We start from the raw sequence: 288,358 nt of genomic DNA on the forward strand, positions 1-288,358 counted from the left end.
TTTCTTTGTTAGATATAGGAATATTCAGATTATTCTTTTTTTTTTTTTTGAGAGAGAGAGAGAGAGAGCTTGGTAATTTATGTTTTTTCAAGAAAATTGTCCTTTTTATCTATGTTTTCAAATTTATTGAGATAAAGTTGTTCAAAATATTATATCATTCTTTTAGCATCTGTAGAATCTGTCACCACTTATTTCTGATATTGGTAATTTATATTCAATTTTCCCCTAATCAATTTGTTTAGAGGTTTATCAGTTTAATTTCAAAATTCAGCTTTTAGTTTTCTCTATTATTTTTTGCTTTTCTGTTTTAATGATTTGGCTTTAATCTCAATTATTTCTTTTCTCCTTCTTACTTTGGATCTAATTTGCTCTTCTTTATCTAATTTCTAAAAGTAGAAGCTGAGTCATTGATTTAATACCTTTTCTGATATAGGTGTTTAGTGTGATAAGTTTCTCTTGAAGTACTCTTCTCAATTACATTCCAAAAATTTTGATATGCTGTATTTTCATTTTCATTCAGTTCAAAATGTATTCTAGTTTCCATTTTTATTTCTTATTTGCTTAATGGCTTATTTAGAAGTATATAACACATTCCCCCCTTCCCCCAATTTTGAGGTATTTGCCAAGAATCATTATGCTATTGATTTCTAATTTAATTTCATTGTGATCAGAGAACATATCTAGTATGAATTGAATCCTTTTGAATTTACTGAAATTAAATTCGGGCGACAGTAGAGGTGCTGTTGGCCCTGATAGGGCCCCAATGAGAACAGGACCATGGCGGGATGGTGGAGCAGGTGAGCGGGCGGCGCCAGGCCAAGGCAGGGTGCCAGGCGGAGCTGTGGGGCTGCGAGGCTGAGGGCATGAGCTGGGGCTGTGAACCTGGGGTGCAAGCTGAGGCTGATCCCTGCAGGCCACCCAGAGAGACTCTGCCCATGCACGAATTTGTGCACTGGGCCCCTAGTGTTATATATTTACCCTGTAGTTATTTCCAGTGCTTTTCATTGTATAGATCCAGATTCCCTTCTGATATCATTTTCCTTTTGCTTGAAGTACTTACTTTAACTTTTTTCATAGTGAGGGTCTGCAGATGAATCTATCAGTTATATGTGGAAGCATTTTTACTTGGTCCTCATTTAAAAATATTTTTGACAGATATTCCCTAGCTGGTTTGGCTCAGTGGATAGAGCATCAGCCACGAACTGAAGGGTCCTGGGTTTAATTCCTGTCAAAGGCACGAGCTTCGGTTGCAGGCTCGATCCTTGGCTTTGGTCCAAGCATGTGCAGGAAGCATCCAATTGATGTGTCTCTCTCACATTGATGTTTCTCTCTTTGTGTCTCTTCCCCTCTCTTCCCCTGCCCCTCTCTAAAAAAAAAAAAAAGAGTCAATGGAAAAATATCCTTAGGTGAGGGTTAATAACAACAACAAATACATATTTTTGACAGCTATAGAACTATAGGTTGATAGATTCTTTTTCTTTCAATACATTTAATATATGCTAGAGTCTTCTTGCTTGTAATGTTTCTAATGAGAAACATGATGTCATCCTTAGTTTTGTTCCAATGTAATGTTTTTACTCTCTGGCTGCTTTTAAGATTTTTTTCTTTATCATTGGTTCTAAGCAATTTGACTATTATGTGTGTATGTTATGCTGTTGAGTTGGCCCCAACTCTTGGTGACCAGATGAATGAGTGATGTCCACAATGCCCTATTCTCAACAATGCTACTCAGTTCCTGTAGACCTGTGCCTATGGCTTCTTTTATGGTGTCAATCCATCTCATATTTCACTTCATGTTGTGGTCATTTTTTCCTACTGCCTTTTAGATTATTATATACCTTGATGTAATGTTCTTTGTGTTTCTTGTGTTTGGGTTCTATTGAGTTTCTAGAAGGCAGGGTTGTGGGTAAAGATGCTGTGAGGAGATTGACTTACTGATGGGAGTTTATGGAAGTTTTCTTCAGATTGATTCAATGTTGTCAGTGGAGTAGGAAGCAAGGTTACTGGCTGAGACTAAGAGATTTGGGCATGAGAGAAGGTACAAAGTTGTCATTTAGGAGGTTAGAAGAATCAAAGGAGCAGGGAACTGTAATATAGTCTTCAGGCATCTTTAAGGGTTTAACTAAAATTAATAATCATAAAGTCTGCTTGGTTAGTTGTTTTTCTCTTCCCAGTTTCAGCTGCAAGGGTGCAGATGTTACAGTAACTCAGAGTGGGCCAGGGAGTTGAGAGTGTATGCAGGGAATGATTATACTGATTGATCACTGGGTATATCTACATCAATCTTCCTTAAACAGGGTGGAAGCTATTAGAAGGCAGTTTTTTTGTTTGTTGTTTTCTTTTTTTTTTTTAATATGTTTTATTGATTTTCTACAGAGAGGAAGGGAGAGGGATAGAGAGTTAGAAACATCGATGAGAGAGAAACACCGATCAGCTGCCTCCTGCACGCCCCCCACTGGGGATGTGCCCACAACGAAGGTACATGCCCTTGACTGGAATCAAACCTGGGACCCTTGAGTCCACAGGCCAACACTCTACCCACTGAGCCAAACCGGTTCTGGCTGTTTGTTGTTTTCTTTTATTTTTTTGTTTTTGCATCTAGGTGTTGAATACGAATTTGCTGATCCATGTATGGGTGTGTGTTAGTAGTAGAAAACCAGGGGTTAAAGGAAGTTGTCTTTTGGAGCAAATTAACGCCGTTTTTGATGACTGCTTTGTAAAGTCCTTCACATGGCCTACTCAGCTCTGCCTGTTCCAGCTCCAGACCATTAGGGCAGGTACCTCATACCAAGCGCCCACAGTTCTCTGAACTCCAAACATGCTGGACTTTCCCCCAACCTTTGCATTTGGCACACATGTGGCTCCCTCTGCATGTGGCTCGCTCTGCTTTTCAGCTTTCTGAGTAATTAAAACATTCCTATAAGCTTAGTATTTACTTAGCATGCCTACTTCTTAGCACTTGTCACAGTTTTAATTTTACATTTGTGTCATTGATAGCTGTTTGCTAATATGCTGAAGCTTCCTGTGAACAAGACCTGGCCTGTTTTTAGGCCCTGCTGAACCTAGCATAGTCTCTGGCACACCTGTAATAAACATTTATAAGTAAGTAGAGGTGAAAGCAAGTAAGTGTGATGTGTGAATCTTGGTGTGGAGAGCATCATCTTCCTTTTAGGGAATTCAGAGAGTTCACAAGAAACTTGCTAATGCTACATGCCAACCTCCAAAGCTTGGCCTGGAATCTCGTAGGGCAGTGGTTTTCAACCTTTCTAATACCGGGACCCTTTAATTCAGTTCCTCATGTTGTGGTGACCCCCAATTTCATTGTTACAAATTGAATATAATTAAAGCATAGTGATTAATCACAAAACAATTGTAATTATATATGTGTTTTCCAATGGTCTTAGGCGACCCCTGTGAAAGGGTCATTGGACCCCCAAAGGGGTCGCGACCCACAGGTTGAGAACCGCTGGCGTAGAGAGTATTTGGGACGAAGGTAGGGCGCACACGAACCTTTTATTCCCACAGTTCCTGTGGGCGGCGCCTGCGTACTGGCCTCGCCGGATATACGCAAGGAGTGGGGCGGGGCTCCCGTAACCTAGGCAACAACCCGGAAGCGGCGGGCTGCGTTTACCTGTGGCGGGCCCGGCGGTCCCGGTGCCTGAAGTTTTTGGTGGTGGAAAGCGGCGGTCGGGCACGGCCAGGCAGGTTGAGGTGACGGGGCGGAGTCCTGCAGGCTTCAGCCCCACCGAGTCGTAGGGACCCGGCTACAGTGCGCGGTGGGGGCGCCTTTCGGTTCCCTGGGGACCCCGGCGCCTGGGCAGAGGATCTGGCGACGGGAGGCGCACCCGCGACTCTGCGTGCGTTGAGAGAGAGTGTGCGTTTCTGGATGTGTGTCCGGGCGGGTTTGCGTCTAGAGCGCGCCCTCCCAGAGCCCCCCGAGCGCGCGCGCTCCGCTTTCGGGCATTTGTGCACCGAGCTAGAAACTGGGGGGCCCCTCCTGTGTGGCTTTCGAGGGGTCTGCGGTCTAGCGGGAGAAACAGTGCCCGGCGCACTCGGGGACCCGGAGGGTTCCTCCAGTCGGTGGGATGGCCAGGAAAGGGCTTGTCCGGAGGGGCCGCCGGAATGGGTTTTGGGGACCGAGTGGGCGTTCACCCCGGGGAGCAGGGCATGAAAGTTTGAAGGGAGTTCCAGACAGGGCGTGAAGAATGGGTAGAGCTCTCTGTGGCAGCCAGAGCTTTGTTTTAGGATGTGGGGGAGACTTGGGAGGAGGGAAAGCTGGAGAGGTCAGCCTGGCCGCACGGGGAGGGAGCGGTGGGGTGGGGGAGAGGGTCTGGGTGCCAGGCTGTGTTGGATTCCTCTGCAGGGCGGGCTGGGGGAGGCGAGGCGTTTGAGCTGTACTCTGGTCTTTCGTCTGGGGGACAGTGTTTGGAAAGATGTCGCCTTTTTCCTTTGATCAGTTTTCCACCAGCCAGGGTGGATTTGCTTAAAATCCTTGAGGGGCTCCCCGGATGTCTTTAGGATGGTGTTCACGTTGCTGTGGCTCACAAGTCCGCGCTCTGGTCTCTGCCTTTCTTTTCATTGTCTTTCTAGCCTTTCACCATCGAAAATCTTTGTTGGTAAAACCGAACTTCTCACACCCTTTGTAAACGCCCCGCTTCCCCAGCACGCTTTCTCCCTCTTCTAACTTTTATTCATTAACTGGAGCTCTCAGCTTAAACATTTGTGGGGGAATTCGAGGGAAGAGGCAGGCGTTTCTTACTACACAGAGGGAGGTGTTTCCACGACACTGAATTTACTTGGCAGAATTCTCTCTTATTACAATTACTCATTTAATTGTGGTCTGCAGGCTCCCACTCCTGGAAGACCCCCCTCCCTTGGTTCCCACAATACTTTCTCCTGGTTTCTCTCCTATTCTTTTCACCCTCTGTGAGGGTGCAGACTACTCTATTTTCTTGCAGTTTCTGTACCTGGCTCTTGCATGTGCTTTCAAAATATTTGTTGAAATAACATGTGGATGATGAAGTGAGTGAGTGAATTAGTGAAAGGCAGATCAATTAGGAGAAATAACGAGAGTCCAGACAAAGCATTTATAGTAGAGATGAAGAGGAGGGGACAAAGAAGGGAGGTATTTCAGGGAAAGAATAAATTCTGGCATCTGATTGACTGTGAGACACGAAGAGAAGGTGATGCTAAGGCTTTAAATTGGAACACCTAGAAGGATGGTAATTCTGTAGGTTGAGGTGACTCAGCATTTACTGAGCAAGCCAGTCAGATATCAAGAACTAGAGGTTGGCAGTGTGTATGTATGTGTGTGTGTGTGTGTGTGGGGGGGGGGGGGGCATGGGGAGTAAGCTGTATTTAGACTCTACTGTATCTGAGATATGTGTACAAAAGGCAGTTGGAAATGAACATTTGGTGTTTTGCAGAAAGGTGTGGATTCTTGATTTGTGATTTATTTCATTTCACAGTGTGTGTGTGTGTGTCCAGTGTATTCATAACTTTGCTGAGGGGAGTGGGAGAGATCAGTGGGGGAAGATGTGAACTCCCCCTTGGTGATCTAGAAACTCAGCTCCCTGGGAGCCAGCACCTCATTAGATTTGTTTACTGTGGTATCTCCAGTGTCCTGCCAGTGCCTGGTATGTGGTAGACTCTCAAAAACAGTTAATGGGATGAAGAGAGATGGTCTCCAGTGGGAAGACAAGAGGACTGAGGTAGAACTGGGTAAAGATCTTGATTATGTGGTATGTGAGGAGGGGCCAACAGAGCCTGCAAAGAAATGGAGAAAAGAATAGGAGAGAAACCAGGAGAAAGTATTGTGGGAACCAAGGGAGGGGGGTCTTCCAGGAGTGGGAGCCTGCAGAGCTGGAAAGGCCTGAGAAATAAGAAGAGCCCAATGGTTTTAGCAATTAGAAAGGGTCCAATATTTTTAGTAATTAGGAAGCTATTGGTATTTTAGGTTTTCTAGGCTGTGCTAATTATTTGACTCCTTAGCACCTTTACAAAGTCTGTTCCTTGGTTGAGAAAAATGTGGTCACCATTATTGGTGATGTTCAAGAGGACACTTTTCAGTGCAAAGATGGTTCCTGTGTTGCAAAAGTTTTTAAGTGTAACTGGAGCTCAGTGACTAGAAGTGCTGAAATATGCCTCTCCTTCATGAAGGTTAGTGAAAGGAAGTCCGAGGAGGGATAGCTTGGTTACACCTTTGATTTTACCATACAGAGGCTGGAATTTAGAGCTGGCCAGTATGTTAGTTTTCTATGCTGTATAACAAATGACCACAAACTTACAACAGTATATAAGTATTTCTCTTTACCACGACCAGCATGGCTAGAGAGCGGACACGAGTCCTGAGTAGGGGCGGCGGGGGATTGGGAAAAGGAAAGAGATAGACACAGAGACAGTAGGGAAAGCTGGGACAGGGTGGGACAGCTGGCCCTCTGATGAAGAGACAGTGACCCAGAGCCGGGGCAGCGCGTTTATTTTATGCAGTATGATTCCAGGAGGTTTTACTAGAGTTTAAGACAAAGGAAATTATGGGAAATCATGGTTAAAGATCAAGCTGCAATTCTTCATTCTTGTAGCTTCTTTGTAATTGTCACTCCTGGCTGAGCCTGGATAATTGCATCTGTTACTTGCACCTGGCTGAACTTAAATAATGAAACCCAGCCCCTGGCACCTGAGCTAAAATAAAGGTCAGGCTGACAACATACCTGCCACTGGACTCAGCTGACAATAATCAAAGAAATGCTCATGTGCCTTCCCAGGCACTTTCTACAACAGTATTCATTTATTATCTCACAACTTCTGTGGGTAAGGAGTTTGGACATGGTTTAACTGGAGACTGTAGGGTCTCAAAGTTGTGATTGAAGTATTGGTGGTCTACATTCTCCTCTGGAGGCTCAGCTTGGGAAAAATCTGCTGCCAGGTTCACCTCACTCAGGTTGTTGGCAGAATTCATTTCCCTTCGGCTGTATGACTGAAAGGTCTTGGCTTCTTACTACCTTTCTGCTGGAGGCTGCCCACAGTTGTTTGAGTTTCCTGCTCCAGGCTATTTTCATAGGCGGTCACAACACGGCAGTTTGCTTTTCAAGGCCAGCAGGAAAGAATCTTTTGCTCTTTCTCCTAAGACAGAGTATAATACAGGGGTTGCCAAAAGCAGGTTTACAGTAGTAAGTATGTGAGTTTATTCTGTATTATTATTTATTAATTATTATATTCTTTTCCATACAAACAACTGTAAACCTACTTTTGCCCATCCCTATATGAGGATTCCAATTTTTCCATATTCTTGCCAATGCTTGTTATTTCCATCTTTTTTATAACCATCCTACCAGGTGTGAGGTCTCATTTCCCTATTGACTAATTATGTTGGACATCTTTTCAAGTGCATAGTGACCATTTGTCTCATTTCCCTAGTGACTAATTATGTTGGACATCTTTTCATGTGCATATTGACCCTTATACATTTAAAAAAATGGATTATTTGTTTTTATTGTTGACTTTTAAGAGTTCTTTATATATTCTGAATGCACATTCCTTATGAGATTTATGATTTGAAAATATTTTCTTCCACTCTTTTCAATTCCTTAATGATGTTCTTTGAAACACAACAGTTTTTAATTTTGATATAGTCCAATTCAGTCCAAATTTTTTTCTTGGTTGCTTGTGCTTTTAGTGTCAAATCTAAGAAACCATTTCTTAATCTACTAGTAAGGTTCATGAAGATTTGAACTTATATTTTCTTCTAGGTGTTTTTTACTTTTAGCTTTTTTTTAAAAAAATATTATTTTATTGAGTTTTTACAGAGAGGAAGGGAGTGGGATAGAGAGTTAGAAACATCGATGAGAGAGAAACATCGATCAGCTGCCTCCTGCACACCCTTTACTAAAAATGTGCCCGCAACCAAGGTACATGCCCTTGACGGGAATTGAACCTGGGACCCCTCAGTCCGCAGGCTGATGCTCTATCCACTCAGCCAAACCAGCCAGGGCTACTTTTAGCTTTTACATTTAAGTCTGTGGCCCATTTTAAGTAATTTTTATATATGTTGTGAGTTATGGGTTCTACTTCATTTTTTTTTTTTTCATGAAGATATCCAATTGTTCCAGCACTGTTTACTGAAAAGATTGTTCTTTCCACATTGAATTGTTTCTTGGCACCCTTGTTGAATATAAACTGATCATAAATATAAGGGTTTGTTTGGACTTCTGTTTCATTCTATATCGTTTTAAATTGGTATTTATGGCTCCAACACTTATTGTATCACCTTCATAGTTGGTTAACTCTCTGTCATTTAACTATTGTCTTTAAAATGAGTAATAAATAGTAAATACTTCATGGAATTATTGTGAGGATTAAAGGAGATAATATGTGGGAAGAGCTTAGAACAGTGCCTGGATTGTAGAAAACACTCAATATGTGTTAGCTATTGCCATATTACCACCATCACTGTCATCATGATCACCATAATTACATCATCACTAGCACCATCATAAAACTTAAGTGTTATTTTCTAAGTTGTATGTGATTTATTTTTGGGGTTCAGGTGGAAAGTTCTATGATTATTTAGGTGTATAAAGAAGTTCTAGACTGGGAGTCATGTTGCTTTTTAAAAAATTATATATATATATATATATATATATATATATTTCTTTTGCTAGTGTTCAGGGACTGTGAGTCTTTTTAAAATTTTATATAATGTTTAGTCCAGTGTCCTTAGTGTTGCTAATTTAAGAGTGCTGAGCAAATGTTGGCCATTTCCAAATTCTAGTTTAGATTAATTACCTCCATTTAGTATTATAGAAATGGTATCATAATTCATTTGTTCTCTAAAGTTTTGCCACCTTTATTTATACTAAGCACATATGTATCTAATAGTGATTTGAGTGTTAGAGTGCTTAATAAAAGAACTCCCTCTCTCTTTTGCCTTCCTCCTCTTGCATTCATACTGTTAGCATGTGACTGACATTTTCTACATTAATTGTGAATTTATATAACTGATGACAAACCTTATTAATACTGTTCTAGCACTCTGCTTTAGGTCATAATATCTGCATTCCTAGATTTTTTTTACTAAGCAAATAGATACAAGCTATTGCTTTGAAATTCTTTTTATTATAGTTAACTATCACAGTTTTCTATTAATTGTGAAGTAAAAGAACCAAGTTTTTTGATAGTTTGTTCCTTTCATTATGCTTAAATTTTTCTTCTGATGTTTTAAAACTTATTTTCCTAGATCTGTTCCCCCTCCACCTCCTCTAGTGATGCTTAATTACTAGTTTCTCTTATATATTAAGAATTTGATATGATTATTACTCCTAGATGTCATTTGTCCGAGTGAACCGTTACAGCTCCCGGGGAGGAGGAAGGAAAGCACTGAAAGTAAAGAAGAAAACGGCAGTGAAGCAAGAATGGGATGTAAGTCTAGGTGGCAGAAGAAGCAATGTAATGTTACTGTGAGGAATAGGTGTGCTGACATGGCCCTAGTCACTCAGAATGGCACTCTGAATCGGGTGCAGCATGTAATAGGGTGGAATAGGTTTCTGGGCATGTTACATTCTAGGTCTTGGCGGGAAGAGCAGAATCCTTTGGGGAGTTTTTTTTAGAATATAGGAGTTGAGGCTGTACCCTCTACTTCTTTTGAAGAACTGTAACCTTAAGAAGTTGGGGAGTATTTTTATGTTTTTATTTTTTAATTTTTTAAAATTGCCTCTACCTCTACTTTAAGAATGCACTGCTTTAAGGCCACTCTAGCTAACCTGTGTCACTGATGTCTGAATTTTGGGGGCAGTTTTTTAGATTTCCCTGTATTAACCAGTGATGCCGTAATTACATGAGTGGCATTTTTGGCTGAAAAAGTGAGTGATCCATGCTCTCTTACCCCTCAAATTGTTTGTTGCTCATCTCCAGAGGGGCGTCACTTGCAGTACAAAGCTTCTCTTAAGATAAAAAGATAGTCTCAAGTACCTGGGCATGATCCATGACTTCTACGCTGCATACTGCCTGGTATCACCAAGGGGATTTTTGTCTTTTGTGGCCTGGTACTTGGGTTTGGACTGTGAGACTTTAGGTGCTTTTGCTTCCTGTTGTGGAGAGTAACTCGTCAGGGACTGGTTTGGAAATCAGGGATTCTTTTAGACTTGGAATCTTCTGGGTTGTGAACAACCATTTTAGCCAGTTATCCTGGGCAAACTGGTGGCCTTTGGAAGTGGGACAGAGGGGTTTCTGTGTTTACATTGCTTTGTTGCCATCTGATTGGCTATAAAATATTTTTTATAAAGGTGTGATTCTAAGGTAATAAAACTTATGAAAAGGAAAAAATTGCACACTTTAATATAAATATTGTCCCCTTCAGAGTGATTACTTTGGGAAGTTCACTTTTTATTCTGATAGGCTACTATTGTTGAAAATATAATGGAAACCCATCATGTGAAATTACATCAGAACCTTTCCCATTTACTTTTTATTATTTCCAGTGCTGGAAAAATAAGATTTTTGAAGGTAGACTGAACTCGAAAGTCATTTGGAGTGAATGTTAAATGAAGGAGGAGAGATACACTGAATAATGCTCTTTTGATAAAAACAGTGAGATGTTTTTTGAAATGGCTTGTAAATTAGATTTAAAGGCAATTATAAAAGAAAATTGTTTTAAGTTGCAGGAGTATTAATGACATTATATTTTCTCCTACGAGTACTAATTCCAAGCATATCACTTACTTATATGCTAATTCTATTATGATTATTAAAAAAAATCCTCATGATCTTATAGTTGTATCTTGTATGTTTCTAACTCAATATGAAAGGAATAATAGTTTCAGCATAGAAAAGCCTTGAGCTAAATATAAACTACGGCCCAGAAAATTTAAGTGTTTGAATACATCAACAGCTATTTCACCAGACTTAGTTCTCTATAGTTCTCTTAAGAGTAAAACTCTAGCTTGTTTTATGTCCTGCCTTACCATGCCTGTATAACACGATGGCTGAAGTCATTATGGAAAGGCCCAGATTGCAGGACTGCTATTTACAGCTGTCTAGGCTGAGCACTGCACGATTTCACAAGAGTACTATTTACATAGACACGGGTGTTAATGGTCCTTCCCCGAGTTGTGCAGTGTGGTCCCTGCCATGTTGGTTTTGTGCCTTTTTACTTAAGTGACTATTTTCACATTTTATGAAATTATACGAACTCTATCTCTTATTATGATAGGTTTAATGCTTATGGTGTTTGCATGATCACAAATTGAACCTTTCTATAGTGATCACAGTTTATTTTTTAGGAATTTTTACAAGTGTCTCATTCCATGGAATGCAGTCTGAAAACTACAGCTTTAGCTTATACTTATTTGAATTATATACTACCCTGCTTTATTCATTGTTTTAATATAATGTATATCTGCTTGGTGAATGTAGTCCTTATTTCCTGTAAGATACTTAATTTTCTACAAGATACCTAAAAGTAATCCATATTAATATTTAAATTGAGAATACTGGTTCCTGGAAAGAAAGGCTTTTTGTTTAAATATATTTCTTTATTAATTTCAGAAAGGAAGGGAGAAGGAGAGATAGAAACATCAGTGATGAGAGAATCATTGATCAACTGCCTCCTGCACGCCCCCTACTGGGGATCGAGCCTGCAACCCAGGTATATGCCCTTGGCTGGAATAGAACCTGGGATCCTTCAGTCTGCAGGCTGATGCTTTATCTATTGAGCTAAGCCGGCTAGGGCAAGAAAGACTTTTTGGTCCCAGGAATTTGAAATCATTTCCAGACATTAAAACCCAGTACAATCCTAGCTGGTTTGGCTCAGTGGATAGAGCATCAGCCTGCACACCAAAGGGTCCCGGGTTCGCTTCCAGTCAAGGGCACATGCCTTGGTTGCAGGCTCCTCCCCGGCTGGGGCCCTGGTTGGGGTACGTGCAGGAGGCAACCAGTTGATGTGTTTCTCTCACATTGATGTTTCTCTGTCTTTCCCTCTCTCATCCACTCTCTCTAGAAATCAATGGAAAATATCCTCAGGTGAGGATTACCAAAAAAACCCCAAAAAACAAAAACCCAGTACATACATCTAAAGACACACAAACAATATCTGTTAATAGTTATAACTTTCTGAAGAATGTAAAAAAAACATGGTAAGACGTTTGAATAACAAAAATCGCATTTTTTTCAATTTAAATGAATACATGTCTTTTATATATTATGTAAAAATATACAATAATTTTATTTCAATTTAAAATAAAAATTTTATCTTGCTAAAATGTGATGACTAACCCCCTTAACTCTTCAAAGAAAGGTTTCTTGGAGAGTAGCATGCTTAATTAAATATAGTCTTTAAAAAATATATACATTTTTATTGATTTCAGAGATGAAGGGAGAGGGAGAGAGAGAGAGATAGAAACATCAATGATGAGAATGCCCCCTGCACACCCTACATTGAGGATTGAGCCTGCAACCTGGTCATGTGCCCAAGCCGGGAATTGAATCGTGACCTCCTGGTTCATGGGTTGATACTCAACCACTGAGCCACACCAGCTGGGTGAAATATAGTCTTTTAACTGCGATCCATCTGGCATGTAAAGAAAAAAAGGAAAATCAATGTCATAAAAAAGAAACTAAAACTGATTTCAAAAATTTTTTTTAACCTAGTCTAAAGAATAAACTTTAAAACCCTATTAAAAAAATCCAGTAAATACTAATATTTTATAGGAAACATTTTTTTTCTTTAAAGGGAGTTTATCTTTTTTTACAGAATACTGTGAATGATCTAACAGTTCATCGGGCAACTCCTGAAGATCTGGTAAGTTTAATATCAAAAGTTAATATTTGTTTAGTGTTTTATTTGATACTAGGGGCCCGGTGCACGAAATTCGTGCACTGTGTGTGTGTGTGTGTGTGTGTGTGTGTGTGTGTGTGGGAGTGTCCCTCAGCCCAGCCTGCCCCCTCTCACATACTGGGAGCCCTCAGGCGTTGACCCCGATCACCCTCTGATCACCTGATCGGCCCCTTGCCCAGGCCTGATGCCTCTGCCAGGGGTGTCAGGCTTGGACAGGGGACCCCCATCTCCCCCCGATCACTGGCTCTGGCTCCCGCCCAGGCCTGAGGCATCTGGCCCAGGAATCATGCCTGGGCAGGGGACCCCCATCTCCCTCTGATCGCTTGCTCCACCCCCCGCCCAAGCCTGACGCCTCTGACCCAGGCTTCAGGCCTGGGCAAGGGGACCATCATATCCCCCCAATCCCCGGCTCCGCCCCCCCCACCCAGGCCTGATGCCTCGGCCAGAGGAGTTGACCCTCATCACCCTCCGATCACCAATCACCGGATCGGCCCCTTGACCAGGCCTGAGGCCTCCGGCAGAGGTGTCAAGCCTGGGCAGGGGACCCCCAGCTCCCCGCGGTTGCAGGCTCCGCCCCTGCCCAGGCCTAACGCCTCTGGCTGAGGCGTCTGGCCCGGGCAGCGGGAACCCGTAGCTGCAGCGGCCCCGTGATCGTGGGCTCCGCTTTAGGCCCAGGCAAGGGACCCCTAGCTCCCGGGACTGCCAGCTTCGACCGTGCCCAGCTCCCATCGCTGGCTCCACCCCTACTTCCTGCTATCACTGGCCAGGGCGGCAAAGGCGCCTGATTCTCCGATCATGGCTGGGGGGCAGGGCAAAGGCGGCCCCAGGGCCGCCTTTGCCCTGCCCCCCAGCTCTTAGCTCCCCCCTGGGTTTCCGATCACTGTCAGTGGCAGGGGGCTTCTTCCTGCTTTCCCTTTCGCCTCCCTGCATTGTGCCTACATATGCAAATTAGCCGCCATCTTGTTGGCAGTTAACTGCCAATCTTAGTTGGCAGTTAATTTGCATATAGCCCTGATTAGCCAATGAAAAGGGTATCGTCGTACGCCAATTACCATTTTTCTCTTTTATTATTGTAGATTTGGTTTCTAACCTTCAGAATAGGAGCTAGAGGTACTTCTCAGAAGTTGTTTTATTTATCTTGCTTATGTCTATATAAAATCAAAAAGCATATCTTCTGGACATCCTGATTTTACTTAAGAATATCAATTAGCATGTATTAGAATTTTCCTAGTTAGATTTCTCCAGGCTAGTATTGCCCTGTATACATCTGTCATCTTTTCCTATCTATAGATATCTTCAGCATTAGTATTTACGATTATTTCCCTGTACAAACATACTGGTCTAGTCAATGTAGTAATTTATTCCTTGAACAGGCCATTTATATTTCCGTATTTGGGTCCCAATTCTATTTTCCTTACTTGGAACAGTTTCCCTCTTTTCTTCTTTAGCTGCCCAAATCTTCCTTTGTTACCTTATGCTAGTTCAAGTCTTATTTTTTTAAAGTTTCTACTATATATATAGTTTTTAAAAAATAAACAGCTTTATTGAGATATAATTCACACACCATAAAATCCAGCTTCTTAAAGTGTACAATTTATTTAATTTTTTTAGTATATTCACAGTTACGTAACCATCATTACTTTCCAATTATTGAACATTTTCATCACCCAACAAAAGAAACTCTCTACCCATTATTTCCTATGCACTCCCCCACATCTTCTCATTAAATCCTTGGCTTCAACTAATCTACTTTATGTCTCTATGGATTTGACTATTCTGGACATTTGGGTTGTTCTGGACATTCATAATAGTCAAATGGTTGTTTTACCATTATCAATAATGCTGCTATGAACATTCATGTAAAGTTTTTGTGTGAAAATATGTTCTCAGTTCTCTTGGGTATATACCTGTGAGCAGAATTGCTGCAACTTATGATATCTATATTACTTAACTTCCTGAGTAACTTCCAAACTGTCTTCCAAAGTGGTTGTAATTTATAGTCTCACTAGCATATGTGAGGGTTCCAATTTATTCACATTTCTTGTTAATTTGTTATTGTCATCTTTTTGGTTTTCATTCTCCTAGTGGGTATAAAATGTAATCTCTTTGTGGTTTTGGTTTGCATTTCCCTAATGACTAATGATGTTGAACAGTTGAATACCTTTTGAGCTTTTCATGTGCTTATTGGTCATGATTGGCCATGGTATCTTTGGAGTAATGTCTATTCAGATCTTTTAGTCATTTTATTTTTTTCTGTTTTTATTTTATTTTTTCCATTGCCATTATCTCCTCTATTCCCTCTTCCACTTTAAAAATTGAATTATTTGTGTTTTTAGTGTTGAGTGGTAAGAGTTTTTTAATATATTCTGGACACAAGTTCCTTATGAGAGAAATGATTTCAAATATTTTTTTCCATTCTTTTGGTTGTCTTTTCACTTTCTTGATAATGTCCTATGAAGCACAAAAGATTTTAATTTTGATCGAGTGCAATTTATCTAATTTTTGTTACTTGTGCTTTCAGTGTCATATCTAAGAAACCATTATCTAGCCCAAAGTTCAAAGATTTACTCTTATGATTTCTTCTTTTTTTTCATTGTTTAAAAATTTTTTTTATTGAATTTATTGTAGTGACGGCGAACCTATGACACGCGTGTCAGAGGTGACACGTGAACTCATTTTTTTGGTTGATTTTTCTTTGTTAAATGGCATTTAAATATATAAAATAAATATCAAAAATATAAATCTTTGTTTTACTATGGTTGCAAATATCAAAAAATTTCTATATGTGGCATGGCACCAGAGTTAAGTTAGGGTTTTTCAAAATGCTGACACGCCGAGCTCAAAAGGTTCGCCATCACTGATTTATTGAGATGACATTGGTTAATAACATTATATAGGTTTCAGGTGTACAATTCTATAATATATCACCTGTCTATTGTATTGTGTGTTTACCACCCAAAGTCAAGTCTTCTTCCATCACCATTTATCTCCCCTTTCCCTTCTTCTGCCTCCCTCTACCCCTTTCCCTTTGGTAATCACTTATGTTTTCTTTTAAGAGTTTTATAGTTTTGGCTCTTATTGTTTAGGTGTTTGATCCATTTTTATTTAAATTTTGTATATAGTGTGAGGTAGAGGTCCAGCTTCATTCTTTTGCAAATGGATATCCAGTCTTCCAAGCACCATTTGTTAAAAAAGACTATTTTATCCTTATTGAATTTTCTTAGCACCCTTGTTGAACATCAGTTGTCCATAATATAAGGGCTTACTTTGGACTCTCAATTCTATTTCAGTGATCTATATGTCTATCCTTATGCCAGTACCACACTCTCTTGATTTTTATAGCTTTGTGGTAAGTTTGAAGTCCTACTTTTTGAAGCTGCTCAACATTTGATATCTCTTCTGAAGTGTTATACTTACTACCTACGTAAGGCATTGAGCATATCCTGTCTAATACCTATCATTGATCTTTGTATTTACCCAATTTCCCTGGGAAGATGATTAGTGCTTTTGAGGAGTAGAAAACATATCTTCCATATCTTTCTGGGCCTATGAATCTTAATCCTGGTAGCTCATTAAATATTCATTGAGTATAATAATGATACTCAATTGATTAAATATTTTTTAATTATGAAAAATTTCAGACTCATGTGAAAGTACAGACAAAATTATAAAGAGCTTCCATATACAGTATACTGTATTCACCCAGATACAGTATAATGTTAATACAGTTTTACATAATGGCTTCGTTTATCATCTCCTTTTCTAACTTTGCTAAAGCATTTTATTTTTTAAATCTTTATTGATGAGAATATTACAGATGTCCCCTTTTGTCCCACATTGGCCCCCTCCACCCGCTTTCCAGTCTGCTCCAGGCCTTCACCGTCCTATTGTCTGTGTCCACAGGTAATGCATATATGCATATAAGATCTTCGGTAAATCTCAGTCAGTGTGTGTAATTGTACATATTGTACATGTACATGCATATGTAACTGAAAAGTTTAATAAAACAATTCTTTATTATGTATGATGTGTCTTAATGTTTTCTATTCTATTTTATTTAAAATACGTTGGTTTTGACCCACTAGTTGATTTTTACCACCATCAAATGAGTCCTAGCATGCAGTTTGAAAAGCACTAGTTTATTGGCTAGTCCTTACAAATATAGAAATCAATATACTTCCTATTTTGTCTTTTATCTAGGTCTAGTACTTCTGTATACAGAAGACTGTAAAAATTTTGACTGTGAATATATATTAATATACCTATGTTGAGTCAGAAAAAATGAAAAAAGATGAAGTATGTTAGGTGGTCCTACCACCTAAATAGGCACCTTCTTTGTTCCTGAAACATTATTTTATATGCTTTTTTTCCATATAGATACGCCGACATGAAATACACAAATCGAAGAATAGAGCACTAGTACACTGGGAACTCCAAGAAAAAGCTTTGAAGAGAAAATGGAAGAAGCAGAAACCGGAAATTTCTAATCTTGAGAAAAGGAGATTGTCTATCATGAAGGAGGTAATGCTAAACTGCAATATCTTTGAAAGAGAAGAAAGAGATAAATAGGTTTCTCTCTTTTCCCCCAAATTTGATTCACATTGGAGAGACTAGTAATTACTGTGTCCTTATACGATGAGCTACGTGTGAACTTTGAAGAAAGCAGCAGTGACAATTTCGGCTCTACAACTTAGACTCTCTACTAGGAATGATACCTAGCAAATTACTAACTTCTCAGCCTAAATTTTCTTATCTTTAAAATGGGAATAACACTACTTGTCTGATTGTATTGTTATGAGATTTCTACAGTGATCAGCGCAGTCCTTGGCAAGTGATTAGTACCTTGTAATATAAATACTCGTAAGCTGCCATAATTCTTTTTCTCAATTTACATGCAGTGCTGTTAGATTACTTTGCAAAAAATGTGTGCTTGTCCAACAGGTTAGTAAGCCACTTGTCTTTGGCTTAATTTTTGCTAGATGTAAGGTGTTTAGGTGAGGAATCAGATGTGTCAGAATAAACAATATGAGAAATAAGAGGAAACTGCAGCAAAAAGTCCATCTTTTACTTGGGCTGAAATCATTGTGAAAGAAATGTGCTCCCTTTGTAGTGTTTCTTGTTCATTGTTGAACAGTTGATGCTTGGCTGTCTGGGTGATCTTTCACTGAAGCTTTAAACCATACTCTTTTGAGGAATTCAATAGGTTTCATAGTGAAATATAAAAGTCTTGATTTTGTAAGTCATCAGGAAGAATTATATCTCCCAAATAAATGTTCACATGAGTTTATTAAAAGAACACTAGATTAAGAGAGACGGGTTCTTTACAGATAAGTAACTTTTGATGATCTTGGACAAGTCACGTACATTTAAATGTGTAGTAATTCTTTTTTTTTTTTTTTTTAATATATTTTATTGATTTTCTACAGAGAGGAAGGGAGAGGGATAGAGAGTTAGAAACATCGATGGGAAAGAAACATCGATCAGCTGCCTCCTGCACACCCCCTACTGGGGATGTGCCCGCAACCAAGGTACATGCCCTTGACTGGAATCGAACCTGGGACCCTTCAGTCCACAGGGCGATACTCTATCCACTGAGCCATACCGGTTAGGGCTAAATGTGTGGTAATTCTTAGTGAGAGGCCTAAGAACACACATCTGGCCAGGCAAAAAGGCAGCCCCTTTGAGGTGACTCTGGGCTTTTGTTTCTCCTCCCTAGTTGCTCTTGCTCAGGTCCTGAATTTCTTTCTTCTTTCTTTCTTTCTTTCTTTCTTTCTTTCTTTCTTTCTTTCTTTCTTTCTTTCTTTCTTTCTCTCTCTCTCTCTCTCTCTCTCTCTCTCTCTCTCTCTCTCTCTCTCTCTCCCCCTCTCTCCCCCTCTCTCCCCCTCTCTCCCTCTCTCTCCCTCTCTCTCCCTCTCCCTCTCCCTCCCTCCCTCCCTCCCTCCCTCCCTCTTTCTTTCTTTCTTTCTTTCTTTCTTTCTTTCTTTCTTTCTTTCTTTCTTTCTTTCTTTCTTTCTTTCTTTCTTTCTTTCTTTCCTTTCCTTCTTTCCTTCTTTCCTTCTTTCCTTCTTTCCTTTCTTTCCTTTCTTTCCTTTCTTTCCTTTCTTTCCTTTCTTTCCTTTCTTTCCTTTCTTTCCTTTCTTTCCTTTCTTTCCTTTCTTTCCTTTCTTTCCTTTCTTTCCTTTCTTTCCTTTCTTTCCTTTCTTTCTTTCTTTCTTTCCAGATGTGGTAGGAGTAGGGATTGAAAGAAGAATGGTGAGAGAGGACGAGTGAAGGTTTTCTGTCTTCTTTCTGTAGTGCCACATCCACAGGTTCTCATCTCCTGTTTCTCAACCCCGATTCACATTAGAAGCAGTCAGGGTTGAGAACTGCTTAAAAAGGAACTATATCTGGACCGAGATATAGCTATACTCAGATGTTCTAAGTGTGTCTGGAATGTCCCATGTAGGTATTTTTTAGACTCTTTCTATGTAGTTTTAATATGTTGTCAGGGTTGAGAACCTCTGCTGTTAGTGGGATGTAGGTATTATACCTTGGAGGTTATTCCATGTTGGTACTGAGAATCCTGTCTTTTCTTTTTCATGGCCAGCTAGTATACAGTTATACCACACTTAATTTATCCAGTGCTTTATTGGTGGGCATTTAGGTTGTGTGTTAGAGTATATTAGAGTATGCTTATTTTAAGCTTCTGGAGAAACAAAAGATCCCAAAATAGAGTGATTTAAACAAAATCTGTTTCTCTCATTAAACTTTTCAGAGGTAAGTGGTAGTTTGGTAGGGGCCTCTGCCTGAATTTTACATGTTCTTCATTATATGACTTCCATCTCTGAGTGCAGAATGGCTGTCTCAGTTTCCTTCAGCTGTATCCCAGTCAGCAGGAAAGAGGAAAGAGAGTGCATGCTACTCCTTTTACATACTATCCAGAAGTTCTGGCTTATATCCTATCGGAGGCCCCGTGCACGAATTCATGCACTAGTGGGGTCCCTCGGCCTGGCCTGCAGGATTGGATCGAAACCACTCTCTGACATCCCCCGAGGGGTCCCGGATTGCGAGAGGGTGCAAGCCAGGCCAAGGGACCCCACCAGTGAACGATCAGGGCCAGGGAAGGATGTAGGAGGTTGGCCAGTCGAAGAAGGACTGTGGGAGGGCTCCAGGGTATGTCCAGCCCGTCTCGCTCAGTCCCGATTGGCTGGACTCCACCAGCAAGCTAACCTACCAGTCAGAGCTTCTCCCCTACGTCATAGCAATTGGTCGACTGGTCAACTGTCTGCCCCCTGGTGGTCAGTGGATGTCATAGCGAGCGGTTGAGCAGCCTTAGCATATCATTAGCATATTACGCTTTGATTGGTTGAATGGCAGACTTAGCATATTAGGCTTTTATTATATAGGACTAGAAGCCTGGTGCACAAAATTCATGCAGAGGGTGGGGCTGGTCCCTCAGCCCGACCTGCACCCTCTCCAATCCAGGAGCCCTCAGGGGATGTCCTACTGATGGCTTAGTCCCGCTCCAGTCCCTTCACCACAAAAAAATGACAACTTTCTTTAGGCATTTTCAGGATGTCTCTTTCATAGGATATGACATTTCTTTCTTTTTTTTTATCCTCACCTGAGGATATTTTTCCATTGATTTTTAGAGAATGTGGAAGAGAGAGGGAAAAACAGAGAGAAACATCAATGTGAGAGGGACACTGTGATTGGTTGCCTCCTGCATGAGCCCTGACTTGGGCCCCAGCCAGGGCGGAGCCTGCAACCTAGGTACATGCCCTTGACCGGAATCGAACCTGGGACCCTTCACTTTGCAGGCAGATCCACTGAGCCAAACCAGTCAGGGCTGGTCAGATATTTAATTAACTCACCCCTAATGCCTTGGCAAGGCCAGACCAAATCATTTCTCTGGCCTTATGTGGCCTGCAGGCCGGATGTTCCCTACCCCTGGCCTAGTGAAGTTCTGGTAAGAGCATTTGTTACTAGCTGTCCTATAGATTTGGGCCAGTGCTGGAAACTGGACAGTTTCCAATTTTAAGACTCCTTTTAACTTATGAATGCCCTCTGATGGTGATAGGTAGAGTTGACCTGCTTTTACTTTAGCTTGTGTCCTTGCTTGTAATTATGTGGAAAGTGCATAATCAGAGGCACTACTATAATGGTATTTTTAACGTTCTTATCTCTCCAGGATAAAAGCCCAAATTGTTTATAAAAACGGAAAGAAGCATCACGTGTTTGTTTAACACCCTAAAACTCATATTTTACATCATGTTTTTTAAGTTGTGATTTATGAAATCACTTTATTGGTTGAAACAGCTGTGTTTATGGCTCAGAGATTCTTATCTTTAATCAATGTTTTTCAAACTGTGAATCACAACTTGTTAATGGATAATGAAATCAATTTAGTGGATTATAATCAGCATTTAAAAAAGTAGAACAGAAACGAAAAAGAAGATATCAAATTTGTTTCCAAAGACTAAGATTAAATAGAACTTTTTGTGTGTTATATATTTACATTTACATGTGTGTATTTGGACACAATTTAATAATGTATTTCCCAGGATTGCAACTAAGCATTTGAAATCCACTAATTATTGTAATAGCCCCATCTACTGGTACTTAAGGATATCGCCAGTGAAGGATTTTAGTAAAGTAGTGACCTATGGTTATTTTTATGCTTTGTGCCTTTGTATGGATTTCTCCTTTGTGATTTGATAAGAGTATATATATTCTGAATAATATTTATCATTTATATATGTAGATTCTGTCTGATCAATACCAGATGCAGGATGCATTGGAAAAATCTGATCATTTGATGGCTGCAACCAAAGATCTGTTTGTTGATTTTCCTCGTAGGCGCACAGGTAAAGTATTCAATTCAAACAAAAGCTTCTTTTTTTTTTTTTAATTTATAGGCACAAATGGCTATTTGGAAGAATTTAAAATATTTTTTTCAGGCATTATATTATTTATATTACAAGTATTCTAGAGTGGATAGCATATAAGAGTTATTAGGCATACATTCATTATAATTTGTTTGTTTTTCACTGATAATCTTAACTATTACAAATTACTCAACTAAGGAAAAGTAGTGTTATTCTCTACTAAAATATTTTGTGGTGCAGTGTACAAGATTTTATAATTTAAAATAGGACTTGATTTTTCGTTTATTAATATTAAGTTATATAATTGAAGTATCTGTTTATATGTAAGTTGAGTAAAACTTAATTTGAAATCTAAAGCAACATATCTCTTTCTGAGGGGAACTTCTCACCTCCTAATACAGTATTATTCATAATGAGTATATAATCCATTTTTTATTTTAATCCCTAAAAAGAAATAATTAATTTTTAGTTTAAGGTTTGAATCCTGGCTCAGCCTATTACCAGTGCGACTCTGGTCCAGTTGCTTCAGATTTCTGAGTTTCAGTTTATTGATCTGTAAAATAATAATAGTAACAATCTCATAGGATTTTGTCAGGGTAAAATTATTTAATATATGTAAATGCACTTAGAACTACGCCTGGTATATAGTAAGTACTGCATAAGAGTGAGCTGCTGTTGCCATAAAAGATTTTCATATCCTGATACAAACCTATGGAAGTTTTAATGCTTGTGAAATTACTTTAGTGAAATGAAACAAAGTCATCACGGCATTTTCCTTCTGCAGGGTTTCCGAATGTAACAGTGGCTCCTGATTCCTCTCAAGGGCCCATTGTGCTAAATCAAGACCCCGTCACCCAGGCCATCCTTGATGACTCTGCTGTGGAGCCTCAGGTAATGTGCTCTGCTTACAGCCAAAATGCTCATGCCGAAATTAAGTTTAAGTTGATGTAGGTATTGTGGTAAGCATTTCAAAAGCTTAAATGCCAACAAATACAAAGTTGTGGTTGTTGGAATTGTTCTTAATCATATTGCACCTTCTGTGAGTACAGTGTTTGTACTAAACTAGATAGGGCTGGATAATAATAGCTAACACATACTGAGCACTTACCTAGAGATAGACACTATTATCCTCATTTAGCAGATAAAAAAAACTCAGGTTCAGAAAATTTCTAAGTGACTTGTCCAAGATCACATAGCTAGTTAGCATCATAGATGACATTCATATCTAGACTGCCTAGCTCCATAAGACTGCTGCCACCATCTGCCAGTATGGGAACAGCAAGGAGTCTTCCTCTTTGAAGTCAGTTGGATCTGTGTTCATATTTTGCTACTTACTAGATGTTTGATCTTGAATTAATTTCTTAAGGTATCTGAGTTGGCTTAGAGTGTTTTTTGTTAAATAGAATATACATGCTATGGTTGTTTCTTCTAATGTATTAGTATGTTTAAAAAGAGCTACCCAGGAAACTTGGCATTTATTGACTAGTTATATGGGACAATTATATTATAGCAGTAAAACATTAATTAGCTGTATCCTAACGTAATTAGAACTCTTAATTAATCAAAATGTTTAGAATTTTGAGATAGTAAACATTTTTTAAAATCCCACGAAGCCCTGGCCAATGTGGCTCAGTTGGTTGGTTGTCATCCCATGCACCAAAAGGTCGCTGGTTTGATTCCCGGTCAGGGTCCATTGCCTAGGTTGTGGGCTCGATCTCTGGTAGTGGGCATGCGGGAGGCAGCGATCGATGTTTCTCTTTCACATTCATATTTCTCTCTCTCCCTTCCTCTCTCTCTGAAATCAATTAAAACATTTTTTAAAAGCCCATGAAGAACTTAAATACTAAAATAAAACTCTGGCCCAGCTGGAGTGGCTCAGTAGTTGAGTGTCAACCTATGAACCAGGAGGTCATGGTTCGATTCCCGGTCAGGGCATATGCCCAGTTGTGGGCTCAATCACCAGTGTGGGGTATGCAGGAGGCAGCTGATCAAGGATTCTCTTAGATTCTCATTGATGTTTCTATCTCTTTCTCCCTCTTCCTTCCTCTCTGAAATCATTAAAGATATAAATAAAATGAAATAAATAAAATAAAATAAAATAAAATAAAATAAAACAAAACTTCTGCCCGGCCATTGTGGCTCAGAGGTTGAGCGTCGACCTATGAACCAAGAGGTCATGGTTTGATTCCCTGTCAGGTACATGCCTGGGTTGTGGGCTCAATCCCCAATGAGGGCGGGGTGTGGGGGGGGGGGCGCACATGAAGGAGGCAGCTGATCAATGATTCTCGCTCATCATTGATGTATCAGTCTCTCTCCCTTTCCTTTTTTCTCTGAAATCAATAAAGATATATTAAAAAAATAAATAAAACTTCCTATGAATGATTAGGACTCAGTACCTGTTTAATGCAATTTCCTCGTTATTCATATCTTCTATGAGAAAAGGGAATCATCAATTAGAGGGATGATCCTAGGGAATTATAAGGTCCAGAATAATTAAAGACTTGTAAAGTACACTGTTTTCTTACAAAGACAATTCAATAGAATGTTACATATATTTTAAATAGCCAAAACCCATTACTATGTCCCTAGGTAAAAACCATTTATATTTTGGCAGTTATTAAAACCATAGCTTTCAGATAATCGTGGACTCTATCATGGGGAGAAGTGGCAAGAGCAGAGGTTAGAGAGACAGGATGGAGTTAGGTTATGAAAGTAAAAGTAGAGCCACTAAAGCAGGGGTGGGGAATGTCTGGCCTGAGGGCTGTATAAAGCTCTCGGAATATTTGGTTTGGCCCTGCCAAGGCATTTGGGGTGATTTAATGAAATGTTTGACCAAATATAGCAGGCCAGTTTTTAAGCTGATAATTTTGTATGGCCCGAGAATGACTTTATAAATATCAAATGGCCCTTGGCAGAAAAATGTTCCCCACCTCTGCACTAAAGGATGTTGAGAACTGAGACATGATGAAGTCAGCTGTCGTGTGGAAGATGGACTGGGAGGGACAAAACTGGCGAGAGGATCTGGCTAGAAGACTCAGGTTGGAGTCTAAGTGAGAAGTGGTGAGGACCTGTCCCAAAGCAGTGGCAGTAGGGAAGAAGATCGAAGGGAAAAGGGGTGGAATTGACAGGATTGGGTGGCTGATTGGATGTGACAAATGAGAAAGACAAATAATTCCCAGTTGCTTGCTTGCTCATTCTGAATGAATGGTGATACTGTTTATCGTCTTAGGTAATCTGGTAGGAATGACAGGAGAGGCTTAGGAGGATGAGCTGTTTTAGAGCTGTTGAGTGTGTGTAAAGGATGATTTACCATTGAAATTTTTTAGGCATTTAGGCAGTTGGATATAAATGTCCAGGGCTCAAGAAAGATAGAGGATTGCAAATTAATAGCTTTTGACTTGTAATTGCAGCGTTGAGATTAAATACAGTCATTTAGAAAGTGAGTCAGATGAGAGGAGAATAAGGGTCCAAAGGAAGGACCTGGAGTCATATCAGATATGAGGGAGGGCTAGAAAAAGCACCAGGAAAGGAGATTGGGAAGGAACAAGAAAATACCGTATAATGGAAGTTAAAAGGAGGAGTGGATCAAGAAAGACATGAGTGGTCATTAATATCTCATTTCTCTAAATGAGTTAGAGAAAAAAGGAAAGCAAAGATTGAAAAGTATCCATTAGATTTAAGAACCAGGGTTTTGATGTTAACTTGTAGAGAGCAGTCTGAGTGGAGTGGCAGAGCAGAGGCAAGGTGGCAGGGCATAGATGGTGAATGGGAGAGCGGGACAACTTGTTCTACAAGTTTGGTTGTGAAAGAGAGAAGATAAATAGTAGCTTGAGGGGGAATAGGGTCAGGATAAGATGGGAGAGACTTGGTCACATTTAAATGTGGATGAGCTGAAGCCAGTACAGAGGGAGAGGTTGAAGATGGAGGAGGAGAAGGGGAAATTGGTGGAGTGGAGGAGGTGAGAGGATTTGGGTTGTAAAACACATGGAGTAGCCTTAGAAAGAGGGACCTCTCTTCTGTTATGAAAAAAAGAAAAAAAAAAGGATGAGTGTGCATATAACCAACTTGTGTTGTTGTTCTTATTTTTATGTTGAGAAAGGCTCTTAACGAAATAGATGAAGAAGAAGAAGAAACTGTTAACAGCCAGTCAGAGGAAAGTGAGAATGAGTTGGATAACTCCCTAAACTCTCAGTCTAACATGAATGCAGACAGGTATGTACATATGGCATGGGTATCTACAACACTCTTCTTTTTTTCCAAGGCCATTTTTTCCCAGCTTTATTGCGATATCATTAATATGTAATCTTGTGTATATTTAAGGTGCACAACTTGTTGATTTGATACATTGATGTATGCAAAACGATCACCATAGCATTATCTAATGCTCTATCACATCACATAATTACCATTTCTTTTTTTATGGTGAGAGCATTTAAGATCTATTCACTTAGCAAATTTCAAGTATATAATACAGTATTTTTAGCTATAATCACTATGCTGTGCATTACCGGTAGATCTTTAGAAGTTACTCATCTTATTACTAGAAGTCTTTACCCTTTTACCATCTCCCCATTTCCCTGCCCCAGCCCCTGTTAACCATTCTACTTTGTTTCTGTGAGTTCAGCTTTTTTAGATTTCACATATAAGTAACACAGTATTTGTCTTTCTCTGTCTCACTTATCTCAATTGGCATAATGCCCTCAAGTTTCATTTACATTATCACAAATGTGGATTTGTGATAATGCAGGATTTCCTTTTTTTCATGGCTGGATAATATTTTATTATCTATCTATCATCCATCTATCTATATCTATCTATCTATCTATCTATCTATCTATCTATCTACCTCACATCTTCTTTATTCATTCATCTGTTGACAGACACTTAGGTTGTTTCCATATCTTGGTAATTGTGAATAATGCTGCAATCAATATGGGACTATAGATACCTCTTTCGGGTCCTGTTTTCATTTCCTTTGGCCTTATACCAGAGGTGGGATTGCTAGATCATATGGTAGTTATATTTTTTGAGGAACTGCTGTACTGTTTTCCATAGTGGTGGCACCATTTTATATTCCCATCAACAGTGCACAAGGATTCCCTTTTCTCCACATTCTCACCAACACTTGTTATCTTTTCACTTTTTGATAATAACCATTCTAATGGGCATCAAGTGATACCTCATTGTGATTTTGATTTACATTTCCCTGATGATTAATAATGTTGAGTACTTTTTATGTACCTGTTGGTTGTTGGCTATTTGTATATCTTTGTCTGTTTAGGTCTTCTGCCTTTGAGAATATGTGTGTGTGTGTGTGTGTGTGTGTGTGTGTGTGTGTTTGTTTTGCAGGAAACTGAATTGTTTCATTTATTTTAGGGCAAACTCAAAAGGGTTCTTTTCTTTTTTTTAGTAATCCCAGCACATTATTACAAAAAAACCCAGTCCCAAAACAAAATCCAACCTGCTGGGTGTGGGGACCATGTTTGTGAACACAGTGTCAACAGTACTATTTTGGTGGTTGATATTTTTCAGAGCATTTCTTTTTTCGTTTCCAAAGATCATTGTTAGCAAAGTCCTGCGGGATACTACAAAGTTCTTACTAACTGTTCTTTAATGTGTAATATTATGCTTGATAAATAAAGGGTGCCTCTGCCTATTTTAAAATTCAGATTTTTAAAAATTCTTTATTGTTTGAAGTATTACATATGTCTCCCTTTTCCCCCATTGACCTCTCCCCAGCCACTCCCACCCCCAGCACATGCCCTCACACGCCTAGTGTCTGTATTCATTGGTTATGCTATATGCATGCATGAAAGTACTTTGGTTGATCTCCCCACCCCTACCCCCCAACTCCACCTTCCCTCTGAAGTTTGGTGTATCATTTTTTTTTTAAATATTTTATTGATTTTTTTACAGAGAGGAAGGGAGAGAGATAGAGAGTTAGAAACATTGATGAGAGAGAAACATCGATCAGCTGCCTCCTGCACATCTCCTAATGGGGATGTGCCCGCAACCCAGGTAGGTACATACCCTTGACTGGAATCGAACCTGGGACCTTTCAGTCCGCAGGCCGACGCTCTATCCACTGAGCCAAACCGGTTTCGGCAGGTGTATCATATTTATTGATTTGCGGATATTGTACCATCCTTGCATCCCCAGAATAAATCTCACTTGGTCATGGTGTATGATCTTTCTAATGTAATGCTGGATCCAATTTGTTAGAATTTTGTTGAGGATTTTAGCATCTATGTTCACCAGGGATATTGTCCTATAATTCTCTTTCCTTTTAGTGTCTTTATCTGGTTTTGGGATTAGGGTAATGCTGGCTTCATAGAAAGAGCTTAGAATGTGCCTTCCTCTTAAATTTTTTGAAATAGTCTAGGGAGGATAGGTTTTAGTTCTTTTTTAACTGTTTGGTAAAACTCCCCGGTGAAGCCACCTGGCCCAGGGCTTTTGTTTGTTGGAAGTTTTATTTATTTATTTATTTATTTATTTATTTATTTATTTATTTAATTGATTAACGTATTACAAATAGTAGAACATTTGTCTTCTTTTTCCCCTATTGACCTCCCCCCGGCCTCCCTCCACCCCCGCACATGCCCTCCCCCCCTAGTGTCTGTGCCCATTGGTTATGCTTATATGCATGCATATAAGTCATTTGGTTGATCTCTTACCCCTCCCCCCCATACGCCCCTTCCTTCCCTCTGAAGTTTGATAGTCTGTTCAATGCTTCTTTGTCTCTGTATATATTTTTGCTCATCAGTTTATGATGTTCATTATATTCCACAAATGAGTGAGATCATGTGATGTTTATCTTTCTCTGACTGGCTTATTTCGTTTAGCATAATGCTCTCCAGTTTCATCCATGTTGTTGCAAATGGTAAGAATTCCTTTCTCTTTACAGCAGCATAGTATTCCATTGTGTAGATGTACCACAGTTTTCTAATCCACTCATCTGCTGATGGGCACTTGGGCTGTTTCCAAATCTTAGCTATGGTGAATTGTGCTGCTATGAACATAGAGGTGAATATATCCTTTCTGATTGGTGTTTCTGTTTTCTTGGGATATATTCCTAGAAGTGGTATTACTGGGTCAAATGGAAGTTCCATTTTTAGTTTTTTGAGGAAACGCCATACTGTTTTCCACAGTGGCTGCACCAGTCTGCATTCCCACCAGCAGTGCAAGAGGGTTCCTTTTTCTCCGCATCCTCGCCGGCACTTGTTTGTTGATTTGTTGATGATAGCCATTCTGACAGGTGTGAGATGGTACCTCATTGTTGTTTTGATTTGCATCTCTCGGATGATTAGTGACTTTGAGCATGTTTTCATATGTCTCTCGGCCTTCTGTATGTCTTCTTTCAAAAAGTGTCTATTTAGGTCCTTTGCCCATTTTTTTGATTGGATTGTTTATCTTTTGTTAAATTGTATGAGTTCTTTAAAAATGTTGGAGATTAAACCCTTATCAGAGATAACATTGGCAAATATGTTCTCCCATGCAGTGGGCTTTCTTGTTGTTTTGTTGATGGTTTCTTTTGCTGTGCAGAAGCTTTTTATTTTGATATAGTCCCATTTGTTTATTTTCTCCTTGGTTTTTATTGTCCTAAGAGCTATATTGGTAAAGATATAGCTACGACATATGTCTGCTATTTTGCTGCCAATGGAGTTTTCTAAGATTTTTATGGTTTCTTGTCTTATGTTTAAGTCCTTTATCCATTTTGAGTTTATTTTTGTGTATTGTGTAAGTTGGTGGTCTAGTTTCATTTTTTTTTTGCATGTATCTGTCCAATTTTTCCAACACCATTTATTGAAGAGACTGCCTTGACTCCATTGTATGCTCTTGCCTCCTTTGTCAAATATTGATTGAGCATAGTGGCTTGGGTCAATTTCTGGGTTCTCTGTTCTGTCCCATTGTGCCAGTACCAGGCAGTTTTGAGAACAGTGGCTTTGTAATTTAGGTTGATATCTGGTATTGTGATCCCTCCAACATTGTTCTTCTTTCTCAAGATTGCTGCGGCTATTTGGGGTCTTTTTTTATTCCATATGAATTTTTGGAGAGTTTGTTCTAGGTCTTTGAAATATGCCGTTGATATTTTAATGGGGATTGCATTGAATCTATAGATTGCTTTGGGTAGTATGGACATTTTAATGATGTTGATTCTACCAATCCATGAACACAGTATATTCTTCCATTTGTTTATGTCTTCCTCTATCTCTTTTTTCAATGACCTGTAGTTTTCCGAGTATAGGGATTTTTTTGTTTGTTTGTTTCTCTTTCTGTGAGTTCATTATTGGTGTATAAAGAAGCCATAGATTTCTGGGTGTTAATTTTGTATCCTGCTACATTGCTGAATTCATTTATAAGTCTAGTAGATTTTCGATGGAGTCTTTAGGGTTTTCAATGTACAATATCATGTCATCTGCAAATAATGACAGTTTTATTTCTTTTCCAATTTGAAAGTCTTTTATTTTTTCTTCTTGTCTGATTGCCATGGCTAGCACTTCCATTATTATATTGAACAGGAATGGTGAAAATGGGCATCCCTGTCTTGTTCCTGTTCTTAGAAGAAATGGTTTTAGTTTTTGCCCATTGAGTACGATGTTGGCTGTATGTCATATAAGGCTTTTATTATGTTGAGTTCTGATCCCTCTATTCCTGCTTTGCTGAGAGTTTTTTTTATGAGGAAAGGGTGTTAGATTTTGTCAAATGCCTTTTCTGGATTAATTGATATGATTATGTGATTTTTGCCTCTCAATTTATTTATGTGATTTATCACATTTATTGATTTGTTCATATTGTACCAACCTTGCATCCCTGGAATAAATCTTACTTGATCATGGTGTATGATCTTTGTAATGTAATGCTGATTCCGATTTGCTAGAATTTTGTTGAGGATTTTTAGCATCTATGTTCGTCAGGGATATTGGCCTGCGGTTCTCTTTTTTTTGTAGTGTCTTTATCTGGTTTTGGGATTAGGATAATGCTGGCTTCATAGAAAAAAACTTGGAAGAATGCCTTACTCTTACATTTTTCGGAATTTTAATAAATAAAAATTTTTTTGGAATAGTCTGAGTAGGATAGGTTTTAGTTTTTCTTTGAATGTTTGGTAAAACTTCCCTGTGAAGCCATCTGGTCCAACGCTTTTGTTTGCTGGACGTTTTTTGATTACTGCTTCCATTTCCTCCATAGTTATGGGCCTATTCAGATTTTTTTCTTCCTGATTGACTTTTGGGAGGTTGTATTTTTCTAGGAATGTGTCCATTTCTTCTAGGTTGACCAGATTGTTGGAATATAGTTGTTCATAGTATTTTTTTTTTTTTTTTACAATCCTTTGTATTTATGTGGGGTCTGTTGTTATTTTGCCTCTTTCATTTCTGATTTTGTTTATTTGGGTCTGCTCTCTTTGCTTCTTGGTGAGCCTGGCTAGAGGTTCATCAATCTTGTTTATCCTTTCAAAGCACCAGCTTTTGGTTTAATTCTTCTTTTGCATTGTTTTTTTGTTCCCTATGTCATTTATTTCTGCTCTGATCTTTATTATTTTCTTCTCTCTGCTTGTTCTGGGCTTTTCTTGTTGCTCTTTTTCTAATTCTTTGTAGAGTTAGAGTTAGATAATTTATTACCAGTTATTCTTGGTTGTTGTTTTTTTTTTTTGAGGTAGGCCTGTAATGCTATGAACTTCCCTCGTAGGACTGCATTCACTGTGTCCCATACACTTTAGATTGTTGTGTTTTCATTGTCATTTGTTTCCAGGATGTTTTTTATTTCTTCTTTGATCTCTTTGGTAACCCAATCGTTGTTTAATAACATGCTATTTAGTTTCCAAGTGTTTGAATTTTTTTATTGTTTTTATTGTAGTTGATTTCTAATATTATTCCATTGTGGTCTGAGAAGATGCTTGGTATGATTTCAGTCTTATTGAATTTGTAGAGATTTAGCCTGTGTCCTAATATGTGGTCTTTCTTTGAAAATATCCCATGTGCACTTGAGAAGAATGTATATTCTGTAGCTTTGGGGTGAAATATTCTGAAGATGTCAATTAAGTCCATCTGATCTAGTGAGTTGTTTAGGATTGCTATTTTTTGTTGAGTTTTGTCTAGAGGATTTATCCAGTGATGTCAATGGAGTATTAAAGTCCCCTACAATGGTTATATTGCTGTTGATCTCTCCCAGAAGTTTTTTTTATGTATTTTGGTGCTCTTGCATTGGGTGCATATATGTTTACCAGAGTTATATCCTCTTGTTGTATCGATCTCTTTAGTATTATGAAGTGACCTTTCTTTTTTTTTTTTTTCAAAAATTTTTTTATTGATTTTTTACAGAGAGGAAGGGAGAGAGATAGAGAGTTAGAAACATCGATGAGAGAGAAACATCGACCAGCTGCCTCCTGCACATCCCCTACTGGGGATGTGCCCGCAACCCAGGTACATGCCCTTGACCGGAATCGAACCTGGGACCTTTCAGTCCGCAGGCCGACGCTCTATCCACTGAGCCAAACCAGTTTCGGCAAGTGACCTTTCTTGTCTCTTGTTATGGTCTTCACTTTGAGGTCTATTTTATCAGATATAAGTATTGCTACCCCAGCTTTTCTTTTCATTTTCTTTTGCCTGAATGATATTTTTCCATCCCTTCATTTTCAGTCTGTGTGAGTCCTTTGTTCTGAAGTGGGTCTCTTATAGACAGCATATATGGATCATATTTTCTTGTCCATTCAGCCACTTGATGTCTTTTGATTGGAGCATTTAATTCATTTATGTTTAAGGTTATTATTGATAGGTATTTGTTTATAGGCATTTTTATTCTTTATGCCTGTATTCCTTCTTCTCTTTCTTTTTCTTCTTTTTACAACAGTCTTTTTAGCACAGTGGTTCTCAACCTTCCTAATGCTGCGACCCTTTAATACAATTCCTCATGTTGTGGTGACCCCACCAATAAAATTATTTTCGTTGCTACTTCATAACTGTAATTTTGCTACTGTTATGAATCGTAATGTAAATATCTGATATGCAGGATGTATTTTCATTGTTACAAATTGAACATAATTAAAGCATAGTGATTAATCACAAAACCAATATGTAATTATATATGTGTTTTCCGATGGTCTTAGGCGACCCCTGTGAAAGGGTTGTTCGACCCCAAAGGGGTCGCGACCCACAGGTTGAGAACCACTGCTTTAGCATTTCTTGTGTTCCTGGCTTGATAGTGATAAACTCCCTTAGCCTTTTTTTTTGTCTAGGAAGCTCCTGCTTTCCCCTTCAATTTTGAATGATAGTCTTGCTGAATAGAGTATTCTTGGATTTAGTCCCTTGTTTTGCATCACTTTGTATACTTCAATCCATCCCCTTCTGGTCTGATGTGTTTCTGTTGAGAAATCAATTATCTGTTGATAATCTAATGGGAGATCTATTGTAGGTAATTCTGTCTCTCTCTTGTAGCCTTTAAGACTCTCTCTTTGTTGTTAATGTTTGCCATTGTAATTATGACATGTCTTGGTGTGGGTCTTTTGGGGTTCATCTTGCTTAGGACTCTGTGCTTATGTGACTTTTCTCTTCCCCAAATCTGGGAAGTTTTCTGTCATTATTTCTTTAAATATGTTTTCTAATCCTTGCTCCTCTTCTTATCATTCTGGCACCCCTATAATACAGAAACTACTTCATTTCCTGTTGTCCCAAACCTCCCTTAGGCTCTTCTCCTGCTTTCTAATTTCTTCTCCAATTGTTCAGATTGGGTATGTTTTCTGCCCGGTCTTCTAACTCGCTAATTCGGTCCTCTGCTTTTTCTAGGCTGCTGTTGAAACCTTCTATTGTGTTTATTATTGTAGTTATATCATTCTTGATTTTCTCTTGATTCTTACATAAGTTGTTGATTTTCTCATCCAGCCGGTTTTGGAACAATGTGACCCTTACTCTGAATTCTTTTTCTGACATACTGCATGCCTCTATTTCATTTAGTTCCTTTCCTAAGGATTCCCCCTTTTTTTCCTTTGGGGGTTGTTTCTTTGTCTCCCCATTTTTGCCCTTACTGAAGAGTCCAGGTGCCAAGTTGCATGTGGCCTGTGGTTGAAGCATAGGGCTTGGCAGGAGGGTCACACACTCCGGGACTCTTTGGAGATCCCAGATGCCGGTAGCATGGGGCCTATAGCTGAAGCAGCCCACTTGGCGGGAGGGTCACGCACTATGATACTCTCCACAGGGCCCAGGCGCTGGGTAGCATGGGGCCTGTGGCTGAAGCGGCGGGCTTGGTGGGAGGGTTGCACACGCCAGGACTTGCCCTTGGGCCCAGGCGCTGGGTAGTGTGGGGCCTGCGGCTGAAGAGGTGGGCTTGGTGGGAGGGATCGTACTCTGGGACTCAGAGGAGTTTGTGACTGGGGAGGCAGGAGTCCTGGAGTCTGTGGGTCTGCAGATGAGGTAGCAGGCCTTTGGCCAGAGTGAAAATCAGATTTTTTTGGCTATTGTATGAGTTCTTTGTATATTTTGGATATTAACCTCTTATCAGATATATGAATTACAAATATTTTCTCCCATTTTGTAAGTTGCCTTTTCATTTTGTTGACTGTTTTTTTGCTGTGCAGAAACTTTTCGGTTTGATGTAGTCCCATATTCATTTTTACTTTTGTTGCTTATGCTTTGGGTATCATATACAAAAATTGTTGCCAGATCCTTGTTGCTTTTTTTTCCCCTAGGAATTTTACCATTTCAGGTCTTATGTTGAAGTCTTTAATCTATTTAGAGTTAATTTTTGAGTGATATGAGATAGGGGTCCAATTTTATTCTTCTGTTCTTATTTATCCAATTTCCCCAATATATTTATTGAAGAAACTGTCCTTCCCCCTTGTCAAAAATTAATTGAATGCTTATGTGAGGGTTTTTTCTGGCTCTTGATTCTGTTCTACTGGTCTTTGTATCTTTTTACTCCAGTCTATTTTCTGCTAACAATTTAACTTTTTGATTGCATACACTCTATCCTTTTACTCACCCTTTTTATTTTTGATGTCATTATTTAGATCTTTTTATACTGTGTATACATTAACAATGGTTTGTAGCTGTAGCTATTTTTAATACCTTTGTTCTTTAATCTTTATACTAGAGCTAAGTAGTTAACATATCACCTTATAACAGTATTAGGGTAGGCTGAATCTGACAATAGTTTCATGTTTACTACTGTTGTTTATTTTCAAATGTTTTCATGTTACTAATTAGTGCCCTTTCATTTAATCTTGAAATTTTTCTATCAGCATTATTTATTTATTTATTTATTTTTAAATATATTTTTTTATTGATTTTTTTACAGAGAGGAAGGGAGAGAGATAGAGAGCTAGAAACATCGATGAGAGAGAAACATCGATCAGCTGCCTCCTGCACATCTCCCACCGGGGACGTGCCCGCAACCCAGGTACATGCCCTTGACCGGAATCGAACCCGGGACCTTTCAGTCCGCAGGCCGACGCTCTATCCACTGAGCCAAACCGGTTTTGGCTTCTATCAGCATTTAAAAAAGTATATTTCTTTATTGATTTCAGAGAGGAAGAGAGGAGAGAGATAGAAACAACAATGATGAGAGAGAATCATTGATTGGCTGCCTCCTGCACACCCCACACTGGGGTTGGAGCCCACAACCCAGGCATGTGCCCTTGGCTGGAATTGAACCTGGGACACTTCAGTCCGCAGGCTGATGCTCTATCTACTGAGCCAAGCTGGCTAGGGCTGTCAGGCAGGTTTAGTGGTGATGAATTCCCTCAGCTTTTGTTTATTAGGGAAAGTCTTGCCTTCATTTCTGAAGGACAGTTTTGCTGGGCAAAGTATTTCTGGTTGGTAATTTCTTTCTTTTAGCACTTTGAATATATCATTCCATTCTCTCCTTGCAGGCCTCTTGAGAAATTCAAGCCCATTTACTATGTTTTATGCCATCTTCTTTTATTAGTTGAAAGTATATTCTTAATTTAAGAAAGTTTTTATTTTGAAATTTGAAAAAAAACATAAGAATAGTATAAAAATTTTTGTATACTTTTTACTTAGATTCACTAATTGTTAACATTGTCTGTATTTGCTATATCATTTTTCTCTATATCAATGCATACACACATATTTGGAAGTGAGCTGCATACTTCACGGTCTTTTACCCCTCAATATGTGAGTGAATATTTCCTAAAAGACAAGATCATGCATTCACACAGTCACAGTACAATGATTACAATGGATAAATTACATTGATTGAATTCTATTATCTAATCTGTAGATCTTATTTAGATTTCTTTAGTTGCCCCTTTAGTAGTATTTATGGTCATTCTTTTTTAATGTTTTAAGAATCAAGCATGATCTCTTACTACATTTTGTTTTCATGTCTCTTTCATCTTCTTTAATCTGGAAACTTATTTTAGTGTTTCCTTGTTTTTCATAACATTTACAGATCTGAAGACATACAAGCCAATTATTTTATAGAATGTCCTCTAATTTGACTTAGATATTTCTTTGTGATTGGACTCAGGTTATACATTTTGGACAGGAATATCTCTGAAGTGAGGTTAAGTCCTCAGTGCCTGACATCATAAGGCAATGATATAATTAGTTCCATTATTAGTTTGTCTATTTTGTTAAATTTTTTTTTAATATATTTTATTGATTTTTTTTACAGAGAGGAAGGGAGAGAGAGAGTTAGAAATATCGATGAGAGAGAAACATCGATCAGCTGCCTCCTGCACATCTCCTACTGGGGATGTGCCCGCAACCCAGGTACATGCCCTTGACCAGAATCGAACCTGGGACCTTTCAGTCCGCAGGCTGACGCTCTATCCACTGAGCCAAACCGGTTTTGGCTATTTTGTTAAATTTTTAAAGAACAGGATTTTGATTTACTAATTAGAGCTACTCTTTTTCTGATTTTTTTCTCATCAATTTTTGCTTTTGTCTTTATTTCCTTACTTGTCCTTTTGTTTTGGTTTACTTTTTTTTCTCTAGCATTTTGAGTTTGGAATGGATTTTCATTCTTTTATTCTTAATTGACAGATCTATTTCAGGTTCTGAATTTTCCTCTGATCACTACTTTAAATGTGTACCATATATTCTAATATATAGTGTTTTGTTATTTTAGAAATTAGGTAATTTAGCTTTAGATTTTCCCCTTTTACCTAAGAGTTATTTAATATATTTTAAAAATATTTCCAGATAGAAAAGCCTCTTTGTTTTTTTGGTTTATTACTTCTAGTTGTATTTCATTACATTCAGAGTTTGTAATATTTTTACTTGTGGAACTTAATGATGTTTTCTTTGTGACCTAATAGATCAAATTTTTGTGAATGTTCTATGTGTGTGCTTGAGAAGAAGGTGTGTTCTCTATTAACAAGGTATAAAGTTCTAAATGTAGAGCCTCAAGATCTACCTCATTGATTATGTTGTTAACTTCTTCTGTATCCCTATTTATTTTTATCAAATCTTATATTGAGAGTAATGTATTAAAGTCTTTTGCTATTATTGTGTTTCTATTTGATGTTTATATTTCTTTTTAGAGTCAAATACCTCCATTTTTATAAAGGTGCTTGTTGCATGTTTCGGTACATAGATCTCCATAAATATTGTATCTTCATTGTGAAATATGGTATTTAGCATTTGAAAGTGTTCTTTGTCACACTGAATGCTTTTTGGCTTCAATTCTAATTCGTGTAATATCAGGAATGAAACTTCTGCCTTCTTCTTATTTCTGAATTGCCAGTTCATCTTTGCTTATCTTCTTATATTTAGCCTTTCTGAATTATTGTATATTAGGTGAGTCCCTTGTAGTCAACATAGAATTGGGCCTTGACTTGTTAGCCAATATGAAAATCTTTTTTTTTAATTGATGAAGTTTCCTGAAGTACTTATTGATACAGTTATGTTTGATGTCAGCTTTGTCATTATACTGTAATTATAGTTTTCTTTCTCTATGTTCTTCTTAATATTTCTTTTGGTATTTAGGAAGTTTGTAATTTTGTTCTAGTTGGTTCCTTTTTTGTATCTATCTTTTATATAGCCTTTAATTTCCTATTTTCTTATTTAACCTTTCATTGTCAGGTGTGTTGGTTTTAAGTGGTATTTTTTGGTTTCTATCCATTTCCTATTCAACGAATAAATTGTTCTACATTCCCAGTATTTCCCTTTTTTCTCTCCATCCGTCTCCCCATTTTTAGCTGCATACCTTTTTGCTTTCATAGAAAATAAGACATTATGTATTATTCTTCCTTGTATATTTCTTTTTTTTTTTTTTAGAGCTACAATTAAATATATTAAATGCGCGTTCATCTCAGTCCTTTTATGTTATTTACCTAGTTAACTCTTGGTTGGATCTCTCAGATAAAGCTTATTATAGGGCTTTTGAATATAATGTTCCTTGAGTTCTTAAAAGGTTAAAAGTTTTTTTTATAACTTTGATATTTGGACAACTTAGCTGGATATAAAACCTTTGGTTTATATGTTTCCCCCCCCCCCTTAACTTTCTTAAAAATGCTACTCCACCCTTGGTTTGCTTTGAATGTTACCTTTGAGAAGTCTGATGCTAGGATACTTTTCTTGCATTTTAAAATAATTTGGATATTAAGTCACTTTTATCTAGTGACTTGAAATTTAAATTTTAATATTTTAGCATTTAAATTTTATTTCCTTTATATTTTAAATATTGCCAAGTTATGTCTTGGAGTTTTTGCCTTTCCAGATCAATTTTTGCATCCTAAAAACAGCCCTTTCATATATGGATTCAGTTTTTTGTTTTTAAGTTTTGGATTATAGTTTTAAATTAGTTCTAAATCACTTGTTTTTCTTTCTTTTTTTTAAAATATATTTTATTGATTTTTCACAGAGAGGAAGGGAGAGAGATAGTTAGAAACATCGATGAGAGAGAAACTTCGATCAGCTGCCTCCTGCACATCTCCCACTGGGGATATGCCCGCAACCCAGGCACATGCCCTTGACCGGAATCGAACCCGGGACCCTTCAGTCCGCAGGCCGACGCTCCATCCACTGAGCCAAACCGGTTTCGGCTTGTTTTTCTTTTGCAGGAACTCCTTTTATATATATGTATATGTAAAAGATTTTTTCTGTCTTCCATTTCAAGTACTTTCTTTCTAACCATTGTTATTATTCTTAATCTTTTTGTTGTTTTTCTGTAATTCTTCAATGTTCCTTATTAAATGTTAATTTAACAATTCTCCATTAAACACATTATAATTTAATCTTTATTTCTGAGCTAGTTTTCCCTTTTCTTGGATTTATTTCCTAAGTTCAATCAATTCTTGTTTTTGTTTCTTCCTGATTTTTATCCATTTTAGGTCTTAGTTTTGGATTTTCTGACTCAAGATTTATAGGTATAGAGCTTAAAATTATTTCATTTTTGTTTAAATATATTTCATTTCATTTAAATAAAGAGTATTTTTAGTGTTCTGGGTTTTTAAAAAATATTTTTATTGATATTTTACAGAGAGGAAGGGAGAGGGATAGAGAGTTAGAAACATCGATGAAAGAGAAACATCGATCAGCTGCCTCCTGCACACTCCTTACTGGGGATGTGCCTGCAACCAAGGTACATGCCCTTGACCAGAATCGAACCTGGGACCCTTGAGTCCGCAGGCTGATGCTCCATCCAGTGAGCCAAACCGGTCAGGGCAGTGTTCTGTTTTTTGATGTGTGTGTGTGGGGGGGTGAATTTTTATTAGCTTAAATCTTTCAATTTAAACTTTCCACTCAAGTCAATTTTGGTAAGTTAACATTTTCTTAGGGACTTACCCATTTTATTTAGTCTTATTAATATATTGTAATTGTTTTGTTATATTGCCTTGTATGGATATATACAATTGCATAGTCCCTTTTTAGTCAAATACAGTAATACTGGTTCTAGGGATTAGATTGTGGGTTAATTTGGGGGATTATTAAGCCTACCATAGGTAGCAGTATATTATTTTTCTTGTTATTATTTCACATAACCTGACTCTTCAAAGTATAAACATTAGAGAGAAAAATGTGAGTTCATATGGGTTTGAATTTTCCCAATTTGTACAGATATCTCATTCCAACTTTTTCTTAGGATTTGTCCTAAGTTTAGACTTAGAGCTAGCACTGTCTTACCGAGGAGTCTTTCTGATGCTTTGATAAATAACCGCTTGTGAATAGACTATATTACGGACATTTTACTTAATATACTTCATAGCAACTAATGTTCAGTGTACTACCTGTTAGTTGCTTGAAGGCAACTCCATTAGGTTGAGGTCTGTGGGGCCACTGAAGAAGATTTCACTTTTCCTGGTTTGTTTGTTTGTTTTTTTGGTAAAGGCTTTATTTATTTATAGTTAACACTAGAGGCCTGGTGCATGAAATTTGTGCACTGCAAGGGGGGGGTGGAGTCCCTCAGCCCGGCCTGCACCCTCTTGCAGTCCAGGACCCCTTGGGGGATGTCCAACTGCCACAGAGGCAGGAGAGGCTCCCGCCACCACCACTGTGCTCACCAGTCATGAGCCTGGCTTTGGGCTGAGCGGCTCTCCCCCTATGGGAGTGCATTGACCACCAGGGGGTAGTTCCTGCATTGAGTGTCTGCCCCCTGGTGGTCAGTGCGTGTATAGCAGCTGATCATTTCACTGTTCGGTTGATTTGCATATTAGCCTTTTATTATATAGGATACTACACAGTCTATCCATTTAAAGTGTAATATTTGGCCTGGCTGGTGTAGCTTAATGGTTGAGCATCAACCTATGAACCAGGAGGTCATAGTTTGATTTCTGGTCAGGGTGCATTCATGGGCTACAGGCTTTATCCCCGGTTGGGGTGTTCAGAAGGCAGCCAATTCTCTCTCATCATTGATGTTTCTATCTCTTTCTCCCTCTCCCTTCCTCTCTGAAATCAATAAAAGTATATTTAAAGTATAATGTTTGATGATTTTTAATATATTCACAGATTTGTACAATCTACAATCAGTTTTAAAACATTTGCGTTACTCCTAAAAGAAAACCCATACTGTGTAACCCCAAACTCTTGAGCCCTACCTAATCTATTCATTTGGTCTATTTTCTATCTCTGTAGATGTGCTAATTCTGGACATTTCATATATATAGAATCATGCAGTATGTGGTCTTTTGTGTTTGGTGTGTTTTACTTAGTATGTTTTCAAGATTCATCCATGACGTAGATATATGAATGCTTCATTTAATGGTTTCATAATATTTCATTGTGTGGATATATCACATTCATCAGTTGGTAGATGTTTGGGTTGTTTCTGCTTTTTCGTCCCCACCCTCTTTTTTTTTTGTTAATCCTCACTTGAGGATATTTTTCCATCGATTTTTAGAGAGAATAGAAGGGAGGAGGAGAGGCAGAGAGAAAGAAACATCGATGTGAAAGAGATACATCGATTGGTTGCCTCCTGTACATGCCTCAACCAGGGCAGGGAATCAAGCCTGCAACCCAGGTACATGCCCTTGACCAGGATCAAACCTGGGACCTTCAGTCCGTGAGCCAATGCTCTGTCCACTAAGCCAAACTGGCCACAGCTGGCCTCCTAGCTCTTTTAAGTCTCAGTCTAATTGAGAAATAGACATTTGGAGATTAAAATATTAACTTTATCAATGATGAAGATGATTACAGCATAAAGCTTAGCTCTCTGATTATCTACGCTGTAGCTCTTCTTTCCACTCCCTCTCCCAGCTTCTCAACACATAGGGCAGAGTCTGCTCCAATCACTTTATTTCAGTGATGAGCAGAGATGAAGCTCTGGGAACAGGCTTTTAGTAGGAGAGAGAAACCAGAAGGGACTAAGTCTTGTACTTTTTCTAGAGAAAGAGGGAGGAGGATGGGACCATACCACTTCAGAAAGGGGAAAGTCCCCGCTTTAGGAGCCAGTACAGGCTGGATACTGGGAGGGAGATGGAATGATTTCTTCTAACACTAAGAAGACTGATATTTTAGCCTAGCCAGTGTGGCTCAGTGGTTGAGCACTGACCTATGGACCAGGAGGTCACTATTCAAATCCCAGTTGTAGCACATCCCCGGGCGGAATCCCTAGAGGGTGTGCAGGAGGCAGCTGATCAATGATTCTCTCTCATTATTGATGTTTCTATCTTGTTCTTCCTCTCCCTTCTTCTCTAAAATCAATAAAAGTATATTTTTTTTAAAAAAAAAGAAGACTGGTATTTTAGTTCTCTCTCATAAGTTAAAGCAAATCTTGGTTTCTTTGATTATGAATTATGAAAAGTTTCTTCAAACATGTAAACAGTTGAACAGTGTAAATGATGGCACTTATTAATTGTAATATATAGCTTGTTGTCCCATAATTTACAGGTTCCTTCACCAACTAAAGGAAGATAATTCTGAGATAATTAGTAAACTGTGGACTGATATTCAGCAGAAAATAGCAACACAGTCACAAATAACAAGCCCCCTAGGGACTCCATCATCCACCTCTCCATCAGAGGGAAAAAAAGGTTTGTTTTCACATTATATTATTTCTTACAGATAATAGCTTGCTATATTTTTTCTTTCTTTTTTTTTTTAAAAAATATATTTTATTGATTTTTTTTTTACAGAGAGGAAGGGAGAGAGATAGAGAGTTAGAAACATCGATGAGAGAGAAACATCGATCAACTGCCTCCTGCACACCCCCAACTGGGGATGTGCCCGCAATCCAGGTACATGCCCTTGACCGGAATCGAACCTGGGACCTTTCAGTCCGCAGGCCGACGCTCTATCCACTGAGCCAAACTGGTTTCGGCTTTTTTCTTTCTTGAACACAGTAATCTTTAAAGAAGTTATTTGAGTTTTGACTGTCTTAGCCTAATTGAGTAAAATACTGATTGACCTGTGAATTGAAACGCTTTAATCATTTTTTTTTTCACTTGAGATGCTTTTGGGAATACCTTTTGTTTTAGCTGCTCTGAATGCGACCAATGCTGTCAAGAGAGTCCACACCAGGCTTCAGCCTGAAGAATCTTCTGAGTCTCTAGACTGCAGCTACGTTGTGGGACAAGTGCTGAACTCCAGGAAGCAAAAGCAGCTGTTAAATAAAGGTTCCGTCCCTTAATTCACAAAGATGAATTATTAGACATGTAACTTGACATGGCCATCTTAATGTCTTAGTGAATGCTTTTCCTTTCAGTCATCCAGTTGGATCTAGCTAAGTACGAATTTATTGAGTCGTAGCTAAGGAATGCCTCCTTTTATCCCATGTAGCCTTGTAAAATGCTGGTTCTATACATTCCTTACAGATTGTGTAAACCCGGTTTAATCTGAATAGATTTTTGTGATAAAATTGTGGTAACTTCTACAAAAATGTTTTATAAATTGTGAACAACAGCCAAAGGTTTTTCTAGTAGTTTTCTAGTGTAATTTTTCCTGATCTTAAAATAGAATGATTTCTGTCATTTATCAGTGAAAAGAAAACCGGAGTTGTGTGCCCCTTCCAAGCAGAAGGGAAACATGCTGTCATCTAGCACAGCCTCCACAGACTTATCAAGTAGCACCAATCCCAGCCTGGATGTCCTCAAGCACATGATACATGAAGTGGAACATGAAATGGAAGACTATGAGCGGTCGACAGGACGCGAAGTCAAGGAACCGCAGAGCAGCCAGGGTCTTACAGGCTTCACCCTGTCGCTGGTGAGCTCCCTCTGTCGCCTGGTTCGGTACCTTAAAGAGGTAAGCACATGAGGTTAGTAGGGTCTCCTCTTCAGAGTGCTGGTGGAAAGATGTAGGGTTTTTTCTCTACATCTAATTGTTTGCAACTTCCAAGTAAAGTATAGTCAGGTTTGAATAGCTTTGTTTAAAATGCCTCAGTTTTAGATTATGTGCAGTGAAAGTTTATCCTCTTCATTTTCCTCTATAAGCTGATTCGTGCATCAGCTGGCATGTAGACACATGCTCAGGTAAGTGATGCTGATTTTAATATGAGCCTTAGTGAAATGTAATTAGGAAAGTAAATCTGCTATAAGTAAAATATCTTGTGCTAATATGGACTAATACTATTTGGCAGTTATAGATTAAATAGAGCTATTAATGTGTCCTCATTCTGCTGCTTTCCTCTGATTCCTGCTCCCTTTTAGTTCAGTTTGGAGAATAGCATGCCTGTTATCTGTAGACACAGATTGAGGAAATCCCTTATGTTATCTCGTGACTGGTAACTTGGGCTTTCCTTCAGTATCTTAGTGGCAGATATTTTATTGTTGTGAAATCATTTATAAGACAAGCAAGAATTGTTTCTTTAATTCATTTGTGAATAATAATCCTCAGAATGCTGTGGAATTAGAGTTAGCTTATGTAGTTCATCTTTTAAAAAATCTATTCAAACTATTTTTATGTGTTTAAATTTGTTAAACATAAAATATGACAAATATTTGAGGAAATGTTGTTATTTAAAAATTTGATTCACCTCTGTAACTCAGAGGTTTCAATTCAGAGGTCTTCAGAAAATTGCTTTTTAGTTGAAAGATTTATTATGGTGTCTGAGTCAGGAGAGTCTTAACATTCTTCCACCCTCAAGTCAGGGATCTCCAGGAGTGTACTTTTGGCTCTGAAAGTATTACAGGCTTAGAAGCAAGTACTTTTTAGTTAATCACTTGCTTTACAAAGCTCAACCACTTAAACCTGTTGTCATTTATTTCAAATTTGTGCACAGGTGGTCCTTCACGGTAGCCTGTGGGGATTGGGCTCCAGCTTGTGCCCCCAGGCTCACAGCCCGAGCTCGCACCCACAACCTTGCAGCCCCGCAGCCCTGCAGCCCTGCCTGGCACCCCGCCATGGCCTGCCCGCCCCCCCTCCCCTCCCCCTCCCCGCTCCACTATCCTGTTTGTGGGGCAATTGGTCAGGGCCGGGCCCCCTGCCCGGCTCCCTCAGCACCTAGGAACCAGGCAGCAGCCCTGCCTCCTGCTGCCGCCACTGGTCGCCGTCTGTGGGGTGATCGGGACCCCCACTCGCACCTGCCTTGGCCTGGTGCCTCCTGCTCACCTGCTCCACCATCCTGCCGCAGTCCCGCTCTCGTCGGGGCACATCGGGGCCAGCAGCACCTCCACTGCCACCTGCTGCCAGCGCCGTGCAGCCACGTTTCATGCCACTCCCTGGGGGTCAGCGCACATCATAGCGAGTGGTTGAACTCCTGGTCGAGCAATTTGCATATTAGGCTTTTATTATATAGGAGGATTATATTTTAACATTTAATTTTCAAATTGGTGATCTATTCACATGGTATGAAATTCAGAGACACGGAAGAGTATGTGATGAAAAATCTAATTCCCACCCCTAACTTCCATTTAACCAGTTTGCTTCTGTGTAGCCAACTATTACCAGACACCAGTATATCTTTCCAGACATGGTCGATGTGTATTCAAGCAATATGTATATGTACTTCCCTCCACTTCCTTCTACAAAATTTTAGTTATTCAATCTATATACCAGCCTGTTTATTGTGTTCTATTTGAAGAAGGGGAGAGGATAAAGCTGCATATTTTAATGAAATATGTACCTTTTAATAAAAATATTTAACTCTCATTATTGTCACATAATATATACTTTGTAAGTATTTTCTTTTTTGACAACTTTGAGTAGAAACTTTTAGTTTTCAACATGTGATGCTATTGATGGGGGTTTATTTGATATTTTTTTTTTAGAGTGAGCTCCAACTGCGTAAAGAAGAAGAGACAAGGCAGAAATTGGAGCAGGCATTAGGTGATCATCGAGAGCTCATTGATGCTCTGACAGCTGAAATTCTACTTCTTAGAGAAGAAAATACTGCTACCCAGGTACTCAGATGAGATCCCAAACTTTTCTGTGTTTACTAGTATAAAACATCTTTAAGGATGTCTGAGATTCCTTCTAGTTGCCTTTGGTTTAGTTGTGCTGATGTATTACATGTACTTCTTTATTATCAACTAGAGGCCCGGTGCACAAAAATTTGTGCACTCGGGGCGGAAGAGGGGGTCCCTCAGCCTGGCCTGTGCCCTCTCGCAGTCTGGGACCCCTCGGGAGATAATGCCCTGCTGGCTTAGGCCTGTTCCCGGGTGGCAGAGGGCAGGCCCAATCCCTAGGTGCAGCCCTGGTCAGGCTCAGAGGAGGGCTGATTGGGGAGTGGGGGCACCACCCCCTGTCATGCACAGAGCAGGGCGGATCAGGAGGTTGCGATGCCACCCTCAGTCACGCTCAGGGTAGGGCTGATTGGGGGGTTGGGGCACCGCCCCCGTCACACTCAAGGCAAGGTCGATGGGGAGGTTGCGGCGCCACCCCGTCACACACAGAGCAGGGCCAATCAGGGGGTTGGGGCGCTGCCCCCTGTCACTCACAGAGCAGGGCCCATCAGGGGGGTTGGGGCTCCGTACCCTGTCACGCACAGAGCAGGGTCGATCAGGGGGTTGGGGAGCTCCCCCCTGTCACGCACAGAGCAGGGCCCATCAGGGGTTTGAAGAGCTCCCCCCTGTCACTCACAGAATAGGGCCGATAGGGGAGTTGGGGCACCGCCCCCTGTCACACACAGAGCAGGGCGGATCAGGGGGCTGGGGTGCCACCCTCTATCACCCACAGAGCAGGGCCGATCAGGGGGTTGGGGCACCACCACTGTCACATCAGGGCAGGGCTGATGGGGAGGTTATGGCTCTACCCCATCACACACAGAGCAGGGCCCATGGTGGGGGGGGGGTTGGGGTGCCACCCTCTATTACCCACAGAGCAGGGCCGATCAGGGGGTTGGGGCACCGCCACTGTCACATCAGGGCAGGGCCGATGGGGAGGTTATGGCTCTACCTTGTCACACACAGAGCAGGGCCCATGGGGGGTGGGGAGCTAGGGGCGCTGCACCGTCACACACAGAGCATGGCTGATCAGGGGTTGGGGCGCCGCACCCTGTCACACACAGAGCAGGGCCGATCAGGGGGTTGGCACGCCGCATCGTGTCACACACAGAGCTGCAGGGCGATCAGGGGGTTGGGGAGCTCCCCCCTATCAGGCACAGAGCAGGGCTGATCAGGAGGTTGGGGCACCTTCCCCTGTCACGAACAGAGCAGGGCGGATAGGGAGGTTGTGGACCCGCCCTCTGTTACACACAGAGCCGCAGGGCGATCAGGGGGTTTGGGTGCTGCCCCCTGTCACGCTGATCCCGGTGCTGGGAGGCATATTACCCTTTTACTATATAGGATAGAGGCCTGGTGCATGGGTGGGGCTGGCTGGTTTGCCCTGAAAGGTGTCCTGGATCAGGGTGGGGGTCCTCACTGGGGTGCCTGGCCAACCTGGGTGACGGGATGATGGCTGTTTGCAGCTGGTCACACACCCTTCAGGGTGGGGGTCCCCACTGGGGTGCCTGGCTAGCCTGGATGAGGGGATGATGGCTGTTTGCAGCTGGTCACACACCCTTCAGGGTGGGGGTCCCCACTGGGGTGCCTGGACAGTCTGGGTGAGGGGCTGAGGGCTGTTTTCAGGCTGGTGGGTGACTGAAGCTCCCAACTGCTCCTTTTTTTCTTTTTTCTTTTTATTCTGGGCCAGCTTTAGCTCTGGCTCCAGCTCTGAGGCCTCTGCTGCTGAAAGCAGGTATCTGGTTTGTTTGGGTTCTATAATCGAAACAATGTATAACTCCAGCTCTGAGATCCCGGCAGGCTGAAAGCAGGTTTCTGGGGTTTTGTTTAGCTTCTATATAGTGTTACAATGTTTCAAACTGCAAGCTCAGAGGCCGGCAAGGCAGGCGGGGAATGTTGGAGTCCTCTGTCACTGAAGCAAGCAAGCCCCATGTTAGCTTGAAGCTGCCTGGCTACCGGCCGCCATCTTGGCTGGCAGTTAATTTGCATATCGCCCTGATTAGCCAATGGGAAGGGTAGTGGTCATACGCTAATTACCATGTTTCTCTTTTATTAGATAGGATGGTAATTTTTATTGAACATCTATTATATTGGAGGTACTATATAGAAATTTGGACTATAAGTAGTATATAGAATAAGTCAACTATCTTCAAGAAACTTACTAAATAGTGGGAAGACAGAATCTATCTTTAAATGATAACTACCAATATTATAGTAGTTTATTAAAAATGTTTAATGAGTGTTATGATAGCTACTGTTAATTTCAGAACAGTAGAAGATACTATTTGAAGAATCCTTCTGCAGTTGTATGTCATTGAGTTGCTTATAGTAAATTCATATTTTTTAGATATGGCTAATCATTCCTTTTTAATACTGTATAAGTATTTCTTCTAGAAAACCTTCTTGCCTCCATGCTGCATTAAATATTCTTCCTTTGTGCACTTTTGATATTCTCTGGATATTGCTTTCATTGTATTTACCAAATTGTGTTACACATACATGGGTACCTGTCATCAAAACTGTGAGCTGCTTAAGGACAGAGACATTTTTGTTCATCTGTTTGTTCTCAAATGGTGGTTATTACAACTTTATCAGCCAAAAAAGAATAGAAAAGCATTAGTTGATAGACAAGTTGCATTTGTATAAATGGACAGTAGATATCAATCACGAAATTTTTTTAAATGATGTATATAGTTCACATGCCATTTAATTCTTCCTTTTAAAGTCTACAGTTCAGTGGGTTTTAGTATATTCACCAACACCATTACCTAATTTCAGAACATTTGTGTCACCCCAAAGAGAAACCCATCAGCTGCCCTCTCTTCTCTCCTCCATCCAGCCCCGGGCAACCACAAATCTACTTTATGTTTCTATAGATTTGTCTAATTGGGATATTATATATAAATAGAATCATGCAATATGTGGTCTTTTGTGTCTGACTTCTTTCACTTAGCATAATATTTTCAAGGTTCATCTATGTTGTAGCATGTATTAGCATTTCATTTCTTTTTATCTTGAGTGAACATAAGGTTTTCAATTCTCCTGGGAAGATGGGCAGTTTTATAATGTACTAATTTGCTCAACAAATTTTTATTGAGCACCTATTCTGGGCTTGGCACTGTTTTAGGTACAAGAAATATAGTAGTGAACAAAAAAAAAAATCTTTGCCCCCGTAGAGCGTATGTTCTAAATAAGTCTTAAAAAGAAGAAAAAGTAAAGTATATTATAAGCTAAATGGTGATGGTGATATCCTATATAATAAAAGGGTAATATGCAAGTTGACCCTAAAGGCAGAACAACTCATTGCCTGATGGCCACCCGCGGTGGGGGCAGGGCTGGTGAGTGGATGGGAACAGCCGGCCTCTTGGTCCCTTCCCCGACCCGTCAGGCACCAATCACCTGGTGGCGAACAGGGAACCGGGGGTGGGTGGTGGCAGGTGGCGGGGCTGGCTGCAGGTAGCTGGGAAAGATGGCCCTGATCACAGGCCAGGCCTAGGGACCATATCCATGCACGAATTTCATGCACTGGGCCTCTAGTGTACTATAAAGAAAAATAAAGCAGGTAAGAGGCACAGGAAGTGCCTCTGATGGGAAGTTGTAAATGGCATGGCCCATGCCTTCCTGAGGAGGTGACATTTGAGCAAAAGCCTGAAGGAGGTGAGGGAGTGAGCATGCAGATAGCTGAGAGATGAGCCATTGAACAGAGTAACAACTGCAAAGGTCTTGAGGTGGGAGGTGGCTATTGAGCTCAGAAACATTAAGGAGACCAGTGTGGTAGGAGTAGAATGTGGGAAAGAGAGTAGTAGCAGACAAGAGCAGATAAGCCTGATCATGTGGGGCTGTTATACTGAGTGAGATGGGAGACCTGAAGAGTTTTGAGTAGAGAAGAGATGATCTTTTGTCGGTTTTAAGAGGATCAGTTTGGGCTAGTATGTTGTCTCTAGGACAGAGAATATTGCTCTTTCTTAGTTTATGGTGCCCTTAGTATCTTAAGACACCCCTAGGCCAAAAGAAATATCTAACACTTTCATTTATTAAATAGTTAGGTTCAAATAACTTATGAAGTATTTGTCTTAACTTATGTGCTATTTGAAAAAAATAATGCATGTAAATTGATAGAAAAAGTCATATTTTTATTCGTGATGAAATAACCACAATTATTTACTATTGGAATATGTATACCTAGTGGGCATTGCACAGCTTCTGAAAGCTTGGAATCATATTGGACACCATCACTCTTATTTCCTGTTCCGTAATAATTTTTATGCAGCATTGCTTTTTAGCATAGCAACTACTAAAACCCAGCCTTGTGAATATATGGCATAATCAAAAGGAACATATCTTGGTCTAATGTGAACTGCCTCAAGCTAGTAGTTCACTGGTACCTCACAGAGCATTTGTGTTTCCCTTAAAAATATGAAATGTCCTGTGGGGCCCCTATGAGTTCACTGTGTTGCCCCAAGGTGCCTCAGCCTTGTTTGGGAACAGTATAGGGCTATATTCTAGGTGGTTAAACACTGAAGCAATGTATTACAGACAGGAGTTATTGGGAAAATTCAGGTGAGATAGGACAGCATGGTCTAGATTGGAAGTGGAAAAAGTTGTGAAAAGTGACCAAATTCTGAATATATTTTGAAGGCAATCAGTAGGATTTGCTGATGGCTTGGATATGGAGTAAAGGAGAAGATGTAAGAGAAGAGTTCAAGGTGATTCAAAGTTTTGGCCTGGGCAGTCAGAAGGGTGGAGCTGTTATTGATGAGTTGGGGAGGGTCACAAGGAGTTTGGTTTTGTGCATGTTAAGTTTGAGAAGCGTCTGTCAGTTCTAGATGGAGATGTTGAGTAGGCCATTGGATATATGAGTGTGGAATTTGGGCGCTGCCATCTTGTGGCTGTGGGTGCCACCATTTTTGAGGGTGGGGCAGTCAATTAGCATATTCCCTCCTTATTGGCTGTGGGCGCCACCATTTTTGTGATGGTGTGAGAGTCAATTAGCATATTCATTCTTTATTAGATAGGATATGACCATAAATGTTTATAGTGCTCATGTTTATCACTTTAAAAGCCTGTGTTATATTCTGTTTAGTTTCCTGCATCTGATATAACTGTCTCTTGGGGGTAGTTTGAGTCAATATCATCTATATAAAAGGTTTTGTAAGTTGAAAGCCTTATAAAAAGGTTAATTCTTATTGTTGTAGCATGTATTTATTAATTAATAATATTCCATAGTTTATTTAACAATTCCTCTATCATGAGACTTTTAAAATATTTATAATTATGTATTCTTATGAATGTATTATTTTAGTATTTGAATGAAAGTCAGAAGTTCCTAGAGTATTTAAAATAATGATATAGTTACACAAATCTAGGTGATGATTTGATGTCTGACATGCCAACAATGTTATTTCATTCTTTTTTTGCTAGGCGAGACTTCAGCAGTATATGGTCACAACAGATGAGCAGCTTATATCGATCACACGTGCCATTAAGAGCTGTCCGGTGATAAATAACAACCAAGCAAGTCTGGCAGCAGAAAGGGGAGCCACGAGTAGTAGAATTATGGACAGTCCAGGTGAGTGGGTCTTATTATTCCAGATTGGCATTAAAATATTTATAGAGTAAATAAATGAACGAAACCAGAAACTGATAAGGGTTATTGCATGTATAGCATTGTCACCACTATAATTGCTGCTAGTATTTATTGGATACCTGTTCTATGCCAGATACTTTTAAAGTTTTACATGTATTATTTCACTTAATCCTCGTCATGGTCTTATGAGGTAGGTGTTATTGTCCCCGTTTTTCAGATGAGAAAACCAAGGCCTAGCGCGGGTTGGCGACTCAGCAAAGTCACGCAGATAGAGAGAAGCAGACCTAGCCCCTAGGCCGTGGGAAGGACGCAATGCCAGTGCGTTTAATCGTGGCGCCTCGGCTCGGGTGGAGAAGAAATGGTCTGGGGAAGAAAACAGAAAACACTGAACTTTAGAAATTCGTAACTTTTGTTTATTGGGCAATGGTTTGAAACCGTTTTTACCTCATGTGCCATAGGTTGAATAGAACATTTAGGCTTTTCATGGTTTTTACTTCTAAGTAATACTTTGATGAGTATCTCTGTGTGGAAAGTGTTTATGCATTTCAGAGTGTTTCCTAGGGAGAGATTCTAAGAAGTGGCTGACTGAAATTTAATATGCCTGAGATAAACCCCATGGCTAGATACCAGGTCCTAAGGGCTTGAGGTCCTCAGTACTTTTCTCAAAAACAGCCACTTCTTCCCAGTGCTGGCCCCATGGGAACCTACCCTGTGAGTTCCTGCTAAAGGAGGATATGGCCTAAAAAGTAAAAGCTCTCGAGGCCGCCTGATTCTGCCCTCTATGGAAATGCTTTGAAAGTATACATACCTAAAGGTGCCAGCGTTCCTTGATGGACTAATGGCCTCTCATCTTCTTCAGAGGCTTCAGTTGTAAATGCTAATGTCTCCATGCCATTGATGTTTCGAGGGGAAGAAGTGCGTGAATTCCCACAGGAAGACTTGCCTGTTAAGCTATCTCAAGTGCCAAACCCTCCAGATAGTGTGAATCTGGCCAACGATTTTCCAGCACACGTATTTGAGCCAGCTGTGTTGTTAACACCACCCCGACAGAAGAGCAACTCAGAATTCTCTCCTCTGCAGGATGGTAAGCAGGCTTCTTCTAAAGTTACATGGTAGTTGTTTTTTATGCTTCATATATGTAATCCATGTGTGCATCATTACCTGATAAACAGAATTAAAAAGATATTGATTATCATACATAACCTTTAAGCCGAAGGAGGATGGGGTGGTTTACATCATGTATGCTATGCCTATGGTGAAATGTGACGTTGAGTTTCATTACATATATGTTCCATTATAAATGTTAAGCTCAAATCAAGGGATCAAAGCCCTCCACATTAAAACATGGAGTGAGGGGAATCCCATTTGTCCCTATGGTCCAGGGCATGGGGAAGAGTAAGAAACAAGAGGAGGCTATTCTCTAAAGAGTAATGAATGTTTAACTAAGGAAAGGTGAGAGCCATGACCTGAGGGATTTTATAAGTCAGATCTGGTTATTAACCTCTTTCGCATCAAAACTTTAGCTCAGTCAGTTGAGGGAAATTGGTAATGAAAGTCTGTGGACAATTAAAAATTGCTTTAGAGTCACCTTTTGCAGCACATATATAGAGTTGAAATAAAATTTCTAAAAAATTATTAATACTTAGCTCATAGATTTTTACAAAATCACAAATAGGATTTTTATTTGTCACCATTAAAAGTCTGAATTTTAAACAGATTCTTGGACTAGGGGCTCATATCCATCAGTTTATTCAGCTTCAGCACCTGTCTCATCCCAGTGGCTTTTCCGGAATTGCTTCCTTCACCGTGAAGCTCCATGAGTTTTCCCAACTCTAACTTGGGCTTCTTCCGCATTTGACTTTCTAACAAAGACATCGTGGAGTGAATAAATATGTGTTTTCCAATGCTATCTGGAATCATTTTATTGACCACTTCTTTCAAGTTATTTGCACTCTCGGGTCTTGATGTCTGTCATCTTTGTCCAGATTTGGCAGACTTACTGATGATGAGCAAGGGTCTTCTGAATCTGACTTTTGCATTTTCTAGTAAAACCAACACAGACTAGATGAAGCAAATAACCATTGGTAGTCTTGACATCAACATGAGCTTTAATCACGGTCTGCCATTTTTTTTTTTTTTTTTTTAACCAGGAAGCACATTTTGTCATGGGTAAGATCCATGCCATGGAAATTAGTCAGGCAGTTTTGCCCTGAACATCCTCAATAATTAGCTTGGATTTTCTAAATGCCACTTCATCATTTTGCAGATCAGCGAGGCTTGCTTCAAAAACACGACCCTTGAGACCATCAGATGCGATGTTGGTTCCTTGAGCTCTCATGACTAGTGTTTTTCTAGTATTTCCTATATTGAACAGAGCTGGTCCTTTCACATCACACCAATCTTTCTGGGATCACCCACTTCCTTCTTGGCTGCCTTTTTGTCGCCTTTCGGAAGGTGCTGTTCAGAGAGCCAAAAAGGCCCTTGGCTCACAGATTCTTAAATGGGATTTCATGTGTGGTCTTCAGAATCTCCATGGATTGCTTGATTGTTTGGAAAATTATATTTATTTGTCCAGATGTGCATTTTCTGGAGCTATAATCATTTCATTTTCCAAAGAGTTCTTCAATCAAAAACTACTTTAGACTTTCAGGCAAAGTTTTTAGAAAAATGTTATTTAGCCCTGATTTGACTAAATTTTTGTTTCTTTAATTAGAGTATTTATTTTCTTCTGTAGGAGGACAGAAGAATAACATTTATTGTCATTGAGACATATAAATTTTGTCAGATTTTCTGTACTTTGATGTATGTTCCCAATAGAGGATTTGAAAAGCCCATAAGGGTTAAAGAAAATGACAAATCTTTGCCATTATAAGATTTGTTTGACTAGCTGTGAGGTATAGGGCTAATACTTTTTATACCTTTTCTGGACTTCAGTTTTCCTATCTTTGCATTGAGAGGATTTTCCTTTATCTTTAATATCCCTCCAGCTCTATAATTCTTTGATTTGATATTTCCTCTTTAGAGGGCTACAGAATATTATTAACTGGTTAACTTTAGGAAATATGATATCAAATCTGATTTCTGTTCAAGTTAGACTTTCATTTCTTAAAGTAATTTTTCAAATGTTTGCATCGTATTAAAAGGCTTATCTAATGATCTCTTTTGAGATACTGTAAATTGTTTTTCATTGGCGATACTAAAATATCCTAATATTTTTTAAAGAAACAATTACTATAAATATTTTTACTCTGATTGCAAATAAACAAAATGTTCATTAAAGCAAATTATATTGATATAGACAACATTTTGTTAGTATTTGCAGTGGGTTTTGTGTGGAAAATAACATGGCACATTCCTTTTGCAGTGTGCAGATAGAACTATCCTTGAATCTGTATTCTGAAATGGTAGAGTTTTATTATAATATTTTCAGCATTTTGTTCAGAATGTTTACATATAGAGAACTTTTTAGTTAAATTGAACATATGGGTAAAAATGGGAGATACATAAGGCCCTTAGTCAGGGTTCAGCTCTCAGTCCAGTAGGACTTTCTGTGATGATGAAAATGTTCTATATCTGCTCCATTCAGTATGGTAGCTACTAGCCAAGGGTGGGGCTGTTGAGCACCTGAAATGTGGCCAGTGACTGAGGAACGGAATATTTTATTTTAGTTAATTTAAATTTGAATATGAGTAGCCACATGTGGCCAGAGGCTACCATACTGGAGAATGTTGCTCTAGAATTTTCCATCATAAATATTTCCTTTAGCTATTAACTTATCTCTATTTTTGTTTAATGCCACGCTTGAAAGACTAGTGTGTATATATATATATATATATATATATATATATATATGTATATATATATATATATATATATATACACTGTTTTCATTTTCTTATATTCCATTCCTTCTTTATTTTAAAGTGTTAGTTCTAATTCCTATTTGCATGTGGCTAAGGGATAAAAAAGCATATACAGGGATCTCTTCCTCACACACCTCTTGACCTACCCAAGAGGCAATCATTTTTATCCCAATTTAATTTCTGTTTATCTGGAGGGGCTCTCCATAATTTAATATAAGACATTTTTACATCTCTGGCTGCTTCATTTCTATCTGCTTTGCTCGCTTCCTATCCTTTACCTGACTCTAAATGTTAAGTTCTTCATGTCTTGGTATTGTTTTTTCCCTCACTCTATTCTTTCTCTCTGTGTAATCTCACTCATTCTCATGGCTTCCAGTATTTTCTATCTGCCAGAGAATTCCAGTTTTGAACATAATGTACCTTAAACTTGCACGTTCAGAACTGAATTTTTGATACTCAACCTTCCCCCAAATCTGTTCTTCTTATCTTCTCCATCTCAGTGCATGGCATCACCTTCCATTCAGTTGTGCATGCCATGATCTTACTCCCCATTTCCAGTTCATCATTTCAATTCTATTGCCAAAATACTTCCCAAATTTATCTACTTCTCTCTGTCTTTATACCAACATACCTTAGTCAAAGCTACCATTGTCTGTCTTCTAGATTACCACCGTTGCTTATTGATTTCTTCCATCCTGGATCTTCCAGTTATCCACAACATTTAAGAAATGTAAATTGAGTCATTGCCAAACCTTCTGCAGTCTAATGTTCTTGGATTAAATTGGAAAATTCCAAACGTGGCTTAAAGAGCTCTGCAAGAAATGGCCCTGCACACCTCTCCAGTCTCATCCGTTTCCAGTTCCTCTCGTTGCTATGCTACAGCTAGCCTGGCCTCCTTTCTTTGCTCTTTCCTATTTTGAGGCTTTCACATATGTTGTTCCCTGCCTGTAATGTTATTTGCTCTACTTCTGCCACATATGTAATTATTTAAAATTTTTACTTCTTCAGAGATGCCTTTCCTGACCATCCTCAGTTTACATTATTATCTTTACTGTTCTCACCCGCAAGATTCCCAGATATGAGTTAATGTAATGTGAAAATGTGGACTTGGCAGGTGGTTTTTCACAGGCATACTGATTAAGCTTTAAGGTATATCAAAGCTTAATTACTAATTTAGCTACTAATTTATTTCTGTTTTGTTTAATTAACTACTCATGAGTAGATAAAGTCTTCATGCTTGATTGTTAGTGGTGGCATTGCAGGCCAATTTAGACCTTCAGAAACCAACTCCTTCTGTTGAAATACTTCTCTAACTACCATGATGGGCTAATGAGATGATTACTCTGCCAATCTATGGCTAAATAATACATGTTTGTTATTTTAAAATTTTACCTACAGTATTGAGGAGGACCGTTCAAACTCGTCCTGCTCCACGAATTCCTCCAACTGTGGAAATAATTGAGAAGGAACAAAATTGGGAAAAGAAGACCTCACCGCCCAGCACAGATATTCAGAATTCAAGCGACGAGAGTCATCTCTTCACCCAGAGGTGGAGGGTCTCTCACATGGGAGAAGATTTGGAAAACAAAACCGAGGCTCCTTTTGTCAGCCTCTCACAGCCCCTGAGCAATTCCCTCTCAAATACTCAGCAACCCAGAAACCCTGCATTCTCAGAAGAGCCCCCAGTACTGGGGGATGGGCAACAGCTTAGAGCAGATGAGGCATTACTACAAAGAAAGAACATCATGGCACAAATTGCTGAGTTGACACTGCAGAATTCAGCTATCAGGGCTCATCTGAATAATATTCTTTGGCCAGGGGGAGAGCAAGGGGATGGACTTCGGGAGTTAAGCAAACAGGAGACAAGTCATACAAACAACATGAGTGCTGTGAGTACCAATTAAAAACTGACTATGGACATATAGGAATTTAGGTCCATTGCTGGAGCATCTTAAAGCGCTTCTTTCCAGGATATCTCTGAGGCTGTGCCAGATGGCTTATGCCTGGTCATGTCCTCATCACAGAGAAGTAGAGGTTATTTGTCAGTTTCTAGCTCAAATACAGTAAAAGAGGACAACATAAAATAAAAAAGAGGAATGCATGAGGAAAATAGGATGAAGGTAAAATGTAGCAAAGCTAAAATTAGGCTAGGACTGAAGTTTTAAATGTAACATGCAGAATTAATATGACTTAAAAATTTGCCACACAACTACATTTTAATTGAAAGAATTTTTACTCTTAGAGGGGCTCATAAAAAAGAACTATGTGTAGTTGGCCCTCAACTCATGAATAGTTAATATTTTAGGACACAGAATGCATTTTGCTATAGAAATGATTTTAAAGGATTTTTAAAGTCAGACTTTAATGTACATATAAATCATCTGGGATCTTGCTCAAATGCTTTTTCTGATTGAATAGGTCTGAGGTAGGCCCTGTGCATTTCTAGTAAATTCCCAAATCATGCCAGTCTAAAGGCTATACTTTGAGTAGCAAAAGTCTGAATATTATAGTGCAAGAATTTTCTAAGTTAAATAAGCTGTGAGCTAACATGGTAACTTGGACCTTCATTTCCTTATTTGTGGGAGTAAAGGGATCCTAAGTTCCAATTGGGGAGAGTTTATAACCTACATTCTTCCCCTGGTCCCAGTGATGGGAGAAGCTTCCTTTTACTTTGTTATGAGCCAGAGAGGCTCCTGTCAGGCTTCTGATAGGGACAGGACAGTGTTGGAGCAGTTGTTAGGGGCAGGCAGGTATCCTGGGTTAGGCGTTTCAGGGGTAATTGCTTCCACGAGGACTTTATCAGTAGTGGGTCCTGTGCGTCCAGGAGGAAGGTCAGGAGGTGGGAGATGGTAGGTTAGGGGTACACGTCTGTCAGCACTGGCTCATGGGCAGTCAGGCTAAGATGGGTCTTGAGTCACAGAAATAGTAGTCAGAAGGGTCTGGCAGGAGGGAGCCGGGAAGGAGTATTAGCAGTGGGCAGTAGCCTCGGCACAGGTGTGTTATAAGTATAAACTGCCTCAATTTTGAGTCATGGGAGACGTTGTTGTTGACAGAGTTTTGAAGATGATTGGAAATAGGCGTCTTAGTTTAAAAATGGCAGCAAAGTTAAAAATTGATTTTGCCTCCTTTTCTAATTAGTATATAGATCAGGCTAAGGCACCAGCTATCTTGAGTGAGATATCTTAGGCCAGAAGTGGCCTGGGGAGGCTGACATATGGTCAGAAAGAATGATAAGGGTCCTAGAAATCTTTGCCAAATAATTCATGGTGCATGAATGAAGATTATAATTATAGAATCATCTCTTTCAACTACAGCAGATCCTTGTGACTCAGACCCCAGATCTGGTATTCATATGTATGTTACTTAGAAGCCAGGTCTTTAGAAGTAGTCTTTGCTCATGTGATCTTTTGTGTAGTTCAGCAAACACTAAGAGATGCAGGAAAACTTTGTCCCACAGACACTCCCAATGGACAGAGAGACTAGAGGACACGTAGCACCAGTATTAGAAGAATTGGCATCCCTTTGTTTTAGCCCTAATTTTTCAATTAAGTGACTTGTAAATTTTGTTTTTAGTCCACCATTCAAGTCTGCACACAGCAAGGGCTATGTACACTAACTTGCTGGCTCTTAGTGGAAGTTTATTTTTTACAAACAGTCAAAATTGTTTGGATTGTTTTTAATATGGAATTTTTGTCTCTTTTTTTAAAGACTTTTCCAGCAACACGGCCTCTAACACCAAATAGCATGGAGGAGCGGATTGCGGAACTGAACCGGCAGAGTATGGAGGCTCGCGGAAAGCTCTTACAGTTAATAGAGCAGCAAAAACTTGTTGGTTTGAATCCTTCCCCTCCACTGACATCACCTATTCAGTCACCTCTCAGAGCTTGGACTGACTGGCCACAAATTCCTGATTTAAAAGGTAGACAGTTTAAAAGCTAAGTTTTTACTTTCTTGATTTTGCAAGTATATATTGAACTGAAGGAAATCTCAGAAAGCATATATTTCAGTGCCTTCAATTTTACATAGAAAAAAAAGACTAAGTCGCAGAATAAGTGAGAGATAGATCTGGAGGCCGGTCTCCTGTTGGGAAACTCCCCCATGGTGCCTGCAGGAATCTCTGGTGTCTGGGTTCCTCAGTTGCTCTACGTGGACGTGGACTCATTACAGTCTATAATAATTTAGAATTTCATCAGCAAAAAATTAAGTTATCCTGTTAAAACTATGAAAACATTTTAATTGGTAAGTTAAGCTTTTTAATCTATTTGTACATTTAAGATGTGAAACACACTAGAGGGGATTCTAAATAATAGAGCAGTAACTGAAAAATTAGTTATTGTAGTGTTCATATGCAAAAGGAACTGATGAGACAAAATATATGATCTCAAGTTGCTCTTCAGTCAGAAATTGAATTTTAAGATTCTCAAGGGGTAGGGCTACACAAAGGCTGTGAAGAGACTGATTTTTGGCTCATATGAGAGAGAGTTCTACTTGTCAGGAATAGAAAAAGCTGCATCAGTGAGTGGTGCATTCGCTCAGGTGTTCAGGCATTTGTGTGTTAGAAAGATTCAGTGTCCTCTGGCTGGTCAAGGTAGGTTTCCTTTAAGGTATCTGCCAATAAGACTTTTCCTCTCAGAAGTTATTTCCATTTTGAAACTACAGACTCAGAGAGCAGACTCTTTTGGAGATTACTGATGGGTGCTACATATCCGCAGGGCCCTTCTTCTTTAATTTAGGCTTCTTCAGTTGATAATTTTGTCTACTGTTCTTCGTAGTCACAAAGTCTAGATGCAACTCCTAATAAGAATGAATAAATTAAATCACTCAGAATGTATGAACACCTACTATGTGCCTGCTATGCTCTGGACACTGGGGATACCACATGGAAGAGGACAAGTCCTTGCCCAGATTGACAACTTCAGTAGTCAAGTTGAGGAGCAGGCCATAAACAAATAAGCAAATGAATATATGAGATAATGTCAGTTAGTGCTAAGTGCAATGAAGAAAAAGCAGATTACTTTTAAGAATAATTTTGTGATTAAATAAGACATCTGTTTCAATAGATTTTTAAGGTAAAACTATTTTCGTTTGTTATCTCATTTTGTCCCCAACACACCATGAGAGTAGACAGAGTTGATATCATACTTGTTTGATGAATAAGTAAACTGAGGTGTAAATAGGTTATATGATTTGTCTGAAGTTCTAAAGCAAATTGGTATTTTGCACTTGTATTCTTGCCATTCTAGTGGTTATATTCTTAAGATATTCTTTTTTTAAGTAAAATGCTTGGTTTCACAAGGAACCACTGTGGGTTATAATTATAAAGTAAAAACTCTATGCCATAGAACCTCTTTGTTTTCTAGGGTAACCAAGGGATATGTAAATAGGGTAGGTTTCATTACCACCTAAAGCTCAAAATCACTGGTTTTAAGTAATGATTTATGGGAGCTTTGGCAAAACTGACTGGGATGGACATAAAGTGTTCCATTAGTAAATAGTAAATATCTGTTGATTGATAACTTACTTCTGAAATATTGAAAAGGTACATAATTATTACCGTTGGCCAGGTGAGCTCTTCATCTATTTAAAAGTCTTTTGTAAGAGTGATGTAAAAGATTTAGAAGATTTAAAATTTTACTAAAAGACTTCAGATTTTTTCTTCTTTTCTTTTTTTGGGGAGGAAAACTTTAGATAAGCTGCTTTTGACAAATATCTCAAGATCTTTGGGACTAGCTCTTCACTTCCAGATCTGACATGATACCACTTGTCTGAAGGTTCTGGCTCTCTATGACTGGCATGCTACTGAATTGACACTAACACTAAAGTTTTTTCTCACAGCTCATTTTAAAAAAATTCCTCCAAGTGTATCTGTGGGCCATAATGATAAAAATATAGAAAGAACCTCCAAATTTATAATATTGAAATCTGCAGTAAGACAGAAATCATTACATTTTTAATTTTTATTTTCATGAAAGGTAATGGAATAATGTTTATTTTTATATTTTAGAAGGAGGAAAGAAGACAATTGAAATATCTGTTCCAGGAGCAGAAGCCCCAGAAACCTCGAAATGCAGTACTGTCTCTCCTATCAGTGGAATAAATTCAAGAAGGTAGGGTTAAAATGGTAATAGTTACTTTAAAAAAAAATCAAGATATGGTATCTGTTTTATTCTCTTTGTGAGAAAAGGAAGTGCATGATATCTGACTTAGGTTCAGGCAGACTCACCGAAGAAAAGAAAATAAAGTAGTCGGTGAGGAGAATTTTGGGGGGAAAGGAGAGGCATGAGGAACAAGCCTTCAATGAGTAGAAAGCATGAGTTGGCTATTGAGAAACAAAAATGGGATAAGAGCACATATATAGAATGCTTTATGGGTGACAAAATTGGGAGATACTATGTGATAGGGTGGGTAAATTAACCACTGGTATTTTTCTCTCATATTAAAATGAAACTGAAGTTCATAGAGCTACCTGTGTGATTTGCCTACATGTGTCACATGTTGATAAATGGTGACACTAGGGATGGACCTACCTGGCTTTCTGTCTCCGCTGCATGCCTGCTATTGCCCTGCATTCTCCAGGTCTTGTTACTTTTCCACTGCCTGGGCCTTCTTCACCCCTGCACATCCTTTTCCCCCTTAAATGTTTTAAACTTGTTAGTGTGATACTGTAATGGTGTATACATGATACTGTACATTTGTCAAAACCTATAGAATGTATAACATGATGCATGGGCCCTAACGTAAACAATAGATTTAGTTAATAATAATGTGTATCAGTGTTACAGTTGTAACAAATGTACCACACTGGTATGAGGTATTCATAAAAGGGGAAACTGCGGGGAGGGGTTGAGGAATATATTGGAACCCTTGGATCTTTATACTAAGTCTTTCTGTAAATCTAAAATAACTCTTAAAAAAGGAAAGCCTATTAATTTTTTAAAAAGACTTAGCTTGGTGAAAATATGTTGCAAATAATTTACCTTCTTTGGATCTAAGTCAGCCATACTTTCTCAAGCTTGTGCCAGTATTGAGAATTGTCAGTCTTACATAATTTTTGAAGATTAATAATGACAGATTACTCTCTCCCTTTTATTCCTCACAAATAGATCTTCAGGGGCTACTAGTAATTCTTGTTCTCCATTAAATGCCACCTCAGGAAGTGGGCGATTCACACCTGTTAATCCAAGAGCAAAGGTATATGATAAAATGTAATTGTGAAATGTGTACCATATAGGGGCAGGAGGGCAGGGGTGAAAGGTGGCTATTTTTAGTGATTTCCATTTGTGTGTGTGTGTGTGTGTGTGTGTGTGTTTATTAATTTCAGAGAGAGGAAGGGACAGGGAGAGAGATAGAAACATCTGTGAGAGAGAAACACCCCCTACTGGGGATCAAGCCCAAATCCCAGGCATGTCTCCTGACTGGGAATCGAACCAGTGACCTCCTGGTGCCTGGGGCAACGCTCAACCAACTTAGCCACAATAGCTGGGCAGTGATTTTCATTCTTTATTATTATTCATGCTATTCTAAAGATGATATAAAAATGTGAGAAGAAAAGATATATTAATTTACCTTCATTAGAAAAACAAGCCATATACTACTTTTGTTTTCTAGGATAACTAAGGAATAAGAAAGTTCAATAGGATTTTAACAGTCTTTAAAGACTGGAAATTACTGGCTTTAGCCAGAGCTTCCCAAATAGTGTGGCAGGCCTTGAAGGTGTGCATTGAACACCTTGTAGGTATACTGAGATACTAGTGCCCAGTCCTTGCTGTGGCTGGGTGGGGCTTGGGATAGTCAGTCCTGGGGTGGTCACTTTCCATGTCATTTTACCCCAGTGTGCCATATCTGAGGACCCCCAAGGTACAGAGTTCTGTACAAAGAGTAAAAAAAAGTCTTACATATTTTTCATGTGTTCTGATTTACTATAGGATTGTATAGGAACTAAGCATCTTAAAATATATCCAATTTTTTTTGCAAAAGGCATTTCTCTGTGTTGGTAATACAGCAAAATATAGTTCGTCTGAGTGTTTGGTCATAGCAAATTGTGAGAATATCTTTCAAATCACAAACATTACATTTGCAAATTTGAGTTAACAGCTCTCTGATACAGGGGAAAATCTTTGCTGTTGTTATTACCAACTTTAGTAATTAGACCAAATAGTGAATGTTTCAATTAACTGAGTACTTGCAGCCCAAATTAATTGATAGACTCATATATCTCAATTGTCCAACACTAGATGTGCCCTTTGCTGTTTATTGTATTCTAAAAAAGCTTTAAACTATTTTGTATAATTTGCTCCTAGTTTCTGGAATTTGTTAGAATTTAATTTACAAAATCAAATGACTGTTATTTTTAAAAGTTACACATATGATTTGTATAAATACTGGATTTATCTTAAAAAAAAAAAATTAGGTCTCCTAAATCAACAAGGATACCAGTTGATGAGGGGATCAGTTATTTATGAGTGTCCGTTAGAAATAAAAATTGCCAGTAGCAATTTACTTTTTAGTACCACTGAGTGACATAGGGTAACTTTGATTCTGTATACTTGAATGGTCTCCTGTTTCTGATTACTTCCTAAATCCTTTTTGCATCTTTGTTCAACAGATTGAGAAACAAAATGAAGAAGGCTGGTTTGCTCTTTCCACCCATGTGTCATAAGTGAGGTCAAATTTGACCGTTTGTTTTCAGTGGTACATTCTTGAGCTTCCATTCCCCTTTCCCTGCTTTCAAGCTTTTGTCCTTCTTTCAGCTAAAACCTACAAAGATCCTGTGACTTTGTACAAATAGAACAAAGAAATAAAGCAATTATTTTATTTTTGACCTTTCAAATAGATTTCCAACAACTAACCAACCTGCAACCTCCTGCAAATAAAATGTTGACTATAGGGAAATAAAAGTTTCACATGCTAGTAATTTCCTAAGTACTTTAAGGTTTTTCTTTCTACTTCTTTTTTAATCCTCATCTGAGGATATTCTTTCCAGTGATTATTATTTTTTTTTAAAGAGAATGGAAGGGAGACAGTGGAGGGGGAGAGGGAAACAAAATCGCCAGAGAGACAAATGGTTTGGTTGCCTCCCGCTCACGCTCTGACGGAGGGGTGGGGATCAAACCTGCAACCAAGATATGTGCCCTTGGCCAGGAATTGAGCTCTTGACCCTTTGGTCTGTGGGCTGATGCTCTAACTTAAGGTTTTTCTTGAGTAATATATTATTGCATTTATCGTATTTATTCAGGTTTTTTTGGTGTAGTATATCTTAAATGTTGATCTATTTAATTTTTATTTTTACTTTCTGAAGAACTTAGTTGCTTTGCATATAACTTACAATAAAATGCCTTTGTGTGATTAAAGTCTGGCTTTCAGGAAAGTTTAACACCCCCTTTGGTTTTTTATTTTGGGGAAGTCTCTGTAGTCTATTACTTTTCCTGCTAAGTGGAATGTGCAGCTTTCAAAAGTAGACATGGGAGTATTTGTTTATATTTGCTTCAGCAGGTAAGAGTGACTCTATGTATTGTAAAATTCCTATGTAGTCTTTAAATGTGAAAGTGCCATCAATAATGCTAATGTACAAAAAATAAATAATGATCATAGAGCTCAAATGTCTAAATGCAGTAACAATGATTGATTTGTATATTTAGTGTTTGAAACAGAATTGAATATAAAACATTGCTATCATTTTTTCCAGCCCTTAATCTACTAAGCACTCTGGGTAGGTCTTTCTTCAGGGCACCGGTTTGGCTCTCAGATATTGGTTTCTATTTTAAACTTGGTTTTTGAATTATTCCTTGGCTGTATAACAGGAATTTTCAACCTAAGTGAGGTGGTTATTGGGTGGGGGAAGCACGTCGAGACTGCGTACTTGGTGAACATTCTCCGGTAAATACCTGCCCTTCTCCTGCATTGCGGTCACTGTTCCAGAAAGTGTCCTATGCAGCTTTCATTTGGGCTTCATTGTTGTGGTGACCAATAATAATATTATTTTCTTCTGGTATCATTAATTTTATTTACATTAAGTCATCTGTATTCATTTGCATTACTGCAGATTCTTCTATCCATATTGCACTTTTTGAAACTTAGTACTTAATAAATACTATCCCTGTCTGGGATGCAAACCATTTTAGTGTTATTCCTTATATTACTGAAATGCCAAGTTACCTGCTTGGCTTGTGAATGCATTCTTTTTTTTTTTTTTAAATCCTCAATTGAGGACATTTTTCCATTGCTTTTTAGAGAGAGTGGAAGAGAGAGGGAAAGACAGAGAGGAACATCGATGTGAGAGAAATACATCGATTAGTTGCCTCCTGCACACACCCTGCCTGACTAGGGCTTGGGCTGGGGAGGAGCCTGCAACCAAGGTATGTGTCCTTGACCAGAATCGAATTCAGGACCCTTTGGTCGGCAGGCCCACTGAGCCAAACTGGCTAGGGCAGTGAATGCATTCTTTTGACATGCATTTTCCTTGTTCTCCAGCTAGTTGGCTCTTTATTCTCCCTCTCCCTTTATATTCCTATAAACCTCAATAGCCATGATTCTTAACTTTGGGAGCATTTTAAAAAATGCCAAATTGACAACCCCAGGGGCTTGTTGAGGCTTTGGCAGCTATTTTTAAAGGCTCAAAGTGATTAAATGTGAAGCCAGAGTTGAGAAAGATTGCAAAAAACATTTACCACAGCTCACTGGCAAACTGTGGAACTGGCATTTAAGTATCCACCTTGTCAATGTTTGTCTTTGATACAAATGTAGATTGAAGAAACTGCAAGAATATTAGATACAGAGAAAAGAGCCTTTTTTTCTTAGACCTAAAGCAGTGCTTCTCAACTTTGGCTACCATTAGAATCATCTGGGACCTTCTAAAATTCCTAATGCCCAAGTCTCGATACATATCAAGTAAATTAGAATCTTTGGGGGCAGGACACAAACATCAGTATTTTTTAAAACCTAAGATGATTCTAGTGTACAGCCAACTTTGGGAAACATCATTACAAATACATTTATTATCCCCTAATCTTGAATTGGTGCATGCTTGGTTTTAATTAACAGTTCAATTTAAAACATATATATATAGATTTTAGAGAGGAAGGGAGAGGGAGAAAGAGAGAGAAACATCAATGATGAGAGATAATCACTGATCAGCTGCCTCCTGATGCCCCCCACTAGGGATTGAGCCTGCATCCCAGTGACCTCCTGGTTCATACGCCAATGCTCAAGCACTGAGCCATGCTTTATTAACAGTTCAGTTGCTTAAAAGCCCTCTTTATCAGCTTTCAGAGCCAACTGCATCAGTGGGTCTCAAAGTCTGACCCCCTAATCGGCAGCATCAGCAGCAGCATCACCTGTCACATTTCTTTTACAGAGTCTTTGAATATATATTCTGAACTGTCCTTGAATATATATTCTGAAACTAGAGGCCCGGTGCACGAGATTAGTGCACTCAGAGGAGGGGGGGTCCCTCAGCCCAGCCTCTGCCATTTCACAGTCCGGGAGCCCTCAAGGGATGTCTGATTGCCAGCTTAGACCTGCTTCCCGCGGGGAGCGGACCTAAACTGGCAATCGGGCATCCTTAGTGCTGCCGCAGGGGCGGGAGAGGCTCCTGCCACCGTTGTGCTCTCCAGCCATGAGCCTGGCTTCTGGCTGAGTGGCGCTCCCCTTGTGGGAGCACACTGACCACCAGGGGGCAGCTCCTGCATTGAGTGTCTGCCCCTTGGTGGTCAGTGTGCATCATAGCGACTGGTTGTTCTGCCATTTGGTCAATTTGCATATTAGCCTTTTATTATATAGGATACGATGGTACTTGTTAGAAATGGAAATTCCTGGGCCCTACTCAGAAACTCTGGTGTCTGTTTTAATAAGCTCTTTCTGTGATTCTGATGCATGCTCACATTTGGAAACCATTGGTCTATAGCAGGGGTGGGCAAACTTTTTGACTCGAGGGCCACAATGGGTTCTTAAACTGGACCAGAGGGCCGGAACAAAAGCATGCATGGAGTGTTTGTGTGAACTAATATAAATTCAAAGTAAACATCATTACATAAAAGGGTATGGTCTTTTTTTTTCTTTAGTTTTATTCGGCCCGCGGGCCGTAGTTTGCCCACGGCTGGTCTATAGCATTGTGGAGGAGTGAATTCTGCTATATTTGGCTGTTATATACTACATTTATATTTACTTTTAATATTCCAAACTCAGATTACTTGTGTTTCTTGTGTTTAGTCTCAAGGTTTTGCATAACATGTGACTTCTTCTCCAATATGCAATAGAAAGCTGCTAAATCACTTGCCAAACTTTAATAATATTTATAGTTCTCCAAATTGTAGCTTGAAGGAAAACTAGATCAATAATTGTTAAATCCACAGTTGTAGATAGTAAAGTAACTTGGGTTAGCAGAATTTAATAATAATTTACTGTTTACTAAGTGCCAGGCACTATTTTAGCCACTTTACATGACTTCATGTCACAGATACTGTTATCCTTATTTTGCGGATGAGGTGCAAGGAGGTGAGTACTCTCTCAAGGTCATCCACCAGGGGGTGGTGGCACTAGAATGGGAACAGAGATAGCCTTTCTCCAAAGCCTGTGCTATGCTGCCATCCTACAGTGTGGATGGCTTGGAAGCATCATAACAATAATAGCTATCTCTTATTGAGCCATTACTGTGTCAGGCACTGTAGTAAGCTGCAATATCCCCATTATTTCATTTAAATCTCACAGTAAACCTATGGTTAGTTGTTAAATGCCACCCACCCCCCTTTATACATGAAGAAATTGAGCCCTAATGGTAAAATAAATTGCCCATGTCAGAATGCTTGTAAGAAATAAAGGACTTGAAGTTCTTATTAAAATAATTATTGGGCTTCTAACTTATAGGGAAGAACTAATATAGCGCAGTGGCTAAGGATACAAGTATCGCAATAGGAAAGCCTGGATTCAAATGCCATCTCTGCCACTTGAGCTTTCCCTTGGGCAAATTAATCTCATCTTTCCTATTTGAAGTCAGATAATATATTTTTTTTCCTATAAAGTTGGGAGAATTAAGTGAAATTATACACACACACACACACACACAGGACCTAACTCACAACATATGTTCAGAAATGGTAACTGCTAGGTTGTAGTGTATAAATAAATACACCATTTTCTCCGTTTCTAGATTTTTAAAGACATTCTGTAGTGAATTGTTTTTCTCTGATTAGCAACTGGACCCAGCACTTTTAATTTCAGGGTATTTCACCTGAAAAGATGTTTGGAGGTTGGAAGAAAACGTTGAACATGTTATTTGAAAATGTAACTAACATGCTCTCTAAAAATAATTTTATCGTATGTTCTCTGAATTTTCATACACTCTGGATACACTGCTTAATAATAGCAAGAATAGGTCTTTCTTTTCTTTTTATACTCAAGAATACTTTCTAAAGAGAACACTTGAATGTTACCAATAAATGCATGGTATAAAGTTTTTGGAAAGTTGTTATGTAACATTATGGAAACCAATAAACAAAATGAAATACAGCCATGTTTTTCTTGTCAGTTTTATTGAGAAGTAATTTATATATAGGAAACTACATCATTTAAAGAACAATTCATTGGCTTTTGGTAGTTGTAAAAATACACAAAACTATCACAATTAGGACACATTTCTATCATCTCCAAAAGATTTCATCTCTGCAGTGTATCCCTCCCTTTGCTCCAGCCCTAGGCAACCACTGATTTACTTTTGGTCATCACAGATTTGTTTGCATTTTATATAAAGGGAATCATACACCATGTACTATTCTGTGTCTGTCTTCTTCCACTATAATTGAAATTCACCCAAGTTGGGTGTATCAGTCTCTTCCTTTTTAAACTTCCGAGGAGCATTCCATTGTATGCTTATCCATTCACCTGTCAATGGTCATTTCCAGTTTTTTTGCTCTTGTAAATATAGCTGCTACTCAGGTGGAAGCTTTGTACAGACATTAAGTTTTTGTTTATCTTGGGTAAAGACCTTAGACATGAAATGGCATGGTATATGTTTAACTTTTAAAGAAACTGCCAAACGGTTTTCCAAAGTGTTGTGCCATTTTACCTTCTCAACAGCAGTGCATGAGAGTCCTGCTTGCTCCATGTCCTTCTACATTTGGAGCTGGCAGTTTAAAAAATTTCACCCACCCCAGTGAGTGGGGTGTGTGTGTGTGTGTGTGTGTGTGTGTGTGTGTGTGTGTGTGACTGTGGTGTGCATCTCCCAGAGGTCTCCTGTTAAGCATCTTTCCATGTGTTTACTGATCACTCATATATCTGATGTGAAGCATGCTAAGTCCCTTGCCCATTAAAAAAAGTTTGGCAGTTTTTTCTTATTGAATTACGAATTATGTTTTCTGGATACAGAGTTCTTTGTCACATATCATTACCATGTTGTCACCATTTTAAAACTTGTGTTGTAATCAATAACATGAGGTATTTAAAAAATCAGTTCCAGCTCTGGTTGTACCACAAAGCACTTGAAGAGTAAACTGCTCAACTGCCCAGCGTCCTGCGACCAAGGAGCCCACAACATACAATCTTATGTGCTCTTAAAGGCCAACAGAGATAACATAGTGTAAAATAAGTAGTTAAATAAACAAAACAAGTCTCCAGAAGTATCTTTGCTCACATTGTATGCGGGAAACGTATTCATACTTTTTACGTATTTATATTCTACCAGTGTAGTAGAGCGCGGGACACGTATTAATACGTTTTTTATAGACTAGCGGTAGAATGCCGGTAACGTATAAATAAGTAAACTAAAGTTATCGTAATTTTACTGAACGTTGCCATTTGCGCAAAAAATTAGCAAAAATGGCCCGTGCCACCTGTTAGCGCGCGATAAAAACTGCCCGCAAACAATGTGTGCTGCTGATAGTGTACCATCAGGGATCTTTTGGGTCATTCTGTATTACTAGCAGGAACTTCGAAAGCATTCAAAAGTCATGCTGCTTAACAAACCATCCTTAGGATAATTATAATAATTATGCAAATGATAGAATAATAAGCTGGTAGAGCGCTGGGCTTTTCTGTTTGGCCTTGAACCTGAGTCACAGACCATGAAATTGCCGGGACCAAAAGGCGAGTGAAACTGCAGGTCCCAGGGACACCACAGCCAAATTTCCCCAAAGAATGTCGCCTCCGTAGCGCATGCGCTTCAAGGCCGCTCCTCTCCCCGCGGGAGGCGGGGCCGCGTTGCCGCGGTAACTGCAGTAAACGGAGACCTTGGGCAGCTGCCCTAGCGCATGCGCTTCAAGGCCGCTCCAGTTACCGCTTCCGTTGCCGCGGTAACTGCAGTAAACGGAGACCTTGGGCAGCTGCCCTAGCGCATGCGCTTCAAGGCCGCTCCAGTTACCGCTTCCGTTGCCGTGGTAACTGCAGTAAACGGAGACCTTGGGCAGCTGCAGTGACTAAGCCAGTGTGGTCGGTGGGCGGTCGGTGCCTCAGGTAAGTTTGGACTCCAACTGCTGGGCAGTTCCCACAACTCCCCGGACACCCTCAAATCTGTTAGCGAGTTAGGGAGCAGTGAACCCCACTTGGATTTCCCTCAAACTGAACCAATGTCCCTCCCCGAGACTTTCCCTCGTCCTCCCTCCGGATCAGTTTGACAAACTTTTGAAGTGACTGGCCTTGGCAGGCAGGGAGCTAGACACTGGGTACAAAGCGGACACCGTTCCTGCCTGTAGGGAGCTCATCCTCCTGCAGGGACAGCAGGAGTCCCAGGTAGACCCGGCTGAGAGGAAGCAGGGAGTCGGGTGGGCACGTGCCTGGGTTCCAGGTCAAGCAGCCGCCCCACCCACCCACACTTGGCTGTGGGACACTTGGCAAGGTGAGCCTCTGCCCTTCGGTTTTCTCATCTCTGAAAAGGAAGATGGTAATGCTAATTTCATGGGGTTCTTGTTACAGTTAAATTGGATAATGCAGGTAAAGTGTGTAGCTCATGAGTCACACATAGTCAGTGCACAATTAATACTTTTTTTTCATTCTAATAGATACAGTGGTATAAAAGTAGTGTGTCCAGTCAGTTGTGATTTGTTCCAGGTGGTCATGGACTAAAACTTTTGAGGAGGGGTTAGGGTGGGGGAAGTGACAAGAGAGGAGCTATAATCCTAAAATGAAGGGTCTTCATGCCATGACAAAGAGCCTGAATCTTTATTCTATGGCAATGAGGAGCTAAAGGCTTTATATACAAAGAGCGGTACATTAAAAGCTGTGCTTTAGAAATACAGGAGGCAGTGTAAGGAATGGACTGGCGATGGGAGAGACAAGGATGCAGCTGTGGTTGGGTAGAGCTGAGACACGATGAGGACCAGAACTAGGGTGGAAATACATTCTAAAGGCTTAAGAACTGCACACTTGGCGACAGGACTTGCAAACCAATTGCATGCGCTGGGTGAGAGGGAAGGATTCAAAGAGTAACTGCTCTGCTTTTTCACCTTAAAATGCACTTGACTCAGAGTCATTTTGAGAAATAGATGAAACAGGATGCATAGAATCCTTAGAACTATGCTCGATACATGGAAAACATTAAAAACAAAAACAAAACAAACGAGCTATTATCCTCTCCATGGTTGTATTATCCTTTGTAAACGCTGAGTGTTTTTATGCAACAATCTCTATGAGTCTTAGCATGACCAGCTCCAGTACACTGCTGAGCTTGTGAGAATGCACTCTAGTGAATGAATACAAGCAGTCTCACCTTGAGGAACCTTTTGTTTGGCTCCCAGATAACCTCCTTCTAGCAGCACGCCCCTCTGCATCACTGCACTATGATTCTCTTTTTCTTTACACTTCCTCAGGGTAGACATTCTACTTAAATGAGTTGGTTAGCAGAATTCGCCAAAGGCTGGACTAATGAGCCTGAATCTAATGAAAGTAGATTTAAGATAGTTTTGCAAATAGACTCCCAAACCCAGCTAGCTCAGTTGTATAAGACAGGACTTGGCTAAGAACACAAATAAGGTTTAGTCATTCAAGTTGGTTACAAATTGACTATGATGAGTCTGTATATGAGGATGTGTTGAGAATTAACTTCCTTGCTGGGGTCCAACACCAGCAGGTCCAGGGGTCCCCAAAGGTGTGGATGGAGTTGGCGAAGAAGGAATGACACAGAGACAGCATTCAGTTGATCAGCAGCCTAGCCAGGATCTCTAACCAGGATCTCCAGCCAAGTTCTGGTCTGGATCTCCAGCGAAGTTCTGGTTAGGATCTCCAGCCAGGTTCTGTGTCCATGTTCTCTTGCTAGGTTCTCCAGCCAGGTTCTGTCCAGGTTCTCCAGCCAGGTTCAGTCACCAGGTTCTAGTCAGGTTCTCTTGCCATGTTCTATCCAGGTTCTGTAGCCAGGTTCTGTCTCTCGGTTCTGTCTCTAGGTTCTTCAGCCAGGTTCTCTCACTAGGTTCTGTTTCTAGGTTCTGTTGCCAGTTTCTGTCCAGGATCTTTTGCCATGTTCTCTCCAGCGAAGTTCTTCTGTCTCTAGAGAACGTTCTGTGTAGGTTCTGTGCCTAGGTTCTGTCTCTCTTGGTTCTGTCTTCTAAGTTCTGTGTTCTTACATCTGTATTTATACCAGTTGATTCCAATCCTATCAATCTCTATTCCAAAGGTTAGGGCGTTTCTTATCTCCATTCCAGGGAGTAAAGATTATGTAGCTTAAGCATGATTGTTCGTAGTTAAAGTGATTAATTACCCACCTGGCACTTAGTTAAGAGGTTTTATTCCCACCCTAACTTCAGGGGAAAATCCCTACCTGGGGAAACAACCTTTCTCAGAGACCTTGGTTAAAACACATAGTGCCAAGAAGGTGAGCAAACATATTAAGAACAGTATGCCATATATGCCAGGTCCCTTGAAACAGCAAGGATGGACCGGCTCCCGGCACTTCCTGAGCCATCAAGATTCTGAAAAGAGTTAAAGCCACACTAGTGAGGAATAATTTAAAGAATTGGGATGCTGTAGTTGGGAAAAGAGAGGGTCTGGGGAGAAAAGTGAGCCAGTTACACTGATTTGAATGGCTATAACACACAGGAAAACTTGTTCTCCGTCCCCAGAAGAATAAGGACCAATAGATTCAAGTTGCATTCTTAGCGCTATGTGTTTTAACCGACATCACCTCTCTGAGAAAGGTTGTTTCCCCAGGTGGGGATTTTTCCCTGGAGTTAGGGATTAACAGGACTAAGGAAGGGAATAAAACCCCTTAACTAAGTGCCAGGCGGGTAGTTAATCACTTTAACTATGAACAATCACGCTTAAGCTACATAATCTTTACTTAGGATAATCTCCTTCAGTTACTTCCTTGTAGCTTAACAGAACGATAGAGTAGTGACCTTGGAATGGAGATAACAAATGCCCTAACCTTTGGAATAGAATGGATAGGATTGAAATCAACTGGTATAAATACAGATGTAACAGGAGAATAAATATAGAACCTGGCTGGAGAACCTGGCTAGAACCTGGCTATGCTGATCAACTGGATGCTGTCTCCGTGTCCTCCCTTCTTCACTGACTCCGTCCATACCTTTGGGAACCCCTGGACCTGTTGGGGCTGGACCCCGACAGAGAGCCAGACTTTCAGCCCAGTCAGTCTGACTCTAGCCAATACTCTCAGCCTGACCAACACACCAGACTCCTTTTCCAATGGTGCCGGGCTCCGTGTTGTAGTTGTGTGACTTATATTGGGAGTGGAGGGTTTGGACTAGGTAAGATCTTTTTCAGCTCTGAAGTTTCCATGATTGTATTTATTGGGCCTAGCTGTATTAGAGAGAATATGAAGTAATTATAGTAAAAATAACTACCAGTTTCAAATATCTACTAGATTGCCTTCTATAAACTCATGGCCCTTAACCCTGGTTATTATCCTTGGTTGCACAAAAGAATTACATAGGGAGCAAGACCCCGAGAATGGAATGGAGTAAAAAGTTTTTCAAGTGATTCTAAGGTGCAATTAGAATTGAGAACTATAGGTATAAAGAAAATGAGATTTAAATCTCTGATAGGTACTAGACCTACCACTGCTGGCTTTAGGGGGCCATGAGCCAGGGAATGCAGGCAGCCTGTGGAAGCTTAGACCAGTTCCTGGCCTACAGCCAGCAAGAAAGCAACCAAACTTGGAGATAATGAACGAGTGTAATTTTAAGCAGCTAAATTTGTACAACAGCAATAGAACTCTAAGTACATTTATAGACTAAATTGTTATTGAAACTTGCAGACAAAATATTTTAATTTAGACCTTCACAATACATCATTAGTTCAGCTTGATTGGCCAGCCCACTGCCTATCTTTCCTCCTTACTTGGGGCCTGCATCATGGCAACTTAAAGAGTAGTTTAGTTTTTTGCCAACACAGTAATGTTAATTTTTATCAAGGAAATCTTTATCTGTTGTCCCCAGTTCAATCATGCCTCTCTGACTGTCCTGCTCTGGTCAGCCTTGGATGGGTCTGAATCAGTGATTTAGAAGAGAAGCTGATTCTGAGACTATATTTAAAGAGAAATGTCAATTTCTACTTCTTAGATTGTAACTATTTAAGGTCAGGGGCTGTTTATTGCTCATCTTTCCATGCCTAGCATAATACCATCCTATCTAATAATAGACAAACATGGTAATTGACCATACCTTTGCTACGCCTCCCATTGGCTAATCAGCGTGATATGCAAATTAACCCAACCAAGATGGTGGCTGGCAGCCACACAGCTGAAGTGAGCAGGAGGCTTGCTTGCTCCAGTGATGGAGGAAGCCAAGGTTCCCCGCCTGCCACGGCCCGGCTCTGAGCTCCGAAAGTAACAAAGTTTCAATTATAGAAGCTAAACAAACCCCAGATACCTGCTTTCAGCCGGCCGTGGCCTCAGCAGTGGTGGCAACAAAGTTTCAATTATAGAAGGTAAATAAATCCCAGAATTAAAAAAAAGAAAAAAAGGAGAGGTTGGGAGCTTCAGTCGCCAGCCAGCCTGAAAACAGCCATCAGCCCCTCATCCAGGCTGGCCAGGCACCCCAGTGGGGACCCCCATCCTGAAGGGGGTGTGATCAGCTACAAACAGCCATCAGCCCCTCATCCAGGCTGGCCAGGCACCCAAGCGGGACCCCCACCCTGATCTGGGACTCCCTTCAGGGCAAACCATCCAGCCCCCACCCGTGCACCAGTCCTCTATCCTATATAGTAAAAGGGTAATATGCAAACTGACCCTAACAATAGAAAGACTGGGAATGACTGGTCACTATGACACACACTGACCACCAGGGGGCAGACGCTCAATGCAGGAGCTGCCCTCTGGTGGTCAGTGAGCTCCCACATGGAGGAGCTCTGCTCAGCCACAAGCAGGTTGATGGCTGCCAGTACAGCGGTGGTGGTGGGAGTCTCTCCCGCCTCCTCAGCAGCGCTAAGGATGTCTGACTGCAGCTTAGGTCTGCTCCCGCTGGCAAGTGGACATCCCCTGAGGGCTGCCGGGCTGCCAGAGGGATGTCTGATTGCCAGCTTAGGCCCAATCCCCTGGGGAGCAGGCCTAAGCCAGCAGGTGGTCATCCCCCGAGGGGCCCCAGACTGCGAGAGGGCACAGGCCGGGCTGAGGGAACCCCCCCTCTGAGTGCACAAATTTTTGTGCACCGGGCCTCTAGTCCAGGGGTCCTCAAACTTTTTAAACAGGGGGCCAGTACACTGTCCCTCAGACCATTGGAGGGCCGGACTATAGTTTAAAAAAAAAAAACTATGAACAAATTCCTGTGCACACTGCACATATCTTATTTTGAAGTAAAAAAACAAAACGGGAACAAATACAATATTTGTATTTGCATGTGGCCCGTGGGCCGTAGTTTGAGGACCCCTGTTCTAGTCTATAATAATACAAGCATAATATGCAAATTAGACCGGATGTCCTTCTTTCCGGACAAAGCTGTGGTGGGTAGGGGCCAAGACAGAGGCAGCAGAGGCCCCCCAGGCTGTGGCGGTGGGCGGTGATTTGGGGCTGAGGCAGAGGCAGCCGTGGCGGTGGCGGGGGTCCAAGGCCCTTGCACGAATTATATGCATTGGGCCTCTAGTTTGTATATAAATATGCTCAATTTTGGGAATTGAATTGATTTATGTTATGAAGAACCTTGAAAGCAAGGAAGAAAACAGCATTTAGGTATGCTTGTAGCTATCTGAACAAATTTACCTAATAAGTACAAGATAATTTGTAACCAAGCTGCAATAACTGACATTGCCGTGCAATGCCAACTATTTTTTAAATTATCATTAATTATTTTTAAATCAGTGACTTATATAAACACAGAAAGCAAGCCTGTGTATCCAAACTTGAAGAAACAAGAAATGTACTGGATGATAGAATTTGGAGTTTAAAAGATCTTGCTACTTAAAAATTTTCTGTCATTTGATTTTTATATACTTTGGGCATATATTCTGCAATCCAGTGAGAGAAAATAAGGAAGGAAGGAGAGAAAAACAACCCAAAAGAGAAAAGAAAAAACCTCTCTTTCTCTCTTTAAAGGGTAAAACATCATCTTGGTAACCCAGAAAAATGGCTCCAAGGTATTAAACACAAATTTAATAAAATGAGTATCAACTTGGACATATCTTTCTTGATAATAGTTTATAGTAAAAACATTTGGGCAATATGCTATTGTCCCCCAAATCAAGAGATAGCATCATTGTGATGTCACTGCAGGAAAACATCTGGAATTAACCCTAATGTCCAGATGAAGGGAGGTGGCAGCCATACTGCACGCCCCACTGAACAGGTGGTACATATCACATCTGCTTTAGGCATACTAGTCTTTCTTTCATGACCAGGAAGGTATAATAATGCACGAGTTCAATTAATTCTCATAGCAGCCTTCTAAGTTCTTCTTTCCCATTTTACAGTTGAGGAATTGATGAAAAGTTTAATTAGCTAGTTACATGGTAGAACTGGGATTCAAACCTGAATCTAATAATAAATATGACCCAAATAGAACTACCATTCTATTCTGCTCGCCAGCCATGCCCTAGAAGACTGTTGAGGAAACGGGTTGGATCGTGTGGAAAAGTGAAGGACTTAGAAGGGAGGTATAGAAGGTGTTTCCACACGAAGAGCTGCAATAGAGAGAAGACAGAGACAACAACCGGTTGTGTCACCCATCTTCTCAAAATCCTTCATTGGCTTTCAATTAACTTAGAAAGAAGTTCTCAATTCCTTAGCAAAGCTTAGGGACAGTCTCATGATCTGCCACTTGCCTCCTCTTCAGTGTCCCTTTCACTGTCTCACTCTAGCCAATAGACAGACTACTTTCTGCTTTTCACAGACACAGCCTTCTCTCTGAAGTTCCCTCTGCCTAATATACTCCTTTCCATTCTAAGCGTGGCCAACTCCTACTCATCACCTGTGCTGCAAACACCTCTTCCTTAATCCCTAGACCTGGTTTAATCTTCTTGTTATATATGTCCACAACACCCCATTCTTTCCTTTTTGTAGCATTCATTATATTTCATTATTTTTTAAATAGCTATCTTTCTAAACAACAAGTTCCACAAAGTTAGGGGTCATTCTCTTTAATTCAGTACTACAATTTAGTGTCTAACATAAACCTTGACACATGGTAGGTGCCCCTCAACAAATATTTTTTAACTGAAATTGATTAGTAACACCAGGGTAATTCAATGATGGGAAGAGGAAGAGGGAGATATGAACTAAAGGAAGATGGCAGAGGGTTCGTTTTAATGGTGGAACATTTAGGGACAAGATGAACTTGGGTGGTGTTTGCCTGCAGACCTTTGAAAACCAGAGGGTATCACCCTGCGAAGCTTGCCTGGAGAAAGGGAGTATCGGCCTCTATTTGCTGTTCTGCAGGGGTTTCTGAAGGTGGTGTGCCCTCCTGCTGGTGAAGTCATCTAGGATGCTACACAGACAGATGATTGTCATCAACACCCTTGGTGTTTGGTGCTTGTAGAATTTGTTAGGGGAGGAAATCTGCTAACGATTTCTATTTTACAGCTTTATCCCTTTCCCTGTCTCAATGTTGCACTTACAGAGGAAATGAAGGAGCCCGATGATCAAGATACTGAGGTGGGGAGGTCAGAGAGGTCAGAGAGGTCAAAGAGCAGTGGAAGTCAGTCTCGGGGGTCTTCGCAAGCTTTATCAAGATGTAAGTAAAGGTTATACATTCACTTGGTGTTTGATTATTAAATTTAGCTAAAATAATTTTAAAGAGTATGTACTTAAATTTATGCAACAGAAATGGTTTACTTGTTGAACTCCCTAAACTCTAATCCTTGAAGAGCAGAGCCTGTGTTTTAATCCTTTTATCTGCAACTCCTGGCACATAGACAACTCTGTGCTGATAATGACCTGTCTGCACCCCCCATCTTGTTCCCACCTGTGAAGTTGTTGTATTGTACCCTGTGAATCACACAAGGCCACCTCAAGAAGTCGAATTAAGGAGCCACATTTATTCAAAGCCAGAACTACGAGGGGGCAATGCTCTCCAAATCTCGTAGTGCCCTTTTGGCCGAAACATCAGACTTATAAAGGCAAATATCACAAAGGTATTGATTACATCTCGAGGTTTGGAATGAGGAACCTGGTTTGCAAAAAGCAGTTTGTTACAGAAGCTTAGATTGAGCAAGTTAGTTACAAAGATTAATTATAGTTTTGGGTCTTGGGACCACTGAGTCAACGGAAACACATTATCTGGAGCCGCTGAGGCCATTTAGAGTAATTGTGCTGTCCTGGTCTCCAGGTGCAGAGGAATGTGTTTCGAAAGACCAATAAGATCACTATCAATGGGGGGTATTCAAACCACAATCAATGGAGTATTCAATCGAATGGGATAACTTATATAAGTTCAGAAAATCAAAATAACTTTTCTATTACTTTAGCAAGCAAATAATTATAGAAACCAAGTCAGCAGGGTTAAAATATTAAACAGCAAATTTTTACCCAAGCATGGTTGCTACCATGCTTAAAAGTCCAAAGTTAATGGACTTTTCTAATACAGTGTGGGGCGATGAGAGCTGGACTTTAGTTTTAAGTCCTGGATCTACCACTTAGAGATGCTTGAACCTGGGTAAATTTTAAAACCTCCATTTTCTCACCCATAAACATGATAATTGAGCTATTTCAGGATTAAATTGGGTAACATGTGGAAGGATATTATAGGCTGCAACTAGAAGAGAAAGAGAGGAATTTTGTAATAGGATTTTTAAAAGATGGCTGGCTCTTTCTGACTAGCCCCATGATGTTAGGTATCTTAGTAGAATCTTGACATTTTTTATTGTAATCCTAAATATAGTTTCAGAAATTATTTTTTACTATTAGAAGAGATATGTTCCTGGGGAAATCAACTCCTTCGCAAAATTTACATTAAATTATTTCAGTCTGAGATATATCTCATAGGTTCATGATTTCTCCATACCATCTTTAACTTTAGATGTTTCTCTCCTCTTGCTTGGATTCTTACCACAAGGATTTCCACTGAAATCTTTCTCTTCAAGTCTCCCTCCATACCACCACTAGTTATCTTTCTAGAAAATTAGATTGTTTCATTCTCCTGAAAAATTTTAGTTTGCTTCTCTCTTGTTTTTTATTTTGCACTTTTCTCCACTCCCTACATTTCTGAGACAGGATCATCTGCGTTTTGGTTTCCAGTCCTTTGCAGCATTTTTCTGGATGGCTGGATTGAAGGACAATGAGCCTTTGTCTAGCCTTGCCTCGGCATCTCCCTCCGAGAGGCAGGCCTTATCAAGTGTGACCTGGCCCTGTACTCAGCTCATAAAACAGTTTACACATCCTGGGTTGTAGGATCCCAAATGATAATCTGAAAGAATTTGCTGGCACCCTGGAACCTTCTACCCTGGTGATGTTAGAAGAGGTCTCTGTTCTGATTCAGCTACATACCTTATAGCTGGTTCCTGCATCCCCGCCTGGGGGACCTTGCCTTGTTCTCAGTCTTGCTGAAATATCTTAGCAACTTCTTACCCTTTAGAATTCTCATGCAGAGTGAATTTCCTGGTTTTCCACCTAAGCATGGATTAAAGTGGACCCTTCCCCAGACTCAGCAATGGGTTTGTGCTGTAACTGAGTCCTATTAAGAAATTTAAGTAAAATGTATCAGAAACCATTCAGCATTTCTTCTAAGGGTGAAGGACTGTTAGTTATTAAGACATTGATTTCTGATTCTTATTAAAGGACTATTTGCTGGCCTCATATAGTAAATTGGGAAGTATTTTGGCCTCTTCTATTTTTAGAAATATTTTTGTGCAGAATTGATATTATTCCTTCCTTAAATGTTTGGTAGACTTTACCAATGATGTATCTGGGCCTATACTTTTTTTTTTAGTGGGAAAATACTAAACTATGAATTCAATTTCTGTAATAAATAGAGGACTACCTATTTCTTTGGTAAGTTTTATAAGTTTGTATCTTTTATAGAATTTATACATTTCTTCTAAATTGTAAACTTTGTTGACATAATTCTTAGGATTTATTTTTATTCCTAATATTGGAGATTTGTATTGCTTCTCTTTTATTTCTTGATTGGTCTAGCTAGGAGTTTATCTATTTTGTTGATCTTTTCAAAGAATAATATTTGGGCTTTGCTAATTTTCTTTATGGTTTGGCTTTTTATTTCATTGATTCTTATGCACATTTTTATTATTTCTACTATTTCCTTCATTCTATTCTCTTTTTTTTCTTTTCTTTTTCTAGTTTCTTAGAGTAGAACTTTAGGTCACTAATTCTTGACTTTTTTTCTTTTTTTATATGTACTGAAAGCTATACACTTCCCTTTTAGCACTGCCCTAGCTGCATCCCACAAATTTTGATGTTATATTTTAATTACTATTTAGTTAGAAGTAGTTTTTAAATTTTTTGCTGATTTTTCCTTGGTCCATAAATTATTTTTAAGTATGCTATTTAATTTCCAAATATTTGTAGTTTTTTGAGATAATTTATTATAATTTAAACTTCTGTTATAATCAGAGAATGCACATATTCTGTGTTATCTTAATCCTTTTAAATCTATTTAAACTTATGTCTCAGCAAGTGGTCTGTCTTGGTGAATAGCCCATGTACACTTGAATGTGTACCTTATATTGGTAGGTGTAGTATTTTATAAATATCAGGTTAGCATGTTTCATAGTGTTGTTCAGATCATACTGAGTTGTTGACTAGTTTTCTGTCAATTGATAAAAGACATGTATATAGCCCTGGTCAGTGTGGCTTCGTGGGTCAGAACATCATTCCATATACCAAAAGTGGTGGGTTCCATTCCTGGTCAGGGCACATACCCAGGTTGTGAATTCAATCTCCATTCAGAGCGTGTGCAGGAGGCAGTTGATCAATATGTCTCTCTCACATCTCTCTCTCTATCTCTCTCTCATCCTTCCTCTCTAAAATAAATATAGAAACAAAAAAGACATTATGTGTTATAATATTAACTAAGTAAACTGTGAAAAGTTGAGGATATATATATATATATATATAATTTCTGAAACAACTATATATTAATAACATATTGGCAGAAATGAATTGAATTAATAATAGCACACTAGCCAATCTTTTTAAAAACATCTTTTATTTCTTAAAAGTATTCTGTTATAGGAAATAGACTGCAAATGAAGTGAAAATGGAGGTTAACTCACAGGAAAGGCTTCTTTTTGTCTGTGTGTAAAGTTACAAGAATGACCAAATAAAAATGATTTTTCTAGAAAGTTTTGAGTATTAAAATTTATTCACTTTAGAGCACAAATAAATTGGAAGTAGTAGCCACTTTGAAAATAAGAAAATGTTTAAGTCAAAATTTAGAAATTATTAAAACAAATTATTTTTAATAGCCACTACAAGAGAAGATAAACTCTTAGAAGATACAGGCGAAATAGTCACTGACGGCGAAGAATCATATTTAGAGGATGAGGAATCAGAAGAGGAAGATTGGGAAGGAAGTTCCAGTTCCTTTCAAGATTATTACAGGGAAACCACTGGAGGTATTATTAGTTTTGTATCAGTAATTGCCACTGTTTTAAAGATAAATTGCCCAAATTGAACAGTCATACTAGTAAATCCATAGAAAAATCTGCAGGATGTGTGAGGGTGGTCAAAGGAAAAGCACGGAACATATACAGTACGGTGGGTTAGTGGCTGCGTGGCTGTACTCTCCATTTCCGAGGCTCACAGAGAGAGCGCTCACGCCCTGTCTTCTGGAGAGAGGGGTGGTCTAAGCAGTGCTCCACCCTAGATCCATGAGAGTAACTCTCCTTTGGAACTGATTGGGAGTTGCTCTTTGAGACCGCTGAGTTGTGAGGCAAGCTCAGCTTTCACCCAGTGCACACAGGCATGTCGGTTCTTCCTCCCATGTTCTCTGGTGGGTGGCAGCCTATGTTCGGGCCAGTAGTGGTACTTACTGCTAGAGAATTGTGGGCTAGCTTTCATCAAACACTCTTCTTAGTTATAATATTTTAATTTTTTTAGAATCTCGGTCTATGGAAACCCCTGGCTCAGCTGCAGAAGAGACAGAGGAGGACCTTAGGAAGAAAATATCAGAGAGCTTTTTTTACGATTATATGGAGATGGTTTCCATGCCTTTTGTGTCTTCAGAGTCGGACATACCACTGGAACTTATCATACTTGTGTATCCACTCCAGTTACATATGCATACTTGGCATTTCAGCTTCTTAGGCCAGGGGTTGGCAAACTACAGCCCCATGGACCAAATCTGGCCTTCGACCTGTTTTCCTAAATAAAGTTTTATTGGAACACAGCCACATTCATTCATTTACATTTTGTCTATGGCTCCCATCACACTGTAAGGGTAGAACTAAGTAGTTACAGGAGAGCCCATCTGGCCCACAAAGCCTAAAGTATTTACTACCTGGACCTTTAAGGAAAAGTTTGCCAACCCCTATCTTAGGTACTTCTAAGAAGCTTGACCCTTAGAAACTTAGAAATGCATGATCTTAATTTAAACTAAGCTTTTGTTTGATACCAAGTAACTGTAAAGAGAAATGATGCTTCACCAGCTTCCTTCCGTGAGACATGGCGTGCAGGGGAGCAGAAAGCCTCTCACCCCTTTCACCTTCTCAGCTGATAAGTTACTGCTCCAGTCCCGTCTGCCCTGCTCCTGCCGCTGCTCCCACGTGCTGATGGCGTCGGCCCCGCTTGCACTCGCTGATGGCGGCGTGGAGTGATTGGGGCCATTGCCAGCATCAGGTGGGAGTGGGGCCAGTGCCGTCAGTGGATGCGAGCAGCGGCTGCTGCCCAGATCGCCCCTCAGGAGCAGGGGCAGGTGGAGAAGCCCTCAGAGGTGATCAGGGCCGGCAGCCGCTGCTCACACCCACTGATGGTGCCTGAGCAATTGGGACCAGCATTGGGCACCGGCAGCGGGTGCAAGTGGCAGCTCTGGTGCTGGTTGCAGGTGCGAGCAGGCCAGCACTGGCAGTGGTATGAGCAGTGGCTCTGGCACTGGCAGCAGGTGCAAGCGCCGTGTGCGGGAGGAAAGAATTTTCAGTAACCACGAGAGGCTCACCCCGATGACAGCGACTGGTGCTCCACCTTGGTCTGGCACCCCTGCTCACCTGCTCTACCATCCCGCCACAGCCAATGCCCACCATGTTCCACACGTGCCCCCTGGTGGTCAGCGCATGTCAGAGTGACTGATTGTTCGGTTGTTCTGCTGTTTGGTCTATTTGCATTTTAGGGTTTTTTTTTATATATAGAAGATGAATTTTCCAAGAAGACAACCCTGAAAAAGTGGGACACAAAGAACAAGTTTTAATTGGTCTGGGGCATAAGAGACTGTGAAGAAATGTAAGGGTGGAGATGACTGACAAGGGGGTTTAGTGTTTACCATCACTTTATGGTGTTAGGTTTGCAAGGTGGATAGTTAGGAGATGGTTTCCTGGAAGGTCCTTGGCCTGCCTTTAAATGGGCAGTGGTTATGCCCACATTAATGGCTTAGACCAGTGATGGTGAACCTTTTGAGCTCGGCGTGTCAGCATTTTGAAAAACCCTAACTTAACTCTGGTGCCGTGTCACATATACAAATTTTTTAATATTTGCAACCATAGTAAAACAAAGACTTATATTTTTGATATTTATTTTATATATTTAAATGCCATTTAATAAAGAAAAATCAACCAAAAAAATGAGTTTGCATGTCACCTCTGACACGTGTGTCATAGGTTCACCATCACTGGCCTAGACCACTGACTGGCCTCTCATGAAAGGTGTGCTTACAGAGATAGGGTGGTGTACCGCCTGACTCAGGTTTGCTTTTTACATAGAGATATAATATGTTGTTATAGTTTCTAACTCCGTTTCTATCTCAGATGTAACTGAAATGAATTTCACCTTGAATCTCATAACCTGGAGTTCTCTCTCTTGAGTGTTTGTTGTTTGGGATTTTTGGTGTTGTGTGTGTGTGTGTCTGTGTGTGTGTCTGTGTGTGTGTGTTGTTGTTGTTGTTTTGTCTTTGGATAAGTTACTGACAAAAGTTATGCTCTAAGCTTTCTTCTAGCCTATGTTTGCAAATGGGATGGCATGTGAGAGTCACGGGGAACTTTTCCCGGTTATATTCTGTTAACTTTCTAGACTTATAATCACGTGCAGGGGGGCTTTGGCTTAAGCACTCTGTCAAGCTTCCCATGAATTCCCTAAGATATTTAAAATATTATCCAAATCAGAGTTTGAGGATTTTTTCACCTAATTTAAGAACAAAATCGCGTTAGTAATAAATAAATAAAATTCTGAGTTTCAGAGTGAAATTCAACTACATCAACCCCAAATCTTTACCCAAGAACATGGATTTTAAAAGTATATTTATTTCATGTTACTTTTCTTGTCTCTAGGATGGTTATATGGTGTCACTTCTTTTCCTTAGCAGTTTCTCTTCAGACATTCCTTTGGCTATGACTGCAAAAAGCGGGCCAACCTACAGCTGCTGGACAACAATACAATCATGTATATCGCCGGGAACCAGCTGATCATTCTGAATTTGAAAACCAAGGAACAGCTGTACCTGCGAAGTATTAGTGGTACAGGAATTGGTGTCATTGGGGTATGCCTTTAGTAACTTAGAAAAGAAATCCATCTTCTTTGATTGATTGTTCTGTGGACCAGCCAGGGAGGTGCCACCACCACGTGCAGCATTGTGGGGTCACGTGAGACGCACAGCAGTCTTTATTCCAGTGCATTCTCGATTCAGTGACTCCAACCACAGCATCCACTGACAGTATCTCTGAGCAATATTGCAATGTTACATTTGTAATATTATCTTCCCACTTTTCAGATAAGGAGCCTGGGGCTTACGGAGGTTAAGTGACTTCCCACGATCACGCAGGTCTTTTCACATTGAACGCTCTGTTGCTATTCTGCAAAAATAGTGGAATGAATAACACAAATGATAATTCAAATAACAAAGAGAAATAAATGCCAGATAAATGCAAGTATCTAATTGAACACTTGGAGATGAAGCATAGATACACATTCAGTACTTTCCAGCCGCTGACAAGAGGATCTGTGTGTGATTGGGAGGGAGCCTGTCTCTTCTTTCTGCTCAGCTGCTGCTTCCTTAGGCTCCTCATCCTCAGCATCAAAGCATTCCAAAGGGACTAGTTTTCATCTTAAACTTCTCTTACCACGGAGTCTCTTTACCCTCTTTTGTTTTGATCTTTTCTTTGAAGCCAAGCTTCTGCTGTCTGCTCCGCCCTCACCTCACGGAAGCTGCCTTTACTGTGGTGAGCGCCAGCTCTCTGGCGGGCGAATCTGGAGAACACCTTTCGAACTAGCTCTTACGTGACCTCTTCATGGCAGTTGGCCCCTTGATGAAACCTGTCCCTTGGCTGTTTTCTACTCCGTGCTTCTTAGAAGCAGGTGTTCCTAGATCTGCTCTTCTCAGTAACACAGCTTGAGGGGCGCTCCTTGGTGTCTTTGGCCTCTTGCGAGGGGCATCTGTTCAGATTATGCTGTGTGAGACAGTGAGGTTGGCGGGGGGGGGGGGGGGGGGAGGAGCCGGGTTTGGGGCTCATACAGCAGTAGTTCTTTACGAGACCATTTCTAGAAAGATGGTGATCCAAATACAAGTCTGCCCTGCCCTTGCCCTGCCTGCCAGGGGTGAGTAGACTGGATGGCACTGGCAGGGGCAGGGCCCACTTCACAGCACCTGCGGAGGCAGAGGGCTTCCAGCAAGGAGGCTGAGACTGGGCCAGGCTAGCAGGGGGTAGACCAGACCTAATAGGACATTGAGATTACAAGTGGGGGTGAGTGCAGAGCTTTAGAAGATCCTTTTTTTTTAAAAAAAAATTATTTTTAAATTACCATTGATGTACAATATCATATTAATTTCAGGTGTACAACCCTGTGATTAGACATTTATATACCTTACAAAGTGATCACCCTGATAAACCTAGTACCCATCTGACACCATGCATGGTTATTACAACATTATTGACGACATTCCCTGTGTCGTACTTCACATCCCTGTAACTATTCTGTAACTACCAATCTGCACTTGTCCATCCCTTCACCCTTTTCACCCACCCCTCTCCTATTGACAACTATTGTGAAGATTCTTGGTCTGAGGAGTGAAGCTGGGAGTTGGCAGTGGGAATGGAGAAGGCGAGGAAAGCCTGAGGGCCACAGATAGAACTTAGGTTGGCCATGGAAACAGGACACAGTGAAATGGAAGCATGAAAGATAATCTTAGATTTGTTTCTGACTTGATCATGCACCTATACATAGCATGTGTACAAGATAAAGTCCCTGTCTTCAGGGGATTTGTTATAAGACTAATTACTGAATTCAGCAAAAATCTATATATATAAAAGCCTAAGTGACCATTAGGACCAAACAACCGGAATGATCGGTTCACCAGTTGCTATGACATGCACTGACCACCAGGGGGCAGAGATCAATGCAGGCACTCTGCCTCCTGGTGGTCAGTGCGCTCCCACAGCCAACCTCCTGTGGCCAGCCAACCTCCCGCAGCCCGTCCCCCAGCCTGGACAACCTCCTGTGACACTTCTCCCCTGCTGGCCGCCCCCCTGATAGGCATCGATCACGGGCCAGGCTGAGGGACCCCAACCATGCACAAATTCGTGCACCAAGCCTCTAGTTTATTATATAACATTCAGTGTCCAACACTACTCAGAACATGCAGGGATTTAAATGAAGAAGGGTTCATGACCTGTATGAATTCAAAGAATTTAAAATTCATCTAAAAAGACAAAATCATATTAGAAAGCAAATCTTCAAAAATTAAATGTATACAAGTACATGATACTGTGGCACCAGCTGTGTGCAAATATTGATGGGCCCAGATGTGAGGGTCTTGGGTTCTGTGGAGGGAGTCAGTCAGAGGCCTGAATTCACACCATCTACAGAATACTGAGCAACATCTAACGGTCCCTTATTCTAGTATTTCTGTCACTTTATGGCCAACAATAGTTTTGCAATTTCTGTCTTTCTGTTTTGTTATGCAATAATTTGGTCGGAGGTCAGTAGTTAGAGGATAGTGTGGTCAAGAATGCTCTAATTGTAACCCTCACTTCCTGGACTCGAGCAGCTGTGTCCCCAGGGGTGTTTTCCGAGTGTGCGGGACAGAACAGGGGCCTTGCCTCCACTGCCCAGGTCAACTTCATTTAAAAAAGTTTTTATCTTTATTGTAGAAAGTATTACAGATGTCCCCCTTTTTCCCCATTGACCCCCTCCAGCTCGCACCCGTGTCCATGAGTTATGCATACATACATACACATTCTTTGGTTAATCTCTTTCCACCCACCCACCCATCCCCATCTTCCCTCTGAGATTCGACAGTCTGTTCCATGCTTCTAGACCCATTTTGTTCATCAGCTTATTTTGTTCACTAGATCCCACATATGAGTGAGATCATGTGATACTTCTCTGACTGGCTTATTTCACTTAGCATAATACTCTCCAGGTCCCCCTATGCTGTCTCAAAGGGTAAGAGACCCTTCTGTTTTTACTGCTGCATAGTATTCCATGGTGTAAAGGTACCGCTTGGGCTGTTTTCAGATCTTAGCTATTGTAAATTGCGCTGCTATGAACATAGGGATGCATATATTCTTTCTGATTGGTGTTCCAGGTTTCTCAGGATATATTCCTATAAGTGGGATCACTGGGTCAAATGGCAGTTCCATATTTAATACCTCATTGTTGTTTTAATTTGCATCTTTCATGATCAGTGACTTTGAGCATTTTTTCATGTCTCTTGGCCATGTATGTGCACTTTGGAGAAGTGTCTATTTAGGTCCTTTGTCCAGTTTTTAATTGGATTGTTTATCTTCCTTTTGTTAAGTTATATGAGTTCCTTACATATTTTGGATATTAAACCTTTATTGGATGTGTCATTGGCAAATATGTTCTCCCATACAGTGGGCTCCCTTTTCATTTTGTTGGTGGTTTCTTTTGCTGGGAGAAGCTTTTTATTTTGATGTAGTCCCATTTGTTTACTTTGTTTCCCTTGCCTCAACTTCATTTTTATATATTTTGACAAGGTTATGAGAAACCTGTGAGAAATGTGTTAGGGGGCATATAAGCTATCTTCTAGAAAAGATGGGATGAATCTATATGTTGAGTGTAAATAAATGACTTACCAGTTCTGGGGTCTCCACTAAAAATGAAGCAAAACACCAAAACTCAACCCTACAGTAACTTCCTATCTGAAAGCGCAGAAACTTTTTCGCTTACTGCAAGTAAGACCTAGAAGGATAAAAGAGCTGCTTGAATCCCCATTCAGGTTTCTGAGGCTACAAGTCCTACATAATATTCATTTGGAAAAGGATATCTAGAAAGATATAGTCTCAACTCATATCCTCCTAACTCCTTGGAATCTACCCTTTTTTAGTTACATTTACTTCTTGACTCCAACATCTGGCTTCAATTCTGTCTCTGATGTTTACCAGTTACATAACTTCAAGCAAGTTCCTTAACCTCTCTGTGCCTCAGTTCCTCATCAATAAGATGGGAGTGATAATGGTATCCCAGCTCACAAGGTTAATGTGAAATTTAAGGGAAATAACGCTTATATAAAACTTAGGTCAGGCTGTGGCACGTAGTAAGCCCTCAATAAATGTCAGCTGCTTTCAACGTTATACTTATTCTACTGAGTGTCCATACTATAAATCCAAGCCTTGTTTCAACTTGAAGTGATAGGTATTTACTTGCCTGGAAGAATAAGAGGCAACTTGCCAGCAGGAAAGCAGCCAATCATAGGTCTTATCAGCCATGTGTGGAGGGAAGGAAATGGTCTGCAACCTTGTCTTGGGCACCAGACCTTCCAGTGCAGTCTGTCTCAGAACCAAGCTCCTGGTCCTTATGTATATAATCTGGAGTTGCATAACAGTAACTGAAAATAGAAATTTATAAGTACAATATGTGTTTGAAATAGCTTATTCTTACAACAATCTATTTTGATTTTTTGGCTACCCATTTACTCTCCCGGTATATTGGCTTACCAATCAACAAAAGTAACAGAAATGAACATATGATTCTAACCAGTTTATACATCTATCATTTGAAATGCTGGCACCAAATAACTTATCTAGAGCATGTTAATATATTTCCCTCTGTGTCTGGCTTGAAAATAGTGTGACTTTCTCACTTCTAATAAGTTTACATTAATTTGTATTAACTTCGTTCAAGGCAAAATTTTTTAAATTGGGATATAAACTATTCTGGAAACATGCATTTTTCTATACTAAAATTTAGGTTGATTTATATGAAGGGTAAACAATTCATCCAAATTAGTGGTTCCCAAAGAGTGGTTTTCAGACTACAGCGTCAACATCACTTGGGAGCATGTTAGAAATCTAACTGCACATTCTCGGGCCGCAGCCCTGACTTACTGAATCTGACACTCTGTGGTGGGGCTTGCAGTCTGTGCTTTCATAAGCCCTCTCTGGACTCTGATGCACTTTAATGACTTAGAATCACTGTTCCAGCTCTTCTGAAAGCAACTTAGACATTTCTGGAGTTGAATATGACTATTAATAAAAGTAAAACTTAAAATGATATTCTAGTTTTCAGTTAAATCATATCCATCATCAAATATATATCTTTTGGAGTGGATCCTAATAAACACATTGTAAGATAACAGTTGTTAAATACTGCATTAATAGGACTATTTATATGAAAATCTTTGTTTTATTATTTTAGTGAGATTTTATTTTTTGTAGGTTCACCCTAATAAAACTCACTTCGCAGTAGCTGAAAAAGGAGTTGCCCCAAAGATAATCATCTATGAATATCCTTCTCTGAGGCCTTACAGAATCCTTCATGGTGAGTCCAGTAGAATCTTTAAAACACCGGTGTTTGCTCTAGCTGGTGTGGCTCAATGGATAGAGCATCAGCCTGCAAGTTAAAGGCACATGCCCAGGTTGCAGGCTCGATCCCCAGTGGGGGGCATGCAGGAGGCAGCCAATCAATGATTCTCATCATTGATGTTTCTATCTCTCCCTCTTCCTCTTCCTTCTTCTCTGAAATCAATAAAAATATATTAAAAACAAAACAAAAAAACACCAGTGTTCAAGGTCAACAACATTCTGAAAAACATGTAACAATATTATATCAGTCAGGATCCTCCAGAGAATCAGAACTAGTAGAAGATTGAAGAGAGGTATGGTCTCAACCCATTTCCCCCCAAGTCCTTGGAATCTACTATTTTCCCCCTTTATTTAAAGGAATTGGCTTATGCAATTGTGGGGGCTGGCAAACCTGAAGTTTGTAGGACATTGCCTGTTAGATCTGTCTAATTCTGAGAGATGGGTATTGAAGTCTCCAAATATCATAGTAGATTCATGTATTTCTTCTTGAAGTTTTTGTCTGTTTTTGCCTCATATAATTTGATGCTCTGTTGCTAAGGGCATACATGTTAAGAATTATGTCTTCTTGGAAAATTGAAACCCTTTATCATTATATAATGCCCTTCTTTATCCCTGATAATTTTCCTTACTTTGAAGTCTGCTCTATCTGAAATTAATATAGCTACTCCTGCTTTCTTTTGACTGGTGTTAGCAAGGTATATATTTTCTCCATTCATTTACTTTTAATCTACATTTATCTTTATATTTAATATGTAGTTGAGTCATGTTTTTTGATTCACTGTGATTCACTCTGTCTTTTAATTGGTACATTTAGACTACTAGCATTCAAAGTGATTATATAGTTGGATTAATATCTATATTTGTTAGTTTTCTATTTGTTGCCATTGTTCTTTGTTCCTATTTTTTCTCCCACTTTTTTCTACCTTTTGTGGTTTTAATTGACCATTTTATATGATTCCATTTTTTCTCCTTTCTTAGCATGTTATACTTCTTTTTAAAACTTTTTTTAGTGGTTACCTAGAGTTCACAATATATATTTACAACTAATCCAGGTCTACTCTTAAGTAACACTATACCACTTCACAGGCAGTGTAATTATCTTATAATAACAAAATAATCATAATTCCTCCTTTCTGTCCCTAATATCATTGCTGCCATTTATTTCACTTATATATAAGCTTACATTCTTTTCACTTATCTATAAGCATACCTATGTACATAAACATACATACTCAAATACATTGTGACTATTATTTTGAACAAACTGTTATCTGTTACAACAATTCAGAATAAGAAAAATGTTTTAATTTTACCTTCACTTATTCCTTCTTTGATGCTCTTCCTTTCTCCGGGCATATCTTAGTTTCTGACCTATGTTATTTTCCTTCTCTTTAAAGAACTTAACATTTCTTGCAAGGCAGGTCTACCGAAAACAAATTCCCTCTATATTTGTCTGTCTGCAGGATGATCTCACTGGTTACAGAATTCTAGGTTGGTGTTTCTCTTGTCTCAACACTTTAAATATTTTATTCCACTTTCTCCTTGCTTGCATGGTTTCTGAGAAAAAGTTGGATTAATTCTTATCTTTGTTCTTTTGTCAGTAAGGGGCTTCGCCCTCCGCCCCAGTTTCTTCAATATTTTTTCTTTATCTTTCATTTTCTGTAGTTCTGGGGACATTTATCCTGGTTGGTGTTCTCTGAACTTCCTGGATCCGTGGTCTGGTGTCTGATGTTAATTTGGGGGAAATTCTCAGTCATTATTGTTTCAAATATTTCTTCTGTTCCTTTCAGTCTTCTCTTTCTGGTGATCCCATTACACATATGTTGCACCTATTGTAGTTGCCTCACAGCCCTTGGATATTCTGTTCTGTTTTTATCAGTCTTTGTTCTCTTTGCTTTTCAGTTTTGGAAGTTTCTGTTGACATAGCCTCTAATGCAGAGATTCTTCCCCCAGCTGTGTCCAGTCGACTAATAAGCCCATCAAGGCATTCTTTATTTCTGCTACAGTGTTTTTGATCTCTAGCTTTTCTCTTTGGTTCTATTTTAGGATTTCCATCTCTCTGCTTACATTGCCCGTCTGTTCTTACAGGCTGTCTGTATTATCCATTAGAGCCCTTAGCATATTAATCATAGTCATTTTGAATTCCTGATCTGATCATTCCAACATCCATGCTGTGTCTGGTTACGATGCTTGCTCTGTCCCTTCAAACTGTGCTCTATGCTTTGATATGCTGTGTAATTTTTTTCTTGGGAGCCAGGGTTGATATACTCAGCAGAAAGAACTCCTTTAAGTGGGCCTTTAGACATGGCGGTAAGGTGTAGGGGGAGGGGAAGCATTCTCTAGTCTCATGATTAGGTCTCAATTTTTAGTGAGCCTGTTCTTCTGAACTGTGAACTTTAAAATGTTACTCAGTATTTTTCTACACCCATAGGTGGGAGAGGATGGCTAGAGTGGGCTGGAGTTGGGGACGGGCATACCTTGGAGATAATGCAGGTTTGGTCCCATACCACTGCAATCAAGCAAATATTGCAGTGATGTGAATTGTAATCATTTTGTTGGTGGAGAGCTTGCCTTCAATTTGTAAAAAGCACAGCATCCGTGAAGCCCATTAAGCAAAGGGCAGTATACAAGCAAGCCTGTGTTTTAGTTACTCCTTTTTTTTTTCTTTTTAATTTCTTTATTGGTTAAGGTATTACAAATGTGTCCTCATCCCCCCACTCACCCCCAACCCCCCACCCCCCGCACTCATACTTGCATCCCCCTGTTGTCCGTGTCCATTGGTTTGGCTTACATGCATGCATACAAGTCCTTTGGTTGATCTCTTCCCCTTACCCCCGCCCTCCCCTGTAATACCTCAGCGTTGCAGGCGCTGCTCGTTGGTTTCTCCTGAGGGCAGGCCTTATTCCGAACAAACTGCTCCGGCATTTCCAAAGGCTCCTTTTCCCCTCCCCCCTGACGGAAGCCGCAGGGGTTTCTCTAGAGCAGTGGTTCTCAACCTTGGCTGCACATTAGAATCACTTGGGAATCTTTTTAAAATCCTGATTTCTGGGCCTCATCCTCCAGAAATTCTGTTTCTTTGTTGTGGGGTGAGGGCCACAACATTAGTAACAAAGAAACAGAATTTCTGGAGGATGAGGCCCAGAAATCAGGATTTTAAAAAGATTCCCAGGTGATTCTAATGTGTTTACTGTGGGAGTCTGGTCACGCTCACAATATTGTTAGGGCCACCTTATGATCGGGTCCCCCTGGAGTTTTTTACTCTCACACTGGTCCACACAGAGCTTCCAGCAATTTGTCAGTTACAGTTCAGGTTTTTTTGTTTGTCTGTTTTAATTTTTATTGTTGAAAGTATTGTATAGGTCCTCCTTTCCCCCTCATTAACCTCGTCCAGCCCGCTCCCTTCCTCTCCCCACCCCAGGCCCTCACCACCCCATTGTCTGTGTTCACTGGTTCCCCCGCTGTTTTGGCTCCTCCTACCCCTGAGTCTTGGCTCCGGTGAATTGCATATCCCCATATTCACCTGTCAGACTCTCCAGTCTTGAGGTGAACGGTTTGCCCGGGTCCTTGCCTCTCTTGTGGACCCAAGCAGAGTTGTCAAGTTTTTAGTCTGAATGTTCAGTTTTTTACTTGTTAGGATGGAGTCGTGACTTCCTAGCTCCTTACCTGGAAACCTGAAGTCGTCAACTTTTATTTCGTGATTGTTCCCCCCACCACCCCCATTGGCAGATTTTAAATTATAGATTGAGTTCTTTCTGCTAGCATGCTTTTGTGCTCCTCTCCCCCACAACATAAAATGGAAGATTTTCTCAAATTGTTCTTCTTATGTAAAATATGATTACGATTTATTTATCCTCCATCTATATTATGTAATTCTTTCTAAAACCAAGGGTAATGAATGATGTTAGAATTATTTATTTAGGGGATTCTCGGCATTCTTCTATCAATACACATCATCAAGGAGGCACTTTCTTTCTCCTTCTTTCTGTCTTTCTCTCTCTTGTTTTGTCTCTCTCTTTCCTGTGTGTCTGTGTTTTAAAATCTTGGCATTCTTCCATCAATACACATCATGAAGGTCTCTCTCTCTCTCGCCCTCTCTTCCTCCCTTTCTCTCCCTCCCTCCCTCCCTCCCTCTCTTGTTCTCTTTCATCTCTCCTGTGTGTGTGTTTTAAATCATACACTTTTGAAAAGGAAATAAATGTTGCGTCTGTTCATCACTTGCATTTCAGATGGGGCTGACTTAGGCTATGCTTACCTGGACTTTAACTACAGCGGGACACTGCTGGCCTCTGTTGGTGGCAGCCCTGATTACACTTTGACCATCTGGGATTGGAAAGAGGAACAGCCCATGCTGAGGACAAAAGCTTTTTCCCAGGAAGTCTTTAAGGTTACTTTCAATCCTGAAGATGACGAGCAGCTTACTACAGCAGGATCGGGCCACATCAAGTATGTGTGTGACTGTACAGGTGCTAGGAGATTACAGTGAGGGTATTTTCTAAGGGAATCGACCAGCTGGAGACATTTTTGCTGATGTTGTTAACATTAAGATATCTTTAAAATGTGTTCTATTTAAAGTTAACTAATTCAATATGGGGATTTATTACTGCAAACAGCACCGACAAAAAAAAGGGCTTTTAAAGTTAGCCTGCTGTCTGTCGTCTTACAGGCTTTCCCTCCTAAAACAGTTTGTACATTGTCTGCCTAAAGTTGGCATAGTATTTCCAAATTCATATTGAACTTTCACATTGCCTATTAAATTTGTTGTTCGAAGCAATATTGTATGATGGATAAGCCCTTTGGCATATTAATCAGATGAATGAATAAAGGCAATAATATATGTGACTATGAAGTATATAAATGCATTGAGGTAGGCACATTCAGTCTCTCTCTTGTCTGCAGATTCTGGGAAATGGCTCAAACATTCACTGGCCTCAAGCTTCAGGGCTTCCTAGGTCGCTTTGGCAAAACAGCCACTACTGACATAGAAGGCTACATGGAGCTCCCGGATGGGAAGGTGAGTACAGTGATAAAACTGTGTCTTCAAGTGACAGGCACCTATGAAGGCACATTGCACATTTTAAAAAGCACCGCCTTTATTAGCAATAACAGATACTGTAATTGTGAATATAGTGAACATTTAATTCCGCCTCTTCAGATGATCACTTTAATTAATATATTTCCATGGAGTTGTCATAACCCACTGCACCTATCACTTGCTGTTTTGTTTTTCTTAAACCTCACCCAAGGATATTTTCCCATTGATTTTTAGAGAGAGTGGAAGAGAGAGGGAAAGACAGAGAAATATCGATGTGAGAGAAACACATCGATTGGTTGCCTCCTGCACTCGGCCTGGGCCCTGACCGGGGAGGAACCTGCATCTGAGGTACGGGCTCTTGACCAGATTGAACCCGGGACCCTTCCGTCCACAGGCCGACACTCTGTTCACTGAAACAAACAGGCTAGGGCTTGCTATTTTGTTTTTAATAAGTATTATACACAATATGCAGACATTTTCCTCGATTAATATAATGATATCCTTGTCACTTTTACTTGTCATGGAGTTGCAGTGTTTATAATGTTTATCTTGCCCTTCTTTTCTTTTCCATGATGCTTCAAGAGGATTTACTAGGTCAAAGGTTATATACTGTCTTGTGGCTTTTATTTTTAATTTAATTTATTTATTTCTTTATTTATTTTTTCCTCCTGTATTCCCCCATTCAATCTTGTCTACCACAATCAGACAGACAGAAAGGGCAAAGACACTTTTCTCTTGCATCTGTGGCTTTTATTTTTATTGTCAGGTTATTATTCAAGATTGAGCAACTTTATAGTAACATCTGCAACACTGCAGCTTTAATCTGTTAGTTTATTTTAAAATATTGTGAGATTACTCCCTCTCTTCCTCTACAAAGCGTATAGGCATATTACCCATAGAATTAGTTCTCCATTAATATTGTATTTGGTTTCCTATTAGGATTATTTTTTGTGATCATTTCAATTATAAGTAAATGCCAGTATACACATATTACTCTAAGAAACAAAATGGTCTAGTCCTCTACTTAATGGGATGGGATGTTCTTAATTTGAAATCATGGTGTGTAGGAGGAAATAGAAAGCATTGGATGCTGGCTAGGCAATAGTATATCTAAACCTATAAGATGATTGTAAATTATTCCACCTTCAAATTCTGAATACTGTAAGAATTAAGTTACATAAAGATTAATACAACCCTTGTTAAAAACATGTTGTGAAATGTATCTTTAAAAGGTTCAGTAGAGATTGTGTAGATGTAGGGGAGAAAAGAAGTCTTTTTAAATAAGAGAGCCACAAAAGGAAATGCTTATGATTAGAAATAAATATCATTTAAAAGACTAATTAGAATAATGATTCATATTGGGAAAGAGTGGGGAATTAGATTGAGAAGCGTGGTTAGGTCCTAGCATGTGAGGGGTTTAACAGCCAGGCAGAACTATTATATTTTGGAAGAGTAGACTTGCAAATGAAAGAAGTTGTAGATACATTTGACCACACAATGCGAGGTGATTTAGAGGAAGGGAAATCTGGAATCAAGGAGATGAGCTAGGAAGGAAGATGTTGTTTTCCTCTAAGCAGGGGTGATCAGGGCCTAGACTTTCCTGAAGACAAATGGAACAGGAAAGCTAGACATGAATGACATTTCAGAAAGGAATGCCTGAATCCCAGCAACAACACAGAGTGGGTAACTATTAAGGAACCAGCTCTGGGCAGTGGACTTCCCCACACCAGTTTTAAGTGCAATAGAGATGATAAACCCAAACTACTGGACAGAGAGGCCCTATAGCCTCAGAGGCCAACCCAAAAACACTGCCACCCAGAGGCTGAGCCACAAACTGACTCTTAGCTAAATACAAATTAAGGCAGTCTGGGAAACAAATACAGCCTGCTTTAAAATCAGGACCGTGGTTTACAACACGGAGGAACAGTGTATCGCAGGGAAATTCAACACTCTCCTGAATACCTGACAGGACTAAGGTGAGCCAGACTGACGAGTAGAAGAACCAAAGGACCTTCACTACTGCAATTTTTTTTTCTTCTTTTTTCTTTTTTCACCTTTTAACTAAGAAACCAATTTTTTTTTCTTCTTTTTCCATCACCTGATTTTACCCTTTTAATTACTACATTTTTATTTTTAACCAGTATTATTACTGCTACCATTTTACCATTTTTTAAAGTGCCATTTTATTTTCTCTTTATTTTATTTTGGGATTAGTGTTCTCTATTCTATTTTCATCATTCCTTTAGCATCAATTTTCTCTACCTCAATTTTACCTCTATGCTAAAACCCTCTCCCTCACTTTTCCCCTTTTGTTGTCCTGTTTCTCTTACCCTATTCCTGCTTTAGATTTTCCCTATTCCTTCTGTTTACCTCCTGTCAAAATTGCACCCTACTTATATATCCTATTTCCAATCCACTGCTCTAAATCCTTATACACATATCCCTTATCTTTCTTCACTATCCAAATTTATTTTTCTTCTTTTATCTTTCTATTGTTTTGTTGCTGTTTGCTTGATTGTTGAGTATATTGGTTTTTTTTTGTTGTTGTTGTTGTTTGTTTCTTTTGTGTGTGTGTGTGTGTGTGTGTGTGTGTGTGTGTGTGTGTGTTTTAGGACTGGTTGTGAGGCTGTTTTTCTTTTTCTTTTTCTTTTTTTCTGCTGGTTTTTACCCTCCCTCCACCCCCTCCCCTCCCTCCACCCTCCCCGCCCCCCCCCCCCCGGTTATTTTTGTGCTTCTGTTTTCCCTTGCCTCTCTTGATATTATTGGTTGTTTCTAGTTTGCATTCATCTCCAGGGAGCTGTTGCTGGAACTTGTTGGGATTAGTGGCGGTTCTATAGGAGTCTTCTCCTCATATACATAGCCTCTTCCCCTCTTCTACTTCATTCTCTCTTTTTGCTCTTTTTTTTCCTCTCTCTTTTTTTCCTCCTCTTTTCTTTCCCCCTCCTTTTTCCCAATTTCATTTTTGCACTCCTTTTCTTTTCTTCCCTACTTTTCTTTTTTCTCTTTTCTCTTTTCCTCTTCTTTCTTCCTTGTCCCCTAATTCTCTTAATTCGGGTGGTCACCTTTATTTGGGGTTATTAATATCGTGAATATATTTGTGTTTAGTGCCTGGGACGTGGTGCCTTGTTGTGTTGTATTTTGTGCCTTTAAATCAACGCAGCAGAGCCAAGCAACAGCAGCCTCCTGAGCACCACACCCTCTGTCTGAGGAACAGCAGCCAGAAGAGCCACCACAGCTGTGAACAGCACCCACCAGAGGAGCTGCTGCCAACTGAGGAGCAGCTGCTACCACAACCGCCCGAGGAGCAACCACAGCCCAAAGAGCCACTGCCACCCAGGGAGCAGCTACTGAATGACTCAACGTCTAGATATGTCAGTGAGATCAAACATGGGTAGACAAAGAAACCCCCAAAGGAAAGAGAAGGAAGACTCTCCAGAAAAGCAGCTAAGTAATACAGAGGCATGCAACATGACAGAAAAAGAATTCAGAATAAGGGTCCTAGAGTGCATAAACTGGATGGAGGAAAAAATCAACAACTTCTGCAAGAAGCTAGAAGAAACAGATGAAAAAGTCAACTACCTATGCAAGAAGCAAGAAGAAACAGATGAAAAAAATCAATAACATATGGAAGAAGCTAGAAGAAACAGATGAAAAAATCAACAACTTAAGTAAGACCCAAGAAGAAATGAAGAGTGATATAGCTTCAATAAAAAACACCATTGAAAGTATCAACAGTAGACTAGGAGAAGCAGAGGACCGAATTAGTGAATTAGAAGACAAGGAAGCAAAACACACCCAAACTGTACTGCAATTGGAGAAAAAAATTAAAAGACAGGAGGAGAGCCTAAGGGAGCTTTGGGACAACATGAAACGAAACAACATACGAATAATAGGGGTGCCAGAACAACAGAAAGATGAACAAGGATTAGAAAACCTATTCAAAGAAATAATATCAGAAAACTTCCCTGAGGTGGGGAAGAAAAAAGTCACACAAGCCCAGAGAGTCCCAAACAAGGTGAACCCGAAAAGACCCACACCAAGACACATCATAATTACCATGGCAAATGTTCAGGACAAAGAGAGAATCTTACAGGCTGCAAGAGGGAGATGGAAAGTTACATACAAGGGATCTCCCATTAGATTGTCAAATGATTTCTCAACAGAAACACATCAGGCCAGAAAAGAATGGATGGAAATTTACAAAGTGATGCAAAGCAAAGGACTGAATCCAAAAATACTCTATCCAGCAAGGCTATCATTCAAACTTGAAGGGGAAATAAGAAGCTTCACAGACAAAAAAAGGCTAAGGGAGTTTATCACCACCAAGCCAGCAATGCAAGGAATGCTAAAGGGACTGGTGTAAAAAGAAGAAATAAAAAGCTCAGAAAGAAAATAGCCACACAAAAAAAGAAATGGCTACAAACAAGTACCTTTCAATAATAACTTTAAACGTAAATGGACTAAATGCTCCAACCAAAAGACATCGAGTGGCTGAATGGATAAAAAACATGACCCATACATCTGCTGTCTACAAGAGACCCACCTCATTAGAAGGGACTCACACAGACTGAAAGTGAAAGGATGGAAAAATATCTTTCAGGCAAATGGAAAGGAAAAGAAAGCTGGGGTAGCAATACTTATATCGGGCAAAATAGACCTCAAAGTGAAGGCTTAATAAGAGATAAGGAAGGCCACTTCATAATACTAAAGGGATCAATACAACAAGAAGGTATAACCCTGGTAAACATATATGCACCCAATGCAGGAGTACCCAAATTCATAAAAAAACTCCTGGAAGATATCAAAGGAGAGACCGACAACAATACAATCATAGTAGGGGACTTTAATACACCACTGACAGCACTGGATAAATCCTCTAGACAAACAATCAGCAAAGAAACAGCAATCCTAAATGACTCACTAGATCAGATGGACTTAATAGACATCTTCAGAACACTTCACCCCAAAGCCACGGAATATACATTCTACTCAAGTGCTCATATGACATATTCAAAAATAGACCATATATTAGGTCACTAGCAAAGTATCCCCAAATTCAAGAAGATTGAAATCATAAAAACCATCTTCTCAGACCATGATGGTATAATATTAGAAATAAACTACAATAAAAACAACCCAAAATATTCAAACACCTGGAAGCCGAATAGCATGGTATTAAATATTGATTGGGTTACCAATGAGATCAAAGAAGAAATTAAAAACATCCTGGAAACTAATGACAATGAAAATACAACAATCCAAAACCTATGGGACACAATGAAAGCAGTCCTGAGAGGGAAGTTTATAGCTCTACAGTCCTATCTCAAAAAACAAGAAAAAATGGTAGTAAATCATCTAACTCTACAACTCAAAGAATTAGAAAGAGAGCAACAAGAAAACCCCAGAGTGAGCAGAAGGAAGGAGATAATAAAGATTAGAGCAGAAATAAATGACATAGAGACCAAAAAAAACAATACAGAAGCTAAATGAAACCAAGAGCTGGTTCTTTGAAAGGATAAACAAGATTGACAAACCTCTAGCCAGACTCACCAAGAAGCAAAGAGAGAGCACCCAAATAAACAAAATCAGAAACAATAGAGGTGAAATAACAACAGACCCCACAGAAATACAAATGATTGTTAAAAAATACTATGGACAGCTCTACTCCAACAAACTAGACAACCTGGAGGAAATGGACAAATTCCTAGAAAAATACAACATTCCAAAACTCAATCAGGAAGAATCTAAAAGTCTCAACAGGCCAATAACTATGGAAGAAATTGAAGCAGTCATCAAAAAGCTTCCATCAAACAAAAGCCCAGGACCAGACGGCTTCACAGGGGAGTTCTACCAAACATTCAAGGAAGAACTAAAACCTATTCTCCACAGACTACTACAAAAAATTCAAGAGGAAGGAACACTTCCAAGCTCATTCTATGAAGCCAGCATCACCCTAATACCAAAACCAGGTAAAGACAACACAATGAAAGAGAATTACAGGCCAATATCCCTCATGAACATAGATGCCAAAATCCTCAACAAAATCTTAGCAAATCGGATCCAGCAGTACATCAGAAAGATCATACACCATGACCAAGTAGGATTTATCCCAGGGATGCAAGGATGGTACAATATTCGCAAATCTATAAACATGATACATCACATAAACAAATTGAAAGAAAAAAACCACATGATCATATCAATTGATGCAGAAAAAGCATTTGACAAAATTCAACACCCATTTTTGATAAAAACTCTCAGCAAGGTGGGAGTAGAAGGATCATACCTCAACATAATAAAAGCCACATATGACAGGCCCACAGCCAACATCATACTCAATTGACAAAAGCTAACACCATTTCCCCTAAGAACAGGAACAAGACAGGGATGCCCCCTCTCACCACGCCTGTTCAACATAGTACTGGAAGTGTTAGCCATTGCAATTAGGCAAGAAGAAGAAATAAAAGGCATCCAAATTGGAAAAGAGGAAGTAAAACTGTCCTTATTTGCAGATGACATGATATTATACATACAAAACCCTAGAGACTCCATCAAAAAGCTACTAGACTTAATACATGAATTTGGCAATGTAGCAGGATACAAAATTAACCCCAAGAAATCTGAGGCATTTCTATACACCAATAGTGAACTTTGAGAAAGAGAGATTATAAAAACAATCCCATTTACCATCGCACCAAAAAAATTAAGCTACCTAGGAATAAACTTAACTAAGGAGGTAAAAGACCTCTACTCAGAAAACTACAGGACGTTGAAAAAAGATATAGAGGAAGACATAAACAGATGGAAGAACATACCGTGTTCATGGATTGGTAGAATCAACATCATTAAAATGTCCATACTACCCAAAGCAATCTATAAATTCAACGCACTTCCCATTAAAATACCAACAGCATACTTCACAGATCTAGAATGAACTCTCCAAAAATTCATCTGGAATAAAAAAAGACCCCGAATAGCTGCAGCAATCCTGAAAAAGAACAAAGTAGGTGGGATCTCAATACCAGATATCAAGATGTATTACAAAGCCACTGTTCTCAAAACTGCCTGGTACTGGCACAAGAACAGACATATAGATCAATGGAATAGAATGGAGAGCCCAGAAATCGGCCCGAACCAATATGCTCAATTAATATTTGACAAAGGAGGCAAGAACATACAATGGAGCCAAGATAGTCTCTTCAATAAATGGTATTGGGAAAATTGGACAGATATATGCAAGAAAATGAAACTAGACCACCAGCTTACACCATACACAAAAATAAACTCAAAATGGATAAAGGACTTAAATGTACGGCAGGAAACCATAAAAATTCTAGAAGAATCCAAAGGCAACAAAATCTCAGACATATGCCGAAGCAATTTCTTCACTGATACAGCTCCTAGGGCACTTGAAACTAAAGAGAAAATGAACAAATGGGACTACATCAAAATAAAAACCTTCTGCACAGCAAAAGAAACCATCAACAAAACAACGAGAAAACCCACTGTGTGGGAAAACATATTTGCCAATGCCATATCTGATAAGGGCCTAATCTCCAAAATTTATAGGGAACTCATACAACTCAACAAAAGGAAGATAAACAATCCAATCAAAAAATGGGCAAAGGACCTAAATAGACACCTTTCAAAAGAGCACATTCAGAAAGCCAAGAGACATATGAAAACATGCTCAAAGTCACTAATCATCTGAGAGATGCAAATCAAAACAACAATGAGGTACCATCTCACACCTGTCAGACTGGCTATCATCAACAAATCAACAAAGGACAAGTGCTGGAGAGGATGTGGAGAAAAAGGAACACTTGTGCACTGCTGGTGGGAATGCAGACTGGTACAGCCATTATGGAAGACAGTATGGAGTTTCCTCAAAAAACTGAAAATGGAACTCCCATTTGACCCTGTGATCCCACTTCTAGGAATATATCCCAAGAAACCAGAAACGCCAATCAGAAAGGATATATGCACCCCTATGTTCATAGCAGCATAATTCACCATAGCTAAGATCTGGAAACAGCCTAAGTGCCCATCAGTAGATGAATGGATTAGAAAACTGTGGTACATCTACACGATGGAATACTATGTTGCTGTAAAAAGGAAGGAACTCTTACCATTTGCAACGACATGGATGGAACTGGAGAGCATTATGCTAAGTGAAATAAGCCAGTCAATGAAGGAAAAATACCACATGATCTCACTCATTCATGGATAATAGAGACCATTATAAACTTTTGAACAATAATAGATACAGAGGCAGAGCTGCCTCAAACAGATTGCCAAACTGTAGTGGGAAGGCCAGGGAGGGTTGGGGGGCAGGAGGGAGGGGGGTAAGAGATCAACCAAAGGACTTGTATGCATGCATATAAGCATAACCAATGGACATAAGACACTGGGGGATATGGGAGGCTAGGGGACTGTTAAGGGGGGGGGGGAAGGACACATATGTAATACCCTTTGTAATATTTTAAGCAATAAAAAAAAAAAAAAGAAAGGAATGCTATATAAGCTTTGGTGAACTTTCGTGGCTTTGGTCACTTGACAGAAGAAACCAAGTGTAAATGAAGACTCTACCAAAAATGGGCTGAAGCTTCATAGGTAAAATAGATAAGAATAGGTAGAAAAATAGGTAGAAAAGACTGAGTGAGGTCATAAGCTACTCTGGGTGAGAGGGAAGTGGGGATGCAGAATCCTAGAGCAGGCTGGCAAGAATTAGGTCAGTTTCCCAAAGAACATTCCATGGAGCATTCATCTGCACAGCAGCTCTATGAAAAGAAGACTTCCTCTTCAAATTCCTTCTTAGCTAAAATTCTTCTTGCTGATTCCCAGTGAACACTTTTGTGTTAGAGCATCCAAGGAGTCCTAGAGAAGAGAAACGTGTTGGTCTCTGTTTAATCCAGCATCTGTCTCCTTAGGCTGGGTAGTTGGAGCAGGAGCTTTCGAGCCACAGTGCCTGGTTTAGAATCCGGACTCCTCTGAGTAATTTTGGGCAAGTTAGTTAACTGTCCTGTTCTTTTTAATTTTTTTCTTCTTTGTAAAATGGAGATGATAGTAGTCAGGGCTTTCCCTGGTCCATATGGTTTTGTGTGAAAAGAAAAACTGTCTCCCCTGGAGAAATAAAGTCCCAACTTGCACAGCTGTACGTATTATCCCCAATAAATGTATCTGGTTCATATGGTTGTTACGATTACATAACTTTATGTATGTAAGGTCTCCATTAATATTACCTTTTAGGTAACACCTGTTAAATGTCCTAAGAACTACCATTTGGTGGTATGTACTTTGAGAAGTGCTGGATTAAATGGATTAGCATGAGGTGGTTCCAGATGAGTATCCTTTGAAATTGGATACTGTTAATGATATAATCTTCTGAGTTGAGAAATGCCACACAAATTATCAAACATCTTATAATTGATATTATCATACTTAAAAAGTAGAATCTCATCTGTCAAGAACTTTAAACATGGCTCTAATTTTTGAGCCAGTAATCCCATTCCTGGATTATGTCCTTAAGACATGTACAAAGAAATATATAAAAGATACGTTTGGAAAAAATACCAGCAGCATACAACCTAGTCACAATAATGAAAATGATGCATAACCCTCGGAGGAAATACATAAAAATGGATTAGTGGTTCTTCTTGGGGCAGTGCATTTTCATTTCTATATTTTCTTATTTTTTCCATCTTAAAAAATTTTACTTCCATAATCAAGAAAAATAATCTTTTAAAAATCATTTTTCCTGCTATTTGAGTCATAAATATACACATTTGTCTGTCTTAATGCACATTCCTTCCTTTGTGCACACCTGCCAGGTGCTGTCTGGGTCAGAATGGGGCAACATGCTGGTTTGGGAAGCCGGCCTCATCAAAGTCGAGCTCACTCGAACTGGAAATAAACTTTGTCACCAGGGCCCCATCAATCAGATAATGCTGGACGAGGGGGAAGTTATCACCATTGGGTCAGATGGATGGGTTAGGGTAAGTTTTCTTGATTCTTGGACAGTAGCATCCACATCTAAGCCTTGCAGATCACCCAGTTGGTTCTATTTATTCTTTATTTCTCGCAAAGGTCACTTTATGAAGAAAATTAGTGGCCATTTACTCCCAGGGCCAACTCATTTTAAAGAATGCTCTTCTTATGGTAAATATTTGAATTCTAGTCAAAATTAATTTACAGCATCTGAGCTCTGAAATTTGCTGAGGGGATCTTTTGTTATGTTGATTTTGTTGTTGAAATAGTAGCCTCAGAAAATGAAAGCCCATGTTATCACAGTGTAAACAGTGGACACAGATGTTCTTCTAATATGCCCGCTATGAACAGGTCATTTTCTAGGGACAAAAGCCAAACATTTGTTGTTGTTTTTTCTTTTTTTTTTAAATCTTGACCTGAGGATATGATTTTATTGATTTTTTTTAAAGACAGAGGAAGGGAGGGTGGGAAGAAGGAGAGAGAGAGAGAGAGAGAGAGAGAGAGAGAGAGAGAGAGAGAGAGAGACATTAATTGGTTGCCTCTTCTGAGCCCTGACCAGGGATCGAAGCTGGAACCTAGCTATGTACCTAGACCTGGAATTGAACCCACAACCTCTTGGTGTACAGGATGATGCCCCAATCAATTAAGCCACCCAGCCAAGGCTTGTTGGTTATTTTTTCCTGAGTTACTAATCAGGAATATACTCAAAAGTGAGATGAGAGGGTTTGGCTATGGATGCACCCTCCTCCTTGCACCTGACACTAGTGAACTCACCTCTGGACACTCTCTTGCCCATAGTGTGGGCTAAGCTGGAAGGTTGCTCCTCCTGGTTGTGGTCACACCACTGTGTGTGTACCCTGCTACTGCTGACAAATTTGGAGCCTCCTGATTTGTTTTGTGTGAAAAGATTCCTGGTACAGATTTCTTGGTACAGATTCCTTCCCAGGCCTTTCATAAGGAAGTGGTAGTGTTCTCTGGATATTCTTTAGGATGTATGATTACCAGAAATAAGACTGCATCCTAAATAGTCTGGTCATTGTCGACACCTAGAGAGCGTACTATGTCTAATATACTGTTTATGCCATATCCTCTGCCTCTTACCATTGGCTTTTTGAACCCAAGTATAAATTTTTTACATTTACCATATTAAATTTAATCTTGTAAGATTTTACTCATTACCCTGAGAGATAGTTTATGTCCTTATTATGTCATACAGTATATTCACTGTACCAAATGGAAGAAATCCTCAAGAGAAAAGTTGAGTATTTCACAGAGGATCCCTTCATGGACACTGTTAATTTTTAAGGTTGCTTCTCTTTTCAAAGTCCACCCTCATCTCCTCACTCCCATTAGGAAAAATTGACCCCACTCCCAGGCATTAGTCTGGCCCTAAGACCTGGGCCTCCCACCACAAGGCTAATCTATGGGACAACACCAATCCTCCCAGAGTCTGAGTTATTGAGGCCAGGACATGGCAGGGTGTGTCAACAGAACCATCCAGACTGGGCTTGGCACTTCACAGAGGAAGTCCTTCCGAGTCTCTCTGCTACATGAGGTGACTGTGCGCCCTCATCCTTCCTGTAGCTTTTTGGTCTCCTATCCCAAGAACAACAATCCTTATCTGGACAGTACAGTTTAAATCTATGATAAGGAAGAGGAATATTTTCTAATGAACACATCATCTACATTCATTTTCTCTGCTCATAATGAAGATGGTGTTTGAATTATTAAGCAAGAAGTTCCATTTCCCCTTTCCAGGGGCCTACTAGTGTATGTGTATAAAACAGGGCTTAGGTGTCTTGCTGAACAAGCGAACCATTTATTCCTGATAGCCACTCCATGTGCAAAAAGACCTGTCTGAAACCTTGAAATACAGATTACATTGGGAAAATTGGAATTATTTTTTTAAAAATATATTTTATTGATTTTTTTACAGAGAGAAAGGGAGAGGGATAGAGAGTTAGGAACATCGAACGAGAGAAACATTGATCAGCTGCCTCCTGCACACCCCCCACTGGGGATATGCTCACAACCAAGGTACATGCCCTTGACCGGGATTGAACCTGGGACCCTTCAGTCTGCAGGCCGATGCTCTATCCACTGAGCCAAACTGGTCAGGGCAAAAATTGGAATTCTTAATCAGAGTTGTATTTTCTCAAAAATCTCTATAAATACAAAGAAATGTCTCGGTATTTATTTTCTGGCTTAGAAAACAAATTCAGAAACTGCTGTATGGCTAAGGTATTTTCTTATTAATTTTATGAGATATGGGATTTTGAGACCATAGACACTGCTGATATTGTAGACGAGACTGGATTGCTAGAGATTGAGCCCATCAATGAACTTCAAGTGGACAAGAATGTTAAACTCTTCTCCATGATAAAAATGAGCGAAGCTGGAAATAACTTTTGGTTGGCTCAGGTAAATTGCATTCTTCCCTCTTGGCTCTTTTAAAACTACCTGGACATAAACTTAAAATGGTATTATAATTTATTGTCATTATAAGTCCATTTTACTATTAAGACTACTACTGATACCTGAATGAAGAGTTCCTGAATTTGGTATTTTAATTGACATATATTTTATACACAGAAAACCTGTTAGGAGCATTTGTATTATGTTAAACTAACTACAAGTATAATGAGATTGCTGTGTTTACAGTGTGGTTGTGTTCTAAGATATATAGAAGTTGATTTAGTTACATTTTAGGCACACTTAAACATCCTATATAATAAATGGGTAATATGCAAATTGACCCTAACAGCAGAATGACCAGAAAGACCTCTGGACCAGTCACTATGAGGCACACTGACCACCTCTTGGTCCCTTCCCTTCCCTTCCCTCCGGCAGGCTCTAATAACCTGATGGCCACCCTTGGTGGGGGCGGGGCCAGCGAGCAGGTGGCAACAACCGACCTCTCGGTCCCTTCTCCCGGCCGTCAGGCACCGCTCACCTGAAAGTGCACAGGGAACCAGGAGTGGGTGGCCACGGGGAGCAGGGCCAGCTGTGGGCACCTGGGGAAGATAGCCCTGATCACAGGCCAGGTCTAGGCACTGTACCTGCACATGAATTTCATGCACTGGGCCTCTAGTGTGTGTGTGTGTGTGTGTGTGTGTGTGTGTATGTTTTTAGTATTATTGTTTGTCCTTACTTTAAATCATAGGAAGAAAATTATTTTAATTTGGTAAAACTTCAAAGTGATAAGACAAAATTTTATTAGGTATTTAATTTTTTAGGATTCCAATGGAGCCATATGGAAGCTTGACCTCAGTTTTTCAAATATTGTAAGTTGCATATTTTCTTATTTTTTTCTAATTTTTATAATAATCTTTGTTATTATTTATTAAAAGATACTTTTTTCTCTCCATAATTGATCATTGTTCCCATCAAAAACTTGGTCAAGATATCTGATTCCTGAGAATTCATATTGTTTCTTTCTCTTTCTTCTTTAATTATTGTTGTACATTTAAAAAGGTCTACCTCATAGCAAAAGTTACCAGAAAAGTGGCAATGACAGTGGCTAACATAGAGTGCTTTACAGTTTTCATAAACATGAGCCATTTGCATTTATATTATCTCGTGTAGTCCTCACCCCTATCCTATTTAGTAGGCAGGCAGTTGCCATCATTTTACTGATGAAGAAATGGACACTGGCATTCAAAGTGGCTTGTGCAAATCGCACAGCCAGTACTCCATTGCTCCTAATTCCAAAGTCCAGCGTTTTTTCTAACCTATAATGCTTTTTCTTATTTCTATTCAGATAAAATCACACATGTAGTTACAGGGTGCTATTTGTATTTCTTTAAACTTGACCTTAATTCTACGTTAAGCTATCTTTGAGACCTAATACAATTTCTGTCTTTTGATGATCAGACCCAAGATCCAGAATGCCTCTTCTCCTTCCATTCTGGAGCCGTGGAAGCCTTGGCTATGTCTCCTCTCACTTACCTTATGGCCACAACTGCCTTGGACTGTAAGTAGGAACTTTAATTAAAATATAGCTGTCCTTTTTGTTTTGTTTTCAATACAATCTTTTGTATGTGTTTGATTAAAGCATTTGAGAATTTTTCCAAAAGTGGAACCTCTTAATAACAGTGAGATGAGTCTTTGTGGTGGGGAGAGGGCACAAAATGCAGCAGCCATGGTTACTGTGAGATTAAAATGAGTACACAGTCAGTACATCAGTCATGAAAGTGCTATTCATTTTGGTTTTATCTACATTTGTGCTGTTCTTTTCCTTTCTATCTCCTTTCTTCCTTCTTGACTTATGGGGAATCTATGTGGACTGTGCAAGGGAAATTGATCTGCTAGTCAGTTATCAGTTGTGAGAGGGTGCAGGCCAGGCGGAGGGACCCCCCAGTGCACGAATTCATGCACCAAACCTCTAGTTGAGTATATTCCCTATGCTATACTTTTACATTCCTGTGACCGTTCTGTAACTACCAATTTGTATTTCTTAATTCCTTCACCTTTTCTACCCAGTCTCCCAAGTCCTCTCCCATCTGGTAACCATCAGTTTGTTCTCTGTATACATGAGTTTGTTTCTGATTTATTTATTTATTTATTTATTTATTTATTTATTTAGTTTTCTAGATTCCACATGTAAGTGAAATCATATGGTATTTGTCTTTCTCTGTCTGACTCAGCACAATAGCCTCTCAGTCCATCCATGTTGTTGCAGATGACAAGATTTCATTGTTTTTTATGGCTGAGTAATATTCAATTTATATATGCACCACTTCTTTTTTACCCATTCATTTATTGCTGGATACCTAGGTTGTTTCCATATGTTGGATATTGTAAATAATGCTGCAATGAACATATGGATGTATATGTCTTTTCAATTTAGTGTTTGGTTTTCTCAGATAAATACTTAGAAGTGAAATTGTTGGGTCCTTCTTTGTCTCTTGTTATATAACCTTTGTTTTAAAGTTCATTTTATCTGGTATAAGTGTTGCTATCCCAGCTTTTTAATTTCTGCTTCCATTTTTATGAAATATCCTTTTCCATCCCTTTACTTTCAGTCTGTGTATGTCTTTTATTCTGAAGTGAGTCTCTTATAAACAGTATATGTAAGGGTGTTGTTTTATTGTCAATTCAGCCTCCGTATGTCTTTTGATTGGATCATTTAATCCATTTGCCTTTAAAGTACTTGTTGATAGATATGTATTTATTGCAATTTTATTATTCATGTTTGGATCTTTTTTCCCTCTTCTTCTTAAAGAAAACTCTTTAACATTTCTTGTAGTACTGGTTTGGTGGTGATATACTCCTTTAGCTTTTTCTGGGAAGCTCTTTATCTGTCTTTTAATTCTAGATGATAACTTTGCTGGCTATTATAATCGTGGTTGTAGGTTCATGCTTTTCATCACTTTGGATGTTTCATGCCAATTCCTTCTGGCCTGAAAAGTTTCTGTGGAGAAATAAGCTGACAGTCTTATGGGAGCTTCCTTATAGATAATTAACTGCTTTTCTCTTGCTGCTTTTAAGATTCTCTCTTTGTCTTTAATCTTGGGCATTTTAATAATAATGTGTCTTGGTGTGGAGCCTCTTTGGGTTCATCTTGTTTCAGACTGTCTGTGCTTCCTGGACTTGCATGTCTATTTTATTCACTAGATTAGGGCTTTGATCACCATGGAGGATAAGCTCTACAGGGGCTGGCCCCACAGAACAGGACTTCATCATTACTCTGGTTCCTGCTGAGTCCATCCCTTACGTATGTTCTCATGGAGGAGGTTGGGTTGTGCTTTTATGTGGTCTGAAGCTGTCCACCAGGTGCACTGGCTCTGAGACCTCCTGGGAGGTGCAGGCCAAGGTCAACCTGTGCCCTGCCCAGGGCCTCCTGGTATGAGCTACACAATGACCTGCAGATGACTGCTACTTATGCTGGGCACTTATGAGGTGCCCAGGAGAGACCAACCTATGAACCAAGGCCAGATATCACTAGTGCTGGGCCTAAAGCCACTTACAAGAGGTACATAGCAAGGGAAAGGTCAGATGTTGCTTGCTTGAGAGATTTTAGAAAAGTCTGATGCATGATCCAAGACAGGTCATTTGTATGGAAAAGCCACTGGAAATGGCTTGGGTTGGGTATGCAAGTTGGGTGGGGTGGGGTTTCAGGTAATCGCCAGGGTGGGGCAAATGGGGACAAGTTGACAGAGACTCAAATATGGCACTTGCCTGCTGGCTCAGTGGGAGCAGGGCTCAGAAAAGAAACAATGGCCTCTGCCAGCACTTCTGTCTGGGAGAAAGCTGCCCCTACAATTCTCACCTCCAGGCCACATAACTCAGTCCCTCCTGTACATCCCTGGTGCCCAGGCACTGGAACTCAGAGCAAGTCAGTCTGTGTGTGGGCCCTTTCAGGGGAACGCCTGAGACTCTGTCTCACTCAGCCATAACCCAAGCTGGTTTTTACAGCCTGAAGTTAATGAGGACTTCTCTTTCTAGCTCTGAAATCCTGGGCTGGGAGGCCTGAGATGGAGTTGGGACTGCTTCTTCTTTAGGGGGTCCTCTACAGCTGAAATATCTGTCCCGATTTTTATCTGCCACACCTGGGTGTGGGACCCATTCTAAGTCTCTGCCCCTACCAGTCTTGATGTGGCTTCTTATATCCTTAGTAGTAGGACTTATGTTCAGCTTGGTTTTAGGCAGGTCAGAATGATGGTTCTTCTGTAGTTTAGTTGTAATTCTAATGTGGTTAAAGGAGGATGCAATTACTGCATTTACCTACACCGCCATCTAAAACAGAACTCCCACTTGTCTTCTGTATTACACATGTTTATAAGTTAGCCAATCAACACTATACATAGAAATTTTTTTGTTGTTGTTGATCCTCACCCGAAGATATTTTTTCCATTGATTTTTAGAGAGAGTGGAAGGGACGGGGAGAGAGAAAAACATTGATGTGAGAGAGACACATTGATTGGTTGCCTCCTGCATGCTCCCCAACCAGAATCAAACTCTCAATCCTTCGGTGAGTGGACTGATGCTCTAACCCTTGAACTACACCAGCAAGGGTATACATAGAAATTTTTGACTAAGGAAAGGTTATTGGATTATCAGTGGATGTAGTTATTTATGAAATTTCTTGTTAAAATTCTCAACATGTGAAGTGAGCCAAGGTTATTTAAAAAAGGATTACATATACATTTGTTTCTTTTAAAACTATCTTTCTATAGGCTCTGTTCGAATCTATGATTTTGCTAGCAAAAATTTTTTGACTCAAGTGAAATTCAAACAAGGAGGCACAGCTCTTGCTTGGGTACCTCGTCTGGTAAGTTTATTATAAGGAACTTCTATTAGATTTTATTAATAAATATAGTATACAGTGCTATTTCTTAGAAATACAGATATTTTTCGATTCTGGATTTCAGAGAAGAATAATCATTTTAAATTAGTTTATTCACTTAGAATGTGATAGATATCATATGATGACCTTACTATTGTGATTTTGTTCCTGTTTTAATGAACATCTATTTTTATTCTACCTGCAGATTAGTAATAGTTCCATGTTACAAAGTAATTACACAACAGAACTTTTTGTATATATCCTCTATCTGCCTGGCTCTGATTTCATTCATTCTATTTCTATTTCCAGCATGCCTACTAGGTGCTGGGCTTTGTTCTGGATTCTAGGACTATAGCAATGAACAAAGACAAAAATACCTGCCCTTGCTGTACCTTACAGTAATAGTGGGAGACAAGGGGCAGAGACAGACAATAAACAAGTAAATTTGTGATATGTCAGATAATGATAAGAGCTATAGAAGAAAATCAGGAAGAGACAGGGAGTTTTTCTAGTTATCTATTGCTGTGTAACAAACTATCACAAAATGTAGTGGTATAGAGCAACCATCATTTTGTTTTGCTCACTTACTCTGTAGAGTGGGAATTCAGACAGGTGGCAGCAGGGATGGGTTATCGCTGCTTCATGGTTTTGGGAACCTCAGCTGGGAAGACTTGAATGGTTGGGTCCTGGAATTATCTAAAGGCTTCTGTATTACAAGTCTGGCACCTGAGTTGAAGGCTGGGCTAAGCCGAGATATCAGCAGGAGTGCTTACCTAATACCCCTTCCTATGGCTTGGGCTTCATCACAGTATGGGGGCCTCAGGGCAGTCACACACTTCTTACACAGAAGGTCGGGACTCCAAGATCTAGTGTCCCAACAGACAAGGCAGAAGCTGCTGGCCTTCCCAGCCTTGGAAGCCACAGATTAAAGGGAGAGGGATTTAAACCCCATCGCTCTATGGGAGGCATGTCAAAGAATTTGCAGCCATGTTTTTAAAATGTCATGGGAGTATTTTGGGAATGTTTTATCCTTACTGTTTTGGGTTGAAATAAAATACAAAATATTTCAAGTTTAAAGTAGATGTGGAGATGGCTGGAGTGGAGGGGAATTTCATAATGGGATCAAGATCAGAAGGAGAATTTAGGCCAGGGAATAGAGGCAGAACAATGATTAGGCTAAAACAAGTAGAAACCACAAATATTTGGGTTACCAAACCTGGCTCACTCTTTATTCTAATCTTTTTACACCCTTACTAAAGTCTTTAAAATACAGCCCAAGTAACTGAATGAGATCGTTTTATTGAGATGGTTATGTGATGTCCATAAAATGTTTCCTGTTTTAGCCTTACATCCAAGTAATGATCATATGGATATTATACTAGAATTAAATGCCCCTTCTCCATATTCTCTTGCCTTCTGGAAAACTCCACATCATTTTTGATAACTCAGCTAAGGTCAAACATCATCTCCTCTGCATAGCCCTTTGTGACCCCACCTTCAAATACAGCCAAGTGTTCCTTCCTCTGTCATTTTTTTTGTTTATTTGTTAAGGATTGTGTATATACTTCTGTTACAGCACTTAGCACAACATACTAAGATGATTTGCTTTATTATATATCCTTTCCATAGGCTGTTTGTTGTTTTTGTTGTTAATCCTCACCTGAGGATATTTTTTTCCATTGATTTTTAGAAAGAGAGGAAGAGAGAGAGAGAGGAAGAGAGAGAGAGAGAGAGAGAGAGAGAGAGAGAGAGAGAGAGAGAGAGAGAGAGAGAGAAAGGGAGAGAAAGAGAGAGAGTCATTGATGTGAGAGAGACCTGCATGCTCCTTGACTGGCTGGAGGTCAAACCTGCAACCCAGGTATGTGCCCTGACCAGCAATTGGACCCATGACCCTTTGGTACATGGGCCAACACTCTAACCACTGAGGAACACTGACCAGGGCAAGACTGTGTTATTCATGGTGACAATCATACCTACTCTTTGTACCTCCAGGGCCTCTACAGTTACTGGTACATTTAGAAATTTAGTAAATATTTGTTGAATTAACAACATTCCACTGGAGTTGAGTGGGGTACAGTTTTCTTATTCCCAATATTCTCCTAATTGCTTGGCCTCAGGCATGATCACTGTGCTCTAAAGCAGCGATCGCCAACCAGTGGTCCGCAGACCACTGGTGGTCCATGGGATCTGAAAGATTGGCGACTGCTGCTGTAAAGATACCAGGGATGCCTGGCTGGTGTTGCTCAGTGGTTGAGCATTGACTTATGAACCAGGAGGTCATAGTTTGATTCCTGGTCAGGGCACATGCCCTGGTCTCGGGCTCGATTCCCAGTGTGGGGTGTGCAGGAGGCAGCCAATCAATGATTCTCTTTCATTATTGATGTTTCTATTTCTCTCTCTCTTTCCCTCTCTGAAATCAATACAAATGTTTTTTTTGTGTTGTTTTTTTTTTTTTTTAAAGAGAGAATACCAAGGCTATTGCCCTTCTCCTGAATGCCTTAAGACAGCATATTTAGCACTTTCAGGCATTGCTGGATTTATATTCCCAACCCAGACTTCTCCTCTAAACTACAGATGATATATCATCTCTGCTTTGAGATCTCCAGGGGACTCCAAACTCAACATAGCCAAGACTAAATTAATGACTTTCTGCTTGCCCCCAGCTATCCTCCCTCCAAAACAATAGCAGCAACAAACCACACACACACCTGGCTTCTTCCAGTGTTTCCTGACTCAGTATATATCTTAGTTGTCATTGACACCTTCCTCTGCCTCATTCCCCATGTCCATTCATTACCAATAGGGCCATTACACTTCTTACTAAAATGTGTCTATGTCCCTCTTCTCCACTACATCACCTCAGACCACGTTACCACCGTCACCTTTCTAGAGTATGGCAGTCATCTCTTCAAAGGACTCCCAAAGGTCGCCCTGCATTCCATCAGGCCATCTCAGATCTACCTTACACACAGCAGTGAGGATGACATTTCTAAAATAGCAAATCTGATCATGTCACTGCCCACCCCCAGCCCACCACTAAAAACCTTTTGTTGACTTCCTGCTACTCTTGGGATGAAGGCTATGCCTACTGTGACATGGTGCCTGCTTATTTCCCTCGCTAGCCTCTTGTGGATGCATTGCTCCCTTACTCAGTCTGCTCTAGTCAAATTATAACTTTTTTCTTGAGTTCCATTCTTTACTGACACATGACATTTGCACAAGCTACAGCCTCTCCCAGAAGTGCTTCTGCCATCTTCCTGTTCATTAATTCCTGGGCCTTTTTCTGATCTCAGCTCCACCATCTCTTCCTTCAGAAAGTCCTCAGTCTAGGTCAGCTTTCTTTGTTATATGCTCTCAGGGAATAAGTTTCTTTCCTTTAGCACTTATTTCAGTCCTTAATTCCTCACTCATTTGTGTGATTTATTAATTAATGTCTGTCTTCCCCACTAGATCATACATTCTGTGAAAGCAGGCACTGAGACTGCGTATGCTCATTCTTGAGTTGCTGGTGGTAGGCGCCTGACATGTAATTGACAGACACTCCTCCAACATTTGCTCATGAGTGGTTGACCTGCCATTGTTTACCCATCTCATAGACATCCTAGAATAGATGGAGGTTACCAGAAAGTGGAAGAAGGAATTACCAATGGGCAGCCGTTATTAAATGATTTAAGTCTACTAATAAATAAAATACAGATGTAACATAGTATAACTTCCCTAATCAACTAATTTCAGATTTCTTGCATTTAATTTTTGTCTAAGATAAGCTTCACCGGAGCACAGATTATTATAGGATTTGAAGATGGGGTTGTTCGAGTTCTTGAACTTTATGATCCAAAAGAGCTCACAGTTTTTGCAGGCCGGAAGAAATATTCAGATGCAGATCTTCATTTGAAACATGTTTTCAAACCCCATACTGCTCGGGTTACTGCTTTAGCTTTTGAACGTGATGGAGAAATTCTAGCCACAGGGGTGAGTGGTAGATTTTCTTCGTTTTCTATTGATGTTTGATGGTTAACCTTGCCTTATTAATCTTCCTACTTAATGATGCCTTATTTGGTGATGCTCATTTCTAAGAACTTACCCATATTTTGCTTTCTTTGTATTCATATTCTTTCAGCATGGTCTGTGCATGACATTTTAAAATATTCTTACAATTTGAGTTCTAATGTTTATTTTAAAGTAATAGAAAATTTCAGCTGGGAGTCATGCAAGATGTAATATATATATATATATATATATATATATATATATATATATATATTTTTTTTTTAATTGATTTTTTACAGAGAGGAAGGGAGAGAGATAGAGAGTTAGAAACACCGATGAGAGAGAAACATCGATCAGCTGCCTCCTGCACATCTCCTACTGGGGATATGCCCACAACCCAGGTACATGCCCTTGACCGGAATCGAACCTGGGACCTTTCAGTCCGCAGGCCGACGCTCTATCCACTGAGCCAAACCGGTTTCGGCAGATGTTTTATCTATATCAATATTTCATAGCATAGGTATGTTCCCATAATAGAAGAGAAGAATGAAGAGAATGACTATGTAAATTCTTTGTGCATTAATGGGTGAGCATTGGCATTGGGGAACATTTTTTTCTGAATTAATCTTATGTACAGGTATGGTCATTGTTTTTTCAGAACCAAATACTGGAATATATGGTTTATCAAGTGTTTTATGGGGAAAATGAAGTAAACATTTGCAATAAGAATTTTTCCAGAACAATCTGGGAATACATGATCATTGTAGTTATAAGTGTGCATGTAGGAATAAGTATACAGTAAATATATGATAGCTAATAAATGCTGCTTTGTGTTCTATGGAATTGATTTTATAATAATATATATTTGGCTGATATTTCTTATTTTTCTTAGAGTAAAGATAAAACTGTGTTCTTCTTTGAAGTGGAAAAGGATTATAAACCAATTGGTTATATTAATACTCCTGGACCTGTTATCCAGTTAGTATGGTCTCCGGTCTCTCATGTAAGTAGTTATTATTGGTCTTCATGCTTAAATCTTAATTACTACACAATGAAGTGACCTGACAGATAGAGAATAGCAGGCGCAATTATTAGCCCAATTCCTGGCTTCTGCATTGAGGGACCAGGATGCTGCTCAGCTTGGCTATTAGTATATCCTCAGGAGCTTCACGTTCTCCCCACTACCCCTCTTCCTTCCACACTCTAATTAGTTGGCCACAGTCCCCTCTGAAAACATTGGGTTATTTATATCCAGCTTTGCTTCAACAGTGGTGCCTTATCTTGATAACACAATATGTCAGAACTAGAGGCCTGGTGCATGGATTCGTGTACCAGTGGGGTCCCTCAGCCTGGCCTGTGGGGATAGAGATGAAATTGGCTTTCCGACATCCCCTGAGGGGTTCCAGATTGTGAGAGGGTACAGGCCAAGCCAAGGGACCCCACGATCAGGGCCGGGGAGCGGTCACAGGAGGGCTCCAGTGCATGCCCAGCCCATCTCACCCAGTCCCTATTGGCTGGACCCCAGCAGCAAGCTAACCTACCAGTCAGAGTGTCTGCCCCCCTGGTGGTCAGTGCGTGTCATAGCGACTGGTTGAATGGTTGATTAGTTGACACTTAGCATATTGGGCTTTTATTAATAGGATATGTTGACTTGGGTCTGTCAGTCATTCTGATGTTCACCAAGTTCTTTTCTAAGGTCTTTACTTCTCTTCTGCTCCCATCCCACGTCCATTTTCACTTCTAATCTTCCATTCTCTCTTTCTTAACAACAACTAGTGATTTAGTATTGAGTACTAATCTTGTGTAATGCCTATAATTTCCCTAAGTTTGCTCAAAGGATAATTCAGCCATCTAAATAATGATTAAATTTCTAAACTGGGTGCTGTACTAGGTTCCAGGATAATAATAATAATACTGGTGATCTGCATAGAAGTGATGTCTGGATTACTGGGTTAACATCTATAATCTGTTTTAAGATTTTCTAAAGAAAAGGATAGAAAAATATAGTAGTAATAGCAAGAAAAGTGTCTTAAAATTAACAATGCTCATTGTTTTTTTAAATGCATTTATTTATTTTTTTAATTACAATTGACATACAATATTATATTAGTTTCAGGTATATAACACATTGATTAGACATTTATAAAACTCATTAAATGATCACCCTGATAAATCTAGTATCCATCTGACACCATACATAGTTATTACAGTATTATTGATTATAATAATCCCTATGCTATACTTTATATCCCTATGACTATTCTATAACACTAATTTGTACTTCTTAATCCTCTCACCCCAATTCTCTCTCCCCTCTGGCAACCCTTAAAATGTTCTTTGTATCTATGAGTCTGCTTCTGTTCTGCTTGTTTATTTTTTAGATTCCACATATACTAGTAAGTAAAATCATGGCATTTATCTTCCTCTGTCTGACTTATTTCTTTAAAAAATATTTTTATTGATTTCAGAGAGGGAGTGAGAGGGAGATAGAAAAACATCAATGATGAGAGAGAATCATTGATCGGCTACCTCCTGCACTCCCCCTACTGGGGATCGAGCCTGAAACCCAGGCAAGTGCCCTGACCAGGAATCAAACCATGACCTCTTGGTTCATAGTTCAATGCTCAATCACTGAGCAACACTAGCCGGGCTGTCTGACTTATTTCACTCAGCACAATACCCTCTAGTTTCACCAATGTTATTGCAGATGGCAAGATTTCATTCTTTTTTATGGCTGAGTCTTATTCCATTGTATATATGCACCAATTCTTCTTTATCAATTCATCAGTTGATGGACATTTAGGTTGTTTCCATATTTTGACTATTGTAAATGATGCTACAATGAACATATTGATGTAAATGACATGTTTAATCTTTCTTTTTTAGCCTGAAAGTACTTTATTGATTTTCTGTGAGAATGGCTATGTCCTTGAAGCTCCATTTCCAACCATAAAGGCGGACGTGGAGGATGACAATATAGTTACCTATGAAATCAAAGACATGTGCATAAAATGTTTCCATTTCTCAAGTGTCAAATCTAAGATTCTGGTATGAGATATCCTTGAAGCATTATCTTTTAATATTTTGTTTCTTAGAATATAAAATATTCTGTGTTAAGTGCTCAGAAAATACAAAGAGGAATAAGACATAGACCCTGTATTTGAAGGCAGTAGTGAATAGATATTAAAATCACAGCACAAAGAAAAGAATTTTAGGGGCATGCAGAGAAAAGAATATATGATTCTGATGGAAGCATGAAAGGAGGTCAAGAATGACTCTTTTGAGGTGACATTCAGTCCTTAAAAATTGAGAAGAATTTTGAAAGGTTGAAAATGAGGAGGAAGGCAATAAAAGTTGGGAGAACATCCTGGGGGAAGGCAGACTTGTTTTGGTGTTTGGGGGAAATGAAGAATGAACTGGTAAAATAGAGGGAGGCAGTTTGTGATGGGATGTGGCAAATCTGTGACCAATACCCGGGACTCTAAATACTAGCCAAGATGTTTCCATTTATTTCTTAGACTATTGGAATCCATTAGAGTTTTTGTGGAGGGGATTGATGAGAGCATGTTAAATTAGAGATAATTCTGAGAGGTAAGCAGAATAAAGAGGTAAAAAATGAGAGTTAGGAATGCCAGTTTTAGGGGCTTTTTTTAAATAATCAGTTGATAGTGCTGAGGGCCAAAGTCACAGTTTACTAAAAATAGAAACAACTTCCCTCATAGACTATTTCAGTGTTATTGGAAAAGGGGCCTGGACAATAGTGGGTCTGCCTAGAGCAAGCATGTCAAACTCGTGGCCCGCGGGTGGCATGTGGCCCACAACAAATATTTTTGCAGCTCAGCCAATATAACGGTATCTAAGAAACATTTTAATAAAAATTTCGTAACTTAATTTTTACAATATTCTGTTACACATAATTATTAATAACAAACTAAAACATTCGCTAATGACTGGTTGCTATAATCATGTATTCATTTCTGTTACCTGCCTTACACACAGGCGCACCATTCCTCTCCACCAGTACTAGCAGCAAATATTTTAGCAGCTGATTGCCACGTCATTAGTCTGTACTGACTTGTTTGGTGTGCGCAACAGGAAATATTTCGCTTTCGGAGAGCAAGAAAAATAGGTTTATGCTGGAAGCAAATTCCAGCAGGTCATAATTATGCAAGAAGTTCATCAGAAGGTTGATGGATCTTGGGGCTTCAGCGGGGTTGAAAATCTGCATATATTATTACCTGATGCTGAACAGCTGTAGGCATTTCCCCTAACCTGATACTCTTTTCCTGTTTACCAAACTTTACCTGTTTGCATTCCTAAAGGGCCTGGCCAGCAAATAAAAAGCCGTGGGTCCAGAGATTCAGAAGGCCCACTTCACTAGGAATTGGAACCTCCCCTGGCTCCCCCATACCTCCCAAATTTATATTCCATGTCTAGTTTATTTAATTTACGTTGCAGCCCTTCTCCAGATTCTTGAACCCTTGCAGCAGCAGATAAGACCCCAGCAGGTTTATTTACATTACACTTATTAATTTGTGCAGTTATTCAGTGTCTGGTAAGTTAATGTTGAAGAAAAAATATTAATTTTTATTAAAATGTTCTATTATTTTAAGTTAATGATTACTCATTGATTAAAGCCCTCTGTATTCAGTGTGTCTCTATAGAAATAAACCTATGTTTCTATGAAAATTTTGCGGCCCAGATACACTTAAACCTTGTTTATTTGGCCCATGTTAGCCTTTGAGTTTGACATGCGTGGCCTAGAGCCTCCGATAGTCTGTGGGTTCTAACTTCATGTAGGAAAAATTTCACAACAGAAGTCCAAGTGAATTCTGGAGGATGTTTATTATCATTGGGGACAGTGAAACAAGAAAGGGTTGAGGAAATGAGCCTAGGTTGGTCTGCTTTGGCTCACTAAGAAGCTGGAAAAGGGGGGGTCTTGGGGACAGGTTCAGGGGTTTGCCCTGGCTTGTCGCTGCCCATTGGGCATGTTCCTGGGAAAGAGAGCTCACTAGGACCTTAGCATTAAGGGCTTTTATAAAGGCTGGGTGTTTAGGAGAGGTCCTAAGGGAGGATCTCAATAGAATATTCATTTGTTTTATGCTGATGTGCCAAAATGAGATTTATTCCCTTAACTTCATATGTCCTTGGGTGTGGTTGGCAAGTAGGACTAATTGGATTTCTGCTATCTATCTCCTTAAGTAGGGTGATTTAAGCTATTTACCCTCTTGTTGGGGAGAAGTGAAAACCATTTACTCATAAATGTCCCTGGTTAAGGAAGAAAGGATTCACTAGAGGGCTGCAAACTGCGGTTTAACTATCTGTCTCAGTTTCCCTATTCCACTTGCTAAGAAATTTTCCTAGCTTCTTAACTATACTATCTTAAGTCCACCTAATTGTTGGTCTGACAGGGTTAGACTCTGAGAGAAACTGTATTTAGCTGTTTATTAGGGGAAAAAAAAACCCAATGAAATAATGCCTATAAAGCCAGGATCAGTTGTGGGGGTGGGGGCTAATATAGAAATAAAGTTATTCCAAAGGTTTGAAAAATTTAGTGATAAAAATATATCCCCAAATTGATATCTATTGAGTTTCTCTAGGACAGCGGTTCTCAACCTGTGAGTTGCGACCCTTTTGGGGGTCGAACGACCCTTTCACAGGGGTCGCCTAAGACCATCGGAAAGCACATATATAATTACATATTGTTTTTGTGATTAATTACTATGCTTTAATTATGTTCAATTTGTAACAATGAAATTGGGGGTCACCACAACAAGAGGAACTGTATTAAAGGGTTGCGGCATTAGGAAGGTTGAGAACCACTGCTCTAGGACGTCTTCCTTCTATTTTCTTGGTCTTCCCCAATAGTGTAAATGAATGAATGATTGTAATGGTTTTTACATCTCCTTAATGTCTCTTTTGCAAAAGAGATTAATAGAAATTGAAAAGAGAAGGAAACAAAAGGAGTTGAAAGAGAAGGAAAAGGAAGAAAGGAGGACACGGCTAGCAGAGGTGGAAGAAGAGAAGGTGGAGGATAAGAAAGAAGAGAAGGAGGAGGAGGAAGAGGAGGGGGCAGCGGCGGAGGAGGAAGAGGAGGAGGAGGAGGAGGAGCCATTACCCGAAATCTTCATTCCATCAACCCCCAGTCGCATCCTCTGTGGGTTTTACTCTGGACCAGGGAAGTTCTGGGTTTCTTTGGTGAGTAATCAAATCTAATAAAAGAGAAACATGCAAATTGACCATACCCCCGCTACACCCACAAGCCATGCCCACAAGCCACAGCCACCCCCCAATCAGGAGCAAATATGCAAATTAACCCAACTAAGAAGGCGTTGGCCATGGAGCTGGAGCGAGCAGGGGGCTTGGGTTGCCCCCAGCAATGGAGGAAGCCAATATTCCTGCCTGCTCTGCTGGCCCTGAGCTCTGTTCAAGGCTACAAAGTTTCAATTATAGAAGATAAATAAATCCCACATACCTACTTCCAGCCCGCGGCAGTGGCCAGCCTGAAAATGGCCATCAGCACCCCAGCAGGGACCCCCACCCTGAAGGGGCTGTGGGCAGCCTGAAAACGGCCCTCAGCTCCTCACCCAGGCTGGCCACACCCCCAAGCGGTGAGGGTCCCCACTGGGGGGCTTGGCCAACCTGCAAACAGCCATCAGCCCCTCACCCAGGCTGGCCAGGCACCCAAATGGGGACCTCCACCCTGAAGAGGGTGTGGCCAGCCTGAGAACGGCCCTCAGACCCTCACCCAGGCTGGTCAGGCACCCCATTGGGACCGTCACCCTGATCCAGGACACCCTTCACAGCAAACCAGCTGGCCCCCACCCATGCACCAGGCTTCTATCCTATATAATAAAAGGGTAATATGCAAATATAATAAAAGGGTAATATGCAAATTGACCCTAACAGCAGAATGACTGGGAATGACTGGTCACTATGACACACTGACCACCAGGGGCAGATGCTCAATGCAGGAGCTGCCCCCTGGTGGTCAGTGCACTCCCACAGGGGGAGCTCTGCTCAGCCACAAGCCAGGCTGACGGCTGCCTCTCCCACCTCCTCAGCAGCACTAAGGATGTCCGACTGCAGCTTAGGCCTGCTCCCCGTTGGCAAGTGGACATCCCCCAAGGGCTCCCAGGCTGCCAGAGGGATGTCTGACTGCCAGCTTAGGCCTGATTCCCTGGGGAGCAGGCCTAAGCAAGCAAGTGGACATCCTCTGAAAGTCCCAGACTGCGAGAGGGCACAGGCTGGGCTGAGGGACCCCCCTGAGTGCACAAATGTTTGTGCACCTGGCCTCTAGTAATATAATAAATAGTTGTTATGTCAACCCTAAACCAACATATTTGATAGTCATTATATTCAGTACATATTTACTTTTTCACTCTTATGGTATGACTTCATTTACTAATTACTATTAAAGATGTGGAGTTTGAAGAATGAGTGTGAGTTACCATTGTTTTTATATCATCTTTATATATCTCTTATATGTCTACTTGTTATCACCTATGATAATCATCCATATTCTAAGAGGTCAAGGGGAAAAGAATCAGAGATAGAAGAGGGCAAAGGTATAAGGTGTTTTCCTGCTGAGTCTGTTGTTTATACATTTTGAAAATAATTAGCATTTTGAAAATAATGGTAGTGCTATCCAGTATACTTTTGCTATACAGGGATCTTTACACGTTTTGTCTGCTTCACCTATTTTTACAAATCTTGAATGGTCCCCTGGACCTTCCCAGGTACACTGGTCTAGATGTCTCTTGATCCCATCCCCTCTCCTTTTCTCAAAGATGTTGCATCTGAAGTAAGCCACCTGGTCCTCTGTATCATCAACTTCTTTCTAGTAACTCAGTTCTTATCAGCACATAAACATGCTCTAGTACTTATCTTAAATTTTTCCCCTTAATCTCTCTTTCCTTCCCCTCCACTGCTGCTTTATATGAAACTTTCTTGAAATAGTCATCTGTAATTGCTAGCTTCAATTTTTCACCGCCTATTTGCTCTTTAACCAATTCTAGTTGAGCTTCTATCTCCACCACTTCACTTCAAAGATTTCCATATTGCCTAGCTCAATGGTTACTTCTCTATCCATTTGACCTTTCAGAAATATTTGATTGAGCTGAGCCTCCATCCTTCTTTTTTTAAAATAATTTTTTTTCAATTAGATTTGGTTTACAATATTATATTAGTTTCAGGTGTATAACACTGGTTAGACATTTATATAACTTATGAAGTGATCACCTTGTTAAATCTCAGCAGAGTACTTTCTAGGTTCCTACATGGTGTTTGTTGTAAATGGCAAGATTTCATTCTTCTTTTTGGCTGAATCGTATTTCATTGTATGTATGTATCACTTCTTCCTTATTCATTCATTTACTGATGGACACTTAGGTTGTTTCCATATCTTGGCTATTGTAAATAATGCTATGAGTATGGGGATGCATGTTTTTTTTCAATTTAGTGTTTTGAATTTCTTCAGGTAAATACCAATAGTGGAATTGCTGGGTCCTTCGTTGCCTTTTGATATAGTCTTTGTTTTAAAGTCTGTTTCATCTGGTATAACTATAACTATCCCAGTTTTTTGTTGTTTCCATTTCCATGAAATATCTTTTTCCATCCCTTTCCTTTTAGTCTGTGTGTGTCTTTCTAAAGTGAGTCTCTTATGGATAGCATATATAAGGGTCTTGTTTTGTTATCCACTCAACCACTGTATGTCTTTTGATTGGAGCATTTAACCCATTTGTATTTAAAGTAATTTTTGATGGATATGTATTTATTGCCATTTTATTTATATTGTTGAAAGGAGTTTTTTTGGGTAAAATAGAAATTTTGGGGGGTGAAATAGGCAGGTTTAGGAAATTTTAAAAATTAAGGGGTCCATGGAAAAAACACAGGGCTACAGAGTTGCAAAAGGGTACATTTCCATAAGACAAGGGAGCTGGGAGCAGCAGAAGTTATATTTTCATAAGGGAGCTGGGAGTAGCAAAAGGTACACATTTACAGAATAAAGAGAAGGAGGAAGAAAGCCCAGAGGGAATAGGAGAACAATGAGAGAGGAGAGCCTCATGTGTCCCATGTGAGGTTTGACCTTTGAGCTCAGGAGTTGCTATAGTGACCAAATCAGAAGGGAATAGTGACTCTTAGGTTTTACACCGCCACAAGGAAAAACCGTGAGTCCAAACAGAGACCAGATTAAACAGGCTTTATTGGGAGCACACGGGCGGGTTCACCGGCTCAGAGAGGGGAGCCGGAGAAGCCTCGCCAAACCTGGGCAGGGGCAGGTTTTATACTTTTCTGAGGCAATTGTTGCTGGCCGAAACTGGTGGCAGTCGGGGCTTTCCAGGGTCAGGTGAAACCTGCGGTCTGTCCTGCGGTTTGGTCATATTCTGGGAGCCGTTTGTCCGGCAGAGATTTTTCACCGGGGTGGGGTGGTTTCCAGACGTCAGTGTGGACAGGTCAGCTTCTCACCGGCCCAAGAGAGGGAGGGGGTCCTTTCGCCCCGGGGCAGGGTGCCAGCGAATACCAGACAGTGACCAATCAGCAGGGATCTGAAGGCACAAAGTTCTTTAGCTTTTATAAACTGTAGGGAAAAGGGACTCAGTGGCACCCTTTCCCCCTCCCCACATGGGACTCTGTGCTGTGAGATTCTTTCCCATCCCCATGTGGGAGTCTGTACTTGTTCTTCAATAAATTTCCATCATCACTATACCATCTTCTGTCCGTGGTTTCATTCTTAGACTCCAATGGACAAAGAGTCCGGGAAAAGCCATCCTGCCCAGGGAACACCACACGTTCCAGTTCAAAATTCCCGCATCATTGTTGATCTTTCTCTTCTTCTTCTTCTAGAAGACCCTTGAACATTTCATGTAATACTGGTTTGGTGATGATGAAGTCCTTGGCTTTTTCTTGTTTGAGAAGTTTTTTGTCTGTCCTTTAATTCTAGATGATAGCTTTGCTGGGTAGGGTAATCTTAGTGTTGGTTCTTGCTGTTTATCACTTTGAATATTTCTTGCCAACCCCTCCTGGCCTGCAAAGTTTCTGTTGAGAAATCAGCTGACAGTCTTATGGGAGTGTCCTTCTAGTTAACTTAACTGTTTTCCTCTTGCTGCTTTTGAGATTCTCTCTTTGTCTTTAACCTTTGGCATTTTAATTATGATGTGTCTTGGTCTCTTTGGGTTCATTGTATTTTGAATTCTCTGTGCTTTCTGGACTTGCATGTCTGTTTACTTCAGATTAGGAAAATTTCCTGTCATGATTTTTTCAAATAAGTTTTCAATTCTGTGTTCTTTCTCTCCTCTTTTTGGCACCCCCATGATATGAATGTTGGTATGCTTGAAGTTGTCCCAGAGATTTCTTAAACTGTCCTCACTTTAAAAAATTTTTAGGGGTGGGAGTGTTTTCTGCTTCCTTATCTTTCAAATCTCTGATTAGATTTTCTGCTTTATCTACTGTGCTGTTGATTTCCTATCATGTATTTTTCATTTTCGTTACTGCATTTTTCATTTTTGACTGGTTCTTTTTTATGTTTCCTCTCTCCATTTTTTATGTTTCCTATCTCTTTGTTGAAATTCTCACTAAATTCACCAATTCTTCTCCTAAGTTCATTGAGCATCCTTATAACCAGTGTTTTGAACTCTGCATCTGGTAAATTGCTTGCTTCCATTTTATTTTGTTAGGCTGCATTTTTCTGGAGTTTGTTCTGTTCTTTCACTTAGGACATGTTTCTTTGTCTCTTAATTTTGGCTGCCTCCCTGTGTTTGTTTCTATGTATTAGGTAGAGCTGCTATACCTTCCAGGCTTGATAGAGTGGCCGTATGTTGTAGGTTTCCTATGGGGCCCATTGGTACAGTCTCCCGGGTCATCTGAACTGGGTACATCAGATGTGCTCCCCGTGTGAGCTGTGTTTATCTTCCTGTTGTAGTTGAGCCTTGATTGCTGTTGGCACATCAATGGGAGGGGTTTATCCCATGCTTTTTAAAAACTTTCTTTTCCTGGCTTCAAAGATACCACATCCTATTGGCCACTTCTTTTTAGCCTCTTCTACTGGCTTCTTATTTGCTGAACAACGTTTGGAATTTGAACTACTCTAGGATGTGGTCTTGTGCCCCCTCTTTCTTGCTAGGTGACTTTATCTGGTCCTGTGGCTTTAAATATCAATTATATGCCAATGATTCTTAAATTTTCGTCTCCATTATTAATCTCCCCTCTCATATTCAAATTTATGTATCTATCTAATGTGATATCTCTCCTTGGCACCTCAAAATTAACATGTTTAAAATATAACTTTTAAACCACATGTAAACTTGCTCCATTTCTAGCTCAATAAATGAGATTAGAACCCATCCACTTACTAAAACACAACTCAGAGTTGTTAATGATTTTTTTCTTTCCCTTGGATACTCTTATATTCAAAGTATGTCTCTTGTAAGCAGCATATAGTTAAGCTTCTTCTTTTTTTAAAAATTCTGTAGGTTGATTTTTGTCTTTATTTTAATAGAGTACTATGTCTAATTATATTTAAGGTGATAAGCTAATGTATGTTAGATTAAATCCACCATCTTACTATTTCTATTTATCACACTAATTCTATGCTCCCTTTTCACCTTCTATTGGATGATTAAAGCACTTTCCCCCTTTTTTTCCTCTATTAGGTTATGAGTTATATATTCTTTTACTATTCTTTTGGAGGTGATCCTAAAGATCATAATATGCATCCTTAACCTAATATAATTTGATATGAATCTATTCTTTTACTAGTCCTAGAGAAAAAAGATATTAGAATACTTAATTCCATTGATCTTCCCTCATTGTCTCCAAAAGGCATTTTATTATTGTTTTATTTTCTTAGTATCACTTTGGTTTATTCTTTTTCTTGCCATTCATTTCTTTCTATATCTTTGTGATTACATCTTCTACCTGAAAAATAGCCTTCGGTATTTTCTTTAGTGTGTGAGCGGCAAATTCTCTGGGATTTTGTTAATTGTTATTAAATATTGCTTATTCAGGATAATACTTGAAATAAAATGGAATTCAGTAGGTAGTCAGAAGTGAGAACACTCTTCTATTGCCTTTTAAGTGGAAACAAATCATCATAAGGCATATTACAATTGCACTAGAGGCCCAGTGCACGAAATTCATGCATGGGTTGGCGGGGGGGGGGGGGTCCCCTCAGCCCAGCCTGCACCCTCTCCAATCCGGGACCCCTTGGGAGATGTCCGACTGCCGGTTTAGGTCCGATCCTAAGGACCGCTCTCACAATCCTGGACCACTGGCTCCTAATCGCTCACCTGCCTACCTGCCCGGTCACACCTAACTGCCCCCTGATAGCCCCTCACTGCTTCTGCGTACTGGCCTGATAGCCCCTATCTGACCCCCTGCCAGCCTGGTCACCCCGAACTGCCCCAGCTGCTGGTCAGAATGCCCTCAACTGCCCCCTCCCTGCTGGCCTGGTTGCTCCTAACTGCCCCCCCCCCCACTGGCTTGGTCACCCCTTACTGACCTCCTCACCCCCTGCCGGCCTGGTCACCCCACACAGCCTGCTTGTTCAGTCATTTGGTTGTCCCTCACTAACCCCCCACTGACCTGGTCGACCCATGCAGCCTGCTTGTTCAGTTGTTTGGTTGCCCCTCAAAACCCCCCCTGCTGGCCTGGTCACCCCATGCAGCCTGCTTGTTCAGTTGTTTAGTTGTCCCTCACTAATCCCCCTGCTGACCTGGTTGCCCCATGCAGCTTGCTTGTTCAGTCATTTGGTCATCCCTCACTAACCCCCCTGACAGCCTGGTCATAGGCAGCCATCTTGTGAGGGCATGAGGGTTAATTTACATACTATCTCTTTATTATATAGGATAGGTGCATATAAATGGATAATGGAGATGCTTTATAAAACCTATCTATAATCATAAAAATCACATAAAGTAGATGTTTTAAGACATCTATTTTTCCCAGCTGGTGAGGCTCAGTGATTGAGCATTGACCTATGAACCAGGAGGTTATGGTTTGATTCCTGGCCAGGGCACATGCCTGGGTTGCAGGCTCGATCCCCAATGGGAGGTGTGCAAGAGGCAACCAATCAATGATTCTCTCTCATCGTTGACGTTTCTCTCTCTCTCCCTCTCCCACCTCTCTGAAATAAATAAAAATATATTAAGGAAAATAAGACATCTATTTTATGCTTTAAAATTTGAAATCATAAAATACTTCTCACATGGTCATATGTGTCTTTTATTGAAGTACCACTTTCTATGTTATTTATCCCTTTTCTAGGGCGGCTATGATTCTGGTTTTCTATATCATTGTGAGTTCCCCCCATATGACAAAAGCAGTGATATCACACAACAGAAAGATGAACCTTTCGATTTCCGTTTTCTTGAGGCTACAGAAGATAATCCCATCCAAACCATCACTTTCAGGTGAACAGAATTTCAGAAATCTTAAAACAAACATACAAACAAACAAACAATAACCCACTGGTGTCCATGTTTTTGTTCATTGTGAATATTGTTAGTTTTCAAAGATCTGTCTAAATAGAGGGGTACTCAAACAATGTTAAATCAAATGAATAAATAGAATCAAAGCTGATCTTAAAACTGTATTTAATTCACTCTATCAAATATCTTGTCAAAAATTCTGTTTATCACACAAATGAATTGTGTGGATTTACTCTCTATTAGTTAGGAGGATGCTACTGCATGGTCAGGGTAATGATTCTGGAGAAATTATAAATTGAATTATTACTCATTTAATAATTACGAATTAATCATATATGCCAGTCATCCTTTTGGAGACCAAATGTAATAGCTCCAACTTTTAAATAGGCTTTTTTTCCCTCTACCCTTTTGTATTGGTTTGCTTGGGCTTCCATGGTTTGTGAGGGCTTCAACATGTGAATTTCAAGGGGGACATAATTTAGTCCATAATGCCTTTGTTACTAAACATTTAGAAATTTGACAATTAATTTGAAATTAAACATTTTCAGATTAATATGAAGAACAATTTGCTTTCTTTTTGTTTTATAGTATTAACCAAGATTTTATGTTTTGTGGACTGCACAATGGAGCAATTCGAATCTATATCCTAAGCCCGAATGACTCTTCACTGACCACTCTGGAAAGCTACTGGCACTTCACTGTGCATGACAATACTTACGGACGTATTACAAGCATTTCTGCTAGCTTTGATGACCAGTTTTTGGTGACTACTGGAGCAGATGGCAATATCTTCGTGTTCACCATTTTTTCTGTTTTTGATTTAAGAGAAACCATGAAAGCCAAAGTGCCATCTCCCAGGGTATGTAACTGACTAACAACAACAAACTGTTTATTTTAAAATAGTGATGCAAAATTGTTCATATTCTTTAAAAATTGAAAACTACTTAGATGCATTTACCTTGTAGACTAATCTTTCTATTAGTATTATAATCTTGATTTTTCTGGTGCCTCTTTTTCAAAAATTAAAGATGTTGAATTCCCCTTATTACTAACGATATAGAATTCTCCAAATTAAAAAGATTGTGCCAGTTTTTCTGTATCAATCACTAAAACAAAATTTGTTTTCAAAATGCACATTTTTTTTTCAGATATGTATGCTACTTTTTATTCATTCACTCATTGAAGGGGAAGATATGAGTTGTATACCATCATTTGTGCCTTTGAAAGGGGTTGTAAAAATATGGTTGCCTGTAGTATTAGACTATGACAATGCGGATCATGTTCGAAGATTCAGTTAAATTATTGTATTCTTTCTTTTAAAGATTTAAATATATATATATTTTATTGATTTTTTTACAGAGAGGAAGGGAGAGGGATAGAGTTAGAAACATCGATCAGCTGCCTCCTGCACACTCCCTGCTGGGGATGTGCCCGCAACCAAGGTACATGCCCTTGACCGGAATTAAACCTGGGACCCTTGAGTCTGCATGCTGACGCTCTATCCACTGAGCCAAACCACTTGGGACAAATTATTGTATTCTTAAGCAGATACATTATTGGCCTTGTAATAAAGATTGAGGGTTTAGATCCCCAAAGTATATCCTTTGGCCCTGTCACAGGACCTGAATTTCCTATTATCAAAGTGGTTCCTTTAGACAAAATTATTAATAATATTTTGGAATTGCTTTGGGAGTAAGGAATTGTATTAGTGAAACCAGAGTTAAAATTTCTGTGAACACATTGGCTTCCCATTTAACAGGTGGCCAACTTACAAAGAACATACAAAGAACATAGGGAAGATTTGAGCAGGTAAATTTGGAGAATGGACTGTTGTCTAAAGAGGTTCAGCTCAGGAAGGGTAACTACAGAATGGAAAGTGTATGAACAAGACAAAAATCTTTATCATTCTATAGAGCATCAACTCTCTCTATGGAAACCCATATTGGACAGGAAAAAATACATCCTGCATTTGTATAATAGTGTCCTTTTAGTTATGACTGCAATCAATATTTCTTAAATCACTGAAGCAGACTCTGCTTTTAAGAAGGCAAAATCAGAAAGAATTGAACAAACAAAAAAACTAAGCTCTGCGTTGGTCTGGGGTTCTTACCTTATTGTACTTTAGAATCAGCGAGGGAGTCCTTAAAACTACAGAGCCTGAGCCCTACCCAAGAGCAATTAAATCAGAATCTCTGAAGGTGAGGCCTAGGTGTCTATACCCCTCTCTTTCCCAGCCCCTGTGACTTTAACGTGCAGCGAGAAGCCATCCATTGTCAATGCTATCATGAGAGTGCATCAAGGAACTCAGAAGGCTGATGAACCTTGAGCTGTAGCAGGGCTAAAAGCTATGCATTGATTGTTCTGTGTTGAGATAGCAATGGCTCGAAGCAATTTCCTGACCTAATAGCCTCAAAGTAAATCTTTCCTGATCTTTACTTGTTGTGTTGTAAGTCAGCGAATGAGATACAAGACGCCTTAATAAGCCAATTAATTACGAGTCGTTTATTGCATGAAGCCCAGAGGGAGGTGTCTCTTCCAAATCTCTGAGTGAGGTCACACAGGAATTTTTTCGTATTTATATCTTTGAGCTTCTTTGCAGATTTTACAAAGGGCTCTGTGTGAGTTCTTGTTACAGACAGTTTGTAATCTTGGATACATAAAGAACGAACATTTGGCATAAGAATATGGGAATTATTATCAGTATTAGTCCATTGCATCAGATGGCTAGTTTGCAAGGTCGGACAGTTAAGATTATCTTTTTCTATTATTTGAACTAAAAACAAAGTCATTTTATAGAAGAAGAGACTGTCTTAAAGTGACAGAGTTTACAATGACAGAGTTTACAAGACTAGAGACTATCTAACAATAGCAGAGAGTTTCAAACAGAAGTTTTTTATACAAGATGGAGGTTACTATGCTTCATACTGACCTTTGAGACTGTCTATCTGCTACCTGTTTGCTGAGGGCAAGATGTGTATCTAAAAGTGAATAAAAAGCAGACCTGCCAGAAGTCGGTGTGCCTCTCCAAGAGGGAGGTTTCCACCTGGCCCCCCATGCCTTCTAAATTCATATTTCTTATCTAGCATTTTCATTTGTGTGCGGCCCCTTCTTCAGATCCGGAACCTAGCCATAAAATGTTGTGGCAACCAAGATTGAGAAAAATTGATATATATATATATATATATATATATATATATATATATATATATACACTAGAGGCCCAGTGCACAAAAATTTGTGAACTCGGGGGGGAGGGGGGTCCCTCAGCCTGGCCTGTGCCCTCTCGCAGTCTGGGACCCCTTGGGAGATAACGCCTTGCTGGCTTAGGCCTGCTCCCGGGTGGCAGAGGGCAGGCCCAATCCCTAGGTGCAGCCCATGGTTGGGCTCAGAGCAGGGCCAATTGGGAAGTTGGGGCGCTGCTCCATCATGCACAGAGCAGGGCGATTGGGAGGTTGTGATGCCACCCTCAGTCATGCTCAGGGTAGGGCCGATTGGGGGGTTGGGGCACCATCCCCTGTCACACTCAAGGCAGGGTTGATGGGGAGGTTGCTGCGCCACCCCCTGTCATGCACAGAGCAGGGCCAATCAGGGGGTTGGGGCACTGCCTCCTGTCACTCACAGAGCAGGGCCCATCAGGGGGGTTGGGGCTCTGTACCCTGTCACGCACAGAGCAGGGCCCATCAGGGGTTGGGGCACTGCCCCCTGTCATGCACAGAACAGGGCCCATCAGGGGGTTGGGGCACCGCCCTCTATCACCCACAGAGCAGGGCCGATCAGGGGGTTGGGGTGCTGCCACTCTCACACTCAGGGCAGGGCCGATGGGGAGGTTATGGCTCTACCCCTCACACACAGAGCAGGGCACGTGGGGGGAGGGGTGGGTGTTGGGGTGTGGCCAGCCTGAAAACGGCCCTCAGACCCTCACCCAGGCTGGACAGGCACTCCAGGGGGAACCCCCACCATGAAGGGGGTGTGGCCAGTCTGAAAACTGCCCTCAGACCCTCACCCACGCTGGTCAGGCACCCCAGTGGGACCCCCACCCTGATCCTGGACACCCTTCAGGACAAACCAGCTGGCCCCCACCCATGCACCAGGCCTCTATCCTATATAATAAAAGGGTAATATGCAATTTGACCCTAACAGCAGAACGACTGGGAATGACTGGTCACTATGACACAAACTGACCACCAGGGGGCAGATGCTCAATGCAGGAGCTATTCCCTGGTGGTCAGTGCGCTCCCACAGTGGGAGCTCTGCTCAGCCACAAGTCAGGCTGATGGCTGCCAGTATAGCGGTGGTGGTGGGAGCCTCTCCTGCCTCCTCAGCAGTGCTAAGGACATCCGACTGCAGCTTAGGTCTGCTCCCCGCTGGCAAGTGGACATCCCCCGAGGGCTGCTGGGCTGCCAGAGGAATGTCTGATTGCCAGCTTAGGCCCAATCCCCTGGGGAGCAGGCCTCAGCCAGCAGATGGTCATCCCCCGAGGGGTCCCAGACTGCAAGAGGGCACAGGCCAGGCTGAGGGACCTTCCCCACCCTGCCGAGTGCACAAATTTTTGTGCACTGGGCCTCTAGTCTCTCTATATAAAAGCATAATATGCAAATCAGCCTGATGGTGGAACAACTGTTCACTATGATGCACACTGACCACCAGGAGGCAGATGCTCAACACAGGAGCTGCTCCCAGCACCCCAATTGGGGCCTGCTGGCCAACCTCTTGGTTTCTCCCCCTGGCCAGCAGGCTCCAATTGCCTGATGGGGAGCGGGGAACCGGGGATGGGTGGTGGTGGACGTGGGTAGTGCCAGGACAAGGCGGGTGCAAGTGAGCGGGGCCCCAATTGCCCCGCCGGTTGCCCCACACACAGAGGGCAACCAGTGGCGAGGGGTGGGGCTGGTGAGTGGGTGGGAACAGACAACTTCTCGGTTTCTCCCCCTGGCCAGCAGGCTCTGATCGCCTGATGGGGAATGAGGAGCCAGGGGTGGGTGGTGGTGGACGTGGGCAGCGCCAGGCCAAGGTAGGTGTGAGTGAGTGGGGCCTTGATTGCCCACACACACAGGGCAACCAGCAGCGGGGTGCGGGGCTGGCAAGTGGGCAGGAGTGTCCTACCTCTTGGTTCCTCCCCCCAGCTGGCAGTCTCTGATCTCCCAATGGGGAATGAGGAACCATGGGTGGGTGGCCATGGATGTGGGTGGCTGCTGGCAGCCAGGGAAGATTGGCCCTGACCGCAGGCCAGGCCTAGGGACCCTAACCATGCACGAATTTCGTGTGCCAGTCCTCTAGTCTGTTATAAAAGAGAATAGAGAATTAAAAATTTTGATTTTTACTTAACACATTACAGACCAGTAATTTTATTGCTAGCTTTACCCAGTGGCCAGATAAATTTCTATTAAACGAGTACAAAAAATGTTTTACATAAATGTTAAAGGCACGCTTTAAAATTAAATACCCAATGCATTTTGAAGTTTATTTTTTACATGTTTTTACAAGCTAATATCTTTTTAAAATATGATACTTTGTAAAACACTGTGTAATATGAAGTGGAACTAAACAAAGCTGGCAAATGTAACACGTTTCTCTTCTCATTACTTTTGCATACTTTGCAAACTTTAGTAGGATATTTCTTTTTATATAAAGTTTCCACAATTGAAATGCTATTGTAATAGTTATCTTGGTATATGTGATGCCCCAATTCCAGATACGGCTGAAGTAGTGACAGAATAGAGTCATTCAATTTTTTTCCTTCACCAGTGTAAATTTCCATATTGCAAATATACCCAGTCTTGCTCTCACATACCATTCTTACAAGTAAACCATATTTAATAATTTTAGCTGAGTTGTAAGTTCAAAATAGAAGACATTTCCTCCAGAGAATCATGCCTTCATCTAATGATAATTCTTGCATAGGTTTATATATTGTTTGAAATTTACTAATAAAGTGGTCGAGTACAGATTGAATTTTAAATAGCCCGAAGATTTACTCATGTTTGCATTGTCATTGAAATGCCAGTAAGTCTAGATTTGTTCAAATGATTTCGACTGATCGTCTGAGGAAATATTGGGACAGCTAGAACTGGATTTGTAGACCAATATCTTTCAAAAAATCCTTTCGAGTATGCCCCATTAGCACTATAAGTCCTAAAATACTTTTCATATCTGTTGGAGTAACAGGAGACCACTTTATTGCTTTCAAAATTTTGTGCTTTCCCAAATTTTGGTTATAATACATGTTTGATTGATGACAAAATAGTTCAAACAGATTGTCATCAAAAATCAGGTTGGTGACTTCAATTATGTTCTTAGAATCAGATGGTATAACTGTAACCCCAGAATTACCTTCAAAATTTCCCAAATTAGGTTGAAAGTCCTCTTTTGACCAATCATTATCTTGGGAACCAAGATGCAAATTACACTCAAAATAATGTGTGGAATTGTTCAAATTTTCAGGTTTGGAATCACTTGAAATTACTATTTTTTGCCTTTTTGAAGGAATAACTATATCACTACCACTGTCAAAGCTTTCATCACTTTCACTTAGAATATCTGATAAATTGTCAGCAAATATATACAAAATTTTATCATGTTCTTCGTCACTATCCATGTTTACTGAGCACTTTAAAAATATCAAATTGATATAAAAACAGTTATTGTTATTACTAATGACAAGAGACTAATCACTTTTAATTCTTTTTTTAATTTTTAACTTCAGTGAATGCATTTTCCATTACACTGTTTCTTTCTAAATGACAACTATGAAAAGCCAAGAAATCTCATGATTGGCCACAAGCCTGAGAACAGAAAACATGAGAATTCTCGTGGTCCGTCTGCAATGTGCTAAGAACTGATGAGCTAGTAAACTAAGACTCTTTGTTTGGCTCACCAGGTTATAATTCTTCTACTTGAACAGCCAAAGATATTTTACAGCATAGCAGCTGAATAAACAAAGCATAGTAACCCTTAATCTAAACTGATTTTCTTTCTAAAAGAAGATTCGTATTTATGATTTCATATCTTTCTCAAAGAGGGGGATTATATTATTCTGTATATTTCCCACTGTATGTCTTCTTTTGATAAGATCAAGTGAAATGCTTACAATTTTTAAAAATTAAAAAAAAATATATTTAACTGGATAACCTAGATGAAATGGATATATTCTTAGAAAAATACAAGCTTCCAAAACTCAATCAGGAAGAATAAAAAAACCTGAATAGGCTGATAACTACCGAAGAAATTGAAGCAGTAATCAAAAATCTTTCAGCAAAAAAAAAGCGCTGATCCAGATGGCTTGCAGGGGAGTTCTAACAAACATTCAAAGAAGAACTGAAACTTATCCTCCTCAGACTATTCCAAAAAATTCAAGAGGAAGGCACACTTCCAAGCTCTTTCTATGAAGCCAGCATTACCCTAATTCCAAAATCAGATAAAGACACCACAAAGAAAGAGAACTACAGGTCAATATCCTTGATGAACATAGATGCTAAAATCCTCAACAAAATTCCAGCAAATCATATCCAGCATTACACTAGAAAGATCATACACCATGACCAAGTGGGATTTATTCTGGAGATGCAAGGTTGATACAATATCCACAAATCAATAAATGTGATACATCACATAAACAAATTGAGAGATAAAAATCACACAATCATATCAATCAATGCAGAAAAAGCGTTTGACAAAATCTAACACCCTTTCTTGATAAAAACTTTCAGCAAGTGGGAATAGAGGGATCATACCTCAACATAATAAAAGCCTTATATGACAAACCTACCGCCAACATCATACTCAATGGACAAAAACTAAAACCATTTCCCCTAAGGACAGGAACAAGACAGGGATGCCCACTTTCACCATAGCTGTTCGACATAGTACTGGAAGTGCTAGCCATAGCAATCAGACAAGAAGAAATAAAAGGCATCCAATTTGGAAAAGAAGAAATAAAACTGTCATTATTTGCAGATGACATGCTATTGTACATAGAAAACCCCAAAGATGCCATCAAAAAACTACTAAACTTAATAAATGAATTGGGCAATGTAGCAGGATAAAAAATTAGCATCCAAAAGTCTATGGCTTCCCTATACACCAATAATGAACTCACAGGAAGAGAAACTAAAAAAAAAAAAAAAAAAAAATCCCATTTACCATTGGACCAAAAAAGTTAAGCTATCTAGGAATAAACTAAGAGGTAAAAGACCTATACGCAGAAAACTACAGGACATTGAAAAACGAGATAGAGGAAGGCATAAACAAATGGAAGAACATACCGTGTTCAAGGATTGAACAATGATATTGATTCTATATTATTAAAATGTCCATACTACCCAAAGCAATTTATGGATTCAATGCAATCCTCATTAAAATACCAACGGCATATTTCACAGACCTAGAACAAACTCTCCAAAAATTCATCAGAAATAAAAAAGACCCCAAATAGCCACAGTAATCCTGAGAAAGAACAAAGTTGGAGGGATCTCAACACCAGATATCAAGCTGTATTATAAAGCCACTGTTCTCAAAACTGCCTGCTACTGGCACATGAACAGACCAATGGACTAGGATAGAGAACCCAGAAATTGACCCAAGTCATTATGCTAAATTAATATTTGACAAGGAGGCAAGAGCATACAATGGAGTCAAGACAGTCCCTTCAATAAATAGTGCTGGGAAAATTGGTCTGATACATGGAAAAAAATGAAACTAGATCACCAACTTACACCATACACAAAAATAAACTCAAAATGGTTAAAGGACTTAAATGCAAGATGGGAAACCATAAAAATCTTAGAAGACTCCATTGGCAGCAAAATATCAGACATATGTATAGCAATATCTTTACTGATACAGCTCCTAGGGCAATGGAGACTAAGGAGAAAATAAACAAATGGGACTACATCAAAATAAAAAGCTTCTGCACAGCAAAAGAAACCATCAACAAAACAACAAGAAAGCCCACTACATGGGGGAACATATTTGCTAATGTTATCTCAGATAAGGGTTTAATCTCCAAAATTTACAGGGAACTCATACAACTTAACAAAAGGAAGATAAACAATCCAATAAAAAAATGGGCAAAGGACCTAAATAGACACTTTTCGAAAGAGGACATACAGAAGGCTGAAAGACATATGAAAACATGCTCAAAGTCACTAATCATCTGAGAGATGCAAATCAAAACAATAATGAGGTACTATCTCACACCTGTCAGAATGGCTATCATCAACAAATCAACAAATGACAAGTGCTGGAGAGGATGTGGAGAAAAAGGTACCCTCTTGCACTGCTGGTGGAAATGCAGACTGGTGCAGCCACTGTGGAAAACAGTGTGGAGTTTTCCTCAAAAAGTTAAAAATGGAACTCCCATTTGACCCAGTAATCCCACTTCTAGGAATATATCCCAAGAAACCGGGAACACCAATCAGAAAGGATATATGCACCCCTATGTTCATAGCAGCATAATTTATGATAGCTAAGATTTGGAAACAACCTAAGTGCCCATTAGCGGATGAGTGGATTAAAAACCTGTGGTACACCTATACAATGGAATACTACGCCACTATAAAAAAAAAGGAACTTTTACCATTTGTAACAGCTTGGATGGGACTGGAGAACATTATGCTAAGTGAAATAAGCCAGTTGGAGAAAGATAAATATCACATGATCTCACTGATTTGTGGGATATAATGAACAACATAAACTGACAAACAAAAATAGACCCAGTGACAAGGTAACACTGAAAAGACTGTCCAACCTCAGAGAGAACGTGGGGCGGGGGGTGGGGGGGAGGGGTTAGAGATCAACCAAAGGACTTGTATGCATGCATATTAGCATAACCAATGAACACAGACACTGGGTGGTGGGAACTTGCTCTCAGGGTGGGAGTGGCCGATGGGGGGTGGGGATCAATCAGGGAAAAAGGAGACATATGTAAAACTTCAAACAATATATATATACACACACACATATACATATAGTTAAAAGTCTGTCTAGTATATACATGAGGTATTTGAGGGGATTATGTGTGCATAAAAGGGATATGTTAATAAAAGACAGTATCCTGTCTAATAATAGACAAACATGGTAATTAACTGTACCTCCGACACGCTTCCCATTGGCTAATCAGGGCGATATGCAAATTAACTGCCAACCAAGATGGCGGCCGGCAGCCAGGCAGCTGAAGTGAAGAGGAGGCTTGCTTGCTCCAGTGATGGAGGAAGCCAAGGTTACCTGCCTGCTGCTGCTGGCCTCTGAGCTGCACTCTAAGAAACAATGTTGCAATTATAGAAGCTAAACAAACCCCAGAAACCTGCTTTCAGCCAGCCGGGACTCAGAGCTGGAGCTGCACCAGTGTTTTAATTATAGAAGCCAAACAAACCCAGATACCTGCTTTCAGCAGCCGAGGTCTCAGAGCTAGAGCCAGGCCTCAGAGCTAAAGCCGGCTCTCAGTTCCAGTGACAGCCATAGAAGGTAAATAAATCCTAGAATAAAAAAAAAAAAGAAAAAAAGGAGAGGTTGGGAGCTTCAGTCACCCGCCAGCCTGAAAACGGCCCTCAGCCCCTCACCCAGACTGGCCAGGCACCCCAGTGGGGTCCCTCACCCTGAAGGGGGTGTGACCAGCTGCAAACAGCCATCATCCCCTCATCCAGGCTGGCCGGGCACCCAAGCGGGACCCCCACCCTTATCTGGGACACCCTACAGGGCAAACCAGCTGGCCCCCACCCGTGCACCAGACCTCTATCCTATATAGTAACAGGGTAATATGCAAACTGACCCTAACAGCAGAAAGACTGGGAATGACTGGTCACTATGACACACACTGACCACCAGGGGGCAGATGCTCAATGCAGGAGCTGCCCTCTGGTGGTCAGGGCGCTCTCACATGGGAGGAGCTCTGCTCAGCCACAAGCCAGGCTGATGGCTGCCAGTATAGCGGTGGTGGTGGGAGCCTCTCCTGCCTCCTCAGCAGTGCTAAGGATGTCTGACTGTAGTTTAGGCCTGCTCCCTGCTGGCAAGTGGACATCCCCCGAGGGAAGCCAGGCTGCCAGAGGGATGTCTGATTGCCATCTTAGGCCCAATTCCTGGGGAGCGGGCCTAAGCCAGCAGGTGGTCATCCCCTGAGGGGTCCCAGAATGCGAGAGGGCACAGGCCGGGCTGAGGGACCTTCCCTCCTCCCCACCGAATGCACAAATTTTTGTGCACCGGGCCTCTAGTTTTAAAATAAATGACTGAGAAAAATTGTGTATTTGTTAATACATGAATACTAGTAATTCACATTTGAAGGGGCAATATGGTGATATTAACATTTTGCATACATATGATTAAGTTTCAAGACTTTATCGACTTACACCTTTAAATGAAACAGAAACAAATGCAATATTTTCCTTAGTTTATTTTTTGTGAAAATACTTTCCAGGACTACAGTTGCTAGAAACTGGCAGGGGAAAACCCCTCAATTTACTATGATTAGATATTTTAAGAGAAATATGCAATTTAAAAGGATTAATATTTTATTCCTCATCCTACAGTTTGGAATTGAAACAGAGCCAATTCCAGAAGACATTGAAGATCCCAAAGCCTACAGGTATGGGAATCCTATATAATAAAAGCATAATATGCAAATCGACCGAATGGTGGAACGATGGGTCAGCGGGGCTGGCTGGCATGTGCCAGTGGGCAGAGGGAGGGGATGGTGATGGGGGGCAGCAGTGAACAGCGTCAGTGGAGGGGTGATGCGGGGGGCAGGGCTGTCCCCAGATCGGCCCACGGGGGTGGCCTCCTGCAGCGGAGTGATTCAGGGTGAGGCCGGCCAGCTCCATCCCTTGATCAGCCTGCCTGGTTGCCTCCTGCAGAGGAAGGCCAGGCTGTGGCTTAGACCCGCTCCCCGTGAGCGCTCCCAGACTGCAAGAGGGTGCAGGCCAGGCTCGCCCCCCCCCCGCCCCCCCAGTGCACAAATTTTCATGCACTGGGCCTTTGGTTTTTCATAAATACCTACTAAGCCTGAGCTTTTGCAAAACAAACCAATATGTCACAGAAGTTGACTAAGCTAAATACATTTCCAAATATTTAATACTAATTTTCTCTGTGCTGTTTCTGTATCCTAATTTGTTGGTCTTTCAAATCTTGTTTTCAGTATAGAGAATGCCAGAAGAAAAAGAGAACATGACAAGTTAATGAAAGAAGTGGAAGAAATGAAGGCCAAGAAGAGAGAACAACTCAAAACTTTGAGGAATCAATTTCAGAAACTGTTAGAAATGAATGAAGAATTACCAAAGCATATGCAGTTTCAACGGACAGTAAGTCAAAAATAAATTTGGCCAGTCAGTGTGTTGGCAGCCACTAAACTACTGTAGCACTTGTCACACAACTTAGTTTGGATGCAGAAAAACCTCTTAAATACAAAGTTTACTTCTGGATTTAGCTACCTTTCCTTTTTTTTGTGTGTAACAAGATACAAATATAGGTTTGAATCTGGTTATCAACTCTTTATCATATGCAGTGAAGATATCTAACTATTGTATATATATGACCTGATTCTTGGTCATATATATTCTTGGTGCTTCCATTTCCATAATTCATCAGACCTGTTGAAAAGATAATACCTGCTTTATCCACAAAATTTCTGACTTAGTTTATGTGTAGCTATGGTGGTGAACACTGAATTGTTTAAGGTAATTTTGTATTGATTTTTTTTTTCTTTTGTGACTTACTGCAAAACTCCATCTACTTGCCAGTGATTCTTTTTTTCATTTTGTTGTTGTTAATTGTCACCCGAGGATATTTTCCATTGATTTTTAGGGAGAGTGGAAGAGAGAGGGAAAGACAGAGAGAAACATCGATGCGAGAGAAATACATTGACTGGTTGCCTCCCTCATGAGCTGGGGCGGGGAGGAGCCTGCAAGTGATGTCCGTGCCCTTGCCCGGAATAGAACGCAGGACCCTTTGGTCTGCAGGCCAGTGCTTCATCCACGAGCCAAACCAGTTTGGGCTTTTTTTTTTTTTTTTTTTTTCCATTTTGTACTTCTTCCTTAATGGAAGTACTGTCAAGTACCTTATCAAATAAAAACCCAGAATTTATCATCCTGACTATATCCGTGGTTTGCCCAGTCCTGTCATTCTAGAGGCACTTAATCGATTTCATATAAAAATGCTTGGGTGAGATCATAATGGTTAACTCACTTTGGTTAAAAGATGTCTATGCTCTTTCAGTAAGAAAAAGATAGACACTTGGCAGAATATGGGTGACAAAATTCAAAATAAAGGACAACTGAGGCAGGATCTGTAGCTAACACCTAACACACATCATGACTTAAACCTCCAGCTCCTCTGGAAAGAATAATTGCTACTCCCAATTTAGTGTGAACAAAGTACCTGAAATTTTATAGGCGTGAAGGTAGGAGACATGAGGCCTCTAAGTATCTTTATGGGGAAAATAACCCCCTTGGTAACCAGAACTTGGTGATGTTAAGAAGATGCCAAAGACTTTGCTATCGTTCCAGGGTAGGGTCATGTGGGAGGAGTTGTTCAGCTAAGGAGCTAATGGTCAGCTGTGTCCAGTCCAGCTGGTAGCAGTGGTTGCTTTAGAGTGGAGGGAAAACAGTTTTTTAAAACTCTGTGAAGCTCCGGAGTATTTTTTTTAGACTTTATATATTCTTTAAATATTCTGTTACCATTCATTATTTTTATTGTGAGAAGATCATTTAGTACATAACTTCATTTGCATCATTGTTCATTATTTTTGAGAACTGTTTTCTATTTTTTGTGGAAGATCAAAAGTTTGTTATTTCCTTCTAGAATGGAGAGTGTATATGATATTTGGGAGAGAGTAATGATGCGGCAGGAAATTGAGGCCACAACTTAAAATATATATGTATGGTATAGGATTGATAAAGTACCCATTTTGATGAACAAATATACCTATCTGCAGGATTTTAATATAGATGCCAAAATTCGTGCTGAGATGAACAGAAAAACAGCTCATAAGATTCATCAAGTGGAAAAGGAATTAGCTTGGGAAAAAGAGAAACATGAACTTGGCCTAAAGAAGCTAGAGAAAAGGTAGGATCCATATTTCTTGCAACTTAAGATGTTTGAGAACATATATTTGAATAAAATAGTTTGCAGTGACTTAATCAAAGTGGTCAGATAAGAGGTCTTCTGAAATATGCACTAACTTTTGAAATCTCAAGAAATCTTCTTGTCATTCCTACTAATAACTTCCTGAGCTTTCTGCTCACTCCTTGCTAGTATAAATCTGAGAAATTAGTTTAACAATTAGATACAAACCCAATTATGTAATATATATTTACTTTGTTTTTAACAAATTATTTTTTCTCTAATTGATAAAATAGCATGTAAATATTAAAAAACAAACAAAAAATAAAATAGAACCAAAGGACTTATGATGAGAGACAACTTCCTGTCTTATCCCTTTATCCCCCTCATGTACCAGTTTGACAGGGAAAATTACTTTTCTTTTTAAGATATAATTTACATGCAGTAAACTGCATAAATATTTTTTTTTATCCTCACCCAAGGATATGTTTATTGATTTGAAAGAGGAAGGGAGGAAGGATGGAAGGAGGGAGGAGAGAGAGGGAGAGAGAACGAAAGAAAGAGAGAAACATTGATTGGTTGCCTCTCATATACACTCTGTCCTGGGATTGAACCTGCAACCTAGTTGTGTGCCCTGACCAAGAATCAAACCCACAACCTTCTGGTGTATGGGATGATGCTCTAACTAAGCCACCCAGCCAGGGTTGAAATGCATAAATCTTAATTGAACAGCTTGATAAATTTTTACAGATGTATAAACAAACTAGAGGCCCGGTGCATGAATTCATGCACCAGTGGGGTCCCTCGGCCTGGCATGCAGGATTGGACTGAAACTGGCTCTCCGACATTCCCTGAGGGGTCCTGGATTGTGAGAGGGTACAGGACAGGCTGAGGTGCCCCACCAGTGCACGACTGGGGCCGAGGAGGGATGTGGGAGGTTGGCCAGCCTGGGAGGGATTGCGGGAGGGCTCCAGGCTGTATCCAACCCATCTCGCTCAGTCTCGACCCCAGCAGCCAGCTAACCTACTGGTCGGAGCATCTGCCCCTTGGTGGTCAGTGCACATCATAGTGAGCGGTTGAGCAGCCTTAGCATATCATTAGCATATTATGCTTTGATTGGTTGAATGGCTGACCAGTGGACTGGACACTTAGCATATTAGGCTTTTATTATATAGGATATATCTGATACCTATATATAGCACTCTAGAACGTTCTCTCATGATCCCTCCCAGTAAGAATTTAATCTCCAAAAATGAATGTTTACCACCATAGATTAGTTTTGTCTGAACTTCATATGAATGAAATGTTGCAGTATGAACTCTTTGGTATCTGACTTCTTTACTTGGTGTCATGCCTCAGGTTATCCATGTTGTTGCAGGTAGCAGTAGTTCATTCTTTTTCTTGCGTTGTAATATTCTATTAAATGGTAATGGCACAATTTATTTATGCATTTAACTGTTGATAAATAGTGTTTCTTCTATGTTTTGACTACTTTGAGTAATGGGACTATGAACATTCTTGTGCGTCTTTTAAATTTCTTTGGTGGACATAAACACTTATTTCTGTTTGCTATATAACCAAGGGTGGAACTGCTGGGTCCGAAGTTATATGCATGTTTAACTTGATTAGACACTGCCAGACAGTTTTCTAAAGCGGTTCAACCAGTTTATATGCTGGTCCTCAACGTGTGAGAATTCAAATTGATCCCCTTGTATTGGTTCCCTAGGGCTTCCATGACAAAGTACCATAGACTGGTTGATTTTTAACAACAGGTATTTACAAACTGATAGTTGTGGAGGCTGGAAGTCCAAGATCAAAGTGTTGACTAAGTTGTTTTTAACTGAGAGAGGGGAAGGAGAATCAGTTCCGTGCCCATCTCTGAAATTCTGGTGGTTTGTCAGGAATCAGTGATGTAGATGCATCACTCCGCGCTGCTGCCTTCATGTGGTGGACTCTCTGCGTCTCTTCCTATAACCTTCCCTCTGGGCATGTCCACATTACCTTTCTTTTGTTTATAAGGACACTAGTCATGCTAGAACCCCATCTAATCACCTTATTTCAACTTGAATACTTCTGCCAAGACTCTACTTTCCAGATAGTCATATTCTGAGGGACTGGGAGTTAGTACTTTAACGTCTTTTTGAAGGGCACATTCAACCCATAATACTCATGCTTTTCATCTCTTGGTATTGTCATATCTTTAAATTCCAGCCACTGGCCTTTCCCTAAAGAGTAATGATTTTCATCCCCCTTTCCTACACTTATGGTTATTTATGTGGTCTCTTTTGCTACGTGATTATTCAAGTCTTTTGTTTATTCTAAAAATTGTGTTGTAGGAGTTATTGGCATATTCCGGATATGAGTCTTTTGTCATATATATGACATGTACCTATGACACATGTGTATATATATACATGTGAAACATGTATATATATGTGTGTACACACACACACACACACACACACACACACACACACTGAGTGGCCAGGTTATTCTGATCAGCCAGATTATTATGACCACCCCATCAGTACTTTGTTGGGCCACCTTTTGCCTTCAATACTGCGGCGATTTTTCTTGGCATGGACTCCATGAGATGTTGAAAGGTGATGCGAGGAATCTGACACCATGCCTGATGAATAGCACTGTCCAGTTCTGTGAGATTTGATGGCTGTGGAACTAGCTGCATGATGGCTCTTTTAACTTTGTCCCACAAATGCTCACTTGGATTGAGATCTGGTGATTGTGGGGGCCACCTAAGCAAGGTAAGGTCTCCCTCATGTTCTTGAAACCACTCCTGCACAATACGAGCACTGTGGCATGGTGCGTTGTCTTGTTGGAAGAAGCCATCTCCACTGGGATACGCCATCAACATGATAGGATGAACTTGATCAGCAATGATACTTAGGAATGTTGTGCTATTCAGACGTTTATAATGATCTGGCCCTCTAGCAACTTCAGTGGGAAATTATAGCTAATTTGCCTACAAACGTCAGGTGGTCATAATAATCTGGCCACTCAGTGTGTGTGTGTGTGTGTGTGTGTGTATGTGTGTGTGTATGTAAAATATCTTGCTCTAGTCTGGTTGGATTTTCATTCTCATTATTGTGCCTTTTGAACAGAAGTTTTTAATTTCAAAGAGTTCAATTTATCATTTCTTTTCAATTTATTAATATTCCACCAATTCTTTTTCCACTAGTTAGAGCTTTCATGCTGTTGTTAGAAAACTTTGTCTGTTCCCAATTCATGAGATAATTCTCCTATGTTGTCTTTATTGTTTCCATTCTCTACCTTGAATAATTCTAATGGGTATTGTAAGATACAGGGCAAGTCATAGATTCATAACTGGGAAGATCATGGTGGGTAGTCACATTCACACTCCAGGCGTATAACTTCTTTAGTAAAAGGCTTATTTTTGCTGTAAGCAAGCCCTGCACATTGTTTCTTTGCATCTAGCTTAGCACACCTTTGAAATTGCCCCCTTTCAGACCCCTCCTTCTAAAGTGTGACCACATTCAAGAAAGCACATGATCCCCACTTTGCTTTCTCCCACCTTCGTGTAATCCCCCCTAATCTCATGCTTATCAAAGAAACTGCAAACTGTCATTGTCTAAAGCATTTATTTCAATCTGTTGAGATCTTGCTTCTAGGCATATCTTCTATTTGGCTCAAATAAATTTTTGTAAAAAAAAAAGAGCGAGATTGAGTATCATTTGTTTCTATATGGACATGAGCATTACAAATCCCATTTGTTTCTAATTGACTCAGTGTCATTTGCTGAAAAAACTATTCTTTCCTCACTAGATTGTAGGGATGCCACAGTTAACTGTATGTATGTGAGTCTGTTCCTAAACTCTTCTTTCTATTCCATTGGCATATCTTTAATCTAGTCTCACATTGTTTTATTCTTGACTTCTGATATTATTACTCCTCTGGCTTTGTTTTTCATCTTCAATATTGCTTAGGTTCTTTGCATAGAATCAACTTGTCAATTTTCACAAAGCATGCTAATATTTTTTTAATTGAAATTCATTGAATCTGTAGATCAATTTAGACATAACGGACATTTAAACAATATTGACTTTTACAATCCATAAACATGATATATCATTAAACATCTCTTCATATATCATTTTAACATCTCTTCTAGTGGTGGCAATCATTAATCTAAATAACATATTTCTGTGAGTTTATTACTAATCATTATTTATTGACTTCATAGTATGATGATTTTTTAAAAAATATATTTTATTGATATTTAACAGAGAGGAAGGGAGAGGGATAGAGAGTTAGAAACATTGATGAGAGAGAAACATCGATCAGCTGCTTTCTGCACACCTCCCACTGAGGATGTGCCTGCAACCAAAGTACATGCCCTTGACTGGAATCAAACTTGGGACTTTTCAATCTGCAGGCCGACGCTCTAGCCACTGAGCCAAACCAGTTAGGGCATAGTATGATGATTTTGATCACCTTAATTACTAGATGTACTGGTTAATAATGCGGATTTTTTTCAATAGATGGAGTTACACATATATTGATATATATGCGATTTGATATGTATACTATTTTGTTGTATTGACAACAAGCTTGAAAACTGATATGTCAAATTTGCTGAAGGTGTTAACATCATAGATATTTTTACGCTTAAAAATGTTGAATTTCGTGCCAAAATAAGAGCATTTGCGGGAAGTTTTAATTCATTATTTTGAAGAAAAGTGCTACTGAAAGTTACCATATACTTTGGGAAACTTATGGTGAACATGCTCCATCTCAAGATACTTGTGAACGCTGGTTTAAATGCCTTAAAAGTGATGATTTTGATGTGAAAGACAAAGAACGTTCGGGTCAAGCAAAAAAGTTTGAAGACCAACAATTACAAGCATTATTGGATGAAGATGTGTGTCAAACTAAAAAACAACTTGCAGAAAGATTAAACGTTGCTCAGCAAACAATTTTCGATCGTTTACAAGCAATGGGAAAGATTTTAAAGAAAAGAAAATGGGTGCCACATCAACTAAACGAAAGACAAATGAAAAACCGAAAAGTCATCAGTAAAATGTTGCTTCAATGACATGAAATAAAGTCTTTTTTGCATCGAATTGTGACTGGTGATGAAAAGTGGATTTATTTTGAGAATCCCAAATGCATAAAATCTGCATTATTAACTGGTTAATGCTTGATCTGCATTATTAATTGGTTAACGCTTGATCTGCATTATTAATCGGTTAGTGCTTAATCCTCATTATTAACTGGCTAACAATTAATCCACATTATTAACCAGGTAATGCTTAGTCCACATTATTAACCGGTTAACAATTAGTAGTACTCATGCTTTTTTCTACCTTCTTGAATATATAAAACATATTTTAATAACTAAAGTCCTTCTCTGCTAGTTATATCATCTGTGTCATTTCTGGGCCTGCTTCCATTAATTGGTATTTTTCTCTTTAATTTGGATCATATTTTTCTTCTACTTTGCCTGCCTAAAAATTTTTAATTGGATGCCAGACCTTGTAAATTTTACATTGCTCTTGATCTTTGTTCTGAAATTTAATGAAGTTACTTGAAAATAGCTTGGTTTTTTAATTTTTTATTTTTTTGAGGCTGGCTTTCCATTTTTGTTAGTTGGGATCAGGCAGCCTTTAGTCTATAGCTAATTTTCCCCCACTGCTAAGATAAAATACTTCTGAGTACTCTACCCTACATCCTATGTGTTATAAGTCTTATGAAAACACAAGCTATTTCAAACTGTGTGTTGGGGGTGGGGGTGGGGGTGGGTGGGTCTGGGGATTATTCTACCTGCTCCCTTCTGGTGTTTCTTTCCCCAGCCTCAGGTGACTCCTCACATGTTATGTGCTGGTCAGACGCACCTGACGGCTGGAAGGGAGCCCTTTGCAGGGCCCCAGAGCTCTCCCTGTGCAGCAGTCTCCTCTCTGGTACTCTGCCCTGTGAATTATGGCACTTGTTACCTGGCATTAATCCCTGAATATTTTAATTCTTGGATAATATTTGAATATATTTACGTCCCTAAATTATATCTAGATTGCTACCCACCAAGAGATGAAAGAAGGAAGTTCTTCTCAGGAAGAACCCTCAACATGGTATCCTATGTTTGGCTTTAATACTCATAACATATTCATAAATGTATTTATATGGCAAGTATTAATTAACCGGTTAATGCTTAAACTCAGGTATATAAGCAATATTTCTAGTCTTTATTTTATTTGACTCTGGGCTCCTATTCTACCAGGTAGACAAGAAAGTCAGTTTTAGTACCACTGAGGCTTGTTGCCCCAGCCTGCCTGCTTTTTCAGTTCTTTGAACCTATGGTGTCTGTGCTCTGCTGGAGCAGGCAGTCTTTGGTGAGGCTCCCAGGATGGAATATACTTGCCGCCATCTCCCTTGAGGCCGGCATCTTCCCAGATGCTGTCAGAAGCAGGGAACCAGTGCCCACAGCTCCAGGACCCAGTTTGCCCATCCAAACCTCTTCCTCGCCACTTTCCTTGCCCTCAAATACTTGTTCCCTTAACTCCCTGCTTCCCCACCCTGGTCCCAGCCCCTAAACCTCCATAGGTTGGTGTCTTTAATAAAAATATGGAGGGAAATAATAATTGGAACCCTATCTGATTGGAATGGGGGAGAGGATAAAGTTGTACCACTGAATAACACAGTATTGCCAGTGTTTTCATCTTCACCAATCTCACAGGCTAAATAGAATAACTCTTGGTTGAGTAATTTACATTCTTTTTGTCTTAAAAACACATTTTTATTGATGAGAGAGAGAGAGGAGAGAGAGAGAGAGAGAGAGAGAGAGAGAGAGAGAGAGAGATTGAGAGAGAGAGAAACTTTGATTGGCTGCCTCCCACTGGGGATAGAGTCCCCAACCAGGGCATGTTTCCTGGTTGGGAATTGAACTGGTGACCTCTTGGTGCATGAGACAATGCTCAATCAACTGAGCCACACAGGCCAGGGCCATTTTACATTCTTTTGATTATTGATGAAGTTGACCATTTCTTTTCATGTCTATAGCTCTTTTATCTTTATTCTTAGAATTGCCTGTTCAGATTTCTTACTCATTTTCTTGGAGTTTTGTTTATTTCCCCCCTTATTTTTAGTGATAGTCTCTATTTCTTTAAGTATTTACCATTTATTATACAGATTATACTTTCTCCTACTCTGCCATTTGCTTTAAACTTTGTTCATATTTTTCTAACTGTGCAGAAGTTTTAAATTTTGATATGTTCAAGACTATCCATATTTTTCTTCATGTTTTATCTGGGTCTCATGGAAAGACTAAAATTTAAAAAGTAAAATAACTCCCATGGGTACGAAGATAAAGAGAATAAGTTTTATAGAGATGAGAAAGACACTATGCTATGAGAGAAAAGGGAAAATTAAAAAGAATAACTCATTTTAAAAGGAGAAATAGAGTTTAAAAGGTTACAAGGATTGAGTTAGAAAAACAGCAAGAAAGGCAAACAAGCTAGGAATAAATGCTGAATACATAAATAAGTTAAACTCTAAAATTAAAACAAGAGGGGATAATTATTAATTAGGCCAAAAAGCACAACAATTTAATTGATGAAGGACTTTAAAAGGTAAATCTCTATGGGCTATATGAGAAAGATGTACTAGAAAGTAATATGAATTTCGGAGCGTAATGATTTTTATAGAGGCAAATAGGGTAATATGATATATACTAAGGCCCGGTGCACAAAGATTTGTGCAAGAATGGGCCTTCCTTCCCCTGGCTGTCAGCACCGCCTTCGCTCAGGCCGGAGCTGCCTTTCTGCCTTCTCACGCTACCCAGAGGCCTGGAGCGACTGGGGCGGTGCAGAACGCCTGTGTCGTCGCCATGACGATGATGCAAGCGTCCCGCCCTGCCCTGCCCCCTGCCACTTGGTGCCTACAAATGCAAATTAACCTGCCATCTTTGTTGGGTTAATTTGCATACTCACTCCTGATTGGCTGGTGGGTGTTGCAAAGGTGTGGTCAATTTGCATCTTTCTCTTTTATTAGTGTAGATATGAGATATGTGATATATATCCATCTCATTATTATTTTTATATGTAATATCTATATTATAAAAAGCCAGTGGCTCTAACGCTGGAACGCTGGAACAACCAAACAACTGGTTATCAGGAGGTGCATTGATGGGTCCCACAGTGGCGGCAGGAGGGACTCTGGGTCCCGCGGCAGTGGGGGCGGGACTCTGGGTGTCGTGCGATTTTGTGTGCTGAACCTCTAGTATGAGATATAATAAGATATATGTATATATAATGTGAGTTAATATATAGGGAGGTAGATTACATTTTCTCAGTTTGATGTCCTCCATTTACCTTTAAACTACAGTTAGGTTGAAATTTTTTTTTTATTTTCTACACATTAGCAAAACAGTGGTATTATACTGATTAATAATGGGTTGTTGGAAAGAAATTTCTACTTGCTCTTTAACCAAGCCTTATCCAATTTCCATTACCTCCTTGTTGGTATATGCATGGTAAAATTTTGGATCCAGTGTGCTGTGATGTATTTATAAGCATAGTGTACTGCAGTCTTGTTTTATTACCTAGCCATCATGTAGAATGATTAAAATGGTATAAACGATTAAAACGGTGGCTATTGCAGATGCTCGTTTTCTTTTTTCAGGTTTCGTGACTCACTGGAAGGTGATACTATCGTGGTTCATGCCATACAGAGCGATCACAAGATAACCTCCTATAGGCTCGTGAAGCCCTCCAAGTATTTCAAATCCAAACGGCCAAGTCAGTCCGACAGAAGGGCAAGCAAAATGGAGAGGTTTGAAAAAGAAGGAACTGGAAGAAAGGATAGCCAGAAAGAGACAGGTAACCTAAATGACCAGAAGGCTTTTCAATCCTCACTTAAGCTTTGACAACCGGATTGTGTGTTTGTAGGCAGAACATTGGAAAGCCTTTTGGTGGCTTGAGCTCAGTCTCTTGTCTCCCGTCCTTTATTTCTTTGGAATAAATAATCAAAAGGAACGTTGTATGGCTGGGAAGAAGAGACCAAGTTTCTCCAGCAAATGCTCCAACCAACTTTCCTATTTGATACAGGCTGAAAGAAAACCCACCCTGGTCATGTGACTGAGAGGATACGAATACCGGATGCTTCCAGCCTCCACCAACTTTTATTTTATTTATTATTTATTTTTATTTTTGGTTAATCCTCACCATAGGATATTTTTCCATTGATTTTTTTTTTTTAGAGAGAGTGGAAGGGAAGGGGACAGGCAGAGAGAGAGAAACATCCATGTGAGAGAGATACTTCGATTGGCTGCCTCTCACATGCCAACCAGGGCCAGGGATGGAGCCTGCAACCCGGGCATGTGCCCTTGACCAGAATCGAATCCAGGACCCATCAGTCTGCAGGCCAACGCTCTATCCACTGAGCCAAACCATATCCACCTATTTCTAAATCTAGGATTTCCCCAGATGCTAGTTTCAAGGCAGTGTTTCTTCCCAGGTTCCTAGACTCTGCCTCAGAGTGTGGGGCTAGAATACAGTATTTCAAACTGTTTTCGAAGAGCACGTGCCTTAAACAGAACACTGAGCTGAGAAAGCAGATGTGACAGCAGTGCCCCTAATTCCTGTGACCTGCCTCTTGTAACTGCCCACGGGGTGACTGCAAATGACTAGAAGGAAGACAGGAACTCAGGGCACGGTGTGGAGAGCCAGGTGACAACCAATAAAGGGCTCTGTAGCCGGCCAGGTCTGGGCTGTGCCTGTGAGACAGTCCTGGCATTGAAGCCGGTTTATCCACTGCGTTGAGAAACCTTTAGCAGCTCTTTTCTGCCTCTAGGATAAATTCTGAAACCATTATCCCAGTATTGTTTCCCACAGTGTATCCCTATTCTGTTTCCTGTTAACAGCGCATTCCCACACTTGTATTTTTAGTCTGTTGCCCTGCTTGCTGCTCCCTGATTATGCCTGATGCTTCCACATGCAGGCTCCTGCTAGAGTGACCAATTTACTCTTTTCTCTGAATTCTGTCAGTTCATGGGAATCCAGACTGAATTATACTTTTAAAAAATAAAACCTTTTCATGACCACCCAGGCCACATAGACTCTTCCTTTTTCTGTACTATTAAATATTTGAAATATGACGTGGTGAGTTATAACTATATGACCATCTCATTAACATTTATCATGTATCTCTAAATTTTATCTCTAGCTTGAACATGAATTGAGTAATTCCCCCAGTAGATACTTATTAATTGATAAATCCAATAACTCCCCCTGGAGGAAGCAGTTTTTACTGATGTTATCTCCAGAAACCAGAGAAACTGTGTACCCACGTTCAGTCACCCCCTATCCCTTTAGGGGAAGAGGTATAACTTGCCTTTTGGTTTTCTGAAGCCCTAGTCTTTCCCCTCCCCATGTAGGCTTAGAAAGTCAGTAGCAATATTGTTTTGAGGTTGTTGTTGTTTTCAGCAATGCCTGCTGCAGCTACATACTAACAGGAGGTGAAGGAGTGTGGGGGGAGCAGTTAGATGAGTAAGCAGAGGGATGCACAGGAAAACAGGAACATAGCCTATCAAAGGGCTCTCTGTCCAGCCTCGCTGGCTTGATCCTCCATTGGTGTATTTCTCTTTATGCTGAATCACACCTTTCTGAATCACGTCTGGGATTTCCACTGCCAGCTGTGGACCCAGCCCCAGAGCCATGAGATGAGCTAGTCCTGGTCCACAAAGGCTTAAAGTGAGCAGTCAGACATATTTTGCCACCCCTATACTTATCTTTGCTGTTTTTCCATCCAGTTCTGGGACTGCAATTTCTGGAGCAGTAGTGGGATATGGATAGGAATTTCAAACTTGATGTCAAACTCATTTGAGGAGATCATGAATGTACCGGCATTTTCCATACCACCCAGTCCTTTCCCTGTGGGACTGCAGTTGGAACCAATCATTGTCCTAGTTCTCATTTTCCACATGAAGGACGAGAGACTGATATTCCTCCATGAGTCACTGCACCCACAGCTCCTGACCTCGAGTTCGGCATTATGTGTTCAGCACCAGGATGTCAGACACGACATGCCAGGAGGCCTTGTTTGTCATCTTGAACAAGGGCCTAAAACTAATAACTTTAAAATTATAGCTTTGATTGTATGTTTCTGATCAGTTTTTAAATTGGCCACAGACCCCTGCAGTTGGCATATATCACCTCAGGTTATACATCTCAAATAGGACTCACTTTCTCCTTCCCTTACTGAGATATCACAAGCATTCCTTCCCAGCTTCCCCATATACAGGGTGTTCCCCAAAAATGTATACATATACTTGAACAGCTGATAGCTCAATTTTGACAATGAGATGTATTTTAATAAACACTGCCTTTATAGTTATTCAAAGTGTGTATATACATTTTCTGGGACACCCTGTATGTGTCACTGGCCCATCATTATGTATCTCTCTGTTTAATATACATGTTTTAATCTTGCCAACTTTTCAATAAGCAAACATTGTAACTTAGATCTCTTTATTTTGGTGTTGTAAAATACTTATGATGGGGTTGAATTCATGGTAGTTGCTTAATAAATACTGTGATTTACAGATTCATTATGTTATCTGGATTTTAAAAAATGTGATAGGTTGAAAACAATATTTGAGAATTTCATTTTGATGTTTCAAAGAGATTGAAAAAAATGTCAACTCTCTCTGCAGGTGGGATTATTAGTGTGCCAGAAGAATCAATTATAGAAAAAGGGAAGCTATTTCGGCCTAAGACTTTAAGTCAAATTATGATAGAAAATCAAATTGAGAAAACGAAGAAACTTATTTTAAAAGCTGAAAGGGCCCAGCAAAAGATTCAGCAGCGCAAAAAAGAATGGGAGGAACTGTAAGTTTTTTTTATGTAAACTCTTTTATTTTAATATGAGTCTCAAAATATCTTTAGCAATGTCAATAAATATAACAATGTTAAATTTAAAGAAGTGGAAAAAAAAACAGAAACAGAGATGGAAGACAGGTCAGCAGAACTTTCAGGGTGGGGATACCTTGGTGGAACTTCTATGATCTTAAGAGTTTCAGGTCCAGGAATTTCATTTTCCTAATATCCTCAGAGTGACTTAAGGATAAAGACATTCTCTTTATCCCAACATCAAGAAGGCATTCTCCAGATGTTCTTCTAACATCTTATAGTTTTGGCTTTCACCTATAGGTCTCTAACCATCTTAAATCAACCTAAAAAAATCTAATATGAAGTACTTTTATTTAACAAGCACATCTTTCCTTTTTTTGTTGTTGTTGCCATCTGTATGTCTTTGGTGAAATGTCTCTTCATGTCTTTTGTCCATGTTCAAATAAGATTGTTAACTATTTACATGTTGAGTTTTGAGAGTTTTCAAAAATATATTCTACAGACTCATCTTGTGTCAGATATGCTGTTTTCAAATATTTTCTCCTAGTCTGTCGCTTGTCTTTTCATTCCCTTAATAAGGTCATCTGCAGAGCAAAAGTTTTTCATTTTGTTGAATCCAATTTGTCGATTTTTCCAGCTGGTCACACTCCTTTCAGGGTGGGGGTCCTCACCCTGTGAATCTTGATTTTAGTATCAAGTCTAAGAATTCTGCCTAACACTAGGCGCCAAAGAATTTTTCTATTTTTATTAAAGTTTTATAGTTTTACATTGTATATTTAAGTCCGTGACCCATTTGGTGTTCATTTTTGTATAAGGTGTGAGATTTATGTTTATTTATTTTTTTGCCTGTAGATGTCCCATTGCTGTCACTATTTATTGAAAAACCTCTATTGCCTCCACTGAATTGCTTCTGCACTTTGTCAAAAATCACCTGGGCATATTTATGTGGGTCTGTTTTCCACTTCACTTTCTGATCCAATGACTTATGTGTCTGCCCCTTTGCCAGTATACACTGGCTGGATTACTGTAACTATGTAATAGGTCTTGAAGTTGGGCAGACTGATTTCTTTTTCTCATTTTATTCTTCTTTTAGCTATTCTAGTTACTTTGCTTTTCCATATAAATTTTAGAATAATCTATGTTTACAAAAAAATCTTTCTGAAATTATGAGAGGAATTGTGTTAAACCTTGTATCAGTTAGGAGAAAATTGACATACAGTCAAACCTCATTTCCTGAACATCTCCCATCTTGAACAATTTGGTTCTGGACCAAGTTTTTAACAGAAAAAGTATCTTGGTTGTCAAACCAAGCTTCAGTTTTCGAACTGACAACTTTTTCAAGCTGATACCTCAGCATGACAAAAATCATCTCTCAGGCAACAAACAAAAGAGAGAATGCTTTTGTTGCCAGCAAAATCAACAATCAACACTTAGCACAGTTTTTAAACATAGAGTCCATCAAGAGTGCTAGTGTTGCCAAGGGTGTGAAAGAAACAATGATCACAGACAGTTGCAGAGGTAGAAAAACTGTTGTTGATTTGGATAAACAAAAAGCAATTAGCCAGTGATAGCAATTAGCCAGGGGCAGCCATTTCGGAGGCAGTGATACATGAACAAGCAAAGATGCTGCATGCTGACCTGAAATACATCCCTGGACCGAATGCTCAAAGTGATTCATTTAAGGCTAGTAGGGGGTGATTTGATAAATTTAAGAAAAGAAGTATTTATTTATAGATTAAATAGTATATTAGACATGTACTGTATATAAGAAGGGTTAAAACAGGAAATCGTTTGGGGGTCTGGAATGGATTAATTCAATTTACATTATTTCTAATGGGGAAAAAAAAGATTTGTTTTTTTTAACAAATTGCTTCTCAAACAGCCTTCCAGAACAAATTAAGTTTGAGAACCAACCGAGGTTCCACTCTATTTATTATGTTGAGTCTTCTAATCCATGGACATGGTATGACTCTCCATTTATTTATATCTTTGATTTTTTCATCTGTTTTGTTGTATCTATCTATCTATCTATCTATCTATCTATCTATCTATCTATCATCTATCATCACTTGAGGACATGACTACTAATTTTAGAGAAAGAGGAAGGGAGAGAGAGAGAGAAACATTGATCGGTTGCCTCCTATATGCATTCCAATCTGCATTGAATCCACAACCTAGGTATGTGCTCTGACTAGGAATTGAACCGACAACCCTTTGGTATATGGGATGATGCTCTAATCAACTGAGCCACCCAGCCAGGGCTATTTTGTTGTATTTAAACATGGAAGTACTATACATATTTTGCTAGATATACACATAAATATTTTACTTTTTTGTTAATTGCAAATGGTATTGTGCTTTTAATTTTGGTGTCTGTGTGTTCATGTTTATTGCTAGTCATACAATTGTTTTTTGTGTTTATGTGGGTACTGTGACCTTGCTGCACTGAGAGGTTTTTGTTGGTTTTGTTGTTGTTTTTTTGTTATGATTGGTTGAATGGACAACCGGACAACCAGACACTTAGCATATTAGGCTTTTATTATATACTAGAGGCCCGGTGCACAAAAAGTTGTGCACTCAGGGTGGGGTGGGGAGGTACCTCAGCCCGGCCTGTGCCCTCTCGCAGTCTGGGACCCCTCCGGGGATGACCACCTACCTGCTGGCTTAGGCCCGCTCCCCGGGGATTGGGCCTAAGCTGACAATCAGACATCCCTCTGACCTGGGAGCCCTCAGGGGATGTCCACTTGCCAGCGGGGAGCAGGCCTAAGCTGCAGTCAAACATCCTTAGTGCTGCTGAGGAGGCAGGAGAGGCTCCCACCACCACTGCTGTGCTGGCAGCCATCAGCCTGGCTTGTGGTTGAGCAGAGCTCCCCCTGTGGGAGTGCACTGACCACCAGAGGGCACCTCCTGCATTGAGTGTCTGCCCCCTGGTGGTCAGTTTGTGTCATAGTGACCAGTCATTCCCAGTCTTTCTGCTGTTAGGGTCAGTTTGCATATTACCCTTTTATTATATAGGATAGAGGCCTGGTGGTGCACAGGTGGGGGCCAGCTGGTTTGCCCTGAAGGGTGTCCCAGATCAGGGTGGGGGTCCGGCTGGGGTGCCTGGCCAGCCTGGGTGAGGGGCTGATGGCTGTTTGCAGCTGGTCACACTCCCTTCAGGGTGGGGATCATCAATGGGGTGCCTGGCCAGCCTGGGTGAGGGGATGATGGGTGTTTGCAGGCTGGTCAAGCCCCCCTCTGTGGGGACCCTCACCCCATGGAGGTTTGGCCAGATTGGTGAGGGGCTGATGGCTGTTTTCAGGCTGGCCACACCCCCTTTAGTGTGGTGGGTCCCCACTGGGGTGCCTGACCAGTTTGGGTGAGGGCTGAGGGCAGTTTTCAGGATGGCCAAGCCCCCTGGCGACAGAAGCTCCCAGCCTCTCCTTTTTTTTTTTTTTTTTTTTTTTAATTCTGGGATTTATTTACCTTCTATAATTGAAACTTTGTTGCCTTTAGTGGAGCTCAGAGCCGGCCATGGCAGGCAGGAAGCTTGGCTTCCTCCATCGCCAGGGGCAACCAAAGCCTCCTGCTCACTCCAGCTCTGTGGCTGCCGGCTGCCATCTTGGTTGGGTTAATTTGCATATAGTCACTCTGATTGGCTGGTGGGCGTGGCCTAAGTTGTGCAAAGGTACAATCAATTTGCATGTTTGTCTTTTATTAGATTAGACTAGAGGCCTGGTGCACAAAAATTTGTGCACTCGGGGGGAGGGGGGACGGGGGGTCCCTCAGCCCGGCCTGTGCCCTCTCGCAGTCTGGGACCCCTCGGGAGATAACGACCTGCTGGTGTAGGTCTGCTCCCAGGTGGCAGAGGGCAGGCCCAATCCCTAGGTGCAGCCCCTGGTCGGGTTCAGAGCAGGGCCGATTGGGGAGTTGGGGCGCCGCCCCCTGTCATGCACAGAGCAGGGCGGATTGGGAGGTTGTGATACCACCCTCAGTCACACTCAAGGTAGGGCCGATTGGAGGATTGGGGCACCGCCCCCTGTCACGCACAGAGTAGGGCCCATAGGGGAGTTGGGGCACGGCCCCCTGTCACACACAGAGCAGGGCGGATCAGGGGGTTGGGGCGCTGTCCTCTATCACCCACAGAGCAGGGCCAATCAGGGAGTTGGGGCACTGCCACTGTCACACTCAGGGAAGGGCCGATGGGGAGGTTATGGCTCTACCCCGTCACACACAGAGCAGGGCCGATCAGGGGGTTGGGGCGCTGCCCCTTGTCACACACAGAGCAGGGCCGATCAGGGGGTTGGGGCGCCGCACCCTGTCACACACAGAGCTGCAGGGTGATCAGGGGGTTGGGGAGCTCCCCCATATCAGGCACAGAGCAGGGCTGATCAGGGGGTTGGAGCGCCTTCCCCTGTCACGAACAGAGCAGGGAGGATTGGAGGCTGTGGCCCCGCCCCCTGTCACACACAGAGCCACAGGGTGATCAGGGTGTTTGGGCGCTGCCCCCTGTCACGCTGATCCTGGTGCGGGGAGGCATATTACCCTTTTACTATATACGATAGAGGCCTGGTACACGGGCCGGGGCCGGCTGGTTTGCCCTGAAGGGTGTTCTGGATCAGGGTGGGGATCCCCACTGGGGTGCCTAGCCAGCCTGGGTGAGGAGATGATGGCTGTTTGCAGCTGGTCACACACCCTTCAGGGTGGGGATCCCCACTGGGGTGCCTGGCCAGTCTGGGGGGGGGGCTGAGGGCTGTTTTCAGGCTGGCGGGTGACTGAAGCTCCCAACCGCTCCTTTTTTTCTTTTTTATTCTGGGCCAGCTTTAGCTTTGAGGCTTGGCTCCAGCTATTAGGCCTCCGCTGCTGAAAGCAGGTTTCTGGCCTTTGTTTACCTTCTGTATTTGAAACAATGTTGCGATCCTGCTGGCTGAAGCCCGGCGGACTAAAGCAAGTTTCTGGGGTTTTGTTTAGCTTCTATATTTGTTACATAGTTGCTTAGAGTTGCAGCTCAGAGGCCTGCAGCGGCAGGCGGGGAACGTTGGAGTCCTCCGCCACTGAAGCAAGCAAGCCTCATGTTAGCTTTAAGCTGCCTGGCTGCTGGCCGCCATCTTGGGTGGCAGTTAATTTGCATATCACCCTGATTAGCCAATGGGAAGGGTAGCGGTTATATGCCAATTACCATGTTTCTCTTTTATTAGATAGGATGATAGTCCTTTTGAAGTCCTTTTTCCTCTTTTCCCTCTCCTTCTGGGACTGCAGTGCTACAAATATTTGAAGGCTGAAGCTGTGTATTCTGTTGATGTTGTTCTTTGTTTCTAGTGACTTTTCTTTCTGTTCTTCAGATTGGATAATTGCTATGTTCCATCTTCACTGATTCTTTCCTCTGCCTCTTCCATTCTGGTATTTAGCCCATCCATTGAGTTTTATTTTGTTTATTTTATTTTTCAGTTCTAAATTTCTAATTGGTTATTCCTTATAGCTTCCATTTCTTTCTGAGACTTCCAATTTTTTCATTTATTTTAAGTATCTTCCTAATTAATTGTTAAGGAAATACTTAGAAAGATACTTACAATCACTTTGTGATTGCTGCTTTAAAATCATTGTAAGATTATTTTAATGTTCTCATCTTGGGATTAGCATCTGGTAATTGTCTTTTCTCATTTAAGTTGCGGGTCATACTGATTTTTGGTATTACAAATGATTTTTTATTAAAATCTGGACATTTTGTGTATTATGAGATTCTAGATTTTATTTATGCATTGTTTTAGCTGGCTTTCTCTGACTTCAGCAGTGCAGGGAAGAGTACCATCTCTCTATATATAAAGGCCAAGAGATCAGAACGACAGAACAACTAAAATGACCAGAATGACTTGTTGCTATGATGGGCACTGCAGCGGCCAACTGGCCTGATTGGCCCTGCAGCCTCTCCCCCCGGCTGGCTCCACCCCTGATCAGCCCCCAACACCCCAATCAGGAACAGGGTCGGCCGGCCAACTGTCCATGGCCCACCCCCGAGTCAGCCACAACCCCTTCCCCTGGGTTGCTTGGTACCCCTCACCCCGATTGGGGGCGGGGCTGGCTGGCCAACCACCTGCAGCCCACCCCCTGGCTGGCCAGCAAACTGCAGCCTCTCCCCCCAGCTGGCCCAGCTCCAGATAGCCCCACATCGAGGTGGGCAGGCCGGACCCCACCCATGCATAAATTCATGCACCGGGCCTCTAGTCTTATTATGAATATAGAAGTCTAGGCTACCCAGTCTTCAACAATTGATACCTGAGGAAGGAAGAGGTTACTTGCTGGTCAAGAGTTGGAGTTTCAGATCCCATTAAGCTCCCATTAATCCACTTTGCTCTTCAGGTGGCCTCCACTGATATCGTGGAGAGTTTTAAAAGTCATCACTATTAGGCCTTCTCAAATACTACCTCAGCAGGGAGGGGTGGATAATCTTATTACTGCTGCAGGTGGTTGAAGTTCAAGCCATCTTATGGGGTCTCCACTGTGGCTTGTTACTTAACTATGGGGATAAAAGTCCTGGTTCCCAGGACTCATCTTCTCTAACACCAACCCCTGGAGGAGTTGTTTTGCCTTGTTAAAGCCTGGTGATGATAGAAATATGGACTCCCCATTTGGCCTTTGCAGTCATGGATGGAGGTGTGGCCACAGCTTTTTTTCTGTGGTGTTTAGCTATAATAGAACACTTTTTGTCTAGAAATTTTCTGTCTTGCTATTCTGTTCTTTTCTTGATCATTTAACTGAAGAAAGCTGGATTTTGTTGAGTTTTTGTTGTCTAAACCAGTGGTCGGCAAACTGTGGCTCACGAGCCACATGCGGCTCTTTGGCCCCTTGAGTGTGGCTCTTCCACAAAATACCACATGCGGGTGCACACGTACAGTATGATTGAAACTTCGTGGCCCATGTGCAGAAGTCAGTTTTCGGCCTGGGCGAGTCTATTTTGAAGAAGTACTGTTGATATTTGGCTCTGTTGACTAATGAGTTTGCCGACCACTGGTCTAAACCTATTGGTATTTTTGAGTTGCTGTGTTTTTTATTGTAGCTGAGATATAATATGATATTAGTCTCAGACATATAACATAGTGATTTGAGATTTCTGTCCCTTACAAAGTGATCACCATGACGAGTCTAGTAACCTTCCATCACTGTACAAAGTTACTATGCTATTACTGATTATATTTTCTATTAGAGGCCCAGTGCATGAAATTTGTGCACAGGGGGGGGGGGCGGGGAGGGATGTCCCTCAGCCCAGCCTGCACCCTCTCCAATCTGGAACCCCTCAGGGGATGTCCGACTGCCAGTTTAGGCACGATCCCGCATCCCTCTCACAATACGGGACTGCTGGCTCCCAACTGCTTGCCTACCTGCCAGCCTGATCACCCCCTAACCCAGCCGTGGGCAAACTATGACCCGCGGGCTGGATCCAATCCGTTTGAAATGAATAAAACTAAAAAAAAAAAAGACCGTACCCTTTTATGTAATGATGTTTACTTTGAATTTATATTAGTTCACACAAACACTCCATCCATGCTTTTGTTCCAGCCCTCCGGTCCAGTTTAAGAACCCATTGTGGCCCTTGAGTCAAAAAGTTTGCCCACCCCTGCCCTAACCACTCCCCTGCCAGCCTGATCGATGTCTAACTGCACCCCTGCCAGCCCGATCACCCCCAACTGCCTTCCCCTGCAGGCCTGGTCACCCCTAACTGCCCTCCCCTGCAGGCTTGGTCACCCCCAACTGTCCTCTCCTGCCAGCCCCATCACCCCTAATTGTCCTCCCCTGCCAGCCCGATTATCCCCAACTGTCCTCCCCTGCAAGCCTGGTCCCCCACAACTGCCCTCCCCTGCTGGCCATCTTGTGAAGACATGGGGGTGGCCATGTTGTGACCACTGGGGGGTGGCCATCTTGTGCAAGTGCATGACAGTCAATTTGAATATTACCTCTTTATTATATAGGATACTGTACATTATATTCATGTAGTTATTTGTTTAATGACTGGAAATTTGTACCTCTTAATTCCTTGCACCTTGTTCACCCATCTCTTGCTCCCCTTCCATCTTGAGTTGCTGTTTTCTTTAGCTCTAAGTCTGAGATATGTGAGGCAAAAAGAAAACTTACCATCATATCTTTCCTTGGGTCCCAAGGTTCTCTGTGATCGCCTTCACCTTTCCATATCTCAGAATCTTATGTTTGTTTTTATATAACTAGAGGCCCAGTGCACAAAATTGTGCACAGGTACAGTCCCTAGGCTTAGCCTGTGATCAGGGTCATCTTCCCCAGCTGCTGGCAGCCGGCCCCACCCCCCCCCCCACCGCCACCCACCCCGGTTCCCCATTCACCATCCAGCAATGGAAATCTGATGGCAGGGGTGGGACCATAAAATCGGCCATTCCTGCTTGCTCGCTGGTCCTGCCCACGCTGCCAGTCACCCACATCCCACACCACCCACCCCTGTTCCTTGTTCACCATTAGTGGCAATCGGAACCTGTGAGCTGGGGAAGGGACCAAGAGGTCAGCCCATTCCACCCACTTGCCATTCCTGCCCCCCACCGACCCTGGTCCCTGTTCCCCATCTCGCGATGGGAGCCTGATGGTCGGGGGAGGGACTGAAAGATTGGCCATTCCCACCTGCTCACCGGCCCCACCCCTGCTGCCGATCACTCTCTGTGTATGGGTGACTGGCGGGGCAGGGGCCTTGGCCTGGCGCCACCTGCATCCCCTGCCACTCACCCCGGGTCCCCATTTGCCATCGGCGATCAAAGCCTGCCAGCCAGGGAAAGGAACCAAGAGGTGGTCGGTGCACCTCATAGTGACTGGTTGAGTGGTTGTTCTGGTCATTCTGCCGTTATGGTTGCTGGGCTTTTATTATATAGGATGTGCAAGGTTTTTATTTGTACTTAGCAGGAAACATAGGAAAATATAGATCTATGCCATCTTCCTGGAAGTGGAAGTTCTCTCAATTGATTTTTAAATTTATATTTACCTTTAACCCAGCAATTTTGCTAAGCTCACTTTTTTGCAGATTCTTTATAATATTTTATGATTATGACAGTTTTGTCATATAAATTCTTCCGGTTCCTGAGCACATAATATATTTCCATTTCTTTGTGTCTTCTTCAATTTCTTTCATCAGTGTCCTTTAGATGTTAGTGTACATGTGTTTCACCTCCTTAGTTAAGTTTATTCCTAGGTATTTTATTCTTTTGTATTCTTCAACTTTACTGAATTTGTTTATTAGTTCCAACAGTATTTTAGTGGTGTCTTTAGAGTTTTCTATTCACACAATGACAATTTTACTTCTTCCTTTCAAATCTGGATGCCTTTTATTTCTTTCTCTTGCCTAAATGCTCTGGCTAGGACTTCCACTATTATGTTGAACAGAAGTGGTGAGAGTGCACATCCTTCTATTGTTCCTGATCTTAGAGGAATACTGCCTATCATTCAATAACTGAACATAGTTGTTTCATAGATTTTTGTTCAGTTTTCTAGTTATTTGTACTATTACAATAATTATGAGCCTTCTTTCTCTAACATGGCCAGAACAGAAGCATATGCTCTCATCTGTGAGTGCCCTCTTTTAGCATTGTTATATACAAATGAAGTCTCTTTTTATTTTTCACCCTTGCTGGAGCAAGGCCTCCAAAAATTGGTTGCCTCCCCCCCCCCCCCAACAAACAAAAAGGGGGAGAGAGAGCATATAAATGAAGTCTTGTCAATTAATACATTAGATGCCATGCACTGCCTCTTCTATTTTACTAGAGGCCCGATGCATGAAATTTGTGCAAGGACCTTGGCTCCGGACCCCGCTTGCCACAGCCGGGGGCCTCTGCCGCCTCTGCTGTGGCCCCCGCCTGCTGTGGTGTTGTCCAGAAGGAAGGATGTCCGGAAGGACATCATGTCTAATTAGCATATTACCCTTTTATTATTATAGATGTTTGTGCTCCTAAAGGGCTGACTGCTAGATATGTACATATTCATGTTGACTGATGGGCTTCACTTCAAAGAATCAGATAGGTAGGTTAGTGTCTCTCAGTGAAGATCTCTACAGTGCTGGCAGCACTGTATCCTGATGCCCTGGTACCCATGCATGTCCCCTCGGTGCTTGGAATATCCTAGGAATTCTACCAAGAAGACTGTATTCATCTTTTTATAGCCTTCTCCTGGGAGTATTCCAGGCTATAATTTTCTCTGGTCTGGTTTATCCATTAATGTAATTTCATCTTCTGCCTTCTGGAAGTGTGTCACTATTACTGTTTTCTCATGGCTACCTATCCCATTATCAGCTTTTCTAATAATTTATTCTCTTTAGTTTCTCTGCAATATCATTTCCATGGAGCTTGGGGAGAGTGGGGAAGGCAAATACATAGGTCCATACTATAATTTTGAATTAGATGCCTCTTTGAAAATGTTATGACAAATTTTGTGACAATCACTATGTTATTAAAAATTTCAATTAACTTTTTAGTGAATAGAGTGTTGATATCTCCAAGGGTTAATATCTATCAAAGGAATAAGTAACAATGTTGATGTAAATTGCTTAGAAATGAACCAAATCCAATGAATGATTCAGATTAGTTAAGCACGTCTGGTGGATGGATGGATCTGTTCGTTTGTCTATTATTTTGCTTGGGACGCTTTTAAATATCAACTTTAAAAAATGTTTGAACTCTATAGACAAATGTAACACTGCAGGCTAAGAATTATACTTTTGCTTCACGATTGAATTTGATTATATACCTATAGTAAAGTAGACAATTAGAGTTTATTGTATATTTGTGGCTGGGTTATCTATTTTTCTCATAGGTATAAGAGTAAACCTGCTGATGACTATGAAGATCCCAAAGATGTTCAAGCCATCAAAGAGGCTCAGGTGTTTATGGGAGACTTCAATCTGAAGACAGCTGCCGACTATAAGATACCTGAGCACATGAGAATAAATGCTGCCAAGAAAGAAGAGGAACTGGGACAGCTAGACTCTATGGTACTTAGAAACACTTGTGTGTTTCAGATCAAAAAATGACTTCCTCCCGCTCTCTGCCCCCTGGGACCTGGCTGAGTACACGCCTTCAGGAAGGACTTCCATTGAGTGGTAGGAGGGGAGGACAGGGGAACAGAGCCCTCATAGCCAGCTGAGGGATACCACACATTATAGCCAGATTGCCTCCCCTTCTGGAGAAGCTAAATGGGGAAAAGCCTAAAAGCTAGAGAAAAGAGTAATTTTGTAGTGAACAGGAATGGTCAGATACATTTTTATCTTGAAATTTTGTTAGGCATTTCAGTCAGGGGACAAAAGCAAATCATATTTGAAACTGTTCCTTGTGAGTGGGTTGTCATTTTGCTTCCTTTCTGTTCTTTTTAATTAGACCCATTCAAAGAAAATGTACTTGAACAAGTCCATCCTCTCACTTCGAGACCTTAAAGTGGCTGTCATCGAGGAGATACAGTGCCTGGTACAAGAGATGAAGAACATTCAGTCAACTCTTCACGCATCCAAGCGCATCCCCATTCCGAAAATCCCTCAGATACACCCGGAAGAAGTTCCTGAAAAGAGATTTCAGTATGATGAGGAAATTCTCCTCGCTTTTAAGCAACAGCTGATGAAAAATGAGGATTCAAAGGCGCCCCTAGTGGAACAGGCGGGGCCGGTAGGCTCAGGTGGAGGATTCCTTAGATCCTCTTATGCGAAGGATGGGGATTTGACAACACGAGAGTCCTTGTCTAGAGCGTCAAGGTCATCAGCATTCAGCCTAGATATTCCAAAGCCATCTGAATTTGAAAGAGCAGATCCAATTGATATAGAGACGGAGATTATGAAGAGGAAGGAGATTAAAAACATATACATGCAGCAGTATTTGGCCAACAGGGTAAGGGGTGAGACTGTGCCTATTTATTTTTTAAATATATTTTTATTGATTTCAGAGAGGAAGGGAGGAGAGAGAGGTAGGAACATCAATGATGACAGAGAATCATTGATTGGCTGCCACCTGCATGCCCTCCCACCCCGCACTGTGGATCGAGCCTGTGCCCTTGACTGGAATCAAACCCGGGACCCTTCAGTATCCACTGAGCCAAACTGGCTAGGGCCGAGACTGTGACTATTTAAAGCTGAGAGAGAATGGAGCAGGGATGTCTACCAAGTTTATTAATTATTTACTTAACATTTTTCTACATTAACCTTCCCCAAACCCTGACCAGCCCACAACTCACTCATGGCTTGGCTTCCTTCCCACCCCTGTATTTTCTGAAAATCACTGTGCTCTGCCCAGAACTGTGGAGCTTTGTAGCTCCTTCCTTTTTGGAAAGCTAAGCATTAGGGGCAAATGCATGTTAACTGGCATCTCGCTGAAGCCATGGCAAAGGGGAAGTGATGAGAAGCTTTCACATGATGGATGGAACATAACAAAAACCTTCCAGAGGAAATGGGCCACCCTCTGCTTTTCATACTCTCCCCTTTCTCTCATTTGCTCCAATACTGGGAGTGTTCATGGTGATGAACGGCTTCAAAATTCTTCTGGAGCTAGAATGCCAACTATTTTTATTTCTAGGAATATCAGGACCAGAGTGGGAGCAGTTGTGCAGGAGGTACTCCTGGGGTGCTAGTTCCCTGCTACCAGCCGTATTGTGTTTTTTCCAGCTAGGCACTCCTCTATAGCTTTCCAACCTTATTCTTCACCCATCAACTCTTCTACATCCAGCCCAGTATTCTCATGCTTTCTGCTTCTCCCCACTTTCCTCCCCCAATTCTGAATTTCTTATCTGTGCTTTTTCTTTTGCTATTTTCTTCTACCAGAGTTGAGTCATTGTTCAAAACTCAGCCCAGTTCCAAACCCCTTCCAAATCTTCTGTCCACATCATATACTCTTAAAAAACAAAACAAAACAATAAAAAACAACTTCCATTGCACCTATAATCAGCACATCATGTTTTATTCTTAGTTTTCTTTGCTGCTTTGTGTGTGTTAGTTTTGTCTTGCAAATTAGGTTATATAGATCTTAAGGGAAGATACATAACTTCTTCTGACTCCCTTGCAGTGTCTTGGACAATGCCAAACATGTAAAATGTTTTGACTGAATTGACTAATTTACTTTATTAATTAAAAATACTTATTGGTCCTTGTAATAGCAGGGACAGTGTGAGCTAGGTAGTAGTGATGCAACTCAAGTCAGACATGTTCTCTAGCCTCATAAAGCTTGAAGGGTGTCAGGGATAAGAGAGAATAGGACAAGTGAAACCCTTACAAACTTGGACACCTATGTGGTAAGTTTCAGAATGCTGTTGTACTAAAAATATATAGTCCTGCCTCCAAAGAAATTTTTAAATAATTCAAATGTGTTGAACAAATTTTTGGGGGGAGCCCACTTAATCTACAGCCCTACATAAAGTTCATTTTTTTTAAAAAAAAAAATTTCTTTGGTTTTCTTTTGTTTGTTTTTAAGCTATCTGAAATTCTCTAGAAGTTTTACTGTCCCAAACCCACAGATCTCTTCACCACTCTCAGCACCAACCTGGGCCCTCACTCATAAACTGCAAGCATTTGAGTTGAGGTTCCCCCATCATGTACAGCCTACATGATGTCCTACACGGAATGGTTTGTCTTCTTCCTGCTGTATGCGTTTCCTCAGGAGAATCAGTCCTGGAGCTCTCTCTCGATCTCTTCATCTCCTTTGGGATGGGATGGGTGGGGGAGAAGCTGTGCCAAAATCAGAGCAAAACTGAGGCTTTAAAATCATTAGGACGCCAGACGAGTAAGGTCTAGACCAGGACTTGGGATACTTAGGTTCCTATCCCAGTTCCGTGACAAATTAGCTTTGATCTCAGGAAAATCACCGTCAGCCTCAATTTCATCATTTCTACAGTAAGAAGATTGTGAACAGGTTTCCTGTGGGTCCATGCTTGTACTTACCTATTTGAAAATATTTACTGTTTGGTAGGTTTGAATATTTTCAAAGTAAGAAGTTGAGGGAAATATTTATCTAGTGTTTACTGTATGAAAAGCCATGTAGAATACTGTGGGGGATATGATAGAGGTAGATATAACACTATCTACAAAGAGCTTATAGTCAGTACAACAAGACTTTTTTGATCGATGGCTTTTTAAAAATATATTTTATTGATTTTTTACAGAGAGGAAGGGAGAGGGATAGAGAGTTAGAAACATCAATGAGAGAAAAACATCGATCAGCTGCCTCCTGCACACCCCTTGCTGGGGATGTGCCCGCAACCAAGGTACATGCCCTTGACTGGAATTGAACCTGGGACCCTTCAGTCTGCAGGCCGAAGCTCTATCCACTGAGCCAAACCAGTTAGGGCTCAATGGCTTTTATTTAATGGACTAGAAATAGCTGGAAGGACTATAGTTATAGAATTTCTGCCACTTAATGAATAAATTAATTTATGTAAACTTAAGACCATTGATGAATGATTTATATGACTAGACACAACCACACACACCCATGTAATTCTCCATCTATATTAATGGCATAATGAGAAAATGCCTTTACCCAAACAAATTAGTATTGTTAGTTTAAAAAAATACTGTTCTTAACTTCTAACATATATACAAATCTTTTTCTACCTCAGATCAAAGAACTGATTGTCACCTTTGATGCAGAACTCCATCTCCTGAGACACCAGAAACTGAAACTAGACATTCAGATGAAATTATCTGACCTGAATCATGTCACATTATTTCAAGAAATGATGCTCCTCAAGAATTTTGAAAAACAGGAGAACATACTTCAAGAGCGTGTGAATTCATTAGACAAAGAGGAACAGGAGATGCAAGTATGAATGAGCAGGAAAATGCTAGCTGGGTGCACCCTTAAGTTATGGAAGGAACTTGATTCTTCTTTTCTTCTCCACTTAATTTTTTATCTTGTTCAAGTCCTCATCTCTTTCTTTTCTTCTCTTCCTTCTCTTTTTCCCCATTATTCAGACTTGCTCTCTGTTGTTTTGGTATCCTTGGTCAGAGAGAAGTGAATCAGATTTTTTTTTTTAGTAAATTTGATCTAATGTTTTGTAAGGTAGAATAAAATTTTCAAAAGTTAGCCTTATATTTAGTTTATCCATAGATTTCAAGTTTATTTTATGTTGTTACTACCCACCATGTGAAGTTGAGTTTTGATTATATCCTATTCTTATGAATATAACTGGAAAAGAAGTTCATGAGTTTCTTAAATCTGATAGCTAGTTTCAGAGTAATGCCTAATTAAATTTACAGAAAATTGATTCTTTATTTGTTATATATATGTTAAATTTAAAGAGATAAATTATACTATTTCTCTTTGTCCTAAAGGAAGATTCTATTAAATAGATATTACATAGTGAATAGTGACATCAGTTTTTTGGTATTTCAGCTTCACTAAAATATGATGTATCTTTTTTTTAAATTGTCATACATAGTGGGCAAAAGTAGGTTTATAGTTGTAATACAAATAAATAATACAATTAATAAATAACACAAGAATAAACTGTATTTTGCATACTCACAACTGTAAGCCTACTTTTTCTCACTCCAGTATAGATATTAAAAAAATTTTGTTTTTGAGACCACCCATGCAATTATATTAGTTGACATCCATATATCAATAAAAATTTCAATTTATTTAATGTAGATTTATTTGAGAAAACAAAACATTAAAAATTGATTTTATTTGATTACAAATGTAACCATGTGGTTTTTGTTTTTGTTTTTTACAAAATAATTATAAAATTTTAGTCATATAAATGAATGGCTCTGCAAATATCAGAAATGTAAACTTCCATTAAGAAGCTTTGAGTCCTGGCCAGTTTGGCTCAGTGGATAGAGCGTCAGCCTGTGGACTCAAGGGTCCCAGGTTCGATTCCGGCCAGGGGCATGTACCTTGGTTGCGGGCACATCCCCAGTGGGGAGTGTGCAGGAGGCGGCTGATCGATGTTTTTCTCTCATTGATGTTTCTAACTTTCTATCCCTCTCCCTTCCTCTCTGTAAAAATCAATAAAATATACTTTAAAAAAAAAAGAAGCTTTGGAAATGTAACCTTACATTGCGATGCACCTTGTTCTCTGAACCTGGTTTAACAGATGAAATATTTTATTTTTTAAAAATATATTTTTATTTATCTCAGAGAAGAAGGGAGAGGGAAAGAGAGAGAGAAACATTAATGATGAGAGAGAATTACTGATTGGCTGCCTCCTGTACACCTCACACTGGGGGTCGAGCTTGCAACCCAGGCATGTGCCCTGACTAGGAATCGAATTGTGACCTCCTGGTTCATAGGTCAATGCTCAATCACTGAGCCACACCGGCCGGGCCAGATGAAATATTTTCATCTGTTCTTGTTCTTGTTTGTTTAGTGGAGAATGAATGAATCTATGAAGGAGATGGAAGAGAAAAAGAATGAAATCACCAGGCTCCAGGACCAGGAAAAGGCACTCTATGCTAGTTTTCAAGCAGCCGTTGGAGAAAACAAATTTGCTAACTTCCTCATGAAGGTCCTAAAGAAAAGGATAAAACGGGTGAAGAAAAAGGAGGCCGAAGGAGATGCTGGTTTGTATTTCTTTCTTATATATGAACATATTTTTTTCTCACTAGCATGAAATAGAGAAATAAATAAGTCGTGCTCATCACAACATAGATGATGTGGCAGCATTGTGGGATTTAAAGAGGAGATGATATAAACCTTTTCAGTCTGTATAAGTCAAGTCTCACTTTTTCTTCACTGCCACATCAGACGATGTTTTATTTTCAAAACTTGAAAATAAGAGAAAGGAAAAGACATGGCATGCAAATATTAATCAAATCAAAGCAGGAATGGCTGAGTTAATGTCAGATAAAGTAGATTTCAAAGCAAAGAAAATTACTGGAGACAGAAAAACCTTGTACAATGATAAAAGTGTCACTCGGCCAGGAAGACATAGCAATCTTAAATGTGTATGCTTAAAACAACAGAGCTGTAAAATATGTGAAGCAAAAACTGATAGAAATGAAAGGATAAAATAGACAAACCCATGATTACATTCGGGTACCTCCATCGCCCTCTCTCAACATTTGATAGAACAACTATGCAGAAAATCAATAAGGATATAGAAGACCTAAACAGCACCATCAACAAAAAGGATCTAAATGACAGTAATAGAACACTTCACCCAAAATAGCAGAATATACACACTTTATAAGTAAGTGCCCACAGAACATATACCAAGATAAACTATATGTTAGACTATGAACAAGTCTTAATAAGTATAAAAGAATTGAAATCATATGGAATGTGTCCTCTGACCATGTCACTTATGTTATTTCTAGAAATGTATATTAAATACAACTAAAATACAAAGTTATATTTAATATACATTTCTAGGAATCAACCTAGAAATCAGTAACAGAAAGATAACAGAAAAATCTCAAAACACTCAGACCTAAACAACAAGCTTTATATAATCCATGGGACCCAGAAGACATCTCAGTGTAAATTTTAAAACTACATTGACCTAAGTGAAAATGAAAATGCAACTTATTAAAATTTGTGGAATACTGCTAAAGCAATGTTGAGAGAAAAATTTTAGTACTAAATTAGAAAAGAGGACAAGTCTCAATCCAATAATTTAAGCTCCCACCTCAAAACCTCAAAACAGACTTGCAAAATAAAACCAAAGTGCCCTAACCAGTTTGGCTCAGTGGATAGAGTGTTGACCTGGGGACTGAAGGGTCCCAGGTTCGATTCCAGTCAAGGGCATGTACCTTGGTTGCGGGCACATCCCTAGCAGGGGGTGTGCAGGAGGCAGCTGATCGATGTTTCTTTCTCATCGATGTTTCTAACTCTTTATCCCTCTCCCTTCCTCTCTGTAAAAAAATCAATAAAATATATTTTTAAAAAAATTTAAAAAAAACCCCAAAGTGAACAAGCAGAAGAAAGATAGAAGCAGAAATCAATAAAATTGAAAGCAGAAAACCAAGAGAAAAATCACTTATATGAAGAGCAGTTTGTTCTCAGGAAGATCAATTGATTGACAAACCTCTAGCAAGAGTAAAATAATAATAATAATAATAATAATAATAATAATAATAATAATATAAAAGGAATAGAACAAACAAGGTACCAATATCAAGAATGTAAGAGGTGATATAATTACAAATCTGCAATACAGATATTAAAAGATAACAAGGAAATACAATGAATATCTTTATGCACATACATTTAGAAACTTGGATGAAATAGATAAATTCTACAAAAAATATTACCATGACTCATCCAATCTGAAATAGATAATTTGATAACTATTAAGAACATTGAATTTATAATTAAAAACATATACATATATTTTATTGATTTCAGAGAGGAAGGGAGAGGGAGAGAGAGATAGAAACATCAATGATGAGAGAGAATCATTGATTGGCTGCCTCTTGCAAGCCCCCTACTGGGGATCAAGTCTGAAACCCAGGCTGTGCCCTGACCTGGAATTGAACCGTGACCTCATAGTCCATAGGTTGGCGTTCAACCACTGAGCCACACCAGTTGGGCTGAATTTGTAATTTTAAAACTCCCCTGATGAAATCTAATGGTCTAAATAGTTTCACTGGAGAACTCTACCAAGCATTTGAAGAAGAATTACTACTATTGTACACAATATCATCCAGAAAATCAAAAAGGAGAGAAAATTTTCCAGTTCACATTCTGAAGCTGGTGTTATCCTGATACTAAAACTTGGAAACTTTCGTATTATGTTATGAGACTCTTGATCTCATTAATATCTTTCATTTAACTTGCCTTTCTCTAATACTGCCCTGCCAGAGAAAGGGGTGGGGGCCCACTCCTTTCTGCTAGGTGGAGGTATTCAGCCTTCATTGTCACCCCAGGGAAGTGTGATCTCCTTGTCACTGCTGTGCAGATGGGAGTCCCGGCTCCTCCTTGTAATCTCTATTGACACATTGGGGATGGCCTTGGTACCACTGCGCAGGGGTGAAAGTCTTGATTCTCCTCCAGGGCTCTTCGGACTCCACCTCTGTGGGGAATGTGAAGGGAACCTTGTTACTGCCAGGTGAGAGTGGAAGTCCAGGCTACCCATAGGGTCTCTACAAATATCTGAATGGTAGAAAAGGCAGCCGGTTATCAGCCAGCAGGAATACAAATCCCTCTTTCCTGCATGGCCTTCTCTGACACCATCCTCGTGCGACTGTTGGTGTGCCTCATTACAGCTTTGCAAGGGTGGATGTCTAGATTCCTCACTTGGCCTTTGCTGATATGGGTGGGAGTGGGGCCACATTTTTTTTCTTTGTGGTATTTGGTTAGGTTATCATCTAAATGTCTTACTAGACTGCCTCTTTCTTGGTCATTTGGCGAGAGAGAGGAAGTTCTTGTTGGGTCTTTCTGTATCTGCAGCTGTTGGTGTTTCCAAGCTGCCCACTTATTCATCTCTGAGTTTGAGATATGAGGCCAAGGAACTCATCCGAGTGTTGTTTCTCAAGTTCTGAGGTGCATAGTTGATCTCCCTTCTTCCTGCTTGTCAAAATCTTCTTTTGTTTGTTTTATAAGTAATAACCAGAGTTTTTAACTATATTTAGTGGGAGAAATAGGGAAAAGTAGATCTACTTCATCTCCCTCAAAGAGGAATTCTATTATGTAAGAATTTTAAGGTCTAATTTTAAACTTTGATGCTTTATTGCATAAGTTGGTACAGATCACTTAAAGTAATTTTATGGGAGAGCTTATATTTAAGAAATCTACAGAGTATGAGGTCCACCTCTTATCTCTAATTTTATGTTTTATAAGATGCAAATTTCCATTTGGTGATCTATGGTTCATAGAGTTCCTCAAGGTGTTTTAAAAGAAAACGAGGCCGGGGGGGAGGAGGTATATATAAAGGGGGGCAAAGTGGGGAAAATGGGGGACATCTGTAATACTGTCAACAACAAAAATAAATTTAGCCCTGAAAAAAAAAGAAAGAAAATGAGGCAGAGTTGGGTGGCAGATGTCTATAACCCCTTATCCAGAACTCTTGAGGGCAGGTGTGTTTTAGTATTCAATTTTTTTTAATATTTTACTAGAGGCTTAATGCATGAAATTCATGCAAGGGCCTAGGCCATTGATGGTGAACCTTTTGAGCTCGGCGTGTCAGCATTTTGAAAAACCCTAACTTAACTCTGGTGCTGTGTCACATATGGAAATTTTTTGATATTTGCAACCATAGCAAAACAAAGACTTATATTTTTGATATTTATTTTATATATTTAAATGCCATTTAACAAAGAAAAATCAACCAAAAAAATGAGTTCGCGTGTCACCTCTGACACGCGTGTCATAGGTTCGCCATCACTGGCCTAGGGCCTGGCCCCTGCCCGCTGCGGCTTTGTCTGGAAGGAAGGATGTCCAGAAGGATGTCTGGTCTAATTAGCATATTATGCTTTTATTATTATAGGTAGAAGATATTGTATATGACATTATTAAAGAAATCATTCATAACACTTGTTAAAGAACAATAAGGCAGACTTTATTTAGGGGGGATGACTATGATGGGATTTTGTAGAAAAGAAGAGAAATCAGTGCAACTTGGAGTACAAGGACAAGTGGAAATTTATAGCCAAGGAGCAGGGTGAGGGGTCAGTGGATGGAAAATTAGTAAGAGGTAATCCTTTGCTAAACTAACCTGGCAGGATTTTGGCTGAAGGAAGGCCACAGTGATAAGATATTGTGGGCACGGAATAAGGAATTTGGTCAGATATCAAGGGTAGGGGATTTTTACTAAACTGATAGCAAGATTCTTCCTAAAACTGGAGTAAATGGGCCAAGGACAGAGCCCAAGGCCAAGGACAGAGCCCAAGGCCAAGGACAGAGCCCAAGGCCAAGGACTAGTCAGAAAGAGAACTCAGTAGGGCTGACTCAGTTTGGTTAAAGGAGAGTCTTTGTCAAGTAATCTCCAGAAGGGTGTGCTGCAGGTTCTCTAAATCAAACATCTCAGTCCTCCTGCATCAACACATGAACGTTCACACTTAAGTGGGTTAAAAGAAGGTTATACATAGCACTTCTTCCGTTCAGATAAGTTGTGGAAATCTTCTCTGCTTTGAGGGCACTGTGGTTTAGGAATTGTAGACCTATGTAACCAATTGTGTGTTAGGTGGGTCCCAGCAGAGACAATTTGACCACTTGGCCTCAATCCTCTGTGACTATCGCACAACCTTCTGCAGGCATTTGAGTTTGTGGTCTCTATCTCTTTAACCATTTTAAACTCTTCTAAAATATTAAGTAATTCCATGCTTTTTCTCTGCTATTTTCCTAGTGACTTACTCATTGAAAAAATGCCTTATTTTTAAAATGTGGGATTTAGCTTAACACTGGGACTTCTGCTTATTAGCAATGTTTTACTCCCTCCTTAGAAGAAGATGAGGAAAGTGAGGAATCAAGTGAGGAGGAATCTAGCTTGGAGAGTGATGAAAATGAGTCTGGATCTGAAGATGACGTTTTTGATGATTCTTTCTGCCCATCAGGTAAGTTGGATAAAACCAGATGTTCTCTGTGAAGTAACTATGAATTGACCATACCAAGAAGATCCTTTCTTTTCTTTTTTTTGGGTCTTCTCAATTATTGCATCATAATATTTAAGGAAAGGATGGTTTAAGGTATACAAAGTATAGTCTAATGAATACTTTGGGGGGCTCTCTGGATGGTTGATTTTCTGTTTCTTTAGGTGGCTATCTATGAGTGACAAATGATCTGTTGACGATCTTTAGTCCATTGAGGGTCATTAATTATGCAGCAAGTTTCATTTTATGGGAAAACAAAAGATTATTATGTATTTTTAAAATGTTTTTTTCTTTTTACAAAGGTCTCCCTTCTTTGACAAACCCATTCACATTTTCATATTTCAAATCTGTTTTGTAAGGGCAGTTTGTACCTGTTTCCTGGAGATTCTTGGCAATTTATATTCACTGTTTTCACTGGTGAAACCAGTCTGAAACACCCAGACCAATATTCTTACAGTTTCAATAGGTAAATGATTCTGTAGAAAAAGAATTTCTATTTGATCTAAAATTTATTTTTCTAGTCATTTTGTATAAATTATAAATCAAATTTTAAAGTTTAATTCCAAATAAATTTTAAATCTTGTTTTGATTTTTGAAAATAAGAGTCATCTTAAAATCATAATCTTTATGAGTAGAAGAGAGCTAAAAAATCTTGTATTGCACCTCGTTATTTTATACCAGGATCCAATGGGTTGAACAGTCCCACAGCTAGTGTAGTGGTAGAACTAGGATTAGAACTAAGGTTCCTGAATTCCATTGTAGTACTCTATTATATTTTCACACTAGAGGCCTGGTGTATGAAATTTGTGCACTGAGAGGGGAGTGTCCCTCAGCCCAGCCTGCACCCTCTCCAATCTGGGACCCTTCGGACATCCTTCTCACAATCCCGGACTGCTGGCTCCCAACCGCTAGCCTGCCTGCCTGCCTGATTGCCCCTAACTGCTTCTGCCTGCCAGCCTGATCACTCCCTAACCACTCCCCTGCCAGCCTGATTAATGCCTAACTGCTCCCCTGCCAGCCTGATTGCCCCCAACTCCCCTCCCTTGCCAGCCCGATTGCCCCCACTGCCCTCCCCTGCCGGCCCAGTTGCCCTCAACTGCCCTCCCCTGCTGGCTATCTTGTGGCCACATGGGGACGGCCATCTTGTGCAAGGGCATGACAGTCAATTTCCATATTACCTCTTTATTATATAGGATTCTTTATCTGTTAGTTGGTGGGTAAATATGGCTGTTAGTGTAATATAGCAGAAATTGATATAGAGAGACTTGTACTTGAATCCCATTCTGCCACATGTCAGCCACGTGCCCTCTCTGAGACGTAGGGTCCTCATCTATAAAATAAAAAGAGTAGTTTCTGCCGTGTAGGGCCTATGAGCCTTGAATGAGATAACATACATAAAGGGCCTAGTACAAAGCCTGGCTCAGAGGACTGCTCTGAACATCAGTGCTAGTACCATAATTACTATCCTGGTTAGTAATAGTTTCCACCTGGAATAATGGAGCCCCAAGTGTAATGAAACCTTGCTAGTTAGACCCACAAGTGGACATTAATAATTCTGAAGCCCCGAAGCCCACACTTCCAGTAGAAATACGTTCCATAACAAATGGGACTTCTCTTTTATTGTGTCTTTTCAGATTGCGATGTGAGTCTTTACGAACTGGCGATTGAACTTCGAGAGAAAAGACTTGACATTGAGGAGGCCTTAGTTGAAGAGAAGAAAATTCTTGATAACCTCAAAAAGGAATATGATACATTGTCCAAAAAAGTATGCTTTGCCTTTTTTTCAGGTCTATTTATCCGCCCTCAACATGGTACTCGTTCTCCCAGCTAGAACATTTCAGTTCCATAGCAATGACATAATGTAGGATTTTTCCGAAGAGAAGATGCACTTCAAATGTTATATCCAGGATTTTTTTTCCTTCCAGCACAGTTATGCTCGGGGGGGGGGGGGGTATTGGACTTTCTTTTCCTAAATCATTGATTCCCAAACTTTTATGATTACACTAGAGGCCCGGTGCACAAAAATTTGTGCACTTGGGGGGTAAGGAGGGGTCCCTCAGCCCGGCCTGTGCCCTCTTGCAGTCTGGGACCCCTCAGGAGATAACGCCCTGCTGGCTTAGGCCTGCTCCCGGGTGGCAGAGGGCAGGCCCAATCCCTAGGTGCAGCCCCTGGTCGGGCTCAGAGCAGGGTCGATTGGGGAGTCGGGGCGCCACCCCCTGTCATGCACAGAGCAGGGCGGATTGGGAGGTTGCGATGCCACCCTCAGTCACACTCAGGGTAGGGCCGATTGGGGGGTTGGGGCACCGCCCCCTGTCACACTCAAGGCAGGGTTGATGGGGAGGTTGTGGCGCCACCCCCTGTCACGCACAGAGCAGGGCCAATCAGGGGTTGGGGCGCTGCCTCCTGTCACGCACAGAGCAGGGCCCATCAGGGCGGTTGGGGCGACGTACCCTGTCACACACAGAGCAGGGTTGATCAGGGGGTTGGGGAGCTCCCCCTGTCATGCACAGAGCAGGGCCCATCAGGGGGGTTGGGGAGCTCCCCCCTGTCATGCACAGAGCAGGGCCCATCAGGGGGTTGAGGAGCTCCCCCCTGTCACTCACAGAGTAGGGCCGATAGGGGAGTTGGGGCACCGCCCCCTGTCACACACAGAGCAGAGCGGATCAGGGGGTTGGGGTGCCACCCTCTATCACCCACAGAGCAGGGCCGATCAGGGGGTTGGGGCGCCGCCACTCTCACACTCAGGGCAGGGCCGATGGTGAGGTATGGCTCTACCCTGTCACACACAGAGCAGGGCCTGTGGGGGGGGGGAGGATTGGGGCACCGCATCCTGACACACACAGAGCCGCAGGGCTATCAGGGGGTTGGGGAGCTCCCCCATATCAGGCACAGAGCAGGGCTGATCAGGAGGTTGGGGCACCTTCCCCTGTCACGAACAGAGCAGGGCGGATAGGGAGGTTGTGGCCCCGCCCCTGTCACACACAGAGCCGCAGGTTGATCAGGGGGTTTGGGCGCTGCCCCCTGTCACCGTGATCCCGGTGCTGGAAGGCCACTCAGCTCAGCTGATCCCGGTTCTGGGAGGCATATTACCCTTTTACTATATAGGACAGAGGCCTGGTGCATGGGTGGGGCTGGCTGGTTTGCCCTGAAGGATGTCCTGGATCAGGGTGGGGATCCCCACTGGGGTGCCTGGCCAGCCTGGGTGAGGGGATGATGGCTGTTTGCAGCTGGTCACACACCCTTCAGGGTGGGGGTCCCCGCTGGGGTGCCTGGCTAGTCTGGGTGAGGGGTTGAGAGCTGTTTTCAGGCTGGCGGGTGACTGAGGCTCCCAACCTGTCCTTTTTTTCTTTTCTTTTTTTATTCTGGGCCAGCTTTAGCTCTTGCTCCAGCTCTGAGACCTCTGCTGCTGAAAGCAGGTATCTGGTTTGTTTGGGTTCTATAATTGAAACAATCTATAACTCCAGCTCTGAGATCCCAGCTCGCTGACAGCAGGTTTCTGGGGTTTTGTTTAGCTTCTATATTTATTACTGCAGGCTCAGAGGCTGGCAAGGCAGGAGGGGAACTTTGGCGTCCTCCGTCACTGAAGCAAGCAAGCCCCATGTTAGCTTGAAGCTGCCTGGCTGCCGGCGGCCATCTTGGCTGGCAGTTAATTTGCATATCACCGTGATTAGCCAATGGGAAGGGTAGCGGTTGTATGCTAATTACCATGTTTCTTTTTTATTAGATAGGATACTTCTATATGTAAAAAAAAAAAGTGTGGTGCTTGTACCCACATAATAAATGTATATTTATATATAGGTTGTATTTATGCACTATTGTACAATATACAGTTGACTCCTAAACAGCAGAGGTCCACTTATAACAGAGGTTTTTTTTCCAGTCAATTCTGTATCCCCAGGTTTGGCATTTGTAGATTCAACCAACCACTGATGGAAAACAGTAATTTGGAATCTGTGGTTGGGAATCCATGGATGTGGAGGCCCGACTTCAGTTATATGCAGATTTTCAACTGTGCAGGCTTGGTGCCCTTACCCCCACCCCCACATTTTTCAAGGGTCAACTGTGTTCTGTATAATATGAAACATTCACAAGAAGAGAAATTAAAAAGAATAAGATAAAAGTCAATAGAAATAGAAACTCAGATATTTTCTTTCTTCACTTTTTAACTCTGTGTTGTGTGCATCCCATGTCGGAGACCAGTTAGCTAACCTTTTGGTATAATTATATTGATTAATTTCTCCCTTATCTGCTCATTTTCCCTCTTGGGTATCTTTCCTAAAGCAACATCACTTAACTTGATTGATATTTAGAAATATTTTTGATAGATTGCTTCTCCTCTTTCAAATAGGAAATGGTTTGGGAAACGTTCAAGTTTTTAGGAGATGAAGATGTGCTTCAGAAATACTGTAGTTAGTAGTTTCATCACTTTAAAGGCTTTCCCCTTTAACTTATTGAGCCTACTATGACCAAACAAGATTCAAACCATTCTGACAAAGACACTCTGTACCAAAAGCAGCTTTTCACGTGAAAAGAGAAGGGAGATGAGGACACGCCCTCTGAGCTCACATTCACCAGACCTCTGCACTCTGGGGACATAGGAGTGATGGGAAAAGTGGTATGGGCCACGACTTAGGCTGAAAATACCACACATTTCTGGGCTGCAAACTGGAATCACCCATTTCATCCCAGCCCAGCAACGCAGATCCTGCTCATGCTTCTCCTTCCTCCCAAGATGCCCTCATTTACCACCTCGGGTATGTGTTTGCTGAATCTTGTCAACATTTCACTCATGGGGCCTCCCACAGGTCAAAATTGTGGCGAATAATCTGAACGCAGCAGAGGAGGACCTGGAGGCCTATCAGCGAGAGAAGCAGCAGCAGCTGAATGAAATTCTGGTTGTGATTCCGCTCAAGCTCCACCAGGTGAGGGGCCCAGAGAGGATGTCCCCCTCTGTCTGAGCAGAACCACCCCACCCAGGCCTTTCCCAAGGGTCACTGGTGGGGAGAAGAGCAGTCCTTTGCTGAGAATTCTCCCTGTAGAGTGACACGCCAGTCACACCAAAGCACGTGCGTTTCCCGGTGGCCTGCTGTTCAGCTGTGGAAGTTGAATTATTTCTGGAGAATGGTGAGCCTGGGACTTAGGAGTGGAGTGTCTTGGCAGGTGAAATCTTGGATCTTGCACACGTATCACTTTTCACACCATCTTTACATAGACGTGAAGTAATAGTGCAAGAATGATCTTCACGTAATGTCTACTCATTAATGACAAAAGTCAAGACAAAAGGAAAATTTTCTTTTTCCCCATTTTGTGTTCATCTCCACCCTCCACTTGAATTATAATATTTTAAAAGACAGAGATACATATCAGTGAGAGAAAAGGCTCGTCATACTATATTTTGTCAGGTAAAGAGAGAGAGCGCAGTATTTTGGAAGACAAACCGAGGATCAGCCTTATGTGTACATGCGTCTGTGTTGCGTGCTGTTGAGTTGGCTCTGACCCCAGGTGACCCTATGAATGAGGGATGTCCGCAGTGTCCTGTCCTCAGGGCCCTGCTCAGCTCCTGTAGACTCGTGCCTGTGGCTTCCTTTATGGAGTCAATCCGTCTCATACTTTCTCTCTTTTCCTGCTGCCTTCCATTTTCCCAGCATCATTGTCTTTTCCTGCCTTCTCGTGATGTGCCCTAACTAGGACTGTTTCAGTTTTGTCATTTTTGCCTTCAGCGATGTTTCAGGTGTAATTTGCTCCGTGTAACCTGACGCAACCTGGGTCAGCTGTCTGTAGCAATTTGCCTAACGTGCCAGCCCTGGAATGTCCGTCTCATCGTTGTGCAGTAGACGTTAGCCATGATCTGAGTGGGCAGATCTGCCGGCCCCAGAGGGATAATTATAATGTGCTTATTCTCTGCGGGCAACCTCCTGCTGTCACCCTCCTTAGCGGTGAGAAGAATACCAGGCCTGCGACAATGACCTAAACAAGGAGCAGAAGGGACTGCTTGCCCTGTGCTCTCTGTGACTGCACATTTAGTTTGGTCTTTGCTTTGATTTTTGTCTGGTTTCGTTTTTGTCAGATAGAGTATGTGATATTTGGGGAAATACCTACGGACCTTTCTGGAACGCTGGTCTTTTCTAACCACTCCTTGAGTCGGCTCCAAGGCCGCATCGTGCAGCTCCAGGAGGAGAACTCCAAGCAGCAGAAACTCAACAAAGAGTGGCGGGAGAGACGGAAGCAGCTTATTCGGGAAAAGAGAGAGATGGCAAAAACTATAAACAGTGAGTACCTGGGCCCACCATCATCTGGTAATGTCGACTGATACGTAACATTTATTGATAAGAGGGAACTCTCAAGTGACTGTCTCCAACTTTGAAAACACGCCCTGACTGGTTTGGCTCAGTGGATAGAGCGTCGGCCTGGGGACTGAAGGGTCCCGGGTTCGATTCTGGTCAAGGGCATGTACCTTGGTTACGGGTACACCCCCAGTGGGAAGTGTGCAGGAGGCAGCTGATCAATGTTTCTCTCTCATCAAACATGGATGTTTCTAACTCTCTATCCCTCTCCCTTCCTCTCTGTGAAACATCAATAAAATATATTAAAAGAAAACAGTAAGTAACTGAAGAATTAAGAGGAAACAAAAGCACCTTCTCATCTTCCTACTTATTACCTCTCTTACCAATCAGTGATCACTGTCCTAGTTTAAAGTGATACACCTTCTATCAAAGAAATGATTTCCCTGAATTACAAAAGGGTATATGTACAATGAAATGCGGAATAACACAATAATAACCCACGCACCACTAGCAAGCTTGAGAAACCTTCCTGCTTTCCCTTTCCGCAGGATCAAGTACCAGGCGAGTACATAGGTATGTGCGGGTGTCCACACACACTATGTGAAAGTACTCTGCATGCTTTTTAACTGCGATACTATATTATTCATATAATTTTGCAGTTCACTGTATGAAACCAGTTTTTTAGAGTTATCCAAATTGCTACGACAGTTGTTCATTTTAACTGCTGTTACAGCGATTTGCAACTGGTGAGCCGCAAGAATTTCTAAAACATGCAATCCCTATTTAATCAGGGGCACCGGCCTCTTCACTCTTAGGTTGTCAAATAAGAAAATGACAACAGCCAACACAACAATAGCCATCTCATGTGAAGGAATCAAAATTATACCTATTTTTTTTGTCAGATCGACAAAAAATAAAACTTTTTTTGGTGTGCCGCAGAAGTTCAATAATCAGTTTGTGTACCATGGGATGAAAGCGGTTGAAAATCACTGTGTTATTATAATAATCCATTGTAGGGCTGTAAAATAACTTATTTCTTCAGTCTCCTGTGGATATTTAAGGTATTTCCAATTTTTCATGGTGACAGGCAGTGTTTCAGTAAACCTTCTTGTATATGTCTCCGTGTGTGTGTGTGTGTGTGTGTGTGTGTGTGTGTGTGTGTGTGTCTGTAGGTGAATCCCAGATGGGGCCTCTGGGTAACAGAGGGATGTGTACTTTTCAGCTCTCTGCAAAGTTGCCACACTGCCCTCCAAAGTGGTTTTACCATTTCAGCTCCCCTCCCGCCCCCGGCAGTGAGTGACAATTGCCCAGGCTTCGTATTCTCATCAGTGCTTGATGCAACCAGGCTTTAATACTTTTGTCAACCTGGTAGATGTTAGAGTGTCTTTCATTGTGGTTTTTATTCACAGTTCCTTGATTCTGGTGAAGTTGAACAACTTCACATACATCTATTTGTGTTTCCTTTTCTGTAACTTGCCTGTCATGTCCTTTACCAATCTGTAACTTCTTTTTTCATCATTTTTTAAATTAATTTTAGGGAGTTCTTTCTATATTCTTTATTTGTCCATTAAATGCACTTCAAATCTCTTCTCACTTGTGGCTTGCCTTTGTCTGTGTTTAGTGTATCTTTTGGGGATATAGACATTTTAAATCTTAATATAGTTCATTTTTTCTATTTATTTGTGCTTTGTGCAGTGTGTGTGTGTGTGTGTGTGTGTGTGTGTGTGTGTGTGTGTGTATTGTTTAAGAAATCCTTTTCTGCCCAGTTGGTGTGGCTCAGTGGTTGAGTGTTGACCCATGAACCAGGAGGTCATGGTTCGATTCCCAGTCAGGGCATATGCCCGGGTTGTGGGCTCAATCTCCTGTGGGGGCCATGCAGGAGGCAGATCAATGATTCTCTCTCTTCATTGATGTTTCTATCTCTCAACCTCCCTTCCCTTCTCAAATCAATAAAAACATTTTTTTTTAAAAGAAATCCTTTTCTGTTTTGAGGTCATAAAGATTTTTTTATAGTTTTCTCTTTTAGTAGCGTTCTTCACATTTGCATTTTTAATCCATCTGGAACTGGATAGTATAAGATGCAGTATAAAGATTATTATCTTAACTTTTTTTGTAATATCCAATATATGGAATCTATGTGTAAGTTATTAAGTATTTCAGCTTTAATAAAAATAATATTACTGTAGCATCTACCTTAATACCACAGAACTGTACATTTTAAAATGTATCCTTTAAATCATTTTTTGTCATGTGTGTTTTGCTACAATTAAATAGATTTTTTAAAGAAAACCAAAAAAGGGAGAATATAGTGGTCAACTAGTCCAGGTTGCTTGGGTTTATAGAGGCCACTTCCCACAGTGCGGATGGCGCTGCCCTCCAGGGGGCTGAAGTATAAAATTTAAAAAGTCCATGTTAGTGCTCCATGTTTGCATAACACTCATTCGAGACACAGAGTTCTCTCAGGTGTAAACCTTGAGGTACGCGTGTTTCTCACGTGCTTCACGTTCCTTTGGCTTCGGTAGCCCATGAATGCTGTTTATATTTGGAAGTACTATTCATCAAACCAAGGAATAAACAAATAAAAAGTGAGGAAGCTTCTTTCAATTTGGGGAAACTAAGTTTGGGAAAATGTGTGAAGGAAATGAAATGAAGTATCACACTTTTGGAGTGTTAGTTAAAATAAAATAAAACATAGTTCCTCAGTGTGGGAGTTTTATTCAGTGACTTTTAGTTCTCTCACCTCCAGGCCATTTTCTGAAAGCAAGTTGTGAATCTGGTTAAAGAGTGATTTCTAATTCTGAGTATGAAACTAGAGTGAGTTCCTTTCCTGTAGCCAGTGATGAGAGACCCCACAGTTGGTATGTGGTTGCCTCCTCCCCGCCAGGAAAGAAGAGAAGAGTCTAGGGCAGTGATGGCGAACCTTTTGAGCTCGGCGTGTCAGCATTTTGAAAAACCCTAACTTAACTCTGGTGCCGTGTCACATATGGAAATTTTTTGATATTTGCAACCATAGTAAAACAAAGGCTTATATTTTTGATATTTATTTTATATATTTAAATGCCATTTAACAAAGAAAAATCAACCAAAAAAATGAGTTCGCGTGTCACCTCTGACACGTGTGTCATAGGTTCGCCATCACTGGTCTAGGGCATGGCGCTGGAAGGGTTACGTTTCCTCCATTCCAAGGAGGGCACAGCTCACAGACATGGGGAAGGTGGGTGGCATGTTCCAGAAGCCTTGATGTCCCCAGTGAAAATTAGTTGGTCTGATGGAGTCAAAAGGGCATTAGGTTGGCTCTACAGGGGGATGGTAAGGACCAGAGTCCATGTTGTAGCGCATTGCCATGGGAGAGGTTACCCCCTCAGATGGAGCTGGAGGGGAGCCAAGGGGCAGCCATAGGCCAGCCACACTGGGCAAGTAATTTAACCCTTTCATTTGCATCACCGGTTGTCATGGCCACTGCATTACACACATCGATGGTGTCCCTCCTCACACAGAATAGAAACAAGTAGCCCTCCCTGGTTTGTGCCTAATGGCAGCCTAGTCACTTATCCTGTGACAACTCAACCATAACAAACCATAACAATGATACCTGAAGACAGTTTCTGCGCCACCACAGAACTGTATCACGTTGTACCCCAGGGCCTTCAGACTTCACTTGGAGGTGGTCTGTGACTGAGAAGGTTTCCTAACAAGATCACATTTTCCTGAGGCGCTCAGAACCCGCAGAGGGATTTTGCCCAGGTGTTCCAGCATTCTCACATTGGGGAAAGACAACAAACACAAGTGAAATACCTTATAGGTCAGTTGGATATAGTCGTTAAAAAAACACACTAAAAAGGACTGGGAAAGCCAGCGAGAGGTCCCTAGGAGGATGGGAAGAGCTCTCTGCAAAGGTGACGTGCCTGGTAAGATGTGGCTCTTCCCGGCCGGAGGACCCGGACCTGCTGTTAGTTACACCTTCGGAACTGAGTGTATTGGACATGTCTCCCACGGGTCTCCTGCTTGCTTTCAGAAAATGGGCTGGACAGAGTGAACCATGTGGCTATTTGGGAAACAGCCTTCCAGGTTGTGGGAACCGAGATGGGAGAGAGCCTGGCATATCTGAGATGCCAAGGAGTAACCCAAGAGCGAGGTGTGAGAAAGGAGGTGGGAGAGCTAACACCGGCAGGGAGGGTAGACCATGCAGGGCCTGTGAAACACCACAAGACTTTCATGTTTACTTGGAGTAAGATGGAAACTTTTCTTAAACGCCTGCTCTATTCTTAACACTGATACTATAGCGATCAACAATAAAAGACTTACAAATGGACGTGTTTATAATCTAGTTGGAGTCCATTAGCAGTCTGAGGAGGGGCAGGTCAGGTTGCGTAAGCCAGTGGGGAAGATGAGTCTGTTGAACCCGGACCTCCTGGTTCATAGGTTGACCCTCAACCACTGAGCCCCACCAGCTGGGCTCACACAAGGTTTTGAAGTAGATGAACAGATAATGCAGGAATGAGCATTTTAAGTGAAGAGAACAGCAGCTGAGAAGTTAGAGAGGAAAAATCAACTGGTAACAAAATCTTTTTCCATCTTACAAAAGCCCGTCCTGATGATGTTCTTGTTATTGGTATTGTCCACTTGGTAACAATGGGAGCGGTTGCACAGCCTGGTAGTGACTGTCTTCTTTCAGAAATGGAAGAAACAGTCCGCGATCTGATGATCAGCAAGTTTGGCCGCGTGATAGACCTCGTAGCTCTTCAGACCCTTTCTGTGAATACAACACTTGAAGAGCTCAGGATCAAGAAACTTCGAAAGGAGATAACGAATGCCCGGGAAATAAAGCAGTGGGAGGTAAGGTCGGAGGGCACCTGACCTACTTCGGTTCAGTCTAGGTGGAGGCAAGGAGTCCTGGAGAGCTGTATGCCGTTCCTGTGAAGCATCTGCATAGCTGAAGGCGGGTCTGTGAGCCCCACTTCCCCATCCTACCCCTCTACTGAGAACTTCTGATCTTTTTTTTATGTCTTGGAAATAATTTTAATTCAGTAGGAAGATGCATATGGTCTAATGCAGGATATAAAATTGTATATATAATATTATTTTAATATGTAAGCTTATATTATAGCTATATAGTAATACATACATATATATTTTAAAATATGCTGAAATATTACCAATATTATCTTTGACTTTTGTTGGATATGGCTGCTTCATTTTCTTCATTTGTTCTTGTATTTTCAGGCTTATTATAATAGACTAGAGGCCCAATGCACGAAATTTGTGCAAGGGGCTTGGCCCTCGCAGCCGTGGTGGCTTGCCTAGGCCCTTGCAGCCCCAGTTTCATCCGGAAGGTCTCCCGGAAGGTCATTTGGCTGTCTGGTCTAATTAGCATATTATGCTTTTATTATTATAGACTAGAGGCCCAGTGCACAAATTTGTGCACATTGAAAGGAAATTAATTAGAAGAAATATTTTAGAGGCCGGGAAGGGACTGCGGGAGGTTGGCTCCAGGGTGTGTCCGGCCCATCTTGCCCAGTCCCAATCAGGGCCCATCGGGACCAGGGAGGGACTGCGGGAGGGCTCCAGGGCATGTCCAGCCCATCTCACCCAGTCCCGTTTGGAGCCAATCAGGACCATCTTGCCCAGTCCCCGTCCGGGCGATTGGGGCCAGCCAGCCAAGAGGGGACTGTGGGAGGGCTCCAGAGTGTGTCTGGCCCATCTTGCCCAATCCACATCAGCCAGACCCCAGCAGCAAGCTAACCTACCAGTTGGAGCGTCTGCCCCCTGGTGGTCAGTGCACGTCATAGCGAGTGGTTGAGCGTTTGGTCGACCACTCGATCAGACACTTAGCATATTAGACTTTTATATATAGATTTTTATATATTCCTTTTATGATCAGGAAAAAAGGACATCTAGAAAAACGAAATCTGGGAAGGATTACCTGGGTTTTCGATAGTCAGAATAACATTGTTAATAAATTAGACCTTGAAAGTTATTCAGAACAAATTATTGATCTTTAATATTCTTTTAAGGCCTGTGTTTTAGACATGTGGTAAGCATTTATGTCTTCTAGTTATCATCTTTGGAGGGAAAAGTCTATCAATAATATGTATTTTGAATTGATTGTAACCTCTTGTTTCAGTAGTTTCAAAGCTCTTCTTTGATAGAAATGGGCCCATGAAGAGAATTTGTCCTTACAGAGTGGGTGGTGGATGGCGTGCTGCGTTAACTCTCAGACTAAGCTTTTCCATAGTCATCTTGGGTTCCAAGCAAGTCCCTCAACCTTTCTTTGTTTCGGGTTCCTCTTGTATAAAATGAGGGGTTAGACATAGTGGCTTCTATGGTCACTTTCAGCTCCAATGACCTGTGATTTTTATCTTGTCTTTGAGGCAATATCTGTGTTTAGCGCCAATGATTTGTAGTCTGTTCCAGGAAATGAAGCCACTGAGGCCAAGGGCCTTAACAGTGTATGCACAGTTGGTGTCCTTGCTTATTGGCTTTCATTCAAAGTCCTGAGAAAGAAAAATTTAAACTACCAATTAATATATTATACTGTTAAAATAAGAAAATGCAAACCCGGAGAAGAATATGTATCAGTGTAACTTTGGCCTGGCCGGCATAGCTCAGTGGTTGAGCATTGACCTATGCACCAGGAGGTCACAGTTCAATTCCTGGTCAGCACATATGCCCGGGTTGTGGGCTCGATCCCCAGTGGGAGCTTCTGACCTTAAGCCTAGCTCTGCCTCCTTACCGTTCCCTTAGGAACTAGGCCACCTTGGGATGAAGGCACCAGCACTGGCATTTGGGGTCCAGGGTGCATGTAAATATGATGGCAAAGTGGCATGATTACAGAAAGGCTTCATTTTGAGGTCAACGTTCATGTATAAATGCTCTAACAGTGTTAGAGACTGAACGGCTATACTCTGAGGATCCTAATTGTGTTATTCTATATAGCATTTACATGCTGTTACAATTTGGAAATTATTAAACTCTGGGTAACAAATTTTATAACAAGATGAGGACTAGTTAGCTGGCAGGGCCTTAGAAGATGTCCATGCCTATGTCATTCCTAGAGCATGAGGCGAGGCAGTGCCCAGGTACAGCCTCATTCAAAGACAGGAGCTTTTATGGCAATTTCATAGCCTACAAGTCATTATGACTTCTTCAGTTTACTGTCGAATTTCATCAGTAGATAGGGGAGGTGGAGAGGTTGCCAGTGCTCTCTTGTCTTATCCTTTTTTTAATCCAGGATTTGCCATTGTGCTGTGAAGAAGTAAATGGTTGAAGTGCTCATGTGATAGGATTGGTCTCCATGAGGGGAATGCTAGACAGGATATGTGCAATCTAACATAATTTATTGGAGCACTAAGAGAACAAAGGAAAGCCACGAGCAGATGTATGGCCATTCAGGGACTTGGGGGATCCTGGGCCAAGACTGGGGAAAGAGCAACATCTAAAAGTTTTCTGCTTAAATTATCATTCTCCCTTTTAACTAGTGAATACCAGCACTCAGTCTGCATACTAATTCATTCCTCAACAATGGAGTGATATCGATGTCTGTCTGATTTTGCCTACTTTTGTCTTTGATCATACTTACAGTCTTCTTATCTTTTCTGTAATCAGACTAGACCCCATGCAGTTGCTTCTGGCTGCGTTTTCATACTGACTTCTGGTTATATTTTTCTATGTGCACATCACTTTGTTTGCCCAATGGCTTTGATCAAATCTGCACATTCATGTTTCTCTATTTCCTCTCATTCATGTCACCCATTCTGCATCTTCCTGCCCTGGTAGGAAAAGATTGCTCAAGTGCGATGGGAACTGATGATGAAGACAAAAGAACACACCAGAAAGCTCCACCAGATGAATGATCTATGTGTTGAAAAGAAGAAGCTTGATTCTCGGTTGAACACGCTCCAGAATCAGCAGGTATGCTTTCCTTCGGACCCTCTGTTGCATGGGCAAGTTCGGTAGCGGTAGTGTTCATGGGAATTTCAGTGCTGGCACATTTCAGCAAACCTTGATCTTACTAGTAGCCTGCTTCTCGCCTCAGGCCAGTCCCTGAGAACACCGATGTGACACTGGCCCCATCACAGGGAGCCTGAGGAACTAGCTTCATCGTGAGCATCTTGGGGCCATGAACTTACATAAATGCTAATCTATGGGGTTTGCCTTGGCCCTGGAGAGATAAGGCTATTTAGGTATAAATAGTACTAATACACTCCCTGAATTTGGCGCCTAACATCCATTTCCAATATCTGCTCCTTCCATTTAACCTAAAGTGGGCGTCTTGACTTGTGGGCTCTCACGTGTCGCCTCACTAAAGCACTTGTTCCTTCTTAGGGCTTTCAAATGGCTCTTTATAATATTTACTGAGCCTAACATTGTGTTCCTTAATTTGTGGTGGATACTACTTATTTAATGAAATTCATCCTTCAAGTCTTGCCCTCCAGGAACCCAACACCTATTCTGAATGAACTATAGTTCATGTCCTTGCAATAGGTTTTGCAAAACTGCCTATTGTTTCTCTTGGTTTTCTTTAAGCACCTGGCAGTGGCCTCAGCCAGGAGTGCTTTCCCCGGAGGAAAGCATCAGCATCACCTGGGAGGTTGTTAGAAATAACCCAGATCTACTGAGTCAGAAGCTGGGGGGCCGGGGGAGTCCTGGCATCAAACCACATTAACAAGCCTTCCAGGGGACTCTGATGCATGCTTGAGTTTAAGATCTCTAGTCTAAGTTCAAGGCCAAAAGGAGGAAAGAATATGGTTTATTCCACGGAGAAAGAATGAGAGGATTTGGAAAGCTTAAAAGTGGACATTAGATTTGAGAGGAAGCTTAGAATCAGAATACCGAGGACCCTTTATCCACTAAAGAGTTTGTGAGTGGAGAATCAAGGCAGTGTTGGAGAGGGTTGACACCCAAATAAAATCACAGAGTGAGCAGTCAGTAAACATTTGTTGACTTGAAGTGCTTTGACAAGTCCAGATACATTGAGAAGAGTTTGGAGGTAGATCAGTTGGATGGGAAAATTAATCATATATGTCTTTACAGAGTGTATCTTTACAGTATATCTTGACACGTGCAGTCTCTTTTCAAAGGATATCTCATTTAATCTTCCAAACACTGCTTCCTAAAGCTCAGAGTAGGGAGTAACTTGCTTCAGCTCTCAGAGCTAATGCACAGGAAGTGAGTTTTTAAAACGAGGTCTGTCTTCCTCCAAAGCTGACTCGGCTGTTCTTATTCTTACGACAGTCGAGGCATGCATTGGGATGTAGATGGTGAGAAGCTAGCTAGTGTCAAAAGAAATTCCCAAGTAAGATTAGTCAAAAACTTTTTGGATATGGTGAGGAGAATGAGGGAAAATTAAGGTGCCTTTAAAATGATGCCTGGAATGACTGGTGAGTTGGTACAAGCATTTAGCTGCCGGTAACCAAAAGCCCCATTGAAAGTAGCTTAAACAAATAGGGCTCATTTTTTTTTCATTGAACGAGAAGTCTAGAGACGACTTAAGGGGTTTGATTTAGTGGATCTGTGATATCAGGGGCCAGCATCTCTGTGATTCTCTCTGATTCTTTGAAGTTCTCCTCAGAGTCACAAAACAGCTGCGTCAGGTCCATGTTTCACATCCACATGCCAGCCACTTCTTTGCCTTCATAAGGAAGCACCAGTTTTCTGCTTATATTCACTCAGCCAACCCTAGCTGGAGGAGAAACTGGGTGATGTTAGTGTTTAGCTTTCACAGCCTCTACAGTGAAGGCAGGCAAGAGAGGAGCTATTGGGTAATGATAACCCCTATTTGCTAGGAAGGTCTGCCATCGTAAGTGAGGGTAATGGACAAATCATGGGCCTTTGGCTTCAGGTAACCTGGTTGTAACCCTGCTTCCGGTCCTTAATAATATAATCGCTTGGGCCAGTTCATGCATCTCTGTCCCAGTTTCTGTAAAACTAGACCACCACCATCGAATTCACAGTTGTTGTGAGGATTAAATGAAGCACCTGGCAGAGAGTGCAGACCAGCTGGGTGGTAATGTCCTGCCCTTTAGCTCATGTTCAAATTTTATTGAGCATCTACTTAGGTAACAAGCTCTAGGGTGAGTGCTGGGTACAGTGGTGAGATCCAGGATCTCGCAAGAAATATATCAAACATTTAGGTTGAACCATAACAAATTGCCACTTTCTTTAGGTTAAAAAGTGGTCAAATGTCATACATTTTAAATGGCGCGCTCTGCTGATTCCAATGACACGAGGTGGCTGTTTTGATGGAACACAGAGCAGAAGACCCGAGCCTAGTCCATGGGGCAAAGAAGGCCTCCCTGAAAGTGAGGTCTGGAGCATGAGCAGGAGTTGGCTGGACAGGGGCTGAAATCAGATAAGGACATACAGATGATTTTTGGTTGTTGTTAATCCTCACCCGAGGATATTTTTCCATTGATTTTTAGAGAGTGGAAGGGAAGTGGGGGGAGAGAGAAACAAGAATGTGAGAGAGACTCATCCATGTGAGAGAAACACATTGATTGGTTGCCTCCCACACTTGCCCTGACCAGGGCCAGGAATCGAGCCTGCAACCGAGGTTAAGTGCCCTTGACCGGAATTGAACCCAGGATCCTCAGTCTGCAGGGCAATGCTCTATCCATTGAGCCAAACCGGCTAGGGCAGGACATAAAGGTGATGTTCTTTTCAGAAAATAAAATATGATGATGAGCTGTATAGAAAAAGGAGGCACCTTGTCTTTTATGATTCCAGTGATAAGCCCTCCAAGGTATAAGTGGCGGCTTACCCATCTAAAGGATATTTGCATTTTAAGAGTTGTTTGTTAGCGCAAAGGAACACATTTCTAACGGTGGGATTTCAGTGGACGAATGCAAGCCCCTTAAAGGAAGGAGCAATGGCTGTTTAAATGGATTAAGGCAGGCACTCCCATATAAGAACATATAAGAACAGACGTTTTCTCAGCCAACATGATGCTTCAAGTAAGGAGATGCTTTCTTTCAACAGGGCAATGCCTTCCAGGGCCCTCGGAGAGCAGATATTGTGGCCAGAGAGAAGGTCACTCACCTGATCCAACTCCAGGCGGAAAGGATTCTGGCCTTAAAGCAAGAGATTGCTCTTTTGCGCAAGAAAGGCGGCGTTATCCTCCCACCCATTAAGTTCCCACCGGAGAACAGATGAAGCCCCTGTGCCTTTTCCTTTTTTTTTTTTTTGTCTCAAATCCACCCAAGATTTCTGACATAAATTTCCCCAGAAGTTGTCTCCTGCGACAGTCTGTTATTTTGAAGTGAATGGACCTAAAAGTCTAAAACGAGATCCAGCCAGGTAATGCCCAACATCTGTCATTGAGCTGAGCCATTTCACATTTGTTTGGAACCAACTGGATTGAACGTGAAGTCTCAGAAGGCTGTGTCTCATACTAAGAAAGCATCTTTCATATGCCCCGTTTTAGGAAACTTGTGTCTGTGTTTGTTTTATCTGAATTTTTAGCCATTGGCAAGAAAAGCTAGCATTGAGAGTGTTAGCTGGTCCCTTTTCTGTTGCTGTTTAAAGCCAGTGGGCTAGAAGGTGAGTAGCAGCCTGGATTTGAGGGCCCCATGGATTAGCTAAATGAAGATTGGGAGCATTAGCCCTCACCCAGGTTGTGTCTGAAGTCACATCTTATTTCTCTTACCTGTTCGACTTCCCCTTGCCTATCATTTGCATGCTGCTTATAGTCCTTCACTTCCTCTCTTAAATTTTTTTTTTAAATTCTACTTTTCTGAAAGTCATGTTGCATCTTGATGAGTTTTTCCAATTTAGCTTTGGCTGGAAAAAGGGGGTAACAATCTACCAGCTGGCACGCTACTGCTTTTGGCCAGCAGAGGGAGCACTTGTCCTAGACTGCCATCGGTCCTGGGGCTTTCCTACCATCTTGCTCATCAAATTCATGACAGGAGTGAGAAGCCAGATGCCTCTTAATGAGATTGTGTGTCTCAAGAGGCATTTCATCTGTAACTCAGCTCTACTGAGATTGAGAAGAGGCCTTGCAAGCTTCAGCCTCCATCTAGTCCCAGGTATAAGGATCCTATGGATGGGCAGCAAGCAGTAAGTAAATGCGGGTTTTAAACAAGCGGTGAGTCAGCTCCCCTGGCAGTGTTGGTGTATCTTTGGAAAGAAGGGAAGGGAATGTATCAGGCACCACCTGTGTAGCGTAGCTCTTAAATACTTGGTCTTCAGCACACACAGACCGCTACAGAAATGATTAGTTCCATTCCTTGACCTGACCCGAGTTTTACCTTCAGTGCAGTCAGGAGAACTGACTCTGCTTCTCCTTGCCTCCTGTACGCTTGCCTCCCTCCTGGACTCAGCAGTTACTAATGCATCCCACGTTACTAAAAGCACAACCGACATTCCGTATTTACAGACAAAAACATCAGAGACATCTATCTTTTCCAGATCTCATCCCTTGATCTGAAAACAGCCCAAGTGGGTATTCTCTTCAGATACTCAAAGACTGAATCCTAACATCTAAGGAAAACGCTGACTCACTCATGACTAAGCTGAAGGTTACAGGGAAGACTAAACATTTATTTAGAAGTTACAGTGTTTGTTTTTACAGAGCGATGTTGCCGCGGATTATTGATTCTGGAAGGTCTGTTAATGCTTATAGTACTATACACATCTGAGTCTGTTCTCACGGGCGTCTTCTGGAGACCTTGCCTGTAGCACCAGAGCTGGCCGCCCTCACAGGTGTCTGCAGCCTGCGCGCCCCTGGCCTCTGCGTTACCCGCACGCTCCTCACGCACAGTGAGCGGGCGTCCTCCCTCGGGCGGCTGCTCTCTGGGCCTCTGCAGCCCCCCGGGCCGGGGCAGAGGTTCTGAGCCGCCTCCTTGGTCTGGGTGCTGGCCAGTCCGTGCTCCTCTTTCCTGGTTTGCCCCTGGTATGTGGTGGCTTCTTTGTTTAACCTCTCATACCTCCATGGGTAGGAGTCCCTATGTCTTTCCAGAATTATAACAACACATATACATTTATTTACAAGTGCATAAATATATAAATATGGCTATTATAGAAAAATAAATACCAATTTCCTCTGTCTCTTTAAAAACGATAATAGTCTTTCTGAAATACTGGCTTCTGCCTAAATGATGGGGGGTGGTGTTTCAAAAGATATGTGCACTGGTGGGCTGGGGGAGAGCTGCCTCCCGGGCTCCTGTCCTCCGTGGGTCCCCGTGGGGTGCTGGGGGCACCACTCTCCTCCACCCATTTGGCAAGTGTCAGGACTGTCCACTTCTTCAACCGGTGCCAGGCCCAAGCAGCACGGGGGCCCTGCGGGGAGAGAGAATGGAAACATTAACATCCTGACTGTCCAGGAAGCGGCACTCAGAGGCACTGGCCACACTCGTCCAAAAGGAGAGAGAAACCTACAGCCATGACAAGGTGATTTCTGGTCTTGATCACCCCACACACAGTCCATTCCCCCAGGGGAGCCCATCCAGTGTCAGAGGCGCCGGGCCTGGCTCTAGGAGGTGAATTCCATCTCCCAGAGGCAGGGTTGAGGGTCTGCACGTGGACCTATAGCCACACCACGGAGGCTAAGAAACATGACCCAAGCCTCTGCAGCAGCCGGCACCCACCCAAGAATCCACTGATTTCCAAGGCACTGGCCCAGGGAAGACAGAGGGAGGGGCTGGTGTGCACTGAGCCCCACGGAGGAAAGTTCTGTGGAAGCACAGAGAGTTCCGATGGTTGTGAGAACTTGGCTCCCGAATGATTGATGTAACCTTAGTCCTTAATTAAGAGACAAGACCCAACAAAACAAGGTATTTTGGCATGATTAGAGAGCGCCTCTTCTTATGAGAGGCAGTAGGAATTTGTGAATGGCCTTAATGCAGAGACCAAAAAATGTCTTTCTCTGAAATGGGATGGTGTCCTTTTCCTCAGCCTGTGAGGACGAGGCTTGTGATGGTGGAGAAGGACCCGACCGGTAGGCCCCTGCACATCAGCTAGGCCTTCGGGCAGAAGGGAGGGTGGCCAGCCCCTGTCCTTCCTCGTCTCTCCTGATTAAAGCCACGGACAGCTCCCTACCAAGCACCACCTTCAATGACTTCTCCCCAGCGCCCCCCTCCTCCAAGTCACTCCTGGGATGTGGGTTCCTACCTCATGCTACCTCCAGCCTCTTTAATTTCCTGCTCTGCCCCCGGCACAAACCTGGGTGAAAAAGAGGGTCCCATGTCGCTTCCAGCCCCGGATTCTGGGGTCCTCGCCTCATCCCGGGCTGGCTGGCTGGAGCAGGCTGCTCCTGGAGTGGGTGGCGGTCCTGGGGGGTCTGCAGCCGCTGGTGCGTTGAGGCACCGGGCAGTGTGTACAGGAAAGAGGCCTCGTCTGGGTTGGCCTTGGCTCCCCTGCGTGCACGAGACCAAATGGGAGTGAGGTGTGGGCAGGGTGGGTCCACGCCCCCACCGCCCAGCTGCTTCCCTGTCAAGAACACCAGAGGGGAAAGGGCCCAGACGGGCAGGGGCGGCTCCCTTATGAACATCGAGAGGTGCCACACCATTTCCACGGGTAATTCTGGCCTCTCTCCATTGTATTCCATGCAAGTCCTAAGTGTATTAGAAAATGTGGGGTCAGGGGTGTCTGGGCAAAGCCAGCAGTGCCTGGCTCCGCAGCCTGCCAGGTGGGGGGCAGATTCTGAGAGGCTGACCCGTGCTCCAGAGCAGAAAGGGCTTCGTAACTGCAAACACTACCCCCCTCGTGGGGGGGCGGGGGGAGCAGTGGAGCAGGCTGTCAGATGCGGGGACCCCTTAGTCTAGAAGAAATGAGGAGCATGAGGAATTTCGCGAAGCGGGCCCCGCCTCTCAGTGGCTGGTGCTGAACCTGAGGGCCTACAGGGAGAGGGAGCTCTGGGACCGGAGACAGATGCAGGGGTGGGAGGGCCCGTTACCTGGGAGGCGGGGCACTGTGGGCGCCATGCCCATCGCCAGGAGCGGGCTGCCTCCGGAGGTGGTTGGTGTCGTCCTGCTGCTCAAAGGGAAGGGGAATGGCAGGGTCATGTCGGCGTCCAGGACACGTCCCCGTGCATCCTCTAGCAGGATGAGCTGCTCCTGACTAAGGAAGCCGGGCCCGCAGTCCAGGACGGGAGGCCGGCAGGCAGGCAGCCTCAGGAGGCGCCCAGCCTCCCCTCCAGGGCGGCCGCACCCGCTCACCCGCACCCGGGATGCGTTACCTGCGGCCGTGCCCCGGGACAGCGCTGCGGAGACTTCACGCCTGGGTGGCCCGTGGCAGGCGCAGGGCAGCCCCTGTTCACATGCCCCCCATTGGCACAGGCCCGTCCATTGGTGCCGCTGAGGTAGGGCTGCCCGTGGGCTCGGTGGCCGGGAGGTCCTCCCAGCGGCACCATAGTGTACTGGCAGGAGGAGGACAGCAAGGTACTTCGAGGAAAACCCAGGTCTGTTGTATGCTCTGGAAGGAAGGACAGAGGTCTGCTGAGGCCACACGAACCACAGAAAACTCCTGAGCACAGGGTCAGATCAGGGAGGCAGGGAGCTGGCACCGCCCTAGAGACGAGAATATTCTCCCTCGCAAACTTCTTCACGCTACTCATGTCTCCCTAACAGCGACTTCCTTTGCAGTGGAGATGAGGGTGAGGAGATACAGGGGCAAGTGTTCAGGAGGAGGAGGAGGTGAGCGAGCACAAGGAGCAATAGTTAGGGGAGGCAAGATGGATCATGTGCCGTAGGAAGGGGGGAGTGCAGCGCAGCCCTGGACCCAGAGCAGAGGCAGGAAACGTTTGGCGGGGAGAGGTGGGTAAGTGTGAGCACAGTCAGAGCAGCAGCTTCGGGTGTGAAAAGGAGTTGGAGCCAGATGAGTCCTGAGCTCCCGAGATGCAGAAGGGCCAACTCCCCCTCTTCACACTCTCCTCTGCCTGCCAGGTCCGAGAGCTGGGAGGAGGGACTTAGTCCTGGGGTGTTCTGTGACTCTCCCTAAGCCCTCTGGGGACCCAGGAGCTTGCGCCCCAGTGAATGGGAAGCAGGCACCTCTGATCCTGCCCTGGGGAGAGGCCTCCTTGGAGGGCGGGGGGGGGGGGCGGGGAGGGGGCTCCCTCCCTCCCTAGGCTCCTCCCCTGGTGTGGGGGAAGGCCGCTCACTCACTCTGCTTGGACCAGGCCCTCCACAAGCAGAAGGGGATGAAGGCGACGATGATGAGGACGATGGAGCCCAGGACGACCCCCACAATCAGGTAGGGCAGGTCGCTGGAGCGTGCCACCATGGCCCCTGTGCCCACCGGCCGCTCCATGGTTTCAGGGGGTGGCGGCTGAGGTGGAGCCAGAGTTGGGGGTGGGAGCCCGCCAGGATGACCAGACTTCCGAGCTGTAATTGTGAACAAGACTCCCATCAGCATCGATTTCTCTGACATTTCGTTCACAACAAACAGCAAACATCCCGATTCCATGGGTGTGGGAAATGGGGCTTCGAAACCCTTTATTGGGTGAGCGTGGTGTCCCAGCTCAGCAGGACCTTGCCATCTATTGTGAAACTTGGGATTACTGAGAACTGGACCTTGTATTTCAAAACACAATCAGAGGGTTGTGAGCCAAGCCCGGAGCCAGGCTGGGTGCGCTGGGCAGCAGGGTGTGGGGATTTCCTGAAAGAGGAGCTGGGGAACTTCAGGAAGAAAGTATAACAAATGCAGGAAACCAGCAGGAGAACCGGGAAAGGAGGCATTCACCCACGGACTTGCCCTTCCTGGCAGGTTAAGGGGTGCAGAGGACCAGGCATGAGCCCGAGCTGCAGAGCAGGAGGATAGGTGTGTTGGGTGGGACTCCCTGGGGCAGACAGGATCTGGGAAACGCTGATCCCAAGGTAACAAGGTAGGATGGTGAGCTCCTCAGGGTTTGCTATCAAGGTGCATCTGACATTGTCAACCCTCTTCTCAGCCGTCCCCTGGCCTTTCTGATACTGCAGCCTTCTGCTATACCCCGGCCTCTGGCTGCTGCTGCTCCTCTCTCTCCTCCTGCTCTCTCCTTTCCAGCTTCTCCTCAGACACTGGGAGGTGTTCCTGGTCCCTGTCGGTCGGCACTCTCTGTGCACCCTCATCTGTTCCCATGATTTCAGCCTAATGACACTTCCTCAGAAAACAGACCCAAACCCATCCTTCTCTTTACCTGTGCTCCGCACCCTGCTCTCTCCCCTCAGCCCGTTCCGGCACAGTCACCAGTGACTCCTCAGCAAACAAATCCAACAATGGCCCTCCTACAGCCCACAGGGCCATCTCCCCTCCTTCCAGGACCATGTACTTAACTGCCTGGAGGTCCTTGCAGGTTTGTCCAGTCCCCTAGGCCACTCCCTCCTCAGTCCCCCCGAAGATGCAATCCTTTCCAAAGGCCAGCGTGTAACCCGTGTGAGGGCTCTGCTTTTTGCCCTGGGCACTCTGATACAAGACCTCTGGTCCTGGGTGGATCTGCCCCTCACTGCACTGTACACGATGGAAGAGGGCAGGCAGTGCTGGCCAAGTGATGGGAAGCAGGGCACAGCTGGAGAGAGATGTTGCCAATGAAGGAAAATGGGTTTTCTCGTCTCTATTCCTTGGCGATCTCCTGAGTTTGTTCTTTGCAATACACCTGCTTTACACACTTTCAGTGTTTGCATAAAGGAGACAGTATCTATCCACTTGACCGATGTGGAAATAAATTATTATGTGAATATGTTTAACATGTTGTAATGCAGAGAAAGAGACTGGGCTTGTAACTGGACAAACTTGGCCCAAAGTGTGCTCTACCACTAACTGGCCGCTTGACCTGGGTCAAGGTATATCATTTCCTTTTCTGTCTCATGGGGTTGGAGTTAATTAAGTAAATGAACCAGTGTTAGCATCAAATGTTATCATAGGAATAAAGTGCTTATAGAAAGTTTCCAACCTAAGAACGGGTTCCACTCCATGAGCTCATGTAGGAGTGAGTTCCCAAGTTCTTTGTAGCCGTCATGTAGCAAGCCATCTGTACTTAATATGAGGCGCAAGCAAATGAAAGGTTAAGAATGACAAAGTTTAGGGGCACCTGGAAAAAGAGTCTTCCTGGGCAAGAGACACCCAGCAAAGCACACAGAACAGAGACAGACACAGAACCCACCAACCTCACCTTTGGTTTCACAGATCATCACGTTGCTGAACTCACTCTCGCCGCCCTCATTAAAGCACTGCATCTTAATGTCATAGGAGGTCTCCGGCTGCAGGTGGTTGATGGAGTGCCAATATCTATCCCCTGGGAGAGAGAGACAGTCACACATGGGGACGTGGATCTGGTTTGCCTGGTCTCCACGGGCAGTCAGACTCAGGGCTGGGTAGTGGGGCGGCTGCCATGACCGGCCCCATCACCTGTTGTCCCATCACCATGGGAAGGAACCGTGCGGGTTTATGAACTCGATGACGCCAAGTGAGTCATGAAAGAGACGACGATATGGGGCACAGATGCTGTGTGTCACAGCAGCCCAGGCTTTACACCTTCACCAACACCGAGACCCCCCGTGCCAACAGAGGAAACCAAGTCACACGAAAGCGTTTCTCACCCTCCACCATGTCCTTCTTGTAGTCACTGTCATTGTCGCTGTCCGTGGGCCGGTAGTAGATGTAGAAGCCATGGATGGGGGTGTTGTTGTTACTGGCTGGGATATACTTAGGGAAAGGAGAAGAAACACGTTGACAGTGGAACAGAGAGATCACCAGGTGCGGCCATGGGGGACGGGAATTTCCCCCCGGCCTACAGTTCAAAATTCCCGGGGGGACCCTGGCAGGCATTTCTGATGACATCCCCAAAGCTGTCTGGAGAATGCTATATTCAGCCCAGAGGTCCCCCAGCCTTTGGAGACAAGAAACAAATGGACATTTCCCCAAAGAGTTAAGTCCCCTCTGAGCCTGCCTGGGTGGGGATGATGATGGATGGACAGACACACTTAAGGGGAAAGGCTGGGGAAGACAAGTGGTTCTCTTTTGCCCAACACGAGCTCCGCCCGCCTCCCCATGCGGGCTACGCAAGGCCACGTACCATCCACTTGAGCATGATGGTGGTCTCATTGATGGCGTCGGTGAAGGTGATGTATGGGCCCGCCACGGGCCGCTCATAGAGGCGGCCGCTATAGCCCGACACCACGTACGGCTGGGAGGGGGCGCTGGGCTCGCTCTCTCCCAGCATGTTCAGAGCCCGGACTCGGAACTTGTAGGAGGTGCCTGGTGAGAGAGACACTCACTGATCCCTCCCAGGAGCTGGGCAACACCTTCCGACTTGCTCACAGATCATTCAGGCCCTGGACCTGGGCGGGGGGTGTCTTCTGGGCAGACCTTCCCCAAAAGCAAACCCCAAAGGACTCAGGAGACTTCCCACCCTCATCAGAAAGGGAGAGAGAGGGCTTGTGGAACTGAGGCACCACAGAGCATCCATGGGATCCTAGAGGTGGGTGGAGGATGAGCAGTGAGAACCCCCACAGCTCCCGTTCTCCTCTTGGTGGCTAGGGGGCAGTGCGGGGGAAGGGTGGGGAGTGGGGACGGGAAGAGGAGGTCAGTGGCCAGGCCCCTACCTTTCTCTAGGCCTGTGATCTCCACTGAGAGCCTGGACGGAGGGATGGCGCTGGTGGCTAGCATCCAGTCCCCCACTTTCTTCAGCTTCTTGTATTCCACACGGAAGGACTGGATCGGGAACCCACCATTCCCACGGGGGATCCAGGTCACAAACACCGATGTCTCTGAGGCCATGGAGATGGTGGGCCTGTCTGGAGCTTCTGGGGCTGAGGGAAACCATTCATGAGGGAGGAAGGAGGAGAAAGACACGGTGAGAAGATGGTCGTGTTGCAACCTGACCTGGCCTCTTCCTGATAGGAACCCGTTCCTCCCCAAACCGCCTCCCCTCCCTGGTGGTTGCACTGGGTCGTCCTGGGGTCACCTTGGATGGGTCACCTAGGAGGTGACCTAGGGCTAAGACTCCCGAAAGCCATACTTCTGCCAGGTCAGAGTGTGGAGGCGCCAATGGCCACCTGCTCTCCCCTCCACTGCCTCTGCACCCACAGGGTCAACAACCCCAGAACTGGACTCCAGGGTTTTATCTGAAAAGCTTCAATCTGTACTTCTTCACTGTGGGGAGACACCAGGAAGAACCAAGAGCCCATTCGTCCTTCAGCAGTGAGCCCGAGGCTGTGGACCGGGTTTCGGTTATGAGCACGCATCATTTCTACCCCTGGGGGTTGCTGGGGGCTTACGGGAGAGGCGGCCGTGGTCTGGCTGGCTGCTGCTCTGGGGGCTGGCTCCAGGGTCATCTCTCTGGATCTGCTGCTCCTTGCTGGCCATGATTTCAGGTTTGGGCCGCCGTCCTGGGTAGAAACGGGTTGAGCTCAGCCAGGGAGGGAGCACGCGGTATTAGGTCTCCCTCTCCTCAGAGTGCTTTCTGCCAGGGGGTCAGACGAGGAGGTGCAAGTAATGCAGGGCAGTGGAAGTGGGGTCTGATCTCCGCTCTGCCTGAGGGGTGCCAGAGAGGCTGGCTGGTGGCATCCTGCTGAGAGGTGGGGCCTTAGTCTGGGCACACAAACCACAGGAGGCAGGCACTGGAAGGGTGGTGAGTAGTGGGACAAGGGGACGGTGGTCTCACCTGAGCCTGGGAGGATTTTCTCAGGCCCATGGGAACCCCAAGCTGGGGCAACGACTGACCCTCACCCGTTCGGAAGGTGACCATGGCTGTCTGGCCTTCGCCTGCACAGTTGTAAGCTGCCATCTCCACTTCATATAAGCTCCCGGGGTCCAGTCTGGTGAGGGTCAGGCGGTGCTGGTTGGCTGGGATGCCAGAGACGGTCCAATCATCAGAGGTGTTTGTGACCTGCTGGGAAAGGTGGCTGGTCATAAGGACTGGCCTCTGGCTGGGAGCTCTTGGTGGCTGTGATTTGCAAGAAAAGCAGACCTGAGCCGAGAGGGCAGGAGGGGTGGGTGGGAGGAGAACAAGGCAGGTTGGGGGAGCAGTGGTACAGCAGAGTGCAGTACAACTGAGCCTTCTGGCTCTAGGACAGTATAGTCAGGCTCCCTCCTCTCTCATCTAATGATCCCATCAAAGAAAACCCAGTGGGGAGGGTCAAAAGGCCTCACTGACATTGCTGGGAATTTCTCCGAAGACCTCTTTTTCTGAAAAACTCACTTTACTTTCTTCCTCTTTGCTCTATTTAAAGCAAACAGTTTATATTCTAACTAGAGGCCTGGTGCACGAAATTCATGCAGGCTGGGGGGTGGGGGGGGGGTCCCTCAGCCCGGCCTGCACCCTCTCCAATCTGGGATCCCTCTCGCAATCCGGAACCACTGGCTCCTAACCACTCACCTGCCTGCCTGATGCCATTAACTGCTCCCCTGCTGGCCTGATCCCCCTAGCTGCTCCCCCCTCCTGGCCTGATCCCCCTAACTGCCTAACTGCTCCCCCCTCCTGGCCTGATCCCCCTAACTGCCCATCTGCTCTCCCCTCCTGGCCTGATCCCCCTAACTGCCTATCTGCTCTCCCCTCCTGGCCTGATCCCCCTAACTGCCTATCTGCTCTCCCTTCCTCTCCACGCCCTTCGGACCCCTGGAGCAGGTGTGCTGAGAGCTCTCTGCCGCACCCCTGCCCCTGTCCTGATTGGTTGTTACGTGGTGGTGTCCCAGCCAATTTGCACATTCCTATATTATTAGAATAGATAAGATGAGGATGATGGTAAAAGTAGCAGTACCTGTAGAATGGCTGCATTTGCTGAGCATTTACCAGGTGCTAGGCATGGAGCACTTTATATATGCTATACAGTGCTTTCATGACAACAGCCTGAGAGAGATGAGTAATTTGCCAAAGGCCACAGCCCCAGTGAGTGCATGCTCACAGTCTTAACCTCTTTAGAAAGAAAAACAATCTGGGAGTCATAAAATCTTGGGTTCTATCCTGGTTGTCTCTCTTACTATCTGTGTAACATAAGCAAGTTCTCTAACCTCTCTGATCCCAAGCCTTTTCATTTGTAAAATGAAGCAAATAAGGTCTCTCAGGTGATTCTGAAGATTAAATTTGGTGATTTGTGTAAAGTGTCGAGCTTTGAACTGGGTGGACAGCAGGTTCCCAACAAATGCCCGGCCCTTCTCCCTACGGCCCCACACCCTCCGCTCTGTGAGGGTTCTGCCATCTCAAACCTCCTTTTTCTGCTCCTGCCCTCAGTCCTTGCTTAGAACTTAAAAAGTGTGGCTGAGTTGTCAGGATTATGGATGAATAGTAATGGCGTCACATTCCCAGCTCTTTAAAGAAAAAACAACGACACAGGCGCTTCAGGCTCAGGGCGATGCTCAGAGGCCAGGCTGCTTGCTCTCAGCCACCCTACCTTCCAGGACAGACCTAACTGCGGGCGTGCACGTCTCAGAGAGCCTGCTGGAGCCTGAGGTGTGGTTTGCTGAAGGGACTAAACAGCTGGCAGGGAAGCTCTGAGTCCCAAGAAGAATATTCCAAAGTAGAACAAGCCCTGCTATTCACGGGCCAGGCAGGGCCCGGGCTCGTTAATGTCAGGCTTCCAGGATTTGTTCCAGGGGGAGAAGATTTTACAAACTGAGAATCCCCGGCGGTGCTGGAAACCCAAACACAGTAGCCAGGATCTGCAGATGCACCAGGAAATGAAGCCACTCCCCCGTGCGAAAACGGGAAAAAGCACTGAAGGGCTCGCAGGCTCCAGCAAGAGAAGGGGCTGAAGAAACAACCCAAATGCTGATATTTTTTTATGTCCAAATTCTTTCTGATGTGAGGATCTTGAAGACGTTAGTCCCAGAAGAAAGGAACAGCCTCTGGGACATCATTTCTGCCGCGGCCGTGCCCACCTAACAGCTCCAAGTGCCCACAGGCTGGCTCTATAGAAGCGAGGCCCAGTGGGCAGTGTCTGCTCACTTCCCAGGCCTGGCCTCACACTGCCACTGGGACCAGAAATGAAAATAAGAAATGGAACGGTAATTAGTCACTGTCACACACACCGAGAGGCTGGGTGCCACCCCAGCCTGGCATTTCCGGATCGCCATGCCTGGCTTTTGCCAGCCAGCCCTCTGGCGAGGCAATTTGGTGGCCACCTCTTGGCCTGAAAAATATTATTCTTGCTCTCATGCTGGTTGCCATCTCCTGGGGACCATGAGCGTTTGGCCTGCCCTGATCTTTGTCTACAGCTCCGAGGTGGAGGTGTCCAGTTACACAGAGAAACAAGGATTAGGACCAGCCCTGCCCCATAACCTGGGCTGAACAATGCTGCTGTTTGTTACAAATGTATTCACCCCTTTGCTGGCTGGCAATAAGGCGGCCAGCAGGCCGAGCACCAATAAGGAACTGCCTGCCTTGGCCCCCAGCTGGGAGGCAGCTTTGCCCGAGGTGTCTTTCTGACCCCCTCAGAGGCTCTGTGGACTTGTCCTGAGCACATTCGGGGGACAGGCACAGAGGGGCCGCGTGTCCAGTGGGGGAGACGGTTCCTGCACAGCCAGACCTTCCTCCCCGCAGGGCTGGCTTTCGTTTTTAGAGGGGGAAGAAGAGTTGATAAACTCTTTTAGTTCCACGTTCATATATTAACCAAATTCTTCTTCCAAGTGCACACAGCACTTTCACGAGCAAAAAAATATGAATGCATAAGAAAGTCTAGCATTAGGACGCGTAAGATTTTTTAAAATCCATTTGAAAACAATAACTGCCTACTGTCTAATGACCTTAGAGAGAAGGTAGCATGCACGGGGGGCGATCGGAAACGGACTGCAATGACATCCTCCTGCAGGGAACGGCAGGGTCGGAGCAAGTGAGAGTGCAGCCCTGCGTGAGGATAACAGCTCAGGGACCCTTTCTGCTTCCCAGGACACAGTGTGCAGGACGGCGGGCTGGAAGGCTCCGTCCCGTACCCCAACAGCTCCCCAAACACTACGGGACAGACTCCCCTCTGTCAAGGTCTGAGCAACTCGATGTGCTTCCAGCTCAAACGCCTGCCTGTCAAACCCGAGCCACGAGTCTGAGAACTGAGGGCGCTTTACAGGCCTCAGAGAAATACTGTTCACAAATGTTTGTTTTCCTGGCTTAGAGCTCGCTCACCAGGCCCGGGTTCCTGCAGGTATGCACCCAGCGGAGCTTAGCTTGGTTCAGAAACAGAACAACATCAACAACAAATGGCAGAGCGAGGAGGGGAGGGCCGGGGATGGTTAACAGGGAGACTGTTCGCTCCCTCAGGGCCCAGAAGCTGGTGGTGGTAGCTTCCGGGAAGCCCAGACCCGGAGGCAAAGGCATGGCTTTTTCCTGGGCCTCGTAGGGTCCCAAATGCCCAGCACCACCCTCTTCCTGGAGGTGGTAGGAAAGTCCCCTGGAGGAGATGGAAGGTCGTGCCCAGTAGTGGGGTTGGTCGTCCAGGTTGCGGCGGGAGCTCAGGGGCAGGGAGATAACAGAGACCCCCGCCCAGGCTGAGAGGAGGTGGGCACAATGCCAGGCACCATACCTTGCGGTGTTTCACCTCATAGTAGAGGATCGGTGCCCGGCTGCCACCCTCATGCCGAGGCCGCCACACGAGCTCGTAAGAGTCAGTCTTGGAGGTCCTGGGTGAGCTGAGGATGACGGGTGCCTCGGCGGGCGCCACCGGCCCTTTCTCTCCAGGGCACTGCGGGGAAGCTGGCTGCACCGACGTTGGAGGCCTTGGGAGCCCTGGGTGCCCCCTCAGTATCTGGTCGGGGCTTCTTGGTCTGGAGGGTGGCACGGGAGGTGTGGCAGTGTCCAGCCTAGCATCGGGCCATGGCCTCAGGGTTGTGCCTGGAGCAGGAAAGACAGGGACGGAAGAGGGTGGTAGTCCCCTGGTCACCTGCTGAGCTGAGAGAAGACCTGCTGGGCAGGAAGAGCCCTCAGGGCAGGACTGACATGGCCATCAGCCCACTCAACAGGCTCCGTGGGAGAGAGGGTCATGCCTCTGCCCTCCAGTAGGGAAAGGCAGTCTGGTGCCCCACGTCCAGGCTTCTTGCCATGACTCAGGCATGGCAGGCAAGCGTGTCTGCAACCTGTCTGTGTTCCTGACTCCACATCTGAAGTGAACTATCTATTTGCTCCTGGGGTGCAGGAACCCCGTGCCTTCTTTCTCATGCCTAACACTTGGGCTGGGGGCATGCCCCACACTGGGGAGTCTTAGCACATGGCACACACGGGCCTTCTCCTTCTCCACTGCACTGACCTGGAAACGGGAGACGGAAAGCCAACTGTAAATGCCCCTGGGAATCTGAGGAGCCAGGGCAACACTTCCTTCAGGGAGCGTCCACGGACTCTGCCTGCCCCACGGGAGGCTGGCATCTGACAATGATGATTTAGCATTTCATTCTCTGTCATTGTATTTTCTCCAATTATTTCCTCCATGAAAAAATTCTTGAGGCTAATTCTGTGTTATGTTTCTCTATGTTCCCCAGGCTACCCAGTCCAGTGCTGAGCACAGTTACTGCTCAGTCACTATAGGTGTCAATGGAAATGAATCAAGCTAACAATCCAATTGCTTTCCTTTGCTCCAGAGCAGGGGTTGTCAGACTGGGTTCCATGGAACCCTATGAACCCACAGATTCTACAAAACGATTAAATTATATTTTTAAATTATAATACAACAGCTAAATGGATCATTTTCACTAGTGAAAACCTTCACTTCTGACTTTTTAATAAGTTAATATAAATTTGAACTTACAACTGAAAGCCACTTTTACTGGTTTTACACATCGGGGCTCTATTTTAGATTCCCTTGGAGAGAAGGGTTCTGTGAGTATTCACTCCACTCTCGGCCCTCGTGCTGCACTCACCTGGCCTGGCGGTCCTCAGCTGGACCACGGCGTGGGCACTGCCAACTTCGTTCTCGGCCATGCACTGGTAGACGCCCTCGTCCTCAGGCCCCACGCTGACCACGCGCAGGGCCCTACGGGACAGTCGGAGGCGCTGACTGGGGGTGAGGGGCACGGCGTTCCTCAGCCACAGCACTGAGGGCGGGGGGTTCCCGCGCACCTCACAGGTGAGCTTGGCACTCTGGCCCCACGGGATGACCAGCTGGGACAGCTCCACAGTGACCTCGGGGGGTTCTGCCGGGAAACCAGAGCAGGGGTGAGAGAAGAGGAGTCTCCCCTTCCACGCCAGGCAGGAAGGCTCCCCCTTTCCCCTGGCTGCTGACAGAGGAAAGGGAAGGCCTCCGTCTCCGCCACCAGAGCCACATCAGGACAGGGCACCGAGGGGCGCCTAGTCCCTGGGATCCAGAGCCTCCGCCTCTCAGTGCTCCTGTCACTCACTCGGCACGCGGCCTCTCAGAAGGGACGTGACCCTGAGCTGGGGTTAGGAGCTTCTAGACAGGCCAAGCAGACCAAAGGGAAGGTCAAGGAGGAAGAAGGTCTGCAGGAGACACTCACCAAACACCTGGACATTGTAGAGAATGGCCGCCGCCCCGGGCTCCCCGACCCCGTTGTCGGCCATGCAGCGGTAGGTCCCTGAGTCCTCCTCGCTGGTGGTGTCGATGAGGAGGTTGCTCAGCAGGAAGCGCGTCTTGTTATAACCGGAGACACTGGACCCGTCCTTGGCCCAGGTGACCCGCGGAGGCGGGATCCCACTGGCCACACACTCCAGGATGAGACTGTGGCCTTTCGTGACGATGATGGTCTGGGCCTCTGGCGGATAGATGATGCGGGCGGCCTCGGCCGTGGAGCCTGGTGGGGATGGGGGGGAAAGGACAGCGTGTGGGACCAGGACTTGGTGTGGAGGGCCCCTTCTGTGCGACCTTGGGTGGCCCTGACCCAGGAGGCAGTCCCAGAGACCGTGGATTTGGAATCAAATAGCCTTCAGGAGCTTATGACCTACGTAAAGTGGGGCCAGTCACTTAATTCCCTTCGGCCTTGGTTTTCTTACGCGAGACAAGGACTTCCTGCGGGAGTTGTTACAATAAGAAATGAGACTGCAGTGGCGTAGCATCACGGCCAAGCGTGTGTGGGGGCAGCTGTGTGTCGGAGGAGAGAAGGATGAGGGGTGGCCAGAGGAACACTTAAATGGTGCAGGTTTTCCCTGCTTGCACCCAGGAAGGGACTCTAAGACAGGAAGAGATGGATCCACGGATCCCACACACAGGTCTCAGAACCCAAGTGTCTCCCACAGCGTGAGCAGCATCTCCCGTGAGCATCTTGCTGAGATGAGCAGGACCTATGGTTTAAAGATGAGTGTTTCTCCTATTGTGAGGTCTTCCAATCAACTACTTCATTAGGTTCCCAGCTGAGGAAGCGGCCAGCCACACTTTTTCAAGGCTGGGGGAGAGACACGGTTGAACGTATTGAAAGGCATGCTGCTCCCCCACGTGCCATCTTCCTCGGGACCTTCAGGTGGCATACTGCCAGGTGTGATTTTGCTTTCTGTGCCAACCAGGGACAGACCAGGTTCTGTACGACCTGGAACTCATATAGCTTGGGAAGCCGTCTTTAAGGAAAATAATACAAAATTACAGATACTCAATTAGGCGGGTGAGGAACCACTGAAATGTTGCTTCATGAACTTCACAGCAAATCTGCCTTTGGTGCCGACTCTAAAACCTAACTCCACCTTAAGATGTGACTCCACGGAAAGAGCCTGGCGCAAAGAACGCGCTCAGCAAACGCAGCTGTTTTCACATAAATGAGGGGCTGTGTGGGCCTCCACGGTCTTTACCAGGGGGAGGTGTTGGGCAAACGTCCGCAGTGCAGAATGGTGGCTTCGACATGGGCACAAGGCAGCATGTCTTTCTCACACAGACGCTGCCCGCTGCTGAGCGCGACTGTCCTGCCCAGCCCACATCCCGCCACCCCCTCCTCTGAAAGTTACACATGCACGAAAGCCCTCCACAGGCACAGTGAGGGGGGGGGTGGTCCCCACAGTGCTCTGAGGTGAGTGAGCAGGAGGCACAGCCCCTTGAGCCAAACCCGAGGGCTGGGCTGTGAGAGGTGGGTACTTCGGGAGGTGCCCCCATCCCGGCTGAGTCCTGGATGTCCCACTAGCTCAGCGGTTCTCAACCTGTGGGTTGCGACCCCTTTGGGGGTCGAACGACCCTTTCACAGGGATCGCCTAAGACCATCAGAAAACACATATATAATTACATATTGTTTTTGTGATTAGTCACTATGCTTTAATTATGTTCAATTTGTAACAATGAAATTGGGGGTCACCACAACATGAGGAACTGTATTAAAGGGTCGCGGCATTAGGAAGGTTGAGAACCACTGCACTAGCTGGAGCCCCACAACCCTCACCCCCACCTCGGGGAACACAAAGCTGGAGCCCAGGCCCCTCCCTCCACCAGGGAGGCCCCGCCCCTTACGGCGCACGCGCAGCCGGTCACTGGAGCCCGAAGTCTTCACTTCTTGGGTGACCGGGTTGTAGGCGGCGCACTTGTACATCCCCTCGTCCTCCTGGCTGGCGTTCACGATCTGGAGGTTCCCCGAAGGCATGATCAGGTAGTTACCTGAGGAAAGAACAGGAAGGGAACATGGGTGAGTTTGGGCCTAAAGCACTACACCCAACAGCTCCCACAAATGGGCGGGGCAGGAGCCGAGATGTGCACCTGAGTCCCTGCAAGCCCACCCCACGTGCTCTTCTCCCATAAAACCTGGAAGCCAGGGGGACAGAATGCCAGGGAACAAAACAACTAAGGAGCCAGCTAACTGGCTGGTAACTCCCCCCAGGTCAGCCCACAGATTTGTGGAAGAGCATTTCACACGTCAGGAAGCTGGCGAGAGGCAGCAGGACATGGGGTCGGCCAGACCTGGACTCAGGCATTGGACCTGCCTGTACTGACGGTGTGATCTCGGGCAAGGTCATAACCTCACAGATTGGGTTCCCTTATTTGTAAAGTGGCCCAATGGGTGCTGCCTCGGCCGCTGTCTGTCTCGAGGGGCCCTGATGCACCCCTGGGAGCTAAGAGGTCATTCCCACAGGAGGGCAGGCTTTCACTTCAGAACCTGCCATCGTCTGTCAGTCGCAGCTCTGAGCCACCTCACTACTGAATTTCTGCAACGGGGAGAACATTCTGGCCCCAACCCCACGCTCTCTATGAACGCCGCAGAAGCTCTCCCCTCTGCATCACTGGCCTGCTGGGCTGTGTGCTCTAGGCCAGGGGTGTCAGGGGGGCTGAGGGGGGGGGGCAGGGCTGGGTTCAGCTCCTCTCAGCAGGAGATCAGCTCACACTGCTGGACACACCAGTGGTGTCCAGCTTCCTGGCAGGCAAACCACCGGCCCTCCACTCCAAGCTCCCGGGGGCCTGCCTTGGGAGTCGGGGTGTCCCTATATCCAGGCTCACTAAGCCTGGCACCGGCCTGCCCCTGGGGATGAGCTACTTAGGCAAATATCAGACAGAATAGGGAGAAGCTCTGCCCCTGTGGGCTGGGCAGGCTTCCTCTAGGGGCCATTCCAGGCTCCCGCTGGGGCTGGTGCAGGTCGATGTTCTTCCCGCAGTCTCCACCTATTTCGAGGGGCAGGACTCGGGTCTTTACCCTTCCAGAAAACAGTTTTCTGTATTTTCTATAGTGAACATACATTCCTTTCATAACCAGAAAAAGTTAATAAAATATTTTAAAATGTACATGTTTTTAAAGTTACACATTTTGAGCTGTGGGGTCCAGTCAGTAGGGTCTACTTGGCCTAGCGTACAGGTTCAGTTCCTGTTCCCCCAACGGTACTCGGGGGACCACAGCTCGCCCCCCCCCCCGCCACGCCCCACGCCCCTCCCCGCCCTGAGAGGGCTGCATTACCAGGAAAATGGGGACAGGGAGAAACTCAAGTTCCATAAGAAGACTGCTCTGCTGTGTGGGGACGAGCTCCACCTCCCACGCGGCAGCTGCAGGGACGGCTGGGATTGTCGGCAGCCTTTCTGTGTCTGCCTGGTGGCCGGGAGCTCACATGGGGGAAATCTGGAACCTATGCTGACAGCCCTGACCAAACGGTGCAGCTTAGCAACATCATCCAGTGCCTCAAAGAGCAAAGACATTCCTCAGGCAGGGCGGAAGACCTCCGTAACAGGAGCCAGTCCCTTCAGGATCCCACAGGACTAAATATCAAGGCCCAAGACAGGGGTGGCCAGCTTCCCGCCCCCCCCCCCCGCCCCCCCGGCCTTGGCCTCTGGGGTCCTGCTTGCTCACCTCTGGATGCCTCCAGCCACTCTTGTTTGACACTGTATCGGACCTGGGCTTTTGGGTGGCTCTCAGGAAGGTGGCAGGCAATGACCGCCGTGTTCCCCTCATCTACTTCAATCACATGCTGCACGTCTAACTTGAAGTCCTGGAGATCTGTGGAGAGAAGGGGGGGTGCCGGTTGAGCTTTGATAGAGGAGACATGAAATGTTCCAGGGTGGCTTATGTCTCGGTGTCTTTAGTCTCAATAAACAGCTGCAAAACCTCACAGTGGGGGCTCTCTGTGAGTCTTTCCTCACCTTTTGTTGTCTAGGGGAGTTTAAAGGATGGATTGTGTGGCCTTCATCACTGCATGGGAGTTCAACTTGGTACATATGAGCTGCAGGGTGGGGGTGGACATGGAGATTCCTTCAGGTGGAGCCTGTGATGCGGACCAGACTCTCTGTTACACTGAGACATGGGGGCAAGCTGACCAGGCCCACCGGCCCTACTAAACCTGGTCAGGGTCAAGGCACAAATGTCCTGGCAAAGCTCAGAGGGAACAACAAAAGAGAATGCTGATGTCTCCTTCAGTTCAAGAATGGCCTTCCCTGGTTCTTCTCAGACATCCATAGTGAAAAGTGAGAGGCCCAGGATTTCGCTCGGTTACCAAGCATGGTTCTAACGGGAGTTGTTCCTGCTACCCAGGAGCTATACTCTACATCAAGCATGTCAAACTCATGGCCCGTGGGCCACATGCTTCGTTCATTTGGCCCGTGTTAGCCTCTGAGTTTGACATGCTTGCTCTACATCATGGCTAATACCTTCTCAGGGCTGGGGTGGGGAGCTGTGGATGCCCCCAGGGTTTCTAAGGCAAAGAGGGGTCTCCCTGGTGTGACTTAATGGCAGGGGAATGCGGGGGAGCTGAGGGCCCTGACCCTGGGCTGCAGCCCCTGGCAGCACAGTGGCTCTCTCCTGGCTTGGCACACTGGCAGGAAGACTGGGATCTAAGCTGAGAGAGGATGGAGGTCCATCTGGAATAAGAGCCGGATGCTTCCCAATCAATCCAAGAGTCCAAACCACAAAACTGTCTCTGTAGGAGCCGAATCACTGATGCTGCTGAACAGAATGGGCCATTTGTGCAACAAAACCACATTTCAAATTCGGTTTTCAGAACTGTCGCTGAATTTAACTTGAGAGAGGAAATAAGACGGATGGAGGGGAAGATAAGAGAGATGAGAATACTAGTGTTTATCCACTCTTCATAATGGGACTTAGAAAACACCCTCGAGGTACCCTCACTGACTGCTGACCACACCACCTCTGTTCAGCTCCTGAGAACAATACTACTGTGGGAGCTGCCCACACACCACCTGCTGCTGTTGTTTCCACTGGAGACCCAGAGAAGGCCACTGGAGCAGGGGGAGTCAGGTGTCTGACAGGAGAGATAATTACTAAAAACAAACTACTGTCGCCAAAGGAGAGCCTGGTGACTGAGGCACTCAGCCGGCTCAGGAGGTTCCCACTCAATGGAACTTTCCAGAAGTTCTCAGTCAAGCCAAGTCAAGCCAGGGCAGGAGGGCCCTTCTGTTTCTATGAAAGGGTCCTTGTCCCTTTGATCACTATATCAGATTGTGAGCCGTTTAGGGGCAGGACCAAGTCTTCATACATGTTTTCTGAACCTAACCTAGGCCTGGCTGAGTAGATGCCCAGTGATGTTAAATGACTGGTTAAATGACCGTCTCAGAGCTGGCCCCTCCATCAGGTACAAGGGGCCCATTTGTTGCCTGTGAACTCAGATGTGCTAGTTGAGTTGGCCTACATTGTGAGCTCAAGGATACGGGCCTAGCACGGCCCATGTCCTATGAACCTTTTATCCAAGTGTGGCCAACCGTTTATCTAAATGTGGCTATTTTGAAAATAGAACGTTCCTTGAGAGGTTACTTCCAGGGTCACAGGAAAGAGGTAAAATAGGTCCAATAAACGTGGAGTAAGACATGCGTGTTGCTGTCCACAGAGTGGTGTGGCAAAACCAATGACAGCCTGCCCAATTCATTTCTCTTACTCCACTTCATTCTCCAGGCCCACCACGCGATGCCTGTGGATCGAGGAAGGCCAGCCTCACGACCCCTTCCTTTGGGTAGGTGACTGGAAGTGCTTTCTGAGAAAGCCCATTATTTGTTTAAGGCCTTCTGGGCTTTAGAAGAATGATCTCATCATTATTTAATTTTGTGTGCATGATGTCTGACCCTAACTAAATTGTAAATTTCTAGGGAGCAGTCTATTTTGCACTCCACGCCTCCAACCCCAAGCCCTGCCCAGTATGCAGAATATAGCAAATGCTCGCTAATCCTCATTGAATACATTGGAACAGTGGTTCTCGACCTTCCTAATGCCGCAACCCTTTAATACAGCTCCTCATGTTGTGGTGACCCCCAATTTCATTGTTACAAATTGAACATAATTAAGGCATAGTGATTAATCACAAAACAGTATGTAATTATATATGTGTTTTCCGATGGTCTTAGGCGACCCCTGTGAAAGGGTCGTTCGACCCCCAAAGGGGTCGCGACCCACAGGTTGAGAACTGCTGCATTGGAAGAAGGCTGAGCCCAAGGCCAGCTTCATGGGCGTGCAATATGCCCAGTTGCACAGGGCCCCGTGCTTGGGGTCTATGCTAGGTTTAATGTTCTGCTGTCACCATCTTGAAATTCTTCATCATGTTTGAACAAGGGACCCTGCATTGTCATTTTGCACTGGGCCCCATAAATGACAGTACAGTCCTGAGTGTACCTCTCCGTCAAGACATAGGATGCACTTTCTCTCAGAGAGAAGGGAGATATGGACTGTGGGAAGGGGAGGATTGCCTGTGCTCAGTGTGTTCTAACTAAATATGGCCACTGCTTTCCAAAGCCAGGCACTTAAATGATGCTGAGGCCTCGGAGTTCTCCACACAGTGCACGTGTACCTGCCAAGCCAGGAGGCGCCCCACAGAGCGAGCTGTGAGTATTGTGAGCTCAAGGGCATCTGGAAAATTCCCCCATCACTAAAAAGCACTCCCTTCAATGGTCTAATAAATCTAAAAATACTCCACTAAGAGTTTTTGAGTTTTTTCCTACCCTCCCCCTTATCTTTACCTCATTCCAAGGAAATTTGCCTTGAGCAAGAATATATTTAAACCTAACAGATCATTTTGCAAGAAAGGCGTGAGCAACTGAAAGGAGTCTGGCACCAGAATGCCATCACCATCTTAATGGCCTGGGCTCCTGCCCCATGGCAATTGCGGGCTTATCCAGGCAGGAGCAGAGCACGCTCCTCCGTGCAACCCCCTCAGCCACCCAGCCCCAGAAATACCAGGCCCTCCTTAAGCCCCTCTTGGCACCCTCTGCACCTCTGACAACTGCTGGGCTGGAGACAGGAGGCTGTGCAGTGGGGGAGGCACAAAGCTGGGCACCGGTCAGCCATGCGGCCTGACAGCCCTCTGTTCTGATGCCAACACGTGCACAACAGCCATGCAGGCAGGCCCGAGGACACCCAGCTGGACACCCAGCTCCCCACGGGGGTCGACTGGCAGGCAAACCTTCCTGGTGTCAGAACAAATAAGCAGAAGTTTAGTCCCTGTGCCTCCTCAACGTAAGCCTTAGCGGTTGCTTCACTAGACAAACCCCCAAATTGGCTGCTGGAGCAAAAGTTGAGTTTCACTAAGGGATCAAAGACAGAGTAATGAAGTGATGACCGACTTGAAAATCAGAGCACCCTTTCTAGTGTTTTGGGGTAGGGAGAAGGACAGAGATGGGTGAAGCTTCATGCGCAGTGCCAGCCTCGTCAGCCGCCAGGCGAGGCAGATGCAGAGAGATGCAGTTGCCTGCATGTGAAGGAAAGCAGCCTGTCCCTGACCCCTTTTGTCTGCAAAGCTGGCTTCCTGGCCAGTCTCCGGGCTGCTCAGAGAGCCCCACTGGGAGTCAGGGGCAGGCCCTTCAGTTACAAATGAGGTGAGCAGGCCCTGAGTCAGAAGGATGGATCAGGTTTCACCAGGAAATGGTTTGACAGGACACCTGTCCTTGCCTGTTCCATGGTGTGTTTGAGAAATCCATTACTGGATTGTTTTTGCAGCTTTAATCCTCTTATGCCTTCTCTCAGACCCGCTTTTGCATCCTCTCTTTGTGTATTCCAGCTATTTTATTAACTTGTCTGCACTAATCAGACGCCCATAGGCTCGCTCTTGTTTCTTGGCTCTCAGCAGGTCAGAAGCCCTAGTCACTGGGGCCACCTTAGAGATTCCTGGCCTTTCTTACATTCCACAAAATGCTGTGCTTTCAGAGAAAGCCCATATTCATTTAGGTTCCAAACAGAACTCTGCTCACTTCCCTGCCTTCTATGTGTTCAGTTTCTTCAGGGAACATGTATCTTCTGCTCTGTCTCTTCCCTGGGACCTTAGATGCACAGACTGCAGGGATTTGTTCAAACAGATCATGTGATGTGCCCCATGTTTCCTCTTCACATTTACAGGGTGCATCAGACAAGCCAGCCAGGGTTAGAAAAGGCAAGTAAAAGACATTGAGAGGCACGTGGGCATGGCTGCCATCACCAGGGTCACAGGAGAAAACACGATGGGTAAGTTTTATCTTGAGCCCCTTTGCAATTCCTTTCTCACCACCTTCTGGATTCAGTCTTTCCTTTATTTAGTGAGAGGCTCAGTAGAGCTATGAATGAAACTACAATATTTGGTGCATGTTCATGCCTTCTCATAGTGCAGAAGTGTCCAATCTTAATCATAGGCCCAGCTCCCTGACTTCTATGGAATTCACACACCCACTGACAGGTGCTGTGCGCCTCAGCAGTGTGCCCGCGTGTAATCCTTAAGCTTAAGGATCACAGTCAAGAAGTTTCCTCACGCCACTTCTTTTCCCTGGGCCCTCACTTAGGCTGCAAATAAAAGTTCAATTCTGTGTAAGAAGTCAGGGGAAACAGTGCCGTAGGCTGGGGCTGCATGGAGTTACCAACATCCTCCTCTCTACGAGCTCACCTTAAACAACTGGCTTTCTACCCACCCAGGCATTTCTCCCGGACAGTCAGTCCTGCCTCCCTCCCGCCTGCTCTCAGGAATCACCAGGCAAGCCTGCACTCATTCGCTGAGGCTTGGATGGGATCCACCAGATTGCGGGGGCACCCAGTGGAGCGGCTCCCTCCCTTGGCAATGCTGCCAGGACGGCTCCGTAGCCCCGTGGCCATCGGCAGGTTTCTGGGCTGACGGATAATTCTCCTCCCCACTTCTCATGGCTCCAGGTCTTGACTTGCCCTGTGGTGGCTTGGTGCATGCGTGGCTAGCGTTCCACAGCACAGAAGGCTCTGCTCTAACAAAGCATTCTCCTCAGTGCTGACTCCACGGCCCCTCCCTGCACCCGAGTCCCTTCTTGAATTTGGAAAAGTGCAAGGGAAGCGGAGCTCCTAAGAGCATTCTCAGGCAGAGCCTATGGCTCACTGCCCTACAGACGGACTTGGAAGTGGGGTCGGAGAAGGGGAGGGGTCCTGGGCACTGCCTCCCCATGTGGCCTCTGGCCATGCAGAAGCTTGCTAGCGCCTCAGGCTGCTTCACTGATGGGCAGAGAACCATCACACTGACCTCCACCCCAGGCATGACCCCAAGATCGGTCCTCTGAAATAAAAGTGCTTTCCTAGTGAATCAATTCCAGAGGCAGCGTAGAGACCGGAGCCTGACTGCTTCCCTTCCGTCAGAAAGCACAGCTCCTGGTGAGTGGCTGGGGTTTGCTGGGGCCCAGGCAGGCAGCTCAGAAACCACACATCCTGGGTAGTGACTAAGCCTTTTGCCAGTCGGTTGCCCTGGCACACAGACCACTGAAACCAAACCCACTGTAACCCACGAGGCTGGGCAAAATCAGGATATTCTGTAGTCAGCACTCAGCACAAGACCACCCCTCCTGGCGTCATGGAGACAGTCATTAGCCAGCCAGGAGCTGGAGGTGATCTATTATGCCAGGCATTGCAGAAGACACTGAGAAGACAAGACACAGGTCCTAATCTAGTGAGTTACTCTAATGGACAAGACATAAAACAGCACACAAAGCAGGACTCTGCAATTCGCCAGAGGGTGTCCCACCTCCACCAGCGTTCCAGCCCAGGGCAGGGCGCCTGCACCTCCTGAGGAAATGCAGAAAGGAGGTTGGCGGAGTGAGAACTGCCCCTCTCTTTGCAGGCAGGGTGAGTGGGTAAATATATTTGCTCTCTTTGGGATTCTTTTTCCTGCCTGTTCTATTGCACAAATAATTTTGGCTCCAAAGCACTTTCCTGACAGCCATGGAAACATGACATAAAATTTCTCAAACACACTTTCTGATGAAAACAAGACATGCTCTCTTTTATTTAAATAAAAAACAGTTTCCATGGGGGGGGGGGAAAAACCCTTTGCAGATGCCAAACATATTCGCTGTTAAATCTTGCGTTTCTCTCTTTTCCTTTGAGCTGCGCTGGAGTTTGCACCCAGATTTGAGCAGTGAGAGAAAACTGAGGGTGGAGAAGAGATTAAAGAGCCAGGGGGTGAGGGCAGAAGATCAAAGTCATGACAGGACGTGGGCAGGAGAGGAGAGAAGACAGAAAGGGAGGAGTGTGAGAGGAAAAGGGAAGAAAAATAAAAAGAACCTAGTTTGCAATGTCATTAAATGATTTGCAATAAACTGGCCTAATGCTTCAGGAATTTCTTGGCTTGAACCAATTAAAAATATATTTTTTAAAAAGACATAAGAGAATGAGAACGGTGATTAATCCCTGAAGACAAGTCAAGGGTGGGAGCCACGTCTCCACCGAGTCTGGCGGCCAGATGAACGGAGAAGATGTCTGTAGACCATCTCGTTTACCTGACTCCAGTGCTGCTATGAAGCAGGGCTGGTTAGCAGGACTGGGAGTTTCTTTTGGACTCGACCAAGGAATGAAATGGTTTGAAAAAATACACTGAAGAAAGAGAGAAGGAAAAAAAAGATTTACTTGCCAGCAACCCACATCACACATATTTCTCTGATCAACTCAATATAAACTATAAACTTTAGCAATGGGAAAATTAATGTGAATCCTGGTGGTCTGGGCTCATCAGAGCCAGAGCTGGATCCAGGATCCTGGCACGGTCTTTGGCAGGCAGGCAGCCTGCACAGGAAGAGGGAGAGGACTGGAGAGCGAGGCCAAGGCGCCCAGGAGGAATGAAGATGAGCACTTTGGCCTGCCTTTAAAAACAGCACTCCAGGTGGGAGAGGAAGGGACATGTCCCATGGCCAGTGAAGCCCACAGGGGTGCCCACTTCTGCCCGTGGGCCTGTGAACCACGTATTCCTGAAGCAGTGGTGGCTTCACCCACCACCTCGGACAGTGTCCCCCAGAGTGTCTGGTGGGACATGGAGCCACATTCACTGGCGTCTCCCTTCAAAGGTTCCAAAGTTTCCTCCAAACATTTCTTTTAAACAACAACAACAACAACCAAAAAAACCCCATAGCCGTTTATGTTTCTCATATCCATCCGTTTTTCTAAACCCTTCCTGAATTTCTTTGTATCTTTATGGCCCGAGTTCTTGCTTCATTCTTTCCTATTTACTTCCTTAAAATGTTTAATATATCAGGATTTAGTGAAGAAGCCTTTGTTCACTTTCTGCATGCCCTTTTTGATCTCCCAGACTTCAAACACATTTTAATCTAGAGTCTTCTTCTTCCTAGACACTTACTGAAGGCCTCCTGTGCACCAGGCCCTGTGCAGAGCAGTATGGTCACCCAGCTGAATGGCAATACCCTGCCCTCCAGGCAGTGAGAGGGCAGGAGAGGGTTCTCTAACCCAGGATGGTGAGGAGGCTGGGAAGAAGAGACCCTACCACAGACACTGGGGAAGTTGAGAGTTTCAAGAAAAGATTCCTAAAGGAGAAGATACCTGAGTCTTGAGAACTGAGAAGGAATTTTTAAACCAGGGAGGGAGGAACTTTCTGGGGAAAGGAATGGAAAGCAAGATGGTGCAGGCATATGGAGCACCATCCCCAAAACAAGGGGAGTGCCAGGAGCTGAGAAAATGGGGTTGGTTGGGCCTCGATGGAAGTGGGGCTCAGAGACGGGCTCATGTGTATTATCCTACAGCCTGAGTCTTAGTCTGCGACCCCTGAAATCCTCCGATGTTTTTAAGTAGAAGAGACAGTCACTCAAAATTAAGCACAATTTTCCTTACAGGAAAAAAATGCTGTATTTTTCCTCAGCGAGTTTTTTTTTCTTCTTTTCATTTTGCTTACATTTTTCTCTCACGGTTAAGAAGTAGTCCTTTATCTTAGATGTGAACATTTCACTTGCAGAACAGACTCACTGTCCTTTAGCTCTCAGGGTCATTACCAGGTTCTAAAAATGGCTGAAAGTCTAAAACCAAGATCAGAGTACAAATCCCTCGACTTTCCCACGTACAGAAAAGGGAGAGCCGAGGGACTCGCTCGTTCTCTTGATTCTTTTGCATTTTAAAGGAATCGTTTTGCATGGTGTTTCCTAAAAGATTCCAGTGATTTCCAGCAAGTTAGTCGGCATTCCCCTCTTCTCCGTGGGGGATACGTTCTAAGACCCCGACTGCCTGTGGATGCCTGAAACCGCAGACAGTACCGAAGCCTATATTCACTATGTTTTTTCCTTATACAGTCCTGTGCCACATAACGTTTTGGTCAACGACAGATTGCATATATGACCGCGGTCCCTAAGATTATAATGGAGCTGAAAACACTCTATCACCTAGAGACACTGTAGCTGTCATAACGTCGTAGCTCAACGCCTTCCTCACGTGTCTGGGGAATGCTGGTGTAAACAAGCCTACTGCGCTGCTAGTCGTATAAAAGTATAGCCCACCCAATTACGTACAGTGTGTAATACTTGATAGTAAGTGGCTGTTACTGGTGTAAGTATTTACTATACTTTTTATTGTTATTTTAGAGTGTACTCGTCCTACCTATAAAATAGTTTTGCTGTAAACAGTATGCAGTGCTGTGCCAGCAGCAGCCTCAGACATCTCGTTTACCGCAACGTTTGAGTGCATCATTCTCTCTCGCGCTAGGTTTACTCTCCCGTTGTTTTGTACGCTCACATGCTGCACAGGCTTGTAGCGCAGGAGCAATAGGCTGTAGCCGTGCAGGTTTGCCTAAGTACAGTCTACGATGTTCGCACAGCAATGAAACTGGCTAACAACACACTTCTCAGAATGTATCCCTGTTGTGAAGTGGCACATGGCTGTATGTACATAGTTATGAAAGCTGAATTTATAAATTAAGCACACGAAGTTATGAACAACAATAACAAATGAAAGAGAACAATTACAACGATAATTGTCCTAATAATGATGCTGCAATAAGAGTTATGTAAACGTGGCATTATTAAGTAAAATTAGGGGTACTTGAACACAAGCACTGCAAGATTGCGTTAGTTGATCTGATAACCAAGGTGGGTACTAAGTGGCTAACAGTGTGGAGATGCTGGACGAAGGGATGATTCACGCTACGGGCAGGACAGAGCAGGACGTGTGAGATTTTATCATGCTACTCAGAACTTGCAACTTAAAACTCAAGAAATGTTTATTTCTGGAATTTTTCCACTTAATAATTTCGGGCTGCAGTTGGCTGTGGAAAGTGAAATCCCTGGCCGGGGGCACTGCTGAAATCCTTGCTTCAGCTCTGGCTCGCTGGATCTAGAACTCCCCTCAACACACAGCTTAGAAAACGGCCCTGGGGTTTCCTTACGCGTGTAGCTGTGTGCGAACAACAGACTGAGAAGGGTGGGATGCATTGAGAATGTCCTTGGTGGACGATGCGCCATGGTCTCAAGGTCTTCCTTTGGCAAATATTGACCATTGCTAAACAGAGAATCGGAAGCCTGGCTGCTTAGGGCCGACAGCCGCTGCCCCCGCGCCCCGAGCAGAGCTTATACCACACGTCTGCCTGGGCACTTGCACCAGGTCTGATGGGATTAGCGCTGCCAGTGCCGCCTGAACATCGGGGACCTTCTTGTGAGTTGTGAATTTCTGCTTGTATCCAGCAGAAAACAGAAAGGGCGAATATGACTTTGGCCTAAAGATATAAGGTTCTCCTTAATCATTTCCCATTTAGATTTCAAGCTTCTTAGCACCTTTTGGGTCTAAGCTGTCTCTCAATTTTCCTGTCCAAGTGGCAAAGTACAAAGTAGTTAAATTTTAGGCTCAAGCTAGCTCTCCTTTTTCAGCTATGAACCCCCATATGGAGCTGCTTGTCTCTCCCGGCAAAGGAGAGCCTCGTCAGCCCCCCTGCCCCCCCCGGCCCCCGCCCGGCTTTGAGCTGCAGCCGCCCCCCCTGCCCTCCTGGGGCAGCTCAGGCAGACACCTGTGTGGTTTTTCCTCCCCCAACACTTCTTCACACCATAACCAGCCCTTCATCCCAAACCAAAGGGATTCTCTGAGGCATCCAAGCCAACAATTTGCAACGAAGGGTTCCTTCTTGTTTTGTCAAGCAATCATTGCCTGGCTGAACAGGACTAGGGGAGAGAGGTGGTGCTGGAAAAAACACTCTAAGGTGTTTCTTTCTAAATCACAAAATGTGTATTCCCAAAGGGAAAAGAGAGGAGAAACAGTGAGAAGTGGGGGTTGGGAGTGGAGTGGGAATAGGAGGAGCAGCAAGAAAGAGACAATCACCTGGTGGTTAGACTCGGGACCCGAGGGAACTCACTGTGGAGACGAGCACCGGAAGTTAACCTCACTATGCCAGTATCTGCCCCATCCCGGAAACTGGCCTGGGCTTCCGTCTCAGTACACAATACTGACAGGTGAGTTTAGATGTTGAAGGTCAGAGGAAGGTATGTGAGGACTCAAAGGATCTGAAATAAAGGTGCCTCCCACACATTCTTCAAACTCAACTCCGGGTCTTTCTCAATTCCCCAACTGAATCACTGTTCATCTGAGCTCCCACTAAAATCTGTTTACATGTCTGTGAGGCCACTCAGAGGTCTGGCTTGCTCTTTGGCTCCCATGTTTCATTAGAGTGAGATCCTCAGCCACTGGGACTAGGTCTCATGGTGCATAGTTGGGAATTCTAAACACTCCCCAATTCTCGGGACTCCATTCCCTAAAACATCCAAATACTGAACCCAGGGTTGGAGAACAGATGGTTTGCTGTTTCCCAAGTGGGGGTCCTGAGTCCCTATGGATTATGGACTTCCCAGCCTCCACCATCATGGGAGCCAGTCCTTTAAACCTCTTTCTCCGTCTCTCTTTTTCCCTGTCTCTATTTCTCTCTCTCTCTCCATATATATATGTAAAATTGGTTCTGCTTCTCCGTAGAACTCTGACTAAAACAGGGATGAAGGCAGCTAGAAATGACTTGAAGAAAGAAATGTCTACAGTGGCCCTTCATGGCCTGTTCTAGGCTCAGGGTCAGAGCCTAGACGACCTCAAGGAAATGTCTGATGGCAATCAGAGTTGGGGGAGCTGAGCTAAAGGAGACAAGCTCCTGTTTGTGGCATTCACATTCTGGGGGCCGGCTCAGCCCAGCCTGGCTGGAAGGCCGAGCGGCAGTGTACAACGGAGGCCTACACGGCACCCGCAGGCCACAGTGACGGCAGGGCAGGGCCACCGCGGGCCGCTCTGACAGGCAGCTGGGAGGCGGGGCTCTAGGTTGGAGAACAGGTGTACATGGGGAGTAAAGAAGATCACAGGAATTGGTGAGCTCTCTCTTCCTAACAAGGCAATCCTCTCTCTTGGTTCCGGCTATGGCTGGCACTTTGCCACCCCCCTGGACTCTGGATTCCGAAGGGCTGTTGCCAGGATGGACCTGGGCAGCCAGGCCCGGAGACTCCTCAGGAAAACACTCCACAAATGTGTGTTGACCAAATTGATGAATGAATAAACGCCTGGAATGTATAAAGCGCTTCAAAAAATTACTATCACATATTCTCTCATTTGATCCTCAAAGAAAAAGCCATGAGAGTGAAGACGTAATATACTGTGCTCATCTCAATGCTGTGACAATCTAGATTAGGTCACTTGCTCTAAGTCACAGTAACTCAAAGTGTCAGAGTTAGAACTTAAATCTAGTATCTTTTTTTTTTCCTTTCAGTTTCTTGTTTGGGATTTTCCCCCCATTAGACCAGTTTGGCTCTTCATCGCATTCATGAATTAAATTATGGTAACAAAGGGCCTTGTCACCTTCTGACCTTTCCTCAAAGGCACAGAGTCAGGGAGAGAGCTGCCGAAGGATTACTCCCTCCTGTCCTGCCAGCCGCCTGCTGCTGCCGGAGAGAGGGTAGCTCAGCAGTGAGTGCCTGGTCTAAGTGCTTGAAGGCCTCGATGGAGGAGCTGCAGGGAGTGACAGACCCGCTCTCAATCACACCAGCACCAGCCTAAGGTGTCACATGAACTTGAGGACTAAAGTTCCTACCCAGGTACCACCAATTTATTTCTGACCTCGACTGGAAACTAGGGCTGAAAGGATAATTGGGAGACTTAAGGAATAAAAATGGGAAAAAAGCTGAAGATGAAGAACTATGTAGGGTAATTACTTTTTACAGCAGATTATTGGAGGGAAGGGACAGGAAGTGGCTGTGACAGGCATGTCAGCTCTGGTGAACTGGTGTGAGCATTGCTGTGCTTTGAGAGAACCCTTCTCAGGCTGAGTCGGGGCCTGGACAGAGGACTGTGGTGTCCGTTGGCAATTCCTGCTGTTGGCTCAGGTGCACAGAGTGGGAACGTTTGAGCCATGTCAAGCGTTTGGCTCCTGGTGTAAAGCTTGTGAAAAGAAAGGTAAAAGGAATCAAGGATCTCAAAGTCAAATACATGTCAAAATGCAAGAATTAAATAAGGTGGTCTGAGGTGAGGCATTAGCAGCAAGAGAGATTTACCACAAACCACATGTGGGCTCCATAAGGAAAGAATTCCCTACAGAGGAGAGTGGGGAGGCACCTCCACAGAGCGAGGGCAGCCGTTATCCACACGGCCAGGGCAAGCTGGGGTGGAGGGTAAGCGTGCTCAGGTGAGATTCTTCAGGTGGTTCAATTTTACCTGAAGACCAGAAGCCGACGTCACCAGGTGGGGATGAAGGCCAGGTGCAACCCCCAGCCCCCAGCATCAGGGCCAAAGAGGTCTGGACCAGGAAAATCCTGCTAGTGGCCTCTCCGTACCCCGAATCTTCATGCCAGGCCCCAGCCCGGATCATCAAAAGCTCCCAGTGATCTCCAGAAGTTCACTGAGAGGCAGGAGGCAGTCTGCCAGGCAGGCCACACAGCCAATGCCTTGTCAGAGGATGAACATCTGCACACGCGCAGCGGAGGCCCGAGGAAAAGGAAGTCTCGAACTGTGTGGGGTGTGCGTGCGTGCACACCGGCACGCCACTGCCCAGCCTGGCTTCCGAGTGCAGACTAGGCCTTTGGTAATCCCTTCTGCTGCTCAGCCGCCCTCGTACACCAGCCAACCAGCAAAACACAGCCCCCATTCTGCTCAGGAATGTGCTTTCGGAAACTTAATCTAACTGCTGAGTCTGGGCCAAATGCCCCATGGCATTAACCCAAAGACAGCACCCCTTTTTCCCGCCTCTCCCGCCTTCCCGCTGCCTCCTCCAAATTGGGAGGCTGCAGTCCCACTCCACCGACTCCCTGTTCTCCATGACACAACCCCTCCACGCCCGTTCTCCCGGTTTCCAGAACCTCTCCGTCCTTCTAGTCAGGCCCAAACATTTCACTTCTGATTCATGTCTAAATGACAAGCCAATAGCTCTTGGCTTTCAAACAAGACTCGGTTGGCTTCTGCACAAGCCCCTTCTTCTCTCGCTGTGCCTTCTTGGGTTGCAACCAAACCCTTCCCTTTGTCCTCACTGCCAACTGCAGATCCCTTTAAGCGTTAGAGAAGAAGTGGCCAGGAATTTTTTTTTTTTTTAATAAAGCTATAAATTGTCTTCCCTCACACAGATACACCTTGAAGTACAAGGAGGGCTCCAAAGCAAACCTCCTCCTCTCCAGCTCTCCCCGTCTCCAAACAACGAAAGGCTCAGCCTGGCTCCTAATTAGGCCAAGTGAATGGTGATGGCATTTTTGCACTTCACGGACATGTGCTGACCATTTGCAGATGGACCCTCCCTCTGAGATGAGCAGCATTACCCTTCAAAGGCACCAATGCTGCTAAAAAGCACATCTTATGTGTAAGAACGGACAACTGGGAGCAACCTGACTGGTGATGGGAAGAGGGTTCGGTGCCTTCTGGTGGATGCTCCCGGGCCACGGGGAATGATGAACCTGCTCTGGTTGGGGTGGGGCAGGTGAGCTGGGAAGGGGCACAAGGAACCTGCTGGAGCGACGGCACACGGTGTGGACATGTGGAAACCGCGCCAGGTTGTCACGGAGCATTAGCGCACTTCGTGTGCTTTACCGGATGCATTTAACACTCAGTAAAAGAGACAAACTTAGAACGGCCACATGGCCAATGCAAAATGCTTGTCGTACCGTGTCCAGGGGAAGAGGAGAAAAGGTAGAGACCACATGTTCAGTAGTCAACAGTGCGAGACGTGGGTCTGGAGAAACGCTGGGAGGGCGTGCTCCAAAATGATAATAGTGGTTGCGTGATGGGGGCTCAGGAGAAACACTGTTTTCTATAGATTCCAAACTTTCTATAATGTAATTTAGCTATAATTAAAAATATAAAGGAGGAGTATGATGGTAGGAGGTGGAGCTCTGACCTCAACCTTTCCTTTCATGAAGAGATGGCCCCTGCGCACCCTCCCCGTCCTCACCCAAGTCTCCTGCGCCCTCCAATCACCCACAGCTCGGCTACTAGCCCAGGGCCTGCTCCCCCGAGGCCGGCACGCAGATCCACTGGTGCTCCTTCTGCCACAAAGTGGCTCTCATGGAGGCTGGGGAGTGGCTCCCAGATGCAGCCCAGGTTGGTGGGCCTGGCCCCCGAGGGAGACGGGGACCCACCCTGCCTTCGTCCCTTCTGAGAAACGGGCAGGGCTGCTCCATGGTTCCCGTGGAGGGCAGCCCCTCAGGGATCTGGGAGCCAGAGGGAGAGAAGGGTCTTTCCTCCTCTGCTCTTCTGCTTCCCCACCCTCATTGCTCTCCTCCCAGGGCTCACACCGCCCAGGGCCCCCAGCATCACCCACGGCCTCCTGGACATCTCACTCACCAGGGTGGCGATGGTGGTGACGTGGAAGCCCAAGGCAGGGCGGCCAGGGAGAAGGGGGCACTGCCAAGTGAGTCACAGGGGAGCAAGCTCTGAAGATCTCAGTTTAAACCCAGACCCCACTAATCTCAGAGTTTCCCCATGCCCTACACTGCAGGCTCCAGGAAAGGGGGGTGGTTCTTTATATAGCCCAGCTCCAGACCTGGCACATAAGAGTGGGGGAGGGGGTGGGGGCTCTCCAGCCTCGGACGTTTATTTAATCAGTCAAGTCTCATTTGCCACGCGTGCAGTGGGTAGCAGACCGGGTAAGGTGCGTGTGGTGCCTGGGTCAGAGTAGACCCGAGTGGCGATTACATGTAAGAGTAGCATGACGTCCTCTCCTGGCAGCCTCCCTGGACCAAACCATCACCTGATCTCTTCCTCCTTTCTCTTCTCTTGAGCCCTTTGTCGTGCAGCTTCCTTTCCACTCTGTGCTGCTGTTTACACTCCAGGCATTTGTATAATGTGCGTGCCCCTCCGAGAGAGGCAGGTGGCCAAGAGTGGGGCGGGCAGGCTCTGTTCAGCCCACACAGAGCCCTGTCAGTGCTCCGACGGCAGCCGCAGTGGGGATGGAGCTCGGAGGACGGAGGGGACAGTGAGCAACTGGTACAACCACCTAAACCCACAGAGTGACCAAGTGGAAAGGCATGGCCTGGCCCAGCTCTGGGGCCACAGAAACAGCTCATCCATGTCAAGTTCTCTCCTTCCTGACACTCAGCCCAGACACGCATGTCCCCTTCTCGCCAAGTGGCTTTGCAAGGCACACGCCCCGCCCCGGGACTGCTGGGCCGCTCCCACACGCGATTGTACATTTCAGTGATCAAGACCCCTTTACGATAAGACTAATGACCGGGGGTATGAATGGTGAGGGGGCGAGGGCAGAGAGACTGGGAGAGAGGAGGGGACCGCACCACGGCCGGGGAGCAAAGGAGCAGCACTCACTGGCTAGTGTCACCGTGGCTGGCACGCTGGCCACGGCCCCCGCAGGCATCCGGGCCACACACTGGTACCGTCCCACCGTGCGGTTGCTGAGGGCGGTGATGACGAGCGTCCCGCGGGAGATGAGGACGCCCAGGGCGTCATCGGAACCGTTCAGCTCCCTCCCGTTCAGGCGCCAGGTGGTGCTCATCCCCGGCGGCTCCAGCACACAGCCCAGGATCACAGTTCCCCCGAGCTTCTGGACCGTGGAGGGAGGCTGCACGCTGACCTGAGGCACCTTGTCTACAAGAAGAACAGATGCAGCCGTGAAGTGACACTCTCAGGGCTCCAGCGGCAGGACCTTTGAGAAGCGCAGCACCAGGCAGCCTTTCAGAGCCGAGCAGCCAGCGGAGCGGATCTTTCTCTGAAGACCAGGGTGCCCTCCCCAGCCGGTGCTCAATCCAGAGGGCAGAATGGAGTGGCCGTGGGTGCAAAGGCGGGCACGCAGGTTTGGAGTTGGACAGACCTAAATCTGAATCCCAGTCCCACGCTTCTGAGCCATGTGACTTTGGCCCTTTTGGGGCCTCAGTTTCTTATCTGTAAAATGGGGCTAATAATACTTCCCACAGGGCTGCTGTGAAGCTCACAAACGTGTAAACTGCCTGCCATAATCTCAAATAGTAAGTGCTCAGACAAGGCAGTAACTATTGCTGTTCCTCCTCCCCTGGAATGGCTCGGAAACGATTAAAATACCCAGCTATGAGCCCTGGGATGTTGCAGGGATCAATTCTCATCTTGGGTTACTGAGCGTGTCCCTGAACCAGGGGGAATGAGTGCTCTTTCAAATCCCGAGAGAGGAAGGGCTTCTGAAAGGGCTGTGGTAGAATGTGCAACGCTTCTGTCTGACATTAAGGGGCAAGAGTTCTCCCGAGAGGGGCAGGCGGAGAAAGGGAGGGGCAGACTCACTCAGGTCAGCGAAACAGCCGGCTGTGGCCAAGAGGAGGCAGGTGAGCGTGACCGCGGGCCTTCTTCCTCTCTGAGTCGTCATCGTCCCACGCGGCAGGTGTGTGACAAAGGGTCCGAAGCCAACGTCCCATAGGCCACCAGTCACTCCCAGAGATTCTGCAATCCTCTACAGCACTCTAGAGAGAGAGAGTGAGAGAGAGAGAGAGAGAGAGAGAGAGAGCCAGCCATGGTGAGATGTCCACGTGTAAGCCAGAGCCTGGTTGGTCCCCGCACCCCCTGCGTCCATCAGACATGCCGGACACGCTGAGTGCTGGCCCGCTGTGCTGCTGGAAGGCCCAAGAACACGCTCACACCATTTCTCATCCAAAAGATGCTTCAAAGTTACCCCCACCTGGAGCTAGAAGGTGGCGGTGTGACGGTAAGAATGCTGCAGGCTTGCCTGGCGCAGCGACAGTGGCAAGGACAGGGGCCAGGACACGGGCAGTGAACACCCAGCACAGACGCCGGTACCACTGCCTGCAGGAGGCCGGAGGTCTGTGGCCATGTGCCACTAGCACAGACCACGGCAGACAGCGCTGCGACCGTACCGTGTGTCGGAGCCCCTTGTTTAGGGTGCTGGCAACCGAGTCCTAAAGTCTCAGGGACTCACCAAAGTGGCAGGTTCCCTTTCTCCCCAACCCTATCCCTGCATCTCTGTGAACTTTTTATTCTTGGAATCAACCTACCCGCCTCAGCCTGTCTGTAACCTCTAGTCCCACAACATATAAAGGTCACACGTCGGCCAAGGCCCCAGCTTCTCTCCCCCGGTGCTGGAATTCCGGCCTTTTTATTTCCACAAAATCTGCACTCCTGAGCCTGACTGATGGACTAGGTTGCCTGTCCGCCCAGAACAGCATCCCTGCGGGTTCTAGCCTTCACTGCACCTCCAGCCGCCAGACGGCCCTGCTCAGCTCCCAGCCACCCTCTCACCGCCTGCCTAGGACTTGAACTCCTCCCTGCCACAGTGTTATATCTTGAAGCCTCCTTTAAGCTACAGGCCTTGAAAGACGCATCAACATCACCGAGAGGCGGGTGTACGCGCTCACACACTTCTGTCGCAGCCTAACCACGACGTTCCTTCCACGCTTTCCACTGCTGCACTTACGGCACATGAGGCCAAGAAGGAAGGTGGGTGGACATCCTGGTTGGGCAGGGAGGCCCTGGAGTGAGCTTCAGAGAAGAGTGAAGGCAACATGCAGGCCATCGACAGTGGATGCAGCGTCCTGAACCACGCACAGGTGGGAATACTAGGAGTCACTTCCAGGGGGGGTGACCGACACTCACAATGTGAACCCTCCTGGACCAGTTTATCTAACCAACGACTCTTTCAAAGACTCTCCGTCGCCACCGGAAGCCCAGGGAAGGAGTGGCGCGCCCCGGCTGAGCGATGCCTTGTGCGCACCGGTCTGGAGCTCTGGCTGCCTGCGCAGTCGGCTGCGGGAGCCGGTCCTCGGCTCTTTAACCACCATCGCTCGGGACACGACACACGGACACAAGGGATGAAGGCTGGGCTTCGGGCTCTTGCTCTGTGCTAGGGGTTTGCCTAAACCCCTCCCTTCTCCAAGCTCCTTTGCCCTGGGCTTTCCCCCTGGCTGCTGGAGGCAAGAGGGCACATTGCCCTGCCCAGCAAGCATCGCCAGAGAGATGGTGGACCAGCCCCACACTTGCTCTGAATGTTTTCCAAGAAGGAGTTCTTCCCCCTTGCCTCTTCACCCCTCCCTTTGCCTTGCGTTCCACATCGGAGACTTCTCCTTCGCTCTGGGAAAGCACAAGGGCACATTTTCTATAAAAGGTTTGAAAGAAAAGTCTGAAAGAAGCTTTTCAAGAGTATTTTCTTGACAAGATAAAATATTTTCCTCTTGGTATTGAGAGAGCTTTTGCTCTTTTTTTTTTGGACAATCCAGTAAATCAAAAGGGTCATGTTATTAGCAAAGTGAAATTAAGACCTCTGCAAAGGATGTGAATGGAGGTGGCTGGGGACAGGTGTGAGGAGGCGGGGGCGTGGGGCAGGCCTGCTCTCACTATAGGGTCCTGGCTTAGTTCTTTTGCGGGAGGTATTTTTTTAATCTTCATAAAAACACTATAAAGTGGGGAGTATTATCCCCATCTTACAGGTGAGAACATTGAATTCCAGGGGTTGGTTCACCTAAATGCAGGCCTGGAATGCAACCCAGCTCTGTGCTCTTAACCACAATAGTAGCCTTTTCACACATTTTCTTTTTAAAAAAAAAAATATATATTTTTTATTGATTTTAGAGAGGAAGGAAGAGGGAGAGAGAGAGAGAAACATCAATGATGAGAGAGAATCATTGATTGGCTGCCTCCTGCACGCCCCACACAGGAGACCGAGCCCTGGCCGGAAGTCGAACCGTGACCTGCTGATTCATAGGTCAGCATTAAACCACTGAGCAACACCGGTTGGGCCTTTCCACACATGTTCTGTCAGCACCCTGCACCCAGTGGGTGCTTAACGGAGTTAGAGTATAGGTGATGTAGAACAGTGAGGAATTTTAAGTTATTTCTAGAGAAAAGTTCTATACCAAAAAAGCAAGCTTTGGGTGTCCTCTAAATTTTCCAGATACTTGTTTGAATTGCCTCCTTTCCATCAAACAAGACAACATATTTATCTAGAACACTGCATGGATTGCCATCGTAGGAATTTAGGGAACATGATTGTTCATGACGCCCTCATTTCCTCCATCCCTTAAAGACTTTGGGGACACCTGTTCCTTCCCTGCCCCAAGGAAGGGAGGAAGAATGGAAGGAAAAAGGGGAGGAAGGAAGAAAAGCTGGGAGGCAGAGAGGCAGGGATGCAAAGTAATAAAGGGCAAAAAAGAAGACCAGCAGACAAAGGGGCGGGAGGGCTGGCTCGCATCTGAGCACAGGGTGGCTGCGGAGGTGTTTGGGTTGTAAAGTCCACACAGGTTTTACTGAGGAAATTCAGCTCTGACCCCCTCCTGCTTAACAAGGACCAGCCAAACAATCCCTGTTACTTCTGCACCCTCGGTAATTTATAAGGTTCAAACTGGAAACAGACCCCACTGCTGCCCCCCGCCACCATCCTGCCTTTAAAAGCAGCAAGGAGAAAAGAATGCCGCTGGGGAGGGAGAGGGGAGAGGAAGCAGGTACCCAGAGGAGCAGGAAGGAGTTAACTCATTAATCCCCACACCAGCTTCAGAGCAGGTACCATTTAATGACCCCAAAGCAGGACACCGTGAGGTTTCCTTCATGCAAGAGCAGGGCTATGACACACACATGGGACCGGGCAGGGGGCCCTGGAACCACGACGCCTCTTATCTAACAGCTGGGAAACGGGGTTACTTCCTGAACCAGGATACCGAGTGAGTTTAGTCTAGAAAGGTCATTCCAAAGAGACAGATTTCTGAGCACTTTGCTTTAATGAGTAAAAAAGGCCAGTAACCTTCATTGGAGTACGCTCTGCAGTGTAACTCTGCCCCACTGTGAAATGATCAAGGTACAATTTCAAAGCTGCAACAGTAAGGCCTGGCATTTTTCCCAGCAAAGCAAGGTCTGTCTAGATAGATCCTTATTTTCTATGCAATTTCTCAGAAAAAGAGGAGAGACCAAGATAAGAGTCAAAAAGCAGAGAGAAGGGAAAATGAATTCTTGACATGAATTCCTCCCTGAGGCTTAAGTCCTTGCTTTTTAAAGGGTTACTTGGACACGAAGCATCAAACATGTCCGAGAAGTTTAACTGCTGACACACGTGTTCCCATTGATACAAGCTCCTCCAAGCAGACGTTTTTGAACTTTCTAAAAACAACAACAGAATACACTTCTGAGGCTGAGAACGAGCATGAGAAATTATAGCCTCAGTATTTATTTTGCAAGAAAATCACAAACAACTGAGAGCTGATCATGGGCAGGCGGTGGCCAGCTCCAACTTCCCCAGAGGGTGGCTGGCTGGCCAGAGTGGGCGTGAGACCGCAGCGCAGGGGCCACATGTCACCCCGGGTCACACGGGCCATGCCGCTCTCTCAGAAAGGGGGAGCTCCGTGGCTAACACACAAAACACGGCTTTGGATGGACCGTGACCTATAGCCAAGAAGAGCTGAAACATTCAGTGGCAAGAAACAGATCTGACAAAAATTTTGTTCCACTGGTTGGGAGGGGCTAGCTACGTAAGAAAACATTTCTAAGCCCAGATGACATTTTTTGCACGTTCCCAATTCCATCGCGGAATTCACCTTCCCCACTACCTTGGAAGGCAGAGAGATTTCCTCCCAGGTGATGCCAAGTGGCAGCGTGCCTGCTGAGTGCTGGAGGCCCCACCCCCACCCCCACCCTCTGCCTCAAGAAAGTGGGGGTGCTCCTGCACACAGGAGTGACATTGGGGGAAATACTGGGGAAATGAGTGAATTCTCAGAGGGCTGGACATGTGAGTTTAGATAGACTTAGGAGAAGGATTTAAAAAGTCATTTTTACTGCTCCACTGGCATGGCTCAGTGGTTGAGCATTGACCTATGAACCAGGAGGTCGTGGTTCAATTTCCGGTCAGGGCACATGCCCGGGTTGCAGGCTCAATCCCCAGTGTGGGGCGTGCAGGAGGCAGCAGATCAGTGACTCTCGCTCATCAACAAGTTTCTATTTCTCTCTCCCTCTCCCTTCCACTCTGAAATCAATAAAAATATATTTTTTAAAGTCATTTTTACTTAAAAAGTTGTATCCACAGACATAATTAAAGGGAAACATTCTAAATTAGGAGGGACCCTCGGAGAAAACACAGTCATAGCTCATGGGTATTGAGTGATCTGAGGAAAGAGAGCGATTTGCAGAAGGTGTCCCAGCTGACTAGGAAGGAGACACAGGGGTCCAAGTCGGGTCTCCCTCGGGACTAGCGCTCTTCCCGCTATCCTGACACTGCCTCCCTGGGGTCGGGTTAGCCAACTGCTAGAACTGCTTTTAAAACTCAGTTTACAGTGTTTCTGAACTTACTTTCTTATGCATAAAAATAACGTTATCTGGATCATTACCCGTCACAGTAACTACCTGTGTGGTCACCGTCACCCTTTTACCATTTACACCCTAATCTACAACAAGCTCTCGTTGCTCCTTCCACAAACTCCTCCAATGGAAAGTTCGGCACTGAAGAAGACGCTCTGCATCTGTGCTGTGCAAAATGCTCGGGAGCCCTAGCCACTTGCGGCTATTAAATCCCTAAACTACAGCTAATGTGACTGAGGAATGGCATGCTAAATTTTAATTTAAGTGGCCACATGGGGCTAGTGGTCACCCCTGGGTCTAACTCTCTAGCTCTTCCCTGCCTTGCCCCAGAAGTGACACAGGACGTGTTCACTTACCTTGAACTGCACAGTTCTAGACAGGTCCCTAGAACATCTACCCAGACATCTCTGATGTCAAACAGGGGAGAATAACAATTGCTTTTAGGTTCTTAAGCCTGAGCCAGTCTTCACATGTCTATAGCTTATTCCTTATCCAAATTTTGTGTGTGAGTCTCCCATTTAAAAATGGTGTATTTTGATTTTATTATTGGGAAAGAAAAAATATTACTGCAATCTGCCACACATAAGACAAGTACGCAAGGCACGGTCATAGAAAGTGGATTTAGTCAGCGAGCTCAGCCGACATCCCTAAGCGCCGCATTTCCCAGCCTCCTCTGCCGCGAGCCCAGGGCCCTGTGACCAGTGCTGGCCAAAGAAGTGTAGGTGAGCGTGTCAGTGTCACTTCCAGACCAAGGCAGTTAGGAGCTGGAGAACTAGACAGTGGCTTCCGCGTCTCCCCTCTCCGGTCCCGGGGCTACAGGTCGCAGGTTTCAGAGGGCACCGCCGCAAGATGGAAGAAGGCAGCGCAATCTTTTGTTGCACAAAACCACGGAGTTTTGGGATTCCTCTCATGTAGCATCTTTAACATCCTCACTGATCACCACAAAGGGGAAATAGCAAATGAGAGAAGAGGGAGGAGAGCGCTTTCAAGTTCGAGTTCTCAGGAAAGGTGTTCTGGATCCAGGGTTTGCCACGGGGCCTTTTGGATGGAATACGCAGGCGCAGGCGTGAGGAGACGCATGGCACTGCAGGAAGGTGACACCATCTGGTGGGAACGCAGGTGTTGGGGTGGGAGGTGCACTGAGCAGTTTGGCTGCTTGTCTTGAACAGTGGTCTCCAGATTTCCTGATCTTGCTCCCGTGAGAAAAATAGTCTGGGCAAATATCCCTTATGCATGCATATCTATGTATACATCAGATGCAGGTACTGCTGAGCTCAAATGTGAAAGAGAGGAGGTAAAAGTGAAACCGTATTTTAATGGCTTGTTAATCATGTAACATCATTAAGCTAACACTGCACGCCTATTTAGGCCTAGGCCCATCACTAATAACATGGATGTAATCTCTTTCAGACGCTCAGCGTGAATGCTAATTATTTGGTGACTTCTCATCAGAAGTGATTCCATTTCCATTGTTTTTGCTTCCTAACGTGGCTTGGAAAGGGGCAGCCCTGCCATCTCCTCCTGTTTGCCTGCGCTTGGATTATCAGCTGCTCTGCAACCCAGCTTCTTTGTAGCATCTCTTTAAGCCACTTGTCCTTTTGTGAGAGTTAGTTTAGCTAAAACTAAATAATATAATCTGTAAATCCACTTAACGGAGAGCAGGAAAAGTGAGGAGTACATGAACGGGCAGCGAGGTCCCCACTGCCTGCCCTCCACACGTGGAGGCCTCCTGGCACTGTTTGCCCGACACGCGGGCTGAAGGTACCACTGTCCATCCAGGTATTAAACACCAGGAAAGCTTGGTTTCTTTCCTGTGCCTTTTTGAGATGGAAACACACGGTAAGAGCCTCTAGTATGTTCTTCCAGGGTGGAATTTCTTGTATTTCCCCCGTCAGCAGCTTGCAGCCCACTTTGGAGACTATTGTAGCAGAATGGCAGGAGGCGAGGGAGGGACTATGAGGTTGGGTCAGGCTGTGGAAGAGGAGGAAATGGAGCTTGAACCCCATACCATAGGAGATGGGACCCTTGGATGGTTTTTGAGAAGGGAATATCTGATCAAGGTGACATTAGTAAAACCTGGGCTTCTCATTCTCACTGTGACCAATATTGATAACCAGCTGCTAGCAAACATGGACAGAGTCTATTTCCACTCAGGTGGGGGGGGGGGGCGCTCGCCATCCAGGCAAGGGGAGGGGGGACCCTGGCATAGCCTCCGGGCTCCGGAGGATCCCCCACAGAGAGAAGTGCCCTCTGCCTCCAGTGAAGGGATGGTCTGCTCTCTTGGACAAATCGAATTTCCCCACTTCAGCCACTTGAGGAAGAAGTTACTGGGGAGTCTCATTTCTTTGTCACACATACCCCTTCCTGAAAATAGCCTTATTTCTCTAAAGAGATTTTTAAAAAATCTACTGCGGGGAGCAGGAGGAGACACAAACCTTTATTGCTAAATGGAAAAAAAGAGAGAAAAGGAAAACCATTTCCTTTCTTCTACACCCCTTCTCAATCCCCCACCCTATTCCATATAAATTCAATTTGACAACCCTGCTAATTGGATAAACGCAGCTCCTGCTCTCCTAGAAGGCATTCCCTTTGCTTTTTGTGTTTTGTTTTTGGAGGGCTCAAAACAGGGCGATTGTGCTGTTCTTTAACACGAATTCCATCTGCTTTATTTCTCCCTCCATTCACCCTCCTCTTGAATATTTATGAGGCCTTCCCTGCTGCTGTCCCCTTTCCTCCCCACCTCCACCCCTTCCCCTCAGCCTCCCTCTCCCTGCCCGGCTCCAGCCCCCTCTCTCCTTCCCTCAGAGCCGGACAAAAACCTTCCAAATGGCCCCCCCCCCCTCCTTGCTTTAGATAAACACAGGCAGTGTCAAGTGTGAGGAGTAGGGGGAGGTGGGATGGGGGTTCAACTGCCAGTCAAGCCCCCGGCCTTCAATGGGGCCCAGGGGCCTACCCTAATCTGCTGCATGCTTGCCATATGGGGGCTGTGTTGCCCCAGGAAACACTAACAGGCAGAACGGAGCTTAATAGAGTCCATATTCATTGTAATGCAGTGAGCTCGCTCAGGCACCACTGCCCCTTCGGTCCGGTTTCATTCTTCTGTTTCCCTCTTTCTTTCTGTTTTTCCTCCCTTTTTCTTTCTTTCTTCCTTTCAAAAGGACCAGGACCGAAGAGAGCAGTAACCTGGAGAGGCCTGGGTCGTCAGGAAGGCGGAGTTGGGGGTTAGGAGCGAGGAAGGTGATGGTGGTGTTGCGCTGGGGGTGAGGCTGGTGGGGAGAGGTGAGAAGGGGGAGCTCCCAGGAGGGCAGAGTGGAGTGTGCATCAGGTCAGGGCATGGAGCGTGCGGCTCTGTACGAGTGTGCACGTGCAGGAGTGTGGCAGGTGGGTATGGGCCACCAGGGCCCCGGAGCACAAAAGCCTTCGTATGTACTCAGCCACCTAAGCCGGGGTATCCCAACACCATCTCTAACCCCAGTCAAGGGCAGGTCACAAAAGCCAGTGACACCTACCTCCCCTAGGTGTCAGGCCAGTGGCCCTGAAGTCACAGGTGGTACAATGGGATGAAACCGGTTGGGCCCTTTCCCTCCTCCGGCTGAGCTGGAGTGGAGGAAGGTGTGCCGGCTGTGGTTGACAGCTGTGGTGTGCCATGGCCAAACCAAGGGCACAGGGCCTCTGCCCTGAGTGGGCTGCCCAGCAGACGACACCTGGAGTATATCTCCAGGGCTCAAAAGGGAAAGAGGGCAGAAAATGTGGGAAGGGAATGGAGCCCATTTCTCCCAACTTCTCAGAAAGAGTAAAATCGGTAACCAATACTAAGGAATTCCTCAAAGACTGAAGAATCCGTTTCCTAAGTTGTGAAACAAAGCTATTCGTTCCGTTCTGTGACAGTAAAAATCACAAATTTAGAATCAAGAGAGAAAACAAATTTTCAGCTACCACAGCTGAAAATTTACCCCCATGGGGTGTAGTACATAGGAAGAGCTCAACAAGTGGTTTCTGGACAAATTGTATACATGTTCCTGTAGTTTCACTACTGCTGGCCAGGACCCTGAAACTCCCCCCAACTGCCAGCTGCTGCCAGGGTTCAGATGGCGGCAATGGCTTTAGCGGAAAGGCAGTGCCCTGCCTCAGTGATGCCAGTGTCTGTCACCGAGGCCTTTCGTTATCTGCCCTGTCCTAGGCCAAGGCCAGGCAGCCTAGGTCAGATGAACCCGCTCAAACTAGCAGATTCTGTGCTCGCCGTGGTTGGTTTTCTGCCCTCCAAACTTGATACGTCCTTAACCTCGCTGGGATGCGTCATAAATCCGTGGTTTCCTAAGTTCAACCCACGGGGAACCAACTGTAGGTGAGTACATGAAAGTTCTTGTAATTTTTCTTTGCTTCTATTTTTCATCTTGATGTTAGGGCCCTATACCCAACCAACCCTGCAGGAGATGGTGGCCTGGATTCTCCAGAGCCAGGTGCAATGTCAATTCCTGGCTCTGAAACCTAAATAGCATTTGGTTATCTGAAATGCCACCCAGAAACCCGCCTCAGCACCACCTCCGCTGACATCCATTAGGGACCCACAAAAGCAGCACTGCCTCCCCGCTGAGAGCTCCAAAGGGGAGCACACACCGGAGCAGGGTCCTACAGGGCTGGCAGCACTGAGCCTCCCTGCAGGAGACGCCTTCCCTTCCCCCTCTGCCTTCCCCTCCAACTTCTTCTTTCGGTGCAGTCTATTCCCAGCTGTTTCGACCCCAGCATGCTGCATGTGTCACAGAGGAGTGCCTCAAGGGAGCGCGTGGGGACACCTGGAGCTCCACCGCCAGTGCAGCCAAGCTCTTCCCAGCCTTCCCTGCAGCCAGCACTCGGTCAGCAATCTTACCTCCAATGTGCACCACGCGGGTGAGAGCCAGGTAGGCTAACGCTTAAAGAAGCAGGGACAGCTACTCTGGTCTAGACCAAATGCCTGCCTTTCATTTCACTGCTGAGAATACCCACTAATGACCTGCTTATAAAAACATATACATGAACTCATCTACTCTTGTTGTCCCTACAACCATGCTGATAATCACCTCCCATTCAGCTGCTCCCACTTGGACTCTCAACCCTGTCTCCTGGCTCCCCTCCCCACCCCTGACTCCCCACCCCAGGATCGGGTCAGTCGCGTGGTCACTGACTCTGGTGTCAGCAGCCAGAGAGACACAGTGCAATGCAAAATCTACGCGTATCATTTAAAAATGCCTAGAAGCCACATTTAAAACACAAGTGAAAATAATTTTAATATATTTTAACACAATACATCTAAAATATTATCATATCAACATGTAATCAATACAAAAATTATTAGTCAGGGCCTCTTATATTTTGTTTTATACTAAGTCTTCTAAATGTAGTGTTTATATTTGCTACACATCCCAATTCAGACCAGCCACATTTCAGGTGCTTGCAGCTGGTGTCCTGGACAGTGTAGGTCCAGTGACCTCAAACTGGCTCCCTGTCTCTCTCTTCTCCCCATCTACTCAGCCTCCACATTGCCACCTACCTTCTTTCTAGAATATCAAGCACAACCAAGCAGTAAAAATTATAAATGGGCAGCTACCATTCACTAAGCAAGCACCTCCTGCAGGGCATAACCCACAACTCAGCTCACAATGGCCCTGTAAGGTAGGCACATGACCAACCCATTCTATAAATGAGGACATGAAAGCCCAGGGTGATGAGTCTGTCTAAGATCACACAGATGGTAAATCAGAGCCAGGATTTGAACCAGGTCCACTTGACTTTAAACCCTTTGTCTTTTCACTCTAGCATACTTCTTTAAGGAAATTATGGCATAATAATTGAACCATTAAGCAGCCATTAAAAATGATAATCATAAAGATCAAATGGCAACATGAAAAATGTTTAAAAGATGTTAAGGAAAAAAAAACCCATAGATCTCATTTTGTAAAAAGCAGGTAAGCAGCTGAGTGAGACCTAGTAAGGAATATGAAACAAATAAAAGCAGTGGATTTTAAAATGTGAAAGAATTATGAATGATTTTTTCCCCTTTTGAGATAAGTTAAAAACAAACAAGCAAATAAGCTAACAGACCCCCTTTGATTATTCCTCAACTGAGTATGAATAAATAATAAAGAGGTAATATGCAAATTAATCCTCATGCCATCACGCCATCACAAGATGGCTGCGCTCACAGCAGAGGCGGGGTTCCTGTATCACAAGATGGTTGTGCCCACAGTGGAGGTGGGGTTCCCGTAATGAGCTGTAAGGAGCGATCAGCATGGACCTGAGGTTGTGTGGCGCTGGGGCGGGGGACCTGAGGCTGCGCCCCCCTCCTGGTGGGGCTTGACGGCAGTGGGGCCGGCCAGATCTGGATCTTGCCCAATGGGGTTGGGGCTGGCTGGGTCTGGGTCTTGCGTGATTTCGAGGTGTGCACAGGTGAGTGGGGACTTGACTCTGGGTCAAGCAGTGCGCCCTGGACTCTGACAGGAGGAAGATTTTCATATACATTTTACTAATTGTCTTTCATCTCTGACATTTCTATTATAGAGAAAGGGCAAATAGCAATATTAAAACATTTCCTCTAATTAAGTCCCTTTTAATGTGCATGAATTTCGTGCACCGGGCCACTAGTGAATAAATAAAGTTCTAACTCCTTTGCACAACCGTCCAGGTTCTTTGAAACTGGCTGCAGTCCACCTTCCCCATGTCTTCTTCCCACAAGCCCTCAAGTCTGGGCACACGGCATTTTCACGCCTTCTCGTCCTTCTACCAGGACCATCTTCTCCTTCGCCCTCCATCCCATCAGAGGAACTCTGATGCTCCCAGGACTGCTCCTCATGCCAGTTTCCACAGCACCTTGCAGACCTCCCACATTTCCACAGTGACCTATGGATCTGACCACGTGTCTGTAATGGCCTCTTATCTCTTCCCTCTTACCCCTACGACGAACTTCCTGAAGGCAGGGATGTGTCAACCCAGCACCTCAAAAAGCCTTGGCACATCCTGGGGGCTCAGTGTCTGCTGAACTGAAGGGTTTGTTCATATTAGAAATCCAGGGTTCAGAAGAGATGTTAACCTGAACCATGGACATACAGGAGGGACACATGGAGACACATTATTATCAGTGGGGGATCTGGGGGAGGGGGTTTCCTAGAAGGAAATGACTGTAACTGTGGCTTTTATTTTTCAAAACCAAATGGCCCCTCGGTCAGTATAGGCAGCCCTGGAGGGAGGGGCTTAGCGGCCTGAGGAAGGTCAGTGTCCCTGCAGGTGCTCCTATGGCTTGGGGTTTCATTCAAGGACTTTTTTTGTTTTCCTTCTTATGTCTTCTCCCAGAACAAACATCCAACTAAGCTTGAGACTTGGGGCTTCCTGCAGCCACTGGACTGTGGGCAATCTAACCTAGGACTATACCATGATTAGGTTATCACCTGGCCAGCGTGAACCTGAGCTTTTGGCCAGGGTGGGAGGAGGAGAAATAAGAAAGCCACTGAGTGAGAGAGAGCAGGGGAGGGTAGGATGGAGAGCAGAGAGCTCCTCCTATGTGTCATGCCCAGTGCTGGGGGCTTCACATACATTGTCACTTCCATCTTCACAGCCCAGGGAGCATTACTGTCCCACTGTACAGATGGGGAAAGAGACTATCAAAACCCTCCTTGATGGTTTATCACATAAGGATTTTAGGACACATTTCAAATTTTTGTCATAGACGTAGTTCTCTGCTGAGTGACAGTGTTGGGACTCAGCAGGGTCAGGAGCCTGGGGTTTGGACATGAGCTCCGCCACTTCCACCGGGATAGAAGGTGGCTTTGGGCAAGTCACTGAAGTGCTGATTCTCAGTTTACTCTGCAAAACGAGAATGATACACCTGTTTGCAGAGCTGCCTAAAAGAGTTAATAGGATTACACGTGCAAGCATCCTGGCACATAGCAGTGATGCAATTTGGGGAAACAAGTGTGATGGAACTTGACCATGAGCCGTTCACCTGAGGTCTAATTTCACACGGGGCATTGCCACCTGGTGTGCTTTTAATGTCCCTTAAGACAAAGGCACGTTGCATTTTAACAACTCCAGACACGTATGATATCATCTCTCTGCTCATTGTTCCTTATAAACTGTACAAAATTAAGCAATGGCCTGGTTCTGTTGCCCTACACACATGCATCAAAAGTTCAAGAAATATTTGTTGAAAGAAAGCAGGAACACCTGCATCCTATAGTGTTTTACAGACCCTCACAGTAGCCCAGGGACAGGAGGTCTCTGGAGAGCGCTATACAGTGTTCCCAAGTTTGTGGCAAGACTCAGTCTCTAGCCTCTCAATTTCTATCCAACACTAGTCAACATGTACATCACTTAAGCTAATAACCTCTCCCCACCACCAACCCCCACCCCGTTTATGCCCTCTCCACACTCATTTGATGATGATAATAATCATAATTTCTCCACAGTGCCTCTACTTGTTCAGAGAGAAAGAGGAAAGATCCCATCAAGCAATAGGTCGTCTGGGACAAGAAGTTATGAAGTGTTTATAGAAAGGAAAACACACCCCAGTCCATCCCTGACCCCCACTCCCAGCCCCGACTTCATCAGTGAAGGTGCAAAGCTGCATCCAATCCACCTGCTCTTTCCCACCCACCTGTTTCCAATTACAGCCTCTGGCCAGGGCTACCTCCAACAGGTACACAAGGAAGTAAAATGGTAACAGGGACCGCAAAGAAAATGGAGCACCACTTCCCGGCACTCTGATGCTCACGGTTAGCAGAAGATCCAATGCAAAAGGAATTCATTCGAGTGGTAACAGCATAGGTAAGGTCCAGAAACACACCTGACCCAGGGCCTGAGCAGCACTTCAGGCAGATCCCAACAGCTTACAGCCCTGTCTCTTAGGACAGTGGTCGGCAAACTCATTAGTCAACAGAGCCAAATATCAACAGTACAATGATTGAAATTTCTTTTGAGAGCCAAATTTTTTAAACTTAAACTATATAGGTAGGTACATTGTTATTAACTTAATTAGGGTACTCCTAAGGCTTAGGAAGAGCCACACTCAAGGGGCCAGAGAGCCGCATGTGGCTCGCAAGCCTCAGTTTGCCAACCATGGTCTTAGGACAAAGGAAACCGATCCCACTTTCGATCCCTGGGTGAACACACACCTGACTATCGTAAGCGGCTCAGGGAGCAGAAGTCTGGCCACAGACCACCTGACAGGGCCCACTGAAAGCAATGGGAAGAAGCAGGTGTATTAACCCAGGTAGCAAGGACCTGGGGTGTAACATACACACAACCAAAGGGGAGGCATTGTCCCCAGATCATCCACGCTCGTACAGAGGGGGGCGGGGACGTAGAGGAAATCTAGGCACGGTTCCCTGTCCTTGAAGACCTTGGAACCTAGTGAATGTGCAGCTTTGCCACACCTTTCTGTTGCACCGAAATTAAAATGCGGCATGGCCTGGAGAAAAGATCAAAGTCAAAGATAAACTGCAGGTTTTACCAAGTACAGGCAAGGAACCAGACCACTAGGGAAGGCATCAGAGGAATGACAGAATGAACGTGTCACACCCTGGGGCACACACCTCTCGGCACAGGCCAGTCCTCCCACATAGCCCTTTCCAAAGGCCTAAAAGTATCCTCCTATCACCCAGGTTCCTCCCTAGCAAAGTCCTGGGAGACGCATCAAAGAACATCAGTGAAGGCAGGAAAAAGGCAGCAGTAAACAAGAGCCTCTGAGGGCCTCCGAGGCCTCAGCTCTGTCACTGTCACTTCTCACTATATAGTAACTTACTTGTTAACAAGTCTCTCTCCTGGACACAGAGTAGATACTCAATGAATGTTTGCTAAGCTGTGAAGACCTACCTCCAAAATCATTTCCCAGCCTAACCCTGTCTGGTCCTGGAAGTCTGGGTGGCTTCCCCTGCCAAGCAGGACGTGAGCGGAAGGCGATGTGTCTGCCGGCTCCTCCCTGTCTCCCTCAGGGACCTGGCTTAGGTTCTCCTTCAGCGGAGGAGGCAGGAGGACACAGCTCTCCCTGCTGGAGCATCCAAGCCGGGTGGCGGGGAATGAGTACAGAGAGGTGGGCACTGAGCAAACTTGCTCTGCTCTGCAGGCAGCCCCAGCACCTGCTCTCTGTGAGGCAGCGGTTAGGGCCCAGCTCTGTCCCCCCAGAGGCCTGCCCATCCCCTGGGGACGCACCATCACAGGAATTATCACAGTTGGCCGAACTGCCAGGCCAGTGGTTCTCAACCTTCTGGCCCTTTAAATACAGTTCCTCATGTTGTGACCCAACCATAAAATTATTCTCGTTGCTACTTCGTAACTGTAATGTTGCTACTGTTATGAATCGTAATGTAAATATCTGATATGCAGGATAGTCTTAGGCGACCCCTGTGAAAGAGTTGTTCAACCGCCAAAGGGGTCGCGACCCACAGGTTGAGAACCGCTGTGCTAGACCAAGGGCAGCAGGGACTGGGAACGGAGATGATCTTATTCACAAGGGCATCGTTAGCCTTAACACAGTTCTCGGTAATTCAGCAAATTCCTGTTGAGTGAACAAATAAGGACCTGAGACACAAAGGTGAAAGGTCATGGCAGAGACGAGCCGAACAGGAGCTGTAGTCATATAGTAAAAAAGGGAGCTTTTTCTTAGTACAAGTTGGGCATTTAGGATGCTTTGGGGGGTTAAAGACTTACTTTGATGTACTCTGCTAGGTCACATAACGGCCACCAATTCCAATTAAGCTGTCACCTGCGGTCATTTTCTATGCCCCTTCCTCATGGTGATTAAGCTGCCAATGGCACCAGGCCCACGCCCTCACCCTCCGCATGACTCAGACCAGTCTCGGGTGCTGGGACCCAGAATGAATGGAGATTAGGCTGCTGCTTCTTGCCTGTCTGGTTCTGGGGCTGATTCAAATGTCAGGCAAAACTGCCTCTAACCCCAGCACACCAGCACCCACACTTCAACCCCCAACAGGCTCATGCATGCGGGCAGGAAATCTGAAGCATTCAAGCGAAAAGCTAAGCCTTGGGGTAACATGATGGAACTGTTGAAGAAGGCAGCCCAGGAGCTGGTATGTGACTGCGCTGAAGGGGCCATTCCTCTCCTGGACTTTCCTGCAAGCGAGAAACCTCACCCGGGACTTCAGGAGCTACCCCACTGACAAAGGACACCCCACCTACCTCACAGGGACGTCGAAGGAAAACCGATTACATTAGTCAACGTCCAGAGTGATGACGGCACAAAGGCACAAAGCAGCTGTTCAATAAAGGACAGCCGTGCGTCTCATTTGAATAGCCCCTTCAGGGGTACTTTTAGGAGCACCCCGTATTTTCATTAGTCTGATCCTTATTGCAGATTTATTCCTGGTGTTTCAACAAAAGAGGTCAGAGAATAGGTGATAGATACCTCCGGGGCCAGGCACCCCACCTGGGCCGTCCAGCTTCCTGCTCTGGGCCTCACTGCCTCTAGGACACAGACATGCACACGTGCAGACCTACGTGTGCTCCCGGCAATCCGCTCCAGCTCCAGCTGGTAAGTGTGCTCTAGAATTATGACAGTTTACTTTCTTTCCCATCTGACCTCATACAAACACACTTTCTTCACCACCTCCCTGACCCCTAAATATACACATTCCGTCCCCCACCCACCCTCAATCTTTCTCAATTACAAAGCTCTTTTAAACCAACTAAAACTTAAAATAAATACCAATTTGGAAGCCTGAAGCATGCTTCAGTCCGTCTGTCAGCCTCTGCCTTCTGCTGGAAGCCCCCAACTCCTGTTAGCTCTCCCCGACTTGCGAAGCGCAGTGGCCTGGGTGCACGGGCGGGCACACGCAGGGAAAACAAACACATGGACGCTTGCCAGCACCTCTATTTATAGCAGGAGCAAAGTGTGGGGATCCGGACAGGCTGAGGAGGGAGGGTCAGGACCAGAGGGGCGGGGATAATTCTACCCACTGCTCCCGGCTCCACCAGCTGCAGAGGGTCCCCTGCTGAGGTCTGCCTTTCCCAGGTGCAACCCATCCTGCTTAAGACTAACACCAGAATGGTGCTGCAGGGAAGCGCAACTCTGAGCGAAGAGAGCCTGCTATCTTGCTCATTATTGTAGCCCCAGCATCTGTCACATCACAGTGCTTGGCACATAGTAGGACTGCAGTAAGTATCTGTTGATTAAATGAATACATGAGCTTTTTTTTCTCCCCTGCCTACTCCACAAGGCTACAGATGGAGGAGGGGAAGTAGGTGGAAGGGAGGTGAGGAATGCCTAACAGTGGTTCTAGACTGGCCTGTGTGGCTAAGTGGTTGACCATTCACCTTTGAACTGAGAGGTCCCCGGTTCGATTCCCTGTCAGGGCACATGCCCGGGGTTGCAGGCTCAATTCCCAGTGGGAGGTGTGCAGGAGGCAGCTGGCCAATGTCTCGCTCTCACAGAAGTTTCTATCTCTCCATCCCTCTCCCTTCCTCTCTCTCTAGAAAAAAGCATATTTTAAAAAAGGAATACTTCTAAAAGCCTACAGGATGTTAAAATGTGCTAACAAAAACAATTTCAGGAAATGCAATGCTAAGAAAAGCTAATTAGATTTTTTTCACTGCAGGCCTTTTCAGAGCCTTTAAAATGTGATTTTGCATCATGAATCACCAAGAGGGGGACAGCGTATGCACTGAAGCCTGAACTCACTTAACCACAGGCCTGGACTTACTTGACCACAGGCCTGGACTTATTTGACCACACTACTCGTTTTTCTCAGAGTACCATTAGTGAGGGGAATTTCATCAAATACACTTTGGGAAATGGTGGCCTAAGAGGTTCCTGGAGAATATCCCAAAAGCAATTTGTAAAACAGCATGATCCCATTTTTGCAAATAAAAAATTACATATAAATATGTGGTATATAGTTATTTGGATTGTCATAGGAAAATATCAAGAGACACTTAAATGTTAATGTCAGCTATTTCTGAAGATTAGGGGATTTGCACTTTTTATATTAAATGTTTCAGGAATACTCAAAGTGGGTATGTTATCACTTATGTAATTAAAAAGGCAAATTTGAAAGAAAAAAAAAAGAAGCTATCCCAAATATTATTATGTCATCACACACTATTTTAACATCCCACAGGCATGAAGGCCTTATTTCCCAACAACCCCCTGGGCCAAAAAAGCGTCACTCATTGCCCATTATCCCATCTGAACATTTTCCTGCTTCTCTCTCTAACAAATAACTGCTCTGGATTGTGACAAACACCTCCCCCAATTCCAAGATTTTGTTGCTTCCACAAAATATGGGCAGGTGTTTTAGAAAAAATGAAAACACATTTAATATTCTGTTAATAACCTTTACAAATCAAATTACTTTGTTAAGTAAGTTGTATAAAATATTCATCAAGTACTTAGTTTGCTGAAATTATCATGTTGGGCATATTAACATTTAAAGACTGCCTTTTTTTCCCTGCTAAATTAGTAACTTCCTAATTCAACTGATTTGTAAGTGTAATTAAAAGCCCTGAGATTTAGTGAATGTAACATACCAGGTTTGGTCACAATGTGAAACTAAGGCAAATATCGAGAACTGGAAGAAATAATCGATGGTAGCACAAAACAAAGACTTTGGCCATCTGCTGAGTTACTATGTATGAGACAATTCATGCAGTGTCTTGTCTCACCTCTAAACACCTCTGTGAAGTAGGTAGCATTGTCATCCCCATTTTACAGATGCAGAAATTGAGGCTTACAGAGATGAAGCATCTTGTTCAAGCAAAGGACTCAAAGCCAGGGCTGCCTGCTTCCCCTGCCTATTGGTGTCCTTGGTTGATCCAAGCAGATACACGATGAACTGTTTTCTAACAAAGGAACTGAGCCTGAAAACAGTCAGTCTGAACTGGAGTCATGTTCTAGCTACCATATTTCAGGAGGGTTGGGTTGGCCAAGTCCCACAATGCACAGTGCGTCCAGCTCCTGCAGGTGTGCTGTTCCCCACCCCGCCCAGAGTCAGTCCTGAGGTCCGAGTTCTGAAATCCCACCCAAAAGTTGGTAGCAGCACTTTGAGTCTGGATTCAAGTTATATGCACCAGCACGTATAAGAGACAATAAAATTCTTCCATTTCTGAATCTGGCCTCTCTCATCTTCCTTCTGTTCTTACACAAGGAGTAGGAGGTAGGTTCTCAACTCTGGCTGCATAGAAGAATCATCTGTGGACACCAGAGCACACCGGTGCTTGGGCAGCCCCGCAGGCAAATTAAGTTACAACCTCTGGAGGTGCGGCCCGGGCACCAATCAGTGTTTCTAAAATTCTTTCCTGGAAACCGTGATGTGTCCCCAGGGTTGGGAAGCAGCATGGGGTGCCTCTGCTCTGGACCTGGGGTCATTTTGATTAGGAATGTCTACCTCTGCCCGACATGCCCTGATTGCATTGGATACCATGATTGGAACAGAGAGTTTTGCATAAAAATGGTCCCGACTATATTATTTTGAAGAAATTCTTGTCATTCTTAAAGCTATATATTTTTAGTTTCACACATTTATTTTAAGAAATAAAACATTTTCTCAAAGCTTCTCTCAGATTTCCCCAGATATTTTCTGGGCTTTTAGATTCCTCGTTTTCTCCTCTTCACATACAAATAAAAACAAAAACCCAAGCAGACGCCACCACAGGCCCAACAGGCCCAAGAGCAGCAAAGGAAACACAAACAGGTCCCTGGACCTGTCACCCCTGCTGACTAAGGCCACCAACTTCTGGGTGGTTCGCAGGAGCCTAGAGGTCTTCCAAGCATATGCACATTTGAAGCTTGCACATCAAAACCTGAAATGCCATCAGCGATTTCCTTAACAAAGCCAGGCAGCCTGCAGGGGCTCAGGGACCACCGGGAAGTGAAGCAGGTGTGGGCCAGCCAGGGGTCCCAGGTCCGCTTAGCCCCACCTCACACCAGAGGGCTTTGCCATCACTTGATGGCTTTTTGACATCCCAAAGGGTTAACAGCTCAGCCCCTAGCTTCCGGCCTTCCCTAAGGAGTCCCTGTTCAGTTGGGTCCCTCCTGCAGAGGAGACAGCTTCCCTCCCCCACCCCCCCAAGAGGCTTGGGTCCCACCCAGCCCCTCCCCGCTCTGCAGCCCTCCCACTCCAGGAATGAAGCTGCCGCTGCCCAACATATACCCAGACTGGTTTCATCTCCTTCCAAATCCATTTTGTGTCTTAACTTCTGCCAAGAATAAAAATTAAAACACTCTCACACACACATCGTGCGAGTATGGGAGGGGAGGACAGGACTGGAAGTTTTAACTGAAAAAGACCAGGCAGGGAGTGGGAGGGCCCCCGGGGTCTGCGATGTCTTGCCCGAGGCCCCTGCTGGCTACACACAAGGTCAGATCTAAGGGCAAGTGTTGGCAGCACCTCCCCTCATGTTCCTCGGACGCCCCCTTCCACCCTCACCTCTGCCCAGAGGGACACAGAGCAGCCTGAGCTGCCAGTGCTGCAAAGGCCGGAAGCGGACTGCATTCCCCACCCTTGGAGGGCCTGCTCCTTGCCAACCCCAAAATGAATAAACCAGCACTTGGGATGGCACGCGGGCCCTGGCAAAGCAGGTGGCTCCCAGGCTGCTCGTGGCCACCCAGAAAAACGGGTCTGGAGCTGGGGCCTCCGTCCTCAGAGTCCTGTCCCACCACACCCAGGGCAGGCAGAGGCCTGAGACAGCAGCTCCAACCCGGCTCTCCCGACCCGGATCTCCCGTTCTTGTTGATGGCTCGCCCCGCCCCCCGCCGGGGAAACCAGGAGCCCCTGCCCTGCAGAATGACCACACCCAACGCCTCGCCCACCCAGGACCCTGCAGGGTTAGACGATGGCCCCTTACTCAGCTCTGAATCCCACCATTTGCCCCGTTTTCTCCCCAAATGCTGAAGTAAGTCCTCACAGTCCTTAAACCTGCTGCCCAGGTGGACCCACCCCTCATGGAGTCACTTGCCTTACCAGTCAATAAGCACTTATTGAACACCACTCCGTACGAGGCTCTGGGAATCCAAAAAGTTCAAGCGTTCTCTACCAGCTCAACACCGGGTAGGGCGCAGCACAGACACATCTGGGTGCCCTGTGGAACCATTGCAAATTGAGCCGAGTGTCCTGGGCGGGGGTTCTGTCCTTCCCAGGCCGCCGTGAGGAGGGGTGGGGAGACTGGAGGACACACTGCTTGGTGAAGGGTAGCCTGGTGGCATCCATCGGTCCCATCTGGCACACACAGCATAGCAACGAAGACAAAGCAGTACTTTAAGAGCCCTTCTGTTTGCCTTGATAATGGTTGAATCTGGGTGATGGGTACATTGGGTTTTGATACTCTTCCTTCAGCTTTTGTGTGTTTGAGCTTTTAGATAACAGATAATAATGAATTTTTCCCCAATAGGATAACTAGAACAAGATCCTCCCAAAGCGTCCTAATCCTACACCAACTTTCAAACCGCACCCCCCCGCCCCCGCACCACCACCACTATCATCTACTTATCCAACATCTTCTTTTTAAAAAATTAGTCTCTTTAATATTGAAAGTATTACAGATGTCCCCTTTTGCCCAGTGTCTTCTTAGCTAGGCCAAATAGCACTGTCAGGCAGGTTTCAGGGGGTGCCCTGGTTCTGGTGGGGGAGGGTGGTGTACCCCCTTTGACCTTCAAATGCTCCCCAGTGTAGGGACAAAGAGGCCACCCCCTCCCTGAAAGGAGGCTGTTGGCGGAAGCCAGAGATCCCAAGGGGCCTTCTCCCTGGCTCTGCCTCAGCGTCGGGAGCAGCGGGCTGCCTCCGGGCCCCCTGCCTCCAGGCCCCTGCCTCCTTTACAGCTTCCCTGTCCTGGCTCCCCTGTCCTGATGGGCCTCCCCAAAACCCTGAGCCTATCTCACCAGCAGGTCCCCAGCTCTGGCTGGCGTTTCCTCAACGGCAGAACCAACCACGTGCACGGGCCAAAGGCCCAGGTGAAAGACCATCCCTTTGCTCTGGGCCTCCATGCCTCTCCCTATAAAATTCTCAAACATACTGTAAGAGACAAAACTCTAAGGAGCTCAATCTTCCAAGAACATGGGCTTTTGGGAAATAATTATAAATCAGCAGCTTCCCTAAGCCAAAGTAACAATCATCGTGATCATAATAAAGGTGACCACCCAGCACCTACTCTTGTGATGAGAGAACGAAGGGCATGCAATTCAACAGGGAATGACCCCCTTGCTTGGATCTGAGTGTCTTGAGGGCAGGCGGCTCAGTGCTCAAGAACCTGCTGGCTGAGCAGTTGACAGGCCACTCTTTAATGTTACGGACGTGTCTTTGGGCCCAGGTGGAAAATGCCTGGCGAGCGCAGTGCTGCTCTCCGCAGGCTTCCTGCTGGGCATCTGAACAACGGAAACAGCTCAGTGTGAAACCCCAGGTGACCAAAGAGAGGCGGGGTGCAGGGGATCCAGAGTTTCAGCAGGTGGCCTTCCTCACACGAGGGGGACAGGCCGGAACTCCCCAGCCCGGGCGGGTAACACACCTCATCTTAGGAGAGATGGGAAGAAAGCAGGTCTCACTGTGTTCCCCCATCCAGACCGAGGGCGTCAGCACTTCCTGTGTGAGGGAGATTCGTTCTGCCCGCCTGAGGTTCCCTCAGCGGGGCATGTACTCCTCCTCACCCCCTGGCGTTGGGAGCACAGAGAACCTCGTTACTAAGAAGCCCCGCTCCACTGTCACGGAGGCCTGCTTTCTCTGGAGAGCGGGGCAGGTTGGCGGTGGGTGAAACTGGAACCCAGCGCTGGTTTCTATGGAGAGAAGACCCAGCCCACCAGAGCTCCTTCCAGCACAAGCTGATCCTCCCGAAGGAGCAAGGCCCACGCTGGCCTCCTGGGCATCCGCGCCAACCAGCGGCCACACCGCTGACGTGTGGCATGGCCCCACTGTACAGAATGCCATCCTTTATGCTGAAGGCAATTTTTTAAATGCGCCACATTTATATTTATATTTACATTTTACAAATATAAAGGCTATTTATGAAGGTCTTTCTGAGACATCCCCCTTCCCCAAATCAAGAGAAAAAAGAAATGATTTGTCTGAGCACGTATTTATCTTTGGTTCCGAGAACGTGGGCCCCGTGCCTAGACACACTGGCTGGCATGTACCTACGAAGCCCGCCTGGGATTCTTTCTCAGGACTCTCACTGCACCTCCTGGGGACAGGCTGTGAGGAGGTGACTTGGGGTCAAGGCTGGACTTATCTGTAAGGAACGCAGGGCTCACACTCACAGGTGTCGGCTGTTCTCTATCCTCTGCCTCCCCAGACAAACCGAGGCAAAGGCCAAGGCTTCTGGAAGTGCCGACGGTCAGACTCCGGAGTTAGACCCAGGGAGCCTAACCTGATTCCAACATTAACAACAAAAGCCAGGACCGCTGGCCTATAGAGGGCCTCCCCTGAAGAGTTTAAGGAGCTTCCAGCTCTCCATTGCGTTAGTGCTCACCGTCTCAGTGACAGCCCTGGGACAGGTATTACCAGCCTCCACTTACAGGGGGACAACGAGGTAGGGCCACGGAGTGGCGGCCCAGAGCTCTGTGAGCGTGGTCAGGCCACGGATGGGAGGCAGGCCGGGGGAAGACAGCAAAGCAGAGGAGGAGGAGGAGGTGTGGATCTGGGTCATCGGCATGGAATGTCCACTTCCCGAGGGGCCGATGAGGCTCCCCCCTCCTCGTGCTGAACTCTGACACACCTGGCTGGTGTCCGTCAGCGTGAGGAGGTACCAGCTGGCTTCCGCTCTGTGTTTATTCCAAACAGGAAGCAACGGAAGCGGCTAAACTTCAGTCCCTGCTCCCCAGGGTTGGAACCCTCTGCCTAGTCCACCTTTCCCCAGCCCCTGGGAATTTCCAGCCTGGCTCCACCAGAGGAGACACACAACCCCCATTTACATGCACGTCCCTTCTCCTAACGGGGCCCAGCGTTAGGGTGGGGCTGGAGGAGCCTCTCCTGCCCCGGTTATAAAATCCATCACTATCACCTATCTGTCCCCCAAGAGCCTCGCCGTCTAGGTCAGCCGTGGGCAAACTACAGCCCGTTTGAAATGAATAAAACTAAAAAAAAAAAAAAGAGAGACCGTACCCTTTTATGTAATGATGTTTACTTTGAATTTATATTAGTTCACACAAACACTCCATCCATGCTTTTGTTCCGGCCCTCTGGTCCAGTTTAAGAACCCATTGTGGCCCTCGAGTCAAAAAGTTTGCCCACCCCTGGTCTAGAGTGACTGCTGAGTGCGCTGCACGCTGAGGTTCCTGCCCCCACGCTCCCCCGGAATCCTAGTTTGTGAGGCCGACTGGAGAAAGCAGCATGTCTGGGCAGGGGAAATGTTCTCAGTCTCTTTGCATCTGAGGGAGTCTTTCTCCCCAGTGACCACAAAACAGGCCCCAGGGCTCAGCCAGTCCCCAGGCTCAGCACAGACACTGCTGGGCCCGGGACTGGGACTGGGCTGGGCGGGGAGCAGCGGCCTGAGAGGCTGGGGGACAGGTAGCCCGCACAGGATGTGGTGGGGAGGAGGGCTGCTGCCCGCGGAAGCTCGCTGCCCCACGGCTGGTCCACCGCTCCACAGCAAGTAAAACAAACTACGGACGAGGAAGGCAAACAGCCCGTGTGCTCCTCCTGTCTACTCGGGAAGGGGATGGGAAGGTCTGCACAGCCGACACTTCCAGATGTGGAACCAAAACACAGGCAGCTCCTGACAGTTTACCAGCCTGGGCTAAACTCCAGTAGCTCCAGGGCCGGGCCTGTTCAGTGGACGAAGAAAAAGGTATGGCACTGCAGGCTCTGCTCAGGTGGGTCTCAGCATAGGGCGCTGGGCTCCTCCTTTGCTGGTCCCTTGCTCCAAGAGTAGAATGGATGGGTGTGTGTGTGTGTGTGTGTGTGTACGGGGGTTGGGGGAAGGTCATGTTTAAAACTCGAGGAAATGGTTAAGTGAAAGAAGCTAGCCTGGAAAGACTACCTATTGCGTAATTCAAACTATATGACATTCTAGAAAAGACAAAACTACAAAGACAGTAAAAGCAGCCGTGGTTGCCCGGGATTTGGGAGAGGGAAGGAAGGAAGGTTGGAGAGGGGAGCACAGGGGATTTTAGGCAGTAAAACTATTATTCTGTATGATACTGTAATGGTGCATGCCTGTCATTGTGCATTTGTCAAACCCCACAGAATGTACAATGCAAAAAGTGAGTTTTAATGTAAACTACGGCCTTTAGTTAATAACAATGTGTCAACATTGACTCATCAGTGGTAACAAATTTACTACACCAACATGTTAGTAATATGGGAAATTGGTACAGAGTGAGGGGTGTGAAGCAACTCTGTAATTTTCACTTAATTTTTCCTGTAAATCTAAAGATGCTTTTTAAAAAAGGCTATTGATTTTTTTAAGTTAAAAGAAAACGCTGGAGGAGGCAGCTTGGGCCATTCCCTAGCTCCCTGAGGTGCTGTAGATTTTGGATCTGAGGATTGTGGTAGTGTACTTTCTCAAACACATTTGTGTCAGCACAAAACCTCTTGGGATCTTTATCCCTATTTTTATTCCTTCTCAGCTTCCACATCTAGAACCAAGTTAGAAATGACTGAGATGCAATTTGAAGTAAGATATGCCCTCAGGCAGATGCAAACATGCTGCCCCTTATCATTCCACACCTGTCAGCTCCCCAAATCCTTGTACTTCCACACCCGTCAGCTCCCCAACAGCAGGCGTCTGTGTGGCCTGCGTGCCCAGCATGAGCCTCACCCCAGCAGGTCCTCATGTGTGTGAGGACTGGACTATTCTTAAATTCATCCCATGTTCCTCATGCCCCTGGCTCGTGGTTCCAAACCAGATTCAACAGAGCACCAGTTCAACCCGGGTACTGTGCTAGCAGGAAGGGCTGTGCTGTGGACGGTCCAGGCGCACTGAGGACGCCCAGCTGAGCAGCTGGACTATATACTCCTGGTGGAGTGAGAGGATGGGCTGGGTGTCTCTGCATTTCCTAGCCTGGCCCAGCACAGTGCTGGGCTTAAGTAGGTGTCCAACAAATTCTTCTTGAGTGAGCGATGCGGAAGGGCCAGAGAGGCATCCATTCCCACACTCCCCTTACAAAAGGAGCAACTGGCCGCTGAAGTCAGTCTCCCGAGGAGAGAGAGGAACTGGGCTGCGTCTGCTGCGGCCCAGCACACTGCTTCCCGGCTTTTCTAGAACATTACTAGGATTCTCTCCCCCACGTACCTCATATACTAGTACATATACCCAGAATGCAGTGTTCTTACATAATTCTGCCTGTAATGATTTCATTTTGTTTGGAACTCATTATACCCCTTTTGAGATTCAGGAGATCCATGCAGATTAGTAAATAAATAAATGAATGAATGAATGAATGAATGAATAAATAAATAAATAAATAAATAAATAAATAAAGCACCAAGTACACATGAGATTCTATTCTAGGCACCGGGGAAAGAGCGAGGTACAAAACCAAGTCCCTGATCTCATGGGTCTTTTATTACAAAGGATAAGCAAGCAATCAGCAAATGAACAAAGAGATATATGTTGGGAGATAACGTTGAGGAAAATAAGTTCGGTTGAAGGAAGAGAGAATGAGGGTGGGAGTGCGATTTAATAGAGGGCGGTCAGGAAGCTGAATGAAGTAGGGAGGGACTGCACAGATAGCAGGAAAGAGCCTTCCCTGCAGAGGGCAAAGCGAGTGCAAAGCCCCTGAGAAGGGAGGTTGCTCAGCTAGTTGGAGGAGCAGCCAGGAGGCCAGTGTGGCCTTGGGAGTGGGCGGGGTGGTGGGGAGAAGCGGGAGGAGAGAGAGGAGAGGGAGTAGACAGAGGAGAGGGAGGAGGGGACAGAGGGGTGCGGCTGAGGGCACCTAGATGTCTGGAGTTTTCTCTGAAGGAAACAGGGCACTGTGGAGAGTTCTGGCTTCTCTTTCGGAGGTTGACCCTGACTTCTCTATGAACAGATTACGGGCCAGAAAGGTCTGGGGACTTGGAAGCAGGGAGAACACTTGGGAAGCTCCTGCAATAGTCCAGGTAGGCAATGTCAATGGAAGGCTGGATTCTGGATACATTTTCAAGGCAAAGCCAATACCATTTGCTAATTTAAAGTGGAATATGAGGAGAGAACAGAGTCAAAGGTGACTTGCAGGGTTGTGGCCTAACTGGTAGCATGGACGATGCTGAATTGGGGGAGAAGCTGAGGAAAAGGGTGGAAAGTCTTTTCCAGTGGCCAGGTCTGAGGACTGCTACCTCATGGTGCTCCCAGGGCTGGCCTTGCCCACGGTGGGCTCCTCTCTCTCCCCACTGTCTCATCCCTTTGTCTCTGTAGACCTTGAGCCAGTGGGGGTTCCATCAGCACCTACCCATCCCTCTAGCTGCCCAACCTACCAATAACCCGCCTTTCACTCTGTCCCTTTTCCCTTTTCTTTCCTTCGCTAAGAACAGCCACCTTCTACTGAATGCTCACCACGCATTCCATGCACTTTCTATGCAGTAGCTTGCTTCCTCTTTGCAACAATCTTAAGAAACCAGGGTCTTGTTTTAGTTCAGGTGACTAGCCCAGGGACATACACCTAGTGATTGGCAAGGCCAGGGTTCAAACCCATGCCTGTCTGGCTCTGGAGTCCCCCCCTTAACCAGGATGCCCCACAATCTCCAGCCTGGAAGTGGCTCCCTCCTGGTCTGCCATCTTTCTCCACTCTGCACCCTTTTCCTAATAAGGCTCCCTTCAGACTTCAGTGCTTCAGCTGGGGTCCCCCTGACCGCCCCAATCCCCACTGTTCCTTCCTCTCTCAGAGGAATGTTGACCAGGATTCTCCTACCGTGGGATCTTTTCCTCTCCCCACTCTCCCAGGACCCTGAGGCCCTTCACCGCCTCTTACAGCAGGAGAGGGGAGGCGAGTCAGCTGCAGGGCCTGGGGGTGGGGGGGTGGGGGCTCTGTGATAGGACCCCACTGCCTCTGCCCAGGTTCCTCCGTAGAAAAGAGCACAGAGGCAGATGCAGCCCTTGTGCCCAGACTCTGAGTCTGGTTCCCTGGAATGTCGTGTCTCCTAACAGCCTCGGTGGGCACAGATGCCAGAGGCCTGGGGCCTTGGTGGTGGGCAGGGACACTTGGAATCAAAGTGCCCTCTTGCACCATCTCGCTGCCTCCTAAGTGCTCTGAGGAGGCTGCTTGTGCAGACAGGGCAATAGAGGCAGAGTTCCCATGACTTCCTCAGTCACCCAACTGAGAGGTCACATAATTGCCTTAAGGCCGGTGTCCTGTGTTCCCGCCTGAGCCCAGAACATCCTGGCTCCAGGCTTTCCATGTTTGCGAAAGGAAACCAGGGAGCTGTGAGAACTCCACGGCCTCGCAGCCACATCTCCACTCCCCCGGCCCAGAAGGAGGGCAGGTCTGTTTGCTCTTCTGCAGGTAACTAACTGCCTGAGCAATTCTGCCTGCTGGGCCCTGTGGGTATTTGCCTGGAAGGTCCCATCTCCTGTCTGTTACCTGTCTGTCAAAGCCGCTAAGTCCTTCTTCAGGGTGTTTTTCTGCACAAGCTGCCACTTCTCCTGAGCAGGAGGTTTCTGCTCCGTCAAATGCCTTCCCGCCCTCACCCCACCCAGGGCACAGAGCACCTGCCTGATCAGACTCGCAGACCGAGGAGCAATGGATTCAGCTGGCATCTGTGGTGAAGCAGAGCTCCAGACAGCCAATTCGAATGATGTCTCAGGGGCAAAAAAAAAAAAAAAGTCAGGAGCCATGTTCTGAGATGAGACCCAAGATGGAGGCGGCTTTTAGCCCTGTTTGCAACGTCTGACCCCAGTGAGGCCACAAAGCCTGGCTTCCTGGTGCTGCTTCCCCGGAGCCGTCAGAACCTTCCAGCTATCGTCCTGGGAAGTCGGTAAAGGGCCCCACCCAACCCTTAGATTTTGTGGCAAAAGGAACAGTTCTCCTTAAGCTAAGGGAGCTCTACTTTGGGGGAGAGATTGTCTGGGCAGTTATTTTTCCTTTCAAGCCTGAGTTTTGGAGTCAGCAGCTCTGCAATGAAATATTGTGTGACCAGAACAAGTCATTACAATCATTGAAGCCTCAGCTCCCTTACCTGCAGAATAGGACCACTGTGCCCATCTTCCTGGGACTGCGGGGGACTGGGCTGGGCACACAGTGGGTGCTCCCTAAATGGCAGCCGTCATTCTCCACATCCCCGGAAGGACAGGACGGCAGAGGCAGGTGCTGCCTCTCTGGCCCAGGATTCCTGCTCTCAGCCTGCCCTCCAGGCCCACAGATGGCTCCCTGAGTGACAGGGTGATAATTCGTCCCTCCCATGATGAAGGGGTACACGCTGCTCCTGTGTGCTCACCTCTGGCGGGAGATGTTCGCCACATCAACGCCAGCCTCCATTTGTAAATTCAGAGGAACAAAAACGCCTCCATCCCCATCCTGCCTTCAGCCACCTGTCCGGTTCTTTTCACCCAAACTCAAGACCTTGGTGGTGTTTCAGTGACAGGGATTGGCTGCCAACCTTGCTGTTCCCTTTGGGCAGGAGAGCCAAGCTCCCTCCCCTCTCTCCCTTTGTCAGAGACCACCCAGTGGACCTTGCTGGCAAGCTGCCAGCGTCCAGACAGGCGAAAGCGAGGCCTGACCACGCAGCCTCCATCCCCGCAACAGAAGGCTCTGTACAGAGCCCAGAGCACCTGACTGAGGGGCCTTCACCTGGAGCTGACGCAGCCCTCCCGATGGCGGACCACCAAGGGCGGCGAGGGAGGGCTGCAGGTGACTGCTTCGAGGGCCTGCGCGTTGCAAGAGCCATTAGAATCTAACACGTGGCTGTAACACCGCAGATTTTTATATAACTCGTTCCCTACAAAACATCCATTCATAATGACAGAGGTACACAGCTGTGAATTTCCATCACTTCATGTGGGCTCACTGTGCTGACGGACTGCGTTATGAAACCCCCTCCGCGTGGGCACAGGTACATAAAAAGGAAGGGCCACACTCACACCACTGTGAGGGGATCGCCTTCCAACAGAAAGCAGAGAGAGAGTCATGTGGGGGAGAGGACTTGTGAAATAATTAGGAGCAGCGTCTGCTTTCACAGAAAAGTCATAAAGCCAGAACCCCCCAATTTTCCTCTCCCATTAAGTGTGACCCATACCTAATAAACCTGCTGGAACTGTAATGTGAGGTAAGTTCAGACTAGTAAAGGCACTGGGCTGGGACGAATCTGGAAACATATTGGCAGAGCCAGGGAAGGTGGGGGAGGGCTCTCCTCAAGCATCCAGTTCCAGCCCAGCCTGGGGGCCTCCAAGGCCAGCGGGTTCCACAGACACTCCTCCTCTTACCTGTACCTCCCATCCTGGGCGCAGGTTACCTCTCAGCAGCCAAGGAGGCTCCTGGGCAACTGCAGGGCCCAGCGGCTTTTATTTGTCCCTAAAATTAATGTCCCCTAACTTGCTGCTCTGGGAATGATTTCAGAGCCAAGCAAACCTACCCTGGACAGCAGAGCCAAGGGCAATGGGACTGAAAGGCAAAAAGCTGAAATCAGGCCTGTGTTTCTAGAATTCTCAGCTAAAATCTGACACGGACAAGGAAAGAAAAGGCACATTTCTCCTTTTCGCCCTGAAAGGTATTCAGTAACTGGTTTTAGAAACGTGTCTAGTACTCACATTTCTGAGATTCTGTATCAATGCAGAGATTCTAGTTTTTAACTTTCCTAAAATTAAACACACACACACACACACACACACACAACTACTCTGAACTTAACATCTCCTGTGTCAAGAATACTCCAGCCCGTAGTCTACAAAGGAAAGGTAATTTTTCAGGGAAAAAGTCATGAACATCAGGATGAGCAGAGGTGAAGGAACAGTGGCACCGCCCGCCGCTCTGTGCCTGTGAGATGCGGCCTGAGAGGCTGGCAGCCTTTCTCACCAGCGAGGCCGTGTGCTGGGACGCTAGAGCGTGGGTCGCACTGCTCTGCATTTCCCTTCCCGTCAGTAATGGGATCTGAATGGCCTGGGCTCAGGTTCACAGCAAGTACGCAGTCAAAGCTTGTGGAGGGGATGAAGGCTCCAGTCTGCGCACGTCATCCTCCTCCTCTTGTCCAAGGCTGTCCAAACTCATTTCAGAGGAGAATAAACATTCCTTTGCCACACTTGCTGCTGCTCAGCTCTTTCTGCGTTCTTTTTAAATTCGATCCTACTCACCCTGGCCATATTGTGTGTTTTCCTGCTACTTACTAACCAGGAGGACCAGTTGAGACTTTCCTCAACATTTTCTCTGGCAACCGAGTTAAGTTGACTGTGTATTATTGGCTCTGATCTTTCTCCTATGATTTCCTCTTACTGCCCGAGAATCCTGTCCTGAACATCAAAGGCCTTCTTTGAAGATAAGGCCAAATTCACCATTAGGAAAAGAGAAATTATTTCCTAACTTTATTTCAGAAGATGGAACGACACAGAATCCCTCTGGGTTTTGTGAGATAAACACTGCCCGGGACATCGGATCACAAGGCATTCGCTGTAATACCGCTGACAGAGACATAAACACAGGGCTTTCCTCGCCCAAACCTAAGCAGGACTTTTCCACAGCGGTCTTAGATGCCAAATCCCATAGTAAATGGTTTGCATGCAGCATGTCCAGGAGTGTGCCTAAGGGAAAGGGGGCTTCATGTGGCCAGCCCGGGGGATAGAGGCCACCACAGGCTCTGACTAAAATGTATCTGAGTCACAGTAGAACCAACTGTTTAGTCCAGTCCCTCTTCAGTTGGATCCTTCCAATACCAAATGAGGAGAGACATTCCATCTTCAAGTGGCAACACAAAACATGAAAAACGACGGACCCTGCAGGCCAGAGATGCTAGACTGTGGGCAGGAAACCTCACCTGTTTCTTCTATTTCGTTGCTGCTGCCATCAGCCGGTGTGAGTGTCGACAAGACTTCATGGGTCATAGGTTTCAGGAAGCTTGTGCTGGGACTGAGGAAAAAGAGAAGTGTCTCATCTTTTGAACAAGCAGATAAACAAACACTTCTGAAGTATTTGCTTTTTATAAGGAGCATTGCTACAAACCGGGGTGATTCCTTGTTAATCCATTTTATGCATAAGAAAACAAAGAAAAAGCAGTTTTTCTAAGATCAGAGGCTTCCTTCAATCTCCAGTTACCGGGCTCCTTGCTAGAAATGAAGAGAAAAGTGGATGAAGGACCATGACGGCATTGAAAACAATCTGTGGATCTTACAGAACCATTACCTGTGCATCCAGCATCCCCTTTTCATCAATATTCCCCAAATATCTCTCAAAAGCACATTATCTGCTGGCTTCATACAAAGTAAGGTGGGTTTCCTGGGAAGAGGTTTGGGGTAAGGCAGTAAGCAAGAAATGGACCCAGCAAAGTCCAGGGCTAGAGACTGCCAGGCCAGGCTGGAGCAGAAGGCTCCTAGGGAGGTGCCATCACCATGCAGTGGGACGGAGCCACCTGTGAGAGGGGTAAGGAGTTTGGATTGTAAACTTCGACTGTTTTTGAGCTGGGTGGTGACTTGTTTGTAGGACTGATGGGAGATGGGTGGGGTAGACAGAGGAGAGTCCAGCCATGTGTCAGCAACAACAGTGATGGGCATGAACAAGTGTGGAGGTAGCAGGACTGGAGAGAGGGTGTGGATGGTGGAATAATAAAAGGAAGAGCAGGAAAGACTAGATGAGCTTGGGAGGGAGTCTAACTCAGAGGCAGTGGAGATGCAGAGATCTGTGCTCAATGGTTTGAACCAGTGTGAATGGAGTCCACAGGCAGAGCCAAGGCCCCAACCCAAGTTTCCTAATCCTCAGGGCAGTGCCACTTGAGCTGCATCTTTTAAGCCTTGCTTCCAGTATTGCTCCTCCCTTTCTCTAATCATCACCACCCTGAGGGGTCTAAGGAGGCACAAGCCCTATTGAGGAAGGCTTTTGGTAAACACGGATTTCTAGATTAAAAGCAAACACACTCTTCATCCCACCCCACCCCCAGCCCCGCCCCCAAATATTTAATGTAGCCTCATAAATGACGAAAAGATTACATGTGAGGGCTTCATATGGGAGCACTCTTAGGATTTGGTCGTTCCCACCGATAGCAAAAGGACTGGACATACCTGTTTTCTGAGTCTTTGGTCAAAAACATAAGAGAAGCTTCAGGGCTGTCACAACTACATGAAAAGTATTTACGCACATGGATGAAGAAACACAAGTTGTATTATAGCATGGGACTGTGGGTAATTTTCAAAAAGTTTCTTTATTAGTAGATGCTTGTGCAATAATTAAAAATGGGGGTGGGGCTAGTTTGGAGAACCACCCTTGGACTAAGAAAGCTTATTCTCCTGGGACAAGATGCTCCCAGCCCTGGGTCTGATGTACTATAGATGCTATTGTACTGAAGTATGGAGATGACAAAGAAGTTCCATATATTAAAGTAAACAGATTTTTAAAAATCTAAAAAATCTCTTTTCTCTCCCTCTCCAATTTCCATTTTCCCCCTCTTTCTTATTTTTCCGGACAGCAAGAAAGTTTGGAGTTTGAAGGAAAGAAAGCAAATTCCAGAGGCATAATACTATCTTTTGGTGCCAGGTTAATACTTTCTTATTCAGAGGCCAGAAAGTACTGGATAGTAATTATCTGTTGCACTTGGGGTTTCTTTGGTTTCTTCTCACTTGTTTGAAAGACAAAGAGGGAAAAACCCTTATTCATGAATCATATCAGTGTCTCGCTGAAATCTGAACCCAGACCCTCCTAGGGCCTGTGAAAGATTGTGACCAGCAGGCTCACTTCTCACCCTCCTTGCTTAAACCCTGGGGTTCCCTCAGGAAGCCAACGGAATTGTTTCGTGAGTAAAATCTCCTACTCCTTCTTAGGGCATGGAAACCACAGATAAGTTGTTAAAGAGGGCTGGAAGCCCAAACACTTGAAAGAACAGTTCAAAGTCAGGAAAATCTCTGGACCCAAATTTGTAGGACGATGGAAAGGAACATAAATCACCCTCTTAGCACAAGTTGGCCAACCAATCAACAGCTCTCTGCTGATTTTAAGCCTTGCTTCCGGTATTGGTCCTCCCTTTCTCTACCATTACCACCCTGAGGGGGTTGAGGAGGCAAAAGCCTTATGGAGGAAGGCTTTTGGTAAACACGGATTTCTAGATTAAAAACAAACACCCTCCTCATCCCACCCCCCCACCCTCTTCTTCCCAGACTTGGTCCTTGGTCAAGGAACCAATCATCCTGTCCTCTATCAACCTCCTCTCCCAAGTAAAGCCAACTCCAGTGGCTTAGGCAATCCTCTTAAGAAAATGTCTCTCCCAATGTTACTCTCTGAGATCTCTTGGAAGAGGATAAAAGGGACAGTGTCTGTCGTCTCAATCCTCAGACAATCCTCAGAATGTCTACGTAGATGTAGACATTCTCTAGCCACCTGAAGGGCCAAACTCTAGGTGATAGATATGGGCAGACAGGGTCAGCAAAGAGGCACAATAAGGTAACTCCTACTTCTTTCATTTTTACCTCTTTCCCTAAACTCAAAGACTCATCTGGTAAGAAAATCATAACTCCACTGCTGTTCCCTCCCTGCCTCTATCCCACTGACCCCAAGGTGCTTCAGGATTACCATGGGAACCTTCTGGGTTTCAATTACCAGACCATTAAAAAGTGCCAATTATAAGACCTCAGAAACGTTCCTGGGTAACCTGTTACACACCTCAAAATGGCCACGCTGCTGCCTCAGAGTCACTTCAAGTAAAGTTTAGAAAACAGGTCCCCCAACTGTACTGAGCCCTCCAGCCCCCACCTCAGTCCAAGACCCTGTTTTAATATTGTCTATACTGCCCTTGAGAGAATAGGGATTAATTTATTAGCTGTAACCAGAGGGGTGAAAAAACACACAAACCCCATCACAGAGCTGGGCTGCCGACTCAGGGTCCAGTTGTGGGATAAATCAGAAATGTATGTGCATTCAAGAATTTTGAAAATGACATTTGTTCATTGGCCAATGTTTGCAAAGTTCTGGGCAACAGAGAACTAGGTGACAAATGGGAGCAGGGTACAGGGCACTTGGGGGTGGCACAAGGGCCTGACACCAAAATGTGTTTTTCACTCAGTCCACTCAAGGAGGTTAACTCTGGGCCAAAAAATTGTGAGCCCATCTGAACCAGCTGAGAAGGATGGGGGAGGGGTAGAGCGCCCCACCACACCCAGAAAGTGCCTGTTTAGGACCGCTGGTGTGCGGTTTGGGTATTCTTAGCTTCACTGCCACATCTCTGGAGCGACACAACAACCAACCATTCAAGTAACCCTGCCACTGCCATCCCCATCCCCAAGACAAAACTCAATAAAACAAACTTTCAATTCCTCCGGTCTGTCTGCTCACCACCCCTTAAGATTCTCCCATCACCTGGAGCAGACTAACCTCGGGCATCCTGAAGGGTTTAGCAGGGCCTTCAAAACCCAGGCAGAAAATTCTTCCTAGGTTCTTGGCCCCTCCCCACAGCCCCTTCCCACTTGTTCAGCGGTCCATTGCCCCACCTTCTCACAGTTATACAAACAAAAACTCCAAGAGCACAACCCCAGGAGCACGCTGCGCGCGAGCGCGCGCACACACACTCCCTTTTACTGCTGCCCCAACCCCACAGACACCTCTGGACACCCCACTGCAGCCTCGTCCCTTCCACCCCTACAGCGGGGGATGCTCATTTTAAACGCCAGTGCCATAAACCCTCACCCCCGAAAAAGACCAAACTGGTGTTGGGTGGTTCTGTGTATTTGTCAGTCCCCATGTGGGCTTCTCCCCATGTGGGTTTCTCCCCGTGGTCCGGCGCACGGAGCCAGAGCACTGGTGTCAACCTTCGGAGAAGTTTGGGAGGCTATCCCTGCGCTTCCTCCACCCCAGGAGCTTCCGGGAGCCACCGGCCAGCCCGCACCGCAGGGAACAGGGAACGAAATGCGGCGCCCCAGGCACCCCCCGGCCCGCCGCGTCCCCACTCCTCGTCCCCGCGCCGGTGCGCCCCGCCTCGGCCGCAGCCACCGCCAGACCCGCGCGGGCCGAGCGCTCGGACCCGCTCCGGCTCCCCGCGTGTCCCCATCAGCCACCCGCTGGCGCTTCCTCGGCTTCGCTGGCCTGCGGTCGCCTCCCGCCCCCTCCCTCCCCAAACCAACAAATAAACACAACTTTTTATGAAAAGAAAACAAACTTCAGCGACGTGACTCACCTCTGGGGCAGCCGGCTCCTGGGAAGGGAGAGCCGGCCCGGGGCCGGCGTGGTGAGCGCGGAGAGAGCCCCACAGCACCGCACCGCGCGGACACGCAACCCGCACAGTGACACGCAGCAACGCGCAGCACCGGAGAGCGGCCGCGCCGGGAGCAACAAAGGAGCCCGGAGTGCGGGCCGGGAGCGAGGGCGCGTGCGGGCGCGTGCGGCTGCGGCGGGCGTGATTGTGAGTGTGTGTGTGTGTGTGTGTGTGTGTGTGCGCGCGCGTGTGAGTGTGTGTGCGCTTGTGTGTGTGCGCGCGCGCGGCTGACACCGCGGGCCGGGCTCAGGGTCCCCGCGGCAGGAAGCGGGGCCCGCGGCGGCGGCGGCAGCAGGACAAGGCAGGGGACGCCGCGCCGGGCGCACCCGGTCCCTCCATATGGAAGAAGCTTTTTTGGATGACTGAACTCGCAGACAATATCTTCTTTTGCTTCTCCTGCCTAGGAACCTCCCATTACCGCGCGAGGCGGAGGAGGGGGGCCGAGAAGGCGGGGAGGAGGGGGAGGAGCAAAATGGAGCAAAGAAACGTCTTGGAAAGGAAGCTGGAAAAAAAAAAAGTCTCCCAAACTCAGTTTTCCTCCTAACACCCATTTTCTTTCTGTTGCGCCTTCGTCTCGCGCTTCCCCCAGCTCCTCTCTTTCCCATACAAATGGGATGTCCTCTGCCTTTCGCCCACACCCGCGGGCTCCCCTGGACACCCACTTTCTCCTTAGCTTAACCTAGGACCCTTGCTCTCATAGGCTATCCTCCTCTCTCCAGTCTCTTCTCCCCAAGCTTTTTTCTGACATCCCTCCTCGCAATAGTCTCTCGTTCAAGCTGCAAACTATTGACTAAATCATTAAAAACAACTTCTTTTATTAAACTTGACCCTCCCCCCCCCCAAAGTTCGTTAGCAACTGTGGAGAAAATGATAAGGAAACCAGTCTTGGGGAAGCCCCAAGGCCACCTCCCCGGACAACCCCCACAACCCCCGGTGGATTGGAGAGGGAGGGTTTGCCATCCTCGTTGACAGCGCCCTGCCCTGACCTCCATTCATCATCCCAGGATGGAGGAGCGAGAAAAAGGGTGAGAGGGGGAGGGCGAGTGGCTCCAGAGAAAAGTTATCTCCGCGTGTGCGTGTGTGTGTGTGTGTGTGTGTGTGTGTGTGTGTTAAATCCTCTCTTTAGTGTTGGGCAGGAAACATTCAGAATAGCGGTTCTCAAACTTGAGTTGCATCAGAACCCCCAGGAGGCTTATTAAAACACAGTCTGCTGGGCCCCACCCCCAGAGTTTCTGAGTCAGTAGGGTCTGGGGTGGGCCCCGGGAATTTTCATTTCTAGTAAGTTCCCAGGTGCTGATGCCGCTGCTGGTCCAGGGCCACATTTTATTTATTCATTATTTATCTTTTTATTTTATTATTTTTAATTTAAAAATTTTAATTGATTTCAGAGAGAAGAAGGGAGGGGGAGAGAGAGGTAGAGATGATCTCAATGAGAGATAAACATGATTGGCTGCCTCCTGAAGCCCCTACTGGGGATCAAGCATGTGCTCCGACCTGGAATCCAACCAGCCACCTCCTGGTGCAGGGAACCACGCTCAACCAACTAAGCCACACCTGCCCGGTGAGGGCCACATTTAAAAACTACTTTTTCAGGGTATTGAGAAGTCAAACATATGCTGAGTTGGTGGCATGTTAGGTCCCCTTATTCTTTGAGGATGAAACATAAATTGTGAAGGGTCATTTCATACCCTTATATGGCCATTGAGTGAACCAAGACCCAAAAGGGTTAAGGTGTTTATTCAAAGTGAACCTGAGTTTGTGTGAAAGTGGGAAGGAAGGTGACCTGGGAGTTGGTCAGGCAGGCCAAGAATGGGCTAGTGACAGTGCTGCCCCTCCCCCCCGCCCCCCCTTGGGAGTCAGGATGCCACTGTGTGGCTTTGAAAAAGTCACCACCTTTCTGGGCCTCTGGGCCTCAATTTATTCTCTTTAGTTTCTCATCAGTAAAAATACATACTTTGTGCTGAATATATGATTTTAATAGAATCTGAATAGAAAGATGTTTAAAAGGGCAACATAAATATATTTTATACATTTTCAGCAAGATGAAAAAGACTATGAACCCCCTCTTTGAACTATACACTTGTATTCTTTCCTCTCCTTTCTTCTCTAGTTTCTTCCCTCCCCACTATCCTTCTCTTTTAATCGCCAACATTCTCCCTCCAACATTCTCCAAGACCTGTTTTCCCCCCAGTCAATTATGATGTTAGCTTCTACCTTCTTACTGTCCTCCTTCTGAGGCACAATTCAGGCCTACAACTCCTGGGGTCCACCCTGGGTACAGAACTCTTCGTTTCCCAAGGGAATGGGTCAGCCAGCTTTCCACTGCACTGAAAATACCCGCTTTCCCCACAGCCTCACCAAGGGGATCCTGCTGTTTGGTTTTCAAAGATGATTCCAAGTATCACTGGTAATGTGGGAGTCCAATGAGAACAGATGCATGAACTTTTCATTGATTCTTCAATTTCCTATATATAGGAATATATATATATATATATATATATATATATATATATATATAATTTTTTTTTTTTTTAGAGGCCCAGTGCACAAATTTGTGCACAGGTGGGGTCCGGGGTCCGGCCAGCCCGGCCCAAATCGGGGCAGATCAGGGTTGGGCCTGTTGAAAGGAGATGGTGGGAGGTTGGCCGGCTGGTCCACCCTAATTGGGGCTGACCAGGGCTGGGCCGGCTCGGGGAAGGGGCCATGGGCAACTGGCCCCTGATTGGGGTTGGGGGGACGATTGGGGGTGGAGCTGGCCATGGGGAGGGGCTGTGGGTGGTGGGCCAGCTGGCTCCGCCCCTGATTGGGGTGGGGAGGCCCATCTGGGGTGCAGGATGGTGGGGGCCCATCAGGGGCGTGGCTGGTGGGGGGGAAGGGGTTGCAGGAGGTTGGCGGGCCAGCCCGCCCCCTACTGGGGTGGGCTGGCTGGGGAGAGGGGCCTATCATGGTGGGGCTGGCTGATTGGGCAGGGCTGGCCAGGGGAAGGGAGGGGGTGTTTGGCCAGCCGGCCAGCTCTTGATCAGGATGGGAGAATCCACTCTGCATGCTGGCAGGGGGGAGGGGCCCTGAGGTTGGCTGGCTGGCCCCACCCCCTGATCAACCAGTTTGCTGGCCACCGGTAGTTATGGTCATATGGCCATTATGGTCACTGGCTTTTTATATAGATAGGTAGATATTACTCAACATCTCCAAGATTTCCCTTACCTCTTCACATTGTCCTAGGACTTACTCCCAGGATTCTCCATACCTTCTATTCTGGCCTTTGGGTCTCACCCTGGACTCCAAGGAAAGGAGTCAGAGCACAGCAGGAAACAAAGATTATCACAGTCTTCACCCACACTATTTAGCCAGGAGAAAAACCCATGGCCTTGTAGTTAACAGAGAGTCCCTTCATCCCAGGCTGTCCACATGGCTGCTCATCCTTCCCATACAGTTTAGACAGAATGCAGATCACAGCTTAATTGAGAGGGCTTAATTCTGCTGCAGCAGCAAGCACACTGTTGGCACCTCTGATAACACATCTTACTGTTGCTATGGCTCTTTGTATTAATATAATTGTGTTTGTTGTTATTATTCCTGTTAAGAACATTGTATCTCTGAACTCTCCCCCTTTGCCTTGCTTAATTCTCCCTCCCTCCCTCCCTCCCTCCCTCCCTCCCTCCCTCCCTCCCTCTCTGTTAATTTCTCTATTCTAACCCTCCCCACCCCATAGTAGCCCTGAGCCATCGTAGTCAGAGATTGGGCTTCTGGTAAGATGCTTTCTGCTCCTCTTCACTCTGCTGTTCAAGGTGACTTCCCTCTGGCATCTTACTTTCTTATGGGCTTTCTGAGCCTCCGTCAAGAAGGAAGCATTTAGTATGGAAGCGATCATCACATTTATTATGTTTGGGGGGCAGGCAGGGGCTGTAGGTCTAATAAGTCAGCACATCACTAAGGCTGTGCAGAGTAACTGGAAGGAATCCCAGCGAGTGAGGTGAAGAGAGGGGCGTTCCCTCCTCAGTGTGCTGCAGGTACTGCCTGTATCATAAACACAGAGAGCTACGTTGTGAAAGCGATCTGGAGAGGGTTATGCTGAGAAAATTACTAAGATGTAGACAAAGAGAATAATTTTCTCTCTTTTTAATATAAATCTGTTCTACCCAGAGGGAAAGGGGTTTGGGGGACTGGGTGAAAAGGTGAATGGATTAAGAAGTGCAAATTGGTAGTTATAAAATAGTCACAGTGAGGTAAAGTACAGCATAGGGAATATAGTCAATAATATTGTAATAACCATGTATGGTATCAGGTGGTCTATCAGGGGGAACAATTTGTAGGTATATGATTCACTATGCTGCACACCTGAAACTAATACAAAATAATATTGAATATAAATTGTATTTGAAAAATAAAAGTTAAAAAATTCCAAATACATCATATACAAGTACACACACACACACACACACACACACACACACACGCACTAGAAGCCCAGTGCACGAAATTTGTGCACTGGAGGGGGGAGGGGTGTCCCTCAGCCCAGCTTGCACCCTCTCTAATCTGGGACCCCTCAGGGGATGTCTGACTGCCAGTTTAGGCCCGATCCCACAGGGATCACAATTCGGGACTGCTGGCTCCCAACTGCTCGCCTGCCTGCCTGCCTGATTGCCACTAACCACTTCTGCCTGCCAGCCTGATCACCCCCTAATCACTCCCCTGCCAGCCTGGTCGCCCCCAACTGCCCTCCCTGCTGGCCTGATTGCCCCTAACTGCCCTCCCCTGCAGGCCTGGTCCCCCCCAACTGCCCTCCCCTGCTGACCATCTTGTGGTGGCCATCTTGTGACGACATGGGGCAACCATCTTGTGATGACATGGTGGCGGCCATATTGTGACCACATGGGGGCAGCCATCTGTGTGATGGTGTGATGGTGAATTTGCATATTACCTCTTTATTATATAGGATATATATATTCTCCTGATTATAAAATATGCTCATTAAAAAAAAAAATTAGAAAAGCACAAAGAAAGGGGAAATCACCTTAAATCCTACCCAGGGATGACACTGTAACCAAATTGAGGTGGTTTTTCTAGTCATTTTTCTCTATTATTTTTGTTTCTCATTAATACAAATACATACTTCATCTATACTGGTATATGTGTCTAATTGATCAGAACTGGAAAATATTTTAAAGGGCAACATAAACAGATAACTTTACTCAATATTTTGTAGTACTTTTTTCGTATGCATTTGTTAATTTAGACAGGAGCCAGTTTCTTTATTGACTTATCTGGTACTTGCATATTTTGCAAAATTGTGTCCATTGCACAGCATCTACAAGTTGTTATCCTACTTTTTAAATTTAATATCCTAATGTGATTCTTATTCCCAGGTCATTAAGTCTTCTCTAAAGTTCAACTTTAACAGCTATGTATTATTCCATCAAAAAGAGAGATTGTTATTTATTTAACTGTCTTCCTATGGTTATATATTTAGACTGTTTCCATTTTTATTATGATCATGCCTTGCAGTTGACTAAACATCTTATCATAAATCTTTATTTAAAACTAAAGGCCCGATGCACGAAATTCATGCAAGAATAGGCCTTCCTTCCCCCAGCTGCCAGCACCGGCTTCCCTCTGGCACCTGGGCTTCCCTTTGCAGCCCCGGCTTCATCCGGAAGGATATCTGGTCTAATTAGCATATTATGCTTTTATTATTATAGATTTTGATTATTTCCTAAGGATGAATTCCTATGGGTAGGAGTTTTGGATCAATGGATATAACATTTTTAAAGCTTTTGATTGGTATTGCAAAATGGTCCTCTAGTGGCCCCAATGTACATTTTCATCTCTTGGATATCAACAAGGTCATCAAACACAAGGCCCCAAGTGGACACTTGATTGAATTATCTAGTTTGGAAGACTCTACTGGCCAGATAAAGAAAACAACTGCCCAATATTCAGTACAGTGGAGACAACACCCAAGTGGGAGGAGTTAAACAGTAATTGCTGACTATGGCAGTTCTATTATATTCATGATCTTATTTAACCTCTCCAAAAACCCTCTGAAAAATAACCTAAAGTTTATTGAGCACCCACTTCTCAGCTTCTATACTGGATTCCGTGCAGACATTCAATCTTGAACCCCTACAGCAACCCTTTGCTGTAGGTTTGATTATCTCCACTTTACAGATGTGGAAAATTAAGTAGCTTGCCTAAGATCCCTAACAACCAAGTGGTTGTACTAATTTCAAAGCCCAAGGTTTTTACAGTCCAACACACTGTTTCCCTGCAACTGTTTCATGAGTTACAGGCTACATACATGATGGAGTAAGAAAGGCATATTTAGAAAATGCTTGAATTTTGTCAAGCCATTAAGGAGTCTTTAGTGGGCTTCCAAACGACCGTTGTTTTAAAGGGCATCCAAGAGTACAGTAACTTACTAATTGTAATTAATAGACGAGTCCAAGGATTGTATACCTTAAGAGAATGCAGTTCAGTGTATGAGTTAAGATGAAAGGCTAGATACTTAAATTCACAGTACCAACAGTAATTAGCAAATTGACGTTTGTATACATTCCTACTCTCAAAACTGATGTTTGGATAAAGACTTTTTATCTTGATCAGAGGTGCTAGAAGTAAAATATTTGTGAATCCAACTTCTGTGTCTCAAATTCTAGCTGTTGAATGTATAAAGTTTACATTTATTATTGCAATGTTGCAATGCATTTTAAAAATAAGTGCAAAAATTAATTCATTAATTTATTATTTGAAAAGAGACCCCTCATTTTTTTCTTTAGTTATCTGAGTTGGCCTCCCTCTTTGTGCTAGGCATCACAAGGGCTGCTGGAGAAAGAGTATGCCTAGTTGCTCCAAAATATTTGATGACTGAAAGAAGAATGATAAATGAAAGTATATGATTGACCTCTGCAACAATTAGTAAATAATGCAAGACAGCATGTAATTAAAGCCTAAATTGCATGGTTCAGGCAGAAGTACAGGTGAGCCTGGTACAATGCCATCTACTCCCCATACAAATTAAGCTGGCTGGGACTGACTTCTCTAGCCCAGTGCTGCCAGCTCGGGCTTTCCTGCTGGCCATGTGTTCCACTGTCTTTAAGAGATCAGTCTCTGGATTCCTTGGAGCTCCCTACAAACAAGGGTACCCTAGGAGAGGATGACATAAAAAAGCAAGATTGTGGAATCAAGACAAATCTGGGTTTGGATCCAGGCTTGAGCAAGCTGTGTGAGCTTGAACACTCTGAATCCATTTCTTCTGTGAACATTAGAAATAACATGTATGAAGTCTTTCTCTCATACTGGGTCATCTGGTACAAAACTAAGCCAGTTGTTTGTGGCCAGTGCTTGTTATGATTAGTCAGTTCTCATGTCATGTCCATTGTGTATATAGAGTGGAGCAAAAGTAGGTTTAGAGTAGTGAGTACTCACATACAAACTACTGTAAACCTACTGTTGCCCCACCCTGTGTATATCCTATATAATAAAAGCCTAGGTGGTGTCACACATAACGTCATCACAAGATGGCCACTCTCACATCGTCACAAGATGGCTGCCACAAGATGGCTGGCAAGGGAGGGCAGTTGGGGGAGACCAGGTTGGCAGGGAGGGCAGTTGGGGGTGATAGGGCCGGCAGGGGAGCAGTTAGGCATCAATATGGCTGGCAGGGAAGCGGTTAGGGGGCAATCAGGCTGGCAGGCAGAAGAGGTTAGGGGCAATTAAGCAGGCAGGCGAGTGGTTAGGAACCAGCAGTCCTGGATTGTGAGAGGGATGTCTGACTGCCGGTTTAGGCCCACAGGGATCGGGCCTAAACTGGCAGTCGAACATCCCCCAAGGGGTCCCAGATTGGAGAGGGTGCAGGCCAGGCTGAGGGACACCCCCAAACCCCCGTGCACGAATTTCATGCACCGGGCCTCTAGTCCTATATAATAAAAGCTTAATATGCAAATTGACCTAATGGCAGAATGAGCGTGGAACGACTGGTCACTATGACATGCACTGATCATCAGGGGGCAGATGCTCAATGCAGGAGATGCCCTCTGGTGGTCAGTGCGTTCCCACAGTGGGAGTGCTGTTCAGCTGAGCAGTGAGTGCCAAATGCCTGGCTGACAGCTGGTGAGTGCAGCTGCGGCAGTGCAAGCAGGGCAGTGGCAGCAGCAGGTGCAGAGGGCCAGGATGAGCGGGAGCAGTGCAGAGCCTGGCCTGGACTCTGGTTCCTTCCCAGCCACTTCATGCACTGCTACATCCCTTGGGGGATGTCGGACTGCTGTGGGGATTGGGCCAAAACCAGCAGTCTGACATCCCCTGAGGGTTCCTGGATTGTGAGAGGGTGCAGGCCAGGCTGAGGGACCCTACTGGTGCACGAATCTGTGCACCGGGCCTCTAGTTTAATATAATCTTTGGTAGTTATTACCAAATACACTCCATGGTAGTTATTTAGTAAAAGTTTGAGTCACAGGTGAAGCTAACAGAGAGAAATGGAAAATAGGGTAATATAACACCATTTCTGTGGCCCATGGTGCATGCTTGATTTTTGCACACTCTTTAAGTAGAATCTGTCTGTTGACACTGAGTTTTAAGAGACTCCATTATTCTGTTATATCAGAAGCAAGCACAGGCCCCATCTAGTCCCACATGAAACCCCCACCTTCCTCAACAACCTCCATCTGTCCCCCCAACCCCCTTCACGTGTTAGGCTGAGAAACTTAGATTCTGGAGCTGCCCAGACTCCAGTTGTTCGATATTGTGTGGTTGATGGAGGGCAGGGGGCAAGAGACTCCAGATGAAAGCAAAACCTCAAAGAGAACTGAACCTCAGAGCTTTGATACCAAACTCAGTGGGTAACAGCCTCCGTTAAATTTGTTCAGCCAGCCATTTAAGAGGGAAGGCGTTTCTCACACATCCTGTAAGGGTTTTAGTGATGGGATGCTTCCAGGAGGGGGATCAATGTTACAGGGACTGGGCAGGGCAGAGTCAAATGCCAAAGCTGCTCTTGCAAGCTCAGAGACAGGTAGTGTGCGGGCTTGTTTTGCTCCTAAGATACCATATTCTTTCTCCTTAAAGAGGTACCGGGGATTTACTTGGACTTTTCATCCCAGCAACAGAAAATGACTGTGCCCAATCCTAACCCTTCTCCACCACACTTATTTGGGTTCTTACCTCAAGGGAAGGCCATGAAGAAGGGAGGGGAGTTGAGAGGAAGACAGAGATGCTGGGGCTGGAGGAGAGGTGGGAGCCTCCTCGCTGCCTCTTCCACTCATTCAGAAACCAGTTTCATCTTGTTCGCCTTCTACTGGTTGGATTCATCAACCAGGAAATGGATTCACTTGAGACTTGGTGGGCCCAAGTTGAGAAGCATCTTACCTCTGCCAGGAATAAGGAAGGACTAAGAAAATGAATCATACAACCCACTGATATCCTCATACCTAAAAGCAGAAATGAAAATCAAACCAAACCCATAAACCTTGTCTTTTTTTACCCAGGAGAGATGAAGATGGGATCAGTCATGTCACTGCCTTACCTGAAGTTCTTTAGTAGCTCCCAGCACTTTTTAAACAAAAAAACCACACATGTTTTTTATTGATTTCAGAGAGAGGGAGGGAGATAGAAATATCAATGATGAGAGAGAATAATTGAGCGGCTGCCTCCTGCATGCCCCCCACTGGGGATCGAGCCTTCAATTAGGACATGTGCCTTGATCTGGAATCAAACCATGACCTACTGGTTCATGGGTTGATGCTCAACCACTGGGCCACACTGGCCAGGTCCAGCATCTTTGATAGAGGGGACAAGCACTCTCTACGTTGCCCAGCCTACTTCTCTAGCCTGGCTCCTCGGTGGCCCCTGCCCACCTGTATCTTATGCTCCAGCCACCTCCTTTCCCTTCCTCAAAGCACCACATGATTTCATGCTTCTCATCGGCCTGATTTCTGTCCTCCTATGAGCACTTTCTTCTCTTTTCCACTTACCTATCTCCCACTTACTTTTTAAGACTTCCCTCTAACGAACATCCCTTCTAGGGACACGTGTCTGAACCTCCCTTCTCCCCTCCAATTGTTCTCCCATGGAGCCCTCTTCTTACCTTTACTGTAGCATCTATCATGAGCTCTGCAATTGTAATTGTGGGTCGATCTGACTTCTGCTCTTGACTGAAATATCTTCAAGCACGAGGGCGACCCCTGTTTCATTTGTACACCCAGTGCTTAGCACAATGCCTGACACTTGTGGGTGCCCAATATACACTTATATCAAATGGATGAATGAATGAAGAATTCATAAGATCAGGTATCTCTGTCACAGCAGTGGAAGCCTAATGGATCCACGTGGTCTGGAATGTTGAAAGATGGCAATAACTGGTACTGCGCGTGGGTGGGATCAGTTTTAAAACCAGGCCCTTGGCTAAAGCAAGGGAGACTGGTTTGTTTTAGATACAAAACTAAATGGGTATTATACAGTATTTTTAATTTAGATGCTAATGGTATTTTGAAGTGATAGCATATCACTGATTTTTAGTTATATTTTTCCACTTTTAATTTGGAAATAACTATAGATTCACATGAGTTGTAAGAAATGAGAGAGATCTTGTATACCCTTCACCCAGTTTCCCCCTAATTAGCACAATATCCAGCCTAATTATAGTACAATATCTTAATCACAGATATCTTAACAATATCTTAATCAATTGACTTTGATAAAATCAGCAACCTTATTCAGATTTTGCTAGTTTTACGGGCACACTGAATTGTAAGCAGCTGTATGTTTTAACAATGATTTGTAGGCTATTGCATCTGTGCCGCCAGCCCCTGATTGACCACATTTGTCAAGACCATGCCCAGAGGGTCCCATAAAGAAAGGGCTGAGTCTTTCCCCAAAAGCGGTGGCAACAGGATTCATCACTGGCTGGTCTCTGCTTTGCACCCACTAAGACCATACTGGAGAATGTCTGCTCCTCCTCAGACAGGAATAGAAAGACCCAGTTTCCTGGAGGACACATGATGAGTTGGAACAATTCCATCTACCTTTTCTTGCCATTGGCCAACACACACAGGATAGACTATAAAATTTTTAGAGTCCAGTGAAAAATAAAAATGCAGGCCCCAGTCAGGAGAGGGGAAGTCAATCTCCCTTTCTCATATCCACAGTAGGTAGGCGACACCCCAGGAGTTATAACCTTCCCACCAAGGCTCACTAGGGAATGAGCTAGAGGCCCTGGCCCATATGTCTACTGATAGCACTGCCAGCCTGGGGTGGGACAGCCACTACCTTGCCCTTTCCTGAGATGCAGTGGGGTACATGCCCTACCCTGACCTTCCCATATACACACTATTCCCAGGCTCCCACCAGGGGCAGAAGTCAACTGAGGCCATGGAGCAAGGAGGCTGGGTGGGGCGGCTGGAGGGGACGGGGGGGGGGGGGGGGGGACGGGGAGGAGGCTGGGGGAAGCCAGGGCACTAGGGATCAAAGGAGTGGGCAACTGAGAAGCTATCCCAGGGAGGTGGTGGGAAGCAGGACCACATGTGTGCTGAGACTCCAAGCCTCCTGTGCCTGCCCCATTGTCCTGTTAAACTTCACTTACAAAACAGAAATTCAAAGACAGAATTTCACAATGGTAACCACCGAGATTAAGGCCAAGCGACAGGCCCTTCTGAGTGCCAGTCTCTGTGGAACTGCCCTGGCTGCTTGCCCAAGGTGCTGCGTGGACACATCAAACTCCAACACCTGAAGCTGTAACCTTCGCTCCCCTTGGGACTGGGGTCCCCTCCTGGCTTCTCCAGTGGGGTCTAGGGGTGGTGGTTCAGAGCAGTGACACTTTCTTACATTTGACCCCTCCTCAGTGAATATGAGTAATGGTAGCAAAGCCCCACCTATTGGGCAGAAAAATAATCTGCTTCTTTCTCTCTGTCTGATGTAAGAAAACAAAATCTTAAATCAAACTGGCTTCGTGAACAACTGCATGATCTCCCCAGCTGTCTGAGAAAGGAACTTGGGAACCATCTTTGGTGCCTCCTTTTTCTTCACTCTTCTCACTCGACGGTCGCTAACTCCTAGAGTGCCACGTGCACAGTCTCCCAGAAATTCACTACCGGCATTCAGTCCCCTCTGCAATGGCCCTCACCCAGACCTTCGTTCATTTCACATGTGGAATATTGCAAAAGCCTCCTGAACGATCTTCCTACCTCCCGTCTGACTCCGTCACTGGTCCATTTCCCACATTCCTGATGGAGACAGCTTTAGAAATGGCAAATCTGGTCATGTCATATCCCTCCCTCCCCCTCCCCCTCCTGTTAGGATGAAGTCCAACTGCTTAGCAAAGCACACAAAACCTTTCAGAAGGATCTCCTCAGTGTGATCTACCATTCCCCACCTCAGACCCTATTGCCTCCCTCCCCACACAGAGTTCTTCGCAATGTTCCAGGACCATTCATATCTCAAGGTCTTTGAATGTGTACCTTCACTTGCAGTGCCTGGACTGCCTTCTGCACCAAACTCCTGCTTTCTGGAGAAGCGTACCCCAATTGTTAGCTCCTCTGGCCCTCCTTGCCCCCCTCACCTTCCCAGAGTGTGACAGGTACCTGTTAGCCAAGGGCCCTCTCGCCCAGTGTTCACCCTATTAGTGCACTGGCTGCACTGTTTACAATGAACTATTTCAGGCTGTCGTGTTATCAGCCCCAGGGCATGCCATTCACATTGGGGGTTTTGTCAACTTTCTCCACCTGATGAGACACCCTTGAAACCAGGGCTTGGGCTTAACCACCATTGCCGTCCTACTGCCTTGCACAGCTTATGGAGTGAGGCAAGCAGTGGGTAGCTGTTTGCTGGAAAAAGGAAGAAAAAAGAAAAAAAAAGGAAAGGAGAGGGGAAGAATGACAGCTGCCAGCCTTTCTTTCTCTCCCAACCGGGCCCCACACATCCTTCCTCCGGCAGCTGTGATGTCTTAAGAGCCAATGTAGACTCACAGCACAGCCAATCTGATTATGCAGGCATGGGTTGCTGGGGTGATGAAAATAATGATTTGAACAGATTTGAAGCAGTGGTTGTGTAACTTGCCTCCTTAACTTGGGGCCTTTTGATGCGAAACATAGATATGCTGAGACATATCTCCCTCAGGAATGACCAAGTCACAAAGTTATCACAAAGCATTTTGAAAAATAAATGGAAATGCTTAAATATATACAGCAAGAAAAAAAATTCAGTTTTATGGACATAAACAACTTAAAATACATAACATGCAGTTGTCAAAACTCATAGAACTATACTCCCCAAAGAGAATTTTACTGCATGTAAATTTTTTAAAAAATCTACCAGAAAGAGGGGGAACCCAAAAATGAAATACAAACTGTAACAACTGAACCGAACTATATTACAAATGAATAACATAACCATCATGTAGGTGGTGGGGAAGAAAAGAACTAACTCAAGTTACTTTGGAAATCAGTACTTTGACTGGATACTATAAGGCTAATGGCGAAGAGTACTGTATACAAATACTGTATTCTAGTTAGTAAATTTATTTCTCACAGGGATATGGATTAGCAAGTCTGAAACTACTTTGTATATATACTGGGGTTGAACAAATAATTAAATACATTGTAGATAATGAAAGCCAGGCTTCTCACTGTGAGAGGAAGAAGTTGTGAATAAGGGGAAGGCTAGAATGTGCTCTATGGTGCTGCACTGGAGTTGGAGGGATCGGCATGAATTCAAAGGGAGAGGGAGAGAAAGAGGGAGAGGGAGTGAGGGAGAAGGAGAGGGAGAGGGAGAGGGAGAGGGAGAGGGAGAGGGAGAGGGAGGGGGAGAGGCATATAGATAGGTGTATGTACCTAGTATGGTCCTGGTAATTCATCCATAGATTTCCTAGCTCTATCTGCTGATCTGGCCTAGAAGCAATGACATCCCAGTAGCGGGGAGCACACCCAGCACCAAAGTCTTGGTTTCTGTATCCTACTCTCTAAGACAAGAATTCAGGGTTTCTTAGAAAAGTGTTTGATTCTGGGTCTGGGGTGGGAAAAGACAAGATGAGCCAGAAGCATTTCATGCTCCAGGAAAATAAAAATGATGGGGATGTGCTGAAAGGACAAATGAGTCAACCTGAAGCCAAAATTGAAGTTATTTCAGAGAAAATATAAACAGCAGTGGTATTAGATTCTAACACACAGAGCAAAATACATAGTCATGAATCCATACTGAGATAAATAAATAATTGAATGAAGGAGTGGGGTAGAAGGGGCAGCTCTTCCAAGGAGAAGAATTCCGAATAATAAGTGTAGAAGCAGTTAGAAATAGAAAATCTTTATTAGAACACCACAGAAATAATTTCTCAGGCCGATACTCACTGAAAAATGATAGATGCTAAAATTAGTGGGTAAATATTTCAGGAGAAACAGGATACTTGCATAGTCTCAAAATATCATCTCTAAGATATTTATTAATTACAAAGTATATATTGTTAAAACTACCTTTACTGTGAAGAATCCCAACAGATACCATCTTAATCAAGCATTCATGTTAACATCGAAATAAGGGCCCAGCTGTGGTGGCTCAGTGGACTGAGCGTCAGTCATCCCATGGATTCCATTCCCAGTCAGGGTACATGCCCAGGTTGCACGCTCAATCCCCAGTAGGGGGAGTGCAGGAGGCAACCAATCAATGATTCTCTCTCATCATTGATGCTTCTGTCTCTCTCTCCCTTCCTCTCTGAAATCAATAAAATATATATTTAAATAATAATAATAATGTATATTGATATCATGTACCCCCAATATGATATACTGAAAAGAACATATCACTTCTTCGGTTATTCTGGCCTCAAAATGGGAAACTTTAGACATATCAAAATTAAGGGACATTCTACAAAATAACTAATCAGTACTCCTCAAAAGTGTCAAAGTCAAGAAAAGATTAAGGAACTGTTGCAGATTGACAACTGGGTGCAAGGATCCTGGATTGGATCCCATAGGAAAAGGGCATTAGTGGAAATACTGGTGATATCTAAATGAAGTCCACAGTTTAGTCAATAGTATTATAATGATGTCAGTTTCTTAGTTTGATTATTGAGGTTGTTAAAGATGATAACAATAAAGGAAGTTGGGTGAAGGGTCGGGCCTTGAAGGGATGGTAGGGGAGGGTGGGGGAAGGGGGAGAGATCAACCAAAGGACTTATATGCAAGCATATAGGCCTAACCAATTGACACGGACAACGGGGGGGGGGGGGGGGGTGAGGGCATGAGCAAGGAGATAGAGGGTAATGTGAGGATAAGGACACATACGTAATATCTTAATCAATAAAAAATATATATTTTTAAAAAACTCATTGTATTATCTTTGCAAATTTTCTGTAAAGTTACTTAAAATACAAAACTGAAAAAATAAGTTAGGGCCATGAAAGTGAAAGGGTAGTGGGGGACAAGAGAAAAAATGGAGAACGGCATATTTGAAGTTCTCTGAGAGAGGACAAACTGTACTGTGGGAATGGAAGAGAGTTCAGAATGGTTCAGCGGAGCAGGGAAGTAGAAAATGTTTGTTATTGCTTTAACTATAAAGGAAAAATCATCATTTCTCATTTTAAGTCACTCATTTAAAAACCAGAGGTCCACTCCACTCAAGCAGCTATGGGCTAGTGTGGGTCTCCACAATGCTAAGGCCTATTCTGGAGCTATGAGCATCACTTCCAGGACTTGCTCTGGATGTCTCAGGAGAGTAAATGAGTGCTTGGCCAGGGGCCAAAATGAGGAGAGCCATGGAGAGCCTGTGGCCTATATCTCAGAGACTTCACAGACACCTTAAATAGGGAAGTCACATCCCAGAGTTGCCTTAGGGAGCGGTAACACCAGGGGGTTAAATTTGCAGTCCAAATATTGAATGACAACTATTATCATGGTGAAGTCATCCACGCCGGTAGGCCTACATGGGTCAAGTCACTGAGCCACATCCTCCCCTAAGCAGAACTCAAGTGGGTCTTGCTACAGTGTCTCTGGGATAATGACCAACTCCTCTTTCTGCTTGCGATATAATTTCTTAGACGCATTAAGATGTCTTACAGGTTCGGCAGCCATTCCACTTCTAAAGTGACTTGGGGTATCTCCTTGCCTATTAGAATTCACTTTATAGTTTAATTCTCATAGGCAATCCACCTTTCTCTCAGTCCAAGATGTTTGAACTGAAAAAAGTGTTGAGGCAACGAGCTGGGAAGCTGAGCTGCAGCACGGTGTTGAAGTGTGAGGGTGATACCTGACTAGCTGAGTTCCCACCGATAGCCAGGGTTCCTGCAGCAACTGCACAATCAGGGATCCTGTGATCAGAAGACCTGAGATTGGCTTCTGGTGCCAGTTTCCAGCTGTGTGGCTTTAAAATGAATCACTCAACTTTACAGTTCGTTTTTTCATCTGTAAAAAACGAGATTAGTTTGAGGATCAGTGTGAAAGTGTGTTTCAAAGGGCAAAACACTACAAATGTTAAATTAAATTTCACTGTCCCAATACAATGAAACATATGGCATTTTTTAAATGTAAAAAAAGAGGCACACATTTTTAGACACAAATAATTTTAGTAAACCAATCTTTTTTTAAAAAAAAACCCTAAAATGTATTTTTCAGCGCTTAGCTATGCAGTCAGATGTTACACGCAGCAGGTTCTTTTCTATAGTGTGCTCAGCAGTGTGAGACCAGTCTGGTTGCCAGGACCGTAAAAACACAAGGCTGTTGATCATTAGTCTATGTAAAACACAGCACTTGGGCATCTCGCTTGGAACTTGCTTTTTAACTTGTTTCAAGAGGTGGCGCTTAGAACTGAAAAGAGCATTGTGTGCCTGAATGAGTGCACCAAAACACCAGGCCAGACTGGGGTGTGGGCACTCACTTATGTGTGCAACTGCCTTTTTACCTAATTAATCCTCTCCTTGCAAGCCTGAACGCGGCCTGTGAACTCCACATTCCACTGGTAAGTGGAACTCTGGGTCCTGCAAAACCTGGAGGCTTTAATGGAACCTTATTTGTTCAAGGCCCTTGAAGCAATGATATCTAATGGAGCAGAAGCAAAGAGAAAATGCCCTGCGCTTCGGTGAGAACAGTTGATTTCCATCGCAGATCTGGCGCTGTCACTCCCCTGCTTAGAAAGCCTGGAGGGCTCCCCTCCTGGACAGAGTCCAAACCCTGCCCAGCCCAGGTGTCATCTCTCCACATTCAGGCCACTCCCACCGCCGCCCACCCCCAAACCTCTGGGCCTGTGCTTCTCAAAGTGTGGTTTGTAGACCGACAACCTGTAAGAAAATAAGTGTTTGTTTAAAATGCTGGACTTGCTGGGTCTCAGAGCTACTGAATCAGGATTTCTGGGTGTAGAGACCTCAGAAATCTGCGTGTCAAAACTAGCTCCTCCAGCAAGTCTTATAAACACAGAAGGTTGGGAGACTCTAGTCCAGCCACACTCAACAAACTCTGTTCCTTGGGCTCAGCATGCACTTTTTGTCTCTGGCTCTTCTGCCTTATTGTTCTTGTCCTCTCCACAGACTTCCTGAGCCTCCTTCCTGGTTACCTTCCGTATGCCGCCCAATGCAGCCGTACACTAGGGCTTCAAGGCCCAGCTCATACTGATGGATTCTCTGATGCCTTTCCTGATCCCTCTCAAACAATCAACAAAATTAACTGAGTAGCTAGCAGGTTCAGCAAGCAGAGAGGAAACAGAAACGAACTAGGTCCAGTCTCCGTCCTCCAGATGGCTCACTCAGCGTGACAGACCTCCTGTGTATGTGCCTGTAGTCTCTCACAGGAGAGGCTGGGCTCTCGGAACCACAGCGCGGGCGGAGGCTGAAGTGTCAGCCAGCCTAGGCGGGAGGCTCCGGTGGCATGAACCTGAACAGCACCTGTGGAGCTGGAGTTCATCGTGTGCCACTCCAGAAACCTGTTTCTTTCAAAAATATCTATCGTGGAGGAAATGCTTAAGTGCTTTTGTAGTCATAGGTTTGATTTGGGTACAAGTTTGCCAGAAAGCAAAACTGAGGCTTTGATACATTAAATATCAGTACTGAGTACCTGACCACGTCTCCCAGTGTGGGCCAGCGTAGGGCCCACACACGACAGGCCCTCACTCAGCGTGGGCCAAGTGAAGGACTGTACCAGCGAATGATCACGGCTTTGTAATCTAAAACAGCAAGCCACCCCCCACAGCACTGGCCTAGAGCTTGAGTCCTGAATGTCTCTTACATCCTGGGACTTTGGGTTTACCCTACTTTTTAGTCCTTTGTTCTCTTCTCAGATTTTTAGCTTTAATTTGTCAAAACTGTATTTCCCCCCAAATTTGGAAATGTGGCATTTTTTCTTCCTAGGTCTGTCGTTTGGTACTTTCAAAGTTTCTTTTTCTCCTCGCACCTTATTTCCTGCCGCTACCCCCATCCCTTCTCCCTCTCCTCCCACTCCTCCCTCCCCATGTCCCACATCCTGAGTATGAATGCAGGGAGGATTAATCCGGCGGGGAACACGATGTCTGCGAGCCATGACAGATGCACTAAAGCGTGCAGCACTGATAAAAGGCCGCTCTGATGGGCTCTGTCAGGAATCCCTCAGAAACACTGAGGGGAAACATTTGCTAACCCCTCTCCTGGCTCCAGGCCCCCCGGGCCCCAGGACAGGATCATCCCTAGAAAAGCCAACGGAGAAAAGTGGCGAAACGAGAAAGTCTCCTTCCCCTCCTGGAACCCCACTGGAGAAACTTTCCCCAGAGCCCAGTTCTCTGGCTCTTTACCTGAAAGGCTGAGCTTAAAACTGTGAGTGGCCACAAACTTTGATTTAAGCCCTGGGTTGTTGCAAGAGTACTGCAAGGCATCTTGGGAGAGAAGATTGTGCAACCTGCTTCTGCCTTGCACAGAGAAAGATGTGCAATAGGAACAAAGATCATTTTAGTGCTGTTTCTAATCCAACACCCAGTGTGCACACATCTGCACACACGCACCTGCATAAATATACAAACACATGTGCATTAGCTTTATTTCCCTTCTAGGCACATCCCATTAAAAAGGATTTGCTAAGGCAGAGAGTGTGGGTACACAGGACAAGAAATGGCACTTGGTTTATTACCTAGTGGATTTGGTCTACTAAACAACACAAACATTTACCCAGTGACCTAAGTAACCAAACAATTAATGATTGATACACTCTGTGTCAAGGAGATATAATGATCAGGATAATTCTCAGTATTTACTCATGTTTACTTTTCTGTTTGGTCCCCCAGGGATTGTTCTATTTCCTAGACCCATCGCCATCCTGAATGCCTCCACATCATTCGCTATGGAGCTGTTTGGACAGTGAGCGCCTTTCCTTGTTTCTGGGCTGCAGCCTAGTTACTTAAACATCACTCCGCTGGTGCTGTCTCTGGCTCTCTCTCACATCGATTTTTGGTCTCTCCAGCTCCATTACATAGGGAGGCGGGCTCCCCCCCCCCCTCCCCCAGGCTAATAGCTGACTGCTGGGGTCTTTTGAGATAATAAAGGCTGCATTTCTAAATGGCCTCAGTTTAAATGCTCACCACTTCTTGAGAGCCTGAATTTCAGCCTTTCCCACTAGCACTTCAGCATAAATTAGTTTATTAGATTTATCTGGCTGATACTAAGCTGATAGGTTGCAGGGCTTTAAAGTTTCCCTAGGGAAAGACAAAGTGGTAATAACATCCAATCATTTACCAAATAATGCTCGAGTGCTATCCTGTGCCAAGCACGAAATGCAGTGGGCAGAGGTCTGCACTGCACCCTTAGAAAAGGGCTTACACAGAGAGGAGAGCAAATCAGTCATTTTGCTTGAACAAATACTTCCTGGATTCTTATCTTGTGCCGGCCACTCTGCTGAGGTGAATGAGGCCGGTCCCTGCCCTCAGGAAGCTCAGGCCTTCCGTAACACGCTCTGAGAGAGGCTCAGCCAGCATTCTGGAGAGCCCAGGCTTGGGGGGTTGGGGAAGAGGCATGGGGGAGGGAGTGAAAAACAATCAATGAAGTCTTCCAGAAGGAGTAGCATCTTAGGGGTAATCTAAGGAGGTTGGCTGTGGTGTGAATAAAGGGGAAAATAAAAAGAATAAGATTTCCAGCTGCAGAAATGGGAAATAAGGACATTCTAGGAGGAAGATGCAATCTGACAAATGACATAGAAATAGGATTGCTCATGGGAGATACTATTGAGAAATTTCCATGTAAGGCAAATTGTAGGGTTTTTTTGTTTTTACAGTCATTAGGGAGCATTAAAATGTTTTGAGCAGGAATTTGACATGATCTATGTTTTATGGAAGATGGTACATCAAGCTAGAGTGGCTAGTCAGGTAGTTATTGTAATAACTTAGGTGATCTGCAGGGAGAGAACTAAATAGTGGAAATGGGAATTAAAAGAATAGGCAAATATAAAAGATTAATTTCTAATTGATGTGTATTACAGGCAGCAGTAAAAACATAATTGAGAGAGGCTTTGAGAGTCACGATATTAAGAGAGAAACCTCTGGCTCAAGACGGTTAGTTGAGCATGCACATTTGTGTCTTCGCTCCCCAAAATATATTAAATAATGCTAAAGGAATAATTTAAAAGTTATCAATCCTCTTTGACCAAGACAGAGAGAGGGGGCATCAGGGCACAAGGAATTTCAACATATTTGTGGAAGATGAAAGAGTAGTGACTGATGAAGCAGGATGGAGGAGACAGAACTGAGACTATAGACCCAGAGGTGGCTGTGGCCGAGGAGGAAGTTGGTCTGTCCTGCAGAGCTCAGCAGAAGCTTGAGACTTCAGGAGAGAGGCCAAGGCCTAAACTCAGGAAAAAAGCAAGCATCTATACATACAACAGTCACCTTTCAACACATCCCCAACTCTGCAAAAGTGTGAGGCAGTCAGCTGTTTACGCAGGAAGAGAAGAACGAAGGGGTCTACCCTAAAGCCAAGAGACATATGAAAACATGCTCAAAGTCACTAATCATCCGAGAGATGCAAATCAAAACAACAATGAGGTACCATCTCACACCTGTCAGACTGGCTATCATCAACAAATCAGCAAACGACAAGTGCTGGAGAGGATGTGGAGAAAAAGGAACACTTGTGCACTGCTGGTGGGAATGCAGACTGGTGCAGCCACTATGGAAGACAGTATGGAGTTTCCTTAAAAAACTGAAAATGGAACTCCCATTTGACCCTGTGATCCCACTTCTAGGAATATATCCCAAGAAACCAGAAACACCAATCAGAAAAGATATATGCACCCCTATGTTCATAGCAGCACAATTCACCATAGCTAAGGTCTGGAAACAGCCTAAGTGCCCATCAGTAGATGAATGGATTAGAAAACTGTGGTACATCTACACGATGGAATACTATGCTGCTCTAAAAAGGAAGGAACTCTTACCATTTGCA

The 288,358-nt window shown here is 43.9% G+C and overlaps 3 protein-coding genes and 1 pseudogene across 4 annotated transcripts; 2 read left to right on the plus strand and 2 right to left on the minus strand.

The window, feature by feature from the left end:
* Positions 1-9,321: 9,321 nt before the first annotated feature.
* SPICE1 (spindle and centriole associated protein 1) lies at positions 9,322-65,030 on the plus strand (the record flags this gene model as incomplete). Its single annotated transcript, XM_081086986.1, has 17 exons — positions 9,322-9,417; positions 12,746-12,793; positions 17,207-17,350; positions 21,573-21,675; positions 22,481-22,587; positions 25,796-25,908; positions 41,979-42,121; positions 42,566-42,703; positions 43,066-43,331; positions 45,296-45,427; positions 50,888-51,035; positions 51,913-52,137; positions 56,315-56,805; positions 58,625-58,835; positions 60,921-61,023; positions 62,020-62,107; positions 63,522-65,030. The coding sequence occupies 17 exons, from the start codon at positions 9,322-9,324 to the stop codon at positions 63,573-63,575; spliced, it is 2,610 nt and encodes an 869-aa protein (XP_080943112.1). The 3' UTR covers positions 63,576-65,030.
* Positions 52,779-55,565, minus strand: LOC308516879 (small ribosomal subunit protein eS1-like; annotated as a pseudogene). The gene is made up of 2 exons: positions 55,548-55,565; positions 52,779-53,510 (listed from the first exon to the last, which is right to left on the minus strand). The product of its transcript is annotated as a small ribosomal subunit protein eS1-like (transcript).
* Positions 65,031-70,301: 5,271 nt separating the features above from the next.
* CFAP44 (cilia and flagella associated protein 44) lies at positions 70,302-194,877 on the plus strand (the record flags this gene model as incomplete). The annotated part of the gene is given in 36 exon segments (XM_081085985.1): positions 70,302-70,357; positions 77,902-78,015; positions 81,704-81,853; positions 82,338-82,497; positions 84,759-84,921; positions 90,059-90,161; positions 94,432-94,648; positions 95,102-95,216; positions 105,068-105,232; positions 107,490-107,645; positions 108,461-108,508; positions 109,098-109,197; positions 112,403-112,497; positions 116,275-116,484; positions 117,395-117,505; positions 119,389-119,550; positions 122,431-122,700; positions 129,766-129,911; positions 130,518-130,788; positions 141,446-141,501; positions 142,051-142,213; positions 143,845-143,975; positions 152,622-152,818; positions 155,653-155,827; positions 166,640-166,817; positions 167,200-167,700; positions 170,417-170,620; positions 172,172-172,364; positions 177,186-177,296; positions 178,967-179,097; positions 182,138-182,254; positions 183,400-183,601; positions 188,292-188,452; positions 191,393-191,527; positions 194,594-194,756; positions 194,759-194,877. Coding segments are annotated over 35 exon segments (5,688 nt in total). The 5' UTR covers positions 70,302-70,357; positions 77,902-77,906.
* A 1,254-nt stretch (positions 194,878-196,131) lies between these two features.
* Positions 196,132-230,825, minus strand: BOC (BOC cell adhesion associated, oncogene regulated). The gene is made up of 18 exons (XM_081088470.1): positions 230,741-230,825; positions 229,799-230,077; positions 213,704-213,850; positions 211,888-212,031; positions 209,963-210,256; positions 209,369-209,641; positions 208,042-208,349; positions 204,260-204,419; positions 203,809-203,919; positions 203,134-203,340; positions 202,605-202,786; positions 202,129-202,234; positions 201,702-201,824; positions 199,717-199,935; positions 198,792-199,027; positions 198,510-198,586; positions 197,777-197,970; positions 196,132-196,894 (listed from the first exon to the last, which is right to left on the minus strand). Exons 1-18 carry the CDS (start codon positions 230,820-230,822, stop codon positions 196,707-196,709), a joined length of 3,330 nt encoding a protein of 1,109 aa, XP_080944596.1. The 5' UTR covers positions 230,823-230,825; the 3' UTR covers positions 196,132-196,706.
* Between the last annotated feature and the right edge of the window lie 57,533 nt (positions 230,826-288,358).

This window comes from Myotis nattereri, assembly GCF_964212035.1.
Source record: "Myotis nattereri genome assembly, chromosome: 3".
NCBI classification, from domain to species: Eukaryota; Metazoa; Chordata; class Mammalia; order Chiroptera; family Vespertilionidae; genus Myotis; species Myotis nattereri.

What these genes read in the sequence shown, in the direction of transcription:
- BOC (XM_081088470.1), bottom strand. Translation starts at nt 230,822, where the DNA reads ATGACGACTCAGAGAGGAAGAAGGCCCGCGGTCACGCTCACCTGCCTC. An exon ending in ATGAGGTGAAACACCGCAAG is followed by an intron (nt 204,420 to 208,041) that starts GTATGGTGCCTG and finishes CTTTCCCAGCAG; the next exon opens with GTCACAAACACCTCTGATGA. An exon ending in AGACCACGGCCGCCTCTCCC is followed by an intron (nt 203,341 to 203,808) that starts GTAAGCCCCCAG and finishes GGTTTCCCTCAG; the next exon opens with CCCCAGAAGCTCCAGACAGG.